This window comes from Sceloporus occidentalis, unplaced genomic scaffold, assembly GCF_023333645.1.
Source record: "Sceloporus occidentalis isolate IW3139 unplaced genomic scaffold, rSceOcc1.0.p SCAF_6, whole genome shotgun sequence".
Classification (NCBI taxonomy): Eukaryota; Metazoa; Chordata; class Lepidosauria; order Squamata; family Phrynosomatidae; genus Sceloporus; species Sceloporus occidentalis.
The window spans coordinates 130,750,924-131,025,689 of record NW_028316986.1 but is presented as its reverse complement, the minus strand read 5'-3'; the positions used below and the strand labels follow the sequence as shown (position 1 = coordinate 131,025,689).

At 39.1% G+C, this 274,766-nt stretch overlaps 1 protein-coding gene and 1 pseudogene across 1 annotated transcript; both read right to left on the bottom strand.

Annotated features, from left to right (window-relative positions):
* Positions 1-50,196: 50,196 nt before the first annotated feature.
* On the bottom strand, positions 50,197-204,732 carry LOC149311398 (protein eyes shut homolog). Its single transcript, XM_089530994.1, has 10 exons — positions 203,967-204,732; positions 193,056-193,169; positions 135,907-136,100; positions 130,880-131,007; positions 124,070-124,184; positions 98,109-98,268; positions 78,647-78,751; positions 77,754-77,893; positions 70,160-70,326; positions 50,197-50,491 (listed from the first exon to the last, which is right to left on the bottom strand). The coding sequence occupies exons 1-10, from the start codon at positions 204,730-204,732 to the stop codon at positions 50,197-50,199; spliced, it is 2,184 nt and encodes a 727-aa protein (XP_089387120.1).
* Positions 118,622-120,318, bottom strand: LOC149311399 (HAUS augmin-like complex subunit 6; annotated as a pseudogene).
* Positions 204,733-274,766: the final 70,034 nt, after the last annotated feature.

Below are 274,766 nucleotides of genomic sequence, written 5' to 3'. Positions count from 1 at the left end.
TTAATTGCTTCCAGTACCAGCACACCTATAATCTGCAGATCTCAAGCACTCTTCAGAATTAATTCATTAAGCTTCACAATACCCCTGTGAAGGAGATAAGTACATTATTATACAAGTTGCAGAGACGAGTAAACTAAGGCCTGCAATTAGGAGGAATCATGGTAGCACAACAACAATATCAGCCCAGCATGACACAAGAGCAAAATACCCAGATGCAGTGATTGGTTTTATTAATAATGGGTACAAACCAAACAACATCTTTCTAAGAAAAAAGAAGACAGCTTCTAAATGTGTGAAGTTTTAATCAGTCAGAGGGAGCAATAAGTGCACATTTAATGTGCATTGCAAAAACAAGTTTCAGTTCATGCCCATTGATCTTTCTTGAGATGACACCTACCATTGCCAAAGGAAGTGTCAGATGCTATTAGCTTTGCCTTTTCCTGGCTAGGCTATGAAATATGTTTTTGGTCATGTAAAATCTATAGATTTAACAGTTAACATTGCTGTAATTTGTGTTACACAAAATTAAGGATGAGTGAGTTTATTTATTTGATGTGAGAAGTTTAACATTTTTTAAAATATGCCAGTTCAATGGAAAGAGTCAGTGGAAAGAATCAGAGTAAAAAATTTGATCAACCCATATTTCCATATCCCTATCCACCTGCTCCATATATAATGAATGGCAGCTTCTCTTATTAGTCATCTTGAAACAACTGTTTCTAAGTCAGGGACAACTGTTTTAGATCAGAAGCAGAATCAGGACTCTGGCATATCAACTTCTATCATAACTTCTACTGAGACCCTATTCAGCATTTACACAGATTACAAAATATAAACAAAATTAGAGGAATATGGCACTCTTTCACATCTTGCTTCTAGCCCTCACCTGAGTTTCTACAGGTAGTGTTAAGTCAGGGAAACCCCCCATGCTTTGACATTCTCTGGGAATACTGTCTCATCTAAAACCAGTCTTGACTTTGAGAAGGTTCAGATATTTTCTCTTCACTTCTAGTGGCTCACTGTGATAAAACCCAGGATACTACATGCATGAAAAATGAAAGTAAATCAAAACAAAACACATGTTTATTGGCCACCTACATTATATTTTTGGTTTAGGCTGAGTTAGCACTAGCAGAGCTCAGTATTAAAAGCACACTGTGAAATGATAAGCATGCAACCTGTATGAAAAGAAAAGGGCAATTACAAGGTAGTCATTAATCACAGTGAAAGATATTCATTTATAATCTCTGTATAATCCTTCTATAAATTCACTATCAAAAATTATTCTGTGGCTGTCAAAATAGGGGCACTAATAGTATAAGGATTTTTTTTCTTGGTTAAGCTCCTACTGAAAAAAGGGATAATTTTGTGATAATGAAAAAGGACCTGCTTCTCCACTCCTACTTTTCTCTCTACAACATCATAAAATCAATTTGCTGACAGCTCATTAAAAGCTTTCTAATCATTTCAAATAGGTTCCATAATACAAAATGGTTGTCATTTCACATTTGCAACTTTCACAACTTTTATAAGCTGTAATGACAGCACTCAGATGGTATGCCCTAAAGAGAAATAGTTTAAGTACTATTCATAATCTTTAAAGCTGCTCCCTATCCCTTCCCAGAATATAGTTCCCTAAAAGCTTTTTCCTATGTACTGAGTCATTCTCTATTTGGCAAACATTCAGTTGTCCATTTGGGAAATACTGCAGTCTGCTTTTTTAGTTCATTGGATTGTTGTGCACCCATAGAAAGGCAGTGTTCATCTAGAAATCTAGACCAGATTCCTACTCAGCCTGGAAATCTGTTTTGAGGCTGTGCCACTTCAAATTCACCCATCTTATCTATGTGCTTAGGCATTTTGCCATCTTCTCTATGTAATGGCCCTGTCATTTCCTTGTTCTTCCTTTTGCTACAGACATAACCAAAAAAAAAACCCTTTTTATTGTTTTTAAGCTTTCTAGCAAGCCTGAGCTCATTCTGCACTTTAGCTTTTCTGACTTTCTCTCTACATATGCTGGTTATTTATTTGACTTCTTCTTTCCACTTCTTGTACATCTTCCTTTTAAATCTTAGCTCAGTTGAAAATTATTTAAGATAGCCATCCTGGTTTTGTAAGACATCTCCCATTTTTGCTCCTCACTGGAACTGTTTGAAAGTGTGTCTTCAGTATCTCAGGCGGGATACAAACCGCCATATAGTACGTATAGGATACGTACTAGGGTTAGGAAGGGGCGGTGCTTCCGCACCCCCCTAACCCTAGTATGTATCCTATACGTACAAGATGGCGGCGCCCCTTCTACATGGGCGCCGCCATCTTTACGTACTGGACGCATAGCGTCCAGACGTGTCGCGGCGCCTATGACGTCGCGAGTCCGCGCCAGGCGCCTCGTGACGTCATAGAGGCGCCGCAAGAAGAAGCTCCAAAATGGAGCTTCTTTTTTGCTCCGCGCGGGAGCCGCACGGTTTGACTGCTGCAGCTCCCGCGCAGAGCAAACGGCGGCGGCGGGGAAGCGCCGCAAAGCGGCGGTTTGTATCCCGCCTCACTTTCAAGAAACTCCAATCTATCATGAACTCCTTTCTCTTTTAGTATTCCTGATCAAAAGATTACACCCGGTATTTCACTACATTTCCTGCTATCAGCTTTCTTAAAGTCTAGAATGTGTGTCTGACTATGCCTGGCTTCTCCTTTCCACTGTATAACAAACTCCAGGAGAACACAGTCACTCCCATCTAAGGATCCTGCCACTTCCACTTTATTAACTAGGTCATCCCTGTTGGTTAGGATCAGATCTTTAAAAAGCTGACCCCCTTGTTGCCTCTTGTTCACCTTTTCAACAATGCAAAACAGGCGAGGAATTTCTTGGACCTTATATACTTGGCAGAGTTTGACTTCCAACAAATATCAGGATAGTTGAAATCTCCTGTTACTATTATCTCTCTGAATGTTTGGTCATGTGTTCTGGGGAAGCATCATCTAACTTCTCATTCTGGTTTGGGGGTTCTGTTGTAGACCCCCACAATGACACCACTGTTGTTTTTCTTCTGTTTAATTTTTACCCAGATGCTCTCAATCTGAATTCCATGATTTAAATCATGGATTTCTTCACACGTATAAACATCCTCATCATACAATGCTACTCCTCCTCCTTTCTTCATTGGTCTACTTATCTGAAATAGATTATCCACCCCATGACTATATTCCAGTCATGCGACTCCTATCACCAGATTTCAGTGAATTCAAATTTGCTTTGCTCTGTTTAGAGTTGGAGTTCATCTTATTTCCCATGCTCTGTGCACTAATGTAGAGACATCTAACATCTTTTGTCATTTCTTATCTATCTGCTTATTTAAATTTTCTTCCCTCTCACTGTTGGGTTCTTGTACTATTCACTCTGTTTTCTATAACATTCAAGCTGTTATCTCCACTTGATGAACTCCTGCCCGCAAGAATATTGTCCCTCTCCCCCATATAATTCAGTTTAAAGCCCTCCTGATTAGGTTCATGATGCTCTTAGCAAAAACTTTCCTACCAACTCCTGTGAGTGCAACCCATCACAGACGTTCATCTTCATGAAACTACAGACTATGCTTCAACAAGACAAATTGTTCCCAGAATCATCATCTGTAGAGCAAGTTGCTCATCTCTGCTATTCCTCTTTGCCTTCCCGAACTGTGCCTTTCAACTGGGAGGAGAGACAAAATGACAACCTGTGTAGCAAGGTCCTTCAGCTTCCTACCCAGAGTCTCATAACCCCTTGTGTTATCCTGAAGGCTATGCCTTCTAACGTCATTGGATCAAAAGGTAACAGTCAATGGGCTTGACAAGTCTTGTCAGACTTTTTGATACATCACAAATTTTTGCCCCAGAGAGACAGCATACTACTCGTAATATTCTTTCAGACTCACAAACCACTGCTTCTGTTCCCCTCATCAGGGAGATCACTATCACCACATCATGTCTTCTCTGAGGATTAGGAGGGACTATTTCATGTGCTGAACCTTCAAAGGTCACCTGCATGGCATCTGAAGGCCAACACTGTTGGTTTTGTTCTTGTTTCAGGTCATCACTGATAAGGGAAAGAACTAGATTCTGTAGCTCTAAACTTAAAGAATGATCCCTGGTCCTTCTCTGTGTCACATTCCTCCAAATGTTTAGCTCTTGCAACCTCCTTCTCAGAGGCATCCCTTATTGTTCCTCAGTTAGGGCAGTGTTCCTCAACGAGGGCAGTCTGTTCCATTCTGTCCAAGAGACCTTCATGCTTCCTAATATGCTGAAGAGTAGATACACAGGCCTCAAGTTGCTGGACCTGGGCAACCAACATATATTTGCTGTAGGTAATAGCTACCCACATCCTCTTGAAAAAATACAAATATACTACAGCTGTCAAAAGTGTCTGCAGGAGCTCCCTCATCATCCATATTCAGTAGTGTTAAGTAGGCATCATCCATATTCAGTAATCTCCCCCTTAAAATTCCCTTATTGGTCTTACCTAGGGACAGGGGCAGCACCTATATAGAGATTTAGTGGCTGCTGGCTCCCCCCTCCCCAACCAAGTCTCTGGGGCAATATAGGCTGGCACTTTGTGCCAGCCTGTAGGTGGAGCCATGGTGCAGTGTCCACATACTGGACACCATGGCTCTATCCCCTTCACGCCATGATGCTGCGTGTCCCTCTAGATGCTGCATGGCATCATGGTGCAGCCCTAGTGAGGAATCTAGACGATGCAGCACTGAAAGGCCATCCAAAAGCCGCACCGCCATGGCTATGAAGCCCTTTCCAGGGCATAAAAAGAACCCACCATTTACGTATTCTTTTTAGACCAGGTTGGGGGCGTGGCATGCGGTTGCCGCATCCACAATCCAGTGCTTCTAGGGGTGGCAGACAGCCACCCCTTATGGGCTGTCTGTACAGTCCCTCTGACTCATTTCATTTGAGCAGATGCCCTATCCCCCTAACACCATGTACTCAGGCAAAGAACCTGAGTCTACACACAAAAAACAACAACAGACATTAACTAGAACTCAAGCAACCCTCCACTCAGCTCAAACAAACAATCAGATAGCAGAGATACATTCACCAAAACACTAGAATAACAGACTACTAATGAACACACTTGGACAACAGTACACTAAAGATCACAGAAGCAAACCTTCTCCTATCTCACACAGACACACAGTCTTACCGAACAGACACAACAGCTTTAGCTCAACAAACACCTCCAAAAAAAACTCTCTGGGGCTGTGGAGGTTTAATCCAATAGACACAAGCTCACTTATGCTGTCACTTCCAACTGCAAAACCTGTGTTGGCCTTGTCTGTTTGCTGAGCTCTGGAGACTGGGGCTGCAGCTCTATAGAGAGCTGGTGGCTGCTAGCTCCTCCCTCAACTGATGCTAAGTGAAAATGGGGGGGAAACAAATTATGTCAACTTAAGAACTCTGAAATGGCACCCTAGAGTGTAGAAAATATTATGGATCTCTCTTTCTCCATCTCCCCCTCCAAACACTGGCAGAAGAGCTGTTGCTAGTAGCCTTCTGGTTACAAGTGCAACAAGAGTGATTCTCCTTTTCTGTACTTGGAATGGGACAACTGATATATACAAGGATGTGCTGTCAAGAACCAAAGGCTTGCACTGTAAATTGGCTGGTGCTTCCACATATCTCTCCATTCTATATTAAAAGCCTGATCACTGAGCATAGATATATTGTTATTTTAGACAAACACATTCAGGTGCTTAGGTTCTATTTTCCCTCCTTTACTGAAAAAATGTTATTGTACTTAAAAATGTATGGGCGCTGTACTTTAATATAACGAAGGATTGGGTTATGTAAGGAGAGCAAATGAGTAACAAGGTACTGGGCTTTCTAAAAAGCAACATCAACAACAACAACAACAACAAAACCCCAAAACCAAACCAGTCTGCCCTTGCCATATGTAGGGGATCTGTTCCAGACCTCCCCTCCCACCCCAGGTAAGACAAAAAACATGGGACCTGCAGCACCGATGCACATCTCATTCATTCTATGGGGGTTTGCCATCAATGTGACCTTGAGTCCACATAGGGCAAGCCCGTGTATGGTGCAGGCAGGCTGTACAATAGCCCCATATTATCCACATCTTGGGTCGGTTTGCTTGTGTAACAGCAGGTCAAGATTTTATTCCAAAATTCTCTTGGTATAGAGGTATGAGCTCTGAAGTTAAACATAATTCAAGAAACTTCATAAATGGAGTACATACAACTCCATGCACCCTTCTCCCAAAGTCACTTTGAAGGTTGAGAGTCATTTAGGAATAATGTGGGGTGAAGTGTGAACTAGAGAGAAAGAGAAAGAGACATAGGAAATCCACCTTCTATGCATTTACTCAAGTTAAAATCCCAACCATTGCCTTTTCTGGCATCATTACGTCTGCAAAAAAACTTTGAAACTTATTCCAGAAGTTTGAATCAGTATTGTCAGTATTCCTCTGTTATCTTCTCAGCTGTCACTCCCTCCTGAGATTTCTTGGTGGAGCTCACTCAATCATGCCACCTCTCCCCTGCTTATTCATGTGTAAATGTTGTGACTCAATCAGGTGCTCCTTCCTTAGGAGAGAATTATACTGAATAAAAATGAGTTCATTTATTTTCCATGTCTCAAGGATATTTTGAGGTTTAGCTGGCTTCTTAAATGTACTGTTGTTCAACATGTACTACATAATGTTGATATTTGCTACCACATACATAGACACCCAATTTTGTCATAATAATTAAACACTTCAAATTGTGTAAACTCTTTTAGGTATTACATGCACATGCTGATAATCCTAATAAGCATTTAAGGAACTGATGGAAGTAACAAAAATGCAATTGTGGTTTCATCAAGCTTATTTTTAACATCTTAATTGTAAACTGGCAAGTTAAGCTTTGCCAAACAGTCAACTTTAACTATGTGTGTCAGTAAGGTCATAAAACACATGCATCACAGATTAACCATGATATTTTATGTGAAGGACTTGGTTTATATGTTGACTTGTTCTCTGGACAGATGTGGTTGAGTTACCAAGTAAGCCATAGGAAATATAAAAACATGCTGAAAAGAGGACTGAAGGAAGGGCAGACTGTTTGAATCATAATCCCATTTCCCTTAGACTATACATGTTCTCAAGAGCAGTTATTTTTTGACAAAGCAACAAGCACCATGTACTGTCAAGTCAAGAACTGGGAAAAATACACCTGTGTCTGCTCTTCATGCACACATACCCATATAAATGCAGTCTGTAACCAGTGGGCTAAAATTATAGTATTCCATAGAAAGATGTTCTAATTCTCCATGTAAAGAGACCTTGAAATTATAAATCACGCAGTATGAATACATACGGGTTTACAGGTTGAAACAATTTTTAAAAAATTATTATTATTTTAACCAAGCAAAGAGGCCGAGTTGAAGCTACATCAGCCAGCAAATCATCAACCTTGGCTACACTAGAAAGGACACTATTTCAAGCTACACTGAATATTGCATGCTGAAGAACAAACCACCCTGAAAAAGATAATTAGATGCACAATTTCCTATACTGACTGCATGCAAAGTCCAATCAAGCTAAATTTCTTATTCTACAGACACATTTTTGCTGTCCTTAATGTCAACTTGCTACAGCTTGCTTCTACCCACTGTGTTGATATTTGGGGCGAGGAAGAGTGCCAGTGTGCCTTCAGGTATACTTTGTGCAAACCAGGATATTAGAATGACAACTCCAAAGTTCATCTGCAAAGCAGATTATAGCATTTGTAAAGAAAATAATGGTTTACAGACAAAAGCAAAATGTATTTTAATACAATCTCTGTTTGGCCTCATATAATAGAAATCTACAGAAAACTAACACAATGTTGTGCAGCCATGTGACAGCTGGGCACCACAAATGTTGATGGACACCAAATCAAATTTATCACAACTAGCCTGGCCAATGAGGAAAGATAATGGGAGAGATTAAAAACTAGCATCCCCAAATGGAATATTTTGTTTAAATAGTGGTGAATATTTCAAGATTAGTTTGAAGCATTCCCAGTCTGTTTACTCTGAATTATTGAAGTATAGTCATTAGTAATTTATTATTAATTGGGTCTTCGTCACATTCTCACAATACCATTATTGTTATTATTATTGAGCACCATAGGCTTTATACAACGCTTTACAGAGCAATGGAAATGCTTTACCATGATGACCCTTTCTCACTCTAATCTTTGATATGGAGATTATGTCTGCCATATACAATTTAATGTGTGCTCTGGCAGTGCTCTGAAAGAACAAAAACTATTTGTTTCTCCTCTGATTTTTAAATACACAAGGGATGTTCATAATCCAACCAGTGTTAACTACTCCTGAGAAAATTTGATTTCAGAAGAATATAATTAAATACATGAACGATCTCACTGTAGTTAATGGGACTTAGAAATATGTAACACTAACTGACTTATGCACCAAGAAGAAGTAATTACAGGAACTACACAATGCAGTATCTGCAACTGACCTATAAAGTATGTCTTATGCACCCCCAGTAAAGTACACCAACAATGCAGTTTAGGGATTCAGTTAACCTTTTGCTACTACCCCTTGCTCTGGATTGCTAAAATAGAGGATTTCCCAAAATTTTGGCCAATTAATTAGTGATACATGAATACCTGTTAGTCCTATTGGTTGCCTTCTCCTTGAGGGATGTAGTAATCAGTAACTGGGGCTGGGAAGCTGATTGAGGTAAGCCAGCCCCCTCTATAAGCTCATTGGCAACCACTTCCAGACTCTCATCGAAAGCCTGCTCTTGAGCTGTCACCAAGCCTAAGAGTTTATGCTCCATGCTATAAAACAGGGAAAGGAAGGATATGTTTGGGGGGAGCCAATAAGTAGACAAATATTTGTCAGGGTTTTGACGAAAATAAAGATGAAAATGTAATGTTAGTTATCCATAGCCTTACACTAGCAGATCCAATATGTCTTGTTTCTTGCTATTAAATGAGTCTTTCTGTAAGGTACAATATTACAAGGGTGCGGAAAGTGCAGATTTCAAACCATATGTGGCCCTGCAAAGTGGCTTTTCTAGCCCTTGGCACTTCAGATGACCTACACATGTCCTATGCTGGTAATTTACCTTTTAGATAGGCTACAGGGAAGTTGTGCACTGTTTAATATATGTACACACTCTCTCACACACATACCACCAGTCTTGCTAAAGAAGAAGTGGTATTCTTGCCACTTTAAGCTTTTTTTTCCCTATCGGTGGGAGGGCATTTTGCCAGTCTGGAAAACTGGCACCAGTTCTGCTGTGGTTACTCATCCCTGAATTATAGGATTATTGTTTTTAGTTGTGCCTTCTGCACCCCCGTAGGATATGTTTATGTTTAAAGTGCTGACAAGCACAATTCCGCAGTGCTTTCCACCTAATTCTATAAACGTGGCCTATTGTCTGACTGGCAGCACTGTTGGGTTTTGCTGCTCTTCATCTTTATTCTTAGCATACTGCTCCTTTATGTGTCAGATTATAGCTGGGAAACGTTTATTACACAAGAGGCAGACTCCTTCTTTTTCATCTGAGGTATTGTACCATCCATGTGCTATATAATGTGTTAAAAGAACACCATTTATCTGTTCCTTTGTTTTCAGTTTCTATTATCTACACTCTGTCTTAATTAAAAACCATTAAGCAGACACGATTCCTTATCACTACATATACAGAGGGAGAATTCTTTTTTTCTCTCCCCCACCCCCCGCTCTCTGTGTTTTATTATTTATGGATAGACTTTCCTTCAAATTATTTACTTTCCCAACAATTTAATGTATTTTTAAAAAATGAAGTAAAAGAAGATTGCCAAGATGTTCGTGGAAACTGTCCAGAGGTTTGTTTGTTTATTTTTAAGGTTTTGTATATTTATCAGGCAAGCTACACATTTCTACTTGACTCTACTGTACAGATATTTAATTTTAAAATGAAGTGAAATACTAATTAATTACACAGTTCTGCTGATTATCAGAGTCAATGCTGAGTCTTTTCTTTGGTTCATGCCAACGTTAAATCAAAATCAGTAGAAAGAAGTTTATGAAACTGTATTCCCTGGACCACATGAGTGATGCTACTGTGACACCTTTGTTATCATGTTATGAATGCACAGGAGAGATTTAAGGATTACTATACAGAATCATAGAATCAGAAGTGGAAGAGACCGAATGGGCCATCCAGTCATATCCCCTGCAGGACTACACAATCAAAGCACTCCTAACAGATGGCCATCCAGCCTCTACTTAAAAACCTCCAAAGGAGACTCCACCACAACATATTTCACTATCAAATAGCTCTTATGTCAGGAAGTTCTTCCTTGTGTTTAGGTGGAAACTCTTTTCCTTTAGTTTACATCCATTGCTCTGTGTCATTGTTTCTAGAGCAGCAGAGAACAAGCTAGCTCCATCCTCAATATGACACTTTCAGATATTTAAATATGACTCTCATGTCACCTCTTAACCATTTCTTCTCCAGTCTAAACATACCCAGCTCCCTAAACTGCTCCTCATAGGGCATGGTTTCCAGATCTTCCAGACAAGGTCTTATCACGTTTGTGCTAAAACCTTTAAGTTTTCCAGGTCAGTTTCCAGGGGAGAAATCAAAGCTTCTTCCCACCCCCTTGTGGGAGCCTAACATATGTGCCCTAAGGGAGAGCTTTTAAAACCTCCCCAAATCTGAGGCTCTTCCTTCACATTTTGGGTGTTCCCTCAGCCACTAGCTGAGTCTCCAGCATTCCTCATCTCTTCCCTTTGTCCTGCTTTTTTTCCCTCTGAGAGATCATAGGCTTGTCCGAGATGCCCTCCGTTTTTTTAAAGTTAACTTTTCCCCCCCTGTGTAGACCCTGAGGTAGTTCCCTGTTTTCCAAAGTTTATTTTTTATAATATGTTTTTAGTTGCTAGCTAGAGAGAAAGGCTGCAAAGAGGAAGAGGAAATCTACATAGTCTTACAGTAAGACTATGTAATCCTCAATAAGGAGCAGTTACAGATCTGTAACCCTAGATTGTGAATCCATAACTGCAATATTGAATGCCAGCCAATGTCAAGATCAATAGGTCCAATAGCAGACATATGGTAAGCCGGTCAGGTCCAGTTACTGTTCTCTTCAGCCAAGTGGGTGGGCACCTTGACACTGTGACCTGTTGGGAATTCAGATCTCAGGAGTTCTGTAGCGAGCAATCTTACAAATATTGAAATGAATGCGCTTTCCAGTTTTTGTTGCTTAAGCTTGGTGATATTTTTTGCAAGGTGTTTGCTCTCTCTTTGAGTTTGAAACCAGATTTAGGCATGTTCAACAGGGGTATTGAAAGGAAACTTCCTCAGTGCTTCTTCCACAAAATGCAAGGTTGCAGGTTGTAGGTATTTGCTGTAGAAGAAGGAGAGGGCTCTCTGAAAATCAAATACAAGTACCATCAATGAACAGAGATTTTCTGCCAGTAGGTTGCAGATCCAGCCAAATATTTTAAGAGTGGACAGTCTGAAGAACACGTCATTACTGAAACAGGGTGAATTATTATTCTGTTCTTGCTAGTATTTTATTAACTCATTAACAATGCTGAATAAAATAACCTCTGTACCTGAAGGCTGGCAGCAGCAACAATTAGGATGTAGTATACAAAGAGTTATGTGAAAGGAATGGAACACATCACACTCATATAGCCTGACCTTAAGATATTGTTTGAGTCAGGAACTGACATCTATGATGAGTATACAAATTAGCAGACTGGGTATCAACTCATATGAAATTTTAGTTGTGCAGTGCCCATGGTTATGTTTTTATGAATTAAATCACTGAGGTTGAACAGTTTGCCATTCTATTCTATTGAACATTATATTTTCAAAATTAACTGAGAAGCAAAATAATGACTCCATGTATTAACTGTGTGCACAATGGAGTGAAACACCCTTTAATGAGACTCCTCCACCCATGATAAGCTTAAAAGCTATATAAAACAATCTTAGATCATTCAGGAACTCATACTGGAGCAATGGTATAGCATTATTACACATTATATTCAACAACCACAATACTCAAGTCACGCATAGGTTACAGCAGGCTAGGGCAACATGTGGCCTACTAAGACTCACACACAAACAACTTCCAGAACCCAAGAAATGGCAAGGGGGGGGGAGAGAATGTGTGCCTCATGATTTGGTTACAACAACTTTGTTCAGATAATCACGGCAGTTTCCAAGTAGGCTAGAGACCAAACACATTTATCTTTTTCAAATGAATGCTGCTGTAGATGTGTGTGTTTGTGCATGTGTGTGTGTGTTTGTGTGTGTATCTGTATCTATATGTATATATGGAGTCAGCATGGGATAGTGGTTTGAGTGTTGGACTAGGACTCGGGTGACCAGGGTTTGAATTCTACCTCAGCCATGGAAACCCACTGAGTGACCTTGGGCAAGTCACACACTCTCAGCCTCAGAGGATGGCAATGGCAACCCCCTTTTGAAGAAACCTGCCAAGAAAATCCTATGATATGTTTGCGTTAGGGTTCCCATAAATCAGAAATGACTTGAAGGCACACAACAACAACAACATATCAGATATAGATGTATGAGATATAAAAAAGACAGTGTACTGTATTCTGTATTGCAATTCCAAATGTATAACCTAGGGTTACAGATCTATACCTACTCTGCATTCACTAACTCTGTAGTGTGCTGGCCAAATGGCTGTAATAAAGTTATTATTATTATTAACTCTGTAGTTACAGTTGCAACACTATTGCCACAATCATAAATGCCTCCCAAACATACTTTACCAGGCAGCAGCCACACCAAGAAATGGAGGTTCAGCTAGTAATCCAGGCACAGGAGTATGGGATTTCCAACCCTTTCCAACAAGTGAGTGAGGCTGTGATTCTCAGAAGCAGGATTCCTTTTTTGTCAAATACTTAACTAGGTGATGTACAATGTAGGCCAATTTCTTCATGTAATGTATTGCATCATATTCTAATTCCTCGTATATTTGACATGTTCACTCTGAGGGAAAATATATCAATGAATGCTTCAAATAAAACAATGGGATTCAAAGAGGTTCTCTTTATTCATGGAGAAAGAAGAATCCCCTTTTAATTTTTCCTGCTGGTTTGAACAGAGCCTTTAGAGTTTTCTATTAGAGATATGAATGATTTAAGTTAAAAACTGATTTTTCAATGGTTGGCTTCTAAAATATATTTCCTACCTTTTTATCTTTAGTAAACAAAGCACTCTCTCTCTAAGGAAAGAAAAACTGAACAGCTGGAATGAGATTTTCATTATCCCTATTATGATATGAAATCTCACATTTTAACAAAGGCATTTCCCACTAGCATCTTGTAAATACAGAATAGAGTGATAGAACAAGGAAGGAATATGTATGCTGGGCTACCGAGTCATTGAAAAAACAAACACATTTTCAGATGTTCATATTCAGTGGTTTGGATGATATAATAATAATAAAGATTTATTTCTAGCTCGCCTTATTACAGAGAATCCGGGTGGGTTACAAAAGTAAAATACATCAAATTTAGAATGAAATCCAAGAAGAAAACAATCCCTATTCACACCAGGACGATTGCCAGAGCCTTGAGGGAGGGTGGGGCTTTGATACCCTCCATGATAGAGACCAGAATTTTCAATATAAGCAAGGTCATTGGACTAAGCTGAGGCATGTGATGGGAGGCGGAGTCAGTATATAAAGACAGTACAGCCCCCACCCTGCCTCTTTTCCACGAAGCAGCCCACCCTCCCACCCTAAATGCAGTATGAACTTTGTTGGTCGCTTCAGGGCCAGGTAAGATTTTCTCCCCTTTTGCCGGGGTTTTTTGCCTACCCCATAATGTGTGCCGGGACTGGTGATTGGCTTTGGGTGGCTGTTAAATAGGTTTCACTGGCCCTTATGGGGTTAAAGAACGGTTTGGTATGCACCATTGGCACCCCTTTGTGGTGCAAGGTTAGGCTCTTGATCAGCTTAACACGTTAAGGGGCGTGGAGTTGTGAGAGAACCTGCCTTTGGGGTAGACATGGGAGTTTTGCTCAACCTTACAAATTTGTGGGGGTTTGGGGGAGAGTGCCTTATGTTTACCTTCCTAGGACTGGACTGAGGATGCAATCTGAATCATCGGATTTACCTCAGGGTTCGGGGTTAGTGCCCAAAGGGAAGGCTGAAGACGAAGTCTAGGATTGACACCTGGCTTCAGCTGGACCCGCACCAGGCTTTTCACTTTAATCAATTTGCTCAGAGTTTGAAGTTAAGGTTGAGTTCAAGTGCTTAGTGTTAAATAGATTATAGGTCAAATAAATGGCCCCTTATTCATCCAATTTACGTGTCTGGTCTTGTTATTTCATGGTTGGGTATCAATACCCACCCCCGATTCCCAATGCTAAAACAGGATTAAACAGTCATAGTATAAAAGCATTAAAAACTATAAAAACATTAAAAACATACAGACAATGCATTTCCTGAACAGAATTGCTCCTTGTCTCTGCTAGAATCATTTGTCCCACTACACTTGACCCAGTAGAATGATCATCTGTAGGTCTCTCAGTCTGTAGGTCCCACTGGTGTAAGCTTGAGAAAGAAACTTTGCATACTCATTGGAAGTGTCCTCTAACTCTGTTCAAGAGATGGTCCTCCCCTTAATAGAAATCAATTCTGGAGCCAACCTAATATTCTCATAACATGACTGTGACTGGAGTGTGTATATCCTCCCTTTCTCTATTAGAAAATAAAACTAATTGCAGTTCTTCTTCAGTATTTGTACATCCCAAAGTATTTTCAGAAATTGTTCTGTGAAGAAATACATGTAGTTGTCTTACATGAAAATGTGTTTTTCCACATGTGATTTTTGTGCAAGCTTGATGTTTTCTAAGAAAAAAATAACTTTGCACAATAAAATTATTTCACACAAAGAACAATCTTGTACAAGAAACCTATGTACTTGCTTATCTGAGATCTGTGTTGTGCAAGCTGTCTGTTTTTTTTTAAAAAAAAATTCATTGCACATTTGTGTGTGTGTGTGTGTGTGTGTGTGGAAGATTTTTCTTGTGCAAGATTGTTATTGCTGCATAGAAAATAGCAATCTTGCACAAAAACACATGTGGCTGCCTAGAAACAGTGCCTGGAATTCAGAATTACAGTTATGAATGTGTAAACCAGAGTCAGACATTCATAATCCATTTGTTTTCACAATTCCTGTGTATTCAATAGAGTAGGCTATGCACAGGGTTCTTAAAAGTCTCCTAGTCCTGACTTAGCAAGCAGCAGCCACTGCAAGCAATGGGAGTCCGTTCTTCTGTGGGCTGGGTCACAGCAGACTGACTTCCCCACACCAGCTCCATCCAATGATCTCTGGTGCAAGGAGCAATTGTGACATGGATCTGTTTTTTGCATTCATACCAGAGATCATGGGAGGGAGAGGGTGGGAACATCATTCAGCAGCATCCTGACTGACAAGAGAACAGATATCCATTGCTTACACGAGTTGCTGCACAGTAAATCAGGACTTTTGTGTGTGTGTGTGTGTTGGACTGGGAGACATTACTGAGCTAAGCAACTAAGGAAGTTACATAACTAAGATGCTAATCTAATATCAATGTTTCTTTGTACAAACCCACACAATTCTCATTTAAAAATATGTATTTCTGTGTAGAATAATTTGCTGAAATGCTTTGGAATGTGTCAGTTATGGGTGTAAACTGGGTGAAATTTGAATCAGTGTCTTATTCTCCCTGGTTGCCTTTCATAAGTGTTAGGAAACCTCCCCCCCCCCATTTCTTTTAACTAGGGAGTGATTAACAGAATATTCATCCCATCCCTAATTTATACAGAAGGTTTCAAATAGCGTGTGCACAACACATGTCCTATAGACTATATGAAGATCTATCCCTGGATCCTAATGGAATCTCTGCAAAGTTTGCTACTTCTCAAAGCAAAGTTTGATTCTCCTTTAAAGTAATGCATACTCCATAGCAATACTGGGCAGCTGTGTATATACATCCTATTGTGTCATTCAGTGTCACTGCAGCTGTCATGAATCTGAGGTCAGAAATGCTGGGTGCTATATTTCTGACCTCAGAGAGAGTGACCCACGACAGTGGTGACAGTGCTGGGCAATACAGCAGGATGTGTGTGTAGACAGTCACCTGGTATTGCTATGTTGTGCAGAGGTAACAGAGGGAATCCAGGGCAGCTCTGGAGCCAGAATATGCCAGAAGCAGCCCAGACTATTCTGGCCAGTGTAGATGAGTCCTGTGTGATATATGAGTCAGTTAGCATATACTATTGAGGCAGTCTTTGGAACTTTGATATAAGTTGGTCTCGGAGCCTTAGCCCAAACAAGAAGCCTTTCTAATCCATCTTATTAAAGAGAAGCAATGGCAAGACTATGCAGAAAGAACCCCTCCAGCAACTGCCTCCAATAGTTGTTTCAGCCAAATGTCCCATGGATTTCTGGTTCTAGCTCCAGCAGCCTCTGTTATCCAGACTATTTTCAATACTTCATTCTTGAAGAGACTGGCATGACATATGGAGTCTTTGTACCATTTGTACCATCCATGGCAGTTGCCTGATCCTCCTTAGGGAAGTCCTCTCATATTGTATGATCCACAGTAAAAGACTGTCACCAAAAACCCTTCATTATTAAAGACTTCATTCAAATTCAGATATAGGTGAGAAAAAGGCCCATATGTCTGCCATAGCAATTTACCCCACTCTGCAGGACTGTGCATCCAGCCCTCACCTGACAGACTTAATTTGGCAGAAGACAATTTATCCAGGTAAAGTTTTCTTTCTGAAAACATTAAAGGAAGCTGTATGCCAGTCTCAGTCCACTTCTACAGGAGACATGACTTCTCACAGGGGATTCAGAAAGTACTTAGACTACAGGGCTGGTGATGAATAATAGATGGGACTGCTGTTAGAGAAGAAACAGATTTAAAGAAACATTTCTATGGAGTATTAAATTCCTGTCGGAAAATGCCTAGCTAATAACACTCCTGAAAAAGCCAGCTATTAAAATTTGAAATATTCAGGCCATTAGAGATAAATTATGTAGTCATTACCAGGACATTTTGGTGAAATTTGCATTCTTCTAGTTTCCTTGTGACTTGACCAGCCCCCACCCCTGACAAACTTGTGTTATTACTTCCAGAAATATTTTATTATGTAATGTCACATCATGTTATGTGCAGGACAAAAAGTTATTTGATGTGACATAATACATTTGAAAAGATGTATCATGTCAGATGTCAGTAGAGATAGCAATAATTGCCACTGAAGCCAAATAGCAATTAGTAGTATCTATAATGAAAATTGCATATCTGTTCAAGGGCTGACCCAGAAAACCTTACCATATCCCCCTCCAAAGCAATCATTTTAACATCTACATGACTATGCATATGAGGTCACACCTCTGGGGCAATACTCACCTTTGTGGCAGATTTCAGATGTTTTATAGCCTGTTACTGCTCAACTGTTCCATTTTCAGAGCAAGAAAAGTATGAGTCACATATGACTCAAGCTCCGGTAGGATCTACAGAATTTAATTATCTGCTCTCTGCAGACTTTCTTTATTATCATCAAAAATCTTTACCCTGCCCCTTGCAATACAGCTCCTTTGAACTTGCAGCCTGCAAAGGGACTGCAAGTGAGAAATACCTTTCCCCCTCCCTAAAGGAGGTGACAGAAAGTAGGATTATGTTGGAGGGATAGAACATCAGGCTCTATATAAACCTGGCTGCAATATTTTCCTTCCTCCTTGGCTGTGTCATTCCATTTGGCCCATCCTTCATCCTAAGAGACCAGTGCAGGCTTCAACTGGTCACTTTGGAGCTGGTGGGATCGTTTGCTCCCATAGTTGAAACAATGCTTTAAATGACAGAGTTTTTTAGTTTATTTATTTATTGATCTGTATTATACACTGGATTATACAGGAAAAAACAGTCATAGGGTGTTCCCTCTCAAAAAGAAGCCATTTCGCTGTTTATTTGGGGAAGGGATTACCTCAAACACATTGGTGAGCATCCCTTGGGTTATGAGGTTATGAGGTTTTAGACTGTAAGCCTAAGGGCAGGGAACCTTCTAATGAACCATTTTGTAAACTGCTCTGAGAGCCTTTGTGGCTGAAGAGCAGGGTATAAATACTCTAAATAAATAAAACAAAAATGAGGTCTACAGGGAAACAGGACAAGAATTTGGTGGAGCTCTCTGTCTTTGACTTGGCTTTGCTCTGGGGTGGTTTTGATAAAAGGGACAGCCAGGGGAAACTAACTAGGTAACCTTCTTCTGGGGTCAGTATGGGTCATACTACTAGAGGGAGGATGGTGAAGAGTGAACCTGCAGCTGCTCCACTTAGATCCAAGATCTTGCTGGTAAATAGTTAAATACAGTCGGCCCTTCTTATACACTGATTTTTTATACACGGATTCAAGCATACACAGTCTGAAAATATTCCAAAAAAGTATAAATTTACCTTGATTTTCCATTTTTTATTAGGGACACCATTTTGCTATGTCATTATATTTAATGGGACTTGAGCATACACGGATTTTGTTATACATGGGGGATCTTGGAACCAAACCCCAGCGTATAACAAGGGTCCACTGTAAATGGCTCATGTAGCCCAACAGACTGTGCCCTATCTCATTCTTCCTGCCTATTCAATGGATTATATCCAGATTCCAATCACCATCTCAATATACTTCCCAGGTTGTTTTTCCCACTAAGCACAGATATCTCTGTATTTTCTCTCCCATTTCAGTACTGGGTCTAAACAGTACTGGGTTTGGAGACCATACTTTCAGTCCACTTTGTATACTCTTGCACCATACTTTCAAAGCCACTTGTGCAGATGACCAAAGGCTAACACACAGCCCAGCACTATGCATGCTAACTTGGAAGTACAGGTATACTTCAGTTAACAAAGTAGATGTGTTACTGCAAATTACTCCTTTAACAGAAACTTTGGCCTGTTACAGACTGCCAAAATAAAGCTGCTTCGGGTCTCTTTGGAGGTATGCTATTTAAATGATGAATGAGTCCTAAGAGTCCGGAGGTCGTGCCAAAGCCACACTCCATTCCTAAGCACTCGAGTGCAGCTTAGGTGCAGCTTCCGGATTCTTAGGATGCATGCATCATTTAAGCAGCATACCTCCAAAGAGACCCGAAGCAGCTTTATTTTGGCAGTCTGTAACAGATACCAGAAACAGAAATAACAGGAAGAAAAGGGATAGGTTCCAACACCATGAGAAACAGAGAGAGAGAGAGTAGTAATGCAACATGTTTCAGCAAACTTAAGTCAAAACAATATGCACAAATGCGATGAAACAACTAGGTCTGGGAAGCATTGCAGAAATAACCAAAGACATTTTGTACCTCTTAGAGACCACTTCAAAATATATTCCAAAATGCATCTGGTAACATAGTAAAAAATTATATCCCTATACCCAAAGGAGCACTATGCCCCCTTATATCACGGTTTTGTAAGCTTATGAGAATAGCCCTTAGTCTGAACAAAACTCTTCAATTCAAAGATATAGCCATTTTAGTCTGTAGAATCAGTATGTAAAGAGATCTTGTAGCATCTTGGAGACTAACTAAATTAGCTTTCATAGACTATGCATCTGAGGAAGTAGACTTTAGTCTACAAAAGGTCATGCTGCCAACTTCTTTCTTTCAGTTAGTCTCAAAGGGGCTACAAGATCTCTGTACAAAACTTCTTTCTTTCTTTCTTTCTTTCTTTCTTTCTTTCTTTCTTTCTTTCTTTTCCTTCCTCTCTTCCTTCCAACAACGGAGCACTTTACATTGGTATTATTTATTATTTATTTATTTTATTTATAGCCTCCTTTCTCCTGAATCAGACCTGACACAGCTCACAAATACATTAAAATGAGGTACATGCTTTAAAATATACTAGTAAAAAGGTTAAAACCCAATTTAAAAACGATATCATGCTAAAACATCACTAGTTGAAAGACTGACAGGAATGATACAAACACAATGTGGCAACACCCCCCCCCCCCATTAAACATGTCACAGTTATTTGAAGGTAAGACCTGAACACATGGTGACAACAGTAAGAACTAGTAATATTCCTATGTTATTTTGATTTTTGAGCCTTAGCCCAAACAGGAAGATTTTCTAACCCTTCTTGTTAAGAAGAGTCAATGGCAAGCATGGGTGGAAAGTGTCAGTCCAGTAACTGCCCAGGGTTGATGTGCCAGCCAATTGGCCACCTAAATACACTTTATTTTTTTAACCAGAACTGACAATATGAGACTCGTGCGCCAAGTGCGTTCCTCACCCCATTCACAACAGGTGAACATCAAGGAGCTTGTTTGACATTTTCCTGAGAGGATTCCTTGAAAAGTTCATGAGAACTTTAAAATGTCAGTCTCTTTTTGAAAATGGTGGCAGCAGCAGAACTGTTTCTCTTCCTTGAATGCCCTGGATATGGTATCATATTTTAGAGGCCACGACAGCTGCCAATTCATGGCCACAATGAACAGCTGAAATGCATTACAGACAAATAATCTGTCAGTGACAATGACCACTCTTTGGACAAATAATTTTGCTTCCACCCCCATTAAAATACAGTTGCTCCTCCAAGTCCATGGCCTTGAAATGCACAGACTTGGAAATCCGCAAAGAGGTGACCGCTATTAATCTCAATCAGGTGCGTGCCCATGGCCCATTCAAGTCTATGGGCTTGAATATGCATGAGATTTTGAACTCATGGGGGGCAGAACGGATCCCCCGCAAGTTCAAAGAGGCGATTGTACTAATCATCACCAATTCAGCAGTCCAAACTTTAAAGGAACTATCCAAGATGCTGAATCTATTTTTTTTTTTTTTGAAGGAGGTGTTCAGCAACTTAGGCCTGGTACAGACGGGCAGAAAGCACCATCATCGGGCCAAAATTAGGGTTCGGGAGAGCACAGCAACCCCAGGCTCCCGAACCCTACTGTGTGGCGCCACCACCATCATGCCAGCCTCCCATCCACATGGGGGCTGCCATGATGACACAAGTGGCGCACAGCATCCAGATGCAGCTGGCAGAAAATGGCGTCGTGGCAGCACCCCTTCTTGTTTGCTGCAAAAAAAGAAGCCTCTCTAGGCAGTGTGTTGGTGCTGCAGCATGCAGCCGCTGTAGCACCGACTCAGCTCAAAAATGGGCAGTGCAGAGCTGCCTGTCTGTCAAGCCCCTTAGATAGTTTCTTTAAATTTCAAATTAAACCACAAAATGGATGCACTTCCACACTAACCTGGGAGCCACTAGCTCTCACTGATTTCAGGAAAAGAGGAGAGCAACACAGATCAAAGAACAATGACAGCAAGAAAATAATAGGCTCTGTGTACTGTGGCTGTATCCACACTGCAGAAACTACAGTTCTCAGAAATCCATAGCACTGAGCCGTGGCAGTTAAAGTTGTGTCATACTGCATTTTTTCCTACAGTGTGGCTGCAGCCTAAGACCTACAAATGGAAAAAACATGGCAGTAATGAGGAGAAAATGTTGTGAAACATAAGATGGAAGTAGATTATTTTCAGAGAACTACGTGAAATGAAAATTGGGGGCAAGATATTGGATCGTCACCTGCAATGTTTCCATAATTTCCCCTTGCCCTGGCAGTTGCCAACATGTTTTTGGCCTACAGGTCACTGAAGTCTTGATGATGATGATGATGATGATGATGATGATGATGATGATGATGATTTTTAAAAGTAAAAGTGGCCCACAGTGATTTTGGTTCAACACCCTTAATTCATACTGTTATAATATGTATGAAATACAAAGCTGAAAGTGTGAGCTAAGCCTACATCCATTGTTTGTAGTTTTCCATAATAGTGCTGCTTTATTTCTAATTGCAGACATAGATGTACTTCTTCAATACAAAGTGAAATGGTTTAGAAAACACACACAAATGACTGTTTGGTAGTTAGATCACAATACTGTTTTGAATGAAACTTCAGTTAGATAAAAAGCATTATATAATGACAGCTAATGTCCATTTCATGGATACAGAGCAATATCAAAGCACTGAATTTTAGGAAGGGGCACAGTGTTTATTTGCATATTTCTTTATGTAAATGATTTATAAGATTCATTTTAAAATTAGCCCTTACTTATTGAGCTTTGTACTTTTAGTTTTTGTTTTGTACTGCCTTAAAACTAGCATTAAAATGTGGTCATTTTAGAAAGCAATCCTACTCATGCTTAATCAGAACTAAGTCCCCCTGAAAATTATTCCCAGGAGAAAGAGTATAGTATTTCAGGTTCAGTCAATTTACCACAAGAGCCAGTGTGGTGTAGCAGCTTGAGCACTGGACTCCAGCTCTGGAGACCAGGGTTCAGATCCCCACTGGTCCATAGAAACCCACTGGGTGACCTTGAGCAAGTGACACACTCTCAGCCTCATAGGAATGCAAAAGCAACCCTCCTCTCAACAAATCTTGCCAAGAAAACCCTATGATAAATTCACCTTAGAGCCATCACACAACAACAACAACAATTTATTTGACCAAGCAATTTGGCACTGTGATTCAAAGCAACTGGGGGTGGGATGGGTCAAAATTTATAAAATGAAGATCAAATGTGTCAGAAATAAATAGTGAAGTAGACTCCATAAAGAAGAATAAGTGATGGAGCAAGAAGCAGTAGAAGGAGGAAATAGTAAGAAGATCCATTCACCTCTGTCAGTTTAGCAGAGGGTATAGATTTCTGGGCCAGAGGAAATGAGAAGCAACTCAATGTAAAGCATGGTAAGCTAAAATATATTTTTAAAAATTCTTTCTTTTTTGAAGAAAAAGAAAAGAAAACCCTGCAGTATTAAATTTGATTTGGAAAGACAGAAGATGTTGTGCTCTTCTCTGGCTAACACAAGATGGCTTTTGACCCACATTAATTCAATGTGAATATGAATCCTGTTGTGTTTCCTCTGGTGGCTGTTTTTCTCCCCGCTCTTTCCTAAGCTCACTAAACACCTTTGACATAACACAGCAGATACGTCATCCTTAACAGCTACTATTTAGGCAAGTTTATTATCAAGGCCCATGCAATATCTAGGCCAGAACTCTTACTATGACTTCCATGGTAAACAAAGAATTGGAACCCCACTAGGGATTATTTGGAGCAGGAAAGGAAAGATCAAGCACATCCTCACTTGTCATGTCTTCATTGTAACAAGACAGTCCTAGCCATGTTTGCCTGGGAATAGGTCCCATTGAATACAGTCAGAATGATTTGTGAGCAAACATGCATAGATCTTTGCTGTAAATGCCCTTTCCCCAAATCAAACTACATGGCATAGTGCATGTGACATATAGTTAGCTCTGTCTTGTCTAATTGATAAATAACTCATCTCTGACCCAGCATTATTCTTTCTGGCTCACATTCAGACTAGTTAATCAATTTCTTTCTTCTTAAAGAATGAAACTAGCTCTTACAAGCAAATGTGCTACAGCACTCTAGCACTGTATGACCAGAATTCTGTTGGTGACATAAACACCTGGGTTACATTTAACCTAGCTTATATGTGTCTATGAGCAGGGACGTCACCAGGATTTTGGGAAGGGGGGGTCCAGACTAAGTGCCGCCATTATAATAGGGCTTGGGTGTGGCGGCACACACCATTCATTGTATCTAATGGAAGGGGGGTCCGGCCCTCACGGACCTCCCTCCTTGGCCATGTCCCTGCTATGAGCTATCACAGATGTTGCAAAAGGAGGTACTCCTTTGCACAACTTCAAATTCATTCCCCATCATCTTCTAAGTGCCTGTTGCAAGCTATCATGCCCGCTTACAAGAGCAGGGTGTTGTGAAATGCCAATCAGCACATGGCTGCACTTCTGAAGCTGGGAGAATACAACTGACATGGATTTACAGTGGCTTTAGAGCCTCTTGGATCTACAGTGGCTGTTTTCTGGGTACCTCCCACCCTTGTTTTCCCTAGCCAGTAAATAGCCATGGCAGCACCTTCCAACCTGGAAACTCCCTTCCAAGTGCAGGAGGGATACAGAATTGTGTATCTGCCCACATGACCTTGGTACGGTGGTTTGTACATGTGTTGTTGTTTTTTAAAGGAAAAGAAGAGTGACTGGGCAAGTAGTAAATTTAAAGTAAAGAAACAGCAGAAAGTGCTCTCTTGCATCTCTACGTAATAGGCTGCAGGATGGGAAAACACAAGGAAACAGCGTGGAACAAGAGTTCAACACAATCATCCTTTTCAGTCTTAACCTAAAGGGCCAAATCCAGTTTCAGCTTATGTAAGCCTTTAAAAATCATCTAGATTTTTGTTTTCTGGTTTTAAGATTCTCAGAAGAATTATTTTGGCTATATTTCTGCTGAAACTGAGGTTATTATTTTGTACACATGATCACACTGCAGAAACAGTACTTTATGCATATACTTCTAAGAGACTATAGTATAAATATCAGTTTTTTGAAAGCCACTGTTGCATCTCTCCTGAGAATCAGCATCCTATCTATAATGCTGAGCCTGTGAGTTCTAAAAAGACCTGCGTTTCTTATGTTTAAAAACTATCCCCTCACACGAGATTGCTTCTGGCTCCAAATACCAATAAAATCTATTTTAAATGACATGTCTCATTACTGCATGCAAAACCTTGGTCCTTAAATTTTTACCTTCTAGCCAAGAGAATGTTTAGTGTACTGGGACTTCACATTTTAACATACAGTCATGTTTTACTGACAGTTTCATTGTCCTTGTAGTTGTGCAGGTCATTATTTTCTCGCTTACAATTTCTGCATAAGGAGTGAAATTTATCATATAAGCATAGATGGTTCTGTTTTTCAGCATGCTGAAAAAGTTGTTTGTTTTTTACTCGATATTTATTTATTTGTTTATTTGTTTGTTTATTATTCTTTGGCTGAATTGTTGGGATTGAAAAAGTGTCTACTGGCAAATGTTAAGGGTAGAACTATATAATCAAGGGTAGGAGTGGGGAGCAAAGTAACAGAATTGGTTCCATACTCCATTATACTTATAGGGCAACTATTGAAATCAAGAGGGCCATGTTAGCTGTTATCAAAACTGAACTCTGATTCAGTTTAGTGAGTTCAACGTAAGTGCAACTAAGTTTGAAAACAAGCCATCAGTGGTGGCTGATAGCTCCCATGACAGTGGGTGGTGGATCTGCACCAAGTTTTAGTCCAGACTTTAAAGGAGAAATCCAAAATCTTGAAGGCTGTCCTCCAAATTGATTTGGCACTCTGGGGCTTCTTTACAGTTCATGCTGAAATCTGAATTCATCACCCCATGGGCATGGAAGCCATCACTCACCACTGGAATTCACAATACTTTGCATTTGTTAGCTTCCTTCTTTAAAAAGTATGATAATGAAGGCAATTTGAAATACAAGCTTCCATTTAAGTAGCTGCAAAACATTAATTTTAAATATTTTTGAAGACAGACAGAACATAACAAGAAGACTCACAGCATATTCTTCATCTGCATCGTGGCCTTGGTTTCATGGCAAAACCTTAGCAACTGCATGTGGCACCATAAAAAGATATGGCTTATCATATGCAATTGTACTTGCGGAAACCTGTGCAGCTTCTTTAGGGCTATTGCTTATGTTCCTTTAAGCAAAATGAAACAAAACCTCTTCACTCCTCAGTTTTTGTGCCTTTCCTCTGTTGTGAAGACAGAAATCTAAACATACCTTCTGGGTTATGACACTACTGAAAAGCTGTGTGAAGGAGAAATGGGAAATGTAACTTTATAAGAGCAACACCACAAAACACCAGTTTATTTACTAGTGTTCTTCTAGAAGGGAAAGAACTAAGATTTGGGTGGCACACCTTTCTTTGCTTTGATAAAGAAAAAGCAAATAAAGATTTTAATAATCATTATATTAGAAGAGCTTTGTTGAAAATACGGAAAATACACAAAAGAAAATGCTCCCCATATACACCCCATTGGATATCATGAAGCTTTTAATAAAAGAGAAAACACAATGAAGAATAAATGGATCACTTATGGGGATATTATTTTATTTGATAGAAATGGATAGAAAATAAAAACAAAAGAATTAAATAATAATGGTATTCCATATCATTGGCTACTTCATAGGCAATTAAAAGAAAAAAATAAAGATAGAAATAAAGAATTATGGACTAGTGAAATAAATGACAGAATTGGAAAAAGTTTTATCAGGTGAGAATCAAAAAGTACTATCTAAAATTTACAAAATATTACTAAGATGGAAAACAGAAGAAGATTAAAGTTTCTATGGTGAAATGGGCACAAAGTGTGGATCATACAACTGAATTGGATAAATGGAAAAAGGTGTGGGCGAAAACAATGAAAACCTCATTAGCACAAAATATTAGAGAAAATTTATTCAAGATGCACCATATCTCACTCCCCAAAGACTCTCAAAGTTATATAAACAAGTTAATAATAAATGTTGAAAGTGCAGGAAGGAAATAGGAACATTTTATCACCAATAGTGGACATGTGCTAAGATTAAGAAATTTTGGAAGCAGATACACCAACTAATTGAAACAAAATATTAAATCTAAAATTCCAAATGAATCCAGAAGTATATCTATTAGGGACGATATATGAACAATTTGGGGGGGAGGGAGAATGATTTATTATGTTATAGCAATGGCTAGGTTATTATTGGCACAAGAATGGAAAGAGTGTGAAATATCAAAAATAGAAGATTGGTTATTAAAGTTATTAGAAATGGCGGAATTAGACAAACTGACATGTCTTATGTGAAGCGAAACTCTGGGGAACTATGTGAAAGAATGGGAACAGATATTGAAATATGTAAGTGATCAATGGCATAAATTGATAAAAATGGATATGTAGGTTTACAGATTAAATTCGATGTGCAATTATATATGTACAGTATTAGGATAATAAGTATAAACCCTTTGTTTTTGTAGAATTAGAATGGTTTTAATTCTCTCTTTTTGCATGTGTAAAGGTAAGAACAGTTTGATTAAGAAACAATGGAATATTAACATGGAGGTCTGTTATTTTAGGAAGTTAAGTATAAGAATATAGATAGAAAAAATACACCTATTAATGATATTAAATATAGGAGTTAGGATTAGACATAATAGACTCCCACAAGAACTTTTATATAAGAAAGTGTATCTTTTCTTTTTATGTACTGTATAAGTATGAATGTAATTTTAATCGGTTTGTTTGTATACTTGTTTGTTTTTCTTGGTATTTTGTTTTTAATGTTAAAATTTTAAAAAAGAAAAAAAAAGAAATGTAACCTTATGAAAGCTTTTCTAGAACAATACTTTCAGAAAACCAAAATAATGAAAGAAGTGTGTGTGTGTGTGTGTGTGTTTTAAAAAAAGGTTTGAACTGATCAAGATCTAAATCAGATCATTTTCCCTAGAATAGAGCTGGCTTAGCATTGAAAGTCTTAATCCTGTTAGACAACATTTTGATGAAAGTTCATGCATATTTAGATAAATTTTAATTACATTATTAGAGTAAACGATTAATAGAATTTGAACTCACCAAAGGATAACACAGAGATTATTAACTAAGACCTGAATCCACTGACCTGGGAGTAAGCACCAATGAACTTAATTGGGCCTTCTTCTAAGCAGACATGTACATGATTGTACTGTAAAGTGTGTACATTCTGTCTTCAAATGTAATTTAAAGCATTATTTTCAACACCAGAGGGCTCTCTTATTCTTTCAGTTAATGAGGTTCTTCATTTCTTGCTACTGTGAGACTGTAACGAACTTGAGTTTCTCCTCACAAGAGTAAGAAGTGCTTAAATAGACATATACTGGAAATTGCAAGGAAAAACCCTTGTGTTTTGAAGCTGGAGAACCAAACAAGTTAATATGTATTAAATATTTTTTTCCTATTTCTTTTCTGCAAACCAGACCAAAATTAAGTACTACCATTTTGTTGAGCGATATATATATTTTAAAGATATTTTAGTTCAAAACAAAGGGCAATCTGCTTTCATCCTTCACTAAATTGAAGTTGTTCAAAAACTATTGCATCTTGACAGCAAGAGAAGCTGGGGAACAATTCAGGCATGTATCCCTCCATCTAGATGCCAAGTACTTTTAAAACTTTGCATTGATTTTTCTGTAGAAAAATTGAGCACCTCCAGCCTGTTGTGTATTCCATAATCCTTTAGGCAGTGCAATGATATGGGCTGTCTACTTAGAAGTAAAACTGATTAAATTTAATGGGACTTATGCTCCATATATTTATGACTGCACCATTAGAGTGAGGTGTTTGGGTTTATGGATTTCCCCCACATTTGTGAGTAAAATATTTCCGAGGAACTGCAGTGTATTGTAGTGAATTGAGTGAACTCTAGCTTTAAATCCCCACTCAGCCATGGAAATCCTCTAGGTGACCTTGAGCAAGTCACACTCTCTCAACCTAAGAGGAAGGCAAACCTCCTCTGAAAAAGTCTTGCCAAGAAAACCTCGTGATAGGGTCACCATAAACTGTGAAGACACAATAACATCAAGCAATTATGTAAGTGTATGGAGGCATCCGTCTCTCAAAATTATAGCAACTGCGGTTAATGCTATTGTCCAGATTTCTTGTTTCAATTTATTAATGTGAAATGCATTCAAAGCTGCTTTTAAAATGAAACTCCCAGCTGATTATGTATATGTCATACTTCTAAGACAAAATGACCAACCAAGAGGAGGGAAGGCAACAGGATGCTTTGAGAACCATTTAAGTAACTGAAAGGTGTCAATGTTTGAAGACGAAAGGCATTCAAGCCCTGTCATTCTTCCTCAGAAGAAAAGTGACAAAGGAGACTTGACAAATTGCTGATCTATCATCATCTTGTCAGAAACTGAAAAAAGGTTCACCTTAACCTGGAGAATTGTGATGCTTGGATTTCAGGCAAGCAACCAGGAAAACATTTTGTTCTTTGCCAAGATATTGCTTAGAGCCAGCCAGGAAATGCATAAGTAGCTGAGGCATTAAAGAATGGGATAAAAGCAGATAAAATCTGGTAGGGTTCTAATTTGTGATCACCATAAATCGGTTGGTTGGTCTTTGTTTGCTTGTTTGTTTCTAGAAGGCTTTTTAAAAAAGTCTTCTTATTATTGAGTGAATCTTTCCCCACATTATTAAAAATACAACCCCCCCCCCAAAAAAAAAAAGTGAAAAACTCAGTGTATTTCAGGACTATGCATGCCATGAAATCTCTCCAAAATAAACTTGCTAAGTAACCTTTGCCACACAATAGTCTGGCTATTCTAGTTTTGGATTTCACTGGACAGGCAATCCTGTTCAAATGTCCAAAACTGTATTGTTGCTTTTGGGTTAGCTTCTGTTATTGAACTTTTCAAAGCATCTCCATAAAACTTATGTTGTAGTTATCTCTTAGGGATTAGAGTTCCATTTCTCTGCTTCCCGCAAGATTTTCTTTCGTGATATACTTACTGTAAGACTTGACATCCTTATTCTTCCTTTTCTGTTTGTATCGCTATTTAGTGCCTTTTGATGTCCTAATTTACGTTTACATTTATGTAGAGTAAGAATTTAATCAGCTTTATGTTTTACATTTGAGAGAAAACATTTGGAGAGACACTTAGCTTGTTCTTCTGAACTTCTTAGATTTTGCTGAGCCCGGCCTGATACAAAATTGGTCAAATTCTGTGTTTCTCTTTAGACACACAAAAAGTTCTTGCCCCTCTTTTCTTCTTGTCATCTTCTAATCTATTCTTTGTCTCTTCTAATTAAATTCAACATACTATAAGACTAGCCTGTGAAATGGCTACTTTAGTTTTTTTGGGGGGGAAATGATTATTTACAGTCCAAAATGTTGGTTGACAGGGAGGGTCTTTAAGAGAAGCAAGGACCCACCTTTGCTTCAATGGAGCAGAGGCCAGCAATGACTGCATCAGTTCATAGGCTCTGTCCTCCCCCCCCCCCCTCCACACACACTTAGCTCCTTCCTTGGGCAATGATTCAACCAATCCTTCCACTTCCAGTTTTGCTGGTTGTTTGGGCATTGGGTAAGAATTCAGGCCATCCTGGGGTCTTTGCCCTCAGTCAAGTCCGGTGACTTAGGCGTGGGGATCCTTGGATCTGCCTTCCAGCACATGGCTAGACAGGGAGCAACCCAGCTATTAGGTTGCCCTTGGGGCTCAGGGTTCACCCAGGGGGCGGTTGAGGAGGAAGTCAAGCTTTCAAAAGTGGTTTGGTGGAAATCCACTAAATATGTGCTGAATTGAAATGTGCACTGAAATATGCTTCGCCATATGCTTGGTGTCAGTCTGGTATCCTTTGGCCATACTCAAAGAGCTAATGCAAATTGGCTAAATAAGGTACTGGTTAAAACTAGTGCATTGTAGTGTTATCTATGAAGAGAATCACATTAAAGCAGTTATTTTATTTCCCCCCCATAAACAGCCGCACCGAACACATCATGTTATTGGGCTGTCTGAGGACATCTATGACTCTTAAGGAGGAACCTTCTGTTCTACATGATGAATCAATTATTTACAAACATGGACTAAAGAAAATGAAAATCAGCTAATAGAGACATGATTTAAAATGCACAAAGAGAGAGAGAGAGTTGCTATGGAATGTTGCTATGGAAACAGCCCATGGTGGCATTTCTTTTTTGTACTATTTGTTCAATAGCTATTTTTTGATAGGCTTTTATATTTTAATGAATTAATCCCTTGCAAATTTTTCATATACTATACTTTCACTTAATGTCTTAAAACTAAAGCACAAGATTACAAATCTAGTTCGTAACTATGGCTGCATAGTTACGAATGTGTAACTAAATCACATCTCCTGGTTTGACACACACATCCAGCCCAATTTAAAAGCAAGCGGTCATATTAAATGAAGATGGGCTTGGAGGTGCATTTGCATTTATAGCAATAGTGCTTATAGAATATAGTCTTACTGCATTCAGAGCAGTTATTCATCCATAACTTTGTTGTTGTTACTGTTGTTTGTTGTTTTTGTTGTTGTTTTTGTTGTTGTGTGCCTTCAATTCATTTCCAACTTAACGCAACCCACATGGAGTTTTCTTGGCAAGATTTGCACTGAAGAGGTTTGCTATTGCCTTCGCCTGAGGCTGAGAGCATTTGACTTTCCCAAGATCAACCAGTGGATTTCATGTCTTAGACTTGAACCGTGGTCTCCAGAGTTTTATCCAACACCCAAACTGCTATGCCACACTGGCATCATAACTCTAAGTTACTAATCTGTAACTTCAATACAGAATGCCAGCCCTTATTCTTATTAGCTCAAACAAATATGAAATAAAAGGCACCGTAAGCAGTGACCAAAGAATTCAGGACTGAACAATGTGTCACATCTAGATAGTGTTCCAGATACACACACTTGGAACCAGAATGGAAAAGTTATGAAAATACTTATTCATCTTACCTCCAAGACACAGACAAATTAAAAAGGTCAATAGAAAAGAGCAGTCACAAATATCACGTCAATTTGGCTTTAACAGATGAACTTATGGTATATGTATGTGCTGAAGGCTAATCATATCAAGCAGTATATCTGATATGAGGTCAGACAGCAGGGGGTAGGTGGCTAGGATGAATCTGCAGGAACCAACAGGAAGGTTCCTGACAAATAATATTGTACTCATCCATCAAAGGGGTTAAAGTATAGGAAAATTTCTTTCAACATCAGGGCCAGTGAAGAAAAAAGGTCATATGTCTTCAGCTAATAGCTTACAGCAGTAGACAATAAGGAAGGGAGAGAATGGGATGAACACGAAAGATGACAATTTAAAGGGGAAATACTCCTTTTCCATAAGTAAAATAAAACTTTTAGAAACAAAACTTACAGATGCCAAGAAGTACAAAAAACCCAGCAACAGTGCTCAAGATCAGACTGTAGATAAGAAACAAAATGCACGGAAGAGTGACAAAACAGAGATGTGTATAAGCCAAGATTTCCTAAAAGCAGTCTTTCATGGACATGTGCATTCAGTCTGAAGAAGCAAGAACAGCACAAATACTCCAGCAGACACAAAATGTGAGGGTAGGGGAGGATTAAAAGAGAATGGAGATAGGAGAAGAATTCCCTAAGACTCACAGTCTTCAGTAATCATGTTAAACATTGATGCTTCTCTCCTTAAGATTAACCATGGAAATCTTGTGCTTTCCTCCTACAGAGATCTAGGCTGCCTCCAGTAAGAACTGAAATAATATTTAAAACTATTTTTAATGATCAATTTGTGGGTTTTTTGATAGTCAGGAAAACTGATGATGAGAATCCTGGACTGTCAATAGAATATAGAGACTTCATTCCACACAGTCTCAAATGTGGTACAAAATCCCTTTACATACTGTTAATCTGTGCAGTTCAGGACTCATTCTGCACAAAATTCACATATGGTTTCTTTCTATTACAGAAAAGAGCCGTTTTGCACAGGACACAACATTTTATGAAGAAAAAAATAAATTTTCTGCATTGAAATAAAGGCTAGAATTAACTAAGGTTGTTATGAATCTGTAACCATGGCTACATCTACACTGCAGAATTTATGCACGTTGTCCCTGCTTTACCTGCCATACCCCCATCCTATGAAATCCTGGGATTTGTACTTTGTTGCAGTACCAGAGCTCTCTGAAAGTGAAGGCTAAATATCTCACAAAACTACAATTCAATAGCATTAAGCCAGTTAAAACAGTGTCAAATTGCTTTAATTCTGCAGTGTAGATGCAGCCCTAGGTGACTGATTTGTAGACATGCTCCCAACATATTCCCTAGCTTACTGTATATACTGTATTCCTGTATAAGTCTAAAAATTTTAGTAAAAAAGTGACACCCTCCCCCCCAAAAATGTACTTTAATTCTTATTAAAAATAAAAATAAAAGAACCATTCCCTGGTCAAAGGCAAGAGTGTAATCTGTCCTGGAAGCACTGCAACCTCACTGCTCTCTCGTCCATCCAGCCTTTAGTATGAGTACAAACAGTTAGGCCTTCATCCTTTAGATCCTTTTTTTTACATGCTCCTAAGTTTTACCCTCAACTTATCCATGGGTCATATCAAAGGCCAAAACCTGCCCTCGGCTTATACGTGAGTTGACTTATAGTTGAGTATATACAGTAGTTTAGGGGATATGCAGGGACCAGGAAAGCCCCCAGTGCTCATTTACTAAGCAGCAGCCACTGCAATCAATGGGGTCCTATCAATTGGAAAGCAACTAAGCTATCTTTATAGTGAAGGAGAATGGCTACAGAGCCCCTGCTTCTGGCTGTTGCACCAGACATCATTCATGGGATGGGATGGAAATGTCACTCAGCGGCTTCTTGGTTGACAGGTGACTAACTTAGTAACCATGGATGGGGGAGTTTGGCTGGGAGAGATTATTTAGCTATGTAACTAAGGTGATTACTCATTTGTTACCGCCTTAGTGAATTCTGGCTATTATTTTTTTGTACAGAAAATGCTGTTTCCTGTGCAGGAAATATTGTGTCATGGCTCTCCCAAGAGTGTAAATTTTCTGCACAGCAAGTCCTATCTACAGTATTTTCTGGGCAGAAAACAGTGTTTTCCACACTGAAAACATTTAAGCGCAGAAGTATTTTCTGGGGAGAAAATGCTGCATCATGTGCATAAATGCTGCTTTAATAACACAACATGTGAATTTTGCACAGAGTAAGTTGCAAACCTTGAAGAGGCTTTAAAAACTGCAATTTTCAAAGGAGGAAAATTGCTAAAATTACTCATTGCTTCCCTCAATAATGAAATTAGCAAAGAATTGCCTCCCTATCATCTATATAGAGGCTACCTCACAAAAGACACTGTGCAGCTGTTTTATCACTTAGATTTTAAAAAAAACATGGAAGAGAGAAAGAAAAAACACAAGCAGCAACATCTGGATAACATCCAATAAATTTAAACATCCATAATTGAGGTAGTGTGATTACACAGTAAAAGCCTGTTCTAGATGTACCCAGTCACTGTATTGCCATTTTGTTGGCAGTTCTGCATTTTTCTCATACCACAGAAAATCCATCTTTCTTTTTAAAAAAAGGTAGCAAAGGAGAACAGTCTGCAGTTGCACATATGCCTGTAGTTCTAGTACTCTGTACTCTGATATTTGTAAAAGATACGGGCCAAGATCCAGTTTCAGGACACGTAGGCAGAACTATAACACATCTTCCTCTCACTGGTAAAAAAAACCCCATCTTGTAAGGTACTGCAGCCCAACCCCATCATATCATTTCCTTTAACTCTTCTATTCTGCAACAACCAAAAAAGTGAATTGCACAGGCATAAATTGAATTTATGAAGGCCTACACCTCTAGCAGGATGCCAGCCATAGTTTCCATATGTAGAATAGGTTTCCCTTAAAGTTGCCATAAGGAACACAAAAACAACAAATTCTGAGAAGGTTCAGCTATATCACAACAACCATTTGGTATATCTGAGAAAACCTTTGACATCAAATTATAACCTTCATAGAACATTGACTGTCGCTTCAAAATAAGGACATAGCCAGTGATAACCCTTACTCAGCAGCCTCGCACCTCCTTCCATTGATGCAGCCATGTACTAGCTGGGTGGGAGGGAAGTGAAGCTGGGGATTGACATCTACAACTATGCCAAAACCTTAGCAGAAACAACACTCTTTGCATGCCTTCTCCCTGCACCTAACGCTGCAATGATGTTGCTGGGAGAATGGAGGGAAGGTGGAGGGACCCGTGGTACTTCAGAAATCTTAGAGGATAATGTCATCATCATAAATGGCTATCATAACATAGCCAGAGAGAAATACTGCCCCCACCTTCCCCCTGAGTCACTGCATAGCCATGGGGAGCAAGGAAAAGGCGTCTGGGCTGGGGAATAGTGGGTGAGAGTAGTTCTTCAGTCTATTCAAAGATCCAGAAGGAAAAAAGCCAGCTTTAAGAAGATTCTCTTGTTGAGGTTTCCTGACTCTTTAGAAGCCCTCTTTTCATGTTCTTCCCTAAGCATTAACTATCCTTTCCATCCTTACAGTTAACCAATCTTTCACAGAGACATAATTCTATCAGACAGCACTAACCATTGTGGTGGTGGAGCTAGCAGAGAAGATGACAATCATTATCCTGTCTTTAATCTCCAAGGTAATAGATGAATGGAAAAAGTAGGGGCTGGCTTCTTTTGGGATCTCTAAAAACCATCCTTATGCCACTTAATCAAAAATTCCAACAACCAATATGACCAGTTTAGCATGTGGTGAATAAAGAGATGTTTGAGGATACCTAGTCTAAAAGTACATACACTCCAACATGCTTTTCACTTGCCTAGTTTGTGGACACATCTGAAATATTCATGAAAATGACTTAAGGAACACTGAGTGTAAGTAAGTAAAATGGGGGAACAAATGAACTTTCACAGGTTCACAGGTGAAGATGCCAGTTCAATAAAATGACTAGAACTCTAGTTCAAATCCATAATGTTCATTTGGTGACTGAGGGTCAGTCACCATCTCAGCCTATGCTGATGAGGTTATGAGACCCTCAAATGGTTTAGCAGAACCATACCTGCTGTACTGCGGTCTTTACAGTAAGGATGGGACACAAATTAGGAAGAAAAAACATACACTTTTTTAAAAAAAAATAAAGTTCTCTGGGCCCCAATTTAGTTGACAAGGGACAAGTTCCCTCTGTGAATCACATATGCATAAATTGTGCAATGCTCACAGGTTTCTCTACAGAAAAGCCAACATGGAGTTTATCCCTCAATAGCAGAAAGTCTGAAAAGCACTGTACCACAACATTGCCTTGTAAACCTTATAATATGACTGAGATGATTCTAAAACTGCTTTTCCATTTCACTGATCTTTGAAATATGCATATTAGAAAATCTATTTGCCTGAACCCTATTCCCATCTGCCTCCCCAGCTCTTCTATACAAATTGGAGAAAAAAGAAATCCCTAATATTAAGGTGTCTTTAGCTATACTTGGGGCTCTGCTCTCCTAAAACCTCTATCACATATTAGATGAAAGATGGATAACAAGAGAAACAATTTCAGATTTAATGGCATGTGCAGGAAATCAGAGGAGTGTGAAAAGTAAGTCAAGCTTTCAACAGGAAACTTGAAATGTATATATATGAAATTACAACACATCCCCAAGGAAATGAAGCTTCAAAAACACAATGCAGTCCTAACAAAAGTCATTACTGCCATCAGCTGATATAAAGGAAAAATTCATTACAATGCCCCAAAATTTATCTTAGAAAAGTGCAACATAGATATTTTTTTTAAGGTAATGGATGCTTCCCACTGGGATATTTCCTAAAAACATCCATTCTAGACTCATGTACTTCTATATGCAGCTTACTTCAGAACTGCTTCTATTAAAAACCAGAAAAGCATATGAATATATAAAAATATGTAACAGGAAAGGTAAAAGCACAAAATTTCTTTGTGGGTGAGATGGAATCTGAATACGTCAAGATGCTGGAGTGAAAAGGACATCAACTGCACAAGACTTTCTAAATTTCAGGACCCTTTCATTAAAAAAAAACCCATTTTCTTCAAGGAAACAATGTTTCATACAGAAAGTAGTGTCCAAAATCTTATTGGGTAACTTGGAATATATAACCTACAGTTATGTACTCGCAACTGCTAAGTAATCAAAATTGCTATGCAGCCCCTAGTTTAGTTTAGGGGCTACATAGGGACCATGAAAGTCCCCTAGACCCACACATATTGATAAGCAGCCACTGAGATTGACAGGGGTCAATTCCCCTGTTGATTGGAAGGCTGCTGCCTGCTGTTCCCACCTCCCTTGCATGACCAATCTCTAGACTGAGGGAGACTCTAGAGTAACAGGGCCCCCTTATCTGTCTGCCATGCCAGAGATTGCTCAGGGGAGAGGGTGGGAATGTCAGACAGCTGCTTCTTGGTCAACCTGGGAATGGACTCCCATTGATCACAGTGGCTGCTTATCAGGAAATGGGGTTGGGGGGGAGACACATACCAAAATTCACTGTGTAGCAATATCAATTCCTATACGCATTCCCACATTCCAATACCTAAAGAAGGAGACAAAAAAGACTGCAGTAACTACAGGATCATAGCACTAATATCCTATTCAAGCAAAGTCATGCTCAAAATTCTGCAGCAAAGACTCCTACTATATATATCAAATGAGAAATCCCAGCGGTGCCAGCTGGATTCAGGAAAGGAAGAGGCACTAGGAGTCACATTGCAAATATACAATGGTTAATGGAATACATCAGGAAATTCCAAAAGAAAATCTGTATGTGCTTTATTGACTACAGTAAAACTTTTGACTGTATAGACCACAAAAAACTATGGAATGTTCTCAAAGAAATGGGAGTCCCACTACATTTGTTTGTCCTGATGTGTAACCTGTACTCAGGAAAAGTCATTGTCATCAGAACTGAATATGGAGAAACTGAATGGTTCCTAGTCAGAAAATTGGTCAGGCTTATTCAACCTGCACGCAGAAACTATTGTATGCACAACAGGCTTAGAGTTAGAGGCAGGAGGAATTAAGATTGGAGTAAGAGACATTAACAACCTCAGGCCCCATTCACACTATAATAATAATCTAGGTTGAATCCTTGTTGTTCACACATGTTCTGAATACACCCAATGCATTTTGGTAGGGGGCTGCCAAAAAAACCTCTTAACCTAGGGCAAATGAACCCGGGAATTTTTCTGAGTTTTCCCAAAAGATCTGCACATTCCGCATCATTGGCAGTGTGACTAATGCATTTCAAATACATTTGCATGGCAGTGTGTATAACATTTTGAATATATTTGCATTGACAAGTCACGAAAGCATTGCCCCTTCCACAACGGAACAGCCACTGAGGGGAGAAAAGAGGGACAGTGTGAGGAAAAGTTCTGATGCTGCAACAAACTACATTCCCCAGAATTCAACAGCCTGGAGCAGATGGGGATTAAGGGGTGGGTGGACGGATGCCAACCCCCTCAAGTGGCAGGAGAAGGATATCTGCCCAGCTGAGGCATGCTGGTGGGTGTGGGGGCAAAGCACAGTTAACTCAGGATGACGAGATGTCCTCATCTCAAAGGAGGACAAGGCAGCATGAAATGTAGGACATTCCAGAAAAGGGTAGGACATGAAAAGTGTAGGACCAAAGAAAAGCTAAAAACACTAATGTGAACGTATATATTCTTGCTTCTTAGTGGTACTCAAAATGGAGGAGATTTTTGGAAATCCTCCTGTGCAGAAGGCTGAAATGGAAGACACATACTAGAAAAGGACTGAAGGTTAGGTTTCAGAGGAAGGAACCAGCAAAACTCCATAGATGTGCGTGTGCACACACACACACAGAGGCACACACATGGATCGGGTGTGAGATGCCTCCTGCCTGGGCACAGAGGTGTACAATAAAGTTTACATCCCACATCTAGCATGAGAGGAAAGGACAAGAAAGGCTGGTATGATCATCTCCAGAGAGGCTGTGAGTATAAGCCTGCAGTACCTGAACAGAAAAGTAGTGGACAGAGAGTCTTGGAGAGGTTTTATCCACAGGGTCACCATGAGTTGAGGTCAGCTTGAGGGTAATTAACAACAATGTCATTACAGTGCTATATAGTACACAGTAGCCATATAATATTCCAGATGTTTTGTGCACAACCACTATATTTTATCTTTTTTCCTGTGGCACAGCAGGGTGAGGGTGGCCATTATATAAATGAATTTTTTACCAAATATTCTGAATTGTGAAATATCATCAAAAATATGTGGGGAATTTCATAATTTTTCCCAGTAGGGAGAATATTTTTATTTTTTTTCTTACATGAGAATATGAAATAAATTAATATTAATACTGCTAGTATCTAATGAGGTTTTTTAAAATCCTCTTCTACACTGAAAAACTCACTTTGAGAGACATAAGGACTAGGAACACTTTTCTGTCTATGCTAACATTGACATTCACAAGATAACAGGAGACTTCAGAAGATCCATCCTACATATAAAGAAGAAAAGGGAGAAATAACAAATTGTTCTCTTGCTTCCACAACCCATGAAACTTCTCAACCAAATAAAAAACACACCTTGGAGCCATTTTAATTTATCTCATGCATGCTCGACAAGACAGAGATATCTCTAATTATGCACACACTCAAATTGTGCTTTGTAATTGATATTTAAACTATTTCATGTCAATACAATTTGTGCTAAACTGAATCATTCAAGCTTCAGTTCTCTGTGTATAAACATTAAAAGGTATTTTGCTTGGTGTCTAAATGAAAATGTTTTCTCTGATGTTTCTCCTCCAGGTCTGTATTCATCTAGGGAGTTTATTTTGGGAAGAAAGAAGTTGACTGAACCACACAGTAATGTGACTGCTGCCGCTTTGCTGATCATACTTCATCACTTCATGAATTCAGATTCAGGGTAAAAAAAAAAAAGTAAAGTAAAGTAAAAGTTGTTTTTAAAACTTCACTACAAGACAGCTAAGTCAGGGTTCTGAATAATGTTTGCATACAATATTATTGATACTAAGGTAAAACCCTAAGTTTGATTGATGTAGTATTTATATTATACAAGATGATGTTCATGGGTTTGTCTCTTTAGGCTAGGTTTTCTGTACAGAATTATGAGACAAACTCTTCCTGCTTGTGAGGCCATCTGAAGGCTAGCTGTGGCACATGTCTTGCAAGTCTTGCAAGAACAGGCCTTCTCATGAGCTTCAGGGTTTCCACAAGATTACAAATCTCATAGGAATCCAAGAAGCCATGGAAATTTCAAAAGTCACACTGTTGCTAGGGAGAAGAAAGAGCAACTCACTGGTGACACTGCATGTCCAGGGACGAGAACGCTTCACAGAAGAAACACAAACACATTGGGATTTTGGAAAGCAAAGGCCACAACCATATACTGGTAACAGTTGCAGATATGTTGGCCAACCCATTTGTTGGCTGATGAACCAACTTGTCAGCAGAAGCCAGAAACAACAATGAGATGGGGGGGGGGGGGGAAGTAGGCGACAGCACTGGGGCTGCCTCCACAATTATCACCTGCCTCCCTGACGTGTGTGTGAAGAACTGCAACCACACTTGAGCATCTCCATTTCCACTACCACCACCACCACCCCAAGTCCCTTAAGGGGATGCCCAAAAGTAACCTTTACCAGGGCACCTAAGAAAGAATCCCAAGTCCCAGTCCCATGCCAACTGCCCATTGTTTGTAGCAAGGTTAATGGAATACAATAGCACTACCTGAAACAACACAACATATGTCAGAGCCAACAACACAAAACAGAGAGAGGGAGGGCTGGTGCTTGCAGAGAAACTGCCTGCAAGGAGGAAAGCAGGGGAATAATATACCTCCCTGCTTGACCACAATAAGAACTGCTGCTTTCTCCGGTCAAGCGCCTTCCAGCTGAAATTGGCTGAAATTTCCTCTACCTCCCAGGCTCCCACAAGCCTCCTGGAAGAAGAAACCCAGCTGTGGCCATGGGGGAGGGGGGCTTGGAATGCACTGCCCCAGATCGCAACTCGGCTGCAGGGTAAATCCTGCAGCCCAAACCCCCACAGACATGTGCTTGGCGTTTTGTAAGGCCAGACTGCAGCACACCAAATGTTCATGGGTTAGTCTTTTAGGAATGTAGCTATTTTCTGGATTTAAAAAAAAAATGAATGAATTTTGCACAGAAAAAGTTTCCAACTACAGCATTTTCTGTATAAAACATGCTGTTTCATGTACAGAAAATGCTTTTCTCTATACAAAAAGTATGACATTTGTGCAAAATAATTCCCAAACTGGGAATAGTAAGTTTCCTAAAACTGTCTCACAGCAGGGGGGGGGGACTGCTAAGATACTTAAAGATACTTTAAGGATAAAAGTAGTGAAGAATGTCATCCCTTATACATGAATAACAACCTATGAAACTATTACACCAAGAACAGGACAGATTCAAGGTCTAGGATTGTTTTTGTTTTTTTTACAAAACCAAGAATGGTTTTGTGAACAAACTCTCATACAATAAGCAGGGGCAAACCGTTAACTGGTTCTTCTGAAAGGATTACCCCCCTTTTTTTTTGTGGATGGGAGTGGCAGTCCCAAATGCTGGAGTGGGGCTGCTGGGAGGAGCCCAAATATGGATCAAAGAAGAAACGCACAAATAGAAAATAAAATTTTACAGAAATTAAATAAATGGCACAGAATCCTGACTTGCACTTACCTTAGAATAGCATACTGGACATAATTTGGCCAGCTTGTTAAGTTTTCATATGGATATATAAACATTCAAACAAACATTATTTGGTTTGCATATAGTTTTTTGAGTCCAAAGAGAAGAACACTCACACAGATCAACAATGTTGTCCCTTTCAAGAGTTATGTACGGTAGATTAGTCTCTTCTACCTTAAAATGTGCCAGTGTGAAACAAAATACACATGCCAAATTTTGTTAGTCAGACAATATCTCACAGGAATGTCAGAAGAAATACCCTCAACACCAGCAAACCAACAAAAGAGAATAATGTATAAATCTTTACCAAATGGACAATTGCATTTGAAACCATCTGTGTTGTCTTCACAGGTTGCTCCATTCCAGCAAGGCTGCTCTGCACAGTTCTCCACATTCTTGGAACACGTTTTTCCTGAATGTATAAGTAAAGAAAAAGTAGTAAATCATGTTAAATTTTATTACGTTGGGGTTTCTTTTTCAGTCAAAGGAAAATATTTGTAAAATAAAATCACTTAAAAAGTTTAAATGGCTAGCCTCAAGGCTTCAATACTGAAAATATGAACAATCTGAAAAAAACCCAGCCCTTTAAAAGACAGTAATATTTTTTTTATAAACTGGATGAAAACACAACAACCTTATATTTCTTTTTTAAAGTTCACAGCGGCTTCACAGTTTTGTGCTTCCTGTATTCTTTTAGTTCATTTTCTCAATTAACAAGCTTAAAAACATATTTCAACTACTGATTCACCTGTAGAGAAAGCAAAATTCAGCTTTAGTATTACCTTTTCCATATTATATAAATTCTTGGTGTTTTATTCTACATTATCTATGGGGGGAAAGAGACTGGCAAGAAGGTGTGGCTTGAAACTGTCCCTTCCGAAGACGGATTTGGGCTGCAGCAAACACATGCCGCAGCCCCAATATGTCTTCAACCCAGCCAAAAAAGGAGCAAAGATCCACTCATTTTTTCGCTGGAGAAAAGCCAGCTTTGGTGATTCTGCCATGGCCCTGTGGCAGCTTCATGATGTTCCTCCAGAGCATCATGAAGCCCCCCACATCTGGGTGGCTGGGCAGCTTTAAGCTGGCTTCCTGGCATCATCATATCATGTGGCATCTAAATGCTGCAAGCCAATGAAATCCAGGCACAGGTTTATTTCACCCCTCTGTTTGGGCTCTATGTCACTTTTTAGTGGAGAGGTAATTCATGAAAACACTAAAAATAAAAAACTAAGTAAACCATAACATTTGAGAAACCTTGCTTCAGAAATACCTTTTATAAATTATTTTGCATCTTTCCCCCCTTCATTCTGTAAAATGAGCATGAGGGCTTGTGAGCTGAAGTTAAAATCCAAAATACAAAAGGATGTCCAACATGAGCCATATTGGCAAAGGCTCGCAGTCATTTAGAAAAACATGTGCAAAAACAGATGGTTCCTCCTTCAGAATGTAACTGCATATGTGGAGGATAGACAGTTTGAGGTTGCCATATACAAGGATGGCAGGGGCAAAGACAAAAGTATAACAATATTGGGAATGGGGCCCTGGCTCAGTGCTGATCCCCTCTCTCAAGTTCCCCATCCAGAAAGTTGATAGTAATAGAATAGGACTAATGTTTAAACAAAATAGCAGGTTACAAACAAATGGAATGACTCAATTAACCAATGCCCTCATCTCGCTGAGCCAAACACATTCACTCTCCTTCCCACAACTGGAAGTTTGGGAGTCAGATTTTGAGCAAGACAACAGATATGAGACACCTTTTTGGTGTCAACAGGTAGATGAACACAATGTCCAGTATATGGGACTTGTTCTATTAGTCTCCCTGCCATTTTCTCAGAATGACTGAAAAGGCTGGAAAAACTGTCAGCAAACACTACCTGTCAAAGCATCTTCCCAAACAGAATCATTCACAAGTCTGAATATTTAGCAGTGCAAGACTAAATGCTATTCCCATTGCATTGTGCATCATACAGAGCACTGTCTTATTTGGATTGAAATCCCTTTGGTTACACTGTGTATGAAGACTCCAGCTTTAGGATAGGAAATCAGCATTGTTATATATTAAAACAGAATACGGTATGTATTGTAAACAGAAACCCATCTCTCTGCCCCTCTAGCCTATATTACTGCTGCTTCATAAGTCCCAATAGATTCGGATTGGTTCTCCCCAGTGTAAAAATCCATGGGTTCCACAACTGAACCTTATGAATCCTATGAACCTATGGAGCAATATTCCGGCACAACCTGTGCAGCCCTCTATTATCTTGGCTAATGTTGCACTGAATGGAGAGATTATCACACAGGGGTTATCCTGTCCTTGTCCTGTTCCTGTCCTATTCTTCCTGTGTGATCGTGGGAAGGACTTTCAGATGACGTCATGCAGATCCCATCATTAACCTGTCTGGGAAGCGCAAATGACCATGATTGTGCAAAATACTTTCCAATAAAGTTGTACAGATCCCATCATTAACCCGTCATTAAAGTGACATTGGCCAGCATTTTGTATTAATGGAAGTTCGTGTTATTGCAGTAGAGCTTTAATGATGGGTTAATGGCAGGATCAGTGCTATGATTTGAAAGCCTTTCATGTTATCACGGTCACAGATGGGTTAATAATGGGATTAGGACAGAGGAGTGATCCCATCCCTATCCTGTCTCTGTGTGATAATCTCCCATCAGTATTCTCAAACTGAGGTCTTACCAGAATTCAAAAAGGATGTAGAGAAGCTGGAGGATGTCCAGGGGAGAGTGACCAAAATGGTGAAAGGTCTGGAAACTATGGCCTATGAGTAGTGACTGAGGGACCTGGGTATGTTCAGCCTGGGAAAGATAAGATTAAGGGTTGACATGATAGCCATGTTTAAATATTTGAAGGGATATCATGTTGAGGATGAAGCAAGGTAGGAGATTATCACATGCAAAATCTATGCCAGGTTACACGTGGGTTGTAACTGTCAGCAACACGTTTTTGCATTGCTCTCGTTCTTGAAAATTTCATTCTTGAAAAGGTGCCAGAGAAGTCTGGTTGGACATGGGCTGACTACTGGCCAGGTATGGAGCAATGCAATAACATTTGTCACTGACGGTTAACAACCCGTGTATAACCCAGCACAGATTTTGTGTGCGATAATCTCCCTTGTTTTCTGCTGCTCCAGAGACTAGGACCCAGAGCAATGGATTCAAGCTACAGATAATGAGATTCCAACTAAACATTAGGAAGAACGTCCTGATCGTAAGAGCTATTCAGCAGTGGAATATCCTGCCTTTGAGTATGGTGCAGTCTCCTTCTTTGGAGGTTTTTAAACAGAGGCTGGATGGCCATCAGTTGGGGGTGCTTTGATTCCTGCATGGCAGGGGGGTGGATTGAATGGTCCTTGGGGTCCCTTCCAACTCTATGATTCCATGGTTCTACCCAGTCAGGCTGCTTGGTATCCTCTCAGCTGAAAATACCAAGGAACGTGGGACTGTCTACATGGAATAGCCAATAGCAACAGCCTTTCTCTTACAAGAAGAGCCTAAAGCACTGCTTTGACCCTGCATCTTCTGAGGTAAGGATTCAGCACATTCTCAACATCTCTTCCAAACTGTGTACTTTTCTAATGTGAAGTCGAAGGCTTTCATAGTTTTTTGTTGGTTTTTCGGGCTATGTGGCTATGTTCAAGAAGAGCTTATTCCTGACGTTTCGCCAGCATCTGTGGCTGGCATCTTCAGATAACTTTTGTGTATTTTTCTACTGCAAAACACCACAACTACTCTCCCAGTCGTACTGGGATGGGAGGTGGGAGGAAGAACTGACACATGCAATTTAGCTTTGAGTGCTCTTTCAGAAAGTTCATTTCAGTTGCATTCTTGAAATGTGTGGCACGACACTGGAGGAAAAACTTACATTAGCAGCTTGGCAACTCTAAAATCAACAGGGGAGTATATCCAAGTAGAAAATGATGCTGGCATTAGTCATGCTTGGCATCTTCTACCATCACATTGACCAGTGTGGGAGAAACCATTCCCTCTTGGCACTTACTGGGTGACCAGGTGTGTCCTAACCACAAAGGAGGACAAGGCCCTGCAAAATGTAGGACATTCAAGGAAAAGCTAAAAACATTCATACAACTATAAATTTGTGCTGAAAAGGGAGGACATTTTGGAATTCCTCCTGGACAGAAGGTTGAAATGTTGGGCATGTCGTGGAAAAGGAGGGCAACTGGTCACCCTGGGCATCTACCCCTATTGCATTATTAAGACACATAACAAGACCAAGGGCTTTATCACACTAGTGAGATCCTGCAGGAAAACGGGATTTAAAGGAGAGTTAAGTTGAATTCAAATGTAAACACAACCCCCAAATTCAAGAAGCTTATCACACTGAATTGCTGCTAAAGAGAAATGTAAAGTTAGGGCAACACATATGCATCACTTCATTTGCTATATCATGCTTATGAGATATAAAGACTGGTTCTCCAGGAGGGAGGTTGGAGGTGTTGTGAGTCATATTTCATTACTGATATAAAAATGCAAACCCTTATGGATGGCAAACAATATTATGATACTAAAATTTCTGCTAAAGAACTAAAGCACACCTCCTTTCTCCTGTTGTGTTTTCCCTACTCTTATGATATTAAATATCCCTTCATCTTCTTCCTGTCTTCCCCTCAATATCAATGTTAAGCCAAAAGGAGCAGAGTGAAGGGAGGTGAAGTGGGAAAGAAAGGAGAAAAAGGATAAGATAAGCAGCAACATCAAGCTTCAAGATGTCTTCCCCTCCACACACACAAGCATTTTTTCTTCTTCCAGTGCCTATCCTCTTGATCTATTTGATAGGGGAAAGCAGGAGCACCAGTGTAGCTCCAACCTGCAAGCCAAATCTTGTCAGTAGACCCACAAGTTGACTCTATACTTTTTATAAGTTTAGATGCAGCCTATATTGTTTACTGATTATACTTGGTAAAATTGACTGCAGTAAGAAAAGAAGGATGCCCACATTTCAAGAGATGTCCACATTCCAGGAAAGAATAGAGCCACTGTAGAACAGTACCTCCAAGCCCCATCCTAGGATATCATGGTTGATGGTATCGAGAGGTCCTGCAAAACCAGCAGGGACACATTCCCCCGTCTAGTTCCCTGCGTAGGTCATCCACCAAGGCAACCAAAGCTGTTTCTGTCCTATAACCAGTCCTAAAACCAGACTGTCATGGATCTAGATAATCTGTCTCATCCAGGAATGCCTGGAGTTGGGAAGCCATCACACACTCTAGCACCTTGCCCAAAAATGGAAGGTTGGAGACTGGCCTGTAATTACCTAGTATTGTAGGATCCAGGGAAGGTTTTTTCAAAAGAGGTCTTACCACAGCCTCTTTCAGGCATGTTGGGATCCTGCCTTGCTGTAAAGAGGCATTAATCACTTCCCTTACCCACTCCTCTAGTCCTTCTATGGCCTGTTTAATAAGCCAGGAAGGGCAAGAGTCTAGTATACGTGTAGTGGCTCTCAGCTCTCCAAGGATCCTGTCCACATCCTCAGGCTGCACAAACTGAAAAGTATCCATCAATCCTGGACAATCAGGAGCCAAGGTTACATCTGCTGAAACTGTGCTTCAGCAGAACTGAAGAAAAACAATTGTGTCAATATGTTTTGCTTTCTTTGTGCTAGCATTTGTGAGTGGAGCAACCCACATAATCCTTAGAACAAGAAAGGAAAATGTAGTGCTGTTTCAGCCATTTAGATTCGTCTGTATAATAAAGGAACATAAGGAAAACTTAATGACAAAACAAGAAACACCAAAAGCAACAATCCCATACTACTGTAGTAGTAGGCAAACACTAAAGCTGAAAAAGCTTACTGTGTCTCTATGCTACTAGCTTGTGGGTCCAGTAGACCACTTTGAAAGCTTGCTCCAAAGTAGCCTGCAGCAATGAGTGCAGAAAGTGTGAGCGCACATACACACACACCATGTCCGCTCATCTTTTCCTGGCAGTGCTCTCACTCTGAAATTTCCTCCCCCTCACTTTTTGTAACAGAGAATAAGTATCTGGGCTGCGGCCCAAGGGACTCCCTGCTGCCCCGGAGGACGCCGCTGCCTTTTTCCACCTGGCAGTGGCCCGGTGAGGATTCTTTGTTGCCGCCGCGGTGGCGTTTTTGAAAGGGGAGGGGCCAGGTGAGAGCGGCCCCTCATAAGCCGGCTCGCCGGCCTCCCCGGAGATGACGCCGCCCGCTCGCCCGCTTCCATCTGGGCTGCGGCCCAAGGGACTCTCCTTTACCCCTATACCATTGGGGAGGAGTGCCAAGGACAATTGCCTGGCGCCGCCGTTGCGGCCTTTTTGGAGGGAGGGAATTTAAGGGGGGGGGGTACAGGTTTTATTGTCAGGGGATTGTTTTTCTGCATTGTATTATATTGTTTTTTCTGCATTGTATTATGTACTGTAATTTTACATTGTTGGCATTGTATGGTATTGTGTACTGTTTTTTTTCCTGTGCATTGTTTGCTTTGTATTATGAGATTCTGTTGTAAGCCGCCTTGATCACGCTCCTGTGGAAAGGCGGGGTATAAATAAAACTAATAATAATAATAATAATAATAATAATAATAATAATAATACTAGGCCCTCAAATTCAGTCTCAAACTCTGATATCAAGGAATCATAGGGTTGTGTGACCAGCACCTGTGCAGCTGACAATGTTCTATACAGACTACAAACAAGTGGAAGGCCCAGTGGTACCATGGAAAGTAGGAAGGAATGGGGAGAGGAAAAGGCAGCAAGAGGAGGGAAAGGTGAAGAGGGAGGGAAGAGACAACTTGGAAGTAGTGTTGGTGGTGATGCAGCAGCAAGGAAGGAAAGAGGTAAGGAAATCAAGATAGTGACAACATAAAGTAAATCAATGAGAAAAAGAAAGGAATAGAGAGTAGGAGTGGTGATACTGGCACAGTGAGGGCAAGGAAGGGTGGGGAACAAGTCAGCATAGGTGAGGAAGGAAAGGGAAGGTGAAAGAGATGATACAATGACTGAAGAGCACTCAATGACAAAATTTCACTGCTCCTGGTGCTCCATCGCTGAGACCACTGTCTTCTTCTGCCTAATTGATGGAGCCATCTCCATATCAAAGTATGGCTCTGAAAAGCAGCTCATTAATACTTTGTGGTTACACCAACAACTTGTCTAGATCAGACTACATTTTTCAGATTCCAGAAGAGCAGTTATGAACTTCCCCTTGCCTAAAAGAAAGGGCAGATCTGCTGTTCAGAAATGCTCTGTAGACTGGCTAGTTGGATAAAAAAAGTAAATTTTATAATATAATTCAAGATGTTTTTTCCCCTCCTGTGGTCAGAAGGAGGCAGATATAATTGAATGTCAGAAGCCTTTTCTTTTGGACAATATCCCAGAATTGCAAACCACGCAGGGGACTCTAACCAAATAAAATTACTTTTGGCCACTAAGGCACTAATTAAAATCTTTCAAAAGAGTCTGCTATACTTCTGTAATACAATATTTTGTACATTATCTGGTGTTATAATAATAGAAAGTAGCACTTCGATACAATTTATTTGTATCTTTCAATTTGTTTCATGGGAGCTCTATGTTGTAAGGCAGTGTTTTACTGGGTAGTAAAGATACCACCCAAAATCTCTCTCACACACACGCTTATATAGCATCTCAATAAAATCCCATCACATTCCAGTCGACTGTATCAAATCATGCAGTGTTTAAGTCTCAACTGTGTAATGAAAATGTATTATGTTGGTATTGTTTGTTTGCAGTATATTTGAGACATGATTTTCTCACTTTGGTTTTGCTTAGCCACTTAACTGCTGCTTCTAAATGGTAAATTTTAGGCCAAGTTGGCAAAGCTCTGTGCAGTGCTTTGCTTGTTGTAAAACACAATTTTCTTTCCTTTCCTTTTTCTTAAGTCCATTTGATGAATGGTACTTTGTTGCTGCTTTTTTTGTTTCATTGTTTAAAACTGGATGTGCTCTACTAAGTCTTCAGTCCAGGTGAGGTTTGGCCCTTAGGTTGATAAATGCTATTCTGGAGTTACTCTGCATCATTAGTAACTACAGAGTGGAAAATTAGTTTTTTAAAAAATCTGCATATTTTGTTCATCACAGAAAGACATTTCTGAAAATACAGGGGAAGAGGGGGGAACAATTACTGCTAATGAAGTAGAAAGTAACAGAATTTTTTGTCATTTTGAAATATGAACATGTCCCTCCAGAGTATAGACTGAGTCTCCCTTATCTGAAATCCTTGGGACCAGAGGTATTTTGGACTTTTTTCTGATTTTGGAATACTTGCATATATATAAAGAAATAAATTGGATATGGGACCCAAGTCCAAACATGAAATTCATGTATGTTTCCTATATACCCTATACACATAGTTTGTAGGTAATTTTATACAATATCTTTTTTTAAAAAAAAATTGTGCATGAAATAAAGTTTGTGTACACTGAACCATCAGAAAGTATAGTTGTTATTATCTCACCCATGAAACAAGTTTTGGTTTTTGGAATAGTTTGTATTTTGGAATTCCAGATAAGGGAAACTCAGCTCGTAGTACTATTAGTTATTTACTTGCATCAGAAATCATAATTGTATGGCAGTACATTTCAGAGAAAGAACACTTTTCAGTCGCAAGTATTTCATGGGGACAGAGTGAAACACATGAACTTAAGCATATGTAACCCACCCCAGATCATGCCTAAAAAAATAAGTATTAATACATATGTTTTTACTTCATGACACAGGATGCAATAAAATCCAGTAATAATGGTTTTATGGATCAAAGATCCTATTCTGAGTGAGGAAAAGGGTCTTGTTGTAGCAATAAGTTTCAGGGTAGTTTATCCTTAAAAGTAGCCACAAGATTCAAATTGAAGTGGAACAAAAAATAATATACGACATTATAGTGAACATTAAAGTTTCATAGGTATTGAAAATCTTACACTAAGGCAAATTAAGAAAAACGCCTAATTAAAAATAATGACAATCTGAGCTTAAGTGAAGAAGAAATGGACTATGAAATGTGCCAAGTAAAAGGTGAACCCTGTAACTTGCCTTTGAAGCCTGCGGCACACTGACATGAGAAGTGGCCAATTAAATCCAAACAGGTGGCCCCATTTTTGCAGGGTGAACTTGAGCATTCATTAGCCTCTACTTCACAGAATGGTCCTTCATAGCCAAGCCTGCAGAGGCAGGTGTAATTATTCAAATTGGGCAGACAAAAGCCATAGTCTGAGCAGCGGTTTTGAATGCAAGGGTCTAAGACGCGTTCACAAAATGTACCAGAATAACCTGGAGGACACAGGCATCTGAAAGACATAAGAAGAGAAATTATCCACAAAGCCATCTAATTTGGAGAGCAGTCATCATAGTGATCATTACTCCTTAATCCACATTCTTCCCCAAAATAATGAAATCTCAGTCACAAATTTGTGACCGCACCGACTCGTATAGTTAACGGGACATCAACATAGTGAAGGAAAGTACTATTTAGCAAATTAAGCACAATTTAGCATGTTATATGAAGTCATTTGGACACCAACCATCAGAATGAAATATCTGTTTCCCTGCAAATAGGTGAAAATGACCTTTCAATGTTGAATAATCCACCTCCTTTGTCACTAAAGCAGACATTTCTCCTATTTTTTCTTCTTTCAGAAACATGGAGACCCTGAGAATGGTCTTCTCTGCTGTGATGTCCAGATTGTGGAATGCCATCCCCTTGAAGGCCACGTTCCCACCAAAATGGTGCTTCATTTCACCATGTCGCTAAAGCCCGAGTCTTCACCCAGGCTTTATGGACTCACAGATTGTATCTTGAATGAACAGGTTGTGCATTTCTGTGCATCTCTTTATCTTGTACAATTGTTTTATATCATTTTATATTGCTTTATCATTTGTACTCCACCCTTAGATTTTTTTGAGTAGGATATTAATACATTACAATAAACATTATTTCTTGGAGGATTATTGTTTCAAAATTATCCTCACTGAATACTAGGGAAATGAGCTGATGCAAGAGGAAGGTAGTGCTTTAGCATTCAGGTAGACATTTAAATTTAAGGGACAACAGAGGTATTTCCTTCAGTCTCTTCCTCATTGCCTTATATTTCCTCATACTTTTTATTTACTGGTTCAATGTACTAGTATGTGCATATAAATATGTTGTATAAATCTCTCATTAATATACCATATAGTAGTGCCTTCTGCTACATCTTGGCATTGCTGAAGTAATCCAGAATCTGCTACATCTTGGCATTGCTGAAGTAATCCATGTCCCCAGGCTGTATGCCTGGGACAGGAATTTACTGGTCTATTTGAATAGAGACCAGTAATCTGATTGGACTTGGTGCATTGCGCCAGGTCGGGGAGACAAATAGCTAAGGCTATTTAAGCCTGCTCTGCCCTCCCTTCTCCCTCTTCCAAGAATTGTTGTCTCGCCCTCCCACCTAGACTTCAGTGTGGCTTTGGTGGTCACTTTATGTAAACATGGTAAGGATGGGTTGTTGTTGTTTTCAGGAAACATACTGACAATATTCCCCCCCCCCCTTTTTCCAAGCGTTTCCACACTGTTGTTCTTGGCATAGGAAATTGGGTCAGGTGTGGACTTAAACAGGCAGTCACTGGTGATTATGGGGGAGATGTAATAATCTGGTGAACACCAATGGCACCCACCTGGGGTGAAGGTTAGGCCTCTTGGACTTTCTTCTTAGGTCTTGAGAGTAAAGAGAGAGGAAAAGAGACCTTCCTTGGGGCTGACCTGGGATATAATCCTCAGTCAAGTCTGGCGAGTTGACTGTGGAAATCTCAGGCTGGCGTTTCATATGCAAGCTGGCTGGGGAGCAACCCAGTCTTTGGGTTATCCTCAGAGCTCAGGTGTTTCGCCCAGGGGAAGCTGAGGAGGTGGCCTGAGGGATAGACCACCTGCCACAGCTGCTCCCACATCAGGTTGCTCCCCATTAGTTTGTAAGTATTGAAAAACAGTTATAAACAGTTAATTCCTTAAATAAAGCTGCCCTATTTCAACCCACATTTGTGTCTGGTCTTATTATTTCAAGTTAGACAGAAATCCAGAATTTATGCGAAATATAACAAAATATATATTTTGCAGAAAAGAGCACAAATCAATTACTTATAAAACCAGTTATATCCAAGACAATCAGGATGGCAGAGAGTGATAATCAGCCATGAATGTTACTCCAAAATGTTAATGCACATGATTTAAACTGTTATAACCTTCTTTATCAGTGTTTAGCTTGTCTGCATATCAGCTCAGAGGGGCACGGCTGTAACTAATATGTTACGTCACATAATTAATTCATCTTTCAGGGAAGGGCGTTTTCCATCCAGCTTGAAATTGGCCATTGTAAAACCGCTGCTAATAAAGCCCTCCCTAGACCCCCTGATTCATAATAATTATCGGCCTGTCTCGCTGCTGCCTTTTCTGGGGAAGGTGATCGAGAGAGCGGTTGCCATTCAGCTTCAATCAATCTTGGATGATACTGATTTTCTAGACCCATTTCAAACTGGCTTCCGGGCGGGCTATGGAGTTGAGACTGCCATGGTCGCCTTGGTCGATGATCTCCATCTGGGCATGGACAGGGGTAGCGTGTCCCTGTTAGTGCTCTTAGACATCTCAGCGGCTTTCGATACCATTGACCATACTATCCTTCTGGAACGCCTGAAGGAGTTGGGAATTGGAGGCACTGAGCTCCAGTGGTTCCGTTCCTACCTCTCGGGTAGATTCCAGATGGTGCTGGGGGACGTGTGCTCCGATAAGAGGGCCCTTACATCTAGCATCCCTCAAGGAGCCATTTTGTCCCCCATGCTATTTAACATTTACATGAAACCGCTGGGAGAGATCTTCCGGAGACATGGGGCGCGGTGTTATCAGTACGCTGATGACACCCAAATATGTTTCTCTGTGTCTCCGACTGATGCAGTGACCAGGAATGGCATCTCTCCTCTAGATGCCTGTCTGGAGTCAGTAATGGGCTGGATGAGGGAAAACAGATTCAGTTTGAATCCAGAGAAAACGGAAGTACTCGTGATAGGTTCCCCAGGCCCGGGGATGGAAATATGTCCACCTGTCCTGAACGGGGTCACGCTCCCCTGAAGGACTCTGTTCGCAGCCTGGGGGTGCTCCTGGACTCGTCACTCCACCTTACATCTCAGGTGGATGCAACTGTCAGGAGCACTTGTTATCAGCTTCGGCTGATACGCCAGCTGCAACCCTACCTGGGCCAGGGGGACCTTGAAACGGTGGTACATGCTCTGGTAACCTCTCGGTTGGATTTCTGTAATGCGCTCTACATGGGGCAACCCTCGTACCAAACCCGGAAGCTTCAACTGGTGCAGAACATGGCAGCCAGGCTGGTCAGTGGATGCCCCAGGAACAGCCATATAACACCTGTTCTACAAGATCTACATTGGCTGCCTATTCGCTTCCGGGCACAATACAAGGTGTTGGTTTTCACCTATAAAGCCCTAAATGGCTTGGGCCCAGAGTACTTGGAGGACCGCCTCTCGCCATATAATCCGCCCTGCACTCTCAGGTCGGCCGGGAAGCAACTGTTAAGAGTTCCAAATATGAAACATTCTGTGTCTGCACAAAGGGCATTTTCCAGCTCGGCCCTGCAGCTCTGGAACTCTCTTCCCGATGAGCTCCGCTCGGCTACCTCCCTTGACATATTCAGGAAGAGGTTAAAAACCTTCCTCTTCAAACAAGCTTTCCCCCAGACAATGTAACATCCGCTCTCCCCCTGATGTATTGATGCACCTGCACTTTCGCTAGCTATTGTTATGGTTTTAATCGGTAGTTTTTTAAGCTGTTTTTAATCTGTTTGATTGTGCCGCTCGCGTCTTTTACATGTGTATGCTGTTTGAGATGTTTTGTGCATTGCCATTCTGTTGTAACCCACTTTGACCTGGAAAGGAAAAGCGGGATACAAATAAACAGTATTATTTATTATTATTAATATGTTTTTAGTCCATTTAAGCTATTTTTTAATATTTGAAATACTTTTATTCCTGCATGGCAGGGGTTTGGACTGGATGACCCTTGTGTATCTTTCAACTCTGTGATTTTATGCTTCTATAATGCTATGATTCTAATTTACTTCTAATGTTTTACCTGAGCCCTGGTGGCACAATGGTTAAATGTTGGTACTGCAGCCACTCACCAACAAACCACAAGGTTGGGAGTTCAATCCCAGCCAGGGACTCAGGGTAGAGTTAGCCTGGCGTTCATCTGAGGTCACTAAAATGATCCATTATATCCATTGGATTTATCTATCTGTTTTCTTGCCATTCAACAACTGACTGAATGGGTCTACTCTAGCTGGAACTAGCCAGCCATGATATGTTTTCAAGTCCCTACCTATTTCAATGATTTTTGATAACACATGTTGTGATATTCTTAATCATGGCTTGAAATTCCCTGGTAGAATTTGTATAAAGACTACAATACTTTTTTGACATTTGGTTTGTACAAAAAGTGTGGGAGGGGAGCATACAAGCATCTGTTGTTAAGAATCAAACTTCTACATTTATTTTTGCTAAAATCTGGACAAAAGTCAAGCTGGTAGGAGAAACGGATGCCTCTGCTTTCCCTAGAGTTACCATAATGATTGGAAATCTTTCAGCTTTATACAGAAGATCCACTTTCCTCCCTTCATTAGCTCTGTTAGGCCCTCAATTTGACAATATTGGTTTGAAAGAAAGAGCTTTGTTTATCCCCTTGATTGTGGAACATTTGCACAGCCAATCTGTTAAATATAGATGGCTGCTTCGTCAAATATGCACTAGCTACTAATTATTTCCTGTATGTAAAACATGATTAGGAGAAAGCATTATAAACAGTAGGTTCTCCATACCACATGTGACTCAAAATTGCTGATATATGCATTCCCTCTTGTAATTAACATTTACTCTGTATAATCTGCTATCTAAAAGTACTGAAACAGTCTTTGTTCAATGGGTTTTGCATCCAAATATACAATAATGCAAACAGTGCTATTTTTAATCACACTGATACAAAATGATGTTTATTTTGCTTTAAGTGACATGCCTCTGATGCTAATGAATTCACTGGAGAAAAATTATCTTGATAATGAAATCTATTCTCTGTGCCTTTCAGCTGTCAACAACCTAGCAGATTCTCCTGAGCTCAACGCCTCCTGAGCTCAAGACCAAATTTATTGTGTTTCACAAGCTAGTCAAATATTTATTTATCTCACTAAGAATGGCAGAAGAGTACGTTTTAGGCTGATACGTATACACTTATCTTCAGAATATTACCCAAAATGTATGTATTTGTGTTTACCTGTTAACATTTTTATATTTGTGTGTTGCCCATCCCACAATCTTTGCACAGAAACCAAAGGCAACCATCAGCAAAGCAGAGTATAATTTAACTTTGTTCAATAACATCTATAGATTTTACGAAGTTTAATGCTTAAGACTCAAAGGCTTATTCCAAATGTACTCAGGTCAGGATGTTGGCATGCTTGTAATGGAAGGAAAGTTAATGAATTGCCACCATAAACACTTGTCTTTGGCCTTGTCTACATGAGCAAAATAAAACATCATTCCATCTTCTTCTTGACAGGGAGCGTGGATGATGCATAGCCCAAACCCCAGTTCTGGTACGAACAATCTGGATGACATCCAGCCAGTTCAGCACTGAGCCTGGGGTATATTCTCCTTATATTTCAGTTAGTCACCTTTTGCTCTGGATCATCCTGGAAGATCCAAAGCCCTTCACTGTGTTGCCAGGTGACTGTTTACAATGTGTCCCAACTATGTCACCCAGCATGGCCACCAAGGCAGCAAGTCACTTTCTCTGAGATCAGAAAAAGGCATCCAGCCATACGATTGATGCTGGGTGCCATGTTCTGACCTTAGAGGAAGTGTGTTGCTATCATGGTGGCTGCGCCAGGCAACACAGCAGAATGCATGTGCAAACCACCACCCTTCATCACAATGGGAATGCCCAGATAATGGGGGAACACCAGGGAAACTCTGGGGCCAGAATATTTCTGGAATATCTAGCCCGTACAGACAAAGCCTTAGTGTACTTGCTGTGACTGTGTCTGTAACACAGAAAATATAATTAAGCATACCTTTTTAGGGGATTATTAAATTCATTATGGGAAAAAATGTGGGAACTGGTATGTCTGTATCATGGACATTACACATTTTTACCTTCAGGGGTTTTTGTACAATAGTGTTGTCAACCACCTTTCCAATGAACGCGGGTTTTACAAGCATCCCCCAAGGGTTCTGTAAAATGTTGTAACTGTTAAGTAAATCACTTCTTACCAGTTCAATATATTTAGTATCAATTGTTTTTATTTTGCTTTTGTAAAGAAGGCAGGAGAGTGGATTGGGGTTCTGCATGTTATCGCAACACGTTCCAAGGGCTTCTCCGAAGGCAAAAAGGATTGTAAATTAAGGGTGTTCACTGTAGAATGAATTGGATTCTCCAGGAGTTCTACTTATTTGTTCATAAATCCATGAGGAATTTTAAGTGTTTGGGGGAAAATGTTTAAACTGCCATAGGCCTGACACCTGAACCCCCAAAGAGGAAATATTATTTTGGTAGTGTACATGATCACTGTAGCTCTCTGTAAGTAGAGGGAGAGGCCCACCAGGCTTTTCCTGAGTGCCTCCCAACTCTTCATATAATGCAAATACATTAGTTTGTCTTTGTCTTAAATAGACATTTAAGACCCACAAACTGTTTTTTTAATTATTATTATTATTTCCTTATGAATATTAAAAGTGCTAGAACTAGTTTGTTGATTTGGATCAACACTGCAGTTTTCAATTCTCCTTGTCAGCACAATTATAGGGACTGTCTTAAAAAGGGCCTGCCATTCAAAATTTTGAATTACACTCAGGGCCTGCTTAGAATCATAGAATTATAGAGTTGGAAGAGACCACAAGGGCCATCCAATCAAACCCCCTTCTATGCAGGAAATCACAATCAAAGCATCCCTGACAGATGGCCATCAAGCCTCTGTTTAAAGACCTCCAAGGAAGGAGACCCCCCCCCAACAAGCTCCAAGGGAGTGTGTTCCACTGTCGAACAGCTCTCACTGTCTGGAAATCCCTCCTAATATTGAGGTGGAATCTCTGTTCCTGGAGCTTGCATCCATTGTTTTGTGTTCTAGTCTCTGGAGCAGCAGAAAACAAGCTTGCTCCATCCTCAATGTGACACTTCTTCAAATACGGTACTTAAATAGGGCTGCCATATCACCCCTTAATCATCTCTTTTCCAGGCTAAAGATACCCAGCTCCCTAAGTCTTTCCTCATAAGGCATGGTTTCCAGACCCTTCACCATTTTAGTCACCCTCCTTTGGACATATGGTTCCAGTTTCTGAACGTCCTTCTTGAATTGTTTTGCCCAGAACTGGACACAATATTCCAGGTGGGGCCTGACCAAAGCAGAATAGAGTGGCACTATTACTTTCCTTGATCTAGACACTATACTTTTCTATTGATGCAGTCTAGAATCTCATTGGCCTTTTTAGCTGCTACATCACACTGTTAACTCATGTTCAACTTGTGATCTACTAGGACTCCTAGATCTCTTTCACACGTAGTCTCTTTAAGCCAGGTATCCCCCATCCTATATCTATGCATTTCATTCCCCCTCCCTAAGTGCAGTACCTTACATTTCTCTGTGTTGAAATTCATTTTGTTAGATTTGGTCCAGCTTTCTAATCTATTAAGGTCATTTTGAATTTTGATCCTGCCCTCTGGGGTATTAGCTACTCCTCCTAATTTGGTGTCATCTGAAAATTTGATGAGCATGCCCTTTATTCTTTCATCCAAGTATCTTGGTGTCTGAAAATCGTCAGGTTCAGAGTCATGGCAATACTGAAAACATGCACATCTGCAAGAACACAAGATGTTGGTGGATATATTCAGGGCACTGCTTTCTCATCGCTGTTGCTGAAAAACAGATTATGAGCAGCAGTAGTGAAAATTTGATTGGATGGGGCATTTCTGGGGTTGGCCATTTTGCTCGTGCATATAGCTGTTTTTTTTGTTTTTGTTTGCAAATGGATTACAGATAATGCAAAATGGAGAGAAATATATGTATTATAATGTAATATAGCATAGTGTAGCATAGTACACATGCATCTGCCTTCTACGCCATCTCCCTTCAACACACAGACTGGTGAGACTGGGTTATACAGAAGCATTAATGAGCTCTATTAAATAAGAAACCTCATTTCCGTTTAACAAACTAGCATAGAGACCTGCTAGTGATTATCTTGATTCTGTGCTATGCTACTTTTCTGTGCTAAATATGCTATTTCCAGCTATTTGAATAGTGTTTTTCTGTAAAATGCTGCTTGGAAGGACATTGAAAAAACTTTAACTGTGTAAAAGTTGTATATCTATAAAGTGATTAGATGCCTGCTCTTCCAGAGGAAATAATCATGTTGGTCTCTAATGAACATGACCTTGCATTAATGTCCTAAATCCTTCTAACAGCAGTACACTAAATACACTATGAAAAGCATTGAGACACAGGTTAATTTGCTATTTAACATTGCTGCAAGGTTAAATTTAAAATGGCTCTCCTAACCTATTTCAGGAACACTATTATTATTATTATTATTTTTACAAAAAGAATAATTGTGTGGAGATTTGGTTTTTTTAAAAAAAAAGATTATTTAGAAGCTATCATATTTATCCACTGTACTTAATGATAAACAGAGAAGTGGTGTAGTGTAATGAAGTGTTTTGGGCTTAGACAGGTGAAAGTTAGATTCAAAAGGCCACTCCGATACAGAATTTAATGGATGCCTTTCTGCCAGATATTATTTCTCAGCCCAATATACTTCAAAGAGTTATTCCAAATACAAAGCCTGGAAGGTGGGTGGAATGCCTCTTTATTAAACATACCCATGCATTCATGCGCATGCACGCAAACACACACACACACACACATATATGCTGAGAGATAGCTGATATCAAATATTGATTTCACATGTTAGGGTAATCTTCATCTGAGACTCTGGAAAGCCTTCCCAGCTGAAAATATCTTATTCTAACATGTTTCCCTGTGAAAAATTTTGAGAATGTATTTTCTCTGGATAGGACAACATTCTTGAGATAATATCAGCATTACTAGATGACATCTGAACATTTAGCAATAGCAATCATCATTAGAGAGTATCCTACAGCTGATATACCGGAGTAATCATTATCTAACACCTAGCAGTGTTGGAAAGTTGGCTTGCAGTAGGTGTCATTAGGGATGGGTCAATCCACAAAACCCATTCTTACTTGACTGCTCTATTCCTGTTTGTCTTGGTTCCACTTTTTAAAAAGGAAAATATATGTTTATCTGTAGGGGTATGTGTAGTTTTGCAAGGTTCACATTCTCAAACCTTGTCTGCACACATTCAGTGTGGATTTCCAATTCGAGACCAGGCTGTCCCATAATCCATATTATGATAAGAGATAACTCACAATAATATATTCTTCCTGGGGAAAATTCATCTCTACCCCCAGGATAGCAGCTAAGTTCAGAGGGACAATAGGGTTACACTATAGCATGTGGCTCACAGTGTCTTTGTCTCTGTTGGGCAAAGTGTTACAACTAATCATAAAATCATCTGGTAATCAAAACTCCACAAAATCAAATCTGATATTTTCATATCCTTAATTTAGAGAAACGCATGCCTTCTTTATATCAATTGATACTTTCTTGTTTTTGTTGTCGTGTGCCTTCAAATCATTTCTGACTTACGGTGACCCTATCACGGGGTTTTCTTGGCAAGTTTCTTCAGAGGGGTTCTAAATTCCCTGCCATAGTATCTCAATTTCTATGTATAGGTGTAAAAGCTGGACAGTGAAGAAAGGTGCTGGGAAGAAAATCAACACAATTGAAGTGTCCTGGAGAAGAGTTCTGTGGATACTATGAACTACTAAAAAACAAATAAATAGGTTCTAAAGCAAATCAGGCCTGAATCCACCTGAATTTAGAGGACAGGCCAGTTTCCTGCTGCCCTGACAGTAGGACCAAGTTTAATGGTTTTAAGTTACAGGAGAGTAGATTTTGATTGAGAATTAGAAGGAATGTTTTGACAGTGAGAGTAATTCAGCAATGGAACAAACTGCTAAAGAGGTGGCAGGGTCTCCTTCTTTGGATGTCTTCAAAAAGAGGCTGGACAACTACCTGCTGGGGATACTTTAGCTGGAGATCCTGCATTGAACAGGGGGTTGGACTCAATAGCCCATGAGCCCTTTTCTTGCTCTATGTTTCTGTAATTTGCTCTAGAAGCCAAAATGACTAAACTGAGGTGTTTGTATTTTGGACATATGAGATAATGTGAATCAGTGGAAATACATTAATGATCAGCAAAGTGGAAGGCAATAGAAAATCAGGAAGATGGTATTATTAGTGAGTTAATTCAATGAAGCCAGAGCCCTGGGTCTGCAAGACTGGAGTGAGGTGACTGGTGACTGGGACTTTGGGAGGACTTTCATTTATAGTATGTCAGCTGGAATTCATGATAATAGCCTAGAGTTAAGCATTTGTTGAGTGGTTCACACTCATTATCCCTACATATTCAATTGTGTAGGGAATGCAGAGTAATTTTAAAAGTTTCCCAATCTTCACTTACTGAGCAGCAGCCACTGAGAGTTGATCAAGATGCAGCAACCTGACATTTCCATCCTTCCTGTGTGTGATTCCTCTTATGTAAGGAGGAGATAGCTTGCAGGGTGTGTCTGCGGAAGCATCAATATGATGTGTCCACATTGCTTTCAATGGCTGCTCCCAATAAATCCAGATTTGGGGAGGGGAAGGGTTTGGGCCAGGAGACACTACTTGTCTATGTAACTAAGGGAGTTACATAACTAAGTAGCTGATCTGGAATCATGGCCTTCATTTCCCAGCCCCCTGATCCACAAATGACTCAGAAAACTTTTGTTTGGGGTCAGGCTGAAAAGAGCTGTGGGTGGGTGAGATTCATATTTAGTCATTAACAACCATAAACATGAATTCCCAGCAGTTACAAGATTTTAAATCCAGAATATAATCTCATAGCTATTAGACAGGCTGCAACCATAGTTTTTCAACCTGATATCTCAGAACAATGACTAGTTCCTTTGTCAGATAAGTCAACCAAGTGTTAGATAAATCAAGACTTAATTGGGAAAAATTGTGTTTGGGCTGCAAAGCTCCAAATACATCTGCTGCCTTTTCTTGTACACTGTCATATTAATTTCCCACCATTCCTGTTTGATTGCCTATCTGCCATTATTACTGAGACATTGAGAGCAACATAGGAGCTGTACATACAGCTGCTGATGTAACTATACCACCATACAGATGTGATGCGAACATACAAATATAAAAATAATTGAAGATGTAGATACTGTTTTTGTGGAATTATGGCTGAAGCCAACTTGCAAGAGATCACTTTCTACCAGTCTGTTTGATAATAGAGCCAGCAGAGGTAGCCAGAAGCAGGAGAGAGTAACAGATCCCAAAAGCCACAGAAGAGCCTCCTCATAATCCTACCACAAACCCAAATATAAATGCAAATCTAGCATCTGGACCATGCTCCAGATAATATTGTTGCCCATTGAATTGCTTTCAGAATGACTAAAGGCTGTTAACATACATAATTTTATACGTCTTTATCCTTCGTTTTAGATAGCAAAAACCTGGAACAAAAATTACGTATCAAAGAAAGAACAGCAAAATAATATGTTTGCTGGCAATTCTGTTGCCCAGAAATTCTACTGCAAGGAGCTTTCAATGGCAGAATATGCAAGGGACTTAGTGGAAGCACTGGGGAGAAGGATAGCACATTCATTACTGCATTGCACGTTTCTTGGCATGCTTCAGTAAATTGGGTCAAAATCACAGCTTGGATTACACAGCTAACATGTTTGGCAGACTGTTGTGTGAACATTTGTGTTAACTGATGTTTATGTGTCAGAAGGCAAGCTGCTTTGTTTTAATATGGATCACCAGAAGGATGTATAAAACAGGGTCCACAATCTGGTAAATACACTGCCTGTACAATAGTTGAAGGATGTCAGTTTCCTTGCCCTAAAGTGCAGCAGTTACTCCTTAGATACTAATTCTTAAAACAGTTCAAACCTGGTCTCTTTAACACACACACACACACACACACGTCAGCTTTCTGGTCAATGTGCTCCTCTGTGTTGCATCATACAAAAGAGAAGGTGATTTTTCCTCGTAGGCCAACAAAACTGGAAGCAAGTCTGACATCTCATCTTCTTACACCTTGTTTTCAGTCATATCTTTTAGATGCTGTCATACAAGAGTTACAATCTCTCCCTAAATGTCTTTCCAATAGGCAGCTATACAGTTATGACTGGGCCCATACTACTATAGTTTCAGGCAAGCTACTAAACATCACAGACCTTCTCCTTTGGCCAGCATGTATTAGCTGGCATCCAGTTAGTGTCATACAAAAGAGGAAGTCCACCTTAAATTTGTGTATTTATTTATTGGTCAATGGTATGCTTTGCCTGCCTCTGCAATGTTCAGAACACAATCCCCCAGGATTTACAATGCAACTGAGATAGCCCCTCTCCCCCATCCGATGGAGAACAGAAAGGACTGGAGGGAGGGGAACATAGCAAAGTGCAGACTTCAGACATCATCCATTGAGACTTCTGGAGGACCCCAGGAGTTCTTGATGGTTTGCATTTGGCTATGGGCATTCTCCCCCCATCACCACACACTCCATCAGCAAGACAGTGAGTCCCAGGTGATAGGGAAGTCAATATAATTTCTTCATGAGGAAGTCTTACATTACACTTGCTGATGAACAGAAAGTTTCTTCTAAAAAGTACTTGGTTATCATGACATTTCCAGTGCCCCAAAGCAGTTAGTAGTTGTTTTAGGGGCTGTACAAACAGCCTGTTCAGGGACAGCTCTATGCTACCTCTGAATGGGTTGGGTTGGGGATGTGGCAGCCGCATGCCATTGTCAACATTCAAATGCTGAAAGTTTCTTTCCACTCACTCTGTTAATATGGCAACTTGTGATCCACTTGGGATAGAATTTTGAATGGTTCTATAGATAAACCCCATCATCCAAAGCTAAGCATTACTATTCCCAAATGGATAGAACAGATACACAAACACCAAAATACTTATTCCATCATTTTCTTTGAACCCCCTCACAACACTTTTTCAGAAAATCAAACAATCTGAACAACTCCATTACCTGTTTCTGCATCAAAAAATAGACCATAATTGTAAGTCAGTGGAAGGCAGTTTTGTTTCTTTGTGAAAGCTTCTGAATTCTGTTTTTCCCCTCAGCAGCAAAAGCCTAAAAGCAATTTGACTGAAACTACCTCATCCTGTTTGTTCCAGACAAAGCGTGGAAAATTTACTTGTTTTAGCTGATGGCTCCTCCAGCCATCAAAGAGTCCTCCAGCCATCAATGCTGGATTCTAGGGATTATTAAACTGCAAAAGTAATGTTTCCAAGTTCCAATTCTGGGATTGAAATTAGCTGAATCTTTTGTATATTCTCCATTCTCTAGCAAGCAGTTTTTCTTGTTCCTATGTGTAGAAGTAGGTTGAGAAAAGCAAATGATCCCAATCTGTTATGCATACTCAACACTCTAAACTTACTCTGGGTGTAAACAATTAACAATGACAGCAGTTTATTTCTTTCCAATAACAACTGTTATTGTTGTTTGCCTTCAAGTCATTTCTGACATATGGCAACCCTAAGGTGAACCTAGCATTGCATTTCCTTGGCAGAATTTGGCCTTGTATTCCCGTGACACTGAGAGGGTGTGACTTGCCCAAGGTCACCCTTTGGTTTTCATGGCTGAGTGGAGATTCAAACCCTGGTTTCCCAGTGTTCAAATTTACTCATTTATTGTAAGTTGAATACAGATAGTTAATCATACTTTAGTTCTATAGAAGTCAGTGGAATCTAAGTGAATTAAAATTAACACATCCTTTGGTTTCGACAGGACTACAGTGTGATTTAACTTTGTCTAGATCCAATGAAATGCAAATGCCTCACCTGATTCTTGGGACAAACTTTGCCCTCATTTTGAGTGTTAATGTTTCATTATGATAGATCACATTTACTTTGCTGCTCTATAACACTATTTTTATCTATCTTTTATCATGCACTCTCACAGATATTGATTTTGAATATTCAGGAAAGAAAACCATGACACAATTTGCCACACACACACACACACACACACACACACACAAACATAAAACAACAGCAGCAGTTCTTCTCCCACGCCCAAACACCAAGCACAAAAAGGCTGATATTCATATCAAAAAGCAGAAAAAATCTGTCCTGAGAGTTTTCGTTTACTGAGCCTGACAACAGAAAATACATTCATTGTTTGAAGCACTGAGAAAGTACTGGTGGGGTCAACATCTTCATCTATAACTTAGACTGATAGTATGGACTTGGGGAACTTTGCCAGTTTTGATTCCTTCTATGTTTTGTTACCGTGGAAGGTTAATAGGGATCAGAACATGAACATATCCAGCTCGACCTTGCTTTGGCATTTAAGGGCTTTTGTGCACGGGTGCCTTACTGCACACATTTATCTCATCTTAATATGATGGCAATGAAACCCTCACCTGTGGAACCTGTACAATAACTGAGCTTGGTGTCACTGCATATAAAAACAACTTGGACTAAAGAAGGGTTAAATGTATAGTACTTTGGTTTATACCACAATGCAGTAACAGAATGTGTATTGGATAATTGCAGCTGGTTCATATATAATACTGGAAGTGGGACATTTCTGCTTTTTCAATGAACAGTAGCAATCTGAGAAATTTGGAGACATACCTACATATTGTCAAAGACTACTGAAAAACAGAGTTGTTCTCATCCAACTGCCAGGAAAAATAATCTGTTATTGGAGCTATACAAGGACTGTGTTAACACAAGGCATGGACCACATGGTCCTCTAAACCCCTGGAAACCAGATATTTTGTCAAAGTTTCACCCCTGGTCAAGCTGTATACACCATTGGGGATTCGGTCCAAAAGGGGTATTTGTAAAGAGCCCATTGTAGATGTGGTGAGCTAATTAATATTCCCCAAATTTGAGCAATCATCCTTACAGGAAGTCCCATTTGACAGTGGCTTTTCTTTTGCACTGACTTTCTTGAGCACTAGGTAAATATGATTTCATTTACCCAGGGAATTTAGAGCTGTTTCTAGGAATGGGCAAGGTTTTTATTGCAGTGAAATTTTGATAACCATCTTCCTAAATCCACAAATTCCTTCATACTCAGAATAGAAAGTGCTTGGAGTCTGTCCGTCCCCCCGAAAACCAATCAACAAACAGTAGTGTCCAGTTTCCAATCCATTTATATCCGGGGCTTTGTGTACAACGTCTTCATATTTTGGATAAATAAAAAAATTAAAATTTGGAGTGAGAAGATTTTGAGATTGGGGTTTTTTTTGGGGGGGGGATGTAAATAAGGATGAGAGCAAAAATAACAGATTTTATTTTATGCTACTTTTAATTTTGTTTCAGGGCCTGGACTTGCCCATTGTATACCTCAATTAATTATATTCACTGATATTCTGCACTGGCAGCTTAGTTACATATGCATTACCAGGTAACATCCCCTGACCTGACCCCTCAATCCATCTTAACAACCAGTAACTAGAGCAGTGAAGGAGGTCTGTTCAGATGGCCATCAGGATACAAACATTTCCAACCCGCTCCCATCAGTGGGTGAGTGATGGCATCATGATCGCTCTCACTGTTCCTCCATGCAGCCCCACTCACTGGGGCTATAAAATCACTGGTGAGAGGGTTTACAAACATCATCCTACTTATTTCCTGATCACCAACTGAACAGATTTACTTTGCTTGATCTGACTGCTGGCTGATCTGTTAATATGGACTGGATGGGTGGCGGGATTTACATAGTTTTACAGTGAGATTATGTAGTTTTATTGAACACAGAGCAGTTATGGACCTGTAACTATAGGTTAAAAATCTATCACTGCACTACTGAATGTTAGCCAGATGATCTGGGATGGAAGACTGGAACATAAAATGCAACAAGTAAATAAATTACTGTTCAAATGGTTGGCTTCTAAGATAAACAGAGAGAGTGTAGTAAAGCCCTACTGCCATACAACCCATTCCAATGCTACTGGTGCTGACAGAAAAGTTCCAGGACTGACCCTTGCCACTTTTACTCCTGGATATGAGAGGTTAGAGACACTTTTATCAATGGTAGTTGTTTTGACTACTCTGTCCAGATTCAGCAAAGTCAGAGGGTTATAGAGCAATGCTACTCAAACAGATGGTCTGTAAATCAATGCTGGTTGGCAAGCTATTGCTTGCTGATTCACGGTTTCCATAACAGAAAGAAATATTTCTATTAAATCTGCAAAAATATGGCATCAGTTAGCTTATGAAGCACTGTTTTAGAGGACACATGTGCTACCCAGTATTGGCATCCTTGGTATTCTGAGGCTAAGCAGGGCTACAGTTGAGGCAGTGCCATGAACAATGTTTGAAATAGGACCTGAACATTTCGTTTGGAGTTACCTGTTCAAATAATTCAGTTTTAGACATTCCACTAACCAAAAATCAGTTCCTACAGGGAATATAGTAAATAGTGTTTCTTATCAGTACTGAATATATAAGATGGCTTTTTATCTGTTTGGCTTATCATTGTCTATACAGTCTACACAGACTGGCAGTAGCTCTGCAAAGTTTCAGGCAGAAGGATTTCTCAGTCAGTCTTGGGGATTGTGGGGACTGAATCTGCAATACTCTGCTTGTAACCTGAATCTGTAACCTTCTGCACGTGACCTGCATGACCACTGAGCTATGAACTCTCAGGAACAAAGAATTCAGTGTTGTCTTCTGAAGACTTCCTAGGCCTATCTACAGGTTGTCTCAGAACAAGGACAGCTACTTCACCATCACTGTGGGCTGAGCAAATCTCCATTAAACCTGATAACTTTTGATCCCCCCCTCCAAAAAATGACCATGTCTTTGGGTTTGTTCAGATTGTCATATGCAGCATGAAAGGATATATTTGTGAAGTAAGCACTTGCTTCCAAATAGACTATGTGAACAGCCATTGTCACTTTCTGAAGAGTGAACCAAATGTAATTAGTTTCTAATCTACCTAGCTGTCAAAGGCTTTGATACACAATAGACCAAGAATCTGTCCTATATGGCACCCCAGTGGATTGAATGGGAGTCATTCAAGATTTGTGTGGTATTACCAGCTAATTATTTCTGAAGTCATCTTGCCTCTCAAAGCAGTTTAGCATACCTGAAGGAATTATAGCTCAGAGGCATGCTACTTCATATTTTTTATTTTCTGCTAGCATCTGATGGAGCACAATGTCACAAATATTTCAGATTAGTACAAAGAATTTGCCTCCCACATCTATCTGATTTCCTCCCTTGTTAGCTGGGGATGGTGACATTGGCTCTTTGTTACAAATTAAGCATTTTATCTGGTTATTTATTTATTTATAGAATACCTCACTCTGCTTTCAATTAAAGGTTCTTAAAGTGTCTAAGAATAGCTAAAAATTTAAACAATGCCAGGGTCAAAGTATAATTAAAATGAAACATAATACCAATAAAAGCAATTTAGCAGATGTACCAAACAAAGGATAGAGTGAAGCGTATGAACCATAGAAGACTTCTGAAGAGAGATCTTTAGTACCGATTTAAAACTGCCAAATTCTGGGTCTAATGTTTCCTTCCACAGCCTCGGAAATATCACAGTGAGTGATCTTATGCTGTGAAATGACCAACAGTGGAAAACTTATTGGAACTTTGTGGTGTTTTAGGACATCGGAAGCCTAGATTATAGTCTTCATTGAGCTATGAAACATGCTCAGTGTTTCACATTGTCACACTCTCTTTGTCTGACCTACCTCACAGTGTTGTTGTGAGCATAAATTGGGGATGATGAGAACTCTATACCTATACACTGCTTTGGGTTTACTGGAGGAAGGGCAGTACAGAATTTCAATAAAGGAATAAATAAATTAGCTCAGTCATAACTGTCATGTAGTTGTATCACTTTTTAAAAGTAAGTTCTGCCTCAGAGTTCTTTGAGAGTATCAACAAATATGTGGATAAAGTGAAACAGTAAATGCTGGCCAAGATCCTGCATGAGGAGATGGAGCATAAAACTCTTTCCAGATGGAATTCTCCTCTCTTACAGGACTCCCCTGATTCCTGGGAGGTGGAGAGGATACTTGCATTTGTTAGCTAGTGGTGATAAGAGGTGATTAGATTAGCGAGCAGAGATTTGTCTATCTATCTTCCTATAGCCCAGGGTGGGCAACTGCAAAGGTGGCAGGGACATCCTCCAGTGGGTTGCACCATCATGTTTTGGTGTGCTGGAAGTGGGATCAACTTTTTTATTGTTGCAGAGTGTTGAGTGGGCTTGGGGGATGGTTGGAGAAATAAGTCATTGCATTTGTCTCAGGTTGTGGGTCATTTTGACTGGTTTTCAGGTGAAAAAAATATTAACCTAAAATCATCACAAGATTTAAAAATCTTTAGGGGAGGGGTCTGGGTTATATTGGGGGTCTGGAGTTTTTGAGGGCTTCAAGGGCCATATTTTGGGGTTCCAAGGGCTGCATGCATTCCATGGGTCACATTGTGCCCACCTCTGCTATAGCTGGACACAAAATCCCAAAGGTATCCTACGGAAAATTCCAAAGGTCCTCCAGAGGCCCCAAATAATGTTGTTGCTGTTGTTGTGGTGCAGCATGCTATATCCAGATGTTTCTCTGTCCCATGCCTCTCTTTTTCCACCCACTAAATGGTCATGCTGGGGATCCCATAGGGAACAGGTGTTTTTGAGGATACAGGTCATAGTTTGAGAGAACTAGTGAATTTCCCCCTCCACAATGAGCAGAAAAAAGACATACACTGGTATTATACTGAAGGTGCCAATCACTGCATTATTTGAATGTTCAAAGTCATTTTCACAAGGTATCTCACCAAAGATTCCTGAGTAAATTGAGCAGTCATGTGAAAATAAGAAAGCTCTTGCAGGTAGATAGCTGCTTAACAAACAGGAAATAGAAAATATAAATAAATGGAAGGTTCCTGTGTTGAAAGATGTTAAAAATGTGGTCCACAAGTGTGGGGCCAGTCCTTTCAAAGTTTGTCACAAATGTGCTGGAATAAGAGGTGATCAGTGAGGTTGTCAAGCTTGCTTATTATACTAAATTATTCAGAGTGATTAAAATTAATTTGTTTCCTGAAGTTCCTAAAAGATCAAATTGGATGAAATGGGAACCAAAAATGTTATGTGATTTGATGTAAATAAGTGTAAACTATCACACAGTAAGGGGAATTACTCACTTCATAGGATAAGAAGGTAGCAGGTATAATCTGTTTTCTCTCTTATACATCCAGATGTATGACAGGACCATCAGTTGCATATAGTCCTCATCTCTACTCTAGACTATTCTATTTCTGTAAGAAGAAGTCAGATCAATATAGATTACCGGAAATCTAGAATGCTTTCAAGAATTTAGATGAAAACTACTAGCATGTTTCTATGAGTCACTTATTCATACATGGTCTTTTAATGTATATTTATAAGAAAAACTCCTCTTCCTTTCCTTTTCCTGAAGTTTATTGTATTTATTTTGCAGAAGACAATATAGTCATTAGAGATTGCATCCCAGTTGCTTTACTTTCCTCTTGAGTCACTGTATTTTTGAAAAGTCTCTCTGTGAAATACGACTTAGGTAATCAATCTGTTTACTTTAAATAGCCATGTTTATTGCAAGTTACTGCCCATAACATTTTAGAATGTGAAGGGGATAAATGTAATAGCAATGACATTTTAATTGCAGCTGAAAGCAGTAGGAGGGAAACAGTATTTCAATCATGCCTTGTAATGTCCCGAAGGTTTATGGAGAAAACAGCCATAAGGGAGGCATGTTAGTACCTGTATTCATTGATTCCATCTTCACAAGTGCCTCCATTCTGGCACCAGCTCGCTTCACAGTCATTAATATTTTCCAGACATGTAGGTCCAGTCCATCCAGGAGCACAGACACATTGATAATCTTGTTTGTCTTCATTGCAGTAGCATATTCCTCCATTCTCACACAACTGGAAGTGAAAATTATACACAAAGGTATGAGAAAAGATTTCCATCTCTACCTTATCCTTAGGCTATGCAGATTTATAAAATACTATAAGGTAGAAGAAGAAACATTCCTGGGAGTTTGGTGATTCATTGGTGATCCTATCATAGGAAAATCATTAGTAACTGAAATACACACACACACACACACACACAAAACCACTCCTTGGGATGTGAAAATCTATCAGTTCATTTTTGTTGCATTTCTCATAGTCCCATAAACATTCTCGTCATATCCAAGTTTTAAAAATTTCCCCCCTTACAATATGGAAAGCCATGCATGTTTAGACTTGCACTTCTAATGCACACATTTTCTCTATTTGCTAAGGTGAATCTGTTCAGCTTGTTCAAAAATCTGCCTTTTTAATTGTGCACATTTACAGCATAGAAAAAAAGATCTAATACTCAGCATTCCCTCTTGATGACAAAAAGCAAAACATGTGTGTGCTGCTCTTAATCAGCTTGTGGACTACAAATTGGGTCAATTTGTAAAAAATCACGGTTAATGCAAATTTCTTCCCCCCCTTCTAATCTAATATGTCTATGAGTTAACTAATGATGCTCAGTTACATTTTCAAGTGTATCCCTAAAATTAGACAGGTGAGTATGACTATGACTAGTTACAAATTTGCAACACACTAAATCTCTTGAGCCATGAATATATTTCCATGCAAGTATCAAGAACTGACATTTGAGACATGATGCTGATCCAGAGATTGATAGTCTGGTGAAATGAAGTTATTTCCATGGCAGGATCAAATTAGTTTTCACACTGAACATAAAAGTGTTGACAGTCACTGTTAACAGTTCAGTTTGTTGCAGTAGATGCCTCTCTGTTGATTGAACCCAAAGGTTTGATTAGTTCACTAGTTTCTCACTAACAGTAGACATCAAGATGTCCTTACTGAGCTCTCAGGTTAACCTTTTCTTTGCTATACTTTTTGTGGGTTTTTCAGGCTATGTGGCCATGTTCTAGAAGAGTTTGTTTCTGATGCTTCGCCAGCATCTGTGGTTGGCATCTTCATCTTTTCTTTGCTCTTAGAAGTTGGCACCCATAGGAATGTTGTCTGTGGGTACAATTACAGACAGGACTATCCAAAAGAAATTTATCTCATCACTTTCATTTCAGTGAGTCACTGAATTCCATTCGTATCAGTTCCACAACTTGATTGCTCCCAATATACTGCAGATACTTTTCTGGTATTGATCAGGTTCCCTCACTTCCACCCTGTTGTTGTTCTGATTATTCTAATATATAGGAATTATTTCTATTTTTATTAATGTTTTGCCCAGCATGCCTTGGCCCTGCAGCTGAATAAAGGTCCTGCTCTATTCCAACTACTACTGATGCAGCCTTTAGAGGGTGAGAACAGCAGCCAGCATCTCCTGGATTTAACCACCCCACCCATACCACCATTTCCTTTTCCTTGTGTGCCTTATCTTTTTAGATTGTAATCTTGAGGGCAAAGAACTGTCAAGTTAACAATTGTAAACCACTCATGTAAAGTGCCATGTAGACTGAAGTTGATATGTAAACAGCCGATGATAATAACAACAAAATCTGTGATTTTGTTTTTTAATTAATTGTTATGTACTTTTTTATTCCACCTCTCCCCCCCCCCCCCCAATGAGCTCAGAGTGGTATATGTTGTTCTTTTCCATCTTGCTTTATCCTCATAACAGGCTATTAGCTGAAAGAAGATTACTAGCCCAAAACCATCCTGTGCTACCCCCCCCCCCCTACAAAATACCCAATTGGCCTCACCTGTTAGCCAGCCTCCAGGGACAGAGGCTGCAGCTATAGTGCTTGTGGATGTTCATCGGAAATGTACTCTGCCAAATAAGGCTGATCCACTGAATGTGTTCCCCAGATTCACATCTGAGAAACTAAGGTTGCAATCCTATCTTCACTTACAAGCGCACAAGGCACACTCAACTCAGTAGATCTTGTTAACGACCATTTGGTCTGAGGGTGTAAAGCAATGGTCCCCACACTGTGCCCTTTAAAGGATTCTGGACTTCATTTCCCAGAATCCCAGACTATTGGCCAACATGGCTGAGGATTCTGGGAGCTGATGTCCAACTTCTCTTAAAGGGCACAGTTTGGGAACCGCTGGTGTAAAGGAAGGCCTTCACCACCATGGCACTTATTGGAAGTAATGATCTGTCCAATGAGATTAAGCAGATCAGGTGTTTCCCCTTCCCACTGAAGGTTCAATTGTTTGCCCAGCCATTTTTCTGATTGCTAAACTTTCCAAATTATCTGCTAGTACAGTACAGTACTTTAATAAAGATGTTATAAAGAAATATTGTTTTATTGTTTAGTGGGGTTTTATTATATTATGTTGATTTTCATTATGGTAAACAATTTTGAGATTTTTATTATAAAATCAAAAGAAGTACAAAAATATTCTGATAGAGATAGGTAGGAAACTCAGCAACAACAAATATAAACTAATGCCAGCATAAATATTATTCTCTACAAAAAAAGTCCCAGCAATGTGTAATGTTTCTCAGCTGCATTCTATATGTAAACATAATATCTGTTTTCTCTAATCAATGAGAGGAACACTAAAGAAAGGGGCAAATCAGATGGAGACAATCAGCCATCCTGCTTTGCCCTTCCCGGTATGAATGAAGCAAAACCTATTAAAAATGCTATGGAGAAGTGTAATAACAACAACTCTTGGCAGAAATTTGCAATCTTAATTTGTCTTTGATTAAGTTTTAAATTGACCTTAAAATTGAATCCTTTTGCTATGCCGTTAGTGCTGAAATCTGAAATTATGCATGGACCATTTCTCATAAAAAGCCACTAGTCAGCTTGATCAAAGCTGGCAAAAATTAATCCCTCACTTGTAACTATAGAAGTAGCCTCCCTCTGCCAATTTTTAAAATTATTGTTTCTAGTGAAAGTACACTGTAAAGCAGACTATGGACAATAGGCTATATCAACATCCAGAGAAGTAGGGTGACCAAAGTGTTCATTTACAAAGAAGTCTTCATATATCAATTTTAATTTCCAGCCAACATATGGATAATATTCTGAGAAAAGCTCTTGAGAGGTCCTCTAAGGACAATTGAGTTGCTGATGAGTTTAACTCTGAAATGCAAAGTTCATTGTACATGTAGACAGGAATTTTTCAGCTTCTGCCTTCTCGCAGTCGCTTCTAGGACTCTCTTCTCCTAGCTTAAATTACTCTATGGAACAGAAATACTGGTGGCATGACAGACTGCCATCAGGTGACAGAGGTGTGTGCAGAGGTGTGTTGCATGAACAGACAGGCTTCCTCTGGATCTAAGACCTTGTTGTTGTTGTCTGCCTTCAAGTTGTTTCTGAGTTATGGTGACCCTAAGGCAAACCTATCATGGGGTTTTCTTGCCAAGTTTCTTCAGAGGGGGTTTGCCATTGCCATCTTCTGAGGCTGAGAGAGTGTGAGTTGCCCAAGGTCATCCAGTGGGTTTTTATGCTCAAGCAGGCAATGAAACCCTGATCTCCAGACTCTTAATCCAACACTCAAGACACTACACAACAGCGACTCTCATCTAATCCCTTACTTAGACGCGTTACAGAGCGCCGAAAAGCGGTGCTCTGCCTGTGCCGTCATTAGCTGCACCAAGAAACCCCAGCGGCCAAACTACGAGGCTTCCTGGCACAGATATCTAAATTAGGGTTACAATATCCCAGCCCCTCTAATCCAGACATTTTAGATATTTTGCATATTATTATAATTATGCATAGTATTACTTTGCATTCTAATAATGCAAATTCAGCACATAAAAAGTTGCATGTTTTTCCACCACAATGTTTCATCCTTGGTATTTTTTAAAATAGTAACTATTGTTCTGAGAGGATTAATTAGAGAGTAAAGTGTTGGACTCAGAACAAGTTCAAATGCTTGCTTTGTCATGAGATTTACTATGCAACTGCAGAATTAATACAATATGATGCCATTTTAACTACAATGATTCAATGCTATGGAATCTTGGGACCTGTAGTTTTGTGAGATATTTAGCCTTCTCTGTTAGAGAGGTCTAGTACCACAACAAACTACACATCCCAGGATTCAATAGCATTGAGCCATGGTAGTTAAAACAGTGCCAAACTGCATTAATTCTGCAATGCTGATGCAGAATCCCTGTACACCAACATTCCAGATGGGACCTTAGCAGACCTAGCCATGAAGGTCTGCCAGTTTGTTTTCACACAGAATTACTTCACCTTTGGTAACAACATGTATCTTCAGGTTAATGGTACCACCATGGGCACACGCATGGCACCACAATATGCCAATATCTTCATGGTTGACCTAGAATAACGCTTCCAGACTCCTGCACCCAGAAACCGTTCCTCTACCAGAGGTACATTGATAATATCTTCATAATTTGGTCTCATGGAAAAGAATAACTCAAGACATTCTACCAAAGTTTCAACAATGTCTACCCCACCTTCAGTCTCAGCCTGGAACTATCAACAGAACAAGTTCACTTTCTGGACACCATGGTATAGCTACAAAATGGATATTTAAGCACCACAAACCCATTGACTGCTATACTAACTTACAAACCTCCAGTTTCCATGCTGAATACACCACCAGATCAATAGTCTATAGTCAAGCCCTCCAAGACAATCTCATCTGCTCAGACTCACAAGACAGGGATGCCAAACTCAAGGAATTACAACAAGTATTCCTCAAACTATAGTACCACCACATGAAGTAAAACAAGACAATAAATGAACAAGGGAAGATTGATCTGTTACAGAACTGATTGAAGAGAGAAAACGACAGCACCCCACTAACGGTCAATGCCTCACCTCCCTGGATGGCCAGCCAAGATGGGCAGGGATTGAGAGGGCAAGTGGTCTTTTTTACCTTGCCTACATTACCTCATTCCTCCCTTTTGCATTTCATAGGTTCAAAATAGTTTTAATAGCTTAATTGTTAAATAACATAAATAAAGTGGCCCTATTCAACTCTCTATGAATTTGGTCTTTTTATTCCCCCCCCTCCTTTTTTTACATCAACATTGATTTATTACCTTTACAACAACTTCCAGAAGTGTAATGTATTCCAAAATGTGCCAAATACCATTCAGAGTTATTTTTAGCAATTATTCATTTCATTAAGCAAAAGCTATTAATTTATTGAACCTTGCACTACAGAAAACCAAGAGGCCAATAGATTTCATAAGTACTATTAACTGCTATTTTCATTTACTTCAGAAAACAAAAGTAATTTACCTGATTAAATGCTCAGAATCCTACATATACACACAACTAGCACAAATGTATATTATAATCTGTATAATGATTGTATGAATATATTAAATGTGTCTGAGAGCTTTTAGCAAATATTATGCTAAAATGCTTTAGTAGCTCCCATCAGATTCCTCAGCACATCAGCACTTTCCAGTCTAAATGGCCATAATGGTTATTGCATCATTTCAGAACATTGCCATGTGTGACAGATATTTATCCATTTTTTTAAAAAAAATGAAAAACATTAAAATTTCCACATACACAACAATTTACATTGAATTTTTTTAAGCAGCCAGTACAAAGACTATGGAATATTTAACTGGCAGACATGGCACAGATAACAATAAGAGTATTAGTCATGTAAGGCAATTACCTCTGAAAGTTATTTGTATTAGAATTGCCTGAATCATAGCTGTGATAAAACCCAAACCTTCAAGGTGTTGTTGGATTTAGCTCTTACCATCCTTGACCACTGGCCTTTCTGAATCAGAGTATCAGAATTTGGAGTCCTATAATATTTGGAAGGTCACAGTTTCCACCTGACCTTTTTCTTGGTGTCTAGTTTGGAGGCACTAATATGTTTTAAAAATGATTTTCCAATTGGAGTTCTGTTTTGCAAGTTCACTCTAACATCCAGTGTAATTCTAGAAGTAATTCAACAGCTTGAGTATTGTGCAATTTGCTTGATCTTTTACTTTTTAAATTAATTTATCTCCCATCTCTTATGTGCATTTCTGACATAGGTGTGTGTATGTGTGGAATAACTTAAACTCCACTCATCCCTTTCCACTTCCCAAATTCCTGCCTTGTGAAGAATGTTTCATATTTCATGCTCCATGAAGACAGATTTACAACCAATCTTCCCCTGTAACTGCAACGAAGATATGGGAAAACCTTAGAAATCCAATGAAGCCTGGATAGTATGTTGCATAAACAGAATCCTATGTAACATGCAATTGTTGGCCAGACGCTTTGGAGTTCCACTGGGCACAAGTCGGTGCAAACTCTCAGGATGTATCTTTCTTTGTTTCACTACGAGAGGTTGTCTGCATTTGGAAGAAATGTCTTTGCAAAAATTTCATGAAAGTTATTTCTTTAAAAAAGTTATCAGAGCAAAATACAAGTGTTTATTATCTTCACAGAATAGGCTGTCTATTGTGCAAGAAGTAACAGCTTTGGCTGTTGCTGTTACTGCAAAAAAGGCACTGTTCACTCTCACAGAAAAGTAATTCTTTTAAAAGGTAGTGTGATTAATACTGAGGGCAGTAATTCACAATCCTATGCATTTCTGCTCAGAAATAAGACCCACTGCATTCAGTGCAGCATAGTCTTGGGTAAGTAGGTATAGGATTTTCATTTAAAATACTTACAAGAGACAAACATACTAGCTCAGGATAGATGGAAAACTACACACTGTTTAATATGATGTGGCAGGGAGAAAGTACTGGGATTACTCCCACCCATCTGCAAATACATTCCATAAAAGTTCAATGTTTCTCTCTATCTTTCTCAGTCTCACTCCATCCAGATCTTGCATTATTATTTTTTGTTTATCACTTTACACACACACACACACACACACACACACACACACACAGGCTGCAACTGTATTGCAGAAATTTTATTTATTTATTTATTTATTTATTTATTTATTTATTTACAATACGGTTTGATATCACTTTAACTGCCACGGCTATGGCCTTCAGGAAATTGTAGTTGGTTGTGAGACCAGAGCTCTTTGATAGAGAAAGCTAAATGTCTCACCAATCTACAAATCTCACAGTTCCATAGCATTAACCCATGACAGTTAAAGTGATGTCAAACTGGGTTATTTTGGCTGTGTGGTTGCAGTCTTCAAGGACAAGAGCAGACTATCTTAGGCCTATTACAGACTGCCAAAGTAAAGCTGCTTCAGATCTCTTTGGAGGTATGCTGTTTAAATGCTGCATGCATCCTAAGAATTCGGAAGCTGCACCAAAGCTGCACTCCAGTGCTTAGGAATGGAGTGTGGCTTTGGTGCGACCTCTGGACTCTTAGGACCCATGCATCATTTAAATAGCATACCTCCAAAGAGACCTGAAGCAGCTTTATTTTGGCTGTCTGTAACAGGCCTTACTTTTTATTTTATCTTACCTCTGAATTTTCCTGGCATGCTATCCCACACATATAAGCAAGTTCATATGGTTTGTCCACACACTGAGCTCCCGGGTTGCAGCTTATATTGTGTAACAGGCAAGCATCAACATCGACTTCACACTGCTGGCCTTCAAATCCTATGGCAAACAAACAACATCAGTACAAATTCTATCATAATTAGAACATCATGGTTCAGTCTGACAATATTAACATGCAGCTAATTCATAAGTTTTGATTACTGCATACATCATAAATATCAAGATGGGAATTTCAAAGACTGTAAAAATGAAAATGGACATTAGGGACGTTTATGTGAAAATAAATCCCATTGATTCTACTGGGACTTCAAGTGGGCTTACCTTGCAACCTAGTCTGCATTTAATTCATTAGATTTTAAGAGAACTATAAACCATAACCTTTTGCATGCAGTCTGGTCCCTGAAACAATTTGTGCTGCTTCCCAATAGCACTATACGATTTTTATTAAGATGTGGTATTCATTTTGCTTCTTTTGGAGATTTAACAAACTAGGGGAAGCTCAATAACACAGCCATTGTACTTGCAAAAGCTTCAATTATGGGTGATACCAGCTTTATTATAGAATCAGGCTGTTGAAGAGAAGGGGAATTTGAATAGCAAAACATGTTTTTCTGGCTCCTATAGGGAAAATTGTACCTTTAATGATGATGCAGAAGAGGGAATTTCAGCAGGTGTTGCTTGTTATGTTGTTGTGTGACAAGCAACACCTGGTGAACCCCTCTTCTACAGTCATGTAAGGTACGGCAACCTTCTTCATGCTTCACTCTGGCAATTCTACCATTGACTGAAATATAGGTATTGCCCTCCTAAGGATACACAACATGGCACATATTAATGCTGAAGAATACTTACCCACTGGGCAGATACATTTAAAATGGCCTAAGCAGTCATTACAGGAACCTCCATGTTTGCATGGGTTACTCTCACATTCATTGATTTCCGTCTCACAGAAAGCCCCTGCACATTTTAAAAAAGATAAGTTTTATTTTTTATTTTTTCATAGAATCATAGAATCGTAGAGTTGGAAGAGACCACTAGGGCCATCCAGTCCAACCCCCTGCCATGCAGGAAATCCAAATCAAAGCATCCCTGACAGATGGCCATCCAGCCTCTGTTTAAAGACCTCCAAGGAAGGAGACTCTATCACCTTCCGAGGAAGTGCATTCCACTGCCGAACAGCCCTTACTGTCAGGAAGTTCCTCCTAATGTTCAGGTGGAATCTCTTTTCCTGTAGCTTGCATCCATTGTTCCGGGTCCTGTTCTCTGGAGCAGCAGAAAACAAGCTTGCTCCCTCCTCAATATGACATCCTTTCAAATATTTCAACAGGGCTATCATATCACCTCTTAACCTTCTTTTCTCCAGGCTAAACAACCCCAGCTCCCTAAGTCGTTCCTCATAGGGCATGGTTTCCAGACCCTTCACCATTTTTGTCGCCCTCCTTTGGACACGCTCCAGTTTCTCAATGTCCTTTCTGAATTGTGGCGCCCAGAAGTGGACACAATATTCTAGGTGGGGCCTGACCAAAGCAGAATACAGTGGCACTATTACTTCTCTTGATCTTGACACTATACTTCTATTGATGCAGCCTAAAATAGCATTGGCCTTTTAATTGCCGCATCACACTGTTCACTCATGTTCAACTTCTGGTCTACTTGGACTCCTAGATCCCTTTCACACGTAGTTTCATTCAGCCAGGTGTCACCCATCCTGTATCTGTGCATTTTATTTTTCCGCCCTAAGTGCAATACCTTACATTTCTCTGTGTTGAATTTCATTTTGTTAGCTTTGGCCCAGCTTTCTAGTCTATTCAGGTCATTTTGAATCTTGATCCTGTCCTCTGGGGTATTAGCTATTCCCCCTAATTTGGTGTCATCTGCAAATTTGATAAGTATGCTCCCAATTCTGTCATCCAGGTCATTGATAAAGATGTTGAATAGCACTGGGCCCAGGACAGAGCCCTGTGGGACCCCACTGGTCACCTCTCTCCAGGATGAAAAGGAGCCATTGTTGAGCACCCTTTGGGTTCGGCCTGTCAACCAATTACAGATCCATTTAACAGTTACCTTGTCTAGCCCACATTTTACAAGCTTGTTTGCAAGAATGTCATGGGAAACCTTGTCAAGGCCTTACTGAAATCAAGATATACTATATCCACAACATTCCCTTCATCTACCAAGCTGGTAATTTTATCAAAGAAAGAGATTAGATTTGTCTGGCATGACTTGTTTCTCTGAAACCCATGTTGACTTTTTGTGATTATGGCATTGCCTTCTAGATGTTCACAGACTCTCTGTTTAATGATCTGCTCCAGAATCTTTCCTAGAACTGATGTCAGACTAACTGGACGATAATTGTTGGGATCCTCTTTTTTCCCCTTTTTGAAGATGGGGACAACGTTTGCCCTTCGCCAGTCTGCTGGGATCTCTCCTGTTCTCCAGGAGTTTTCAAATATGATTGCCAATGGCTCCGATATTACTTTTGCCAGTTCTTTTAATACCCTTGGATGGAGTTCATCTGGTCCTGGAGACTTAAATTCATTTAGATTAACAAGGTGTTCCTCTACTATCTCTTTACTTATTCTGTGCTGAAATTCCCCTATTCTGTCCTCTGCTCCATTATCCCCAGGTTGAGCACCCTTTGCCTTTTCTGAGAAGACTGAGGCAAAGAAGGTGTTGAGTAATTCTGCCTTTTCTCTATCTCCTGTTAGCATTTTGCCATCTTCTCCACGCAGTGGCCCTACCGTTTCCTTCTTCTTCCTCTTGCTGCGGACATATCCATAAAAGCCCTTTTTATTGTTCTTAACCTCTCTAGCAAGCCTGAGTTCATTCTGCGCTTTAGCTTTTCTGACTTTACCCCTACACATGCCTGCTATTTCTTTGAATTCCTTTTTTGTGATTTCCCCCTTTTTCCATTTCTTATACATGTTCCGTTTCAAACTTAGTTCGGTTGAAAGTTCCTTAGTCATCCATCCTGGTTTCTTGAGACACCTCCCGTTTTTCTTTCTCACTGGAACTGTTTGAAATTGTGCCTTCAGTATCTCTCTTTTGAGAAACTCCCATCCATCCTGAACTCCTTTATCTTTTAGTATTTCTGACCATGGAATCGCCATGTTAGATAGTAGGGTTATAATAGGCCCTTAACACCCAAAAGGTGCAAAATTCTGTCTGATCTTGGAAGCTCAGCAGGGTCAGACCTGGTTAGTACTAGTTAGACTGCCAATTAATACCAGGTGCTGTGAATGATATTTTAGAGGAAAGAATTGGCAAAACCACCTCTGAGTATTCCTTGCCCAAGAAAACCCTATGAAATTCACGGTGTCAGCATAAGTTGACAGGCAATTTGAAGGCATATACACATAAGGAGGTGTTGAAGAGTTGTCACTGTTGGTTAAATGTATGGGATTTGGTATCCTTGATACTTCAATAAAGTCTTTAATGAGCTGTGAAATGTGGCCACTTCTCGACCAAGGTGTGAGAATTTTAATTTTACATCATTTGCAAATGAAGTAAAAGGACCAGCACTTCAAATGAAAGGGTTATGTACTTAATATAAACATCCATTCAGACAGGATCTTACAACATGTTTTTTTTTTGGGGGGGGGGAAGTGCTGCTGTTAATTCTGCTTCCATAAAAACAACAAAATCTGTTTGGCTTAAAGTTTATCTCACTGTTCACCATGTCACCTTTTCCTTTGGGTCTCTGGAGTGCGTGTGGAGAAAGTGAAATCTTATCCACACTTAGCAAGGGAAAAATCAGTCCTATTGTGCCTATCTTTACAATGTAATTCTTCCCCTCCCCTTTTATTTCCCTTAGGGCTGACTAGAAAGCCCTGAAGCCTGGAAGGGTGTGTATAACTAATAATCCAATTTACTCCAAAGTAAACCACACCACAGGCATTACTTACGAGCAAACATTACAAGGACAAGACTCCCTCATTACAAAGACAAAGGTTCAAAACATACTGAAGAAATAATTCAATTTGAGACTTAACTGCCCTGGCTCAGTGCTACAGAATCCTGGGATTTATAGTGGCACCAGAGCTCTCTGACAGAGAAGGCTGAATGTGTCACAAAACTACAGTTCCCAGAATTGCCTAGCATTGATCCAGGGCAGTTAAAGCTGTCAGATCAGATTATTTCTGCAGTGTTTCTTTTTTGTCCTGTGGTTTGTTTTTGTAAAAGGGAAATGGGAGGAGGAACAGTTGGCTACGCTGGATGGAGATTGTGGAAGATGTAGTCCATCCAAGAAGAACGAAAATAAGAAAAGTAATTTTCCTAAATTGTGTCTATTTTCTCCAGATGGACTTCCTCATCCACTCACAATTTTATAGGAAGGAAGTCCATGCAAGTTACACCTTCCATTCTGGAAACAACACAGAAACAAGAATGTTGAATAATCTATTAAGGGACATGTTTACAACACTACACACACAGAGAGTGTTTTATATCAAGGTGGGCAGCTTCTCTGGGATCCTCAAAAATAACACTCCAGAAAGTATTTGTTTGTTTATTTTATTGCATTTATACCCTGCCTTTGTCTCAGGATATGATCCAAGCCAGTTTAAAAATCACTTCTGGTTTGGAGAAAAAATAGTTGTTGTTTTTAAAAGAAGTACTGTGGACAATTGACTTTCTTTTTGCCAAAAAAAGTAGTCTGGGTGATTAAAGGGATGTTATAGTTTGCTTATCCTGTTTTAAGTTATAGCACTCTGTGCATAGAATACTTATTGCTCATCCTTCAAACTCAGAATCCATAGTAGAAACCTTCACAGGCAATTACAGAATCAATTGAACAAAAAGAAACCTTGTTAGTTTGTTTTTGCCTCCTAAAATTCTGAGGATGATCACTATCCTATAGAAGATTTCACATCGTGCTAGAACCTCTGCAGATGAGCATTTGAAGGTAAGCATCCATGTTTGTTTACCCAAATTCAAGACTGGGGAGTTTGCTGCACTGTTCCTCCTCAGTCTGTTCTCAGTGGGGGACAGATTTTACCACACACTCCAGTCCCTCACTCGTTCCATTCCCCCTTTCTTCTGTTCTTAATCTGTTCCAGAGGGGGCAATTTTTGAGAACTGTTCAAAACAGTTCTCAAAAACCGTTCCCTTCTGGAACGAAATGAGCATGGAAGAGAGGGGGAACGGAACAAGTGAGGGACTGGAGTGTGCGGTAAAATCCGTCCCCCACTTGTTCCTGCTCCTCCCGATCCGTTCTGAGAACGTCCCTCGGTCCTGTGCGGTAAACTCCTATGAGTGCACCTACACTGTAGAAATAGTGCCATTTGAGTCCACTTTACCTTCCGTTGCTTCATCCTACAGAATCCTGGGATTTATAGTTTTATGAGGGACCAGCATCCTTTGACACAGAAAGCTAAAGCCCCTGTAAAACTACAAATCCCAGGATTCCATAGGATGGAGCTACAGCACTTAAAGTGGTGTCAAACTACATTATTTCTACAGTGTAGCTGCACCCTTTCTCTATACAAGTTTCTGTTTTGCATCTAGAGGATGGAAAGAAAGCTCAAAATTCATAAAACATTAGCATGATCCATTCTACAATGGACACAGCACACACACAAGGAATCCAAAGAGCACATAAAACATTGCCAGAAAATCTTGAAAAGTGTAAAAAACAAACTCAGACAATTCACTCCATTATGGGCATAGAAATCCCATTGGGACTATTCCCATGATGACCTAGCTCATCCTGATCTGTTTCCCCAAAACCCACCTTAAAAGCCAGATGGGTACACCAACTGAAAGAGTTCCACAATGCTGGTGAGCAGAGCACTGTAGGATACAATGCATCCAGCCTCCTACCACCAGTAAGCTATGGTACAATGAGCAGTTGCAACAGGACCCCAAGAGCATCATCCTTCAGTACTCACTTTAACCACACTGCAAACTCCTTCATTTGGTGCAGCTTCCTGGCTTTTAAGGTGAGTTTTAGGGAGCTTCTATGATTGTGGATGTAGAGCTGCAGCCATAAATGTGAATAGTAAAATATAAGAGGCTGTAAGTCCAGTTTATGACATCTTAAAAACTGAACAGGATGCCACCCTTTACTTGTAGCCTAAGAACAAAATGTGGATAAACTTCTATATGATTATTACATTATTTGATAACTATTATTCTGTACAATCAATTAAAATGATTTCTTGATACCAGCACTGGAAGCAATTTGTAACTGTGTTCATCTGGAGAAGAGGAGAATAGAGAATAGTTATTAATAAACCAGGGACGCGTTCCCACTATGAAATAGAGCAAAGTGCCGATTGATTTAAATGACCATCGTTCTCATTTGAAACCAGTTCCTGTCGCAATGTATTCTATTGCTGTCATGATAAAGCAAGACAGAGGCAAAAAACTTGATTTTTCCAGACGCTAGTTAGAAAGAGGTTCTTTTGAAAAGAATTGATTCCGAAGAGTGTTCAACAAGTGGGAATGATGGATCAAAATTGCATCATTCTGGAGGAGAGGGACTAATGGCAGAGGTTTGCCACCCCTCCCCAGTTTTTGGGAGATTTCATACACACACCCAGTGCTGCCTTTTTATTTGTTAGTGTGACGGGTGCTTTTTTTTTTTGTAAATAAAATTAATTGATGAATTGACAGATCAGTTTAGCAACTACTTGCAAAGGCAAGTAGTTGCTAGACAAATCTATCGATTCATCGATTAATTTTATTTTTTAAAAAAACATCCCCTGTCCCCCCCCCCCTCCTGCCAGGTTCCTGCCTTCCTCCCCACCCAGAGCCTGGGCTGCCATGATGGTTGATATTTATTTTGAATCAGTGCAAACTAATGGGGATGACAATCGTGCTTAAAAAACTGATTCCGCTGGCTTAATGAAAAGATCTCATTTCATAATGGTAATGAGGAACTTTTTGGGAACAATTACCAACATGGAGAGAAGCTGAATCGGGAATCGGGTTATACTGCAAGTGGGAATGAGCCCCAGGTATATCAAACTGACAGGATTTTTACTTGGGAAGAATAGTTGTAGATACAAGGAACAGATGAAATATACTTTTAAAATGGCTTTCTGAAATGTGAAATGGAAAAAAAGGTACAATTTTGCAGATGCTACATCTGGTCTCGAGAGTTTCTGTCAACATAGGTAAAGATGTTATAAGGACTTGTGGGGGCAGAGGAGGAGGGGGAAGCTTGTTGTCTTGCTCCATGCAGCATGTGGAAAATACAGTTGGGTTTAGTTCTGATGAAGATCAGTTCTAAATAGGTTGAGAATGGTTTGGATTGAGTAATGTTGTGAATACAGGATGATATGACCTTACATTAAATTGTTTTTTAACTGGAGTAGACCCATTGATTCATTGAAATCTATGTAAGTATCACCATGTTTCTGTTCATTCATTAGCTATACAATCAGATTGAGGCCTGTACATTGCGACAATGTATTGTGGAAAATATAGTAATATTCATAGTACAGATTGAGACAAATCTTCACTGAACTGTTTGTGTTTATCTGGAACATTTATAACTTGTTTCCTACTACAAGGAAGTCAAGATAATTACTAACTCTTATACCTTTTATTTAGACCTTAATACTGCTTGAAAACAGAATTTATAGCATTAAGCTCTGATTAAGTGTTAAATGGATGTCAGGAGAGATCTTGACAGTAATCTACTTGGCTTTTGATGTCTAATTATCACTTTGTTGTTGAGTGAGGATTGAATAATTGAGGACTGCAACAATAAAAAACACTGAAATAGGATTTTTATGTATACAATTAAATAAGACATCCTTCTGCTAATAATTTAGCTCTAATAGGTAGACAGAGCATAAGAGAGACAGTGGGGAAAATAAATAGGTTAAACTAGCTTTACTTTCCTTCTGACTTAATGAAGTATCATTAGTCAATCTAATTTTTGTTAAAGCATAGTATATCATTATTAATAAACCAATGCTCAAGATAGTGAGTTCTGGGTTAAATAAATTGCAGTACACCCTCCCCATACACAGGGGATCAGTTCCAGATCCTCTCCACCTGTGTATGGGGAAAAAGCATATGCTCAAGCCCCATAGAAAATAATGGGATGCATGCTTGTGGCAGCGAAGGGAGTGGGTACACACCCCATTATTTCTGCTAGGGCTTGCCTTCCGTGTAAGCTCAAAGCCACAGAAGCCTGCCTATGGGGAAGGCTGACTGTATATTAGTCTATTTACTTAAACATACTTTAATGCAGTAGTGGCAAAAGTTGTAAGATATCTAATAACAATGAACATCAGCATCTAAATCTAATTTAAAGAAAATTCAAATAGTAAGGCAAAAAGGGAGTGTGGCCAAAATTCAGTAGGGGAATCTGTTCTGGGTTTTGTTCCACACTTCAAAATAGTTATTCAAGGGCCCGAACAGACAGGTCAAAGTAAATCTGCTTTGGGTCACTTTGGAGGTATGCTGTTTAAATGACACATGCATCTTAAAAGGCTAGAAGCTGTGCCAAAGCTGCACTCCAGTCCTAAGGACTGGAGAGTGGCTTTGGCATGGCTTCCAACCTCTTAGGATGCATGCAACATTTAAGCAGCATACCTCCCAAAGCAGCTTTGTTTTGGCCTGTCTGTTTGGGCCCCAAGGTACTAAACCAAATCCCTAAAATAAGTTTAGCACTTTGATTGGTTCCTTCAAAGTTTAGATTGAAACCCATAATGGATTCATTGTTTCACTGACAAAGAAATCACAAGTCATTACAGCTGATTTCAATCTCATAAGTCAATTGCATATGCATGTATGTACATGAACACACTCCTCAGAACAAATATATTTAATACAAAGCCCCCCACAAAATATGAATTAAATGCTAATTATGTAATGTTACAATAAAATAATATTCCAAAAGTCCTCCTCCTTATAAATCCAAATAGGTGAACAAAATAAGATCCAATAAATTAACAGAATCAATTGTCTCTTCAGTAAATATAGCCTAAAATAGGTTTTCTGTATTTTTCAGGTCATGGAGGTCACTTTAAGTACTGAATGTAATTTTTTTTAAAATCCCTCTTTCTTAAGAACTTCAATCTCAATGCTAAAAGTTTGGCAGAATTTTCAGAATATTCTTTCTTTCAAATCATAACAATAATGTATAATGTGTAAGAGCACCTCAAATTAGGACAGTTATAGCATAATCCTATGCATGTTTCCTTGGAAATAAGTGCCATTATGTTTGGTGGGTATTATTCCCAGGTATATGTACACAGGAGTGTAATCTTGGGTCCAGACTACCGTTAGTATGGCATATAATCATAATTTCATTTTCAAAAAATAAAAATAAAAAATAAACCATGGTTTTGAGCTCTGGCTAGCATAAACCTTAATGAGCAATGCTGCAGACATAATAGCAGAAAAGAAAAGGCGGGGATGATTTATGACAGAGGAGAGGATGACGGAGTATGTGATACAAGATTAAAAGATCAACAACAAAGTGTCTGCACTGAACGTTCACAAGACTGCCACACAAATAGTGCAGCTTGGTTGAAAATAATAACTTTTACTATAATATCATGAGCAGTAAGAACAAGGTTATTAAACCGTGATGATCTGAAATGCATTTCAGCAAGAGCATAATTTGGCATGGATTTTTAATAGTAGTTTAAAATCCTTAGCAGTTATTTTCTATTTGTTTTCCCCTCTTCTATTGCTACATTGTCTTTGTATACCATGAAAAGAGAGTTTTAGTAGATCATTATCTATGCTTTCTGTGTTTGGGTGTCTTTCCCTTTTCTCACTGATACTTGATTCACTTTGACATATACTTCACACTGCAAAGAAGTTCAGAAACAAAAACACTGTAAATTGTACCTCAAACACTCTCAACCTGATTTATAGAACATCCACAACAACATGGGCTATTAAAGTTTAATATCTAATTGCTCTTAATGGCACAGTGTTTATAAATTATAAACCATACAGCTGCACCAAAATTTCAGGAACACTTAAATAGGAACTGGCAAAGAACAAATTTAAAATCAACAGGATGCTTATTTCCATTCCCATCCCCACTGCTAAACAAAAATAGTTGTTTTTGAAATAAGCATCTTTTTCGGGGAGGGGTGAAAGCAGTTATTGTTAAATGACTTGTATGCTTTCTGCAAAAAGTTACTGTAATGACATTTTTAAGAGTGGGGGTTAAATCTTCACCACAGTAAAATCTGGCAAGCTTTTCAGTTTAGTTAGAAACTGTTAACAATGGCTATTGCTGTATGGACTATCTCAGTTGTGAGTTGTGAATCTGAACTTAAATGTATTGACTTGGAAATATGTCACACTAAGTTCAATAGAACTTACTTGGTAAAACTGCAGTGTGGAAATACTTCCCAATAAATATCCTGACATTTTTAGATGTAGGACTGAGCGATTCAGTTTGAGCTCCATTATGAAAAGCTGGTACAGCTAAACCGACAAATGGTGGATTTGGGCATGCCAAAGTGATTTCTGAAACCATAGGAAGTTCACAACCTCTCTCCCCCATTGCCATTCATATCCATATTCCCCACATTCATTCTCAGGCTTCTTGCCCCTATTGTTACCTCTTCGCACTTCCATTTTATATTTTTGTCTTCATGCCTTTTCTGTATTCCCCAGTTCCTTCTCATACATTACAACACTGTCTGCTTCTGGAAGTCAGGGAAGGGAAAGAAGGTGTGATTGGACTCACATTTTCTACCCCCTTTTCCTGCTTTCATAACTTTCTGAATGTGAATTGTCTTCAGTAATGTTCTCACATCACTAAAGAGTCTGCATACAGTGCCTTTGCTCACAGAATTTCAATCATTTCACTGATTTTTGAGTAGTAAGCAGAAAAGAAGCTATGAATGTGGGATCTCCTCTTCTTTGTAACTCAGCCAACATCATCACCTGCTGAAGTAGTGTATCAGAAACTACTGTGCATTCTGTGCTTAAAATAGTAGTTTTGTAATTAAACTCGATTTGAACCTACGCATAAAAAGGAGGAAGGAAGTGAGAGGGAAAAAAGGAATGTGGCTGTACCTTTAAGACTAGCTGGTTTTTAGTTTAGAATGAGCTTTCAAGGATATGACATGATTTCATGGCAAGGGACAAGATTTGCATTTTCTGGATTCTATTACATTCTGTCCCATTCCCACAACTGCATAAATGTGTTTTAAAACATGAGGTTTTAATATCACTCTGTACTGCCTCTGAAGAAGTGGATTTATATCCATAAAAGCTTGTGGTAAACCTGTAGCTACCTGCCGAAGCAGGTTGGTTGATCCCCTTTCTTATTTTTGCTGTCTTCCCACAAACTGGCAAATATATTTTATTCACACAAGGCTTTGGAAATCAAGATGATTTTTTGTTAAAGTATTTTTAAATAGATGTGGTATTGCTATTTTTGTTGTTAATGTGATATAATTGTCTTTTTAATTGCTTTGTGTTTTAATTATCTTTCTGTGGTTTTTTAAGTATTGTTAATAACATTGAGTGCTACTTTTGGGGAAAATGGAATATAAATTGAATAATAGATTCCTACTTTTCTAATCTGTAAAAATATATGTAGGAATCAAATCTTGTTTCTGTGAGTTTTTTAAAAAATATTTTATCTCTGTGAGACTGATAAGGAAATTCAGAGAGACAGGTAGAATTGTTGGCTGACCAAGTATTCCAACCCTGGCATTACTGTCCTAAGTCCAACACTAAGTTCAAGGAACTCCTCTGTTTTTCATCTTCACATAGATGCACATAGATTTTCCCAGGGTGCAACCATTGGGGATAAAAAGAATATATGAATAATTTGGGGAGATTTAAAAGAGGGAGGATTCTTTTTTAAAAATCATCCAGAAGGCACTTTTTCACATGCACACCTATGAGTCTTCTAAAAGACTCAGGCGGGGTACAGACCGCCGCTTTGCAGCGGTCTGGCACCGCCGCCAGAAGGTCCGCGGGGGAGCCGGAGCCTTCAAACGGCCCGACTCCCGCGCGGACCGAAAAAAGAAGCTCCAAAATGGAGCTTCTTTTTGCGTCGCGTTTGCGACGTAGCGAGGCGCCAGGGGCGCGCTCGCTACGTCAGCAGCGGCGCGACGCGTCTGGACGCTGTGCGTCCGATGCGTAAAGATGGCGGCGCCCATGTAGAAGGGGCGCCGCCATCTTGTACGGACGGAGTCCGTACTAGACCATGGGGCGTCTAAAAGAGACGCCCCTTTTTTAAAATGGGACGTCCGGAGGACGTCCCAAATGTCCGTGTAGAAAGCCCCTCAGTGTGCATCTACAGTGTAGAAATAATGCAGTTTGACACCACTTTAACTGCCATGGCTCCATCCACAGAATCCTGGTATTTGTAGTTTTGTCAGTCATCAGTAGTCTTTGGCAGGGAAGGGTAAAGATTTTGTAAAACTACAAATCCTAATATTCCATATGATGGAGATACAGATGCACCCAAAAGGACTAGGTCACTCATGTAAAGAGAGCCTAGGAACTTCGTGCCTTGACAGACCAGCATTAAAGACTGGCATTGGGGCAGAGTTGGGGTGTGGCGTTCACACAATGTATGCCCCAACTCCACCCCCATGCTGGCATGATGATGCATGCCCCACCACATGGCAGGTGGTATCATGGTGCTCCTCTGGCCCTGCCGAAAAGCCACAGTGCCGGTGACTATGGTGCCCTTTCCATAGCACAAACAGGAGCCACTTCTTGCGGTTCCTTTTTGCACCACAGAAAGGCCAGATCAGGGCTGCAGCATGTAGTTGACACACCCTGAACCTGAAGGGAGCAGTGAGTGAAACAGGGGTGGCAGGGGCCCTTTAGTCAAAGTATTAGTGTACAAAAAAAAGGGACGGCCAGTTCAGCCCCTCAGATGGCTCTTTTAAAATGTGGACAGCAGGATTGCATCTGCACTGCAAAAATAATGCAATTTGACACTGCTTTAATTGTCATGGATCCATCCTAGGGAATCCTGGGATATGAAATGTGTTGTGGCACCAAAGCTCTCTGACAGAGAAGGCTAAGTATCCCGCAAAACTACAAATCCTAGAATTTTATAGAATAGGACCACGACAATTAAAGCAGTGTCAAACTGCACTATTTGGATCCCAGCTCAAGAGTAGCTTCACTATGGAAGCCACCAGCCACCACTAGACAAAGACTGTTCTTCACCATGAATGTGTCTGTGGTGCTTTAGAGAGTGACCAAAAAGGGCGCTCTGCCGGTGCCCGTGTTTGCTGCACCAGGGAACCGCAGCAGACAAACTGTGCGGTTCCCCAGCGCAGCAAAAAGAATCTGCAAAAAGCGGGTTCTTTTTGCGGCATGGTTATGACGCCACAAGGTGCCAATGGTGCACTTGCAGCATCATTTCTGCACCGCAATGTGCGGATGCTAAGCGTCCACTACGTCAAAATGGCGGTGCCCATGTAGAATGGGCTCCACCATTTTGTATGTGCTCGGCACGTACTAGGGTTAGGGGCATTCAGAAAGGACGCCCCTTCCTAACCCTAGTACATGCCGAGCACATACTTTTTGGCGGTGTGTAACTCGCCTGTGTTAATCTTCTTGTCTGTGTTTGTCTCTGCTTGGTGCATACCAGTGGCTGCTGAATGACTCTTCACAGTCACTATTAAATTCATCAGCACAATAGTACGTATTGCTTTTCTATTACATTTCACATTCTCTCTCCACTTGGATCTAATTGCCTGCTTTCTAAGGTTATACTCTATTCATCTGAAAAATGGGCAGTGGTCCATAATGACTTATGCCAAATAAAACTTATTAGTTAGTCTTTAAGGTTCTACAAGCTTCTTTGTTGTACATAGACTTGACAGTAAGATAACAGCACATGAGGAGAATGTTCTGTGCCACCATTAGTTACAGAGATTTTATGTCCAACCAGCAATGTGCACCTTCAAAAACTAAATATACTTGTCTGTTTCTCTTTTCAAAACACTACAGAAAATTGGTATTACATCATTAATGTGTATCATGTGTTGAAAAGGTAAACATAACTGTTGTGAAAGGAATAACAGAACATATATTCCATTTCAAAATGTCCTTTTTCTGTTTTTGGTTTCCAAGTTCAATTTGTAATTTATTTTCCTTCACAGTTTATTTTTTATACTAAGCAGTGGATGCTATTTAATACATGTCATTTAATGACATTGGAGGGGAAAATAGCCCTTGTCAGCTATTTCTAGGCAGTACATAGCTGACCAGTTGTCCTTGAAGGGGCTTCCTTTAATTAATTACTATCTTTCCTTGCATGTAGAACGATCATATTGGCAGGAATTGATTGGGCGTATTAGACACTTCATTTAAAGGTAGGAAAAAAATTCCTTTAATTAAAATAGTCTTATTGCTGGTAAAATTAACTGCACCCTGCAGAAATTCATCAATTTGAATTCAGAGTTCAGGCACAATGATGTTTGTGCTTGAAATAAAGAAGTACAACCTTGTAATGTCAGAGAAATTCAATGAAGTCAAGCAGTTTTATTTTTTAAACAAATGGATGCTCTTTTAGTCTTCGGATCTTTTCCTAGAGTTAATGCTTCAACAAATTACCAGAACATACTTTAGAGTAAATGAGTGCTTCCACCTAGTGCCAGGATTATTTGTATATAAATGTGTTTTCTGTGGATAACACTAACAAAAGGAAGGAAGGAAGGAAGGAAGGAAGGAAGGAAGGAAGGAAGGAAGGAAGGAAGGAATCCTACTATTTGCATTGTTGTGTGCCTTCAAATTATTTCCATCATAGGGTGATCCTAATGGGAACATAACTGTTATTGGGAATAATTCATATACTGAAATTATTGTGGATTTACTGTACTTCAAACACAGGGTGTAGTTACAGTGGATGAGCAAAATGAGGGTACTGCTCCCTTCAAGGAAGCAGTGAGGTAAACTGGGGTGGCAGGGTCCCTTTAGTCAAAATATTAGTGTACAAGGAAGACAAGGGGAAGCAGCAGCCTTTAGGATCATGGTGGGGATGAGGATTGCATGAAACTTATTCTCAGGGTCCCTTAAAACCACCACACAGCCTCACTGATTGCTTTGTTTGGTGGTGTCTCCTGCTCCTGCAAAAAAGAATCATGGACTTTGTATTTTTGTGAAGGGAGGTGCAGAATCTCCTCATAAGGATCAGGATTCAGCTTTATCTTGCCCAGACATTTTTGTCCCAAAATTCACCTCACACTGTTGTTAGGGGAATAGCCCTTTAAATGCTTCAGTGTTGGCCCATGGTGTGGTCATACTAATCTGAACTGAGCTCCTTACATTTACCTGAAGGTAAATAAAAGCAGCATAGCACACCACTTAATTAATTTAATGTGTAATTTGGCTCCGAGGTACCTTATATCATATGTATATAAACAGGAATGCAGTTCATCCAACATTAATATACTGGGATCAGCAAACCATGCTGGAAGGGACCTATTTATGTCCAGTGTTTATTAATTTTGGCTTGCTGAAACTAACAACATCCTTTGAATTGCAACTGGGTCAGACACATTACAGTGCAGTCAATGGGGTCAAAAGGACAAAAGTGTCAGGAAGGGGGGGGGGGCAGGGATTTGGTAGAATGACCTAAAAGAGAATTAGAAATGAAGATAAACAAAATGCCCTTTTTCAGCATGCCCAAGGAGAGCACCACACAAACACACATATCTTCAAACACTGTTACAGCCATGTGAACCATTTGTTGTTGTTGTGTGCCTTTATGCCACCTATCATGAAATTTTCTTGGCAAGATTTACCCAGAAGGAGTTTGCCTTTGCCTTTCTCTGTGGCTAAGATAATGTGATGTGCTAAATTACAGGATTCAAACTAGGAAAAGATATTCCATCTAAACGTTAGGAATAAGTTCCTGACAATAAGGGCTGTTTGACAGTGGAATATGCTGCCTTGGAATGTGATGGAGTCTCCTTCTCTTTTTTTTTTTTTTTTTGGGGGGGGGGCTTTAAACAGAGTCTGGATGGTTATCTGTCAAGAATGCTTTGATTGTGCATTCCTGCATGGCAGGGTGTTGTACTGGATGGCCTTTGTGGTCTCTTCCAATTCTGTGATTTTATGATGCTATGAAAGGTCATCCAATGAGTTTCCATGGCCAAATGGATTCAACCCTGGTTTTTAGAGTTGTCGTCCAATAGTGAAGCCACTACAGCATGATGGCTCTCCATGTGAACCATTACACAGAGGCAAAGCTGCCATGTCCATGAGCAAGCAGCCATATGGAATTTCAGCCAGTCAAGTCTCTATGATGATTCCGCCTGTATGAAAAAGGTATTGGAAAATGTGTTGTACTTACATTCCCATACATTCATAAAGATTTTTTTCAAATATCTGAGCTTTACATCAGTGAATGTGCTAAGTCAAATAAAAGAACAAGTATTCTTCGAAGTTATATACATCCAAGAGACAGCATAATCTAAGCACAGAATTTTGTGGGCCCAGTCCAGATATTTTTTTGGGGGGGGGGGGTTTACTACAGCCTTATCATTAACTATGCTTAGTGGGGTGGAAGAGAGTTGTAGGTGAAAAACTATTTATGAATATTGTATAGCTCCTCCATGTGTTTATGTAGAATTTGGGAAGCAGAAGACATCAGATGAAGACAGCCAGTCCAGAGGCTATTTCACAAAGCCAGTAGTTCAAAAAATCCAAAGCCAAAAAAGGGCAAAGGGTTGTTAAATACAGCAAGTCCAGTGGTCAAGAGTTCCAGGAAACACAGGTTCACCAAGAGCATAGCCACCAGTCACACAGACTGAAAGGCTATAAACAATTAAGTGTCCCAGTCACTGCAGGGAGATGTACAGGTTTCTGCTTCTGTATGTTAGGTGCTTGGTTAGTCAGTGTCTCCTATTTAACAGGTAGTTCTTAGGAAATTTATCCCTCTCTCTTTGTTGGAACTTAAAGGGTGGATGGGGTCTGCCACTTGCTGAGGAGGGAGTCCCTCAGCTGTTTCAGCCACCAGCTCCTCAGATTTGGGGAGGGAGGTGTCTGGAGCCTGAACTTCTTCATAATCCAAATCATCTGCTTCATAATCCATGGATTTCAGTGGCTGAGCTACAATGACACTACCTGATTTCTGTGCCACCAGCTGAACTCAGCTGTACACCTACATCCTGATAGTGTTTCCAGTTTTTCTTTGGGGAACTGAAGGCAATGCAGGGAAAAATAAGCATTATTGTGATAGTGTTCTCCTTTTATGAGATGCTTTAAGAAGATTTTGTACCCTAAAAAGAGACAGTGCTGTATAGTTACTGGAAACATGAGTGGTGATTTGGAGAATCAGGTTTATATCCACTCTCTGTCATGAAACTCACCAAGTAGCCTTAGACCAGTTTGCCTTTCTTAGCTTACAATAACTGACCTGAAAGAATTGTTGTCAGCTTGAAGTGGGGAGAAGAAGGACCATTTATTCCACCCTAGGCTTGTTGTAGATAACGTTGGGTATATATGTAATAAATAAACAATTGCTGGCATCCTGTTGGTGACACACAAATTGTTATTATACCATCACAACTCACTTTTTTCATCAGTTTGGCAGTGGTTAGGATTCACTGCCAACCACGCAACAAACAATATCTCCTCTCCCAGATTCAACAGTTTCCTAACTGGTAGAATATGGACCAAACAGCAGACAAATGTTCAGCAAACTTCTGGCAGAGCAATGACATCCTCTGCATCACTGGATACACACTATCACTGTATATACAGCTATAGGAAAATAGATGGATGTTTGTTTACAGCCCTCACCTACTCTTTATCTATCAGAAAATGGGTATACTGGAAGGAATGCAGCTGAGAAAATATGGATGGGGTTGGATGGGAGGCCATTGTAGCTATGTGTACTGAAACATATCATCTCATGGAGCCATCATATTATTTATCCAGAATGCCTTAGTCTTTTGAAATATCTATAGCTTTATGGGTAAATTCAACATAGACAACTGGTAAATAGTTGTCACTAAGAGGAGTTCTGCTACATGATCATGACAATCATGATTTATGGTAAGTCAGGTTCCAGGTTCCAAATTGGGTCAAGAATACAATGTCATATTCAGCTACACAGTGAGGCATACAGCTGGAGAGGATCCTCCCTGTAATATCAGCAAAAATTCATAAAATCTATTTAAATGTACATCTTGTACTTCAATCGGATGTTTCTCCCACACACACAAATCCCTAAACACAAAGGCCAGAATCCTTTTCAATCCCCTGCTTAGTTCATGTCACAGAAATTCTAGATCACACAGCAGTAATCTCTGTTTTCAGAGGAGGAGAGAATTCACATCTGTAATGAGTGCGTGTCCAGAATTATTATTTTAATTAAGTTTTCGTATTTCAAATACTGGTAGGAGGTTATGCAAACTCCCATTTTAATTATCTTATCATAAAAACCTGCATAACAAATCCTATCTTCAGAGTGTATATGTTAGGCATATTAACTCTGTAGTTCAAAGAGCACCTCCTCATTTGCTGTAATATCATGATGTGATAAATGTGTTGTTTTGGCCATGCTTCCAGTACATCAATAAAGGTGTTAAATAATGTTTGGACTAACATCTATCCTTATCGCCCCCCCACTGGATAGATGCCCCAAACTTAGAACACAGCCATTTGTCAATACCATCATCTGATGCTCCAACACACCCAAATAAACAGGAGTTCTTTATGCTTACAAAAAAAAGGCCTAGAAATATTATTTCAGGGGAGGCTTCAAGGAACATATTGCGCCACCTTCTTGGCTACTCCCATGCCATGTTTCCTAATCCTGAGCAGCTGAGCCTCAGTCAAAAGATCAGAACTGGGAGGAGAAATGCCATAGTTGAAAATAATTATCCTGTCCCCAGTCCTAGCAACCACAATTATTCTTATTCTAAGATGAATTATTCTTAAACAACTAACCTTAATTGTAATATAATGAATACCACAAAAGCAATTTATGAAACCAGCTATGAAGCATTTAATTTAGCTCCTTATACCTCATCTCTTAAAATGAAATTTCAGTACATGCAGCTAAAATAATGCTTAAGCACATACAACTCAATGTGGAGTACTGTGTTATCCATGTTTACTCAAAGTAAACCCCTCTATGTTCAAGAAGACCTACTGTCCAGAGTTACAGCTTTAGAGTGCAATCCCAGACATATGTACTCACATATAAATCCTATTGTGTTCAGTCAGTCTTACCTCTATTAAGTTGTGGTAGGTATGGGGTTACAGCCTGAATCATGTTTATATATATTTTTTCTCAGCCCTGTCCTTTTTCATATCTCCCTTTGTATCTTGTTTTGTTAACATTCAGTTTATAAGGTCCTCAGGGGAAAAAAAATTGTTTCGAGTCATAATATTTTTGTTTTTTAAAAAAACCTGTCACTCTTTATGTAGTGCAAAAGTGCAAACTGCAGAACAAGAATATTTTGATAGATCTCCCAATATAAGCCCCCACCCTGCCCCACCTAGTAAGCAATGCATCTCCCCAACATGCCAGTTCAATGTTGGTGGTGTGTGTGTGTGTGGCATTAGGTCCCATTATAATTATTTGACAGGATGCCAGCCTAATATAAGATTCAATTTATAAAATATGCATAATATTTGTATTTTAGAAACTCAAAGATGACAATGCTTTCTTTTTCTTACCAAAGGTGTCTCAGTGTGTGCAGAAACAAAATAGACACAAAAGAACCCTGCAGTGCTGTGAAGTAAATGAGTGAGGAAGTAATACCAATCCATTTGTATTGAGGGTTGTTCTCACATACAAATTGCAAATGACATCTAAGGGACAAATTTAGATGCAATTATCTGTGCCCAAGAGCAAGCAGATGGAATAGATCACCTTTTAAAGTCCCTTATAATTATAGGATTTTTGATCCTGCACTTAACCAACCAAGCTGGAATTAACTGTCATTAAGGGGCAACATACATATGGGATGGTTGACTTTGAACTGCTGACCTAATAGTGAATGAATGCTATGTCTGTCATAAATGTGAGCCAGTATACACCCTGATGTACCACCATTTACTGTTAGCATTTGTGTACACACACACACACACACACACACACACACACACTAAAAGCAGCATAAAACACTTCTGGATAATAATCCAACATTTACCCATAAGCTCTTTTATCTGTGGTGTTCCAGAATACAGTAACTCTTGTACTGGCTAGCAGCCTTTTCAACCAAAACAGCATTTTACACTTTTAAAAAATCATTCTGCTGCAATTGTTTTCCAAGATATAGATTGCATTTTAAAATCTGATTAAAAATAAATAGTCCCATTTTAACTGCTGGTTCTGTAACTGTTTTAACTTTCCCACCTGACATGGACAGCTTCAGATCTTCCTTACCTGTGAAACCAGTTGCACAGAAACACTCGATTTGTGGCTGTAGCTTTGATGGGCTTACATCAACACATGTTGCTCCACTGTGGCAGTTGTCTGGATAAATTAAGCAGGCATCTTCTACAAACTGGCAAAATTCACCTGCCCAACCAGGAGCACAGAGACACTAGAAAAGAATTAAAAGCAAACAGTCTATCCAAACTTTATAACTGACATTATAAAGAAGGAGCATAGATATGTTGATATCTGATGCCTACATTGTCAGTTAATAAACATAATATATATCCAAAAATTACACCAGAAAACTGCTGATTGAGTATATATGGTGTCTCTTGTGTCTGGTAGCTTCCATGTCATTGAGGCAGTAAATTCACTGTGGGCTTTAGTCCAAATGAAAGGAATTATTCAAGATTCTGAATTCATTCATAAAATAGGGGTCAGAACAATGAAGGTTTGGACTATAATCTATCTACTGACATGGAAACCACCAGCTGTCTCTGTATGATGGGTGAACAGTTTGTTAGGAATGGGAGGGAGAAAAGGACTTCCTTGTAAAACGGCTTTGGTAACAATCCCTTCAATGCTATTTACCCTGGTGGTGCAGTGGCTAAATGCCAGTATTGCAGCCACAGGGTTGTGAGTTCAATCCCAGGGCTCCAAAGTTGATTCAGCCTTCCATCCTTTGGTAGGTCAGTAAAATGAGCTTGTTGGGGGCAATTGGCTTACAGATTGTTAACCACTTAGAGAGTGCTGGGTTCACTATGAAGCAGTATAGAAATGTAAATGCTATTGCTATCTACCCTTTTTGTGCAACAGATGAGAAGACCTGTCTATGTAGGTCATCACTAGATAGAAGCAATACCAAAAACCCACCTTGAACTTATTTAAACTATAGGTTTTTCCTCTCACCATACCACATTGTCTGTTAATATTTTTCTTCCTCTGCTTGATTGCTCATCCATACCCTTTGCTACCTCCCTCTCCAACATTTTGAGAGGAAGCAGAACTTCGCCAACTACCAGTTCACCTTGAAATGCTTGATTATGCCCTACTTCCGCATAGAGAAATATGAGCTCTTATTGTTTCAGTTTCACAACATTCTTGTTGCAATGTATGTCCTACATTAGAGCATAAATTGCTCTACATTCCACAGCTTTGTACCCACATCTAGGAATAGAAGAGTGCTCAAAGTGGTCAAGTAGGGATGGAGGGAGGCAGAAAAGCACAGAGAGAAAGAGGGATTGGGAGAGGAAGATTGGAAAATGTGAAATGAGTTGGGTTAACAGGCCATAATGTATTGTGTGTTGCTTCAAAATAATTTGGCTTGAAGATGACATTCAGTGTTAATGATGGCCCATTCTGCTAGAGAAAGAAATTCACACTAAGAAAGCCATCTTATGACAGCCAATCTCTCTTGCTGTTCCTGCTTGATATCATCATCCAGATGCCCATAAGCTAAAGTTTGCTAAGGCTTTCCCCATGGGGACAAAAAGTTTGAAAACATCACAAAACAGCAACTTCAAGTAATAAGTACAAGACAATGTTTGCTAATTTGATGTGTGTGTGTGTGAGGGAGAGAGGACCCTGGTTTTGGGCAGCTCAGGTAGAATCCCTATCTGCACTCATTCACTCTTACAGAGGGTCATTCATTTGCTATGGGCCATTCATGCTTGGTCCATAGTAAATTAGAATATATTACAGTCTGAGAAAATAAGCTGAGGTGGGGAGTGGGTGAGTCCTTCTCCTAAATCACAGCTTCCATTACCTCCAACCTAATTTGCTTGTTTGTTGTGTTCTGTGTCATGCTCCATAGGTTTTATTACATATCTCTTTTCTTCTTGCAGATCCACAGTGAACTATCTTGCATCCCATTCCTTCTCCAAAGGAGAAAGAAACTCACAGTCTGTGACTGACTATTGATTTCTCTTCATGATTATTACCATCGTGGCTTTGGGAACTTTGCGTATCAGTTATTTACCTTGTCCCCTTTATGTCAGCTTCTATATTGGTGATCATCTTTCTTAATTATCTGGAAGCAGGATTTAACAACATATTAATTACTTTCTGCTATTATCAAGTCAAGGTGTAGTAAGCATCACTGATGATGAGAAGAAACAAGGGAGAGTTTAAAGGAAAAAAGGGTCTTTGAGGTGGATAATTTCAAATAAAGCAATAAAAACCTTTGGTAATTTTTCAAACAAGCTCAGCTGGTCTTCCATCTAATTAATTTTTTCAATGTCACCTGAGGTCAAATATATTTTGGAACAGTTACTGGATGCGTAGTGACCTGTGATGGAGGGCACTCCACTGATAGCATTCCCATTCAATAAAGTTTCAGATGGCATGATTTTTATTTCTCTTTCAGTGTCACATGTATTGACTTTTCAATTATGTTTATTGTAAGTTGAATTTTTGAACAACTTGAATCTATTGATTCTGTATTTTATCATTATTTCTATATTATACTGCAAGAGCTATAGCTAATAAAAATTAGTCTGGATTAGATTAGATGGATAGATAGGCTGGAAGATGAATTGGAAAATGGCTTTCATTGCATTTCTATGGAAATATGAGCAGGGGGAAGTCTTAATTTTGTGAAAGATAGAAATAAACAAAGATGGCATCCCCTGAGATTGTAGACAAGTATAGCTCAGTGCTCTTTCTGACACTACTGTTATGTCAGACATGCATCTTAAGATCTCTTTCTCAAGAAAAATTGGTGAGCATGACATAGAAAAAGTTGCACATATATATTTGATATATGTTTGGCAAAGTTCCAAGAGCCAGCTGTAAGGACATCTGTCTTCACTCTGAAATGGACACTCATTTTACTGCTTTGATGTTGTCCTAACATCTGTCATAAGATTCAAGAGCGCTTTCTTTTCTTTTCTTTTGGTAAAGTGGTATGAGATGGGTTTCTGAGAACTCTTCTTAGATAAATCCCACTGGGAATTCAACCTGAAGAAAGGCAGTCTTGAATTAAGATTTCTAGTTGTGTTACAGAGAGGCAATGGCAAGGCAGTCAAAAAACCTTCCATAAAATGGTGGTTCAGTAAAACAATGAAAGCAGAAGCATACATGTATGTGAGAAATGGCAGAAACAGTCAGATTTTTTTTAAAAAAAGAAATTAATGGCTACAATTAATCCAACAGGCTATATTTCCCTCTATAAACCTGTCTAAATCCTGAAATCTTCAGTGGAGATCCTTCTTTCAGTCCCATCACCTTCTCATTTTCAGTTGGTGGGATCGTGAGAGAGAGACCTCTCAATGATGGCCCCTAGACTTTTGGAACTCCCTCCTTAAGAGTCTAGAATGGTCCTCTATGCTGTCTTTCTGTCAACAAAGAGATGATGATGGTGATGATGGTGATGAAGATGATAGGCTTGTAGAACTTAAGGCCTTCAAGGGAAAGACTGTAATGTGGGAAAACTGTACTGTTTTTACAGTTTTTTGTTTTAACGTGTATGCTTTAAATTGTTTCAATAAGGCATTAGTTTAATTCTGCTTTAATATTGACTTTAATATTAATTCTGCTTTAATATTGACTTTTTCCAACATTTTTAATTATATAGCTGCTCTGATAGCCTTGGTTGAAGAGCAGGGTATAAATAATAATAATAATTATTATTATTATTATCTATCTTATGTTTATATATGTTTGCTGCCTTGAGTCCCATTTTGGGAGAAAGGCGGGAATAAAATAAATAATATAAATAAATTATTATTATTATTATTATTATTATTATTCTATTGTAATTATTTTAATTTTTAAGCTTCCTTGAGTCCCCGTTCTTAGGGAAAAGGCAGGATATAAAAAATGTTGATGAGGATGAGGATGATTTCATGGTTGAAAGATATGAGGATGATTTCACGGCTGAAAGATATACCTTTAAAATGTATCATGATAGTTAATTCATAATGTAAAAAGAAATATCTAAAAATGACTACTATTATTATTTGCTGAGGGGAAAAAAATGATTCATGCTTTAATAAGAACCAGCTGAATTCACACTTCCTGAACTGATACACAAATTGGAATGCAATTATCCTTTGGTTTTTCCACTTCTGTGAGTTTTTCAGTGCAATTCTCATGTTAAAATATGCATTCAAATACATATATGAGAGAAGATGGGAAAGAATAAATGGACACGCCAGGGAAAACAGATCAGATGACATCCCCTGAGAGAGAAAATGCACGAACGTTATAGCAGATGCACAAAAGTACAGCATTTCCATGAAAAGTTTACCTCAGTCTCTTGTGGAGAAGGGATAGAATGAGGTTATGTCAGAAAGGATAAAATTTTACAAAAAGCGAAAAAGACACATTTATCCATCACTACTGCCATCATTTTGCATTTATTTAGAAATATTGTATTAAAATGCATTTTAATAGCAGAATAGTTAAAAACATATAAGCTCCAACACTGTAATTGGTAACAGAAATGTCAAATCCACCTGCACTGTGTTTAAATTTGATATAATATTAATATTTAAATTTGTACTCTACATATACAAATACACATTTATTTATTTGTTTGTTTGTTTGTTTGTTTTAAAAAGTATTGCTACTAAAGGCAGCAGATAAAGCTTAGTCCATGGAAATGATGGAAAAATCTGTCTATTTCTTTTTTAAAAAAATACTAAAACTAATCTACACAGATCTAAACTGACAGCTTTACCTTTTTCACAACATATACAATATACATATCTAAAAGTTAACCGTGTGTGAAAAAAAAAATGCTTCCACCTCTATTTCTACCAAATCTGCTTCTAAATTTCTGTTGTATCTGGCTTCATAGAACATTTGTTTAGCTCTATATCCACAACTTCCAATTCTTCTAATTTTGCATAGTCTCAACAATCTAAAATCTGTTTAGCACAATTCTCAATTGTAGTTCTTTCCTTATATTTTCATTTGTTTATGCTTCCCAATTCTTAAGGTTCCATTCTTTTTCAATAATATTCAAGTTTTTGTTATTTAACCTAGCTGTTAATTTGTCCAACTCACACATTTCTACTTGAAATCTGTCCATTTCAAATTCTCCTGAACACAATAGCAGCAGCAGCAGTAGCAGCAATATAACAGCAACCACACCAAAAACCCAAGCTTGATGTCCTTCTGTCCCTAGTGCAAAGCAATTTGAGCATTTTAGTAAATTGTTCAATAAATGAACTGAAATGATTTTCTCCCTCCATTTGTATCAGCCAAATACAGTTTGGCACAATTCAAGCAACAGTTTTAAAACTTGGAGGTTGATGACTGGAGTCTGCTACTTGACTGAACTCAGCAGTTTATTTAACAACTTGATGCCGAGTGGACTCTGGCTTAGTAGCCCAGGGTTAATCCTGAATGAGAAATTAAACTAACTAGATACTGAATTTTTACAAAAAACACACAGTGACAGCAACTGAGCAACCAATGGTTATGATGTACCTACAAATTCACCAATAAGGAATAAGTACTATTTCCAAACTATGCGTGTCAAACTTGTTCTTTTTACTTTATTTCAGTGTTCAAAGTGTTATCATATGTGCAGAACATACCAAGATGTTTGGAACACGGATCTGAACATTTTGTACATGTTTAAATTCACTAGGATTTATCATTTGGAATTTCAGCATCTTCTGAGTCTAAATAGTTTATCATACTGGAGGCTTAGTACATAAATCCCATGCAAAAATGGGATACAAATCCAGGAAAAATCCTGCAAATGCGGGATTATTTTCACACTCATGAGGGACATTGAGCATTAATTCAAAAGTAAACCACACAGAAAGTGGGCAAAATTGGGCAATGTTTACTTTTGGGAGAATCCCGAAAGTAAAAAGCAGCCAATTTTGTCCACATTCTGTGTGGTTTATTTTCATGTTAATGCTCAATGCCTACATCGTCGTGTGAAAATGATCCCACTTTTGTAGGATTTTCTCACTTTCTGTAAGCATTAATACGCAAGATCATGTGAAAATTATCCCTCTTTTGTGGGATTTCCCTGTTTTAAATCCTGTTTCTGCATGGGAAAAACCCAGTGTCATAAACTCCTATGTCAGCGATTCTCAGACTCTGGTCCTCCAGGTGTTTTGGACTTTAGGTCCCTGAAGCCTAGGCCATCTTGGTATGGGATTCTGGAAACCAAAGTCCAAAAATGTCTAGAAGGCCAGTATTTTGGAAATCATTGGACTGAGCAAACTCTTTTATTCAGTATTGGCTCTATATCATTTGGGCATTATGGGCATTTTTTTTTTTAACTTTCCTCCTCTATGCTAATGCAGTTAGACAGGACATTTTAGTCACCTAGAGCCATGTTTTGTCACCAAATGCACAAATAGGTATATTTTGATAGTGTTAGCTAAGAAACTTTAGACAATGTCCCCAAAGTTGCCTCAGTAGGTCGATTTCATTTTGCTACTGGAGTACATCATTATAATATCCCAGCCATTTTAGTGGTTGAAAATGTATGCTGGGAAGTGGACATGTGGGCTGGGATAAGAAACGACCATTCCTCCAATCAAACAGAGATAGATTGAAAGATGTCTCTAATCTGACACCCCAACAACATCATTGTTTACTAAGATTGTGAAGTGTCCTGTTTGTGAAGCCAAAAATGTCAGGGATGATGGGAGTTGTTGCTCTTCACCTCTGGCTCGAACTCACCACCTTGTTACGCACCGGCGCTGACCAGTTTTGGCCAGTGGTTAAAGCTTTGCTCTAAAGCAGCAGAGTTACAGAGAATAGGCTGAAGACCCTGACAAACTCTCCAAGCCTTCTCACTCTTGCTTCCACAGAAGTCTTCACACTTCTTCAGGATCCAGCTGGCTCTTGTATCTTCACCCAAGACACCAGACAACTCAGTAGTCTTATATAAAAGATCTACTTTATTCTACTATATATAGCTCCAAAACTATCCAATACTACTCCAATACTACCCACAAAATACATTGGGATTCATAGCCATTATTATAGTCATTGCAAAATACCACCCACTGTTGTCTGTTTCCACCCAGTGGGCATGTACATCCACTTTCATTGGCTCTCTTGGTTCAACCCACAATTAATGATTTCATCATTTCACCTTGTCCACTTAACAATTCTCAGGTGTGTTCAATTATCCACTTTACATTTCTGTCCTTGGCATTTAGGACTTGTTAATTACATTACCTTATACACCTGTGTGGCTCCTAATTGCTTTTGCTGAGTCATCCTGACTCTCACATACATGTTTTATTTCTTTCACTGTATATCCCATGTTGCATTTTCCTTAACATACATACATACATATATAAAGAGTTGTTTATGGCTATGGCTAGGACAATGTTGACATTCAGGATTCTCTAGGAGCAACATACTTCACTGAGGAGTAAATCCATGGCTTCTCCACCAACAGTACACATGCATCTCTGTAGATTTTCCTTTCCCCCTCTCTGACTGGGTTTGTTGGAATGTTTCATAGTGAGTGGGAGAACTCGGTTCCCACCGACAGCAGCAAGGATAGAGAAAAGTTGCTATTCCATGCACCTAGGCTTAGCTGCTTTTGAATTTAATGCTCTGTAGTCTACAAGTGCAATGAAACAAAAACACTGTAGTTTAGAGAAAGTTCAGATGAAACTGGATTTTTTTTCCAGAATGACTTTCAAGTATGATAGCTGTATATTTGGAAATGAAGAGACTGTGCTATCTGTTGGAGATAATGTGCCTTTACAACAGGGTGCACTGGAAATTCCTCTAGGCATGTGAGGAAGATATAGGTCATGGGGCTATGATCATCCAAAGGGCAGAAGAGCTAGAGGTGAGAAGATGGCAAATGAGCATTCACCTGATTTTGTTCAGAAACAATCAAGTAACTATCAGATGTCATGAAACTCAAGCACAGAGGGACCAGGTACAAACAACCACAAAGAGTTCATGAAGAGGACCCAGAGAGATAACTGAGGAATGTCCAGGGCCAAAGAAGGATGAAAACAAAGAAACTGTGCTAGAAATTTGAATTATTCCTCAAAGAAATGCCCCCTTCATAATCCTCAAAACAAATAGAGTACATGGAGTGCATGGCCCAGTGCATGAAGCAAGAGGAGCCTTACCAGAATCTAAGTCTGGAAGCTGCTTGGCATCATGGACCTCTGGTGGTACAGTGGTTAAATGCCGATACTGCAGCCACTATATTGGGAGTTTGATCCCAGGGCTCCAAGGTTGACTCAGCCTTCCATCCTTTTGTAGGTTGGTAAAATGAGTACCCAACTTGTTGTGGCAATTGGCTTACAGACTGTAAACTGCTTAGAAAGTGCTGAGTTCACTATGAAGTGGCATAGAAATGTACATGCTATTGCTATTGCTATTATTTCATTGAAAGTATATTTTGGCTTACTGCCTCATGGACATCATGAAACTCTGGAAGAACTGTGACACCTAGGCTTCCACTTTAAAGCAACTGCAGTCTTCCACTTCAAAGCAACAATCAGTGTGAAGAGATCTTGTGACCTCACAAAACATTTGAAAAATAATAATTATAAATAAAAATAATAATTGTAAGCTGCTCTGATAGCCTTTAAGGCTGAAGGGCAGGGTATAAGTACTCTAATAAATAAAATAAAAACAGGGAAACCAGAATGAAACATGGCACAATTAGTAGCCAGAGTAGGATTTTATTTTATTATTTATTTTCAAGCATCTGGATTACATTTGTTGAGAAGTTTCATCTGTTTCCACCAGCTTATAGCTTACAAAAGAAGATAAGGCATTCTGGCACCCGCACTCCAGTAGCGAAATGGATTAAACAAAACAACAACACAAGAGCAGATGATGCAACACACGTTGAAATTTTTCTTGCAAAGGCCACTGCAGCCTCAAAGTGGCATGCTCTTATAGTTTGGCAAGTGGCTGGTATAAAGAATGGCTTTATTTTGGGAACAATTCCCTCATTTCATTTTGGGAGTAGAAAATTTCCCCACGGTACTATTATTGTTAGGTTGTCCTGCAAATATAAAAGAACAGCATTTTTCTTTCACGGTTTACATTTATTGTATAATTTTGTGAGTTCAAAGCAAGGTTTTGTTGATTTGAGTTGGAATTATTACTGAGTTGGAATTATTACTGTGTATAGTTAATTCCGCCTCCTCCTTTCGAAAGGAGGAGGAGGAGGAGGAGGAGGAGGAGGAGGAGGAGGAGGAGGAGGAGGAGAAGAAGAAGAAGAAGAAGAAGATTGACCTAACAGTCAAAGAAACTATTGCACCTCATATGAATATATATTTTTGGGGTTCTGTTTTTGGTATAGTGGAATGATTTAGAAACAGAACTCACAAACATTATTGCGATCAAATGTTGTTTTTTCTTTAAAAAAATCCTATAATGCACTAAAATTTCCATGGGGTCACAAATATCTGTCATCAGTCCTAGCCAGCACAATTATACTTGATGTTGATGGAAATTGCAGTAGTACAACATCTGGAGGGCTATATACCCAGCTCTGACAAAATTCTTTAATGGTAATAGATATTTTATTCAGTTCCCTGCAAAGGAGAACTTTAAATCATCCTCTCTGACCAGTTTGAACAAGCCCTAATGAGGACAGATTATAGCCTGGGTAGAAACCCTGTTCCAAATAATGAATAGACCAGAAACTCTTTCACATTATACACTTATAGCACTATGATTTCATTTTAACTGCCATGGCTGCATCCTATGGAATTCCAGGATATGCAATTTGCTGAGAGAACCTCTCTGGCTGAGATTCCAACCAATTCTCCCTAAACTGCAAATCCCAGGATCCCATAGAGTTGATCTATGACAGTTAAAGTGAAACCATAGTGCTATAATTGAGATGAAATGGAACCAGGATTTCAACTATTGCTTAGGCTGGTGTCTGCATTCCCATGGATCTGGTGCTGAATGTACAGTAAAAGATCTGGTTCTTTCTTTTCATCTGATAAATCCATGTAAAAGCAAAGCTAAGCCTATGTTGCTTCCTTGAGGCCATATTTCTTCCTTCTTTGGCTGAGAAGCTCTGTCATTGTCTCTGTCTTGGAAATGCGGCCAAGAAAGGACTGTTTTCTAAGGCCAAGCAAGCTGATAACCCTCATTTTTGAGTAGTAGTTGGGGTATGGAAGTCTAGAAAAACATTTGTATATGTTTATTTCTCTAGCTTGTTTAATTAAAAAAATACTTGGGTCCATTAAAAGTACAAGAATAAATTCTGATAATTATGACACTGAATGCATCTCCACTGAAGAAATCATGCAGTTTGACACCACTTTATCTGCCATGGCTCAATATCATGGAATTTAGGGATTTGTAGCTTTATGAGATATATAAATCTCAGGATTCCATAGCATGAAGCCATGGCACTTAAAGTGGTGTCATATTGCCTTATTTCTGCAGTACAGATGTGCTATGAACCACATCTTGCAATACTTAGGCAGCATACTTTCCATAAGTATAGCAGATTCTGGCTGCATTTTTAATGAGGGAAATTTAGGGTACATGAACCAAGATGTGGGCTTAAGTCTAGGAAATGTCCTAAATAACTACATTAGAGATGAGACTATTAGTTTCCTTTGTATCTCACATTCCCCTAAAATTAGCTTGATGTGGTAGATACAACTTTCCCCCTCTTCATTTCTTCCTCACAACAACTTTACGGTTAGACTAAACAGAGAGGAAATAGTTGATCAAACATCATCCAGTGAGCTTCAAGGATCAGTGGGAACATCTAAACATCACTGGTTCTTCCATGCTATGTCACACTGGCTCTCCATTCATGTTATCTATTGTATGAGAAGCTGGACTTTTCAGTAATTGTCAATCAGTCATTTCTTTTAATTTTCTGATGCATTCTGCGGTTAGTCTTGGGTTAGCTAAAGTCTTGAGTTCAGATTGCTATCTACTATTCACCATTCTTTGGAAGGGATGTTACTACCAAAGATTAATCATAGGAATGTAAAGGATTTGCCAATGCCTGGAAGCTGCACAGTGTTACACATGTCCAGGTTATACAACTGTTTAAAAACTACCCAGTCTCCAGTGTTCAATAGCATTTCAAAGATATGTGAATTTGCAACTGTGGTTAACATGGTAAGCAATCAGTGATGTAAGTCATGCAGACAATTGTAGAATGTTACCTTTTAAATTATTTCTTCAGGGATTGTTAGCAGTGTTTTCACACAGAAAAGGGACTAATTAATGTCAGATAATGAACCTGGTAGTGGCTTTGAAGCTTTGCTGTCAGTCCCATTCATCTGCGCAGTGATTTTAAAAAATACATCAGGAGGAATTGATGGCAATGATAAAGTGGCCTTACAGACATCCACTTCCACTGCAGTAGTCAGTAGACACCCAGGAATGGGGTGCCATAATGTTCCTTTGGAAACAGAGCCAATACTCCATTTTGTGTATTTGAGACCACGGCTGTGAAATTTGTAACTGAGAGCAACAGGTGTTTTTTTTTTTTCCCCCGCTGACATTTTTCCATTTCAGCTCCTAGCTTAGCTGGTATAGATGTTTGTAAATATTCATAACAGCTTTATCTCTCTAACCAACAGCTTTAAAATATAATATGTCAGATATATTAATTGTTTGTTCCTTTGGGGATTTGTTTTGACTGTAGAAAACCAGTTTTGACTGTAGCGGCACAGATGGTTTTCAAACATTCTAGCACATTATTTTTGTTGTTGATGATAGTTTAAAGCATTAAAAAAAAACAGATGATGTTGCCTTTGAAAATCCTTTCCCTGCTATTTAATTCTGGATTTAGCAGCAAGATGTGTGTTTTCTTTTTCCTTTAAAAAAAAAAAAGCATTTCATGTTTCTTAGAAACATGTAGTGTGTTTTCACAGGGTTACAAAATACTTGTTGTATGAATGTTCTGATTCCTAACCTTTGATCCTTCAGGCATTTTGGACTAACTCCCAGGATTCCCGGGCATCAGCTACAGTACCTAGGAGTTGAAGTCCAAAATACCTTGAGGACCAAACTTTGGGCATCTTTTAAGTCCTAAACCAATCCATAGATTCTTATTTTCTAAATTAATTATTATCCTGTATGAATGATGTAAAGCAGTTCTTAAATTCTTATCCTGTTAACTAGCTCTTAATCAGTGTGCAAGGGTTTTTAAAATCAGTCTGAAGGGTATTGAGCTAAAATAAATTTAATTTAACTTATGTCCATGTGTCATAAATTCTCCACAGTAGGTGCACATGGCCTTTGGGTGCATGTCCAGGTCATAGAGACTTGATTCATGGTTTAATTTGCAGAGCCTGGAAAGTTACTTTTAAGAAGAATTAATATAATTGCATGCTGAAGTCTGAGCAGTGGTAGATAATGCTCTGGGACCCACATTTTCAGCATTTGCTTCCTGAAATGAAATAAAGAGGAGCAAATTAAATAAAGACAAGTGCATTGGGACTGAACCAGGGCTGCCCAGAAAATAGGAGAAACTCCATTATCATAAGATTGGTTTTTGTTTGTTTTTTGTGGACAATGTACAGTGGTTGCATCCCACTGATGAAAGTGAAGTTGCACATGTAGAACCAGTGCGCATATGGCTGCATATTGACACTCAAAGAATTGTGCAATGTGTTACACTGTACCAACCGTGCACATTGGCTTCTGATGCACATTCATGGTGCTACATTGAAATCCAGTAAAGCAGCTGCTTAATGGAAATGGAGTGCAATTCCACTGAAGGCTATTTACTGTGTGCAGCACTGGTGTATGATCTTTGGGCCAATGGGTACAAAATGCTTGTAAGGTAAGCAGAATGGAGTAAGAACAAGATAGGGAAATAATTGCTTATCATTTTTAGGAATGAAGGAGCTTCCTCTGACAGCTGGTTTATTCTTTCAACCCTTCTGAATAGTCCTTGCTTAGTTTTGCAGACCATTATTTCTGTCTGACAGTTTCCAATAGCAGTGGCAGCTGTCTGTTTTCCACCCTCTCGACAATAGCCCTCAAGCTTTGGAATCTCCCCCAGATGTTATGAAGATTGCAAAATTGCTGCCTTTCAAAAAAAACTTTTTTAAAAATATCATTTCATAAAGCTTTTTGTAAAGTAATCTAGTTTTATTTCTGTGTCCTCTTGTGAGTTTCCATTTTGTACCAGCCTGCCTGCAGGTACTCTTTGTCATGCTTGAAACACCTGTGTTCTCTCTTGTTTGAGAGGTTTTTTTGAGAATGTTCAGAAAATTGTTTCACTGTTGCTTTGAAAGAACCCATCTGGATGCCAAAATCTTGGAAAATTTGGGCCGGTAAGGCTCCTGGTTGATTACCTGTGCTCTTCTGATGTATGGCTAGTTTTTCCTACAAAACTGCACCTGGCTTCTTTTAAAACTTTGTCCTCTTGGATCTCCCCTCCCCCTTTCTTTCTTTTTCTGATGCAACAATTTCAAATTTTGTTTTGGGAGAAGCTCCATGTGTATAGTCTGGTATGTATGAAAGACAGGATTTCTTATTTTTGCCTGTTGTATGTATTCATCTCTCTGTGTGTGTGTGAGAGAGAGAGCAAGAGAGAGAGAGAGAGAGAGAGAGAGAGATGTATTTGAGTATATGCATATGTGTGTGTGTTTCTCTTGTTTTTTTCCTGTTCTTCTTATTGATCTCTTTGCATAGTCCTTCTTATTTCTCTGTCTTATAAATAACTATACCTCAATATAATTTGGTGTTATATATTATTAAGGAAGAGCCTTGCCCAAAGCTGGAACCCAGCTCCTTGGATGTTCCTTGTTGTGTGCCTTCAAGTCATTTCTGAATTACGGCAACCCTATCATGGGGTTTTCTTGGCAAGATTTGTTCAGAGGAGGTTTGCCATTACCATTCCTTTTAGGATGAGAGACTGTCACCCAGTGAGTTTTCATGGCTGAGCTAGGATTTGAACCCTGGTCTCCAGAATCCTAATCCAGTGCTTAATCCACTACACTATACTGGCTCCCTTGGATGTTCCTACCAAATTCTACATGTTGCTTGGTTTGGTTTTTGGGAACAGAGAGTGCAGAAATTTGCCCTTTATTGTCAAGGATGCCTTATAAAGACTTGACTCTGTTTGATTTGGACAAGAAGGGGTAATGGCATTTCTGCCTTGCTAGGATCTTGGATGATAACAGTTAACTTATCTAGGTGGATTGCTATGTGTCCTCCAAAGAAACGGTTGCAATTCATTGCTCCATTTTTATGTACCTTTTAGTTTGATTATTTATTTCTTTACATAATTATAAATCTACTTCTTTCAGTGTAGACCTCTTAGAATTTGTGAAATGGCAACATTTAAGTAAAAGCCAAGGGAAGACCTACTTGAAGATCAATTGCCTGAGAAGGACTATTGCAACCTTAGCACATATTTGAAAACTTTTCACTGTTTAGAATCACATGGAGAATAGTTCTGGAAAGAATATTTGTAAATATTCAAATTTAAATCAAAAATGGATTTTCTTGGTTATTGGAATATCCTGATGAGGAGTATATTGGAGGAGGAAGAATCTTCAGAGTTCAAAAGATATTGGGTGAGGGGGGAGGTATTCATACTTTGTGCAAAGAAAATGGTACTTTCTGCACAGAAAAGATGCATCCTGTAAAGAGAGAGCAGGATTTCTGTACATAAAATGCTATGTTCTGGGGGGGGGGGGCATGTCACATGTGCCTTTTCCATACAATAAATATCAAACACTGAATCATCCTTGAAAATGGAGCAGTTACTTAGGACTTTTTCACAGTGGAAAGAAAAAATGGTTCAATTATAGAACATTGCTCTTCAAAACAAAACAAAAAACAAACATAAAAATGAATATTTGCACCCTTAATGGAGAGCATCCATGTATAAGGGACACCGTCTTTCTCAGGCTATAACTTCTTGTGTGAATAAGGTTGTTTGTACCCTTAATAGTTAACAAAAAAAGAAGATGTAGTGTAAAGTTCTGCTGGAAGAACTATGCAGTGTCTCCTCACTAATTTTCCCAAACCTTACACTGCATCTTCTTTCTTTGTTACCTGTTAAGGATACAGGTAACCTGACAACCTTATTCACACAAGGAATTATAGTCTGAGAAAGACAGATATTCATAATTTTTTGTTCTCAAGAGCAGTGTCCTATAATTGAACCATTTTAGATTTAGTTAACAACCTGGTGAAGAACCAGGATGGGATGGTATTGTTCTATGTGGATGCACAATACTGACATCATCTTGCGAGGTTCCTTGTTCAACATAGCAATCATACACATGGATAAAATGATAAAGAAGGGACAGGACCTTGGAGGATCTACATAAATTCAACCTAGATAATGAGGAAATTGAAAAGGTCAAAGATTTCCCCTACCTTGGATCAAATGTTGACCAGAACAGAGACTGCAGTCAAGAAATCAGAAGAGGACTAAGAATGAGAAGGACAACTGTAAAAGAACAAGGCAAGATCCTAATGTGAAACAAGATACAACTGAGCACTTAAGATAGAATTGTCCAAGGCATTGCATTCCTCATCATCATGTATGGATGTGAGAGTGGGACAATAAAGAAAGCAGATAGGAAGAAAATCAACTCATTTAAGATGTGGTGCTGGAGAAGAGTTCTGAGGATACCCTGAACAGCACAAAGACAAATGAAAATGCCCTAGAACAAATCTAGCCTGAACTCTCCCTGGAAGCCAAGTTGATGAAACTGAAGCTGTTGTACTTTGGGCATACCATGAGAAGGCATGAATCATTAGAAAAGGCAACAATGCTAGGGAAGGTAGAAGGCAATAGAAAGAGAGGTAGACTTCATCCCAGATGGATGACCCAATCAAGGAGATCACAGGCCTGAATATGCAGGACCTACACAGAGCATTGGAGTATACTGGTGTCTTTGAGATGCCTCATCAATAGGGTTGGGACCAACTCAAGACAGTTAACAACAACAACAAAGAACTAGCTTACTCCTTTTTCTCACACATTCAGGTTAACATAATCCCGAATGCCCACTAGGGCTTAACAAATGTTACATCCACAAGAAGAGCCTAATATTTGTTGCTCATAAACATAGCATTCAGTCTAATTTATAAACAAAACAAATATCTCATAAAGAAATCTTAAGCATAAATCAAAGGAATAGGCAGGAATAAATAGTTATAAAAATACATTCAGCACTGGTTCTGACTACAAAATTCTAAACTGAATAGAATGGTGGCAAGGGGCCAATTCAAAAGCAGGAATGTGGAGGGCAGGATGGATTTTCTTTGGGAGACTGCACTTTAACCACAGCCGAAAAAGACATCTATCTTGTAGCATGTAGTTTTCCACTCATTAGAATCTGCTGCAATTACATGACTACTGTATTTCTAATAAAACTTACTTAAGAGAGCAAAGAAAGCAAAATAAGATTAAGCATACTTTTGAGGCTCAGCAACAATTATCCTCAACAAGCTACTACCAGTTTTCCAGTTTTACAACTGTTTACAACATTTCCAGTTTTACAACTGTTGAGAAGTGTACTCAGGTTCATCAATACAACATTCTGTGGCAATAATTGGTAAATCAATATCAACTGGTAGAAGTTAACACAGCAAGACTTTGTGAAACTGAAAGATCTTTTAAGTTTATGCTCTGTTTATCAAGTAGTTCATCTGCTCAATCAAGTCTTCTTTTCCCCTGGTTTTTCAAAGCACTGATTGGTTAAAAGAAATGGACATTTAATTTTCTAAGTAGTGCCCAACAATAGGTTTTAAATTCTAATACCCTGATTAAAATCCAATCAAACTTTCTTTCCAGCTGAACTTCAGGAAGCCCATAATTATGGCTATTCATTCCATATAGTATTAGGTTGTAGTTACACACAATCCCTATTTTTAACTCCCTATCCCACTTCAACAGAAGGTTTGGCTAATGCTCTGTCATCATGGCCTCCCAAAAATCATTATAGTGTACACAAACAGATTAACGCATATATGATTCTGTTTATCTCTGCTGGGATGTCTCTCACAATATTGCCTATCACTGTTAAATGTTTGCTGTTAAAATGGCCACCAGCTTTTGCATTTCCATTCCCTTGCATTTCTTACTCTATTGCCAGTCTTCATAGAAACGCATCCCAATGAGACAACACTTCATAAATCTGAATAAGTGGATTGCAGTCTACAAAACCTTATGTCAAATCAACAAACTAACTCACTCTTGAAGTTGATAAAGAAAGTTAAAGATGTCACAAAGTTCCCCTCATTAGGATCAGAACAACTTAGGTGATGGTAGCCTGCCCCTTTAATCTATGAAATGAAGAGTGGGGCAAAGCATGACATATTAATTTTACATCTTTTCATAACTTTTCACAACTTTTTATAGCATAAAATGGTTTTCCTCTTTTTTATTATTATAAAAGGGAAGTGTACGAAAGTGGCATTCACTCAGTTCTCCACCTCATATAGAATATAGAATTAGACACAATTAAAGTTTGCTTTCCATATCCATGGATTCTGCATGCATGAATCCCAACACCCACGGTTTGAATTTTTTTAAAAAAATTAAAACAGCAAACCTTGATTTTGTCATTTTGTATAAAGGATGCCATTTTACTACATCACTGTATATACTTGAGCATTCACAGATTTTTATATCCATGGGTGGTGGTGGTGGTGGTGGTGGGTTTCCTGGAACAAAACCCCAATGGATAGCAAGGTCTGCTGTATTGCAGGTGAAAACTGGCACATTCCAGGTTTGTATGTGAGACAAAAATGTGTTTGATATGTTCATATGTGAATAATATACACTCTTCTGACTGTGTACATCTCTATCATCTATCTATCTCTATCTATCTACCTATCTATCATCTATCTGTTTCGAGTATTTTTTTTAAAAAAACACCACATTAAAATATTCTTTAAAAACTCCTAAAAGCAGTCTAAAAACAATCATACAATACAGTTTTGAAAGACCTCAGTCAGCAGTTTTAAACATGGAATGCCATGCAGAACAATACTATTTTGGCTGCTCACTAGAAGCTTCAAAGGGAGGAGACCAGCCTAACTTCCCTGGTTTAGGAGTTCCACAACTGAGGTGCTGCTCCAGATAAATCCCTGTTTGTGTACCCACCAACCTAACTGCATAAAGTGTTGGAACATGCAACAAGACTCTTCTGAAGATTTCACATTTCTGAAAGGCTCAAATGGGAAGTGATCCTTCTTGGCCCCAAGTCATGTAGGGCTTTGAAAGTCAACACTAGTGTCTTCAATAGAGTTTGGAAGCAAACTGCAGACCAATGCAGTTCTTGCAGAACCAGTGTTATATGGTCCCTAAAATGCATAACTGGCTGCTGCACTTTGTACTAACTGCAGCTTCCAAACATGTAAAGTGCACTACAATAGTCTAATTGTAATTTAGTCACCGCTTGCAATCCATTCATCTTCCCAGTAATGGCTGTACAATTAATTTAGATTGCAATCATAATTTAATATGGACCCACTTCTTTACTTTTGTGATATAACTATAACTGTTCAATTATTTCTATAGTTAAGGGAACATAACCTCTTATATAGGGATATATTAAATCATAATTTAATACGGACTCACTTCCTTACTTTTCAATTATTTCTTTAGTTATAGGAATATAACCTCTTATATAGGGATGTGGTCAAGTTGTGGTGGTAGGTGAACTTCACATGGTCGGTGTTTGTTCATGATGCATCTTATTTTCCTTCTCCTTTTTGGAACTAACTCGCTGCTTTTTAAAAGTACCTTTCTAAACTTTGAATTAATGTACATATAAGTTAATGCATCCACTGATATGTCCATCTAAATGATGTAAACAAAAATAAAAGAAAGCCACAAGCAGAGAAATAACACAGAATCAATAATGATGTGGGCAAAAGAAGAAAAACTGGAAATAGGCTTAGGGGATTTGCCCATCCTTGTGTAAGGATGACAGAATAGTGCCTGAATCATTTGGTCTCTTGATCATTTGATGCCATTTGCCACTCCAGTGTTTCCTGTGTGTTCCATATAATGTTTTGTTAACATGGCTTTTCCTGTTCTGAAAAGTGACTAGGCTCTGTTGATATACTGTCATTCTTTAAGAATTTTGTAGAAGTAGTTCACAAAAAAGAGTGAAGCTCCTGATAGTGATTTGCAAGTCTGGGCTCCTTTTTATTCTTCTTTCACTATTGGTGGCCAGTGGCTTCCATGTCTTCAGAACAATGAAATGAAACTTGACTTTGCCCTAAAAAAGCTACCCAATGTGTTCTTGAATTCAAAATGTTGGATTCTCAGGAACTCAGCTTTAGACAACTTTCTTCTCCATAGACAATGGAGACAACTTTCCCCACAAATGATAGAAAGTCATTTGGAATTTGCTCTTATGATTAATGGGTGCAATCTCAAAGATGGGGTAAATGTTCAAAGAGCTTTAATATTTATCTAGTAGAGAGCAATCAGTCCACTACATACTGTGGTAGTCTCACTGGATACTGAAATATATGCCTGGTGGCAGATTTCTCCAGTTTCTTGACATTATTTTACATGCATTTTATAAAACACACTGTATGGGTAATATGTAAATATACACAGGCACCATCTGCATGGAAGAATGAAATAAGATTAGGAACGAAGGGAAACTACAAACCTAAAGGGAAAAAAAATTAAAGATATTTGGCCCATGTTCGTAAATGGCAGAGAAAGACATCCTCAATGTTGGTGGATTAAGGCAAGTGCAGCTGCCTACATCCCCAGATAAAGATGCCACAACAGGAACTGACACACAGAAAAAAAGAATGGCGATAGTTTAATCCTGGGTTGTGCATGCCTGCTCATATACTGTGCTTCAGAACAATATGAATGCTCAACAAAAACACCAGTAATTCACGCCAAGTACTTTAATCCTGTTCTTCATGCTTTTTCTACTTTGTCTGACAGACATTATTTTTCAGTCCCTGAGGCCTGTCATGTTAGTTTCCAAGCATATATTGTATCCTGCTGGTCTCTTCTCTCAGGCAAAGAAATACACCCTTCTCTGTGCCAGCCTGTTTAGCTCTAGCTTTTCACAAAGTTTCATCATGGTCTTGCTTCACATCCTGAGTGAGGAGCATGTGTACTGAGGTTATTGTTATTTTTCAAAACGTACTGATCATGTAGTCATATTTTCTAAGATACTCATATCAAAATACTTCACCTTCTAGCAAGTATTTTTTGAAACTTTGAATAGTTCCCTTTAAAAAAAAAAAAAGGCTTTCGGGGTGATTTTGCCTTTTCAACCCCCTCTTGATATTTGCTTAATTTGCACTTTGATATCTGATTTTTTGTTTTTGTTTTACCATGCCACACAAAACAGCATTCATTCTGATTATTTAAGCCACCTATAAATTCTAATCACTGAGATAAGGTTATTATATGTTATCTTTTTTTAAAAAAAGAACATTTTAATGAATATTGTAAGCTCTTTTAGGGTTGCACTCTCTTAAATCTTGAAATTTCATTCTTGCAATGTCTCAAGTGACTTCACTTCATCAGTATTTCTTAGTCGGACTAAGAAATGCAACTTCAAGTAAACTTTGCAGATGAGGATCCTTCTGCATCCACCTTCACACTACTTTTGCAAATTTTCTGGAGTCTATGGAATCTATTTCCTCGTTAGAAAGGATCTGAGATTAAAGTGCCAACCAGGTCATCCAAATTCTTTCCTTTTCTTCCAGCATTTTGTGGTGATTCAGATACTACCACATCTGCTACCTACCAGCTGCTCTTGTGCTCTATTCAGAAGATCTTCTCTTTTAACTAAAGATGGCATCCTCACCACATTAGTTTGTTTTTTCTTCTCTGCTGGTTTATTTTTTCTCCGTGTGTATTTTTAGATTTGAACATCAGAATGCTTTGTCCTTGTAAGAGTGTCAGCATTTGATCCCTTTTCAAAAGTCTTCCTGTTTTCAGGATATTCCTCTCTGTAGTTACCACAGTTGAACAATCCTGACATCCTGATTTTTTATCAGCTCCCTTATATTGATCTACTTGGAGATTATTTTTGGTTAGTTCTGGAATTGATGCTGGATACTTGCAAAAAAACCACTGCTTTTATAAGCTTCCTCTGTAACAGGAATAAAAGAAAGGGGTGATATAGCTGGTAATAAGTCAAGTGCAGGGTGTGGATTTTAAATTAAACCAAAAGGTGACTGGCCAAGATAGGCTTTCCATTTCAAATCCCATTCGTGTTGTTTTTGAGCAATTTATTGTCTTATTGATAGATGGTCCTCATATTTTAATTTTAGCCAGGAAATTCTCATTCTGGAATTTGGTCTTTCCTTCAAAATACTGAAGATCCAATTTTAGTGTGATCTTATCGGTGTGTCCATGAGCATAAATCAACATTTCCAAGACTCTGATTAGTAACTGGATGACTGTTAAAATGTTTAGTTTTCCTTCTTCATATACATTCTCCACAGGAAACTTGTATGTTTCCTTTTCAACTCTTTCAAGCAGGGGCCTTGGAATGCTGATAGCAAGACTTGCACCATCTAATACGTACTGGTCAGCATGACCCTTAATAACTGAATCCACAACTTCTCTTTCTTTTTCCAGCAGTTTAAGTGCTTCTGTTATGCGTACCCATAAGCAGTGAAGCTTTTTAATTTTCTGTGTGATGTTACTTGAGGAATACTTTTTCCTATTTTGTGGAGCTGTTTGTCCAGATCTGCATTTTCAAATCGTAAAAGCTGTGATTTTTTTCTTAAGTTCTTGCATGAGAAGATCTTCTTTCTGTAGACTTTGTAAAAATCGATTCTGAGACACATGGAATTTTGCTGTATTCAAGTATAGTGATTATGATTTCTCAGCTACTGGACAGGTTATGCCAAAATCTGCATAATCTGCTTTACTGTGATTAATTATGACATATCTTGAGAAATGCAACATTACATGAGTGAACATGGAACCACCAGGAGAAAGGAATAATGATTCGAAAACTGGAGGGAAGTTTTTTACACATTAATCTGAAATTCTTCTTAGCCATTCGTAACATTTTTTTCCTAAATTCAGAACTGCCTCTTGATCTATAGGAGGAAAACAAGATCTGAAGATCTTATTACAACATGTTTGGTCCAGCTTTAGAAACAAGAACCATGCAATGATATGAAATGCCTCTTTGTTTGGTGTGTCAAACATGTCCACTCCCAAGTGGAGATGGGTGGAGTCCTTCCAGGCTGCGGCTTCTGTGGGTTTGAAGCCCAGTGTCCAGAGGTAGTACCAGAGGTGGTCATTCTTCCAAGTGTACTGCCCAAGCCTCTTGCTCATCTTTGCCTGGCTTCTCCTGATACTCCATAGAGGAGGTGCGCCTTTCCAGTCCTTCCTCAGGAAAACCTTCCCGCAAACCGTAAAAAAGTGGGGCATTACCTCATAAATAATTAACCAGTCTATAAATTCTAACCCTTACACTGTGATTAATTTTATTGCCTGATACAAATCAATCTGGAAATAGACAACTAAAAATGACTAAACACTGTACGTTTGTTTTGTCTACTGAAATGGTTCTCAAACAGTGTGGTGGCATCCCCAGGAGTGGTGTGTGAGTTGCTTAAAGGGGATGTGAGAATTGGAGACCCTGATCCCTCCATCTCCTATCAAACTTTTTTCCATGTAAAATTTACACATGAGTTGAGTTAAATGTTGAATTTAGTTAAATAAAGCTATTCTAATATGAGCAATGTTATTTCCTTATAAAATATTAAAATATGAATATGCATTAATCTGTGAATGGAAATATACACACTAAATAAACAGAATATTTTTATTCATAAATTACATTAACTGGGAGTGCTTGATGTCCACCTGTAGATGTAAAGAGGGGTCCCAAGGGTGATAGGTTTGAGTACCACTGGCATACTGGATTTATTTATTTTCTTTTTTATTATGTTTATCTAAATATTCTAAAATATCTAAAACACTTTGTATTATCTTGTAACTGTCTTTTAAGCAAAAATCCACATTGATTTTTTATCCAGTGTTATGAAATCAATTTCAGCCTATTGGATAAAATTATTGCTATTATCTTATCATCATTGTTCAGTAAAGAAATAGACCTATTTCTCAGTTAGGTGAATATCTACTTTTTTCACAATCAAAGAAATATTGGCATTTCTCTTAGGGGGGAAATCATTTCCATTTTCATTGCTTTTAAAATTTTCTAGGTCTTTCCATATTTCTTTAGAAAATCTTTAGCCTTTTGAATAGTATTACAAATAAATCTTTTTGTTTAAACCAAAAAGCAACTCCTTCCAGTTTCTCCCATCTGAAATCTATTCCATGGTGTTCAAGCTTGTCTGACAGAAAGTTATAGTCCTTTCTTTTCTTTGAAATCTTTCCTGTGATGTCCTTAAAAATCTGGATCTGTTTTCCATCCATTGACATCTTTTTTGTAAGTGTCTGCAGGATGTAATTTTTCACCCGTCTTCTTATGAAATAAACTATAGCATCCCTGGGTAGCTTATTTTATCTTGTCACCCATGATTCCAATCTATAGATTTTATCCACTTAAAACTTAAATTATTATTTTTCTCTTCCTAGGAATGCTGCAAGAGCCTCCATAACTCTTCCTTGAATATTTTCATTTTGTTGTTCTTCTATCTCTCTAAATCTCAAAGCTTTTTCTCTGACTCTCAGTTCAGTCAATGCCATAGCATCCAAATCCAATTCTCTGCTTGAAGTAGTGGCCTCAGAAAATTCTTCCACTTCAATAGTTCTGTCTTCCAGTTCTGTCACTTTATCTTTTATTTGTTGCCTATCTATAGGTATCTGGTTTACAGATTTTCTTATATCTTTCAGTTCCTCTTTCAGATTTTCCCATAGCTGTTCTTTCTATTTCATTTTTAAATACATCTTTCAGATCTAATTTCATCTGCACCAGCTTTCCTTTCATTTGGGCCATTTCTTCCATCACGTGCTTTCAACGGTCATATTTTTTCCAAAAATTTGCTGATTATCTTCAAAAGCCTTTGGTACATCAACACAAGTTTTTATTTGACTTTGAAGAGATAGCTGCTGCCTTGTTTTTGATCTCAGTAATGATATCATTCTGGCAATTGTCAGACCCCTTCAAAGCAATAAGTTTCTTTTTTGTTGTAATTTCTCATCTTCACAGCACAGATCTAATGTTTTCAACTTTTCTCTCCCTTTTTTTCTATGGTAATACACTTTCATCTAGAACGTATTCTTGGTCATTCCTCAGCACTTAACACATGACAATGTGGATGTTTAGTCTATAAGGCTGGTACATAACATTCTTTTCTCTAGTTTCTGATCTCTAAATTCTTTCAGCACTGATAACAATTGTAGGTAGTTTACCATGATTTTAAAGTTATTTAAAAGTCTTTTATTAAGATTGTTTCTAATTTCCAGAGGTTCCAAAGGTTTTCCTCTCTTCTTCCCCTTTAAAATATTTTATTTCAATTAAATTCTTCTCATGGTCTTTTTTTTAAATTCAGTAAGTAAGAGACAGCAACCAAAGCTGTTTACTCACTTTTTCTTGGAGCAGAAGTCTTCAATGACTTCAGTTGTCTGTGTGTAATATTTACATCCCTTTTAGTGACTAATACATGGTGTTGAACTATGGTCCCCTGGTTGCCTCCGTTTTTTCTGCAACAGCACATATTGCCTGTCAGTAGTAACAAGTACTAGACTTATGTGTAGTGGTCCTGCAAGCTTTCCATATCAATGAAGAAATTTTTGTATGGCTAAGGGAAACATCCCAAACCAGTGATCATCACATCTAGCACCTTAGTTCCTTCTGAGGGAACTGTCAGGCGTTCCAACTGCATAGTGCCATTTCAACCCAGAAACCCAGGTTTGTTTATTTATTTTTAAAAGGAATGATAAATCCTGTCAATCTGACTTCTGTCCACTTGCATATTAAGCAGCAAGCATATACTAAAATATTTATTTAAATATCTGCTGTTATATGCAAGAGGGGAAAATCATTATAAATTCATGGGCTGCAAAGATTTGGGCCCATTTTTACTAGTATGCCCTGGCCTATCTTTGGAATATAAGATCTTAGAAAGCTGCCTACTACTTAGTTCTTTAGTGTTCTCCAGATTATCCATTTCTTCAGAACCTGTTACAGATGTTCTTGAAAGTTAGCAGGCACAATGGAGGGAAAATGGTGTGAAGGGAGAGGGAGTAAGAGTGAGGGAATGACAGAGAAAGAACATATAAGCAGGGGTGACCATTTTGGTCCATTCTGAGTCAGAAATATGTTCCCAGTCTTCAGTTTCCTCAATCTGGAAATGTTAATAAGGTGAGGCAGCCTATCCTGCTTACATTCTAGATTTCAGAAGTCAAACATAATAAAAAAATTAGTTTCTACCTGGAATTGAAAAGTAAGCAACAGTGATAAGACATATTCTGAGTTGGAACACTACTTTGGGTTGGTCTAAATCATGACTACCATAGGTCCTACTGATTTCAGTGGGGTTACTCTAACTATGATGGTCTTTATATTGAAACATTTGAAAGGAGTGGGAATCACATACTTTCTGGGTGTGCCCTGGACAGAAATACTTTGTATGAAATGATGTTCACATAAACAGAAGAGGAAATAAAAGTTAGTAAAAGCCTTATTACTGTACTACATTGAAACCAGAGTAATATCTTACAATTTGTTTAAGTGACTGACTAATTCACTGACTACCCTTTAGTTAAACAAAAATAATAGAAAAAAAGGAATATTATGATACCAATTTGCTTTTCTTCTAAGTAGGTATCTGGCACTAATCCACATATTAGCCATAAATTCTTACACAGATAAAAATGTCCAGTTATCTGATTCAGTTTAAAACAGAATCTCTGCAGAGAAGTAATATAAAAAATCCATATTACCAGAGCTAATACTTCTTGCATTATTGACTGAAGTATATACTAAGTACATAAAAGTGTTGCTATTTCTTAACCCTCTGGGATGGGGGAGGTCATGCATTTTTCTAAGGCCCAGGTTGGCTGAGGTTTTCATATTTTTGAACCTCAAGTTCATTTACCATATTAAATTACTTACACTGAATCCTCCAATTATATTGAGACACAATCCTTCATTCAGACAGTTGATGCTGAGCAGCCTGCAGTAGTCAATTACTTGCTCACAGTTCCTTCCAGTGTGTCCTGGCATGCAGCTGTAAATACACCAGAAGATTTCAGAAGACTTGAATTTTAAAATGCTAATTCCATTTAATTAGTTCCACAGTTCCAACAAATAGCATGCTTCTATTAAGAATTTCATCCTTATTATATTTGCAAGATATGTAATAAATGGCAATAAAATCTCCAATAATACATTCATGTCATCAAGTGTCAGTAAATTATCCAAAGTAGATTCATTTTGAGGGGAAATCTGGTTTTGTCTTTTTACTGATTAAAACCCCCTATTATATTGGTGTTGAATATAACCTTCTAGAAACTCATGTATGCAATCAACCTTGGGCTAAATGGATACCTAATAGCAAGCTCTGTAAAGGAGCCTTGAGAAACTATTAGAATAGATGGCTCTATTACTGGGAAATGGAGGAAAATAATGACAAATGAGATTTAGAACAGTGAGCAAATTATCACTGTGTAACACTACATAATGAGTATGCTAAGCATAGTCAATAATGATACACACAGACTTGAGGAAACAATAGTTAGTGGATAATGGCATGACCATAACCCCCCTTCCCTAACACTAATGACAGATTTTCTTTTAAGATGAAAACTAACATTTCCGCTCTGTAACTGTTAAAATATCACTTTATGAAAATTATTTGATTGCTCTCCTGGTGGCATTAGTTCTGTTGTACAAAGTTCTGTTTGGATGGAATACTTATCCTGACCGGCTGGTTTCAAGTGTTATTTTATTGTAAACAGGAACACACTCACGATTGTTAATAAATAGAACCAACTGTGGGGCAAAATAGATGGGTGGAAGGGGCAGCTTGAAGCCACCCCTTCCAAAGATGGATTGGTGCCAGAGTGGAAAAGATCCACTCCTTTTTGGCTAGGGAAGAGGTGGCTTTTCCTGCTCCACTGTGGCCCCATGGTGGCTTCAAGCTGCTCCAGCAGCATACAGCATTTAAACACTGTGTCGATGATGGCTTTAAAAGCCCATCTGTTCTAGCCCTATATCATTCAAGATATTTCCAGGAGACTGTGGCTCTTCCTGAGAAATCCTGTTGGTTGTGTATCAATCAGGGGAAGTCATCTGTACCCAGCAGCCTTTACTATGTATGTAGAGGCTGGATTGAGATTCCAAGTCCTGACATCCTCAGCAGAAAAAGAAAGAAAATAATGTTCTACATATGATACTTAATGTAAGAAATCCCCCATCCTACCCAGCAATTGAGCTCCCATCAATATACCACCATGGGCAGAATCTTGTTGTTGTTGTTGTTGTTTCGAGCCTTCAAGTGATTTCCAACTTATGGTGACCCCAAGCCTATCATGGGTTTTCTTAGTAATATTTGTTCAACCTTCCCCTGAGGCTGAGAACATGTGACTTGTCCAAAGTCATCAAGTGGATTTCATGGCCTAGCTGAGAATTGAATCCTGGTCTCCATAGTCTAATAATCAAAGCACTACTCCATGCTGGCACTCAGTGACGCTCTATATCTGTGTAATTGCATCAGTCTAGGGATTGGGGGCAGAAATGAAAAGATGATGGGGCTGCAACTGAAAGGGAAGTAACACAATGGAGAACTAGGCTGCTCACAGCCATCAGATTTTGTCTGCCTTCTTTCTGTACTGCTGAATGGGAAAAACACATCTTCTAGTACAGTGCATCAACATGATTCTGGGCCATGTTATCCCACAATGCCTCTAGAAGCATAGTATATCAATATTCTCTTTAGAACTCATTATTCTGTCAAAGGATGAAGCAACCTACTTCAATTAGGATGGCCCTCTAGGTATCTAAAAGAGCAGAGATATCTCCAGCAGGGAATCATTTGCACATATTACTGGTTATGCTGGCTAGGGATGATGCAGTCCAAAAAGGTTGCTATGTGATCAGGAATACTCACTGTACAGGGTCTCCAATGCAATAGATGTCTTTGCATGCTGGATATATGTTCAAAGGCTTCCCAGCTACAGACAAATATATAAACCTGCTCCATACTCATGCAGTGATAAGACACGTGGAGACAGTTTCTGAGGAAAGGTGCAGATGTTTTTCAAAGCAGTCTTAGGCAATGAAGATGTTGGCCTACTTTACGACAATCTTTTTTTTTTTTTTTTTTTTTTGGCTTAGATAAAGCTTTTGCTGTTTTGCAAACTCTTTGAAGTTTGTGTTTCTAAAAAGTTAGACACCAGAATTAAAATGTGTCCCTAAAGTTGCTGCCAAATAAAGTTTAAAGTATTCATCATTTATTTGTATTTTTCCCTACTTTAGTTGTATAGAAAGCATGAAAACCAAAAACAGATAATGAATTACTATGAACTAGAGAAAGCAAATTTCTTACTACCAGTATTCCTCTTAAGTTCTGATATTTGAAGGGGGAAAATGGTATATTAGATTCCTAACCCAAGCCTGCAAAAGATATAAACACCAACAAAATGAAATTAGGATACACAGTAGTTATATATCACATCTCAAGTAAGAAAAATTAAAATGAATATGTTTGGTTATAAGTTTAGAATAGCAAAATGCCATTTCCATATGAAAACCAAGAGTGGGTTGAGAGAAAACCAAGAGGTTGATAGATATAGATTGCAGAACATATTCAGTTTGAGGAAAGGTAAGTAATCAGGTTCAGCTAAAACTAGACAACTGGAACAAAATGGATGAGACAAGTTTTTCTGGGGATATTTATAATACAAGACACTATAATATCATGCTTATATGGTATACTGTGTGTATTAGAGATGGCAAATTTGTGGACCCCCCCAGATGTTAATGGAGAACCTGAGTGGTATAGTGGTTTGAGTGTTAGACTAGAGACCAGGGTTCAAATCCCCACTCGGCCATGGAAATCCACTGAATGACCTTCAGCCTCTCTCACTTTCAGAGAGGCAAACACTGAACAAATCTTGTCAAAAAAACACCCCTTGATTGGTTCATCTTAGGGTCACCATAGGTTGGAAAAGATTTGAAGGCAAACAGCAACAACACTAACAGATGTTATTCATCCAGCTGTCATCATTGCAGGTCATTGCTTATACTGGCTAGGGCTGTTAACAAACTGTAGTCCAGCAACTTCTAAGGGGCACAGATTTCACATCCCAATGCAAAATGATTCAAAGGCATAGCTTTGTTAGTCTGGAAAATCAGTATGCAAAAGGATTTTGTAGCACCTTGAGACTAACTGAAAGAAAGAAACTGGTAGCACGAGATTTAATGGACTTGAGTCTACTTCCTCAGATGCAAGGAGACAGATGCATCTGAAGAAGTAGGCTCAAGTCTACAAAAGCTCATGCTACCAGTTCCTTTCTTTCAGTTAGTCTCAAAGGTACTACAAATTCTCTCTGCATAATGTGAAATGATGCAGTGCTTCAGGGGTCAGGGAAGAGGTGGGGCTACTGAGGTGCGGTTGTGTGATGACAGTTACAGGTCCCCCTTGCTTATTTCTCTTTAGCATGTTAAAATGACATTTGTGGCATTGGCAGACCTTTTCTTGGCTATTTTAGAAATGCATTTGCAAAATTGTTCAGCAAAATTCTATCTGCAGTTGAGATGGAAATAACAGGTGGTACAGGAGGAGTAGGGGGTTGGAAGACAAAGTAGAAAAGGCCTAACCACCACTATCATAACTGCACTTAAATAACTGCCCTCATTTTATTTCAGTCACCCAATACTCTTAACATGTATAGTGATGTAAGGGTGACTAAGCAATTAGGGATGTAATACTTCACTAATTATCTTCTTGGAGGACACAAAGAGTAATTTTAGAAATGTTCTTTCTGCTATGACAAAATCTTCAAAAGCCAAAACATTTTGCAGATTATTAATAATTTGGGATTTATTTTCCAAACAAACAAACAAACAAAAATGCATGTGGTTGTCTTGCACAGAAAACATTTTCTATTCAGGATATATCTTTTTTTCCTGCACAGGAAAAGCAGTTTTCTGTACAAAACAAACACATTTTCCACAGAAGAAGTCCTTAATTGCAATATTTTCTGTGCAGGAAATGGTTTATTTCTTTCAGTGAGAAAAGGCTGCTTTCTGTGCCAAAAATGATATTTTCATGCAAAATAGTCACATGAGAATTTTGTGTAGAATAAGCCCTAAACTACAAAAATTCTCATCAGTCCAGGATTCTTCACATTTGGGGTTTTCAGCACTTGAGAAATGTGTTTTACAACCAGTTTACAATTTTTTTTAATGTTCTTTTAATCCCTATAAGTAAATGTAAAAAAAAAAAAAATGACCCCTTCCTTGGTTTGCAGGGTGAGCTCTTCCATTTGTAAATTTAGGGTTTCATGAAACTGAATCAAATTTTTACTTTACTATAACAACTACCCAAATAATTTTCAGGAGGCAAAGAGGTGCATTTTAGGAGAGTTGTGTCAATTTTAGAGGGCTTTTCATGTGCAAATTGGACATTTTTTTCAAGGGTCGTTTCCTTTGATCATACAAGTTGGAAAAGCGGGTTACAAATAAAAATTATTATTATTATTATTATTATTATTATTATTATTGCTCTGACAAATAGACTGGCAAATTGAGACATCCAAAGTCTGGGGACAAAGTCAAATGGAGGAAATGTAAATGTATCTCTGCATATAAAGATTTTGTAATAAATATGGCTTTCAGCAAAGATAACAGACATTTATATATTATTGGGGGGGGGGAGAATTGGGAGGAGAAACGAAAGTTAGTCTTAATTTAGTTGTAATAATCCATCAAAGACTTGTTTTAAATACCATATTATTTAAAGTTCAGTCACAGAAGAATGTGCTGTGAACTGACATAATGATGCAGGCAAAGAATATTTTAGTAGTAATAAGTGTCATCAAGGCAACATCTGACTGTTAAGAACAAGATGTGAAAATGCCTGAAGGAGAACCAAGCAATCCTTTTCGATATTGTCCAGGCTTCTTTCACTTTTTAAAATGATTACTTCTAAAAATACAGATTTCATGGTTGGCAGAATCCTCAAATCCGTTAAGGGAGAATATCTGAATTTGTTAACTGTCAATGGGAAAAAGACAATTCATTCTCTGTCAAGGCACTAATTTTTCATACTTTCTAGGAGTAGTTCTGCAATTAGTAGTGACTCCAGAACTGCAGTGCTAACCTCACTGGATTACATGTTTCTTTGTTTTATATAGTTGGTTGAGAGTGAGTTTTCAGTCTGGCACAAGAAATTTTCTTATGTCAAAGCAGAAAGTCTTTGGGGGCTACACCACACCCCTCATCTCCTTTTGTAATTGACGATAATATCTATGGGTGGCATTCAGCTGTAATTTAGAAAGAGAACATCTCTCGTGTTCAATACTGGAGTTAGTTGGAAAACATATTTGCTAGCAGTAAGTACTGGAGACACTTGAGAGGCCATTTGTCTATGTTGCCAAATATCTTCCAGATTTGATAACATAATTTGTGACACAAATTGAGTAGTGTAAAGGATATCCTTGCTTATAATGTCCCAGTTTATCCGTCAAAATAGCCAATAAGACAAGCAGAAGAAAATATTAATGAAGGACATATTTAGGTGGGAAATACTGAGCAATAGAGATAGTTAACATGTCTCCCCATGATCCTGCTTTGTAAGTGCCTCTTCTGTACCCATTTCCCTAGCATGGATATGTTTGGGAGCACACTTTTTGAAGTGATAATGTGTAGTTTTCTCCAAAGTTGTCAGTTCAACAAAAATATTTAGAAACTTCATGAATGTTTCCCCATGTTTAATTTTTCTTCCTATCACTGCTTCTCCATTTGTAAAACAAATATTTCAAATTTAGATTGTTTTCAGCCTATGGGGCTACACCCAACACATTCATCACATACTTGGATGCTGTAAGTTTACCCCAATGGGTTGCAATCCTTTTATGTACCACAGGTTTTAATATTCTGTTTTTATGAATACTTTACAATTTTGAGTTTGTTTACTGCACTTGAAAAATGCATCGCAGAATCCACTTTAAAGGAGCGAAATAAAAGTCAAGCAAGTGTGAAGAGAACAAATTGTACTTCTTAATGGTGCGAGCAAAAGGCCTATAAATCTATATAAAAATGGAGTAGAATTGGGCTCTTTCTCTCATATGCAGAAGTATATACATTTTATTTAAAGCATAGTCCTATTTTTAACGTGTTGACTTATTATTTAGTGAATTATTATCATAGGCCTATGAATTAAGAATGGCTATCTAAACCTCTCCCTTTTCATAGCTGCCATTATACACAGAGTAAGAGAACTGTCTTAGCAACTTTTTTCACTTTCATCCTAAGTCAGGATTTTATCTTACAGAATTCCTGATGAAATATTCTTTCAGGCTTCAGTTCTTAGTTTCTCATCTCTTTAAACTCCAAATAAAGGCTGTCATCTTGTGATACATCACCAATATGTATAAAGACATTAAAATATCAGAATTAAAGAAATAGCCCTATAAGTCAGGAATATCAGTATGGAAAGGGATCTTGTGACGCTTTTGAGATTGGATAAGCAAAAGAGGCTGTAGCATAAGCTTTCATAGACTTGGTCTATGAGGTAGTAGATCAAGTGTCCAAAAGTTTATGATGCAACGTCTTTCACTCAGTTAGTCTCAAAGGTACTAAAAGATCTTTGTGCATATTTTAAAAATATGTGCCTTCCTTTTTCTGCCCTGTTTTGTTGAGTAAGGAACATCAGAACGTTTCACAAACATGCCCACCACATGTTTAGAACCAGGTCACCTGCACTGATAGCTGTCCCTTTCCTCTGTGCAAGTTCCATTATTCAGACAAGGTGATGGATCACAAGGTGTCACTGGCTTCTCACAGAATTTGCCTGTGAACTTCAGCAAGCAGGAACAAGCCACATCCTACAAAAAGGAAAAAAAAATTCAATTCACCTTCATTAACAATTAGGAATAATAACTGCATTTGTCCCAGTAACATTTTGAAAGCCCTAAAATATGTAACCATAATATAGTAGATAAAAAGACTTTAGAAAATTCCTCCCCCAGATTAGGAATTATGAAAGCGTATCTATCTCACCACTCTCCTAGACACTTTTTCTGGTGGAAACCAATAGTCCTTGACCTTTATCTAATCACATTAGCACAAACCAGCAGTTTTGGAGTAAGGAGTGTGGCCTTGTCTGTACTGTAGAAGCAGGTTTTTCTCTCCCACCTTCCTTGGATCCTCTTTCATTCTGAGGATGCTTGAGGGAGTCAATCATTGTAATTTATGATATAAATTGATGTCTGAGTTTACTGTATGGATGAAGCCTGGTTTGTGAGATTTTATCAACTGAGAAAAATGACAAGATGGCATCCTATTAACTCCTTTTAGGTGGACATGACAGTTGAATCTTACTTCAATACTTTTGATCTTATCCATTACACCTGACATGGCAGGCTAGCTTAGAAAGCCCAGAATAGGCTTTGTGGCATACTGTCCTTTAACATAGCAAAATAGCCAATGGCTCATTAAAAAAAACAAGCAAAAGAGATGTTGCTATCTCAGAGTAGGCAACCTGACCATAGCAATGCAGGGTTCCAGTGACAGCAGGTTGATAATATTTAGATTGCTCCCTATTGCGCATCTTTCAGAGTAATTCCTTCACAAACACCCCACTTTTATTTTCCCACAGTACTTTTCCGTGATGAAGGCAATGCTGCAAGTTAGATGCAAGATAGCTACCTCAGTTGTGTTGCACAAAATCTCACTCTTTTACTCTTTTACACCATTTCCTCAAATTTTACTATATCTATTTTCATCTGCATCTATCTTGCAATTAAAGTGATCACATAGAAGTTGAAGTCCATGAAGCATTACTAAACCTTACTGTTAGCAGGTTACTGGTAAGAGATAAGGGGTGAGATGCAGTAACACAGTGCACACAGTTCTAACTGAACTATCACAGTCTGAGTACAGAAGCCCCCTTGAACAGCCCATCTAATGCCAAGGAAAAGGTGTGGAGCATCTGGGCAGCAGCTGACTGTTCTTCTGAAGCTGGGAGCTAACAGCACCTGTCCCACTTCTGCATCTCCAGAGATTATGGTGGAGATTCAAAAACAAGATAGCTGATGGCTGGGTTCCCTTTACCCTCTAAATGCCTGCCACCCTTCCACAAAGATCAAACAAGTGAGCACCTGTCCTCAGTTAAATGGACAAACGAGTCCATATTATATAGCAATATAATATAGTGATATAATTCTTAGAGTGCAACAATCCAATTTACCTTTGGTTTACCCTGATCCGCAATGACCACGGACTTGTCTACACACATTGAGGTGAGTTTGGGAGAACTGTCTACAGTGTTTTCTCTTCAAAAACACCCTGGTCTGATCTGCATGGCCACACAGCCATAGCTACTCTGAGTTTATTTTTCTTCATCCCCCATGTGTGCAAATCTACATATTACTGAACTTCTCCCCTCTGGCCATATATTGATGTTGCTATGGAGCGCAAGCCACATACACATGCAAATGTCTGTTTTTTTCTGCTCCAAATCAGGATAAATCCCCCTTTGTTCCTTCGGATTAAAGTCCTAAGGCAATGATAAGACCCGATTTGACCCTAATCATCCTGTATGTAATTTGGACAGCTCATTCTGAAAATTAGGTGAAATTGTTTTGCTTGGCCTGTGTAAACATGCCCCTAGTTAATCTAGTTTTTGAAGGAAGCAGTGAGTAATTTTAACAATTTTCTTCCCATTGCAAGAAAGTGTGTAGATTTCACAGACTGGGTTCCCTGTACCCTCTAAATGCCTGCTTCCCTTTCCTAAAGGCCAAGCGAGTGAGCACCTGTCCTCAGTTAAATGGACAAACAAGTGCACATTATATAGCGATATAATATAGCAATATAATTCTTAGGGTGCAACAATCCAACTTACCTTTGGTTTATCCTGATCCGCATGATCACTGACTTGTCTACACATGCCAATTTGAGTTTGGGAGAACTCTAAATCCCATTGAGTGCTGCAAAATGCCTCATTGCTTGTCATCCAACATGCACAGTGACATCCTGAATGCTTTGGCGCCTGAGCAGCATCCTGTGCTATAGTCCGAGCAGTTTGACACAATAGGTTCCTAATTCAGACTTCCTAAGGCAATGAAGATTATTCCTTTGCCCACTAATGAGGGAATAATAATTTGCATAGACAACTTTTTTCCTTTTATTTGAGAACTTACAGCTGGAAGTACCATGTTCTACCTTTATACAATCATAAGGATGTAATTTTAATCTCCTTTGTAAATCCAATAAACTGGCCTAAGGGAGAATGTGATTTGTATCCTTTAAGCAGCTGCCTTCAGCAATTAAATTGTGTTTTTCTCTGAGGATCATAAAATACTTCAGGGATTGCACTGAGAATAACCTTCTTGTTTTATTGTTTGGTTTGATTACTTCTGAACTGCAGTAACAGTATGTAACGGATCTGTAATATAAGCATTCTGAAACTCAGCATTTCCCAGTTATGCATTGTAGTTCAATCTTAGGAACCATATGTTCTGTTTAAGGTCTGACTGGGGGAAATGTTACATTTTTGCTCCATGTCCATTGTTTTAGTTCTTGAGATCTCTCTTAAGCTGCTCTAGCTTTCTATGGTTGTTTCTAATTGCTCATTTTACTGGGTTTTATCTGCTGCAATAGTAATTTTATATTGCTTAATTGTATTGTTTTATCATTTTGAGGTAAGTTTGTCTTGAGCACTTTGATGGAAAATAAATGGATAACTATTGTAAAGGGGGGGATTTATCAGTCAACTAAGCATTAAGTTCAGTGATGACATTTAAAGCTCTAATGGCTTGGGACCTCAATATTTGACTGAGTGCTTCCCCCATATATTCCTGCTTAAAGATTACATTCTGCTGAGGGGCTCTCCATCATGTCCCATCAGTGAGGTCAATACACAGTGTTGGGACATAGGGAAGGACCTTCTCAGCCATGCCACTCCAATGTTCTCTCCCTGAAAGCCTCACTGCCATCAACACTCTCACATCATTTTGGTGCCACATTAAAACCTAGCTGTTTACAAAAGCCTTTGGCCCTCATTAAATCAACCCAAAGACTGCTAATATATTTTTTAAAATGTTAAAACTTTTAAAATATGTTTTTAACTGATTATATTATTTAATATGTGTTTATCCTATTTAAATTGTATTTTTTTTCAAAAAATTAATACTATTTGTAAGTCATTCTGGGATCTCTTGATATAAGGAAGCATATACATATTTTAACTAACTAACTAATTAATTAATTAATTAGCTAGCTATACATTAACATCTGGATAGCCAATTAATCTTTTGTAAAAACCAATGAAGACAGTAGGTATAATTCAATTTTTGATCCCAGCAAGAATTTAGATCCACTGAAGCAATGGGAACCGATAAACCAATACCTGTACAAACTCAATTGACTCAATGCATATACCCTAGTTGGGGTTACCAATTGAATGTATCCCAGTAGCAGTGTTGCCAACAAGCCTCAAAGATATTCCCCTGGAATTTCCCAATATTTACCGGAATATTCAGTCAAAATACCCGGAAAGAAATTAAGTAAATTCCCCAGATTTCGAGGGAATCCCCAGAAATTAGCAACACTGCCCAGTATGACTTCCGATCGAATGAACATGGTTAAGATTGTGTCATAAGAGCTATAAAAAGTGAATGAATTAACACATAGGGGTTTATCAGATGCCTTACCTTCCGCTCTGCTCCTGTCACTCCAACATCACTGATCTGCAATGGGAACCTCCTGGTGGGGTCACGGATGGCACTTTTAAAGGGGAACACTTCCGTTTTCATCATGGAAGCATTCTCATAATTGTTAGAAAAAGGGGCCTTTTTAAATAACGGATCAAATCATTATTAAAAAAGGGTCCTTTTCCTAACAATTACGGGAATGCTTCCCCGACGAAAACAGAAGCGTTCCCCTTTAAAAGCACCATCCACGATCCCACCAGGAGGCTCCCGTGGCAGATCAGTGACATTGAGGCAACGGGAGCATGGCAGAAGGTAAGGCATCTAATAAACTCCTTAATCTGACTGGGTTTACGTCTGGGTAAAAAATGCTCAGGGTCTATTCCTTTATCCTACTGACCACTGAAAGAAAAAAAGAGGAAAAATTGTATATTGACTATTGAAAGAAAAAATGGATGAGTGAGAAAGTCATAGAGGAGATAGTTTGAACTCACACAGATCAGAACACAATTATCCTTGTAATTACAAGATCCCTGTATATCTTCAAGAAAGGTCTGGTTCTATTAAATTTCATTTAAGAGCCCTATGGTCTTTATAAGGCAGTAATTAGGTGGCCTTCCCATTTGACTTTTAATGTGCTCCTCCTTTGTTATTTATATCTTTTAAATTCTCACTAATGAAGAAGACAAGGGAAACAATGCCTTTCTAGATATGCCCCCCTTATCAGATCTTTTCTTTGTCCTTAGTTTACACTTCATCTTAAATAACCACAAAAGCAACAATAGGAGGCAATCAATAACTAATAAAGAAGAGTGTAAAAAGCATCTCATTCAGGAAGACATGCTTTGTGGTAACTGAGAGAAAATAGCCAAGTGAGTTAATTGTTTGGTGAACTCAAATCTAGTAAAGATAGTAACTGGAAAAGCATGTCTGTGATGTTACCTTGAATATGTAAATACCACATACTGAGAATACAGTTGGAATTCATTTTAGAATACAACTGCAAACTTTGACTCTGAACTGACAAAATACTTCTGCCTTTTCTATTTTGAATGAGTTATCTTGAATACTCACATTTGGCATATCAGTGCAGGTGCCTCCATTTTGACATGGTCTTGAAAAGCATTCGTTGATATCCGTTTCACAGACATGACCCAGGAATCCATCTGGACACTCACAAAAGTAGCCATAAGAAGTATTATGGCATACTGCTCCATTTTGACATGGCTGAGAACTACATAGATCCACATGCTCTTCACAAAATGGACCTTAAAAGAAATAAATAGAAGTATGAGATCCTTGATGAGAAATTTCTCATTGTTCTGAACTGTTTCCAGAAGCTATGTTGGAGACAAATCTTGTTCATTTGACATTAGATACAGTATATGACTTTACCTTAAGGAAAGCTCAGAACTTTCCAAACTTCAAAAAATGTTTGCTTACCTTGAAGGTTTTTTGTTTCATAAATAGAGGGACCTCCAAATGCATCTTGGTGTGTGTGTGCGTTTGCACATGCATTGTTTTCTTTTTTCTTTGTTTTTTAAGAAGTATGTGAAATTGAACCAGGTATTGAATATTATCCTAATGACTCTTTACAAAAAGTAGAGAAATATTCAGATTAAGTTTGCATCCTTTGAAATTCCTCAGGTAATTTATATAAGTAGAAATCTCAACATTAGCTCCTTTTGATATGGCTTCCTTCAAACTTCTTCAGATAGTGGCATCTCCAATTTTTCTTGATGATCTTAAACTTCTAGTGGACATAAAAATTTACTTGGGAGGGGGAAATTGCAAAATATTGGTCAGTTAGAACAGTGTTTCCCAAACATAGCACCCGTCATACAACTTCTGTCTTACAACTTCTGGACTTCCTGATTGCTGGGCACATTGTTTGGGACATGTGGGAGTTGTAGATCACCAACTTGTGGGAATCCAAATATTGAGATTATTTTGCAATATCAATTGCAGGAGTGGCAGGCCGAATCCATGATGGGAAATGGTTACAGACCTCCAGTATGATAGTATCAATATAGTTTGTGAACCCTAAACCAACAGAAAAAAACCCAGAGGAGCTTTTAGATACTTTTAAAAGCAATGTCTATTTTGGCTGTGCAGCTGTAAAATAAGAGAGAAAAGGAACATACAACTGAACCTGACCAGTTCTTTTGAAAAATTCTATGTTTGTAGTGGATCTCCCCCCATCTTCCCCTGATTTTATGAAGAAATTAAATGGAAAAAACTTAGGTAAGACCACATGTGAAACAGAAAAGAAGAGGATGGATATGATTGATTCATCTCTGTGGAGAAACACTGGAAAAACAGAATGGTCAGCCAATTGGAGGCAGGCTGGTAAAAAGGTGGGGCCTGTCTGGTGAGCAGCCATAAAGAGGAGCCATTGAGAGGTGAGTGCATTTTAGAACTGCCAAGAATGCAGTTGGAAATAAGGGTTTAACCATAAAGGGGATTCGGATTTGCATATAAGGAGGAAAGATTTTAGAAGAACAAAAGAAGTCCTGTGAAATCAATGTAAAGGGATACGTTCTTTGAGTAGTGGAGAACCAGTAACGGAAAGGCTCAGATCCGCATTATTCTGTGGAATTGTAACTTACGAATAAAGCTAGCGATTCACAGGATTTATATTCCTAATGAATGAGCTTTAGTGGAAGATCTTAGAACCATAGAATCATAGAGTTGGAAGAGATCACAAGGGCCATCCAATCCAACCCCCCTGCCATGCAGGAAATCTCAATCAAAGCTTACCCCAACAGATGGCCATCCAGCCTCTGCTTAAAGACCTCCAAAGAAGGAGAACCCACCATACTGTGAGGGAGTGCATTCCACTGTCAAACAGCCCTTACCGTCAGCAAGTTCCTCCTAATGTTGAACCGGAATATCTTTTCCTGTAGCTTGCATCCATTGTTCCATGTTCTACTCTCTGGAGCAGCAGAAAAAACCTTGCTCCATCCTCAGTGTGACACCCCTTCAAATACTTAAACACAGCTATCATCCCTTAACCTTCTCTTCTCCAGGCTAAACATATCCAGCTTCCTAAGCCTTGCCTCATAAGACATGGTTTCCAGACCCTTCACCATTTTAGTTTTCCTCCTCTGGACATGCTCCAATTTGTCAACATCCTTTTAAAATTGTGGTGCCCAGAACCGGACACAGTGTTCCAGGTGAGGCTTGACCAGAGCAGAATAGAGTGGAACTATTACTTCCCTTGGTCTAGATACTATACCTGTATTGATGCAGCCTAAAATACCATTGGCCTTTTTAGCCACAACATCACACTGTTGACGCAGTTCTTTTAATACTCTTGGATATTGTTCATCTTGTCCTGGAGACTTAAATTCATCTAGATTAAGCAGATATTCCTGTACTATGTATGTAAAGAACTAAAACACTGTTGAAGTGTAACTGAAGTCATTGAATGAACTGGAACAAAGTCAGTTTGTAACAAATGAAGTGATGTACACATTGTAACCACAAGCTTTGACCAGCAGCTACCAAAAGATATACCATCATAAACTCTTTCTGTAAATAAAAGTTATTTTCTTCTTGTTCACAAATGATTCATGAAGTGATTATTCAGTAACAATATCAACCCCCTGTTATCAAGTATATTAAAAATACTTAATAGTAAAGAAACTGAAGAAAGTGGGAGGACCAAGAGTTAGACAAATAGTTCTGGGGGAAGAAAAGCTGTGTAACTCAGTGGTCACAATCGCAACTGAGTACATCTGATATCGACAGTTTTGAACTTAGCCTTGGGTCATTACACATAGAATTATGTTAATTTTAGTGAGCAAAAATGCTTTATTTGTATATATGTTTTTATGCAAACAACTTGATGCTAATTTAATGACTGCTGCTTAATATCATGATGCTACTTTTTTTGTTATTGTCTTATGACATATTAGATTTTTAGCTCCACTGGCAATGGGGGAAATACAGAATATTTTTATATATAAAAATCAATCAATCAATCAATCAATCAATATATATATATATATATATCTTACAATATTTTCCCTCACCTTTTGACTTTCTTCTTGTAATGGAACAGAATGCTTGCAGTTTAAACAACATTTCATTTTCCTGATTACCCATTCAATATTTGGTAGTTCTTGAGTATGTATGTTACACCCTTCAAGTCCCTGGATTGGTTATCTGATCTCGGAGACTTAGTTGTGATGGCCTCTTGGAGGGAAGCCAGAAACTAATGGTTGTGGCGTGCTTGTGCCACGATGGCAAAAGGTTAGGGGGTGGACCCTGTGCCTTAAATAGTTGGTGCCTCCTCCTGTCTCCCTCTTTGTTGGCTGGCTGACCCACCCTCCTGCCTCTGCAACAATGTGATTAAACTGGTTACTTCTGGGCCAGAAAGGAATTTGCTCCCCTTTGCACAGATTTTGTTTTGTTTTTCCCTACCTCACAGTGTTGTTTGGTGACACTAATAATTGGCTGAGCTATGGTCATAAATAGGTAGCCATTTGGCTGTTGATGGAGGAAGATGTATCATTCAGGTGAGCACCTCTGACAGCTTCTTTGGGTAAAGGTATTAGGGAAAAAAACCTTCTCTTTGGGCTGACATGGGATATAAACCCTCAGTCAAGTCCTGTGAGTTGGGGAGGGGGGAATCTCAGGTTGACATTCTAGATGTGAGTTGGCTGGGGAGCAACTCAACTGTGGATTATCCCTGGGGCTCAGGTGTTTCGCCCAGGGGAAGCTGAGGAGGTGGTCTGGGGAATAGAGACTTTGCAAATCTCAAGTAAAACATATAAATAGGTTAATTTAAATAAAGTGGCCCATTTTACAGCCAATGTCTCTGTGTCGGTTCTCATTATATCCAAGTTGGTCAGCAAATAACCTTAGGTTAGTTGCCAGAAAGGAAGATAAGATTTCACACTTCATGATTTCTATGTCTTACAATACAGCAGCACCAAACAGAAGAAAGCACAGTGGAATACAGCGCTACCTCGGGTTACGAATTTAATTCGTTCCGCGGCGCCGTTCGTAACCCGATACATTTCGCAACCCGAAAAGGCGCTGGAAAGCCGCTGGAAAGCCGCTAGCTGCGCTTCCGATTTGAATTTCGCGCCGAAACGCGCCGAAATGATTTTCGTAACCCGAAAAATCTTTCGTTACCCGGAACAGTTTTTTTAAATCTAACTTTTTCGTACCCCGGAAATTTCGTAACGCGGTCAATTCGTATCCCGGGGTACCACTGTACACAACTCTGGTTTACTTCTGCCTTACTACTGATACATCTTTTTCATAAAAAGGAGAGGGTATACAGTTCATTTAAAATACAGTGTCTTAATGCAACTTGAGTAAATTTATTTTGCATCTAATGAAATTTAAGATTTCTGAGGCAGTAATGCATAAAGGGATACACATTAGGACACTATATATGTTGCATCCATATAAATTAAAATCCACATGATTAAAAGGATAAAGGAACTGTGCTGAAGGGTGAGCATCACAAGGCATGATTAAGCTGCACAGTTTTTTCTGCTTAATTTTATAGCATTAACTGGTTTCTAAGTTCTGAGCTCAAGAAGGAAAGATAAACAGTAGTGACAAACAAGGTGAATAGGGACACCCCATTCATCTCAGTGTAGAGACTGTTCTTAATCTGAAGTCCTTGAAGGATCAATCAAATTTAGTTTCATCATTGGTCTGAGAAGATTTTTTTAAAAAATCCTGTGGCCTTTGATTGTGTCAGCTGGAAGTTTATGTTTAAAATACTAGAAATAATGGATATGGGTGAAAACTTTGTTAAATGTGTGGAAGAGATTTATAAGAATCAGACGGCACGAATAGTAATAAATGGGGAATTAACACAGGATTTCGACATTAAAAGGGGGACAAGGCAGGGATGCCCATTGTCCCCCCTGTTATTTATACTTCTATTGGAATACTTACTGAACAACATCAGGAAAAACCAAAAAATTAAAGGACTTAAGGCTAAAGGATCGGAATATAAGGTACAAGCTTATGCTGACGACCTTGTGGTAATACTGGAGGACCCTATTCAAAATATTGAAGCACTATGGTCAGAATTAAATTCATTTGGAAATTTATTGGGATTTAAAATAAATAAGGGAAAGTCAGTAATAATCACTAAAAATTTGAATAAGGAAGAAAGGAAGCTATTGGGGGAAAAACAGGATGTGAAATAACAAACAAAGTGAAGTATTTAGGAATAACCATCTCTAATAACAACACAAATTTGTATGATAATAATTACAAACTGATGTGGAGTAGTGTAAAGAAGCAGTTGGAAAATTGGGTTAAAATTAAAATGTCTTATACTTGGGAGAATAAATGCAGTAAAAATGTCAATACTTCCAAAACTCAATTTTCTTTTTACAAATATTCCAATAAATATTAGTAATAAGTTAATGGATCAGTGGAATAAGGATATTAGAAAATTTATATGGAGAGGGAGTAAGGCGAGAATCAGGTGGAACAATCTTAAGGAAAGAAAGGAAAGGGGAGGATGTGCCATGCCAGACCTTAAAATCTATAGATGGGCTTGCATTATGACATGGTTGGAAGACTGGATAACCCTAAAAGATAAATATGTGTTGAATTTAGAAAGCGAAAATTTACGATTCGGTTGGCATGGATATTTATGGTACAGAAAAGCAGTTATTCATAAGGAATTCGCTAATAATCCCTTTAGGAAAGCTCTGATGGAAACTTGGAAAATAGTCAAGGAAAAGTTTTACTTTAAAATACCTGGTTGGGTGTCTATTCACGAGGCATTTGCTAATAGGTGGGACACAGGGGACGATTGGTTTAGATATGAAGACTTAATTAAACACACTGAGACTATAAATATGACTATGAAAACTAGAGAAGAGATAATAGGAGAGGGAAAATATATAAATTGGTATACATATTACCAAATGAAGAAAAGGTTTGTGGAAGATAGTAATATGCCGGGAATTGAACTAAAGTTGACGGAGCTAGATAAAATTATTTTTGATGATGAAAGAAAAAAAATTTCTAAATATTATAATTTGTTTAGAGAAAGGGAAAATGAAAAAGAACCTGTGAAACAGTTCATGATAGATTGGGCTAAAGATTTGGGGAGAGAAATACCACTGGATGCCTGGGAGCTAGCTTGGAAAAGAACGAAAACATTTACCAGCTGTCAGGATCTAAAAGAGAACTTCTTAAAAGTCAGTAATAGGTGGTACTATACTCCAGCTAGACTAATGAAGATGTTTAAAAAAGAAAGTGATCTTTGCTGGAGGTGTCATATGGAAAAGGGCACAACAATCCACATGTGGTGGAAGTGCGAAAAAATTAAAGACTTCTGGAATGAAATTCACTCTATAATACAAAAAATACTAGGTATTAGTTATAAGAAAAAAACAGAAATCTATATATTAAATATGACTTATTTTTTAAAACCGGAGGAGGAAAAGAGGGTATGGAAGATTTTTTTTATATATGATAACGCTGGCTAGAATGGTACTGGCCAAACATTGGAAAGATGAAGGAAAACTACAGATTGAGGAATGGCTAATAAAACTAAGTGACATAAGACAATTGGATCTACTTACATATAAATTGAGTGATAAGAAGAAAGAAAAAATGGATAAGGAATGGGCACAGGTAGTGGTATTCCTAGAAACAAGATGGGGTCTGGATGAAAACCTGGCAAGCTTAATTACATAATACTATAAATAATTTAGGGTTGTGGGAATTATTATTTTTTGAATATAATGGAAGGAAAAAACCCAGGTATATTATATTAAGTGATAGTAGTTCTAAACGGGATTATTTGGTTTGATATTGTTGGAGAAATCAAAGAGATATACACAATTGTTGGCCTCCGCGTTCCTTCCCCATTTTCAAAAAGAAAAAAAATTGTGTATTGTATACAGGCAAGAAGCAGTAAGAAATCAGGATTTCAACACAAAGAAATTTATTTTCGGTAAGAAGACAGGAAGTAATGACGCCAAAAACAACGGGTGTAAATGATATATTGTTTACTTTTGTATATTTTGTAATCTTGTAAATTAATGCGATACTATAAATCTAATAAAGATATATTAAAACTAAAAAATCCTGTGGTTTTTGTATTATGCAACTGAGCTGGTCTCAGTAAATTATATGAGAAGTGTTTTGGATATTAAACTAATCCTTTTTTATTTAACGAATCTAACAAATCGGCTAAATGTACTTAATCTTCTGCAATCTACAGTGTTTATATTTTCATGTGATTCTCCTAGCACTCCTCCAAGTATCAAGGCTAAATCGCTTGCCTGAGATTCCAAAAACCAATCACCCATTTTCATAGTTCTTATTTTATAATGGAAATTTTCCTGTGGGAACAATTAAATCATTAACAGAAACAAAGAAAAATATAGCTAAATCCAAATTCCTGCTAAACTCTACTGTCTACATTAAAATTTTAGGCCACTGCATGACTGTCACACCGAAAACATTTTAGATGGAACACCATAGAAGCTGTCTCCATTTGCTCAGCCTTTGTGTGCAGTAGCTTGTCACAGGAACTAGGGTACCTTCATCTTGCCAGCATGATTTTAAAGCATCAACAAAGGTTTTTATAGGTGTTTTTTTTATATGTGTTTAGACTTTGCTACACCGTAGATCTTTCAAAGAAGAAGAGGAGGAGGGGGGGTCAAATGTAATGGATTGGATCCATCAAAAGTCATCTATGGGATTCTTTGGTCCACACCTTTGGTCTTTGATCCTCAGTTGGAACTTTTTCCAGTATCTGCATGGGAAAAGAGCAATCTTCATGGATTCCTCCATTCCCCCCAAAAGCCTTTCCATTTTGTATATTGCGGGAGGCAGTCCTCTCTGCCAGGAGGCAAATTCTGAGCAGAACTCTACTCAGGGGTGCTTCTGCTAGCAGAATAAAATTTAATAATCCAACATTGTAAAGTAACTCCATAAATCTTACTAACTTATCAATCAATGTATTATTTAGTTGATTTGTATTTTATTATTTATATATATTTCTTTTTTTATGAAAGCCATTTGGTGGAATTAGTGTAAAAGGGAGCTTGAGTCATTGCAGGTGTTGGCATCAAAGCTGCCCACAGAGGGTGATGAGTAAAGTGTACTTCTTCCAGTTACAAGACCTCCAAAAATCCTGCATTGTTACTGTTTGTCACTAACTTCCTCAGTTGGGAGTAGTAAATATTTTAAGTATATCCATAAATAAATAAAATAATAGATGTTCCTTTAATTCCATGTGACTCTAGATTGCTGCTGAGGACACATTTATATTTAAGGACTTTATCACACAAGGCTAAAAGGATATTTTTAACAGGATAAAAGCACCTCTGGTTAGTACTTTTCACACAACATTGTGTCTGCCCTTCTGCTGTGTTGCATTCTATTTATTATTGTAGTACACCTTTTCAATGATGGGCAAAATCCAGAAAAAGGCTCTCAGTCTCACTGCTATTCCATTATTGTCTTTGTGTGATAGATCCTTTCCACTGCAGTTGTGGTTCTCAGGCAGTCATGTGGTGTGAATGGATGTGATTCTGCTTCTTTCTTCCTCTTGCCATCCCTTTCAGAGTGATTGTGCCAAAAGGTTTCCCAAACCATCAGCTGTGTGTACATGCACATAGCAGCTGGCTTCAGGAGGGAGTTGGCAACTGTGATGGTTTACATGGGGATGCTCTGTGAATGGGCACACAGCAGCCCTGTGCTTTGGGAGGGGAGAGGAGGAGTGATCGTGTGTGGCAACCACCCACTACATGCACATTCACACAGTACCCAGATTTGGGAGGAAGCTGATGGCCACAATCACTTGCACATTCACATCAGTTTTCTTTGGGAAGTGGTTGGCAGCCACAAGCACTTGTCCTGCTCTTCCTCTGGGAAGATGACATTACAGATCACAAGCCCATGGATTGCAGAAGCACAATCATGGGGAAAAGTGTGATAAGAAATTGTGCCAAACTGGTATGCTTCCATTCTTAAACTGGTGTGATTGTGGTGGGACAGTAGGGTGGTGTAATAAAGCCCTTGCTAAAGAAAAGTTCTTGAATATTTATTTTGAGAAATCTGGTGCACCTGGAACACTTCTGTGGGAAACTAGTTAAAAAGTTACCAATCTGACCATTCCTTTTGAACAAAAAATGTTTGCATGAGGCAAATTCTGATAACTTTCACTGATAACTAAAAATATCTCAAACCCTCCACTGGCACTCATACGATTTTAAAACTGTTAATATAAAATGGTACCTGAGTTTGAGAAAGCAACAAGCTTTTTTGCAGGTGTAATAGTGTGCCTCTTTTGTTCTTGTGTTGGTCTCACTTTCTTGCCTAATAGCAGAAAACCTTTAGAAATACATTTTCATATGAAGCAAATCAAAGTAAAACAAAGACAGTCGTAAGTCTAATACATATGGCTATGAGCTGGGCATAAACATATCACATTACAACCTTAGAACCCATTTTCATCTTAAACTGACAAAATGTTGCTTTTCCTCTGAAATTAGGATAATTTGATCTCTCTCTAAAGCATAGGCCAAATGCCTCTTAACCTTTTGCTGTAATAAGCTGATATACTCTGCAATATGACCCTTCTAATCGCCAATTTAGGCTGAGACAATTTAAAAAAAAAAAAAACAACCCATAGGTAGAATAGATTTTCTCAACTAGGCACCAGTAAAATGGCACTGATTTCTCTGGGGAAGTGTGAAAGGAAACTGCAGACTAAAGGAAATCCTATAAAAGAAACATGGCTGAAACAGCCAGAAGCATGCTGCACTATATACTGAAACTTTTCCTCTGACACTTGAATTTCTCTCCATGGGCAATAGAAGGTTAGACCACCATCATAATCATCAGGGCTGTGGAAAGTCTAAAGCACAGAAAGAAACTCTGAGAAAATTGCTAGAGCATGTCTCCTGACTATCATGAAATAGGAAGCTGTGTTGAAATCCCTGCCTCTGACATAATGGACCTCCTTCTGGCCTTATCCCATTGCCTATGCATTAATTTGAAAGGGAAAACCTTCATAGACCTCTCCATATAGAGGTTTGCTGGATCCCTGTTTCAGACAGGAGGGGCTGAGGCAAGGAGAAGCGTAGTATGGTTAAAGAGAGGGCTATAGACCTGAGCTTGGAAACATTACTTTCTGAGATAACATAGCCACTTTACAATGTCTAAAAGGTTTCTTGTCCAAGCTCTGCTAAGTAGATGACAGCAACAGACTCTTGCAACTTGCTTTTCCCTTTTACTCAAGGTCCCTATGATAAGGACTATGGAAGAAGTCTTTCCATCCTGTCCTTTATTTAAAAAAGTGCTTTTGATTATGCTCAAGAACATCATTCCCTTCCATGGAGTGCAGATTATGGAGTGTACACATTTGGGCACCTAATATATGCCACCAACTGAACAACCTGGAGCATAACTGTTGTTGGTGTTGACTGCTTTCAGGTTGATCCTGACTCATGGCAAGCCTGTAGATGAGACCACTCCAAGACTACCTGTCCTCAACTGCTCTGCATAGATTTTGTAAATTCATATCCACGACCTCCTTAATAGAGTCCATCCATCTGCCTTCTACTTTTCCTAGCATTATTGTATTTTCCAATGAGTCATGCCTTCTTATTATATGACCAAAGTATAACAGCCCCAATTAATTATCCTGGCTTCCAGGGAGACTTCAGGCTTCATATGTTCTAGGGCTCATTTGTTTGTCTTTCTGGTTGTTCAAAGTATCCTCAGCACTCTTCTCTAGCACCACATTTCAAAAAAATGTTTCTCTTCTAATCCATTTTCTTCACTGCCCAACCCTCACATCTGTACATTGTATTCCACAATAATATGGAATACATTAGCCTGTATTATTCTAATGTTCTAATGCACATTTGTAGGTCTTTACTCTTTAGGATCTTTTCTAGTTCTTTCATAGCTGCTTACCCCATTCACAGTGTTCTTATTTCCTGACCGCAGTCCCTGTTCTGATCTAGGTTTGATCCAAGGTATGAGAACTAACTAGAGGGATCCTAATCCATATGTTTTAGTCCTGCCCATGCATTACCTCCTTTTGCAAGCAGTACTGAACTTTTCAACTTGTATTGGATGTAGCACTGGATTTCCCTTTTTATAATTTACTGTTAGTATATCTATCCCTGGAATGGGATGATGGAAATGGGCACAATTTTTGCATCCATTTTTGCAACTCTAGTAGCCAAGCAATCACTTTACATAAATGGGGATCTCCCAACAATAATGGACAAGAAATCTGGACAGAGGTTTTTATTGACATAAATAAGGACATAAATATAGGACATAAATAAGAAAGTATTTAACAAGAAAGAAACAAATGGAAAACATTTAAATGTGGTATTTTTCTAATTGTTCAATGGATCACCTAGCCCTGTGGTGCATAATATAAGTTGCCATCTTCACTATTCCTTCCCCTTCTGCTTTCCCCCCTCCACATCTTTTGCCTAATGTATACAGTGAAGCCTTGCCTTATGCAGGGATCTGTTCTGGTCCCCACGTGTAAGGCAAATACCACGTAAACTGGAGCCCCATTCAATAGAATGTGGTTTATGCTTGCGGTGGTGCGGCATCCATGTGCCACGGGTGCATGTCCAATTCAATACATTGCAGCGCGGCTTCTGTGTAAAGTGGAAGCCACATATGGTGCACTCACGTATGGAGTGGGCACGCTGTATTTTCAGTGTCTGTTTTTAGACAGTGTGGCCCAGTACAGACTGCCAAAAAGTGGTGCTCTGGGATTGCGGAGCAACTGCATGCTCTTGAACCCTACTGCACGGTGGCGGTGCCATAATAATGATAATAATAATAAATTTATTTATATTTCCCACCTTTCCCTATGGATCGAGGTGGGCTTACATCCAATAAAATAAATACAAGTAGAAATACAGAATACAGTCTGTAAAATACTAACATTATTAATAAAATTGCATAGCAATCAGAGCAATCATGGCAATTGTAATCACAGAAGTGGAGCATTTCATTTTAATAATGCTCCTATACAAGGTTGGGTGGGTACACCTGCCGGAAGACATCTGTCTTAAGTGCCTTCTTAAAAGCATCTAAGGTGGTAATAAGACGGATCTCATCTGGTAGGTCGTTCCACAATTTAGGAGCAGTGGCTGTAAAAGCTCTCTGGGAAGTCATTATTAGTCTAGTCATTTGATATTCTAATAGGTTCTTCCCAGATGTTCTGAGAGTGCGGGATGGATTATGGTTGTTTTTTTAAATTAAAATTTGTTAATACATTCTAAAACAAAACATGACAACAAACAGTACACCAAAACAACAATAAATAAAGCCAATAACCCAAATCTAAACGTTCCACAGCACTGAGCAATGGCAGTTAAAGTTGTGTCTACCTCTATTATTTCTGCTATGCAGATGCACCCCAAGTTAGTCTCCTGCAGGATTAAAAGAAGGGGGGAAATGTGGCAGCACCTTTAAGACTAGCTGGTTTTTATTTTAGCATAAACTTCCATGGATATAAACCTCCTTCACTCTGTACAGCATCTGAAGCAGTGGGTTTATATCCATGAACGCTCATGGTAAAATAAAAACCATTTAGTCTTAAAGGTGCTGCTACCTTTCTTTGTTTCCTTCCCCTCCCTTCTTCCCTTTTTAAAGTTAATTCTAGTTATTATTCTGTACATATGGTTACTGATGAGAGTGAAGGAGGCTAATGATGAGGGGCTGCAGGTGGACAGGGGATAATGACTGGGTTTCCTTTGTTGTATTAAAAGAACTAATCAAAACATAGACTAAAAAGGAAGCTGCCTGCTCTTGTTTTAGAAGGAATGGAGGAGGTGAATAATGCAATATACTCTGAAGCCATAATGCATCAACAGAAATGAAGAGCTCTGCTACAGAAGCAAACAACACCACCACCATGTAAAGAACAATGTGTTCCCTCTGAATAAGTGCATCTCTCCACATTCAGATCCAGTAAGCATCCAAATGCTCATCTGGAAGGAAAGACTCTGTGATGCAAGACACCCTGCAACCTAAAAACAGACTTATTTTAATTAAAGGGGAGATCTTAACTTTTCCAGGGCAATTCCTGGGCTATTATCAGACTTCATTAGCTCTGGGGAAAAACAGCTCGTATAGCTGGCATCTCCAGTGAACAGGTTGAACAACAACATTTGGTTATCTGTAGTAAAGAGGAAGTAAAGCTTCATGTAATTTTTTTAAAAAAATTCCTAGCATAGGGTTGTGCAGAAGTTTGACCTGGAAGGATTTCTTTTATTTGTATTTCTGGCGAGGTACAGACTGCCAGAAAGAGGTGCCAGGATGGCGCCTCTCTTTGCTGCACAGGAGTGCCACAGCATACAAATTGAGCGGCCCTGCTGCACAGCAGAAAAGGAACTCCAAAAAGCAGCTCCTTTTTGTGATGCCACAAAGCGCCAGAGACGGCGCAGTTACATCGCAGCTGCACAGCCCTGTTTGGAGGCGACATCATCATTACGCAAGCCATCTGTATGGTGCTGCGTAATGGTGGCACATGCACGACGTGCTAGGGTTGCAGGGTGTGTGCATGCACTGCAACCCTAGCACGTCGTGGACATGCCGTAAATGGCCCATCTGTACAAGGCCTCTATTATCATTGGTTTCATACTCTATCAGGTGCTACTAACTGGTGTTTTGGACATCAGTGATTCATACTGAATCCATGAATTTAGGAATCTGTGAAGTGTAATTGGCTAATATGGCTCATTCCAAAATTGTTACTTTGTGTAACTGTACTATTCTAATTCAATCTATAGTGGTTTGCTGACCAGCCCATGAAATAATGAGACCAGTATTACCAATATCATTTGCTTTAATTCAGGTTGTAAGGCATGTGCTCACTGTGCCACATACAAATTCCTCATGAAATTTGTTTCATAGGAAAGGAAAGGATGGAAATTGTGTTCCATCACCGAAAGGTATGAATTTTTGTTCTAATTCATTTTATTAAAAATTCTTAACTGCTGAAATATATATATATCACAGTTAGGAATTCAAAATCACTGTCAACACCTGGCATCCAAAATAGCTGTCACATACCCATCATCAGAGCCCACTTCCAGTATCATAACTTTCTTCCTATCAGCTCTCTTCACCATCCATAGAATGCTTAAAAGCAATGCAATGTTGGGAGCATCATGTTGAGAAATTAAATGGTGGCTAGACTGAGCTACTTGAAGCCCTTTCACAATGCAAAGCACTATGATTCGATTTTAATGCCATGGCAGCATCCTAAAACAATCATTGTAATTTGTAATTTTAAAAAGATTTTAAGCTTCTGTGCCAAAGAGTGCTGGTGCCTCACAAAACTACAATTCCCAGAATTCTGTAGGATCGAGCCATAGCAGTTAATGTGGGTGTCAAACTGCATTATTTCTACAGTGTAGATACACCCATGGTCTACTATCACAGTCATCTGTCCTATTTATCAAGTCAGGGCTTGATAAAGCCTATACATTTGGGATTTTCCAATTTGTTGTTTACCTCTTCTTCTACCTCCTTCATCATTGCTATAAACATTCAACTGTCCATTATGAGTTTACATTGTCGTGTGCAAAATTTACGGCTGTGGGCAGCTTACAGCAAAAACTACAACTTATGCATAAAATAACAGGCCAGAGACTCTTAGATAATCTGGTAGATCTTGAAAGAAAACACTGTCTTATTTCAAAATTTTATAGCACACTACATAAAGAGGGATGAATAACGTATGGGCCTCTGGATACTGTTGAGCATTATTTTCTATTACCTGCTGCCAATAGCCATGGGGCTGATGGGAACTGAAATCCAATGTCAGGATAGCCAGATTTTCCAATATCCTGCTTCACAATATTGGTTGGCCGTAGGTTACGGTCCCTCACCTGACATCTCTTTGCTTCTTCCACAGTCTGGCTAATCTAAATAATTTAGGATCAGGAAGATTTTTTTTTTATTTTATTTTATTTTATTTTATTTTGCTTAAGCAGGTGTGTATTGGATGTGTATGCTGCTATATTGATACAATATCTTTTTGAAAAACCCTAGCTCATAGCAGCACATAACTCAAGAAATATTCATGCATTTCACTTATTACTGATATGCCTGCTTTTCAGAATAACTTATTTTATTCTCATTTTAACATGTATTTGGACTACTGAAGTAGAACTTTCAATTGCCTAGTGTACATGATACACATTCCTGGAGAGTAACCGAATGTTTGTTAGCAAGAAAAATAGAAGAAAACTAATCTGAGAATATAATATTACCAGGATTTATCTGCAAAGAAATTCATTTTGTAGCAGGCTTTGAAAGCTAATTGATAAAAATAACCTTTTTCGGTTGGTTGGTTTTATAGCCAAGGAGACAGACTACATTTCTGTAATGACTTATTACAGTTAAGGAAAAAACTAATCAAATGATGCCCTGATCCTTAGAAGAAAACATAATTCAAATATGATGATATATTTCTATACCTTTAGAATCTTACACTAACATATGCCAGCTAATATATTTTCACAGGTTATGGTGGCTTGAGATAACCTTTTATGTTTTCTTAAATTTGTTTCATTCACCAGCATTTCTTATAATATTCTTTTATTCACTCTCTCAGCCAGATCCTGCTCAGGCATGTTTACTCAAAAGTAAGTCTAAAATAAAGTAATAGGGCTTACTCCCAAATAAATAAGCCTTAGTTGATCATGTAGTCCAAACACTCAAAAAGAAATCAATTGACGTCATCATCAAACATTAAAAATATTCCTTAATATGAAGGTGAAACTACTATATTTGGATGTTTGGACATTTTAATTTTTTTTGCAATGGGAGGCACAAAGGTGATATTATCTAGTCTGAAAGGTAGGGAAGGAAAACTTCTCTACTTTGATGCTGTTAACTGCCTTCAAGTCAACTTTGCCTCATGACTACCTTGCACATGAGACATCTCCAAGATCCCCTGCCTTCATCCTCTCTGCTCAAGTCCTGCAGGCTCAGGCCCATGTCCTCTCTGGCCAAGTCTAACCATCTGGCATGTGCCTTCCACTTTTCTAGTATCATTGCCTTTTCTAATTATTTTTCCTCATGATGTGGCCAACCTCAGTTTTGTCATCCTGGCTTCCAGGGATTCTTCAGGCTTGATCTGATCTCATCAACATTTGAATTGCCAGACGTTTTGGACTTCAACTACTAGAATTCCTAACCAATGGCTATGTTGGTTTGAGCTTTTCAAAGCTGAAGTCTAAAACATTTAGATTGTCAGAGGAAAGAACCAGTGTATTAAGAGTTGCAAAATAATAACAAATCATAAAAAAATATTTATATCCTGCCTCTCGCTACAAATCGTAAAAGATATTTATAATTAAAAAATGTGAGGACACTGTTGTCTCATTTAGTTGAACCAACTCCAGTCATTACCCATTAGATCTGAGTAATGGTATGACCTGTGTAAAAAGAATCTATGTTCAATACATGTATCTACCAGATTCGTACATATGCTTTATAATCTATGGTATTCTTTCCTAAAGGAAATATACCACCAATTTTCCATTGTGAATTAGGTGTCAAGAGGATGTCATGAGTGATGAAGCCAAGATAGAACACAATATGTTTGGGAACCAAAAAGCCCACAATTTCATTAAGATCTATTGGCAGGGTCCTCCTCTGTGTCCTACTAGTATAGGAAGTACATTGTGGGATGACACAGGAGACACCTTCTTTTTACTGGCACCCAAGTTGTGGAATTACCTTGTCCTGGATGCCTGAGTGGCATCAATGTTGCATCATTTTGACATCAAGTCAAAACTCAGCTTAGTATTAAAGCCTTTGGCCCTAACTGATTTTATCTAGGATTTTACCTATGATGTACGTGTCCTATGGTTATGTTATTTAAAATTGTTTGAACCAGTTTATGTCTAGTTTTTAACTGATATGCTATTCAATTTATGTTAAAACTTTTAAAATTATTGTTATTATTTATTGTTTTAAATTTATTTTATTTTAACGCACTCTGAGATTTTTGGATCTAGAGTGTGATATACTGCGTGATTCAAAAAGAATGGTGCAAAAGCATTCTTATTCAGTATTGCACCATTTGTTTTGAATCATTCTGTACATATTTGAAGAAATAAAATAAACAAAATGAATAACAGCTGTGTAGTATTGGCCTGGCATGAATCCAGATCCAGCAAATGGGTCTATGTCATCTGATATACTTTATCATCTGATATACCATTCTTCCAGTCAGCCTAGTGGTGGTATGCCCAAGCTTCCAATCATGGCAACTCTGTAACAACATTCAAGAGAACATGATTCAGATATCTCTGCTTCTCTTAATGCACAACATGGAAAAATCTAGTATATTTCTGAGTATATTCAGGTGGTGCATGCAGTAGCAACACTAGGGGGTGCAGGGGGTGTAGACCGCACCGAGTGACATCCCCGAAAGGGGTGACACCCAGTGAGCACCCCCATGTCCCTGCCACATGCATGGCACGGAGGTGGAAGACCCACCGTCCCCTGTCCCTGTGCTGTGAGGCTTGGAAGTTAAGCCTTGCAGGGTAGGGAGGGAAAAGGCCCGACATCCCTAGTCACTGCCCCATGTGACTTTACTTTAGAGTAAAGCTGTGAGGGGCAGGGATGGGGAGGGTGCTGAGCCCTCTCCCTCCCTGCTCCATGCACAGCTTTACTCTAAAGTAAAGCCACACAAGACAGTGAGGGAGGGGCCTCTTTTGGTTTTGCCCCAAATCCCTGCCTTCCGCACCAGGAGACACCCCAGTGCAGAACGCTGTTCGGTGCATGTCCACATTTCCAACTCCAATTTAAGCCTTTGTACAAGCAAGTAAACACCTGAACAGAGCTTATTATAAAGACATAGAGGATTATTTATACATTTCCTGTGCAAATATAAACCCCTTTCTTCTTTCAGTTAATTTATTTACTGAATAGCATAATCAGTAGGAATGTACATGTGTGCATGTGTATATTTGTTGGTCTGTTGTTGTTACCCACCTCGATTCATAGGGAGAGATGGGTAAGAAATAAATGATGATGATGATGATATTGATGATGATGTGTGGAGATTAGAAAGGAAGTTAAAAAGTCATATCGGTACTCCTGTTCAGAAATCACATGGACACATGTTGTTTCAGATATCTTCGTCATAATCAAATACTAATGTATAAAAATGGATTGCATAACAAACATTATACAGACAACAAATCTTCTAATCTGGGGATGGTCAATATGTGGCCCTCCATAAACTTTGGACTACTGTTCCCAATAGCCGTAAGCAGCGTACCAAATGGTGAGGGATGATGGAAGTTGTGATATCTGAAGGGCCTCAAGTTCTCTACCACTACTTGACACTTTTAAACCATCCTAAACTTCATTTTAAATTTAACAAGTGCCATTAAACATTTAGAAAGTCTATATGGTTATGTTAATTACTGCATACCAATGACACTGTAAAACTGACAAATCCTCTCAAGTAATTGATATTATAGCTTTCTGTTTGATTAAAAATTTCCAGAGGTTCATAATAAACAGTGCAATGCAATTTTAATTTATTAACGAAAGCCAACCCTTCTGACCTATTGAATATGCAGTGTCATCAGTCAAAGAGGTTTTGCAGCTGTACTTGACAGTTTTGCATCCATAGCCTATTACTAGAGAATGGCAGACAAACAGACACATGAGAAAATCACTCAGAGGTCCCACAAAGTGCATTTCACTAACACATTCAGAAAACAAAGACATAGTTAGGGCCAGTAAAGCCCTGTGTTTATTTTTTTTTAACTTTTTACTGTTTTAATTAGGCTATTTTAATTGTTTTTAAAAATGTTGTTTTAATGTGTTTATATTTTCTAATCTCCACACATCATCATCACCATCATCATCATCATTGGGTCCCTTTTTGGGAGAAAGGCAGGATAAAAATAAAATAAAATAAATAAAGCATACAAAAGTGGAGATTAAAACATTATTAAATGAACAATTCCAAAGTGAAACACGAGGTAGGGTTAGAACACAGACAGATAGCAAAAATGCTAAAACAAAAATGACCACAAAAGATCTAAATGAATTCATCTTAGATGACAAGGAAATTGAAATAATTAAAGATTACCCATATTTTCGATCAAATATTGATCAAAGGAAGATTGAGAATGGGGATGGCAGCTGTGAAAGACCTAGACAAGATCCTAAAGTGTAAAGATATACATCAGAGCACTAAAGGTGAAATTGTCCAATTAATTGTATTTCCCATTGTCATGTATGGATGTAAGATCTGAATAGTGAAGAAAGCAGATAAAAAGAAAGATAACTCATTTGAGATGCGGTGCTGGAAAAGGGTGCTGAGGATACTGTGGACAGCCAAAAAGCTGAACAAATGGATTGTAGAGCAGATCAAGCTTGAACTCTCCCTGGAAGACCAGATGACTAAATTGAGGCTGTTGTATTTTGGACACATCATGAGAATGCATGACTCATTTGAAAATGTAATAATGCTAGCAAAAGTAGAAGGCAGTAGAAAGAGAAGAATACATGCCAGATGGATGGACTCAATCAGTTAGGTCACAGGCCTGAGTTTACAGGACCTAAGCAGAACAGTGGTAGATAGGGGACTTGGAGATGTCTCATCCACAGGGTTGCCATGAGTCAAGCTCAACTTGAAAGCAACAAATTAACAACAACAAATTAATAATAGAATTAAAACAATTTAAAATATTACTTCAAAATAAAACAGTAAAGCACCATAAAAAGCCTGGACCTGAGCTGTATAAGCTGTATAGGGTTTTATAGGTCATAACCAACACTTTGAACTGTGCCCCAAAACAAACTGGCAGCCAGGAGAGCTGTTGTGACAAGGGAGTGGTGCCCTCCTTGTAACCAGTACTCATTAGCAGTATGGCTGCAGGTCTTTGAACCATCTGAAACTTTCAAACACTCTTCGACAACAGCCCCTCATAGAGTTTGTTGAAGTAATCCAGTTGGGGTGTAATTAAGGCATGTATCACAGTGGCAAAGTCATTTGTCTCAAGGAATGGGCACAGCTGGTGCACTAGTTTTAATTGGCCACCACTAGAACCTGAGCATCCATGTTTGGGTCTGTATCCAAGAATATATCCACACTGCAAACCTGTGTCTTCAGAGGGAGGCTGAAACCCAGTTACATGATCTGCCTCCAGAATGATTAGGAAATCATTGGAATAAAGTAATTCATAATTGAAATAAAAATATATAGGGACAAAATGAAGAGACAGAAGGAAGAATGCAAGCTAGGAAAAGTTATGTTTGTTTGTTTGTTTGTTTGTTTGTTTGTTTGTTTTGTTTAAAGACAAGAATGGACAATAGTTTTTGTTGATCAACTCAGGAAATAACAAGACCAGACACAGAAAACTGGGTTACAGAAGGGCAACTTTATTTAACTCAACTTATTTAACTGTTTTCACTGAGCGCTGCAAAAAATGAGGGAGCAACCTAGTGTGGGTGCAGCTGGGGCAGGTGATAAGTCCCTAAACCACCTCCCCAGCCTCCCTTGGGCAAAACACCTGAGCCCCAAGGACAAACCAAGGTTGGTTTGCACCCTGGCCAGCCCACATCTGGAACACCAACCCAAGATCACAAGACTTAAGTGAGGGTTTGTATCTTAGGCCAGCTCCAAGGCCAGTCTCTTTTCCTACCCCTTTAGTCTCAAGACCTAAAGAAGCCATTCCAGAGACCTAACTAACCTTCACCCAAGACTGTGCCATAGGTGTTCACCAATCTATTATATCTTCTCCAATATATGACACAAATATCCCCCATGAGGTTAGCTAAACAAGCCCTCACCCCATCCTGCAGGTCTCAAAGAACGAGCTCATTCCTTTTGTTCAGAGAGCTAGATGCTCAGTAGAGCTCAGGCCTTTGCAGCGCAATTTCAGTGTGTGGCAGGTAGCAACACTGTTCTCCTTCTATAGCTTTATGGATCTCATTATTGACCTGCCTTTGGGCTCTGTTTAGCAAGCATTTGTCACCAGCACAGCTCCAAACACTGCTCCAAACATGCAGAGGCAACATGGCTGACCATACCAATAAATCCTGGGGGCACTTCTCATGGATACACCACATATCATGGATGGCCTGAAGAATCAGCACCTTGCCCTTCAACAGCCCCAGATCATTGCCACCAAGATGTATAATTAGAACATGTGGAGGTAACCTGGCAATCACCAAAGAGGGACAGTGCAGGGTGGACAGGCCTTAAATAATCTAGGCTTCACTCTCATGTCTTTCCATGAAGTGAAGCACACCTGCGCAGATGTGATTCACTTAATTTAATTGTTGGTCTCTTCTCACATTTTTTAAAATACTATTTCCTCTGTTCCTTTTGTCTCTGCTTACTTTTATTTCATGAATGTATGTCTTTATTCATTTGTATGCTTTTTTAGGCTTAAACCTTAAGGCACATGATTTTGCATGCTTCAACAAAGAATTCAAAGGCTTAGGGAACCATTTTATTTCTTGCCCTTTATATATGATGATGAAGGGTCACTTAGCAGTCAGCATCTGTAACCCTTGACCCAACTGTGATATCCCTTTTGGCAGAAGACCTGCTTGCACCTTCTGGGAGTCATTTTGACCTTTTCTTCAGGCTTTATGGGTAATCATTTTCTAATGAACTTCTAGGACACAGTCTTGATGAAATTTGCCAGTATGACTTTGAAAACTGAAGGAACATGATGCACAGATTTATTGCATGTACGTATTGCATGGATTTCATATAATTACTAATATAACATGGCACAGTAATGTAAGTAATGCAATACAAGACTGGTACATGTGTTTCAACAAGGTCTAACCGATGCTACTGTCTGTCACCAGGCTCCCTTCTGTGTACCTAAGCTGGGGATTTGGCTGTGACAGGATCTGATAGGGCATTGTTTCATGTATGTATTTGAAATAAGACATTTCACCCTTACATTGACATCATGTAATGACCTCTAAACCTGCATTATCTGCTGTTAGCTTTGCTACCTACTTTTCATATTACAGATTGGTTTAACCTAATTAAAGTAAAGCCCATATTTAAATCCAATTATATTGTCTTGTCTTCATTCCCTGCTTATGGGCAGGGCAAATACAGCCTGCAAATAAAAAACATGATGTTGATGCTGATGATAATGTAACATGATGTTGATGATACTGTATTCAGCTTCACATTAAAACCTTATCTCGATTTCAGCTCCTGACTGTTTAGATTTGTATGAATGTCACTGGCATCCATTTTACCTGATCTGTAGCTTCAGGCTATCTAGTAGGATAAAAATGTGAGGTTTCATCCTGTATTTTGATTGTCTCTCTTGGACTGCCTGCAGGATTCTTAAAACCTTCTGATCTTTTAAAAATCTAGGTCATGTTTAACTTTGTGCCATGTATGTAACTATAGGAATTCTTCCACTAGAATCATAGAATCATAGAGTTGAAAGAGACCACAAGGGTCATCCAGTCCAAACCCCTGTCATGCAGGAAATCTCAATCAAAGCATCCCCGACAGATGGCCATCCAGCCTCTGCTTAAAGCCCTCCAAGGAAAAAGACTCCACTGCTGTCAAGACGTTCCTTCTAATGTTGAGGTGCAATATCTTTTCCTATAGGTTGCATCCATTGTTCCGTGTTCTAGTTTCTGGAACAGCAGAAAACAAGCTTGATCCATCCTCAATGTGACACCCCTTCAAATACTTAAATAGGGCTATCATATCACCTCTTAACCATATCTTCTCCAGGCTAAACATACCTAGCTCCCTAAGTCTCTCTTCATAAGGAATCTGAATATTTTATGCAGTTGTGTAACTCCATCGCTTTGCCAACAAGATTTCCCATGTCATAAAGAAGAGACCCAGAAGCATGAATCAATCAGTAATAAAACAGAATGCTAGCTAAACTTGTGAAATCTTCACTTGACAGCAGACATCTTCTTTCTTCTTGACAAGGTAGAAGCTTTGGGGCCTGTGTTGACACTAGCAATGCTGAATCACTAATTGCTACAGATGTTCGGAACACCTCCTGAGGTGCACCAGTCAAAGTCAAACTCATATATTCATGCCTTGCAAACATCACGGTGAACTCTGGGCAGAGTGTGAAGCTGTGAACCTTTACCTTCCTGCTCATCTCCTGGAGTTAAGCAGATTGCTTTGTCATGTTCTCTTCACAAGATCAGGAAGGCAACATCCACTTTAGATTTCTCTGAGAGATATTCCTGAATCTACTTAATATTTCAAGCCCACATCATTTTCTTTCCATCTGTCTTAAAATCTTTCTACCAGTTCCCCATATGCCTTGATAAAGAATGAATATTGAATTTTCTTGATTATTAGTCCTTCTTCTTTATATCTACACCATCTCTCCAAGTATACAATGTGCATAGTAATTGGACTAGAGATTGAATCAATTATTTCAGTGTCTGAGTATATTTAATCAATATTTGAAGCATGGGAGGATATTCAGACTCATATGGTGATTCTTTTAAATCTCAGTATAGTTACTTTATAGACAGGGTTATTCCTCTCACTTTTTTGGTTGGGGCGAGTTTTACTTTTCACCTCTTAAAATAATGTGAATCTAAGAAGGAAGTTTGCCAATGTTCTTCTGTTAGTATGACACACATCTAGAAAGGGTGATGAGAAGTTGAGGAGCAGAATAGCTCTTTGTGTCAACACAGGATTTTTTTTTAAAAAAATCACATTTTGTTCTGCTAATATGTCACCCACATAGCACTTTTTTCAAAAAAAAAAATTCTCTCTTTTTGTTATGTTTTAACTGTTTTCAGAGCATTTTAGTTCATTATCTAGTTTTAATATTATCATTATCTAATTGTTCTTTAATGTTATAAATGATTGGTCTTGAGATCCTTTCTGTTTTCAATTACACTAAAATTGGTTTGGGTCTTGCACTGGGAAAAAAAGGAAGAGAAAAGAAGAAAACAATCAAAAACCAAATGAAGAAACAGCAATATTTTTTCACTTCCTGTCATCTCACTCACTTAATTGTAATAACTGCTGAAAAGATAACTTATTTCATCTGTGATATTATCATTGGTTTCTCATACAATACTATAGTAAATGTAGATCTCAGGCTTGTCAGGACAAGTAAGATTATATTCCTAAATATACTTTATAAAGAACAAGTCCTACTGAGCATCGTGGGGCATACTCATCTGTGGGACTGCATTATGACTGCATTATATCTGTGGCATTCTTTAAAAACTTATTGTATATCATAGAATGTATAACCATGAAGACAACTAAGATGTTCCCCTGGGATGCTGGGAATCTATAGAAAAAGCAGCTACAGTTAGGTAAGCTAATTATATTATTAACATGCTTGCTGTTTTCTTTGCCATTGTCTTTTCTAGAATTATAGCATTGGAAGAGACCACAAGGACTATTTAGTCCAGCTTTTACCATACAGGAATACACAAGCAAAGCACTTCTGTCAGATGGCCATCCAGCCTCTGCTTAAAAACCTCCAAAAAGGAGACTCCGCCATTCTTTGAGGCAGCATGTTCTACTGTTGAACAGCTCTTACCATCAGGAAGTTATTATTATTATTATTATTATTATTATTATTATTATTATTATTAACCTTTATTTATATAGTGCTGTAAATTTACCCCTTGTATCACCCATGTAGTGATCTGGGGGGTGATCCCTGGAGCAACCAGCCCTGTGCGTGGCTCTTACTCCTAGGGCGTCCCCTTCACACTTTCCCTTCTAGGTTCTCCTAGGTCTCCATTCCCATTCTCTGCGGAGCTGAATGAGACCCCTGGAGGTCCTATAGTCTGCGCTGCCACCACCCCGTGAATTATCCAAACAGAACTACGTTTCCCTCACAGCACACACAGGGATTTACCAGAGGGATATATATATATATATATATATATATATATATATATATATATATATATATTCGTTTCCTTGCTAACTTAAGCAACCAGTAACCGGGCCAAGGCACGTGTATAGGAGCAGAGAGAGAGAGACAGCAGATACTTTTAAAAGAAAGATGTTTATTTTTAAAGAAATAGAATAGAATAGGAGATATTTATTTATATTTATTTATTTAGGTATTTATATCCCGCCCTTCAGCCCTAATGGCTCTCAGGGCGGCTTACAATTATTATTTTTAATCAGACAGTTCCCTGCCCTCAGGCTTACAATCTAAAAGACACGAAACAAAAGGAGAAGGGAATGATGGAGGGAAAGGGGATGAGGTCCAGTGGTTCTTCTCTCCCTCTAAGGCCTGGACCAAGGCAGATGGATTGGAGGGAGGGCTCTTCCTTCTTCCAGGCTAGCCCTGATGGAACTGGACTTCCTGGCGAACTCCCCCTCAGGCCGGCAGATGGCAGTTGTGGAGGGTGGAGTCTCCTTCCTTCAGGCTTAGTCCTGATGGAGCTGGACTTGCCTGGCGAACTCCCTCTCAGGCCGGCAGATGGCAGTTCTGGAGGGTGGAGTCTCTTTCCTTCAGGCTTAGTCCTGATGGAGCTGGACTTGCCTGGCGAACTCCCTCTCAGGCCAGCAGATGGCAGTTGTGGAGGGCGGAGTCTCCTTCCTTCAGGCTTAGTCCTGATGGAACTCATGCAAAGCCTCCTTGTCTTGCAGGTGCAGAAAAGCATAGTTACAAAGAGTTCATTTCAGGCAAGCTATTAGTTAAACATAACAAAACCTACATGCACTAGCTAACACATTTCCTAGCTATTCACACAGTGATGGGATTTGCAGTTCGTGTTGAGTTTCTGGATGCAGGGAGCTGGCTTCTTGCCAACTCCACCTGCATTCCTGTGCCTGTTCCTCACAGACTCACAGAGAACAAAGAAAACATCTGGTTTCCCCCAAGAGGAGGGAGGGAGAGTCCTTCCTAATGTTTGGTGGACTCTACTTACCTGTAGCTTGAATCCATTGTTCCATGTCCTAGTTTCTGGAGCAGCAGAATGCAAGCCTGCTCCTTCATTCATATGACAACACAATATTTTACAATATCTATGCATGGTTATATAGTCACCTCTTAACTGTCTCTTCCACAGGCTAAACATATTCAGCTTCTTAAGCTGGTCCTCATAGAGTATGATTTCCAGAACATTTACCATTTTGGTCATCCTCCTCTGGACATGCTCCAGCTTGTCCCCGTTGAATTGTGTTGCCCACAACTGTACAGAACATTCAAGGTGAGATCTGACCAAAGCAGGATAGAGTTGTACAGTCGGCCCTTCTTATAAATGGATTTTTTATACATGGATTCAAGCATACACAGTTTGAAAATCTTCAAAAAAAGTATAAATTAACTTGATTTTCCATGATTATAAGGGACACCATTTTGCTGTGTCATTATAATTAATGGGACTTGAGCATACACAGATTTTGTTATACACAGGGGATCTTGGAACCAAACCCCAGAGTATAACAAAGGTCCACTTGTACTATTATTTCTCTCAATCTAGACACTATACTTCTATTGATACAGCCTAGAGTTGGATTGGCTTTTTTAGTTGTTGCATCACATTGCTGACTCATGTTTAGCTTGTAGTCGACTAAGACTACTAGATCCTAGATCCCTGTTACAGGTACTGTTGACAAGCCAAATGTCACCTATATCAGTCCATTTCATTTTTTTTTCTGCCTTACATTTCTCTTTGAAATTCATTTTGGCAATTTTAGTCCAGCTGTTTAATTTGTTTATGTCATTTTGAATTCTGATCCTGACCTCTGAGGTATTAGCTAGCCCTCCTACCTTGGTGTCATTTGAAAATTAGATAAGTGTGCCGTCTATTCCTTCTTCCAAGTCATTGATAAAGGTGTTGAATAGCACTGGGCCCAGGATAGAATGCTGTGGCACCCCACTAGTCCCTTGTCCCCAGGATGTAGTAAGCCATTGGCAAGAACCCTTTGGGTTTGGTCAATCAAGAAATTAGAAATCCACCTAACAGTTGCATTGTCTAGCCTACATTTTATTAGTTTATTTTTTTAAAAAAATCATGGGGAACCTTGTCAAATGCCTTACTGAATTAAAGATACACTACATGAACAGCATTCCCTTCATCTACCAAGCTTGTAACTCTATGAAAGACAGAGATAAAATTAATTTGGCATAACTTGTTTTTGAGAAACCCATGTTGATTTTCAGCACTCATGGCATCCCTTGCTAAGTGCTGACAGACTGTCTGTGTAATGATTTGTTCTAGATCTGTCAGGGCAGTATTTGTTTGGGTCCTCTTCTTTCCCCATTTTGAAGATGGGGACAACATTTGCCTTCTTCCAAACTGTTGAGGTTTCTTCTGTTCTCCAAGAATTCTCAAAGATGATTACCAGTAGTTCTGAGATTATTTCTGCCAGTTCTTTTAATAACCTTGGATGAAGTTCATCTGGCCCTGGAGACTTGAATTTGTTTAGATTAGTCAGGTATTCCTGTACGATGTCTTTACCTATTCTGAGCTACCTTTCCCTATTGTACCATCTGCTCCATTTTCCCCAGGATGAGCACTGTTTTTCTCTTGGGGAAAGACTTTCCTTTGGGAGAAGTGTATGACATTTTCTCAGACAGAAATTGTGTTTATTACAAGATGCCAGTGAATTACTTCTTTCGGTTTGGAAAGATATTAGAATACTCCTAAACTGAGCTAGATTCAGTCCGATTGTTATGGAAGCTCTGAAAGATTAATAAGCTACTTGATTCCAATATAGTATTTTTAGGAGAGCACAGAGTTTTCACTCATATGATGTCCTAAATTCCTTATCTGTTAAATTCCATAGGTATTTTTTTAAAATAAATAAATAAATAAATAAAAATTGCTTTCTTGACAAAAAAATTCTCTGGCTTAGTTCCCCAGTGATTGTCTTCTTACTGAACAATTGAGTCATGAGAATTCACTCTGTAATTCTTCTTGACCACCCTTGACACACTAGATCTCTTCCATTTTTCAGAATGTAGCGTCTCTGTCTCTGCCCATGTCTGAATAGTGTAACAGGTAAATTTAAGATATTGGTCAGCCATGGGGTTTCTTGGATGAACATATGACAGACATGACTTCTCAATAATATCACAGTATCCTGTTGTTATAAAGAAGAATAAGGGGGCATTTGTACTGCAGTAAGCTATTGGGAAGAAGGGTAGATATTACACTTGTCCCTCCATATTTGCTAGGGTTAGGAGCACATGTCCCCCGTGACTATGGAAAAACCACAAATAACAAAAACACCATGTTTTTACCTGAGAGTTTTTACCTGTAGGTCCTCCAGTGCAACTCTGTCCGACAGACACTGACCATAGAACTGCGCTGGAGGAGCTGTAAATGCCTAGTAGAGTATTCTTTCTATGAATATCTAGGTCTTTCAGTGCAATTTTAGTTAAAGTTGACCATAGAGTTGCACTGGAGGACCTAGATATTCCTAGAGAGAACATATTAATTAAATCCGTGAATAATCAAATTCGCAAATATCAAAGCCACAAATATGGAGGAAAGAGTGTATTTGGAGATGCCATTTTATCTTAATGAATTAATATATATTCCTACCCACATCTCTTTCTTCCAGCATTGAAACAGGAATAAGCAATGAATGACTCTGCAGATATTGTTGGACATCAATTCTGCCCTCCCCAGAATAGCTAATGGGAGGGATTATTGGAATTTTTGTCCAATAATATTTGTAGGGACTGGTGTTTTCTTTTCTCATTTAAAGGAACTGCTCTTCTCTGCAGCTGTAAGCACTAGAATGTACAGATTAGTGTCTTCTGGTAAGGAATCCTCCATGCTCGCTGACATCACTGCCATGTATGAGGTGGAAAATCAAAACTGCCTCTTACTTGGGCATTTAAAAGCCCATACATTTTCTCTGTAGTAGATGTGCCACTTTCTGTTTAATTGGAGGAATTTTGAAGTTGTTGTTTCAGCTCAGAGCATTTATTTTAATTTTATTTTCTCACAGATCCTTGCAACAAGCCTTTTTTTAAAAAAACATATCATTCTACCCCATGTCCTATGGAAAATAAAAACAAAAATAGAAAGACAAAAAAAGAGGTATGTGTGAGAGAAAAGGAAGAATAGTGCAGAACATTGAGGAGGGGGCATATGCAAAGGCCAGACAAGCACAATGGGAATTGAAGTTTGCAAAGAGCTGTATTAATCTCTTACAGTATAAAATGGAATACAGCAGGACTTTTATTTTAGCATGAGTTTTCAGACATCAACCCACTTCTTCAGGGTACTGATGGAACTGCAAGTACTGCCATAGCTATATAGGAGCATTGACTGGAGGTGGGTCAGAATGCAATAGGATTATTTCATTTGTTTGTTTGCTTGTTTGTTTGTTTGATTGATTGACACGCTGTCTTTCTGCAAGAGTGGGACCCAAGGTGGCACACAAAAAGCTAAAAATAATAAAACATTAGGTAGATGTAAATTGTGAGCCAACTTATAAACCTTCAGGGAGTATTGTAAGTTGTTAAAGTCTGACAAGTAGCTTGTCTGTAGTCCAGAGGTGTGAATGTAATACTTAAAACAATGCTTAAGAAAGTCAGTACTAAAAGCAATGCTGAGGCAGTGCTCAGGCAATACTTATATATTACTAAAACTGGAATTGCTTTCCATTCCTTTTATTTTCTTTTTATTTCCTTGCTTATCTTATTGAAAACAAAAGAAAACAAAAGTTGATAATGGCACAGAGGTGTACAGAGATTCTAATAACTATGTGGCTGCTGGTTGCTTGCATGTCAATGGGGAAAAGAGCTATCCAAGGAACTGAGCCCTGTCCTCAAAACAGGGGAATAGATCTTCAGTCACTCCTTTGATGTTCAGATTAAGGTGATTCTCACACTTTTAAACTGTAGAGCTTTTGTTGATACTTTTTATGTCATAGCTGACCTATATCCACAAAGTGAGGTAAGGCATCCCTTTTTATTGACAAGGGAAAACCATCAATAAGTTGCCAATCATATTGAAATAGCATTAGACCTCATGTGCAAAATGTTTCTGCTGTGGCCATTGCAATATTGGCAGTCATGTGGTGTCAGTGTCTCTTATTTTCTCCATCTCCTTCCCCCTGATTCCCTTTATTATTGTCTATTTCTTTTCTTTTAAAAAAAACCTTAAACTGCATTAGTGAAACTCTAGAACTGCATTAAAAAGTAAAAAAATAAAGTGAACCCTAAAGGCATGCTGTGAAGAGCATAGGGCAGGAAGGCAGGGTTAAAGAGAGTCAAGAAGAAAACATGATGGCAGAAGCAGCCCCTGTTATGCAATTGTAAAGACATGCAATAATGGCTGCTCTAAAACTGGTATGTTCCCATTTTTGTTCATTAGTTCAATTGTGGTGAGAACGAGCATTGTGAGATAATATCCTAAAACTTGGTGCTAATGATTCACAGCCAAACTGACATGGGAGACACCTCCACCACTAGCAACAACAGGATCATTATTTTATTTTCAGATACCTGATTATTATGCACTATACTAAAAGATGATATACATGTTTCCCAGACAATCCTTAGATTACCAAACTGTTATTCCTCCCTTGCATTATTGCATTACATTTAAAAATGAATAATATTTGGACTCTATGAAGTCATAGGAGGTGAGGATGTATCCCCCCCTCTTTTGAAATGGCAGTACCCTATATTCCCATGACTTTGATTCATTGCTCTTTGGATGGAGTTAAAGTCAAGTTCCTGCTGAAAGGTGTACTAGCTGTTAACTTCAGAGTGATTAATGGCAAGACAAGATATCAGGTCTCAGAGTTGAGAACCCATTAACTCAAGAGAAAACTGAAAAAGCCAGAGGGAAGGAGTAAACCGCAACAGCAAAAAGAGACCAAGCCACAATGCACTTCTCAATTGCATCTTCTTGATATGATTTTGTTCTCTTGTTTAGTTGTCAAATGAATGCCATATTACTTTTTGCACAATTTATTGTCTGATAAGTCATCCCATTTCCTGAGGCTGAAAAACGCAATTTAGCCTCAAACAAGAGAAATAAAACTCAAATGCTAATTTGAGTTTTAAAGTACATTTTAAAACAGAAATCCACATAACCTAGCTTAACTGCTTAGGCATGGGCAGTTGATTCACTAGGGGACAATGAGATGCTTACAAAATCAATCCCTCATAGCTAGAATATTTCACAACTTGTGCAGTCATAGAAATGACACAGGGAGTGTTATCCATAGTGTTATCAGTTTGAACAATTCTAATTCTTCTCTCCCCCTGGATTAGCAGCTTTGTTTCTGCCATACAGGGTGAAACATCGGAAGCAGTGTAACATACAACCCACTGCTGCAGACTAATGAGTTTCCACAGAGCTTATTAGTGGGATCACATCTTTCCTAGTATAGGGAAAGAGGAGACTTTTTTCTTTTTTTGAGGGATGAGGGTAGGGCTTTTTATTAGCATAGCCACTATTGCTTTTGTTTTTCTTTTGGTTTTGCTGCTGCAACCTTTGCTTCTGGTTGTGACTGCAATACCAACTGTGTTGGAAGCCTGGGTACCCTTTGGTATCTTCCAGCATGTGCTATATCTAACTGATATATTCCTGAATATTTTGTGTGGGTGTGGAAGGTTGGATTATGTCCATGAACACACACACAGACACACACAGACACAGACACACAGAGAGAAGAATATTTGGGGAACTATTCATCATTCTGAAATAAAATAAAATAATACATTTTCCTAATTTTCCTGTGTCCTCCACTCCTCTATAAATCTTCCTGTCTCATTTCAAAAGCATTGGTTTAAGACAGTGATGGTGAACCTATGGCACGCATGCCAAAGGTGGCACTCAGAGCCCTCTCTGTGGGCAGCACATGTGCCATCACCCCAGCACAGAGTTTGCCAGAGTATGTTACTAGAAGGCCAGAGGGACATGGCACTTTGCAATAAATAAGTGGGTTTTGGGTTGCAGGTTGGGCACTCGGCCTCTAAAAGGTTCACCATCACTGGTTTAAGATGACATCTATGTACCTGTTATATTGTCTGTCTATTTGAAATGGATGGTGTTTAGTTGAGATATATAGTATATTACTTGCAGTGCAGTCCCATAAAGGTATTTTCATAGTCAATATGGATATTAAAGGTCAGTGCTTCCCCCAACAAACCCTAAGCATTCTGGGACAGGAACAAAAGGACCACACTGTTAAGGAACCTCACTATATGAACAATGATAGGAATCAAGCACTTGTTAACACATGAAAAATGCCACCTACCTAGTGTGAATGCATAACAAGCACTACTAAATAGGCCCTATTCTTCTTTTTCCTTTTTAAAGCATGTGTTTACATTTCACCTGTCTCCGGAGTCATTTGTATCACAGGGACTTGTTACATGTCAAAAATCTGAAAGGGAGTTCAGCACAATGAATTTCTTCCCTGCTTCTCTTTTCTTTTTAAAAACAAATTGCCCTGCGAATTTCCCTGTGCTTACTTCATGCTTTTCAGCACCGTTAAACTAAATTGCAATGCCCCCCCCCGCCCCGTTTCATGTCATATCTACTGAGAGCTTCAAAAAAGCAATGGTAGAGATTTAACAGGAGTCAGCGATGCCAACTTTTAGTGATTTAATTGCCAATTCCACCACTTTGAGAGTTTCCAGAAATCTGACATTTTGAGATATGATAAAATAATGAGAATCAGGGCTTCAGTTTTTAAAAGTACCTTTTTAGCTTTGGTGGTTGCCAAGAAAACATGATTATAAAGTGTCTTTAAAAGTGTGTGACCTACAGACACGCTCATAAAAAGGGCTGGAATTTTTTTTTTTAGAAGTGAGCAACTGGTATAATTCACCATTTCCATAACTAAGTCCACAATGGCTACTTCAAAGTTGGCAAGCTTGAAATGGTCACATGCATGCACACATTCCTGGCATTAAATCATAAACAAATATATCTCTTTTGGAAGGAAGTGTTTTGTCTTTTGGCCGTCTCCATTTATGATATGGGCATGATCTTGGAAACACTGTGTTGCCACAATAATCTTTAGAGGTGGCATGATAGCCCTGTTTAAATATTTGAAGGGATGTCATATTTAGGCTGGAGCAGGTTTGTTTTCTGCTGCTCCAGTGAATGGACCTGGAGCAATGGATGAAAACTATAGGAAAAGAGATTCCACTTCAACATTAGGAAGAACTTCCTGACAGTAAGAGCTGTTCAACAGTGGAACACACTCCCTGAGAGTTTGGTAGAGCCTCCTTATTTCAAAGTTTTTTTCAACAGAGGGTGGATGGCCATCTGTCAGGGGTGCTTTGACTGTGTGTTCCTGCATGGTAGGGGGTTGGACTGGATGGCCCTTGAAGTCTCTTTCAACTCTATGTTGAGTTATGTCTACTGAATTATATACATTCAAAATGTACATGTTATATGCTGCTGATGGATTCCAAATGTATAAGGCAGCTATCTATAGAGAGGCAAAATCCTCCAAGACAAAACAATATGGTGTCTCTGATTTCTTCCAGCCCAAAATGATTCTGGGATTTGTAGTTTCCTCTCTGAGAGGAAAGGTTAAATATATCACCAAAGTACAAATCCCAGAATTCCATAGCACTGAGTCATGGCAGTTAAAATGAAGTCAAACTGCTTTATTTCTGCAGTGTGGCAGCAGCCTGGGTGACTCTGCTGTTTTAGATTAATTCAGTGGAGTAAATCAAGCTTGTTTTCTGCTGCTCCTGAGAATAGGACCCAGAACAATGGATGCAAACTAGAGGGAAAGAGATTCCACCTCAACATTAGGAAGAACTCCCTGAACACACTGGAACACACTCCCTCGGAGTCTAGTGGAGTCTCCTCCCTTTAGGCTTGCGATTTCCCGCCTGGGGGCGGGACTTTCCTGGTTTGGGGCGGGTCCGCACGGTCCCGCCCCGGTTTGGCCCCGCCCCCGGGATTGCCCCTGCCCGCGGGGATATGGCAAGCTAAGGGAGGCTTTCCCTCGCAGCTTGGGCTAAGGCCTGCAGGGAAAGCCTCCCTGAAGGGGAGGAGTCCCTCCCCGTTTGGGCTCCCCCCCACCGAGGGCGTGGCCCAGGCCAAGAGGGAAAGCCTCCCTGAAGGGGAGGAATCCCTCCCCGCTTGGGCTCCGCCCCCGCTGAGGGCGGGGCCCAGGCTGAGAGGGAAAGCCTCCTTGAAGGGGAGGAGTCCTCCCCCTGTTTGGGCTCCACCCCCGCCGAGTGCGGGGCCCAGGCTGAGAGGGAAAGCCTCCGAGGTTCCTATTCAAATGTAGGGCACAAAAAATGTGTCCTACATTTGAAAATTTTGTCCTACATTTGTCCCAGTTTGGAGGTCCTGATGAATGGCAACCCTACCTCCCTTGGAGGTCTTTAAACAGAGGCTGGATGGCCATTTGTCGGGCTGCTTTGACTATGAGTTCCTGCATGCCAGGTGGTTGGACTAGTTCGCCCTAGTGGTCTCTTCCAACTCTATGACGTTATGATTCTATGAACTGATTTTGTTTACGAAGTTCTGGGTATTAGTTGTGGGGTTTTTTATCATTGTGTTGTATACTATAAATAATTTTGTTAACAACTATTAACAATGTGAACAATGACTTAAAAGTAGCATTGAAACATGAATAAATATAACCAATGAAACAGCCTCCTAGTTGCTAATTGGTTTCCTTTGTTTTGTTGTCCCTACCCACACTATTCACTAGCTCTAACCCCTACTGTGGGCATGTTATGTCCACCACATTGCTGGGAGTCCAGCCCCAGTTTTTCCTTTCCAATTTACAATGATAGACATGATCTCAATGTGAAAAAAATATTATTATTATTCATAGACCAAGTCTGTGTAAGCTTATGGTTCAATGTATTTCACATAGTTAATCTCAAAGGGGCTACACAATCTCTTTGCAGGCAGAATTCAAGTTAGGGGCAGACAAATCTGTTACTTCCACATTTCACTGATTGAAATCTCAAGCTCTTTCCATAGAAATGGAGGAAATTTTGAATTTTAAAAAGTTATTTGCAAAAATTAAAAAGAATGCAATTCTTAGCCTTCTAAGCTGGACAAATTCTGAAGGTACATCTATTCCCAATATTGAGAGTATGATGTTGCACCTCCTTGCTATGCAACTGTTCAAGAAGAAGACCTTTCCAGTAAAGTGGGGGGGAGCAGAAACAGCAACTGTAATTCAGTATGGCAAGCATGACTGGGTAAAGATTGATTCAAACTCTGATTTTTAAGAGCTAATCACACAAAACCTGAGTGAATTGATCTGTTTTGCTTTCACCAGCACTTGACCTTTTTGAAAATAATAATAATATTTAAAATTATTTCCATCAAATTTACAAAGGATTTGTAATCTCTGAATTATAAGAGTTAACATTACAACATTACAATAGATGCAAATTAACATTATTTGAAAAGTGTTTTTTGAAAAAACCAAAAAAGCAAATTAAATTCTCACCCATGATCTAATTCACTCGATATCTCACAGTTTGATAAGGAGAAATCAGAAGGAATCATGTCTCTGCCTCCCAGATCAACTCAGAACATAATGTGCTGTTGCATTAGATTAGGTAAATTATGATTGGTCAAAAGAGCCAGCAATATAGGAGTTTTTCAAACAGTTAAAAAATCTGACTTACTTTGCCTGGTTTGAATCCTCTTCTGGGATGCTGCTAGATATTATTGCTCACATTTTGCCACTGATGCCACCTCTCACTTAAAACCCGCCTAAAACCCGGCTAGAATCCGAGTTTAGATGGCTGATTTGCAAAGTCAGGAAGCTCCTGACTTAAAACATGCAGTTCTAGCCTTGTTTTAGATGGGCTTTAGGCGGGAGGTGGCATCAGTGGTAAAATGCGAGTGATAATATCCAGCTGCATCCCAGAAGAGAATTCAAACCGAGCAAGGTAAATCAGATATTTTAGCTGTGTGCAAAGACTCTGATTCAGCTTTGCACATGAGAGAGACAGGAGAGTGTGGAGGTAGCACTTGGTCCTCTCTTTTTGGCTACAAGACTAGCATGACAGACTCTGTTGCTTTCTGTTTGCAAGTTATTGTAAGCTGTTGAAATACTGAAGCAATAAAATTGGACAAAACAAAAAGATGAAAGTCAGAGATTAGATAGGCCAGAACTAATGAAATTCAGGTCTATCCATCACAACCCGTGTGATATTAAGTGTCTGTGCAATTAAATACAGGTAGGTACAGTTTTCTTTTAGTACCATGTGAGTATTAGCTTACTTGCTGTTCACCGCTATGATCTTTGGAATAGCGGTATATAAATAAAACAAATTATTATTATTATTATTATGTGTGTGAGCATGCACACACATACATGTTTAAATTTCCCCCCAAGGTCTGGCATTTTCACTGAGCCTTATAAATTCTCTTCTTTTCTCCCTATAATATTTTCCCTCCCTTGCTGTTTGTGCCTTTGATGCTTATTAACACTTCTTCACTGAGTATTATCAAGCTTAACAATGTGTGCAATTTTAGCATTGCGTGGGTGGCTTGTGCAAAGAGGCAAATTTCACAACTATTTCCATCAGTGCTATTAAAAATTAGCATAAAATAAAACTTACTAGGTTCTGTTCCCCAAAGCCATAACTTTGATTAGAACACACCATGCCTTTTCATTATAACTTGCCAATGTACTTGGCTTCAAAACCTTTATTGAATTTGACCAGGAAGATATAGATGTTGTTTTGCACTAGCAGTGGTTCCAGTTACTTTTCAAAATACTCAAAAGAGTATTCTAATGATACTAATGAAAAGCATGGTTCCTGAAAGGCTGGGAAGGTGTGATTCTTCTATTTGGAGGACATTTGGGGGACATTTGAGAGGGATTTGGGCATCCAGGGCCCAAGGATCATATGGAAGAGCCTGCTCACATGTTTTAAAATATCTTTTGGCTGTTCCTTTCCTCATCCCCCCCCCCTTTCTTGAATCTGGGAGTCATTCAAAAGTCTCTTCTCTTCCTTCTTTTATATTTCCAGCTAGCAATTTTACTCTTTAGGATTCCTATATTGCTGTAATGCTGTTTCTCTTCCTCCCACCTTCCCTTCATCTTTTACTTATATTTCCAGTGATTATAAGCCATATCAGAATATTGTCACATACAATATGCAGAAGATAGGTAAAAGGTTGCATTTACCAGTAAATCATTATTTTTGACTCCTATTTCTCTTTCAGTTGATAGTATCAGTTTGCAATTGTTAAGGAAACTCAAGAAATGAGTTTCTTTGATCCTTTTTTGACTCATTGACACAACTGCTTTAGTTCGCAGTTATCTCTTGGTGTTTTTGTTGCTATTGCTATTGCTGTTATCATTATCATTATTCATTTTATTTATATCCAACTGCCCCTGAGCTGGGTTTGAACTTGGTTGTCGACACCTCCAAGGTCCTTTAGAATGACCTCTCTGAACTTGGTGTGATGGACAGATCAGCCACATCTCCCCAAAAACTTGAGCTCGCCACATAGAATCACACAGTTGGAACTAAATTTTTACCCATCCCTGCTTAGGGTTCAGTTGTTTGTTTTTTAATTATATGGGTCTGGATTCCATTTTCAGATTACTGAATACATCTGTTTCTACTTTGGCATATAAATATGTCCAGGAGAGGCTCTGCTAACTGAGAAATGTAACAAGGCAGATGTTCAGTTACAAGGCTGACTGAGAGGGAGGGCAATGCAAATAGCTACACTGGTTATTCTGTGTTAGACTTATTAATCTTCCCATAATCATCACCACAGCATGGCTTTTTTAAAAGCTAGCTTTTTGTGTGCACATCTTTAACTGCATCCTCTGTACCACATGGCTATCTGACAGGAGCCATCTATGCATTCCTAATACGTACACTTCTCTCTGTTTGTTGGTTGCTATGGTTATTGCCCATCTGCTTGCAATATTATAAAAAATAAGGAAACAGACATTACTTTTTTGTTGATGCTGCAATAAAATTCCCTTCAAAGGGCACAAGCAGCTGTTATCTTGTCCTGTTATCAGGGACTCATTTTTAAGAACAAGTGGCTCCAAAATATGTGATAATATTTGGAGGCTTTGTGTGACTTTCCTCATTCTTTTGCTGAAGTGAATTTCTCCATTGCCCCTGAAGTCAGAATGCCTTTCTCTTTGTCATTCCCCAACCTGTGGGAAACAGAGTGCATCCGATCTTTGTCTCTTCATTTACAGAACAGATGTTCACAGTATAGTCAGGGTCAAGTTTCAGTTTAATGTTGCCAGACAGAAACAACCTGGTTTTATTGGAGATATAGCATCCAGCCCAGAATATGATGCAGAGACCACACACACACACACACACACACACACACACACACATCTAAGTGTCCATATCACCAACAAAATTGATCTTTACTATTCAGATGACTCCCAATTCACTTAAAACAGACCATCTCATATTCAGTTGTTAGTATCCTTTGTTATGATCCATGACATTATTTTGGAACAGCCAGCTTCCTCAAAATCTGTCTTGCCACCTAACCCAAAACTATTGGTGGATTAAGAGTAATTCCCCACATGTTGCTTAAAGATCCATTTTGTCTTAAAAATAAAAAGGATTGGAGGTGGCAGCACACTTGAGATTTAGAAGCTGACACTCTAAATTATTTGGCTTAGCTATTAGCCAGTTTAGCAACCTTTTGGACTATTTCTCAGTGGAGTAGAGAGAAATGAGCCACAAAATCATTCTTGGGCCAATGACACTCTTAAAGCCTCTCCCACCTACCTCACAGGTGTGTTGTGAAGCTAAAGTGGAGAGGAACAGAATGATGTGTCACGCTTGAGCTTATAGGAGAAAAGGATAAAATGTGAGTAATGCATAATTCAGGAATCTGCTGGATCAGCCTGTGACAGATTCTAATGATAATCATGGCATAAGTGAGATATCATCTGTTTAGAGAGAAAACATACACATTGACTCTTCCTTCTGCAATAGAAATTAGGGGTTTTCAGGTTATATTATCACAATCGACAATACTGGACAAGGGAGAGAGAATGACCTGAACCTTACGCCTCATCCATTTCTCTTTCCAAGTATATTTTGAAAACACAAATCATTTGCCCACCCAGCATGCTATCCTTGTCCACTTTCCACTTGAACCACAGTCCCAACATCTGCAACTTTAGCTAAGCGCATATTCTTCGGGACAGGGCAGGAGTGTGTGCGTCATTAGATAATGCATTCCCTCCATCCTGCCCCCAGCTCTTAGATCTCTTTGGCTCTTTTGATCTTTTCAAATACAATGACCTGCTGGCTTGAAAGGAGACAGCAGGACATGATGTGCCCTTTTATGTAAGAACTGAACATCTGAAATTGCATCATTAAGTAGCGGAGCCTTAAGCAAAAGGCAAAAGAAAAGAGATGCTTATTCACTTTGCATCTTATCCATGCCATTCTACTAACATGCTTGATTCAATAGTCTCCAGTATTAGTTATGCTACTAGATCCACAGGTCAAGGTTCTTGGAAATGGCATGGTTGTCATGAGGTAAACCTGCCCTTGCTATGATGACAGCTAGTTCCATAAGTGATCTTCCCTCCCCTCCTGTAAAACATGACAGCCAGTGGGCCTCCTCAGACATATATACCCCATCCATACAGTTTGTTTACCCACAGCACAGTTGTATGTGGAGTGGATATGTTCCCATGGATATGTGGGTGGTGTAGATATATATCTTATCATTTTGAGTTTTCATAATGCCCACCACTGAAACATTATTTTGGGGCATTGTGGAAACATCAGAAAGGCACATTGCTACTGACCAATCGTTTGTTTAATTCAGACCATAGGCAAATGGGAAGGAATAGCTTGGGTGTGGACAACACACAACCTGAGGAAAATATAGGCTTTCCCATCTCTGCCAGGCATTCAGAGTAAGCACTGGCTTGGCATCTCTGCAGGTTCTGTCACCACAAAAACGTATGCAATTCTAATAGGGGATGTAACATGTTGCCATTATTTATCTTGTTTGCCAGGAAAATCATGCTCTCAAAAGGCTACTTTCTCCCTTTGAATAATTGTTATGAAAGTGATCCACACAAATGAGCTAATCTTAAGTAAGAAACTTGCAAAATCCCAGAAGGATAGATGCAGAGTGTGGTGTACTGGGAAAGCATTCATTTGGAGGGAAGTGATTTGCATCTCCTTACACCCTAGGGTTTGGAGGTAATCTATACAAAAAATAGCATAGGAGTATCCCAAAAAAAGAAAAGGAAAGGAAAAAGTAATCTACAAAATGTCACGATAGATATATGGATCAGGGAGTTATGATGAATAAAATTAACTCTGGTTGTTTTCTGCTCAGTTAGAATCAAAGTCACAGAAAATATAATAGGACAGAGTTTATGCCATGTATATAATGACAGAAACAGAAGAACTTTAGCATTTTGTATTTTCCAGACTTTGCACTCAATGCTACACATACCCTGGACCCACAGATTGCATCAACGCTATTTTAACATTCCTCCTCTTTGGAGAGACAACTAAAAGCAAGCACTGTACTATGGTGATCAGTGACATATTAATTCAATATTTCTCTCACATTCCACACCGAGATTGTACAACTCTGGTAAAAAATCATTCACTATATTTCATCTATTTTTGGAGGCAAACCATATATCTTTCTGTCCTTTGGACGCAAAGCATGTCTTTCTATCCTTCCACTTACCTAACAAATCTTTGGAAGTGTTAGGATTCAATGCATGTCACCATTTGCATCAGTTTCCCCTGCCTTCACACCACCCTGTCCACATGAGGCAGGGCTAAAGTCCACTTTGATTGTAGACTGTCTTGACATGGGAAGGGCAATTGCTCAGCAAGTCCAGGCCATGCCTGTCTTATCCAGAGTAAAGTAACTCATCACTTGCTCTGGATCCTTTAAGAAAATTCAGAATACCCCAGATTGATGCTGGGCAGCTGTTTACACAGTGACCTGCGGTGCTGCTTGCTGTTACTGCAACTGGCATGAGGCACTCCCTGTGAGATCACAGCAAGGTGCCCAGCCATGTGATGGACACTGAATGCATTGTTTTCAACCTCAGAGGAAGTGATTCACATCAGTGGGTAGCATAGTAATACACTGTGTGGATGGCTGACCGGCATCACTTCGAGTGCCTAAGTAATGGGGTGAAGTCAGGGCATCTTTGGGGCAAAAATACTCCCAGAGCAGTCAGGAGTATTCTGGCCAGTGAAAGTGCACCTTTAGATTCAGTCGGCTTGGATGAAATCTTGCTTTTATTTGGGCCACTCCCAAATCAGCCTGATTCATTTCTGGATGTGTCCAGATGTGAAGCATGCCAAAGGGCCCCACTTCTCCATATCCAATATAAACAAGACTTCCATAAAGAGACATTCATATTTATCCCACATTCACAAAATACTTTATAGCTATTTTGCTTTGAATTTTTTGAACAGCAGTTCAAAATTCACCCAGGTATTCTTTAAAATGTTTTTCTGTTTTTATGCATATAATTTTATGTTGTCTATTACTCATTATGAGAGTGTCTTTATTTTCACTGTCAGTTTTACTAGAGCTTGCTTACAATATTTGCATTTTTTTAAAAAAATTATTCCTATTATACTACACATTTGTTTTGCCAAATTCCAGCAAGTCACCTTTGCATTCAATTTTCTTGCCATTGTGTATCTCTCACACTTTTTTATTGCAAAGTCTGTTCTTAGAACAACACATTTCTATGTCTCTCTGCAAATGGTCCAATAGTCTAAACAAATTTTGAGGAAAGCTTTATACAGTTAAGTTTTTATCAGCTTTTTTAATTTTGATTAGCCTGTCATATTTCTGTCCCTGTCAATATTCAATCTATCATTTGTTGTAAAGGAGACCTTGCTCTCACAAACACAGAGTGATTGGTACTATTAAGCAGTAATAAATTCAGAGAGCTGTCTATACAAACTGCCACTTACCTGGTTTATCTTTATGCCCTGTATGCCCTGTTTTTCTACTGAGAGTGCTAGAATCAAATGATGTAAAAATGAAAGCAGCTTTCAATGCAATGAATTTTCCACTTCTCTCCTCCATCCCATCCATTTCATTTATGCAATGTTTATATTGACTCTGTATAATAGCTGTCTCCAACTAGAGATAACTGAAGTGGAGCCTCTTCACCCTACACAATTATAGTGCTATGATTTTCCTTTAACTTCTACCACTTAATCCTATGGAAATCCTATGCTTGGGTCAAGCCTCTTCAGTTGTAACCAATGAAACATGTGGCTGCTTCTTGCCAACAAATGTAGTTTGTCTGTTTATTGGGCTAAGTGGAGGTTTGCTACTAACTGAATCCTCAATCAATTCCTCACCGAAGCTATCTATTTTGTATTGGCAGTGAGACCAAGCACACCTTGGCCTGAGAAATCTGTAGACCTGTAGAGTTTGGCCTCATTCCCACTACTGTTTAAACTGGATCATGATTTGGTACGATCCAGTTTAAACTAGTATGTTTCCAACTTAATCCAAATCGCTTCAGCGATTTGGAAAGGGTGGGCCTGCTGTTAGCCCATTTAACCCACATTAAAAAGATGATGATTTTTTTCCGCGTCTTTTTGGTTGAATTGATTTATTTTCATCCCAATGTGAACCATGAAGATTTGAACTCACTGCCAGTGATGGGGGGCAGCTGCAATGGCCCCAGCATTCTCCCGTCACTGTCCTCTCCTGTCTCTCTGTCCCTGGCCAGTCCATCCCCAGCTTGTCCCCGGCCTTCTCCAGTCCCTTGCCTTCTTGTCCCTGCGGCTCCCCTGGCTTCTGTGCAACCTCCTTCCCGGCCTCCCCTTTGCAACCTTCTTCCTGGCTTCCCCAGCATCTTAGCAACCTCCTTCCTGGCTTTCCTGGCTTCTCTGTGGCCTCCTTCCATTCCTAGCTAAGCTGGGGAAACCGGGAAGGAGGTCGCAAAGATGCCGGAGAAGCTGGGAAGAAGGTTGCAAGGGGAGGCTGGTAAGGAGGTCGCAAAGTAACCGGGTAGGTGGGGAAGGAGGCCATAGGGATGGGAGATGAAGAAGGCAAGGAACTGGAAAAGGCTAGGGACAGAGAAGCCAGGGACGGACTGGCCGGGGATGGAGAGACAGGAGAGGGACTCGCTCTCCGATCCGAATCCATAAATCAATTCATACATAACGTGAACCACGCTCTCTCTCTGAACCGATTTATGGATTCAGATCAGAGAGCCTTTGTCATGCATTTTTTATATACCAAACTGTGGAAAGGTTTGAAGCATTCTAACAGTTAAAATAAAATACACACACATTAGTCAATAGGGGAAATGTCTACAAAAATGTGTCCTTTAGGAAACTGTAAATATATGTATATATTACAAAAAGTGCAAAAAACATATACTACATTTGTAAAGAAAATGTACATGATAATATTCAGAATGATAATGATGATGATATTGGCAATGTTTGAGACCTTCATTTCCCAAGTAAAACAAGAGATGAACATTTGTTGCCATGTCAATATGACACCACAGTATAATGCATATAATATGTTCCATGTTTAATTGAACCCACAGTTATTCAAAATTAAAAGCCAATGTGTGATTAACATACCTTTAACCTGACAATTTTTTTTAATGTATTGACTTTTCCGTCAGTCTTGGGTCCTACAATGGAGATGCAGTACCTTTGGCAAAGGGAAATTCTGCATATTATGCTATTTAAGATGTTATAGAGGAACATTCCTGATTTCTACTGTCAGCTTTCAAAATCTATGTATTTTTGACTCTTTGTTGATATGTTGAAATCTTGCAGTCAGTTATATGTGCAGGGAAAACAAATACAGCTGGACACTGTTTCTAAGCAGATTATCACACATGAGTTCGAAACTGTAATTGTAGTGTAAAATACTGCCACTGGTGGTACTTATCACATGATGTTGCTTCCAACCCATGGCTTCTGTCTCTCTCAAGTGTGTTTAGGCCATCCCTTTTCACTGAAAGGGGAAATCTGTCAATAAGCTCCCAATATGATAGTCCCATTAATCCTTATGTATTAAGTGTCACTGCCATAGCAGTTGCTATATCGGCAATCACATGGTGTCACAATCTCCTTCTCTCCCTTGCCCCCTCCTCCTCACTGTTCCCAAGTAGCCTGATTTAACCCCCCCCCCCTTTTTTTTTTTTTTTTGTTTATTTCTTTTCTTTTTTTAAATACTTAAATTGCATTAGCATGAGTCTGGAATTGCACTAAAAAGATATTGTTGTTGTTGTTGATGATGATGATGGATGATGATGATGATGAAATCATCAAACCAAAAGGTATGGTGGGTAGGGCATAGGATAAGAAGGCGGGGTAAAGTGGTCGTCCAGAAGAGAGTGGGAAGGCAGAAATAACCCCAGTCATGCAGTTGACAAGATATGTGACAATGGCCGCTTACAGGCTGGTATGTTTATGTTTTCTTTAACTAGCATGATTGCAATAAGAACAGGGATAATTTCATAATTTCAAAAGACATTAAATAGTGGGTTTTATTCTGGCAATCTCAAACATTATTTTCTCAAGTCCCTCTGGTGGAAATATTTGCTGCTTTAAATATAATGGGGATAACATATTCTGGACATTGCCTCACCACGACACACAAAAATTTGGAGTACAGATTTCTGTGAAATTAATGGCTCTTTAGCTTAACTACATGGAGAATTATCAGGTACTAGAGGTCATCTCTTTACATGAAAATTTGCCAAAGAAGTCTATATACTGGCCTGTACAGGTATTTGTCATTGGAAAATGAAATCATGTAGGCTCCAAAGGTTCCCTCATCCACCATTTAAAAATGATCTAGATGGCAGGAGATCAAGAATAGGGAGGTAATTCTTCATTTGTCTATAACATAAGTACCATAAGCAAAAAGTACTTTTCAGCAAATTTCTTCCTGTTGTGAGAAAGTCTTTCAAAGCTACACACTTGTCAAAGCTGTTCACAGTTCAGAAATTTACATGTGAAAACAACATTTTCAGTGCAGAATAATATTATTGTTGTTATTATTTATTATTATATTTATTTATATCTCATTTTTTGCATAGTTGGAAGGAACTCAAAAAAGCTTATTGTACTGTTTTAATTGAATGTATCATTGAATGCTTTTTAACTTTTGTACTTCATATTGTTTTAGATGCACTGTTTTAATCTATATTATAGGACTCTGAGTCCCATGGAAGAGAAATACAGGATATAAATCAAATAAATGAACACAATAAAATAGTTAAAGAATCAAGTGAAACATGATGGGGGTTCATCTACAGTGTAGAAATAATGAAGATTGCCACTACTTTGTCATCCTATAGAAATCTGGGATTTGCAGTTTTGTGGAGCATTGGCACTCTTTGGCAGAGAAAATGACAACTCACAGGATTCCATAGGATGAAAGTAGTGTAAAACTGTATTATTTCTGCAGTATAGATGCACCCAGGGACTACTTCTGCCCATGACAGAAGTCGTCCCTGGGTGCCTCTATACTGGAGAACCACGCCCAGGTAGATGGATTTTTTTCCTGCACAGAATATTCTGCTTTCTGTGCAGAAACAACACAAAAACATACAAATTTATCACATAATAAATTGCAAACATGAGTAATCTTCAAAACTACAGAGTTTTTGAATCTTCTAGCACAGTGGGAAGAAATTCACTAAAACTACTTATTGCTTTCTTCAAAAACAAAATTAGTGAAGAGTTACAGCCCTATTTCTGGGACTTGTGGAAGGCTCACCACCAGCGTTAAGGGAGTTCCTGCAGCCCTTGATCTTGACCTGCTTCTGCCTAGAACAAGAAGAGGCTTTCCCCTCTATTCCCCTCACCTTGCTCATGGTGTTTTTACAAGCATACATACATGAATCTTCATGATGAACCAGAAAACTGTGGGGCCAGCTGAGAATTTCTGGAGTGGGATACCCAGGCTCTAAAGCTACTTCATATGATAAAGCTCAGTTTCCTTCTTTTTCTGTGCCTTGAGTTTTGTTCCCTTACTACAGGATCAGAGAAGCACAGCAATTTTCTGAGACAAAGCTCAGTTTCCTTCTCCTTCTGTGCCTTGAAATTTGTCTCCTTACTATAGGATCAGAGAAGCACAGTCATTTCCTGAGATTTCAGCATCATGAGACCTGGAAACTCTATGCCCATAAAAATGCTCACATAAGGAGGCATTTACATGTACATACTGTACACGTACACAAAAGTACTGCAACTGTTTAAATTAAAGCATGGATATGTTACTTTTTCTTTTCTTTCTTTCTTTCTTTCTTTTTTTTTTTTTTTTTGAATCAGCATTGTGGCCATGGTGGCTGGGAGATTTTAGGACTTGTAGTCTAAAGAGCAGCTTTCCCCACATTCTGCATTAGATCAATTTTACACACCAGAGATAAACTGGAAAAGCAGAAGCTTGAGCCATTTTCACTTTTATTTCCCCTTCTTTGGCGGTGCTCAGCATGGGAGTTACTGATCATTCCGATCTACATACTCACCTTCTCTGTAATGTATGGCCTGGCTGCCAGAGATAAATTCTAAACCCTGTACCATCAGCTTGTGCCCAAGTCATGTGAGCAGAACTATTGTACTTGTTTTTGTCTTTTTGTTCTGGAAACTAGGTTATAAATATGCACTTCATACTGCAGGCACATCACAAGGTTCAAACAAAACAATCCTTTCAGCATTTTTTTTCATGTTTCTTCATGGGAAAAGGGAGGGGAAAGGAGATAACAGAACAATGGGAAAGAGACAGAAACCAACAAGAAGCAAAAGAACTTTTTATTATTATTATTCAAAGCACAAAATGATGAATGTGTCTGACCTTATTAAGTTTATTAAATCCTTTCCCACACCTTTGTAAAAGAAAATAGTTTTCACACTTGACTACCTCTGATCCGCATCCATTCACAAGCTAAAGCACCAGACTGGAAAGACATCAGCTAATACTCCATTACGTTGTGTTTCTTTGTTTTTTATAAACAGATTCAGGGAAAGTGGCTCTAGCTGACAATTTCACCACAGCCAACATAATTGGAAATACTTTCTTTAACTAGATTGAACATTGGCTCTCACCCAGAGTTGCTTTATTAAGTGACAGGCCTGTACTGTAAAACACAGCTAATTTTAAATGTAATGAGCATGAGCCAGCCAAAATGAACCAGTCTAAAGGCTGTTGTTGTATGTCTGCTTAATTGGAATTATGTTCACTGAGCTCAGCTGGACCTACTTCTGAGCAACTATGCATGGGATCGGGCTTAACCCTTTCTCACTGAAGTCACTGGGAGTTTGGGACAGTTCACTTGGTCTGAATGATGTTGAATATTTTAAAAATAGGAATGGAATTTCAGCAGACACTTCCATTTTAATTTAATGTACATGTGTGTGCAGATGAGGTTTGCACAATTTTAACATGCATGTATGTGAACTTAATTTGATTGTGCACATAATGTAGTGATAATAGAAAAATTCCAGATGTAAACATGCCTTTTGACAAAGCATGCAGCAAAACTATTCTGAGGCCCCCTTCTTTTTGTATCTTCTGGTGCGTTCCTTCTTTTTGTTGCTTCCATATTGGTTTTTCCCCACCCTACAAACCATTCCAAAAATCTACCAGATTTTGTTTGATAGACTACTGGAAGAAGATGAACCCCTCTCTAGCAAGGATCTCCTCACCCCATTGCAAAGCCCCCTAAATTACCAAGAAGATGAGATGTAAGCAACAAGCCATGATATGGGGAAGAGTAGTCACCTGAGCTGTAATATCCCACTGTAGAAAAGGTCAGTAATGGTGATAATGTGATCTTAGGCTGCATGTACATTGCAGAATTAATACAGCTTGATATGGCTTTAACTGCCATGGCTCAATGCTATGGAACTCTGGGATTTATAGTTTTGTGAGATATTTACCCTTCTCTTTCAAATAGCTCTGTTGCGGTAACAAATTACTAATCCCAGGACCCCATAAGATGAAACCAAGACAGTTAAAGTAGTGTCAAACTGCATTAATTCTGCAGTGCCACAGCAGCCTTAGAGGGCACCCATTTCTCAAATTCCCTGTCTTTCCATTCCCTGTCCATACATCTCAGTCCTGGATGTGAGGGTGATCAGGCTGTGATATCTGTCATCCCATTGATTGCCAAGGTTGATTCAGCTGATCTGGACAGTTACGATGCCCTCCTTCCTCCCACACCACTATGTGCTCATCCCTCCTGAAGCTGTGTGCTTGGTGGAAGAGTATGAACATCCCACATGCCAAGGTGCTCGTCCAGATCCAGCTGGATATTACTTTAGAGTAAACATTAAAAGCACAGCTGAGGCATGGGAATCATGCACCCTTCAAAATGTTGCTGTGCTGTGACTGCCAGCATCCTTAGGTAGCATAATCAGTGGTCAATACAGGCTGAGAGTTGTGGTCCAAGAACCTCAGGAAGGACACATGATGTATGCCCCATTAGAGTTGCTGGTAATGTCTGTTTTGTTTCTTTTTCCCCCTGTGTAAAGGAAAATCCGCCTATGCTCGAGCCCCATAGGAAATAATGGGGTGCGTGCATGTGGCAGGGCGCCATTGTTGTTCTTCCTGAGCAGCTTCCACGTAAGCTGGAAGCCACGTAAAATGCATAAAATGTGCATAGCGTGGGCGCACTGTATATAACATCTGTATAGAAATCTATATAGTAAAGAAAAAATAATCCCTGGTTGCTATTTGCAAAAATAATAAAAAAATATGTCTGTATTACTGTGGGCCCTTTTCATACTACATGATTATAGTACTATCATCCCTTCCATGGTATGATACTATGGAATCCTGGGATCTGGAGATTAAGAAGAACCATTCAGAATTATCACCCAGAAAGCTCCTCTAGTGCCTCTGACCATACAACAAATTCCCGGATTCCATAGGATGCTGCCATGGCAGCTACAATGGAATAATAGCACTATCATTCTGTAGTGTGAAAGATCCCTCAATCTTATTTTCAGCTAAGGAACATATCTTCATTGCACTGGATTCAAATCTGATAAGAATTAAGCTGAGTTTTAAGAAAGAAATATGATTTTTTTTCAGCATGGCAATTTGCTTTGAGGGTAGAGAGAGGTGTGGAAGGGAAGACTTTCCATTACAATAATCTATATATTGGTTCAGAGGCTATATATTGGTTCAGAGGAATCAATCAAAAGCATTCTTTCCATAAACATTCATTGACTTTAAAAGTAGCCCAGTAAAAAAATGTGGTTATAAACTTTTGCCATTTCTATTGCTTTTCTGTCACAATGCTATAATCAAGTCTTAAAACCAATCAGGGTATACTTGCAATAAAGTACTGCAATTGTGACCTCACAAATCCTGTCATTTGAAATAACTAGGAATAAGAGCGGGGGACACTGTTTGTGAGAAAGAAAGCTTTTATTTACACACAAATGTCTTGGCAATCAAAGAGTAGGAGATATAGTTAAAATAAATCACTGTGTGGCAAAATTAGTTTGATGTGGAATTTCAGTTTGTTGTGATTTCTGGTAATATATATTCTGCTAGGATTACTTTGAGCTGTAATTTACTTCCTTTTTCATTTTCTTCATTTTGGCACTACAGCGTAACTATAAATGGGAGAGCAAGCACAATATTATGTTTATGATCTTTCTTCTGGGACTCTGCATGGTTTCTAAAAAGGTCTCTGCAAATTCTAACATTTAGAACAGGGGTAATTATTTAAATTTATAGCCCACTCTGTACTTGAACACTGGAAGTGCCTGAGAGCCTTTCGAAGAAGAAAATATTAAAATATAAATATATAGTCTGAATACCCGTTATTCATAGCCATCAATACACAGACATTTTAATGGTCTGGTATCCAATTCCCTTATTTTGCTGCAAATTGCTGTAAAGTGAACATAATGACTGGGATAACCTTATCATATGTAGATCCAGGCAATCTGTAACTCTCTACATATCCTGTAGTACTTATACAGCCTATTCCTCTTTTTTCACTGTAGTTTTTTTTTTCTCTGCTAAGATTTACCTTTGGCTCTGTCATGCAGAACTTGGAAAAGGTATCCAGAAAGCTATCTTACACTGAGCCAGACCATTAGTCCATTTAGACTAGTACTTTCAGCTTTAACTGTAGGAGTTCAGATATACTTAGAGCATCCAAGTAAGCCTAGGAAAGGTTACTAGAAAACTCGAGGAAAGATGTCAGTCCAAGTTGACAACAGTACTCGACAGAGTAACATAATTACATAGCTTTGTATATGATCTGAAGAGAAACCAGAGTATAGCTTTGAATGAGATGGAACCACGTGCAAATTTTATGCAAGATAAGTCCCAAACTGCAAACATTTCATCAGTCCAGGAGTCTGCACATAAGGGTTTCTCAACATTCAAGAAACATGTTATTCAACCATTTTGTGAATATTTTTGGATGGAAAGGATATTCAAAAATATTCACAAAATGGTTGAAAAATATGTTTCTTGAATGTTGAGAAACCCTTATGTGCAGACTCCTGGACTGATGAAAATCCATCCTGGCCTCTGAGGGAGAGAAAAGGTGGCTCAACATCATCAGGCCTCCCTAAAGAACTGAGCCCTCCCAGAAGGCATCTGACTCCATCCCTCTATCCACCATCTTGAGGGAGAGGAAGGCAAGCCAGCTCCAACAGGCCTCCGAGGGAGAGTAGATCTGCTGGACTTTTCCCCTTCCTCTCTACTATTCCCTTCTTCTTTTGTGTCTTGTCTTTTTTAGATTGTAAGCCTGAAGGGAAGGGAAATGTCTAATTAACAATCTGTAAGCCGCTCTGATAGCCTTGGCTGAAGAGCAGGATAATAATAATAATAATAATAATAATAATAATAATAATAATAATAATTTTCAGTTTGGGCCCTGGTGGTGCAGTGGTTAAATAATAATAATAATAATAATAATAATAATAATAATAATAATAGGATTTATTTATATGCTTGTACTGCAGCCACATACTCAGCACCATAAGGTTGTGAGTTCAAGACCAGCAAAGGGGCTCAAGCTTGACTCAGACTTACATCCTTCTGAGGTCACTAAAACGAGTACCCAGATTGTTGGGGGCAAATTAGCTTACAGTTGTAAACCACTTAGACACTGTTTAGGCGATATGAAGCGGTATATAAATGAAGCTTGCTTGTTTGTTTGTTATATATATAATTTTTATTCACCAGATAAATCCACAGTTCTTAAATACATACAGTAATTTTTCCATTATATCTTTAAGAACAAGCAAACAAGAATTATCCACCATCGAAAAAAACCCAGAAATAATCTGCTATAATTATTATCTTATTTGTTGCTTGCTATCTTATTAAACTTAAGTAGTGTATATCAAATCTTATAATAACTTTAAATGAAAAATAAATTGTTATGTAGTTAAATTACTTCCTTCTTGTTTTTGTTGTCATTATCCATACCATATAAAGTTTCTTCATTATATAATGAACAACACTTTATTGTTGTTTAGGAATATGTATAAATTAAGATTGTTTATGAGAATAAGTAAGACTGACCTGAAGAGGTACAAATAGAAATGGTCAAAGAAATTAATTTGTATACTGAAAAATTGTTATTTATAGAAATTAAGGTTCTATATTGATTTCTATGATAGCTCCCTCCCCATGCAGACATATTACTTCATATTGGAAAGCTTCTCAATATTCAGAGCATCAGTATTCCGAGAAAGTGGTGGACAGGATCCCATTGGTGTCTCAAGGATTCCTTGCATATGCACACTACACGCCAAAGGGTGAGGCTCTAAATGTTTCATTATGAGATGTCTCCTTACAGTGCATACAAAGGAGCAGGAATATCTCTCTGAGTTATAAACAGTTAGTGCACCTCTGGGCTGACAAGAGTGGTTTAAAATATTCATTGCCACAAGATGGAGTTCATTGGTTAAACGACTTAAACCTTGTTTCTTTTACACACACACACACACACACACACACACACACACAAAATGGTTGCATTGATCTAAGTTTGAATGAAAAATAGCATAGTTTTGTATGCTGGATGATTCTGTTCTAACATTTCTTCCCCATAAAGTTATAATGAAATGTGACATGAGCCTCCATGCTGTGCTATAACATCTCTACAATGTTGTTAATCATTGCCTAAGGTAAAACAGTTAATTCACTTATGATTTTAAATGCTAAAATGCAACCTCTATGAAATCCAGCATGTAATGGAAATGTGCAATACGTATTATGAGGAAATTTATGCAGTGATTTAACCATGTAGCATTTAGGGGCTGCACTAGGCTATAACAAATAGACTGATCTCAGAGGGTCAAGTGGGACAAAGTGTTAAAGACACAGTAAACAACAACAATGAAGATTTTCAAACCAGTGCTTTAATGCTGGTAAAATGCCAATAAAACGTTTAGGATGTGCATGTGTCTGAAAGCCTGATACGCTTCTTAAATATCAGGGAGTTATCTGCCCGCCTCCACCATTCCTGAATTATTTGGGGAGCAGCCATTTCCCATTAACAGAAACTTTGTGTTGATGGGAAATGGCTGCTTCCTGAATGATTCAGGGACACTGGAGGCGAGCAAATGATTCCCTGCCATTTAGGAAGCGTGTCAGGCTTTCAGATACATATGCTTCCTAAATGTTTTACCAGCATTTTGCCAGTGCTTGCCCCATGGTAAGCACTGGTATGAAAATCTTCTATGTCTCTTTTCTTACTTTAGAATAAACACAGAAGACCAGATCTGGATTAGAATTCTACGACAGCAGTAAGGGTCTTTTAAGCCTTGGCCCCAGCTATGGTCCCAATCTGGATCAGGGATCTATGGTTGCAGCTTTTTTTGGTCAAAAATGACTTTAATAACTTCTTTTTGCAACAACAACACACAGACACACAGCTCCCAGTCTGTGTTGGGACCACAGGGATCACCAAAGTTCTGATCTAGATTGGATTTACAGCATATTTGTATTCTACAGCAAGAAAGTTCTTAAAATTGACTTTTCCTCTGAAATACTGGGATCTGCCAGTTAGGGCTATTGTGTTAGGAGGATATAATATTTATTGATGTCCTTTTAATTTTTTTAAAGCATCTAAAAATGACATTTCTTTTCTCCTGGGCTATTTTCTGGCAATTCTGGGCACCAACAGCAACATTTAATCCCCACCCTAAAGTGAGTTTCTTAGTAATCATTCATATTAGCCATTACAACGGACTTGAAGGTAAGTTGATTTCTCGAGTTGGCCTTCTATTGAGCTAATTTAACAGCTTATTGTTCTTTGATGTTTTTCCCCTGTTTCAATGCATGAATTTTCTAATTTCTTGAATTCTTCTAAACTGACTACCTGCCCTCTTGATCTGCTTCCTTCCCGTCTTTTGATTTCTGTTGCCCCCTCTATTTTACCATCTCTTCTTTATACTCACAACCATTCTATCTCTAATGGCTCCTTCCCTTCTGCCTTTAAGCATGTTCTAGTTTCATCAATCTTGAAAAAGCCTTCTCTTGATCTGCTAATTCTATTGATTCTTTTCAGTTCAGCTTTCGCCCACTGCATTCAATTGAGACTGCTCTTACTAAGACCACTGATGATCTTTTACTGGCTAAATATAAAGGTCTTTATTCTATTCTAGTCCTCCTGGATCTCTCTGATGCATTTGACACTGTTGATCATGGTGTCTTGGTGCATTTACTCCAAGACTGGGTTTTGCAGGATCAGTTTTAAATTGGTTTAAATCCTACCTGTCAAACTGATCTTTTGTGGTGGTTACAGGAGGTCAGGTTTCTGCCCCTGTCTCATTAGCTGTTGGATTCCCTCAGGATTCTGTCTTGGGTCCTTTATTGTTCTCCCTTTATACCCTGTCCCTGGGACATATTAGCTCCTTCGTTTTTCAATATCAGCTGTATGCCAACAACACCCAGCTGTACTTCTCTACCCTTGAGATTTCTCCAGGTGTTGAGCAGCGATTATCATCATGTCTTGCTGCTGTCTGTGAGTGGATGATTCACCGGTGCCTGAAGCTCAACAAGGCCAAAACTGAGCTACTCGTCTCCCCACCCAAGCCATCTTTGCAATGTTCTTTGTCAATTACTGTGAATGACATTTCTATTCAATCTGTCAATGAGGCCTGTGGTCTTGTCTTCCTATTTGATTCTTCATTATCATTTACTCCACAGATCTAGCCAAGTCAAGCAGATTCTTTATAATCTCGTCAGAATTCAACCATTTCTTTCTGTTTCGACTGCAAATACTTTGGTGCATGAATTGGTGATATCATGCCTGGATTATTGCAACTCATTGCTAGTGGGTCTTTCTAGCCCCCTAATCTCTCTGCAATGCTCAGTGGCCAGGATCATCTTCTCTGCCTGTGGCTTTGATCATGTTACCCCCTTGTTGTTATTCCTCCATTGGCTTCCTATTCATTTCAGAATCCAATATAAAATTCTTCTCCTGACCTTTAAAGCCCTTCATGGCTTGGCTTTCTCGTATTTGTCAGTGCTCATTTCTCATTACTGCCCTCCATGCGCATTGAGATCTTATGACATTAGTCCCCTGACCCAGCCAAGAGTCTCTTCCTTCCCTGCTTGAATCTGCCCCTTCTCCTGTGCTGCTCCTCATGCCTGGAATCTCCTCCTCACATAATTCCTTGGCTAATTCTAAGGCCAAATTGAAGGCACTGTTGTTTAAGAAGGCATTCCAAATTACTGGTTGTTAATCTGCTGCATACTTTGTCTTTATTATATTATTTTAAAGCTATTTTAATCATATAATGTTGTTTTTGATTGTATGCTGCTTGGCACGTTTTTATTCTCCCCCCCCCCCCTTATTTTATTTGACCCTTACTATTAAAGCACTGTGCAAACTTTACAGCACTCTATAAATAAATGTTGATAATAATAATAATAATAATAATAATAATAATAATATTTTTTTATTTAAAGCAGATTCAGAGGTTACTTTGGGTATGATCAATTTAGCACGTGTTATCTTATTTTTAAAAAAGGTTTAAGGGTGTGAATATTTCTCATGCCTTCAAGTAAACCTATTAGCTTTCGAACACTTACTCTCGTAAATGTAAGCTGCCAGAAATGGGAGCAGAAAGCAAGTTCTCTTACTCTTAAACCACTACTTTAATCAGTTGGGGAAAGTCTTGGATTGGCAGTCTGCAAATCAGTTATTGAATGTTACAGAAGCTTGAGGCAAAGCACAAACAGCAGATCAATTTTCCTCATGCTTCACTATGAAAAAAGCCAAACGAGCAATTCAACTGTACATCCTTGTTTTCCCCCATCAGAAGTGAGCACAAAGCTTGGAGAGAAAGCCTAATGTGTTGGCAAAATGTACAACTTACTCCACAAGAAGTTTGATTTCAATTTAGGTCAGAAAGTAAATCACAGGGAATTCTTTTGACAAGAAAGCTTGGCTTAGTTCTGCTTATTTCCACTACAAATAATTATGTTTTAAAAGGCAAAGCTATTTTATTTAGTAACTTCATCTCAGAATAAGTCACAGGACGAACATCTGTCTGTGTTATTCATGCAACAATTATCTAATAGTATACAGTATTAACTATGAATCTACAACCTGCCAAACTTAGTAGAATTTTAAAAAACACATTCTATTAGTGAATATTCAATTATTTAGTAGGTGTATACTATTAGTGTGCATTTTATGAGATCCTTCACGATGCTACTAAATACAGTAGGCCCTCCACATTCCTTGGGGTTAGGTGCACAAAACAACCATGAAAGTGGAAAAAACATGAATTAAAAACCTACTATTTTTTACCCGAAAGAACACCAATCTAGGAATCTCTAGATCCTCAAGTGCAAGCCTATGGTTAACATCTGCCAAAAGCTGAGCATAGACCTACAAATGACCAGAGAAGGGCCTTGTCTAAGAATTTTTAGATCCTCCAGCATGCCTCTATGGTTAACATCTGGCAGAGTTGTGTTGAAGGATTTTGAGAGAATGTATGAAATCTGTAAATAACCTAACTACAAAGGTCAAAGCTGCAAATGTGGAGAGGGCTGACTGTAGACATACTTAGTAGCTTTTTCCAGCTCAGGTTTCAACTGACTTATGAACTCTGCCCCTGCTTCTGCATGGAAACGGATGCATATTCCCATCCATATTTTCCAAAGGGAATGTATTTAATGAACATTCTTCAAATGTATCCAGGCACAATCCTCTGGCAAGTGCAATATTGAACACTTCTTTTGGTTTGCAAATTGCATCACAAACTTCAACCTATAAGAATTTCTGACTGCAAATGGCCCTCTCAATGGAAAGATGACACCAAATAGCCATATGGTATAACAGATGACTACAACTTTTTATTGAATGCAGTATCTGCTACAGTCATCAAATTAAGGATTGCCTCCCAGTTTTGAATCATGCAAAATGGTTCATCATAACCTGTTCACCTGGACAGAAGGCTCCAGATGCACCCATCTCCTGGAACACATAAACACTCTTAAGGAAGGTGGTGCCCATGGCAGCAAGAGATTGTATCATATCCTGGAAAGTTACTTTTGAAGATAATGGATATTATGCTATTTTGAAGCCATCCATAAGTGCACAGTGATAGAATGATGTTACAGGATCTAAAGAACATTTCACTATTGCTGCTTTATTATATTTTCTGTAAAAAAAAAAGTGCTTTGGGACAAAATCATTTTTGGTGACAATCCAATTTTTCACAAAAGAATTCTGAAGTGTAAAACATCATTGAAATTCTGGTAATTTTACAAATTAAAAAGTATTTACTTTTTATTCTTTCTTATGAAGATGAAATAAGTTAAGCTCAAAATCCTTGTTATCGTTGTCGTTGTTGTTGGGTGTTTTCAAACTATTTTCTATTTGTAGTGACTCTTTCATGAGGTTTTCTTTGAAAGATTTTGTCAGAGATAGAGGGCTGGTATTGACTCTGGGGCTAAGAGAGTGTGACTTGCCCAAAATCAGCTAATGGGTTTCTGAGGCTAAGTGAGGATTTGAACTAAGGACTTCCAGAGTCCTAGTCCAATGTTCAAACTGCTACACCACACTGTCTGTATTATAGAGCTCCCTAGTTGACTATGTCACTTAATATCTAACTGAATAAAATTAACGTACAAAGCAGCTACTACAAAGTTTATATAAATGCAAAACCTGGAGTGTAGTATAATATAACATTCCCCCCTCCCATGCTGCATTAAACTAAAGTGTGTACAAATGTTTGTCAAACATAAATGGAGATCTACTTACATCCATACAAGTATATGTATATTTGGGTGACAATAAAAGGATTTCTTACCTGAAGAGTCTTTATTACACTGGCATCTGTATGTATTTGGTGAAACATTGCTGCAGTTGCCATAGAGGCAACTATGTGGTTGGCATTGTCCAATTATTTCTGAACAGTTCTTCCCTTATAACAAGAAAGAGGAGAAAAGAGAAATTAATAGATACTCTTATAAAACAAAGTAAAGATACATGTATGAGTAGTATAAGTAATTACTCATAATGGCGGGTTACAGACAGGCAAAAAGGGGTGTGCTCATGACGTCATGAAGGTATAGCCTTTAGGCGGCCCTTACCTGAATGCCGCCATGAACGAGCCACCTGCACGCCCCAAGCGGGAAGAAGCGGCATTAAAAAGGTGCCGCTTTTTTCTGCTTCTTTTCTATATACTGCGCAGCTGCACAGCTCCGTCTATAAGCTGCTGCACCGGTACGCCAGAATTGTTACGCCGCTAATTTAAGTTGCCCATTTAAAGGCTCCGAGTCAGCTGCGTCGCATAATGAGTCAGGGTCCTGGAACATGCGCAGTTTGCACCGAGGCTCTAATTAGAGCGTCAGATGCCATGCAGATGTGGAAGCTGCAGCACAGCTGCACTCTATTTTAATGCTCGTAACCCATACCCTAGAGCAACATGTACGCATGCGCTGCTAGAATTGTGGAAAGTTTGGAATTTAAAGTGAACCCGTACACACATTCCTGCACCATTTTCACCTAACAATAAAAAAATGCTAAAACTTTAAATATTTACATATGTACAAGGGAGGTGATGGGGGATGGCAGGGGGACAGCGGTGGCAGCGGCGACAGCTGTGGCTGTGCATTGCAGATTCAGCAAGAGCGCGGGGACCAAAGGAGAGGAGGCATCCATGATGCCGGTGAGACTGGCAACGTGCAAGCGGACAAGGATGCCAACACCAGCTGATCACCAGCTGGCAGGAGGCCACCTTTGTTCTTGGGTAGGGCAGGGGAAAAAGTTTAAAGGGGCCTGGGCGCTTTAAATGTGCACATATGCTTTCTGCCGCCGGTGCTGACCACCGCAGCTGCGCAGCTGCGCATCCGCCAGCCGGCAAAAGAAAAAAAGCCGCGTTTTTGGCCGCCCGTGCGGAAGCTGCCTCTCTCTTTGCAGCGTCCTGCGAGGCGGCGGTATGGAAGCTGCGGGTAAGAAACGGCCCCAGGTGAGGCGTCTTCACTACCCCCAGTGTGGAAGCCCCATGTGTATAATTACAGCACTATAGAAATAAAGTTTAATAATAATAGTGATTGTTATCTGGCTGTCTGACAATATTTGATGTGATGTGATTTGTTTGATATTTGAGGTTTTTAATCTGTTTTTTTCCCTTTCTATATGGTAATTTTATCTATTCCTCTTTTAATTGTTATTATCTTAGAATGTACACCTTGGGCAGGCTTTTATTTACTCCTAATTTTACCGACTTTGTACAGCGCTGTGTATAATTACAGCGCTATAGAAATAAAGTTTAATAATAATAATAATAATAATAATACACCTTAGCCACGTCCCCGGGGCGAGCGGTCTGGAGGCTCCGTATTCAGGGGAAGACACCTTCAAGACGTCTTCCCCTGCCCGTCTGTAACCCGCCATTGCCTAGCCTAGAGGAATTATTCAAGACACTGGATGAATACTATACATTGTCTGAAACTGTGTGGCCATAACTATCTTTACATTTCTTCTCATCAAGTGGGCACATGCTCTGCTAATGATATACCTCTAAATATAACCATCAAGCTACTTAACATGTGTCGAAAGTACTGTATATACTTGATTATAAGTCAACCTCATGTATAATTTGAGAGCAGGTTTTGGGGACAAAATTATGGATTTTGATATGACCCTTGGATAAGTCTATGGTTAAACTTATAGACTTGGAACAAAAGATCTAAACTATGAAGCAAAGGAAAACAATACCAAAGAACCTACAAAATTATGGCAGGCATAACTGTTTTGTCTCACACTAAAGGCTGGATGGAAGACAGAGTAGAGGGAGGTCAGTGCTTCTAGCACAGATTGCACTCTTGCCTTTCATCAGGGGATGGTTCCCTTATTAATAAGAGTTAAAGTGTAGTGTTTACATATTGACCTGTGAATAAGTTGACCTAGGTTTTTGGGGTCAATTTTTTTACTAAAATTTTTAGACTAATACATGAGTATACACAGTAGATGTTATCCACCAAAAAGAAAAGAAAAGAAGAAAGGAAGAAAGAAAGGAAGAAGAAGAAAAGAAATGCATTGCAGAACTAGCCATAAAAAGGGCATTTTTCATGTCATTGATTCAGTAAATATAGACATGGAAATTTTAGTAAAGCTGCAGTATTTAAACTAGAAGACTGGTTTTATAGATAATCACTACAAGTATAAGTACATTCCCAACTCCCATATGTTGGGAAAAGCTTTCAGGCTGTGCTTGTGAGCATCCAATATGTATCAATATATATGGAACTAAGTGAGAAGGTTAAGACAGCAGGCAGAAAGAGAAAACTAACATATACTAATAAAAGAGACTGGGCTAGAGGGAAGAAGGAGTTGGCTCCAGACTTGCTCAAATAAATAACGTTCCTTCATTTTTGTTATATATTTCCTTTTTGAGTCTTATGATAACTTGGGCTGCCTCTACACTGAAGAATTAATGCAGTTTGACACCACATTAACTTCCATGGCTCAGTACTATGGTATTCTGGTATCTGTAGTTTTCTGAGATATTTCTGCAGTGTGGCAACAGCCTAGAACTATATGAAACATGGTGATAGCTGTTTAAAAAGTAGAACCCAGCAGTGCAACAAGAACAACAAAAAAGGAAACAAACAAGAACAACTTTTGTATCATGGATATAGGTTTGAAACCTCCAGGACCACTGAATTTCATAGTCAGTAATCTTGCTCAGCCAGGGAACCACTGGATAGAAGAGTCTGAACTCTAGCTGGACCTTGCCTTGGAGACAGAGGAAGCTAAAGGTAAAGCTGTTATATTAACTTGTAGCAGAAAAGGGGCAAGAAATATGCAAGTCTCTTGGACTGGGCACTGGATGTATTCAAGATGAGTTATTCAAGGCATTGATTGAGTGAATACTGTACATCCAAACAAAATGAACAGTGGAATGTTATAACTTCTTTGTGAGGCAGCACAGCCCTGAAGGAGGTTCAGAAGGCTATGTTCCAATATTAAGGACTCTAGGAGAAATTTGAGACTTTCAGGTGAGGGCTAATGATGTCCTTGGGCGAGCTCCACAACAGAGAAAACTTAAACAGCAAAATAAGGTGACTAGGGGGCATGTTCCAGCTGGTGTATCTCTCTCTGGACAAGAGCATAAGATTACACACACATGCTGTGAAACGCTGCTCCTTATGAGGATACTGTGGAATTCATAGAGATCTAAAGTGAGCTGAGCACTGTGGAGGTGGGCTGGGGTTAACAACAGGCTTAGCTGCCTAAGCAAGCTTTAATGTACACTGGACATGCAAAATTACACATTTTTCTAATCACTTTAACTACTTAATTTACAAGTGAAGAAAGTTCTTCCAATTGGTAATGAAATTAAAGCCTCAGTAAGTTTCCAAGAGAAAATAAAGAATGTTTATGTTATTTTTATCTGAAAAAATAGTAGCTATTTGTTAGATTTTAGCTTGCAAACATAAACTTTAACAGGAACATGGCTCAACGTTGTTTTAAATGGATAAAAGGGACAGCAGTTTTCGAAGATACACTTCTTACTTTATTTTCTGATGATTGGGTCTTGAGAATAATACGGCCGCCTGACTAACCGGGCTGGTCCAGTTGCTGGGGGGGGGGGGGAGCCCTTGGCCTATGGAGCCTTTTCGGCCCATCCGAGGCCTTGGAACACTCCCAGAATCCACTGGGAGCAGCTCCATGGCCCAGATTGGTGGCCTGGCTCTGCGGGGTGGGAGACTTCCAGCCGTCACTGGGGACTACAAATCCCAACATTAGCAGCTTCCCTGATTGGTTGGGAAGCTGGAAAGGGGAGGGCTGTCCACTCGGCACTGGCCCCGATAGGCCAAAAGGGCCTATTTAGGGCCACATGGCCAAGGAGGCCAGCACCCTTCTCAGCTGGCTCTCCCTACCCACCCCTCTCTCTAATTGGTTTTGGGCTTCTTGGGGTGTTGTCATTAACTTTTGAGGCAGTAGCGTAGGCTATGGATCTGGAGGGCATGGTTTTCTATGCTGCGATGTACAGGATCAAGAGTCCCAAAGGGGACCCGGGAATGCTGGGAGCAGTGAGGGTTTACCATTGAGGGGGCAACTCCAGAACAGTGTCCCTCGGTGATAAAGAGGCAAGGATGTGAATATGTTACCCCTTCTGCCATCCTGATGCCTGGCTGTGACCAGACCGTTGGTTCATCAATCAACAGGAAGGTTGGTCAATGACAGATCCATGTCCATGCATTTGGGCCAGCCCTACCTGTCAGCTGTGTTCAATAAAGTTGTGGCCTTTTCTGCCAATTGGGTGTCTGGGTGTTACTTCATGCAATGCCTTGCCTTAGAATTTTTCTAAGCAAAGAGGACAGACCCCCCTACAAGAATGTGGATTGTTTATGTTATGACAAGATAACATAAACATTTTTGTTTCAGGCACAAAATCACTGAAAAATATTGTGTATAAAATTTTCTTCAGGCTGTGTGTATAAAGTACATAAAAAACATGAATGAATCTCATGTTTAGTCTTGGGTCTAAAAATACTACCAAGATATCCCATTATGTATATATATGCAAATATTCCAAAGTCTGAAAAATGTCCAAAATCTAAAACACTTCTGGTCCCAAGCATTTTGCATAATGAAGACTCAGCCTGTAATTAAGCAACAGCAAGGGCATGTGTTCAAGTTTGTAACACGGGGGGGGGGGGGGGGGGGAGCCAAAAGTTAAATACAAAATGAAGAATAAGTTGAAGAATATATGGTAAAATGGCTTTAACACAGAGATAAATCAGTGGGAAAATATGTGGCCAAAGGGATTAAGGTTTGCATCATATCATGATTTTAAAGAGGATTCTTATAAAATAAATTTCTAGAAAGTGGTGCAATGTTGCTCAAAGGTGTTAAATAAATTGCTTAAAATATATAATAGGATTTAAGCTATATGTTGGAAATGGGTGTTTCTGAAGGAATGTTGGATAGTGTTTGGAGGGCATTTAAATATACCTATTGATATAGAGGATTTCAAAAATAATCCTCAATTAAAACAGGAATGCTATCCTTTTGGAATGACAGATGTACAGTTGGAAAAGAGTCTTGGAATACTAATCAAATATACATCAGCAAGACTGTTCTATGGGAAAAGATGGAAGAATTCAGCACTATCCAATATGGAAGCTGATAAAATTAGTAGAAATAGACAACTTGTTCGATCTGAGTAGAGAAATGGTTGTTAGTGCCATTTTTTAAAGATCTGAAACTCCCTTTGAACTTGTGAAACAAAATGAATTGGTATTTTTTATATAGTTAGAGAGAATAGGTTACTTGAGAGAGGAGAATAGCTGCAATCTTTAGACAGAGAGTTATGAATAACTATATGCATCCATAACCACGCAAAGGAAGATCAAAACACTTTTTCTTTCCCCTTCTTTTTTCTTTTAATTTCTGTAATTTCCAATGTACTTTTAAAATTCCTAATTAAAATATTGGGGGACACTAGCAGCAACTTGTAATTTTGAGGTGATAAAATACTGCATTATCAGAGAAAGATAGTGTGTGGAATAAGGGATGAGCATCTCTGTGAGCAACTGTCGTGAGAAGCAGATTTAATACTAGATCACTGCCTGAAAATGTCCTGAGTAGCACAACTTTCTAGAGAAAGAATCTGATTGTTTTTGGCACTCAAGAGGCTCAGGTGCATGCTGTCCAATACTGAAGGCATTGCCATAAGCAAAGCATGCAAACTAGTAAATGCACTAGCAAGATACAATGCCAACATTGTGGGAAACAATATGAAAAAAGAATAGAAAAATGTCCAGCTTATGAACAGTGAAACAACGCATGTGGCAAACAAAACCATTTCCAGGGCCAGTGCAGGAATGTGCAATAACATCAGAGACATACAGCAAAAGTTGTGTTGGATGACAGTGATGAATCTGAACATTGAGAGGATGCCCTGAGCCTAACTTTGGGATTTCCAAATCACAAAGTCCATGTTGTGGGAAAAACTGCTGGCAGTAATACCTACTCTGCCACATTTTTGGCATATAAGCTGTTTGACAACAAATAAAATTAAAAAAAAAACCAGTTTGTTTTCAGTTGGATTGTGGAATAAGCTGTAATGCCATGCCAGAGACACTGGTTAAAGAAAAGACAGACATTGAACCATATTGCCAGATGCTCATTATGTACAACAAGAGTATACTGAAACCTGTTGGCAAGTGCAGACCAAAGATTTGCAAGCCAAAGAACAATAAGCTATATAACTTAGATTTTGTTTTTGTAAATGGGGACAAATGTAGATCACTGCTAGGGAGCAAAGCACTGCAAATTATGATGTTAATTCAAGCACAACATCAGAATATATTGTTTGCATTACAAATGAGTGGGCAGAATCAACCAAGTGCATGGACAATTGAGAAGACACAGAAAGAATTTGGGGATTTTTTTCAGGGAGAAAGAATACTGTTAGAGAAGCTGAAATTTGAAATAGACCCCACTGTAGAACCAGAAAAGAATCCCATAAGAAGGGCACCTATAGCATTGGCAGAAACACTGAAGCGGGAACTGTCCATTTTACAAGCAAAAGGCATAATTATTTGTATAGATAATAGTACAACATGGACCAGCAGCTGAGTTGTCATTCCTAAACTCTCAGGAAAGTTGTGCATCTGCATTGATCCTAAAGCAATAAACAGAGCATTAAAAACAGTCATTACCCTCTACCAATCATTGAGGGTCTAGTATGTGAACAACAGCTAATAGCTAACAGCTAACAACAACAAGAACAGAATTGATTGTTGATAGCAGAAGTCCTGAAAGTAGATCCACAAAAAGAAATTCAAATGATACCAACACTTATGGATGTAGTGTGTGCAAATATTTTTGGGAATGGGCAACTACTTGGCAAAGTCTTTCAGTGGACTAGCAGATCAATGTGAGCTATTTACAACAGACATACAAAGATGTTGAATGGGGATGGTCAAAATGTCATCCACAGGCATTTGAGAAGATTAAGAACACAGTAGCCAAGAGTCTTGTACTGAGGTATTACAGTCTAAGTGAACAATCCCATTTGTGAAAAGATGTGGGAGGACCCCAAAGAAACCTGGGCTGCAAATAGGTTGTGTACTCCCTGGTGATGGGGAAATACAATAAGATCCTATTTCTTAAAGTTACATCCCACTTCTATTGCAGGAGCAAAGCCAATGTGACAAACCATATTTAATGTGAGATCTGTTACTCATGTGGGAAAGACAGCAAAAGGAGATTTTACAGCTACACGAAGTACCAACTGAACTTGGGGAAAAGTGGGAGTAGATTTGTTCACATAGCAAGAGAAAGACTGTCTCATAACAACTGACTACTATTCCCAACATTTGAAAGACACATCCCCAGCCAAGCACTGGATATTATGATTAGACAGTCATAAGGAAGCTAAAGAACCATTTTAGTCACTAGGGAATAGCAGATATTGTATTCTCTGTTAATAGATCACAATGTGTGTCCAAACATTTCAGGACATTAAAAAACCAGTGGGCATTTGATAATTGCACATTTCTCCTCACTTATCTCCAAAGCAATGGGAAGGTTGAATTAGCTGTCAAAACTACAAGAGATGTTTGACCAAAGCCAGGAGTGCAGTGATTTATACCTGGTTAGCTAGGGCGCGTTACAGACGCGCCAAAGCGGCATGCTAGGGTTGCCTTGGTACGTATTAGGGTTGAGAAGGGGCATCCCTTCCGGACGCCCCTAACCCTAATACGGACCGAGTCTGTACAAAATGGCGGCGCCCGTTCCACATGGGGGCCGCCATCTTGATGTAGCGGATGCATTGCATCCACATCGCACATCGCATATGATGCTGCGAGTGTGCCATTGGTGCCTCGTGGCATCATTAGCGCGCCAAAAAGAGAAGCGCCATTTTGGCGCTTCTTATTTGCAGCGCAGAGGAGCCCCGCGGTTTGGCTGCTGCAGCTCCTTTGCACTGCAACCGGTGGCGGTGGCGGCGGACCGCCGCTTCTCGGTGCTCTGTAACGCGCCTAGCTTTCTTTGGTAGATTTGGATGGGAGTCCAGGAGAGGGATTGATGGGCTGAAGGACAAAGACTCTGCTACCAGTGAAGGACAATTTATTCATCCAGAGGGCTAAAGTAGGGGCACTGAACTGCTACCAGAACAGAAATCTCAACAAGCATAGCTTACAAGTCAGCCAAAGACCTACTCAGACTACATATGGGTAAGCCGATTTGGATACAACCAACTGTGACACACTAAGAAGTGGAAAGAAGAGGAGGTCAAAAAGAAAGTGGAAACTTGCCCATTTTAGGTAGCCACTTAGGAGAACCAAGTTTTGAGGAGCAACCAAAGGCATTTACAGAGCAGCAACAAACCTGTAGTAATATCAGAACCAGGAAGAGATGCAACTTCAAGAGACAGGAGATGCCAGCGCAGTAGCTGGCCCACAAGTCAAAGAGTGCTCAGATTCTCTGACACAAGTGATTTAGAAATTGCATAGCTCATATTCTGTTCAATCTTGCTTAGAGGCAAAACATCACCTGTAGCAAAGCAGGTGAAGATTCAGGTAATGGCGTCACTAGGATTGGTGTCACCCAGTGCAGTTATTAATGGTGCAACACACAGACACCTGTGACTTCCTCCCATACCATACCATGCAGAATCCTTAGTAATTTTTTGTACATAAATTGTAATTCCTGTCACTGACAATAGTTGTGACATAAACAACTAGCAAAATTAAAATTATACCTTTAATTTACAAGATCATACACACAGCCTAAATGTATTTACATGTACATAGTTTCATGAGATTAAAATGAAAATTTTGTGAAATGTGATGTTTTTAAAAGAATAAAATATATTTTAAATTTTTAAAAAATTAAAATTTAAAGTTTACTTTTAAAAAAAAAATCTGGGCCTCTCCTTTCACTCAATCATCTCTTCAGTATTTTAAAGGCGTTCAGATGTTTCTGTTTCTTCCAAAAGGCAGATGTTTAAGAAGTAGAGGTCACCCGCCTGGAGTGGAGGGGTCAACTGGTGCAGTCCAAATCCTCCACACCCCACACCCCTAGTGATTAACCTAGACTCACGCAGGCTGATTTGTGCAAAATCCTCATCACTTAAAGGACAATGCTACTTAATTAGTTATTCTACAAAAAAACATTATGGACTTTTAATAGTTTAAAATTGTAAAAAATTACAACTCCAATAATTAATTTAGCCATACTGATTTGTAATTCTGGTCCTAGTAGCCAAAAAATAAAAATAAAAAAGAGTAGCTTTTCTAGGCACTGGATCCAGAAAGGTAATTATTTGACTATTATGTCTGAAATGCTTAAAAAGCAAATGTCCTATATTCAGGGGAAAACAACCTACAAATATTTGAACATAATATACTTTCTAATATTTATTTTTCAGCATGATTTAACAGCTGCCTAGAAATGCAGACAGTTGTAGGATGAATTTTCCTTAAATGTGCTGCTTACTGGAAATTACCAATCATAAATTGCTTGTACTTTTACAGCATATGGGACTTAAATGCCGTATAATTATGCTTGTCATTTGAATTGTTGCTGCACTGTTATTCACACTTGAGCAATTCTTCTAGGTTTTTTTAAGAAATACATATATACATATAATGGTATAAGAATCATTGTTCTCTTTCTCACACATGTGAGCTACACCCACAACTCAGCACCTAATGTTTTAACCTCACTGGTTTCTTTTCATTATATATAGTTTGCTTATGTGCTACCTATAATGCTACTGCAGTCTTTTACATAGTTCACATTATCACACCTGATTCAGCTGTTTCTCAAATTGTCACTGCACTTCTTACTGAAGCAAATAAAAATCTATTTTTGGTCTTTTACATGAAGCTGGTTCAAGTTCAGTTTGTATGCACAATACATTTGAAATACAGGCTGAGCCTCCCTTATCCAAAATGCTTGTGAACAGAAGTGTTGTGGATTTTAGATTTTTTTTTTTTAATTTTGGAATATTTACATATACATAATAGGATATCTTGGAAGTGGGATACAAGTCTAAATATGAAATTTATGTATGTTTTGTATACAACTTGAAGACACACAACAACAACAACAAAACATCTTATATACCTTATACACATAGACTGAACATAATTTTATAAACAATTTAAAAATATTTTTGTACTTGAAACAAAGTTTGTGTACACTGAACCATCAAAAAGCAAAGGTGTGACTATCTCAGCCATCCATGTGGACAATTTTGGAAAGATTTTGGATTTGGGAAATCCAGATAAGGGAGACGTAACCCGTAGTCACTTTAAAAATGAATTCCATATTGTGCCTACTTACATGCTTTCGTTTCATTTTGAAAGAAATCCTGTCACAGGTCACTCCTAAAATCTGGGCCTTAATTACATTAAAGATACTTGTCAAATATGTTGTTTTCACCAAGCTACTATTTATTCAGCTAAGGATGTAAGGTTTGTGTAGAAGATTTTTAGGGGTGGAGGTCTTTAATCCCTTGTTTCCACTCAGAATAGTCCCTGGCTTTGTTTCACAATGGGCAAAAGCTCTCTTTGGAGCCAAGAGCAGAGACAGTCAGATTGTGAGTTTTCACTTTTCCATGATACAGTCTGATCTAGCTTTCTCTACCACCATCTGCAGTTATTAATTTATTTTTACAATATAGCAAACAAGGCCAAACCCTACGACAAACAGCATGTCCAGAGTGTTCCTGAAATACATTTATTCCTACCTGCAAACAGTGGGGGGCATATGCAGTCATAGGAATCTTCACCATGTTCTCCTTTCTTCCCTTTGCCAATGCAGGAGGCATTGTTGTAGCAAGGCTTGCTGAAACACACATCAAATTCTTGGCAGAATTGTCCTGAATAGGATTGCCCACAGTAGCAGTTGTATGCTTCATCCCAGATATGACTGAGACATGTACCACGTCCAGAGCAAAATGGTGCACTTGGAGACTGCTGGCAAAGTTGTGATTTCACAGTCACATTCAGTCTAAGTCCTAAATTACACAGAAGTGGCCCTTGAGCTGGAACTTCTATGAAATAATGTGTGCCAGTTCCAAGCCATTTGGGGTCGATTTGATGCATCCCACTCAGCCTGCAACCAAAAATTAGCTGCTCCTGAGGGATTTCTGTTTGTCTAGGACATGAAAGAAATTCTTCCACAGTAACATTTGCCAAATTCATGCCATGTGACTGAAAAGATGGTTCTGAAGAAATGAAGACTGCATCTCCCAACTGAAGATGCAGAGGGCAAATCTGAGGATTATTCAGAGATACATCTTCAGTGGCACTCTTTTCATGATCTGATTCAAAATTCCAGCAGTCAGTGTAGAAGTTGGAACAGATGTTTTGAGTCAGGGACCATTTTACCATGTGCACTTTTGGCTGCATTTGCCATTCTGAAATGACTGGGTACCTTTTGCAAATGGTTTGCCCCTCCACAAGGCTGCTTTGAAGGGAAAGGATGATCACAATGAGGGATTTCAGTTTCATTGTTTGTTTGGCTAACTAGAAAACTTCATCATGATTCGATGGGTATGAAATACAGAATCTTTCCTTTCAGATGATGTGCAGTTCACATCTCTTTACAGGTGTCTTCTTTTTCATATCTCTTGCATGGTTACCTATGAAATAGCAGACAGATAAATAGTAGATAAGTATATACATAGAATAATATGGTGGATAATGCAGGAGAAAATATTAAAAGGGGGGAGTATAGCTCTGAAAGCAAATATATTGATTTCAGGTAGTTCTAGTGTTGGTCAATCATTCTAATTGTTCACAAAGCCCTAAAACAGAATTGCTATATAATTACCATGCAGCTCCCATTTTGGTTTTAATCAGAAATGGTAACCCTTATTGTGGGTAAGTGAGGCCAGACCCAGTGAGCTCTCCTGGAATACTGGGGGTCTGAAAGTTGGAATTTAGTGACAAGATAAGGCAATCATGAGAACAGATCTCCCATGCATTTTAACATGTTTCAGTATCATGTGAAGTGACCTTTAGTTCAAGTGGGACAAAACAAACATATATGCCAAGGAAGGGGACTCTATGGAGGGAAACAAATATTCATGAAGATGTCCCACCTTAAACACACACATCTGACAAGTGTGTGTGTCAGTGAAAATCAGTGGGTTTTTCAGTAACTGGAGAGGCTTGGCTAAATTACCATGCAGCTGCAAAAATATCAAGTTTTCCTTCTGACTGAATCATATTTTAAAGCTGTTCAGCATCCTTTACATCCCTGTCTTCCTTTGAGCATCTATCTTATTTTATATTTATCTTTGGTTATGAGTTGTCCTATGCTCTTTGACTCTCCTTTATTCTGAATATTTAGCATAACATTCCCAATGACCCTTTTTGCGCTTGTAAACACAAGATGTTTAGCTAAAATTTATTTAAATTCACCTATTATTTTATGACTCAAGGCTGACTCTGACATGGCCAACAAGCCACAGTACTTTTGTACTCAGGAACTAGCCTCGCTCAGGGAAACGTGAAGATCTATGAATTTCACATGCAAGACCGAACAGTACTCAGAGGATTATTGTTTGGTCAGTTCCCCACTAGTGTAAAAATTGTGGCTGATAGCCAAGCAGATTGTATACTGTATATTTATTTATTTGCCATATGCCAAGATTGGCTGCTGGTGTATGATTTGTTTTTCCCCACCTTTTGCATACTGCATTGCCTGGGAACTAATTAATTGTAGAAATGTGCTATGATTTACAAATAACTTAAAACTGCTCCATAAATAAATTAAACTTCACTACAAGATGGACATAGGAGCATAGCTATTATACATTGACACAAGTCATCTCTGAATTTCTGGAGGAATCAGAAACATTAGAGGATTTCTGTGTCTTATGTTGCAGTGCTATGGGCCTATAGGAGAAGTGTAGGAAAGGGATCTCCTTTGCTGTTTGGGTGCCTGGAGGAGGTAATGGGCTGCACGAAGGAAAACAAATTAAAGTTGAATCCAGACAAGATGGAGGTGCCTACTGTTAAGGGTCCTAAGCTGGGTTTGGAGGTGTGTCAACCAGTCCTGGATGGGATTACACTCTCCCTGAAAGACTGGAAGTGCTTCTGGACCCTTCACTCCAAATGATAGCTCAGATAGATATGACAGCCAGGACTGAGCACTATGAGCTTTGGCTCTTATGCCAGCTGTACCTCTTTCTAGATCTGGTGGACCTAAAGATGACAGTGCACTCATTGGTAACCCCAAAGAGGAGCTTCTGCAAACTGCTGTACATTGGGCTACCTCTGTACCAAGTTCAGAAACTTTAATTACTTCAAAACATGTTAGCAAGACTGGTTACTGGTACATCTAGGAGTGAGAATATTACATAAATATTAATATCACCCCATTGGCTGATAATTAGATTCTGGGCAAGACACAAAGTGTTGGTTATCACCTTTAAAGCCCTTCATGGTTTGGGTCTAGGTTACCTATGGAATAGCCTCCCACCATATAACCTGCCTCGTAGACAATGCAGTTTGGGGGGAGGCAGCAGCGGCAGCTGAAAAGTCCACTTAAACTGGTTATTTTGGGACCAGACCCCTTAGCGGTTCTTTTTTAAAGAGCCGCAACAATTCACATCTTCAGCAGTGTGACTACACTACCAAATCGATTCGGATTGGGCTGCATTGTTCCCAGAAATGGAGGTGTCTCCATTTTAAATCAATACGATAGCAACTGTGAATGGCAATAGGGTTAAAATGGTACAAAGAAATTTGATCATGGTAAACGAACACTGAACCAATTCTGAATCAGTTCTGAATTGGTGTGGAGATGCAAATCTCTTTGTTCAAAAAAGTAAGTGTGAATGACCCCATAGTTGTGAATGCAAAATTGCTTTCACTCAGAAGGGCATCCCTTGACAACTAAGTGTTTCTAGGAAAGTAATAGATTCATCCAAATAGGACCACACTAATAATACCCACACAACTAATTCCATAGCAGATCTTTGTTGTAATTGAATAAAGTGAGTTCCTCACGTTTTGCCAAGTTTCACTTCATTTTTTAGTTTAGTCACAAAATGGATGTTTGATTGAATAAACACTTTCTGATAGGTAAGTTTACATAGGAGACATTTAAAACTAAAATGGAAGTCACATATTGAAAAAGGTTTAAAGAAACATTTGTTGTGTTCTCACAATCACTGATGTTTCTCATTTTCCCAAATTCAGCAAACTATGGTTGTGGCTATCATTTATCTCATCAGCAAATTGCCGCCATCATCATCATCATCATCATCACCATCACCATCACCATCACCATCACCATCACCATCATCATCATCATCATCATCATCATCAATCATCATCCAACTTTATTAAAGAAATAAATGAATAACAAAAGTGCAAGGTGATTCAGAGATTTCTCTTTTCTCTTCACACACCTTTATCTTTTTATGTTGCGTCATGGTGTAAGACTCCCCCAGTGATCACAACATGTGGTTAGAGGCAACCCTTTCACTATTTTGATCTTAAACCATTAGAAATATGTGGCAATCATGTACATCAATCCCCATAGTTTTAGGCTGTAACTCCAAAATTTCCTCATCATTGGCTAGGGCTGCTAAGAGTAGAAGTCAAGCAACATCTAGAGGCATGCACGGTCTCTATCCCTGATTTAGAACATACAATGTTAAGATTACCATGTTAAATTTGTTTTTGGAACTTACTGGGAGCCAGTGAAGTCAAAATCATACCAATGGTCATAAATGTGGGTTCATGTAACAACCTAGATACTGAATTTTAGAGCAACTGTAATTTAGGGATGCTTTTTAAATGTACCCTAATGTAGAGCATGCTTACAGTAATCTCCTTTGGGTATAACAAATATGAGTGTAACTATCCAAGAACTATCTTTCTGAAGACAATCTGTATTAAGCAGATTGCTAGTTTCTAGGCAAGAGTTCAGGACTTTTACAGCTTCTTTATAATCAAATGAAAAGAATATATAGAAATGGATAGTAAATGCTTGTGGGTGATGTCAAGTAATAAAGCTGTGGATGATTCTGAATATCATCTTTTCTGGTACATTGGCAAAGTCAGCAAAAAAGGACAAAAGGAAAAAATGACTACCAAAATACATCAGCACTTTCAAGGGCTGGGTGAATTAGTACATTTCCAATCCATGTCACTTTTCTGTGTGCCTACCCAGAAGTCAATTACCTAGAAATCAAACTGTGACAGAATATCTGACCAAAATGTATGTGTGGTTATGTATTTAAACATAATTTAAACATATACTCTCAAAAATATGTATTTTGAAATGAATTGTCTCTATACATTCCTATACATATGTCATTTTAAAAGACTCTAAGGGGCTAAACAGACCACGTCAGCATGGTGGCATCATGTGGGCATGGGAGCATGGTGTATGCATGCCGGCTGCCCCCACGGGCATGGCAGGGGGCACTGCGGCACTCTGTTGGCACAACATTTACACACGCTGCACCAAAGGAGTGCTGAAAGCCACCATCGCAGCAGCAAAGGTGACTGTTTACTGGTGTTATGAATGACATTTTGCCATTTTTTTTTTTGTGCTGGCAAGGTGCCAGATTGGGGCTGCGGAGTGCAGTTGCTGTGGCCCTGATCTGGAGAGGAAAGGGGCAGCAGGACTCTGCTCCAAAGGGCGGTCTGTTTCACTCCTCAGTTAAATATATTCATAAAGCTGATAGATAATTATGTTCCTATTCACACATTCATCTAGGAGGTGTGGATAAGATCAGACCAGAACAGAATCCATAAATACTGAATTTTTCAAGCAGTCCCAGCATTCTGTCATTACCAGTTTTATGCATACTCATAAAGAATCAGTTCATGAACACAGCATGTTTGGAAAGACATGGCAAACCAAAACTCGTGGACACTGATTATGATAAAGGACAGATATGTATCAAATAACATGGCCTTGCACTCTTCAAGCAGAAAGATTCAGAGGAAAACTTGTATTTATGATTAGAGAAGCAGCTTATTAATAGCAGTTTACCACCTCATGACACTTACTCATTTTTGCAAGCCTAGTCAGGGCAAAATTTTAAAGTCACTATTTAATTGTAAACATAGTTGGATGAACCAACCTGGAAGAATATCACTGCAATTAAAATAATATGCATATTTAAAAATACACAGGGATCCTCAACATAAATGGAAAACCTAGGAAAAAGAGCCAATTTACATTAATTGCTGATCACACACTGTCCTGAGATGTCTATGTGGGGCTCAGAAGCTTTCCATGTGAAATTCTTGCCACCAACTGCTGGTTCTGCTGCTGTGCTGCTCCATGGTGTGCTCCTGAGCAATTTCTATGGTAATGTATTTCCCTCTGTGGTCCAAATGTTATCACTTGTTTGGCTGATCTCATTATTCCATTCAGAAACACATTATATTATTAAACAATACTTAGCAAAGCACATTAGATTTGCCTTCTGCTGCTTCTGTTGCCTTTACTTTCAAGATGAACATCTAAGAATTCCAAGTCACTGTTTGCTGCACCCAGTGCAAACACACTGTGATTTTAGAATAAGATACTTCACCTTTTATGTGCCTAAGAAAAAGAAACTGCACATTTTCCCACATATCTTACAACAGTACAAAGAACAGATTTTCACTCTTATATTTGCATCTGGGCATGAAACATCAGGCATCCACATTTTTTTTCCTTGTAAGGACAGAAATTACAAGTAACAGAATGATTTAGATTAGTGGACTCTCTTTAAGCCAATTTATTCCCGATGGGATAAAGTTGAATCGAAATTTAAAAGAGGGTGTTATCGCACTTAACTGGGGACAGGCAAGTGTAACCCATCTGCAATGGGAGCTTGCCAGTTTTGTAAAGCCTCTGGATAAGTGTGGCTGAGGTCCGGGCTGTACACTCGCCCAGCCCCTGCTGAATTTGATAACACCCGCTTTTACATTTCAATTCGATTTTAGCCCATTGGGGATAAATCGGCTTAAAGAGAGTGCGCTAATCTCCTTAGAAGAACAGGATAGTAACCTTATTTCAGTGGATATTTAGCTCAGTTCAATTAGGGAAAAGGTCTGGTTGCCCATGAGCCAATATGTTAAACAGCTCTCTGAAGAGAAATGAGCTGTATGAGATGGAAATAATGCAGATTTCAACATGGTGGCCTGCAAACATGGGTACAATCTGTAAATTAAAGACAATATATCTATGGAATCTGGATACTGCAGCTGCATGTAGCTGTGCCTGAAGTTTTACCACTACCTCCAAAGTTTATGCCTGGTGATACTAACCAATTCTTGGATACCTTTTATAACAGCATAGGAAGAAACAGGTTGTTTTGTTTACACAGTGGCCAAACAGTTGCCATGAAGGGAATCCCACCTGCAGAACATGGTTGCAACCCCACTCTCCATCTTACACTCCCTAGGCATATAACCATCTGTACTGGAGGAGACATGTAGACATCTTCAGCAGTAGCCAGTAGTATTAGTTTTAACTGATGTAAAGGTTACTGTAGCTTAGATCAGTCTAAAGTCAAGCCAACAAGAAACATATTGCAAAATGACAAGTTCAGAAAAGGCCCAAGTATGGAATCTGGGAAACAAGACATTTTATCATGATCAAGGGGTCCAATTGAGTCTGGGTTACATGGCTATCATCATTAGAAGAAAAAATGGAGACTAAATTATAGATTGTGTTTGAGGAATTTATTTTACTTCCTCTGTTTATATGAATGTCCAGATCTTGAAAGACGTTGTACCATCTCCTAGAATCAGTGTTAAAGAACAGAACCAAGGATATTCTGAATTCTGTACCAGTGGTTTGGGGCCCTCATCTACAACAAAGAGAGGAAATATCACAGTAAACATTATGTTAAAGATATAGCAAGATATAAATCTTTACCATTTTCATTTTCATGGGCAAGAACAAATAATTTTAACACTTTACTCCTGACCATGAGAAAGTCCCCTCAGTTTTAGATTTATTCCGGGGGGGGGGGGGGGGGGGACACACATAGAATTTTTCAACAGAAGAAAGGTATTTTGTACAGGATTTTTTTGCACAGAAAAACTGTTTTCTGTACATTAAACTATCTTTCTATACAAAAGATTTCTATGCAGAAAATTCTATTTTCTCTGAAGAAAAAATAAGACTACTCACATGTGTTTTCCATACAGAGTCCTGAATGGAAAAACCTCTCATCTGTCCAGGATTATCTCCACTAGGGTTTTTCCTTGTTCTCACTGAGATTACATCACTGACAAAACTAATTTAACCCTTTCATTTCTTTCTTTTTCTTTCCTTCTATGGTTAGAGTATTACCTTGTTTTAATGGGAATCCCCTGTGGATGGAATAAATATGTAATTCTTCCATCCTAGGCTATGATTTTATTGAAAAGCATCCTTCTTCAGACAGATATGCATCTTGGGTCTTAACTCCAGAGAGAGAGAGAGAGAGAGAGAGAGAGAGAGAGAGAGAGAGAGTAATTTTAGAGACAGAAAAAATGTATTACACCTATGAAATATAAGCTCACAATGACCACATGTCCAGTATTTCTTATTTCATTTGCACATGCTTAGATAATCCAAATGACAGCAACCATAAGGCACAAATAGCATAAGAAGCAGGCACACTGCAGATAAAATGGTTGAAGCTCATGCTAATAGCACAGGCTGAAGAACACCTATGAGGAAATGAGAGAGACCTTTGGTTTTCATGGTATGTAGAGGAACTGAAGTAGATTCCAAAAATGTGGAATAGTGCATTCATGATGGTGTCACTGTTGCCTTATTAATATGCATGCATGTCATATTGCCATGCCTAGTTGGCTACTGTAACTAAAAACTGAGCAGCACACATGATAAGAGATGTAAGCAAAACATCTTAAAGAAGGTAAGAGACTCACAACTCCAGTTTGTTAAATGAAATAAACAAACATGATATTTTACGTAGGTAGTAGCTTGTACTGTTTGCGCTAGGCACAGTGAAATGATCAGTAGGCACTGGTATATAACATTATGAATCACTTTCAACATATAGATTTATTGCAAGGCAGGAAGAATTGGTGGATTCAAAACCCAACTGAGACCTTTATTCTTTCTCTTGTCTGCCTTATGTGCCCTAAAGTGGGTGGTAACAAAAGTGACTAGATTTGGAGCCTTATCGCACAGGGCTACTGGAACGGTACAAAAAGGGCCAAGAAGGGAATGGGCCGCATTTTACCACACACAGGAAGTGCCCATTCTGTTCTGTTCTGTTCCCCATCCATCCCAGAGGAGGAGATTTATCAAAAATCTCCTCCTCTGGGATGGATGGGGAATGGAACGGGGACTTTGGCGGCGGCGGCAATGTTCTGTGTGCGGTAAAATGTGTCCCTCACTCATCCCTCACTCATTCTGTTCCCTTCCCGGCCCCTTTTGTACTGTTCCAGGGGAGAATAGGAATACATATTTATGTTAATGGTTGAATATGTTTTTTTTGTCACAATTACCCTGTGGCAACAGACCTTAAATTAGAAAATATGATTTTCTATAAGGATTAATATCCCTTCACTAGACAAGGACACAAATCTAATAGCAAATGGCACTAGAGGAACAGAAAGGAAGTAGGTGGAGCACCAGCACTGCGAATTGTGTGTTTTCTTGTTGTGTGACCCCTTGAAACAGTGGTGCAGGGCCTTGGGAAAAATATATTTCTCAAGGAGTGCCAACAACCATTCCACAAGGAGTATGGGGCTAGAAAAACACCCCATGTGGTATGTGTGCTGTAAGTTTGATATGTCACAGGTGAAATGGTGACACCTACATTGTTTGTTTGTTTTTTTGCTACCTATTTAGAGGATAAAAAACAGTTTTGTCTCACTGGTTCAGGGTACCCATATCACCTGGTCAACTGGGGTTTACCCTGATTCTAGGTCCATTGAATGAGATTGACCTCATACCCATTTCTACAGTCAACTGGCTCAAGAGCAGATCTACCCATGTTCTTCACCTCTGGGACATCACAAGTAGCCACACATAAGATGTAATGAGGTCCCACTCCCTGGTCTGAGTTTTTGACCCTGATATCTCAGAAGGGATATTAATGACCTAGAAAACCTACTTTTCACATTATTTAACTTTGCACTGTCTCTCTGCACAGAGCCACTTGCTGTATGCTAAAGTGTTTTTTGAGCCATTTTTATTCATGAACTTGTTTTGTTGAATGCATTTCATCAGCTACCTTGCATCATACAAAGCAATATCCTGCATCCCCTTTGGGGTTTAAATATGATCTTAAGACAGTCACAATTACTTCTGTTTGGATGAATGATCTTTTATATTCTTACATCTCACAATAGCAATACAGCTACTTTTCCATCTGTGAAATCCAATTTTAAGCACAACATTTGTGCTTGTTAGGATATTTGATCTTGAATTAAAACACTAGAGCCTTAATAATTCTCTGTGCCTAAGTGAACTGAGCTCAGCACTATTTCAAAATCATTCTTTCTAAGTTATTACCCTTTCTTGCTGCTTCTTGAACGCAGAGTGGAATTAATTTATGCAAAGCAGATGCAACTTTCCAGTTTAAGAGGAAGGAATTGCCATATAGCATACCAGCCAAAATTTGAAAATCCAAGCATTTTTCCTCCTGATGCAGCCCTAGAAGCAGTGCCATGCTGGGAGATAGGCAGCAAATAATAAAATAAAATAAAATAAAATAAAATAAAACGGCTTGGGGTTCCTTTGTTGTATATTTTCATGTTATTTCTGTCATATGGTGACCCAAAGGCAAACCTGCTTCAGGTTTTCTTGGTAAGATTTGTTCAGAGAGTGTTTTATCTTTAACCTCACCAGAGACTGAGAGAGTCAAGTGGAAATTTAAACCTTGTTGTTCAGTCATAGTCCAGCACTCAAACCAATACACCACAGTACCTATTTAGAAGTTACTACTTAAAATAATATGAAAGCTATGAAAGAACTAGACAAAATCCTGAAGTTAAAGATATACAGTGGAACACTAAAGTTAGAATCATCCAAGCAAATTTATTCCTCATCATTATGTACACGTAAGAGAGCTGGACAGTGAAGAAAGTGAGTAGGAAGAAAATCAATTCATTTGAGATGTGGTGGTGGAGAAGAGTGCTGAGCAAACCGTGGACAGCCAGAAAGACAAACCAACTGGGCCCCAGAACAAATCAGCCTGATTAAACTGTCATATTTCAGCCACATCATGAGAAGGCATGACCTATTAGAAAGACAATGATGCTGGAGAAGGTAGAGGGCAGTAGAAAGAGAAGAAGACCACATGCCAGATGGATAGATTCGCTCAGGGAAGCCACAGGCCTGAGTCTACTGGACCTGATCAGAGAGGTAGAGGATAGGGGAGATGTCTCATTCACAGGGTCACCAAGAGTGAAGGTCAACTCAAAGGCAGCTAATAACAATGATTATAGAATATCCTTCTACAATTTGACTGTCATTTCCTCCAGTGCAAAGTTTTATTTACATTAATTTATATCACATTCCAACATTTTATGATAAGAATTGAAATATCAAGGCTTTTCATAGTAAGAGATCATAGTTCAGTAACAATTACATGATTTTGCTTACATAGAAAAAATCCAATGTTCAATCCCTGGCAAGAAAGGATCAGAGAGTATATGGTGTGCAAGATTTTGTTTATTTCCTTTGTTTTACAAAGCTCCTACCAATACAAATAGTTTGATGTGGTAAGATGCAGTTTCCTATGGTGTGATTTAAGGCTAAAGTTTAGATGTTAGCTTGACATTTTACTGGTTTGTAAACTTTTTATATTATTTATTTATTGGACTTATATCCCATCTTTCTCCCCAAATGGGATTCAAGATGGCTCAAAATTTCCTGAAATGTACACTTGCAAAATCTTACATTCAGACAGCTCCTCAAATATGGTAAATATTCTAAATTAGCAGAATGACATACTTTGAAACAGTTCTTAATCTGGCGTAACATATTGGGGTCCACTTAAGGTCAAATAATTGAGAATGTTAGATAATTCAATATATTATTATAAGCAATATATTGCGGAAATAATCAATTAGCTTATACAGGAATGGAGCTGAGCAAAACAAAACTGTAAACTTCTAAGACTGCAGTGCAGCTACAACACAAGAAAATGTTTAAATAGAAATAAAAACGTATTCCAGTACACAGCATCTTGTCCTTTATTGTATACTGATATTCTTCTTTTCTGCCAAAACCTAGCTTGTAAAGGTAATTTGACAGGATCCTCCAAATTACAAAGCATTTTGTATGTCATAAAACTAAAAAACAGCATCTGTACAGACTGGCATCCCACCAAATGTTTTGATTGCAGTTCTATAGGCCACAAAGGCCTCAGGCTTCACTGAAGTGACATAGTGCAAGGCAAATAAATATTATCATGATGCCCCAGCCCCATTATTGCCAATATATCTGGAAATCATTCCAGCACACCTCTCTTGACACAAACTGGATTACACATGTATATCTGTCTAAAGATACATGTCTCTGAGTACAACTACAAAGAAAGAAAGGTAGAAAAGGAGAAAAAAACATCCTACTTTTCAAAAGCAAGAAACTTGAGTATATATACACCCAGTAAATCTTTCCCACAGAGTCCCAATACATCTAACATAGTGGCGGACAGTTTTAATGCTGAACTTTGCCCAGCATGGTTTTTGAGCACCTGCAGCTCAACCATTAAATGAGAGCAGTGTTCTTACGGAGCCTGAGGCTCATTTTTTAAATGTGAAATAATAAAACCTAGCGCAACATGATAAAAGAGTCCAGTAGCAGCATAGAGGCACCATAGGGAACCTGCAGTCTGTGCAGGAACACAAAATCGGCTGGTTTAAGGTGATCGGTTGGTCAACAAGAAGATATATTTCTTTTCATATCAGGGCCTTGAAAAGCAACTGTAGCAAAAGTAAGCTGTTGGGATTAGATATAATATTTTATACACCTCAGAGTGTGACATGATTGCTTTAGAAGTGGAGAACAGGTAATGTTATATTTCCAGATAAAACATTGTGATCAAAAGACTCAATTTAGTGGTTCCAAGTTACCCAAATTCTCTTCCTTTTCCCTCATGTCATGAACCTTGCAAATTGAACAAGACCAAGCACAATTGCTGGACTGAATTATCAGTAACCAAGGGTGTGTCCACACTGTACAATTACAGAGGTTTATCAGTCCGACTGCAATGGCTTGATCCTATGGAATCCTGGGATTTGTAATTTGATGAGGGACTTAGAATTCCCTACTGCACTTCCAGTATTCAATAGGATGGAAACATGGTAATTAAAAGGTTATCAAAGCACTACAGTTATATAGTGTGAATATATCCCAGTTACTGTAACCAAGGCATACGTGTGTGTGCAACTTTCTCTCCTGAACTTATCTTTAGCAAATCTCTGATCTAGAAAAAAAATTGGGAAGTATGATATTTGAGGCTGTAGTCCTAAAAATCCCTTAGAATCAATTGTGTTGACGCACAAATATATCTTCAATATATACAATATATACATTAACAGACTTGCTAGAGACTAACCCCATTCATTTTGGTGGAATTATAGCCCTATGCATGTGACAACCCACAACATACGATGGCTGAAATTTAACAGTACAATCACAGTTGGTCTGAAATAAGCCATCTTAAACAGTACACTCCTCTGGATGTGAAGAGCTTTGTAACCACATTCAGCCGAACATGCTTACAGCCTTCTTTCAAATCTTCATGCTAAGCATACAAAGCTCTTTAAAAGCAGACTGAGTGCACCAGAATGTTAGGAGTGCAGATTCAACACATGCTTCATTTCCTTCCCAGATTTAGCCCATACATGTTGCAGGTGAATGCCTGCCTAGGACTTTTCATTTAAAAAATCATTATCATTGTACTTAAGATACAATATGATAGTGATATCTCTCATATGAAAAAGAAAAACATGGCTTGTTACTTATCTGGATCAGAGGTCTAAAAATAACGAGTTCTCTTCTGGGACAGGTCAAGCAAGAAGAACTAAGATTTATAAGATATTAAATGTCTTTTGCCTATGTTTGAATTCCGTGTTTATAACCTGATTTAAAAGAAGCCAGGAGTTCTAGGATTATAAATATAAATATGTAGTGGGGGCCTGCAGGAGTATTGCAGTGTGACTTGAGTCTATGACAGGAATGCTCCAGTTGAGGATTTTAGCCACTTTGGAAAAGAAGCCCTGTAAACGTAAGATTCATATATGGCACCATTTTTTCTTTGCTGACCAACTAAAATCTTCCATAGTGACATCTTAAGATTGCTATGCAAGCATCTGCAGAAACATAGCTGGATGGCTTCTCCATGCCTCCTTGCTCCCCACTGGCCAGTAAATAGCTATGGAGGTGGGGACTGCAGGAAGTAAAAAGTGAAATTTGAGGGGTAAGGGAGGAGACATGTTGTAGGGAGGAGACAGGCCTGAAGGAACTTTACCACACCTCTTCCTGATCTAGGATCTGTCAGTGATTCTAGATCAGGAGCTCAGTCCCCTAGCAATCCCCCTGTGCAATTAGGCTGAATGCCCTATTCAAGTCTTGTTCATCTTCTGATTTCTTGACTATGGTCCAGTTCTGCTTTTCTCAAGGAAGACATTGGAAAGATTCCCCACTAAAGACTGAAGAAAATATGGGAGTGGAAGGCATGCTCTTAGTGTTAGCAGTGTTTCATAACTGTATCCTTTTATGTGAACATGTTGACTTTTCCTTATTATTAATGTATTAGTTGCCCAGAGTTATGCTGCTGTTGCTCACCTTGAATTGTGCTCTGCCTATGAATAACTACCCATTGCCTGTTAACCATCTGTTGCCAAGCTTCCCCGTATAATTAATCTTGAGTTCTCATCCTATCTTTTTTAGAATCGTACTCCCACCACCCCTTCTTGCTTGGGTTTATGATTCACAAGAAATCAACAGTGCTTTCATGCTTACACCTGACTTTAATAGAAAGATACATTAATAACACTAGAATAAAAGCAACTACTAAGACAGATTCATGCAGTCAGATTATCAATTAACTATACTACCTTCATTTGCTGGCTCTTATGTTCATGTTTGTTCCCTCCCTTTTAGTAATTATTCTTTCAAGCTATATCTGTAACTGAATCGCCAAGCATCTATTTTTCATGAGAAAGGTCCAGTCTCTTACATCTCTTAGTACCCTGGAGAGTACCAGTTACCAGTAGACAAACTGAGCTAAATGGAACAAAGTTCACACTGTAAAACAACTTCTTATGTTGTTATGATTTTCTCTAATTCACTGAGAATGAAGTTCAGTTAGATGGAGTTTCCTGCCATTGTGGATGCCTCTAAAGACTCTCCTAATTTATGTCTCCATACACAGACAAATTTAAGAATTATGGGGGGATACAGATGGGGACAAAGGGACGGCCATTTTGCCCCCAATGGAGATTGCAGCAACCAAATGGTGCAGCCTCCAGGAGCTCCAGAAAGAACCCACTCCTGGTGGGTTCTTCTTAGGGCATGCGCATGGCACCATTGGCGCCCTCATGCACGTTGATGATGTCCACGTGGCGCAGCACCGTTTGGATGCTGTGCTGTGCATACATCATCATGGCAGCCCCCATGTGGATAGGGGCATGCCATTATTATGTGGTAGGGCTCAGGAGCATGCAGACACTCCGCTCTCCCAAGCCCTAAAATCAACCCTAGGCCGGCGCTTCGTGCCAGTCTGTACCAGGCCTATGACTCTTGGTGTAATAGGCATTTTCCACTGTTCTGATTTGACACTTGGCACCTAATACCTGCACATTAGACGATTCACCCCATAGTAGCCAAGGGGAACACCTCGATCTGCCATTTAGAAAAGCTCCACTGCAGCTTCAAAAGAGAGAGGTCTTTTTCTGCAATGACCCCACCCCATTCTGGAGTGCTCTCCCCAAAGAGCTAACTGGCAACAATGTCAAAATCTTTCTGGCATCAAGATGAGAACTTCCTATTTGCCCATGAAATGGCTTCTAGCAGAGATTTCACTCTGCTTTTTCATGTTTCAGTCAGCCTTTATTTGATTTAATTAGATGTATTTTATTATGACTATTTGCTCTTTGGATGCTGTTAAGAGACTTTCTGGCTTGTGAAGGGGTGATAGATGCCTACATATTTTTGCATGCTTCATTTTAGCCACATTCTTTGAACACCTTCAGTTATGGGCAGTTAAGCTACTTTAAAAACAAACATTCCCCAGTTCTGTTTTTAAAAAACCAACACAAAACAAAACAGGACATTATGAATGTACAGGATATGTGTCACCTTTTACTTCCTTCATCTCTCTTCCACCAGATATACTATCATTGGGAAAAGAAAACACTGCAGGAATCACAGAACTCAAAATTGTATACTGGAACAAAGCGAAACATTTTATTTGCATATGTACTTCAAAATATATATATATATGGTTATAATCAGGCTATTGTTTCCATACACTAGCTACATGTTCTGAATGAAACTGAAAATGTTAGATAATGTTGCTCTTTTAAAAACAACAACTATAGATGTCATATTAGTTTATAATATATATCTTTTCCTATAATATAATTCAAATACATAAAAAGCATTAAAGGACTTTATGCTGTTTGTATTCAGTGGCAGAACTTTTGCCTTTGTCTTACCTATGTTTTTTCTGAGATGAGATGGGAAATCTGTAACCTTCCAGATGTCAGTGGGCACTAACTCCCATATGGGCAATAGTCAAGGATGGTGGAAATTGTTCAAAATTTAGAAGGTTACAGAACTCTGAGTTCAGGGCATCTTTCACATCACACAATGATAGTGCTATATTCCACTTTAACTACCATAGCAATATCCTATAGAATCCTAGAATTTATAGTATAGAGACGGGTGTTTATAATGTTCTACCAGAGAACTCTAGTACTTCACCAAAGTGCAAATCCCAGGATTCCATAGGATGCAGCCATGTTAGTTGGAATCAGAGTGCTATGACAGTGTAGTGTAAATGGCTCCAGGACGGATCTGTTGTGGTTGAAGTTACAATGCCTTTTAGCTGAAAAGCAAATTCACATTTACCCCATGTCTATACTACTGTTCCATATTTGAAATTGGGATGCAAAAGGACCTACAATTTTTTTTAATATATATACTTGTTTTTATATATACACATGTGCATGTGTGTGTGTGTTTGTGTGTATTATTTTCTTCTTATTCATTGTTAAAACACTAAGCTCACTCTGTCTTATCTTCTTTGGATACCTGTTTTGTTGTTTATTTTCATTTTTATCTATTTTTTTTTACAAAGGAAATTGCATTTCTGTAGGGAATCAGTTTTAAATCCAGATGTATATCCACACTGCACTATTACTGCACTTCTATACTATATTTAAGTGTCATGGCTCCATTCTACAGACTCCTGGGATTAATGCATTTATTTATTTTACTACTTTCTGAGGTACATATAATTCTCTGCTAGAGAGCTCTGGTGTAGCAGATAAACAAATTCTACGTACTTTACGAAACTACAAATATGTAAGATTCAGCCATGGCTGTCAAAATGATATCAAACAACTAGACATGTGTAGTATGGACCCACACCCCCATGGCAAATTATATAATAGTAAAATTATAGGAAACCTCTCAAATTTTACCTGTGCTAACCTTCACTGTCTTTCTGGCAATAGGTTTTTCTATTGTACTGCATATGATTAGATATTGTATTGATTTTACCTGGATTCTTAAGAAGATGCTTGATCCTTCTGTTTCAGTTAATGGGAATCAATGGCTGGCATGTTGGTGTTTTTGATATTTTCCCCTCTCACATTGACTGTTCCTTCAATTTTGTTGTCATTGTTGTTTGAGATAAATTTTAATTTACCTATGGTTTCTGATTATCTAGCCCCAAATCATTATAATTTACTGCACATTAGAATCAAAATGACATGATTCTGTTTTTAAATCGCTTCCTATTTAATAATGCCCTCAGTAAAAGAAGTCCTTTTTCAAAGAGTGAGTGAGAAAGTGCAGGGGAAAAGGGTATCCTTTTGTTCCTTTGCATTTCAAAATCCTCAAAAGGCAACTAACCAGATTATCTCTTCTCACAGCTAGATTGTTGCTCATCAGATCATAAAGGTGCAGGCAAAAGCTCTAAGAAAGTAATTGTGTGGGTAATGACATTTGATATCTTAAACCTTACATATCTTTATCTGAGCCTGGTGTGATGATCATGCAAATTGCTCTAGGAGTACAGATATATTTTCTTCTGTGTCTGAAAAGTCTGTTCTTGAGAAACCCTGAAGCATCTGCTTCAAAGGTGAGATTTATTCTTGGGACTGTCTTGGGGACAATCCATGGCAATGCATTTTCTTTTCCCTCTTGAATAAAAGTATCATTCTTACGATGTTGCCACTCACAGAGCAAACGCAACATACTTGACATTCATGTGCCTAAAAATGAATATTAGAAAGTGAGAGGGAAAAGGAAAGAGATATTGAGACATACTATTCAATGCTCTTCCTAAAAGCAAGAGAGAAAAAGGGGAAAAATAGATTTTAGTGACGTCAAAAGTCCTGTAGCTGTATGACAATTTTAATTTTCTTTGCTAAAGAATTTGTTTGTTTATACATTGAAATCCCTTTTCCCCACTCTTTATTAAGATAAAGCATTAAAACCTGGTTTCCATATTCAGGGCACAATTCTGCACTGAATTTGTGAATGCTTTCATGATGTCCTCACAACTATTTGATACCTAAAAGCAAGACACAATGATGAGTAAAAACTTTCTTGTTGTGATCATGAGGACTGTTCACCCACAGCTTCTCTCAAGTCTCTTCCCCATGACTTAAGCCAATTTTTGTGGGGTGTTGAGGCATGGAAAAAGGGGGAAACAAGTGATTTGCACAAATGTTAGATAAGCACATGACCAGTGGCAGCAGAATATGCTAAAACAACAACACTATTTTAATTTTTGAAACAATAATTTCCTTTAACCATACAATATTCTCCCTAGTTTACACCAGCTATTAATCAGGTTGCTAAAAGCTGACCTTAATTTAATAGCTTATTAGACTAACAAGTACTGTTTTCAGCAAATCAGTCACTCACAAGGACAATTGTGGTTTCATAAAACATGCCTTTCATGCATTTGAGTTGCTGAAGAGCAAAAATATTCTCCAGGGAGCCAAAACAAAGTCCATGAAGGTAAAAGGAAATGCAAAAATTAACCTTAAATAAGGCACTGCCACTGTACTACACTAATGGACATGAGAAGAAACTAATAGAAGTAATGCAATAATAATGTGCAGTGTAAGTCTGATACTGAAGTTCTCAAGTTAGGAGCTTCAGTGGCCTGTCAATATGGTCATAAGAATATAAATGTGACAAATGCAAGATCTGTCATAGCCTTTATTTCAAAGCTTTCTTCCCTTCTGCTGGGACCTCCTAGTACCTGCAGCCCATTCTTTCTGGTTGTCTGTCTTTCAGTAGTGATTCAAGGTTGATAATGCAAAATAGGTTGAGTGAGATATTGTGTAGAGCTGAACCAACTGTCTACAGTCTAGACCTGATGCTAGGGTAGGAATCATTCATTCTTCATGCTGTATTCAGTCAGGGAAAAGTCTCCTGTGCTATACTCAGCCCATGCATATCCAAATCCCCCTTCCTTTAAAAAATATGGTCAAAGAAATGGAGGATCATACCTTCAGAGACTTTAAGGAAGCCTGATCCCTTCCACACACAAATACCTCCCTAAAGGTCTAAAACAGTCAGACAAATTACAGCTAGAAGCAATAGGAACATTGTTTCCATTTTCTTGGAAATGCTGGGATGCCTATCTCTGCTCTACTCCTAACGTGTGGAGTTATGTGGCATGAGTAACTCAGGAACATGGAGTCAGAGCTCTCAACATGGAAGGGAAAGTTAATAGCCCGATATAGTTGCCCTAGTCGCAGTTCGCCAGAACAAAGCTACAGCTGAAGTAGAGCTAAAATTAACCATGAATAATTAACAATAAATGTTACTATTAATTAGCTTCCTGTGTATAGTGACTAGAGGAACGTTAGGGTAAAAAAACAAAGTATGTAAATGTGATTCTTAATCTTCAGAGTAATTTGTAGGGTTTTCCTTGGGTAACAATAAAGCTGAAATCATGATGTGGCTGCAGCAATGCATGGTGTGAAGTACAGTAGGAAGACTTGAATTTTGGAAAGGATGTGATGTTAATTGGCTTGGTAAGACTGTCAAAGCAATTAAAAGAGCAGTGGGTGGCTTTAAGATGATGCACATCACTGATGCTCCATCAGGCATAATAAAGTCCTACCCATTTTAGCTTGATCAGAATCTTGAGCAAACCCACCCACACAACAAATCTATTTTAGTGGTCCTGCAACCAAATATACTTCATTATGCCCTGCAATGTGTTAAGATTCTAATCCTGTATGCAGATCCTGCTGTTATTTAATACTATAGAGAAAAATACTGATGTTTTTAGCTTCTTAATAGAATTTTAAATGCTGTTTGTGAGTTTAAATTGCAGGTTTCATAGCAAAACTCTCATTTATCTGAAAGATATCACTTAGCATTTGATAATGTTTAAAACACCTTCTTTAAGTGAAATAAGAGCTATGGTTTTAAAAGCATTCCATTTTTCCCCCAACTGCACACATTATTTTGGGGGTAGGATTTGCAACAGAAACTAGTGCTAAATTTATCTACTAGGAAAAAAATGTTTTCTCAAATTTTCTCTCTTTTTTGTTGTTTTAAGAAAGTGCAGACTCCTATCAATAATTTTGCTTCACAGAATCCCACATTCATTTCACTTGAGGCTGAATATTCCATTTTGCATCAACATTTTGCTTTAGGTGAAATCTGTTGCTAACTTTAGGAGCTGTGGAGTGTTTGTGGCAAAAATCATCTTTCAAATTCTTCAAACAGTTTTAAGTGATAAAGGAGTAACAATTCAGCCAATATAAACTAATTTGAATTTTGCACTATAATAAGCAATAAATATATGAAAATTTAACACATAATATTGCAATGGATATTTAGATATAATCTCCATACACTATAGTACTGTATATATTCAAAATCTTCTAGATCTCTCTTTTGAGGTTAATATCACACAGCCGGAGACTTAATGTAGCATTATTCCATTTTCAGGGCCCTAATGAAAAGTACATTTGAATCTCGAAGTCAAATGTAACAGGGATGGAAAGAATATTTTAAAATATTCAAAAACTGGCCAGATACCCTGTCTTTCAAGTTTATGGAAACCCTGATCAGAAAACTCTTTGGCTGCCAAAGTCTCCACAGTTCAGGACTAATTCTGTACAGAATTCACATGTGGGTGTTTCGAACCAAAAACAGTATTTTCTGTGCAGGATATAGGATTTTCTCCATATAAAATAAGGTTTCTACGCAGAATATTTTTTTTCTGCAGAGAAAATCTGTGTTCTGCAAAGGAAATGCTGTAATGCTGTAAGTGAGGGTTTGTTGTTTGTTGTTGTGTGCCCTTAAATTGTTTCTGACTTATGGCAACCTATCATGGGTTTTTCTTGGAAAGATTTGTTCAGAGCAGGTTTGCCATTGCCTTCCCCTGAGGCTTAGAGAATGTGACTTGCCCAAGGTCATCCAGTGGGCTTCAAGGCAGAGCAAGGATTCGAACCCTGTTCTCCAGAGACATAGTCCAACACTCAAACCACAACACATTGCTGGTGTTCAGCTGGAGAATTAGTGTGCATAAAATGCATACATTATTTTCTTTCCATAGAAGACATCATTTCCTGTGTAAGAAACAGCTTTGGGCAGGAAACAATATTGCTACAGAAACATATCATTTTCTGCACAGAAAATGTTGTTTTCTGTGTAGAAAATATTATGCCATGTGCAAAGCAATCACGTGTAAACTTTGTGCTAAAAGGCATCCCAAATCATGAATAGCCTTCAAAAAAATGTATGGTTTTCAGGTACTTTCTTGTAGTGGGGGAAGATTGCTGAAATTGCCCATTGCTTCCTTTTCAGAAGGGAATAAGTGAAAAATTATGATCCTACATAGATGTTGAAGTTAACATAGGATCAGATCAGAGTTAAGGGGAAAATGATTTCTTGTGATTTACCCCCACTATTCCTCCTATGATGAGATTTCCTTAGAGATATACCTCATCAATAAGGTCTTGCAAAATAAAACACAAATTGCTGAACCTAAAACAAAAATTACTAAATTCATGCTACACAGGTGAGGAAAATAGCTTTTTAAACATAGAAAATATTTCCATACAGAAATAGTATTTGATGTGGACCAAAAGCTCTTTCCTGCACAGAAAATACTGTCCAGGATTCTTCTTGTCAGAGGTTCTTGATATTAAAACAAACACATTTTTGTCATGTTTTGGGGAAAATCTTTTTGAATATTTTTTCCCATCCTTAATGAATGCTAACACTCTAAAATGCACATATCACTTACAGCATGATGGCATCCTCCAACCAGCTCATTCTTTCCTTGTGCCTATTGTAAATTGGAAATTACTACAACGTTAGATATGTTGGTCCTAAAATCTTTCTTTTTATACACTGAAAAATGGATTTTCCCCTTTTGAAAGATGAAGAACACATTTCATGATGAGAACCTTTGTTTGCAAATCTGATTATTCTTTCATCTTTCTGAGAGAATATGAGAACATCAGTAACATCAATAGCTCTTGGAAGTTTTGGACTAGTCTTAGCACTAACATTGATTCTTGCAAATGATTCTTACTCTTGATGTCACTGAGTAGGTCTCTGCATCTCATGCTCCTTAAAGGGCTAGAAAACACCTCCAACTCATTTTATGGAACAGATAAAAAATTAATTCAAAGGAACAGTTCAGTGAAGAAATAAGATTCTGTTGATTGACTCCTTGTCCTTGTAGAGCTATTATGGTACAACAAGCAAATAATGCAATTATTTTCACCTATCCTAGAAAAGGAGAATTGTGTGGATCTCCAGGTCTAATTGGATTACACCTTCAAGAATTCTTCACCATTGTTCTGTTGTTTATGGCTGTTGGAAATTGCAGTCCAACAATATATGGAGGATCAGACAGTTCCAACCATGATCTATGACTATAAATGTTTGGCCCATGTAGGGGAGGAAGGAACCTCTCAAATTTCTTCATATTTCTTTCCTCCTTCTTTTGCAATCTCACCTCTATAAACTCACCTGAACAAGAGGTAGGACTAGATCACTTTAACTGTTTATTTTGTTTGGCCCAAATGGACATGAGCAGGTAGAGGCCGATGCTGGCAACCTCTCCTTAAACCCAGGTGTGTGAAATTGAAACAGATTTGACACTCATACCACTACCATTCCCCTTTCATTCAAGATAGAATTAACCTTAATGGAATGCCATCCAAATGGATTTGGAAAACTAGACTTTTCATATGCCCAAACATCACCAAAGCACCTGCAGGATGTGATATTTCATGCCACTGAATGGGATACCCTATATATCCTCACGTATCCTCCCCTACCCTAAAAGAACCATCTTTGTATTTGGGGAAACACTGTGGTCCATCAGGATATCTCTGCCTTTGCCTATTCTGAGGTGCAGTCTATAATAACTTCCATAGCCCTTAATCTAATTGCCATTAATGTAGCTAAAGCTAAAGCCCGTATCTGAAAGCTGCATGGCCTCAGTGGGAACAGCTGGAAAGGCAGTGGCTGCTGATAACTCTCCCCTTGCATAGACCTAAACGGGATGCTATCATGAATTCTGCCTTTTGTTCAGTAATTTTTATTACTGAACAATAAAAAGTGTGATATCTTGTGACACTTCCCCTGAAAGACTGCATCCGCAGCTTGGGGGTACTCCTGGATTCGTCACTTCAACTATCTTCTCAGATTGATGCGACAGCCAGGACTGCCTGTTATCAGCTTCGGCTGATACGCCAGTTGCGCCCGTACCTGGAGCAGCGGGACCTAGAAACAGTTGTACATGCTCTAGTAACCTCTCGCCTTGATTTATGCAATGCACTCTACATGGGGCAAACTTTATGCCACGTCCGGAAGCTCCAACTGATACAAAACATGTCAGCCAGACTGGTCACTGGAAAATCCAAATTCGACCATATTACACCTATTTTAAAATCACTACATTGGCTGCCTATTAGCTTCCGGGCACAGTACAAGGTGTTGGTTATTACCTATAAAGCCCTACATGGCCTGAGTCCAGTCTACTTGAAGGAACGCCTCCTCCAAGACAATCCTTCCTGTACACTCCGATCCTCCGGGAAAAACCTCTTACAATCTAGAAAGACCAGACTGGCAGTGACCTCCCGGAGGTCCTTCTCTGTCACCGCTCCAAAAATTCAGAATGACCTGCTGGAAGAGATTCGCCAATTATCCTCACTTGAAGCTTTTAAAAAGGCGACAAAAACCTTTCTCTTCCGTCAGTCCTTCCCCGATTGATAATGTCCAGAACCAATTGAATCCCCCTTTTATTGTTTTTCTTATGTGTGATTTGTCTTTAACTTTGATGTATTGTTTGTACTTTTTTAAAAAAAAAATTCTGTTTAATTTTATAGTTGGGGGGGGGGGGTTGGGTCGGGGTTTTGTGGGGTTTGTTGTTTTTATTGTTATATATTGTATTTACTTTGTTGTTACCCGCCTCGATCCTCAATCGGAAGAGGCAGGATATAAATAAATATTTATTATTATTATCATTATTGTTGTTGTCTTGGGGATATCTGCTTTAAATTAAAGCACAGAGGGCAATCAGTGAGAGTAAGCAATTGATGTTCACACTGGCTTGGTTGTAAAACTACTCTATGTTATCTTTTCAGTATCAATGGACTGTTTAAATTCTGCATACTTGATACAGAGTGACAGTGCAGTATGAAAACTGTGGGTTTCATCAGCTAAAGTTGCATACTTTTAAGGTCTAATGATTTCTAAAGGATTAAATGCCTGCTTGCCATAGAATACATCCAGTACAATTTCAGTTCTTCGGGACGAAACATCTACCAATCTATCTACAGCAAGTTTTTAAACGTTTTTCTTAAAGATACTGTCCGAGGAAAATAAAATCAAAACGGTGACCTTCATGATAGATCTTATGTGCAGATGTTGATTAAATGTGACACTAAAGTCTGAAAACTGGAAAGCATCTTGTTGGAACAAGAATGTTATAATACATCTCACTTTAGCTGAACTTCCAAGATCTTAAGGGGATCTCTATTTACAGCTCTACTGACAAAGGAAACAGTAGGATGCTTGGGGAAATAAACTTTATTCCCACAACATTCAGAAGTGTTTACTCCAAAGCTTACTTGAGAGGAAAATATATATATAGATTTTCTTCACCTAATGAAAATGGGCAAAAAACTAACATTTATTTTTCAGCAAGCTGTCTGGATTTTAGTACCCTCTGACTCTTTAAAATCAGCATCATGGTTCTTAGCTGTATTACCTAAATAATTTTCAGACCTTGATCAAGCTCCTAGGTAGACAAGAGTTCTGGTTCTAGTACAAGTACAGAATGATCAAGCAATCAACAGACAGATGATATGGTCCAACGTATGTTTGGGATCAGATTCCAAAACCATGAATGTAACATTGTGTACCTTCTCCGTGAGATAAGTTGCTGAACCAGAGGAGCTAATTTGGATGGAAGGCCTTTAAAAAGCCTAATATGTCCTAGTTGACTCATAATCAGCTATGACTGATTATGGTTGTACATGTGTGTGTATACGTGTGCGCCTTCAAGTTGCCTGTTGACTTATGGTGGCTCCGTTTATTTCATATGGTTTTCTTAGGCAAGTAATACTCAGAGGTGCTCTTAGTAGTTCCATCCTCTGGCTCGTAGTAATGTTGATTATGTAGTCAGTTGATTATAGGGTTCCAAAGGTTCCAAATGTATTTTAGTAATTAAAGATTTTTGAGATGGTCATCAGTGACCACTAACAATCCATTATACATACAGTGATTAGACAGTGATTCAGCAAACTGATATTTTTGCAGGACATATTTTTTTCAGATAGTATGGTATGCAAAGGGATGTTGTAGCCTAACAGAGAGAAAGAAGGTAGTATCACGAGCTTCCATAAACTTGAGTCTACATGCATCTGAGGAAGTAGGCTCAAGTCTACAAAATCTCACGTGACCAGCTTCATTCTTCCAGTTAGCCTGAAAGGTGCTACAAGATCCGCATAATGATTTTCCACAGAAAGCTATTTCTTTGAATTTAACCAGTTAGTATGGTGATTGTCTTCACCTGCCAGTGGAGCTGTGACTCATACATTTTAACGACTGGTGTGCTATATATGCATGCACACAAACACATATACGTATGTGTGCAGACATTTTTGTTGCAAATAATAATGTGTGGATTCCCACCTTCTTAAAACATATAGGAAGTAATGAAATCTAGACCTGATAGATAAAGTGTCCAGATCAAATAACAGATAATACAACTGTGCTGGACAAGTCTCTGCTTTCTGTGACTTCAATTCTAATCCCAAACTAAATAAAATACTGTTGGGTTTTATTGCTGTGCCACTCAGGTCAGGAAGAGTTAATTTAAACTCAAACAGCTCAAAAAGGTATCCAATTGCCAAATAAAACAAAAAACAAAAAAACAGCATTGAGAGTGTGTCATTCTTTTTCCTTTACAATGTAGAGAAAATCCCATTGCAGCCTCTTTCATCAGACAGCCTGAAGTGAAAAGAGATTAACCTGAATCTTTACTGAGTATTTTTCCTCCATTTGACCAGTCAATATACTCACTGCTAATCCAAGATTAATAAGCACTCCCTTTCCTTTGGCTCTAGGGGGAAAGAAAGAGGCAAAACAGGTTAAAAGTCCTAGGGATAAAATTAATGAAGGTAACGATAGGTAGGATAATGTATTACTCCTAAAACCTGGAGGCACTCAAAGTTGAGTTTCATCGTCTTCACACAAAAGGTTTTTTATAGGTTGATATGTTCAGGTACATCAGACCATGGAATATACACAGTAGAAAGTTAAGAGGGAAGAAAAGGTATCCTGGGAGACGATTGCATAGAATATTCTACAAATACAGATGATATTTGAGATCAGATATGAACTAGGAAAGAACTAGAACGCTCCAGTGGTACTCTTGCTTTTGCATGCAGAAAGATCTATATCTAATTCCTGGCAAATGAAAGTTGGCAGATGACAGGAGACAAAAGAAACCTCTGCATTAGAACCCAGAGGATTCATGCCAATCTCCAAAACATACTGCAGAAATAATCCAGTTTTGAGACTGCTTTAACTGCCCTGGCTCAATGCTAAGGAATTCTGGGAACTGTAGTTTTGTGAGACATTTAGCCTTCTCTGTCAGAGAGCTCTGATGCCAGAATAAACTACAATTCCCAGGATTCCCTGGCATTGAGCAACAGCAGTTAAAGCAGTCTCCAACTGGATTATTTTTGCAGTGTTTTGGACTGCAGAAGACAATACGGGGTTAGAAGATGGACCAATGCCACACCATTATTTGTCCAATTTCCTGAGCAGCAATCACAGTGTCCAACCATATATATATATATATATATATATATATATATATATATATATATTAGTATAGATGATGCCATCATCTTCTACCTCCCTTTATAATCTTACATTGAGTTTTATGCTGTGTACTGCTCATTTCCCTCCCTCCCTTCCTCCAATCATAGATAGATTGATAGATATCATGAAGCATTAGTCCAACCCAGTTCTATGCAAAAATCTACAGCAAAAACAATCCCTTCACCTTCTATTTAAAACATTCCAATGAATGTTCATCTTCTGAATCAGAGCATTTGACTGCTGAACAGCTCTTACTCTCAGGATATTCTTCCAAATGTTTAAGCAAAACCTCTTTTCTTGTAATCAGAATTCATTGGTTTGTACTCTAGGGTGTTTCTATACTGTATTAATAATGCAGTTTGACACCACTTTAACTGCCATGGCCCCATCCTACAGAATCTTGGGATTTGTAATTTTGTGAGGTATCAGCACTCTTTTGATAGAGAAAGCTAAAAACCTTATAGAACTACAAATCCCAGGATTCTAAAGGATGGACCTACAGTAATTAGAGTGGTATCAAGCTAAATTACTTCTACTGTGTAGATGCACCCTTAGTCTCTGGAGCAGCAGAAAACAATTTTGTTCCATTTTCTATTTGACATCCCCTCAGATATTTGTCTCCAGAAAGATGGCTATACAACATTCTTTCCTGTACTTTGGACTCTCTTTGGGATGCAGTTATGAAGATTCTCAGAATCAACGCCTGTTCTTCAGAATCCACCAATACACCATTGTGTATTGTAGATTTAATATATTATAATCGTAAAGTTATATTCATGAAGGACTAACTCTTCTCCATCTGCCTTTTTCATTGACACTTTTCCACAAGTCTTTCTCTACCCTTTTCATTTCGTTGTCTTAACACCCTAGTTTAGTTTGAACTTTGGTAGTTGAGGTAACTGGTTATTGCTCTGGGTTAAATAGAAAGAGAGGGGAATAATGGAAATATTATGACTACTATTACTACTACAGTTGGCCCTTCCCTTACGCAGGGGATCTGTTCCGGACCCCGCAGCGTAAGGGAAATACCATGTAAACTCAAGCCCCATTAATAATAATAATAATAATTTGTTTTATTTATATACCGCTATTCCAAAGATCATAGCGGGGAACATTGTCTTTTAAATAACGTTTATTGACTTTTTTTATAATTTTAAATCAACTTTGTTTTTACATAAGCTTTAAGATGCCTTGAGTCCCATTACTGGGAGAAATGTGGGATCTAAATGAAGAGGAGGAGGAGGTGCCTTTTAGAGAGCACATAGATGAATTGTTCTCACCTGAAGACTGCAAAGGAAATTTTCAGACTGACATTTTGTCATACATTATTACAGCCTGCATACCTTCTACTGATAATTAATTGTCCCGGGATAAAAACAATGCAACAACTGAAAGTATCAGAGGCTTAGAAGTTATGTTTTCTGTGCAAATCTGATATGGAATTCAGTATTTCATGGAATACGTAATCACATTTTACCAATATCAAAGATAAATAAGAGAGATTAGTTTCTTTATCAAGCTCATCTTGCATAGAGAGAGTATTATGTGTGTGTACACACACATACATACATACAAACATTTTCAGCTATTCTCTTCCCTCCTCTTTATACCTTACTAAAAATTATGCCTGTTTGACAAAAAAGATACTATGAACTATATAGTTCATATATTAAGTTATCAGTGTTTCAAAAAGTGTGCATTAAACTGTTGCCTAATGACAAGGGTGTTGTAAGATAATGTATATTGCAGAATCAAATCAGCATATGTGTGAATTATTGCTTCACATTTGCCACCATATTTTCAAAACTTGAGTACTAAATCATACCGAACATGGAGAGTTCGAAGATCTTTGTTAGCAGTCAGGAGGGAATATTGGAAAGGTCTTCTTCAAAACAGTATTGCTGACCAACTCATTAATAATGAGACCAGACACAGAGAACTGGGTTATAAAATGGGCAACTTTATTTAACTCAACTTATTTAAACTTATTTCTTCGAGAACTGCAAAAAACCAGGGGGGAGAACCTTGTGTAGAAACAGCTGGCAGATGGTCTGCTCCAAGACCAATTCCCCAGCTTCCAAAGGGCGAAAACACCTGTGCCCCAAGGGCAATCCATACTTTGGGTTGCTCCCCGGCCGGCATCCGGAAGGCCAACCCAAGACTCCCCCACTTAACTCGCCAGACTTAAGTGAGGGTTTAAATCTCAAGCCAGCCCCAAGGCAAGTCTCTTTCCCTTCACGTTTACTCGCAAGACCTAAACGTGATTTCCAGAGACCTAGCTTCACCCTTTAGGAGGGTGCCGAGGTGTTCACCGAAACATCTATCTCCCCCCGCCTATGCCACAGATAAGGGGCAAGCGTCGGCTTAGCCCCTATCCCCCACAAGGCTGGCCAAACAGCCAAAAACCCTGCTTGCAGATCTCGAAGAAAGAGTTGGTTCCCCACTTCAAAAACGTGGATGCCATCCGCTCAGTAGAGCTCAGGCTTAAGCAACATGTCCTCCATTCATAGCCTTGCAGATCTTATTGTTGGCCCTTTTACAGGCCCTATTGTAAAGGCGTGGATCACCCCCACCGCCCCAAACTCGGTGTGGCAGCATCGCCGACTCTAACAGCATAACAAAATGCCATCTCTCATGAATGCACGGCATGTCATGAATGGCTTGACAAACAAGGGCCCTGCCCTTGAACAAAACCAAATCATTGCCTCCCAAATGTATCTCCAAAACAAGAGGGAGCAGAAACTGGCCTTCGCCAGACAGTAGCCCGTGCCACCACAGGACACGTTTTTCTTTCCATTCAACAATGGCCTTATCTGATAGCCCCAGCTGGCTTCCAAAATGGCACCTCCTGGCTTGGCGGACCGCGCAGAACACCATGATGTGTCTGCAGATCCACACACGGTGTCTCATCACAGGGTGTACTGCATCTGAAACAGATCATACAAAAACACCATCGATAAGTCAGAGGTCGCAAACATGACCCATAGACCTGAGATTACATCGACCGATCCTCTGCATATCTCGTTGATGTACGCCCAAGGCAGCCCCTATACAAAAGGAGTATGTGGCAAATACAACCCCGTTAAGGCATAAACAATTTAATATTCTTGCTGGAAATGAACAAAACTGGAACCTGGTGATTGGTAGCCCATACAAATAGCATAACAAAGGGCCAGGGGTATGACCTTTAACTTGTAGGAATTTGTCTAAAGCTCTAACAGGACAGAGCAATTTATCACTGAATGATAGTAGTTGCAGCACCTTGTCATTTTTTGTCTGGTCTGATTTGGAGGAATGGATAAAAAGGAAAATAGACTGCTCGGATAGAGTAACATCTTGAAATAACAGGGCCTTATTGGAGAAATCTTGTCTTGAAGCTACCACTAGCTCGCTTATCCTCAGCATGCCAAAAAAGGCATTTAGTGCGGCTGCATGGAAAAGCATTGCCTTATAAGAGGAAGTGGATAGAGATGGCCAAATAACACCGAGACCCTTTAAAATATTGGGTGACAGAGGCTTGTTTGGGTCCTTAGTTATTATAGCTTCCCTGTACCATCATTCCAGTAGCTTATGTATCCTAAAATCACTTGAAGTACCATGGCTGTAGCCAAAAGGTTATAGCCGAAAGCCTGTTCTGTCTAGACACAACTTTTAATCCTTTATCATGTAAGGACACACAAAACTGTAAGAAATGTATAACAGACACAGGGTACCGGTCAGCCAACCCTGAGCATCTCTGGACTGTCATAAATTCATTGGCTGCCCCAACACAGGTTTTCTTTGACGCAGGCGTCAATGACAATCCCAAAGCCAGAACTAATTTTCCCTGCCAAGATTCCATATGTCCGTTAGCATCAGGTGTAGAGAATCTGCCACCTCTGGTGTAGAGAATCTGCCACCTCTGGAGCTAGTTGCCTGAATCGCTCCATCTGCATACAAGAAATAGAATCAGGAATCTCATTATCAATTCCAGGGAGGCTGCGAAGAGAATGTTATGCGACAAGCAATGCAATGTGAATGCACATTTTAATCTCATGACTTTATGTGATCTAGAGGTCAGTGAACTCACTACTTGTACAAACACCATGTTGTCACACCAGAGTTGGCCAACTCGCTTGTCCATAAATGTACGACAACTAAAATGGGGAACAATTGCAAGAATGTTAAGTCTAAAGTAGTATCTGATTCTAACTATTGCACAGGCCACCTGTGGGCATACCATCTTTTAAAAAGTGGACTAGAAAGCCTATTGAACCTGTATTATCAGAAAATATGTAGCTGGGTATCTAGCTTCTTAACCTCTCTCCAAATGGTTATACCACTGAACTTATCTAAGAATAGATCAAATGGTGGATAGTTTGCATCAACCTTGTCCTATGGTAAGGGTGTGAAATCCCACCAAAGGCATCACAGAGACATCTTAAGAAGGCCCTACCTGGTGCCACAACCCTAAAGTCGAAATTAAAGTGGCCAATGAGCTCTTGAAATTCCCTTAGTGTTGCCTTTCTAAGGGAAGCAAAGCAGTTGACCCTCTACCAGCATTGGTTAACCGTATCTATAATTTTACCTAGGAAGGTAAGCTATTGGCATGGCCCTCTGTCTTACTTTGGTGAGAAAGGAACCCCCAACTCTCCAGCTAACGTTTCAAAACAATGTAGTAATTGGAGACACTGTCCAGAGCTAGATGCCCCCATGAACAGGAAGACATCTAAATAATGTATAACCCCTTTTAAGCCCAATTTGGTCTTAAACACCCATTTCAAAAATGTGCTAAACATTTGAAAAATTGAACAAGACATCCAGCACCCCATAGGAAGTGTCAGATCCATATAACATGTACCACTAAAACTAAAACCTAACCAATCAAATTTGCCTGGGTGAACTGGCAACAGGAGAAAAGCTGAATATCACATTTTGCCAACTCTGCTTTCAATCCGTATTTGCTGACTTCCCTCGTGGAAGTGCCAAAGAGATATATTTAACAGTAGCCAATTGGTGTGGAATGGCATCCTTAACACAGTCTCTCTTGGGAAAAGAAAGATGATGTCAAAGCTGGAATTTCCCCAGTGTCTTCTTAGGGACTATCCCAATGGAGAGACCCACAGGTCTGGAACAGGAGGTTCCTGGAAGCGTCCAATCAACCTATCTTCGGAAACTTCCTTGATTATCATTTATATACCAGGTCTCCCATTTGCCTAACTAATTTTAAGTTAGGAGCCAGAAAGGGGGACAAAATATCACAAAAAGGGGATCTTCAAACCATAAGTAAAACCTTTTAACAAGAACAATGCAGCCTCGCTGATGGGATAACCTTTCAGCCAGATAGAGAGGGTATCAGCATCTAATGAGCTAGGTCCCTTTTGTAGCAGGGGTGGCAGGGCCACCTACCTTTCTCGTATCTTGGTCCTTATGTCCCATTTGTCCCCTTATCAGGGTGCAGTTATTAAAGGATTCATTCCCTCTACACAATGAGCATTCATGCTTAAACCTACAGGGCTTTCGGTTACAGACACCCTGTGAGCCAAACTCCCAGCATAACAGTTTCTGTTGTTGGCTTGTTGGTCCTGAACCATGAAAGGAAGACAAAATAGGCGTTTTCTGGACCAGATGTCCACTATGCAAGTGCTCACCTTGTGTAGGCCTAGCAGAAGGGGAAGATGGCACCCCTGTAGCCATGGAAGTCCCAGGTATGGGGTTAGGCTGTGATACAGCCTGCAACTGGCCTGGACCCCGTGGTCAAGTGACCAGTGATGAAAGAAACTGTTGCTCAAGTTCCTCACCTGGTGAAATGTCTGAAACATTACCATCCACTGTAGTTCTCTGACCCTCTGGAAGCCTCCTGACACATTGACTGCGAAGAACCCTCATCTTGGGCTTGTAACTGCTCAAGGGGAGTAAGACGAGAGCAAACTTTGTTAAATAATCTCTTTTGTTCCAACATCACAGCTGACATATGCCCAGAAGATGCATTTGGAACATATTCCACCCTCTCAGATTCCAAAGCCTGCAACCTGGATAACACTGAATCCCAATGAATATCTTTATCACTATCTTCCTCTTTGGGGGCAGGGCCCTTCTCCCTCTATTCCTTTCTTTGGAGCTATTAGCAATTACTTTAACTGAGTAAATGATAGTTCCTATTATAAGGATGTGCTCCAAAAAACAAAGGCCATACTGAACAGAACAAACTTGAATTGCATAATATATCACCCATCCCAACATTAATGAATGTATATGTTTGTGTCACCAGCCATCCTTGTATTTAACGGTGGACTCCCCTCCAAATATCATCCATACTGGACCCAGCTTAGCATAAAAATTAATTTCAAAATGGCTGATTAACACTTGACATGTGGAACTGGGGTCCCCTGAAATTGTATGACACCCCTTGTAGAAGCACAGACATCCTCTCAACATGGCTGACAATGCGACAATAATCAATGGCTGGGGAAATAATAATAATAATAATAAAAAATGGCTGCCACACTGATAGTAATGGAGGGTAGCCAGCACAGAATGCTGTTATAAAGGGAATTAAGCACCAGCTGCCCTTGCATTTATTTGCAGACTCCCTCCCAAAAAATGTCCAGGCCAACCTGGCTTAGCATGAAAATTTTATTCCAAAATGACTGATTACAGATTGTTATGACAATCTGTGGCCCTCTATAGTTGTTTGACACCCGCAACTGAGCCAGAGACCTCCCCAAACAAGTCTGGGAATGCAGTTATATAAACTGGCTGCCAATACAAAATGGCTACTGAGCCTCAACCAAATCAGCAAGGGAGGGCAGCCAGCACTGAATGCTGTTATAGAATGAATTAAACACCAGCTTAGCATGAAACCTTTTATTCCCAAATGACTGATTAGAGATTGTTATGCCAAACTAGGGCCCCTGGAGATGCATAGCACCCTCACTGAGCCACAGGCCTCCCCAGAAGGCTGCAAATGCAGCTATATAAAAAGGCTGCCACTAGAAAATGGCTGCCACACTTATCAGCAGCAAGGGAGGCAGCCAGCAGTGAATGAAACACCAGCTGCTCTTGTGTTTATGGGCACACTCCCCTACAAAAACCATCTGGGCAAACCCAGCTTAGCATGAACATTTTTAGCCTAAAATAAGACTCAGAGGTGGCATTGCCACTTCTTTCCTCTGAAATATAGCCTGCAGCACTGGCAGCCTCCCACCCAAATACTAACCAGGGCAGACTCTGCTTAGCTCCCAACATCAGACAGGATCTGAGTCCTTTAAGGGATCAGTGGAATAGGTCTGATTGAGGATTGTTATGTACAGTTGGGGCCCTCTGCAGTGGAAGGACCCTCCTCACTGAGCCCCAGGCCTTCTTCCCACAACAAGGCTGCAAGGCAGCTATATGAAATGGCTGGCAATACAAAATGGCTGCCAAGCCTCCAACCAAATGGCTGCTACTGAAACTATTAACAGGGGGAGGAAGGCAGCAGGCACAGAACTTGAAGGGGATATTCTCTTATTCCCCCAGAGGCCCAACTGAGGGCTGCTGTGAAGAAGGACCCAAGCCCCCTTCCCAGCCCCATCACTTAGCCTCCAGAGATCTCTTGTCCTGCCAAGGGCTTTCCACAATCAGGCCAGCTGGCTCCCTGCTGGCTTTCAGGCCCCTCTTCTCCAAGGCCGGCCACAGGAGTGCTGGGCAGGAACAGGCATCTCAGGCCTCCTTCCTGCTCCAGTTTGAAGCCAAGTGAGAGGAGTTTGGGCAGGGAAGCCCCAAGCAAGCTAAACCCCGGCCCCTCCTCTCCCAACAGCCAGCAGAGCATGCTCTTTTCCTTTAACATGCTGGTCTCTAATGAGAGGCCAGCAAAATCTCCTCCCCAGCCCAAATGGTCGGGGAGAAGCATTTTATCTTGTCATGCACGCATCATTCACTGAGTTACACTATAGGCAGTGATAGTCTTCCTGTACAGGGTCCCTGTGTTTGAAATCATATTTTATTGGGAGAAACATACAGAGAATTGCTGTGAGCTTACAGGCAATTTAAAAACATGAAATGCTTCATCATTTTCTTGCAATAGATTTAACCATAGTATGGTGTGATGAAAGAGATGGGTAAGAAATTTAGTTTGTTTTGAGGACTATGAAGACATCTGAACTTCTTTGTCTTCATTTGTATTTGGTGAAGCAAACACAAATTCCTACAGAAAGAAGGAACTGATGACTCAAAAATTAAATAAATAAAAGTACTCTAATGCAATGCCCTGCTCTGAGGCTTTTCCTTCATTCACCAGTCCCCAATTGACAAAGCAATGTAATCTGAACCACTCTGTGCTGCAAGCAGATATCAAGTTCATTGCAGAAAATAGCTCAGCAAGCCTATCACTCTGTGTGGCTCAGAGATGTGAAACAAAGAGCACATTACAAAAGTACATTAGGAAAGTTATTTCATTTGTGAGATGTACTGCAGATGACCAGTAACATACCCTGTGGTGGAGAATAACGGTTGGTTCATAGAGCTGCTAGTACTGCTGTGATATACAGAACCAATAGACTCAAAGTGTGGATGGACACACCGGGTAGTATTAACTGAATGAAATGACATGTTCACTTTAGGGCTAAATATATGGCCATGAAACTGGTGGTCATGACAATTCCAAAAAAGAGAGAGAGAGAGAGAGAGAGAGAGAGATTCCCACTGAATCAACAATGGAATGCATCTGAGGAAGTAGACTTTACTCCACGAAAGCTCATTCTGCCAATTTCTTTCTTTAGTTAGTTTCAAAGGTGCTACAAGATCTCTCTGCATACTATTCTATAGACTAACATGGCTATATCTTTGGAATCAACAATTAAGTAATTGATTTCTTTCTAAAGGAGCAGCTCATTAACAGAATATTGGATGTAACTTAAACAAATGTTTCTATATTTTGTTGTGGCAAACTTTCTTTTGCTACTGACTGGAGTGAAGAACAGGAATGTTTAACAAATTCAGACACTGAGTAGTTCTACAGAAAATGACCTGAACTACACTAGGTTGACAAATATGCAAAATAGTACCCTGCTAATCACCAGATTTTCCATATCTTCAAATACTGAATAGCTTGTCACCTCCAGCAGAATCATCATGAAAAGTCTCCCTGGTTGCAAAAAGACCTTCCACTACCATTTCCTGCTCCCCAGGGTGGTCCTGGAGACTTGTACTGAAAAAATGACAGCCCGACTTATTTGCACTGGGATCTGGGATTTCTTCTGCTGCATTCAGGCTGAGGAACTGTATCTCAGAGGAGGCTCAATTGGACGACTCTCTATCCTCCTTCTGTTGGCAGGTAAAGTCCTTTTTATTAAAAAGATTTAAGAACACACTTGACAGTTCACTGGTTGGGCTGAAGGGTATTTTGATGGTGTTTGTGTGTGTGATGTTCTATTTTGTGCTACATTTAATACACTTCATATTAGTGATATTTAATTAGAATAGCTGATTTATCTATTTATTCATTTAAAATATTTGTATCAGCTTTTTAAAAGTTGTACAGTATTTTGTTTTCAGCTACCTTGGATTTTAAGGTATCATATTAGCAAATAAACAGAATATAAGCTCCTTCCTTTTCAGCATGTCAAAGTCCAGTAACACAGGCCTCAGAGCCTCGCTTGTGTCTGCCCAGTTTACTCCTAAGAAGTTTGTCCAGGCTGACCTCTCTCAAGTTCTAAAGGAGAATGTCAATCAAGTCCAGTCCCTGCCCCACCCCAGAATTTCAGATTCCAACGAACAAGTCTGGAGATCCTCCTTTCACCAAAATGTGAAATCCTCCGCCTTTCACCAAAGATTTCCTGTGGGACGCCAGCAACTGCCTGGAGACCACTTTTCCCATACTAGCCTACCAAGAAGTAACAAATGAATATAACCAATTCAATACTAGTTGAACCAGTTACATCCACAAATAACCCAACCACTTAACAGTGAATTTATTACAGTCAATTAAACCAAATCATTTTAGGGATGTAATTCTTCCCTAAGCTTCTTCTCAAAGGTTGCAATGAGTAAGTTCAGCAATTTTCTTCGTGCTGCATTTTCAGTATTTACTGTGTCAAAAATTATATTTCAGTGGAGAACTATCAATTCTTGTGCAGAAAATCTTGCCTTTGGTACAGAATATGCTGTTGAGCCATGTGTGAGTTGTATGCAAAACAAATCTCCAGTTACAGCTTTTGGGGGAATTAATAGTTCTTTGTTGAAATATTATTTTTCATGTGAAAAATACTGTTTTCCATGCACAACAACCATGTGCCAATTTGTGCAGATTATCTCCTGAATTGCAAAGATTCCCATAAGTCCAGGATTCTTCTCAGCAGGGTTTCTCAATACTAAAAAACATGTTTTTCAGCCCATTTTCAAATATTTTCAAATATTCTTTATATCCTTAATTCTTTTATAGCATCACCCTTAACCATTTTCCCCATAGTTACCATGGATAATCAATACAGAGTAGAGGAAAAAAAACTCCCCCTCTCTTTGTCAAATCCAGCAGGATGCCATCTGCTTTGTGAAACTTAGCATCATGCCATTTCCATTCTCTCTCCTCTTCTCCAAATGATGTCCCTATTTGTTTCCAGTACTACAGGTGACAGAGGCAAGCAGGCAGATTCTCATCAAGTAAATTGTCAAAAGTGTGCCTCAATTGAAGAAGCCTTTACTTTCTGGTGAAAGGACCACTCCAATTTATCTGGCTTCTCTTCCTCATTTATATTTTTTGAAATGGAGATAGTGATCAAAGCCAATAGTTAGTCAAACTAGTGTCTACCTAACTGATTAATAAGAACTTGTTAAATCAACAAGCTTGTAAATTGTATTGATTCAGTGAATCTACTCAGATTAGATCTGATTTGTGCCTTACATAAGCTTCATAGAACACATCATTCATTTGATTTTCCTAATGTTTGTAATGCTAATATTTGCTGTGTGGAAATAGAAATCTTTGAGCTTGCCCAAAATAAAAGGGAACAACAATAATAAAGAGAAAATGATACTAAAGCCCGAACATGCAGCAAAAGAAAGCATAGAACATTGGGCTATTATTTGGTAGGGAAACTCCTGAAAGCTATACCTTAATGTTTAGTAGCATGAAGCAGGGAAGAAAGCAATTACATTGGCTGCTTGCAAAATGTGTACCCATGAAGCCTCAAAGCTATGAGCTTTGGGAAGCGTTTTCCATCTCTTTACAGGAATTACTTGTGAAATAAAGCTTAGTAACTATTGATTGCCGCACAGTAACCTCTGAGAAAGCCTAAGAGATGATACACAGAATAATGGGTGTGATTGCAACACTGAGTGTGTCAGATGATGCCAGCTGTAAATTAGAAACAATTGTTCCAACTTGGAGATATTCTGTTGTCAAAGTGTACTAACGATTAAAAATTTCTCTCAGGAACATGTTCCACTACCGTCTATGTGTAAGGTAGTCACAGTTGACACAGGGGTGAAACAGACCACCCTGAAGAGGCAGCTTCAAGCTACCCCTTCTAAAGATGGATTGGGTCCATGGCAACCTCATGCTGTGGCCCCAATCTGCCTTTTTGCCAGCCAAAACAGGAGCGACAGAGAGCCACTCCTTTTTGTGTCAAAAAGAGAACTCAAAACGCTGCACTCTGAAGCCACCTGCACGGTGGAGCAAAGAGGTGGTCTGTTTTGCCCCACAGTTTGGGGGTCAATATAATTATATGGATGAAAGGACTGCTCATGCAGTACTGGAGCTTATGAGGCAGGTGGAACTATAGTCTAATGAATGAGTACCTTCTTTACTTTTTGTTACCTGTGAAACAGTGTGCATTTCCAGTTATTCACTGTTCATTTCTGAAATATATCCGTATACACCATTTTTGTGGGGTGGGGCAGCAGCCCTTATCATTTTAAATTTGACATATTTTAAAAAATGTCTCTTGCCTAGTTAGCATTTTTACAAGCACTTAAAAATGTTCCTTCTTCTTCATCATTTGATGTTTGGTAGCCAGACCGGCTAGTAATTTCACTTGTTTTAATAACTGATATTCACTTCAACTATACTCTCAATAGCTTGCCCTTGGGTGGTAGAATTCAAAGACATAGCCATGTTAGTATGAAATATCAGTATGCAAAGGGATCTTGCAGCACCCTTGAGACTAACTGAAAGAAAGAACCTGGTACCATAAGCTTTCATAGACTTCACTCTAATTCCTCAGATACATGGAGTGGTGTGTCCAGGAACAGGCTGTATATGTGTGAATGACAGTAGAAACATTGTGCTTCCAAATCTGTTTCTTGACATGCCATTCCATGCATCTCAGAAAGTAGACTCAAGTCTATAAAAGCTTATACTACCAAAATATTTCTCTCAGGCGTGGAACAGACTGCCATTAAGCGGCACACCAACGCCAATTCTAGGGTCATTACACGGCACCATCCACATGGGGTGCGTGATGATCATGTCATGCATGCATCATGTCCAAATGGAGCGGCACATGCATGACATCTCCACATGGCACCAGGCCTCTTATGGCGGCCTGGCTGCAGTGTGGGAAGGAACTCCAAAATGGAGCTCCTTTTTGCTGCAGGTATTTTTCCAGTGGCAACCAAACAGCTGCGGGAACAATGCCAAGGAGAAAGGGGTCAGGCAGCCCCTTTCTTCCATGGCTCTGGCTGTCAGGTGTCCAGGGGCATGAAGCCCCAAGGACAACCCTTTTTTGCACCAGGGAGAAGCTACATTTCGCCGCTTCTCCGTGGCCTGGAAAAACTCCGAATTGGAAGCACAGGGCTGCTGGTGAGGCTGCCCTGGCCCCAATCCAGAGTGAAAAGGGGCAGGTCCAGGCTGCTCCAAAGGGGTGGTCTGTACTGCGCCTCAGTTAGTCTCAAAGGTGCTACAAGATCTATTTGCATACTGTTATCTCTTGAGTGTTACTTTCACATGTTTGGAAGCTATGTAAAGTTCTTTAAGCATTTGACTATAATGCTGAAAAGGTTACCCCACCTGACCAGTCAGTTTGTCTTCTCTTCCTACTAAGGAAAAATACTCAGTTTGAGGAAGATGAAACTTTAATTGGCTAGAAAAGACATTTGATCATCTTTTCCTAATTATTCTGGTAGGTCTTATAGTCTTTTCTAAATCTTTTCCCAGAAGAAAAGGTTATCCTGGGTGTCATTGATGACCCGTTGTTGTTGTTGTTTTTGTTGTTAGTAACCTTTAAGTAAACTTTGACTCATGGAGACCTTGTGGATGAGACATCTCCAAGAGTTGCTGTACTCTGCCTCTCTGTTCAGGACCTGCAGGCTCAAGGCTATGGTCTACTTGAATGAGTATAACCATCTGGCACACAATCTTCCTCTCTTTCTACTGTCTTCCACATTTCCTAGTATCATTGCTTTTCCCCAAAATAATTCCTTTTTCCTCATGATGTGGCCAAAGTACAATAGCCTCAATTTAGTCATCTTGATTTCCAGGAAGAGTTCAGGCTTGATCTATTCATCTATTTTGATCTGGTCCTCTAGGGTATTAGCTACTTCTCCTTATCAAATTTGCAGATGACACCAAATTAGGAGAAGCAGCTAATACCCTAGAGGACAAGCTCAAAATTGAAAATAACCTTAAGAGATTAAAAAGGTGGGCCAAAGCTATCAAAATGAATTTCAACATAGAGAAATGTAAGGTTCTCTACTTAGGGTGGAAAAATGAAATGCATAGATATAGGATGGGGGACACCTGTCTTAAAGAGACCATGTGTGAAAAGCATCTAGGAATCCTAGTAGACCCTAAGTTGAACATGAGTCAACAGTGTGATGAGGCAGCTAAAAAGGCCAATGCGATTTTAGGCTGAATCAATAGAAATATAGTGTCTAGATCAAGGGAAGTAATAGTGCCACTGTATTCTGCTGGAATACTCCCATTGAATACTGTGGCCAGTTCTGGACACCACAATTCAAAAAGGATGTTGAGAAACTGAAGTGTGTCCAAAGGAGGGCGACTAAAATGGTGAAGGGTCTGGAAACCATGCCCTATGAGGAAAGACTTAGGGAGCTAGGGATGTTTAGCCTGGAGCAGAGAAGGATAAGTTGTGATATGAGAACCCTATTTAAGTATTTATGTATGTTGAGGATGGAGCAAGCTTGTTTTCTGCTGCCTCAGAGAACAGGACCTGGAACAATGGATGCAAGCTACAGGAAAAGAGATTCCACCTAATCATAAGGAGGAACTTCCTGACAGTAAGAGTTGTTCGACAGTGGAACACACTCCCTCAGAGGGTGGTGGCATTTCCTTCTTTGGAGGTCATTAAACAGAGGCTGGATGGCCATCTTTCAGCGATGCTTTGATTTAGAGTTCCTGCATGGCAGGGGGTTAGACTGGATGACCCTTGTGATCTCTTCAACTCTATGATTCTATGATTCTATTCAAGCACCCATTTGTTTGTCTTCTTGACTGTCCATGGTATCCTCAGCACTCTTCTCCAGCACCACATTATAGCCAAGGGTCCGTTTAGGGGAATTTTATTATTATTGTTATTAGCTCAAATATTGCAAGAGGAGGGCCTGCTACGACGGCCCTTGCAGAATCGTCTCCCGTTGTGTATATGGAGTAGACCAGGGAATCCCAATAAATAAAGCTGAGACGGATATTAATAACTAGATGTCTAATTTATTGAAACAGGGGAAACACATTCGCTGCACATACACTCACACACACATTCAGGACTCAGGAAAATTAGGGTTGGAGATTGGGAACAGATTTCATGCGTTACTAATGGAGATGCTTACCAGAATGTAAACTCCCTCCGGCGAGCGAATGGGATGCGGGACTGTGGGACAAGTCTGCTCCGCAACCGGGGTTGAGCAGAGATGCCAGCTACCAAGACAGAGGTCTGACTGACGTGGAGTAAGGAGACCTTTAAAATGGCACGCTGAGCAGCCAAAGTTCGGACTTTTTATAGGCGAAATCTCGCCGGAGGCAAAGAGGTTGGCTTGGTCGAAACAAAGGTGTTTAATTGTTTTCTTTTCACCTGGATGTCTGAGTCTGATAGTATCAGTGACTTAAGCTGCTTGGACAACAGACTCGAGGAGGGGGTGATAGCTTCGGGGGGAAGGTAAACCTTTTACTCTTCCTAGCTTAAGATAATCCCTTTATGCGACTTCCCAGACCCTCTAAGATGTTAATGTGGCTTCTCCCCTCAGGGGAGGCGTACATGTCCTCTCGCTTTGCCAGTGATGGTGGACAAGCTTAGAGTCTGGCCAGGGGTCATCCAAGGGTTATCATTGATTCCAAAATTTATATGAAGCAGCGTGGGTAACAACATCTCAAATGAACTGATTTTCTTCCTATCAGCTTTTTTACTGTCCACCTCTCACATTCATACCTGGTGGTGGGGAATACAATGGCTTGGACAAATCTCATTTTAGTATTCAGAATTACGTCTTTACATTTTGTAATATTTTCCAGTTCTTTTATAGCTGCCTCCTGTTCCTAGTCTTCTTTTGATTTCTTGGCTGCGGTCTACATTCTGATCAATATTTTAATCAAAGTATGGGAACTCTGACTATTTCAGTTTTCTCATTGTCTGGGATGAATTCTTGCAGATTGCCTGTAGACATTTTTTTTAAAATGTTTCAGTATTATTCTAATTTTGGCACTTCAGTAATTGCTCCAAGTCTTTGTTTTTGCAAGTAGCATTGTGTCATCTGTGTATCTTCCTCCAATTTCCACTCCTCCTGCTCTGAATCCAAGTCTGTTCTGTGTATGGTATTTTCTGCATATAGGTTGAATAAATAAGTTGATAGCATGCATTCTTGCATGGCCCCTTTTCTGATTGGGAACCATTCTGCTTGTCCATATTCTGTTCTAACAGCAACCTCTTGTCCTGAGTATAAACACATCAGAACAATCAGGTGTTGTCTTTAAGAGCCATCTATAGCTTTTGATCTATGTAATAAAAGGCATTGCTGTACGCAATAAAGCAAGTACAGATTTTCTTCTGTCATTTTCTGGTGTGCTCCATTATTCAATATATGTTTGCAATGTGATCTCTGATGCCTCTTCCTTTCCTGAATTCAGCTTGCACGTCAAAAATTTCTTGCTCCATATATGGTTGGAGTCTTTGCTGCAGGATGCAACAGAGGATGGGAAGCAACACCATTCCATTATCTTTCTAAAAGACTAGCTTCATCCCCCCTCCTAAATTTTCCCAGCTGGTCATTATAAGATTTACACTTTAACTTTAAGAACTAGTGTCTCAGTTTGATTTTGTCTTGTACTCATCTCTTTGTCCTTTGCTGATCCTGTTGTGGTTATGTCATTTAGACGATCGGCCTGTGGGATACAATAGTCTTATTTTTATGATTGTATGGAACCTATTGTGGGAGTCCTTTTCAGTAGAAGTAGAGAATAAATGTATTTTCATTCAAAGGTGGAAAAATGCAGCCCTCCCACTAATGCAAGAATACATCTCCTCTCAGCCCTAACCAGTACCAGCCCAAATGGTAAGTAATGCTGTGAGTTCAAGCTTGGTAACTCCTGGAAGATTACATTTAGCCCACCAAAGGCATGATAAATTATACTGACTCAACCCAGAGGTCTATAAGTCTCAATATGGCATATTAACTGTAGGTGCAACTTGAGCATTGCTGTAGCAATTACATCTACACTTCATGGAGGGAGGGGAACAGTCTTCCTGAAGAAGAGGTTGCTTGGATAGAGTTAGGTTAGGATAGAGTGCTTATGATTATCTGGGGAGGGGACATGCCACAATGCACAGCACATTTTTGTATATAGATCATTCAAGTGTATTCCTCAGTATTACCAGATAAGGATGGAAACATTGCCCTGTCTGATATCCTGGAGAACTCCCACTGTCGGTAATGACTTGTGGAGATCATGACTGTATCAAAAGATGCTGGAAACTAATTTTCATCCCATTTTCCAAAATGTTATTTGCATGATTATGGGGGGGGGGGCACTAGCTAACCAATGTACACATGATGACCACACCTGTGGTGTGGGTAAGGGAAAATACTTGTGTAGTTACTGAAAGTCCATTAAAACAGGAATGCCAAGCCATAGGCTCCTGATGAGAGCTTTAGTATGTGTTCCTGTTACTCACTGTATTGTGCAATCTTTCAGAGAATAAGTGAAGAGTTAAATTTGTTGTTGTTGTTTCTAAGAAACCCACTTAGTAGACGTCTGTCAGGTCTCTTTTAGACAACACTCTAGCTTGGATTTTTCAGGACACATGCCAGAAATGGCTCTAAAAAGACTGAAGGAACAGAGGAAAGATGACACACTGTAATACATGTCTTTGTGTAATGCTTTAGGGAATACTATTGTTCAAGCAGAAATTAGCAAGGGGGCAAGTATCATTGCCTCTTGCCTCTGGAGACTGAAGTTCCAATTCTCATTAGTTCACAAATGAAATCATATTTGTTGAGCTCATTCTAATTGCCATGTGTCCTTATCATTAAAATACAATATGTCTCTACATAATTGGTTTTGGAGAACGAGACACAAAAGAATGAAAGTGGCAGCCAGACTTTGGGTAACTAATATAAAAATGCAATGGCTTTGCATTCCTCAATCAACTTTGGTGTTATGTTATCTAGTGAAAATTACAGATGTGAGCCACACATTCTGCATACGGATCCACCTGCAACACAAACACAGATGGTATCTCTGGGAGTGTCCTGAACATTTGGAATACAGAATTACTTTCTTTCATATCACATGTTTTCTTTCTATTATGGTGTATCTGTGAAACATTTTAGACTGGAGAGCTGAGTCAGCCCAAGATGACTTTGTGCTCTACAGACAAGCATAAATTGGCAAGTGTGGATGAACGGTCACAGATTAAATCTCACTCTGTCCTTCGGCTTCCAATGTTGCTATGTGTTTCAATGAGGTTCACACATTTGACTGCCAGATGTCAAGTGTTGAACCATGAAGTTATATTTATGCTTGTGCAAAATGTATATGTAGGAGTCTAGTGGATCCCAAAGGGAACAATAATATTTTATTAGATCAATACATGTTTAACCCTCATCTAGGCAGATTGGATTGTTGTAGAATTCAGACCTGCGAGGTAGGCATTTTATCACATTGTCATCTGAAGAACTATAGACAATGTCCCTGAGTTTTACCTGCCATGTACAATTTTTTTTATTATGCCACAATTGGCTAGTGATACTTTTTTTTTTTTTTGCTTTGTTCATATTATATATGATGTTTGAACCTGTTGACTACAATTTTCTATTTGGCTAACTAGCTAAGCATTGCTTTTATGTCACAACTAATGCAGTGTGGGCACTTAGCATCAACTGACTCTCTTTGAAGGTTTTCAATGTCACTGCTAGTTGAAAGAATTCACCCATTACTCTGTCACTGTCACCTGGCTTGTGGGAAGTTGTGTAGTGGGTTTTTGTCCCAAAATGACTTCCTCGGGTAAAATTTCCAGCCAGCATCACCTAGGGGAACCCCTTGGGACCCTGTGATCGCTTTAAGGGATCTAACTAGGACACACCACAGGTCTGTATCATGGGTTTTGAACCTGGAAGTCACTGGATGGGAGATCTGACTTTCCCACATTGTTATGTGGATTTCCACATACAAATTTGTGCCTGCACATCCCATATGCTACCATGTTGCACATTCTTGAGAGTAATAAAGTTGTGGCATCATTTCACCCAGTTCTTATATCTGGCATCATTATTTGTTAGGGCAAACTCATCTACTGACATAGGACACTTTTATAGTATGCAAAGCTACTGAAATTCTAAATAGTGTCTGAAAATACATGAGATTAAGGTGCTTGATTATCTTTTTATATGATTGGATAAGGGTTAAAGGTGTGAAACTAAAGGTGTCGTTTTTTTACGTCAATGTCAGCAAAATAGTTATTAAAAATAAAAATGAAAAATGATTGCATTTATGTTCATGTTTTTGGTTATTTACCACATTTTGCCTTACTTCATCATATTATTTCCAGGGCAGTTTACAGTAGTTGATATGAGCTCAGTGCTATTCAGAACAAAGGATCAGAAAGGTTTAGCAGCATCCATAGTAACAGATTAGAATTCCTGACTTTGTTCAGGAGAACTAGGATATAGTTAGTCTCGGCTAGGGAATTAAAAAATATTTTGCAATATTTGAGAAAAGGCAAAAAAAAGAACATGTTTCTAAAGTATTGGGGGACCCTGACAAGGACAATGGTAGACGAACAACAATCTTTGCACTTTGGGACAAAGTTCGCACATGCTGGCTTTATACCAAAACCAAATTTTTTTGTGAGGAAACAAAATTTCCTGTATAAAAAAATTATTTTCTGGGCAAAAAAGGGGAAAAATGAATGTTGTGCAGAATAAATCTGGAGAATAATCTTCAGAAATTGTACAGTTTGAAAGACTTTATTGCAGTCAGAAGAAAATTGCTAAAATTATTCATTGATTCCTTTAGGAATGCAAAGAATTGCACCCCGAGTAGGAACAGAAAGGGAGTAGCTTGGTTAAGACTGTGACGCATTATAGACTAATTATTATGGCATAACCTTTTGTGGATGCAGGGTACTTCATCAAACAGTAGAGTTGGTATTTCTCTCTCTCTCTCTCTCTCTCTCTCTCTCTCTTTCTCTCTCTCTCTCATCAAAGCTGAAAGGTTATTGCTGTATTTTTTATACAGCTAAGCTTTGCTCTGGAAGAGCCTGCATGTCAGAGTTGGGGTGGATCCATTGACTGTGCACCTGCTCACCTTCCCGGTTATGGAATTATTTTTATATTATTTTCATGTATTTGATCTTATATATTAATCTTTTTTGCATGTACAACTGTAGTCATTGTGTGCCTTAAAGTTCTTTCTGACTTATGGCAACCCTAAGGCAAAGCTATCCTGTGGTTTTCTTGGCAAGAACTTCTCATTGAGTTTTCCTATGCCTTCCTCTGAGGCTGAGAGAATGTGATTTGCTCAGGGTCACCCAGTGGATTTCCAAGTGGGGATTCAAACCCTGGCCTTCAGAGTTATAATCCTATGCAGAAAGTACAACAACATGCTGGCTCTCATGTACAATGGTGGTTTTAAATAAATGCACAATCATTCTATTCAGACAACAGATGTTTCTCTTGTCTTTTGGCTCTATTAGGGAGCTGGGGATGTTTAGCCTGGAGAAAAGAAGGTTAAGAGGTGATATGATAGCCCTGTTTAAATATTTGAAAGGATGTCATATTGAAGAGGGAGCAAGCTTGTTCTCTGCTGCTCCAGAGAACAGGACCCGGAACAATGGATGCAAGCTACAGGAAAAGAGATTCCACCTGAACATTAGGAGGAACTTCCTGACAGTAAGGGCTGTTCGACAGTGGAATGCACTCCCTCGGAGGGTGATAGAGTCTCCTTCCTTGGAGGTCTTTAAACAGAGGCTGGATGGCCATCTGTCAGGGATGCTTTGAATTGGATTTCCTGCATGGCAGGGGGTTGGACTGGATGGCCCTAGTGGTCTCTTCCAACTCTACGATTCTATGATTCTATGATTCTATGATTCTATGATTCTATTCATATCAACAGTTGCTAATTTAACCTTAGAGGGCAAATAAGAACTAGCATGGTGTAATGGTTTAAGCGTTGGACTACAGATCTGGAGATCAGGGTTCAGTTCCCCACTTGGCCATGGAAACCCACTGGATGACCTTGAGTCCCATACTCTCAGCCCCAGAAAACCCTGTGATAAGTTCTCTTTAGGGTTGCCATAAGTTGGAAATGACTTGAATGCAGAAAACCACAGAGGTTGAATATATTATTGAAATATACTGTCAAAATATACTGTTTAAAATGACTAACAATGGCGGGTTACACACTGCCATTAAAGTACGCGCAGAGCGCGTACTAGGGTTAGGGAGATGCGGTGCTTCCGCACCTCCCTAACCCTAATATGCGCTCCACGCGTAAAAAATGATGGCGGCCGTTCCAGACGGCCGCCGCCATGAGGACGTCACGGCCGCGCCACCTCTATACGGGGCGGCGCGGACGTGACGTCCTCGCTCCGTGCCAGGGCGCCTAGTGCGCCCTTTGCACGGACCAGGAAGGAGCTCCATTTTGGAGCTCCTTCCTGGTTTGCAGCGCCTCTTTGCATCGCTGGGCGCAGCCTTCAGACGGCTGCGCCCAACGAAGCAAGGGAGAAAGGGGCCAAGCAGCCCCTTTCTCCTTCTCCCCGCCACTGCCCCAAGGACACCCCCTTTCAGGCTGTGGGGAAGCAGCGTTTTACCGCTTCCCCACAGCCTGAAAAGCGGTGGATCGGGGCCTCAGCGGCTGCCGTTCTGGCAGCTGAGGCCCCGATACACCAGGGAAAGGGGCGGGTACAGCCCGCTCCAAATGGGCGGTCTGTAACCCGTGATAATAACCTGTAAAACGTTTTATTTCACATACAAAACAGGACAGAAACCAGACCAAAACAATCATCTCTTCATTTCAGTGCATTACATATATTTTAATATACTTGCCCACTGCTTCTGTAGAATTCAAGCAAAATTATCACCAGTTTCCCCCCAATATTTTAGAAGAATAATTTAACAACAACGCACTATAAGCATATGAGCAGAAATAATTTACATTCTGCCATCTTCCACCTTATCCAGACCTACAGCTCTTTTAGATCAATTACTTTTAATGTATTCATCACTGACAAAATGCAATTATTTCTAAAAGTGTATCCAGAATGGAACAAACAACCTCGCTTATTTGCATGCATGAGAGGATAAAAGAGCTTTAGAATTAAGGAACTGCTCCATTGAATCTCCTGAATGTGTGTAACTATTTTGCCAAAGAACAAGTGCAATAATGTAAGATAGAGAACAGGAGAATGGAAGAGAAAGCCTCCTAAAATGTTTATGTAAAGTGCATAATGATTAATTACACTGAGAATGTAAATAAGTATCAAAATGTTAATTAAAACAGGAGCAAAAATAAACACACAATTATTGCAAATTTATTTAATCGATTTTTGTTCCTTTATCAAGCCAGGTGTGCACTTTTAAATTTGTTAGTATATATTCTTGTTTGGAATTATCTTGTACATGTCTATTCAGAAGAAAGTCCCATTGAAACCCCATTTAGCTTACTGGGACTAAGTTCATCATAAATGTGTATAGAACACCAGAACAAAACTGCCATCTTGAACCCATGGGTGGGAAATTCTGTGACTGAGAGATCTCCTGTGGACCTTTCTGATTCTACCATGTCCATCAAATAAATGTAAAATAATAAAATGACCCCTCAGCAGCAATGGTTGGGAGATGTTATTTCGGGTACTGCCACACTGCAGAATTAATGCAGTCTGATGTTGCTTTAACTTCCACAGCTCCATCCTACTGAATCCTGAATCCATTAGGACATAGGATGACACTCTATGGCAGAACATATACTTTAAATACATAGGTTTCCAGTTCAGTTCCTGGCATCTCTGTTAGCTCTCAGGAATAGTCCTGTCTGAAGCCTGGGACAGCCAGGGAAGGTTTGGAGAATATTGAAACAGATGAGCAATGATTTGACCTGTTTATTTACTGTAGGCATGTGGAAGAATAGGGAAGAGAGCAATAGAAAAACACCAAATCAAGATTAACGGGCATCTTATTTTAAGACTTCAAATTCCAACTAAATTTTCTCCCCAGTAATATCCTTAAAGCATAGGATTTCTGTAGAATACAAGCTCCTACAGTTATAAGTGCATCAAATCATTTTGAACATCTTTTAAGAGACATGGGTTCCTGATATACCATCTTACGGGGCAGTCTGTTTCAGTGCTTAATAACTATTGTATTTTTTGCCTTTTATCTAAAACTGAAATATTCCTGAACTAGTGTTCATCAACCAGAGTGAAAAATCCACCAGGTTCAATTGCTAATTATGGACAGCTACCTTAAAGGTACTTTATGGCTATTCCTTCCTGAGCTACTTCCCTTGGTACCAAAATCAAGGCAAATCTAGGAGCTAGAGCAGATGGGCAGGGAACTACAGGCCGAGACTATGGTATCCTGCTTTTGTTTCTTAACTGTGTTGGTCCCTGGGACAGTGTAGCAAAGGGTAGGTGTTTACACACCCACCAACCCATCACCTTGCCGTGGACCATGCCACCACACACCCCTTACCTGCTGTTGCCATCATGTCTATCCCAGAGGCCCCCGCTACAGTCTGTAAGGGTGGATAGGTGGTCCATGTGACCAAGCACCCCTTTCCAATGTCAGAGGCTGCTGCAGGGGTTTTCAGAACATACGTGATGGCAGCAGCAGATAAGGAACACATGGGGCCATCCAATCTGCTGGCTGTCATTGCGGAGTTTCCTAGATCAGATGAAGGCCTATTTGGGCTGGGATCAGGAGCACCAGATTATTATCCAGATTGGCTCATTCCATTCCGGGGCTAATGGCCTACTTAATCCCGACAAAACAACACCAGGCCAGGGGGAACCCAGGGATTTTGGCCCATTCGTACACGGCAGAAGAGGGGACCAGAAGCATCCTAAGTGTAGCATGTAGAGTTGATTTCACTGAGTGTTTTATTTTTTCCAGTGGACAGTTTAATTCTGACTGATGTCCTTATTGGACTGCAAAATCTCCCCCACCCACACACTAAAGTGTATACATTTTCATGTGAAATTTCTAAAACAATTCATTGTTTGTACACTGTTTTCCACTCACTGAAATATGTGAGCATCTTGGATAAGGGCAATTTCTGTGCTCATTTGAAAAAATGTAAACCCCCCCCCACCTCCCAAATGTTATTTTTGTCTTGTGAATCATGTTGCAACTTCCAATGTGTATGGATTTTCAGTCTGGGTATATCTGCATTGAAATTTAAACCCAATTAAATTCTCAGTCATATCTATATGGTTGGGTATTTCTAACTATATTTCTTTATATTCAATAGAATATAAATATCCAATAGAATATTAATCTCAGTGGGATGAACATTCTCATATGTGTTCCACATAATGCATATTTTTGAACATACTTTCCCATCAGTGCATTACTGTTCACCATACATATGGACCTTGCTCCTATAATATATTATCCTATAATATAACAAACATCTACAAAAGAAAAGGAAAAAAAAAAGCTTTTCGGTGAAAAAAACAGCCCATCCATATAAGCGAGTTGGCGTAAGGTGGGACGGTATATATCTAAGATATTTTGCTCTCTTTTGAACAATATCTTAGATTCTGGGGTGACAAAGAGGGAAAACTCTGCAGAAGTAAATTGATAAGTTTAACATATCCCTAAGCCTATTACCCTCTAAATTAAAAAACCTTTGCTATAATGATCTTTTGCTCTCTGTAGATATTTATAGATTTATACGCAGCTTATTTCATTCTTTGCCCTGTTTGCTGAAATAAATTAAATGACTTCTTCCATGTCTCAATTTAAAGAGTACTTTTAAATCCCAAATCATTCTTGGTGTTGATTTCTATTATTATTATTATTATTATTATTATTATTATTATCCTTTATTTATAAAGCGCTGTAAATTTACACACCACTCTACATACAGTCTTTTTAATTGGACGGTCCCCTGCACTCAGGTTTACAATCTAAAAAGACACGACACAAAAGGAGAAGGGAGTGGTGGTGGGGAAGGGGAAGGGGATCAGGTCCAGCAGTTCTTTTCTACCTCCAAGGCCTGGACTACACACTCTCTAACTTTCTAGCAATTAAAAATGTGAGTGTCAGCTGGAGACAGCATTTCAACATTAGTGCCACTGTTGTCACACATTGATTCAATATTCTTCCTTTTGCATACTTACAGTTTGCCCATTAATAAAGTCCCATTAGTTCCCTGTGCTGTAGTTTCACCACTTCATCGTGACAGCGCTCCTTATTCCAACATGAAACCCTCATTAAGAAGTTGGAGAAAAATCCTAAGTGAGTCTAGTGAGGAGATGAATGGCAAATCTCTTGTTCCTGGCTCACACTGAACAGCACAGAAGACCTGTTTGGTTATGTGCGCATGTTGCATTGGCTGAGATTATAGGACTGGTGAATCTATGCATACATATCCCCTGTATTAACATCAGGAGACATTACCTAAGTCAGTTTCAGGATCCAAAGCCAGCTGCTCCAAGTCCTGTCCAACTCAGTTTGTGAGACTATCTCACCTATACCTTGTGGACATCCTACCTGTTTAGAGGCGTTACATGTGCTAAGGTTAGTGGGCCATCCCAGGTACAACACAGGCCTCCATCATAATTAGATTTTAGGGCCTAGCCTGATTTCTCATGGTCCTCATGGCAAGCAGGAGGAATTTCAGTGAGAGAATAGAGTTAGCTGTGTCCTCTGCCTACTTTAGTTTACTCTGGCTAGAGATGAAAAATAATGTTGTCTAGAAAGACTGGCTGTTTGCCTCGAAGTCTCTAGGAGACTTTGTGGAGGGAGCCACGAACAGACCAGATGGCCCTACACACCTGCACCTGCCTCCACCATCCTATCTGCTGAGAAAACCCCCATCACAGCCTCTGACATGAAAAGAGGGTGTGGTCACATGGGTGTACCAGACACTCTGCTTGCAGCTTTATAAGCAATGATGGGGTCTTCCCAGCAGACATGACAGCAGAGGCAGGTTCAGGACATACAGTGATAATAGGTGTATGGCAATGGTCTTTTCTTCTCCAGTATGATTTTAAAACAGCTTTTGCCTGATGGATGCCACTTCAGCTTTGATGTAGCATAGTTTGCTAAACTGATTATTGTCTTTAAATGAAAATCTGGACAAAAAGAAAGGGCTTGTTCTGCTTAAATTTGAGATGTCACTGATAATGACTTCCTTTTAAAAGATCCAATAACATCCAAACAATGATACCTTTATTGGGACAACCAAAATGTACAATTACATGTTGCAAACTTTCATAGTCACACTGGCTTCTTCATCAGGCAAACGGGAGAAAAAATTGAAGACATTAGTCATAGGCTTGCATTTTCCGTTTCTGTTCTTAGTTCAGATGGTAGGGAGGGCTATCTGAAAGCTGGCACTTCCCCCTTTGGCCATGCGGTCACACCTTGCAACATGTACTTGTGCATTTTGGTTGTCCCAATAAAAGTATAATTGGCCTGTTACAGACAGGTGTAAAATATGTCCTGAGGACATACTAGGGTTAGGGAAAGTGCGTGCCTTACGCATGCACCTAACCCTACTACGTCCCCAGGACGTACAAAATGGCGGCGCCCTATACACATAGGGGCTGCCATTACGACGTCACTAACGCGCCACCTCTAAATAGGGTGGCACGGGCGTGACGTCTTTGCGCTGCACGAGGGCGCATAGAGCGCCCTTTCCGTGGCACTAGAAGGAGCTTTGAAACGGAGATCCTTTTGCAATTTGTGTCGCTGGCACAGCCTTTAGACAGCTGCGCCAGCGATGCAAGGGAGAAAGGGGCCGAGCGGCCCCTTTCTCCTCCTCCCCACTGCCGTCGGGTGTCCTTGGGGCATGAAGCCCCAAGGACACTCCTTTCCAGGCTGCGGGGAAGCAGCCTTTTTCCGCTTCCCTGCAGCCTGGAAAGCGGCGGATTGGGGCCTCGGAGGCTGCCGCTCTGGCAGCTGAGGCTCTGATCCGGCGGGGAAAGGAGCACCTACAGGCCGCCCCAAAGGGGCGGTCTGTAACGCACCTTTGTTTGGATGTTATTGGATTTGCTATATGGCCAATACAGCTAACCCTAGGTGTTTCCTTTAAAAGGGCAATGAAAACTTTAAGAAAGAAAATGTATACAAAGCTATGCTTAGTTGTAAGAAATTGTTGACATTTGGTGCACAGTATAAAGCTACCTTCCTGCAAACTTTTATTATCTTTGTTCTTATTGGATTTCTTTACTTCTAGACCTCTCATCTCCCCAGGGAAATATTTATCAAATTAACAAAGCAATAAAGGGCTTAGACAGGGAAAAAAACAGCCATTATGGTTCTACATCCTAGAACATCTCAGGGTTTTTTTCTTTTGTAACATTTCTTTCTCTTAGTGATTTGGGAAATTATGATTTGCAGTAGAGTATTACTTTTATACTGTGACAATTATTTTCCTAAAAAAAAAGAAAAGAAAGAAAATTAAAGATCCTGTATGTGTGCTTCTGTTTGTAGCTGGAGTTATGATTTCCCAAGCTAAAATGCCACTGAGCCTGGGATGTTCAGTGTAAAACAGAACAGCAGTCACAAAACGGGTTCCAGGAGAGAGAAAAAATGAGATCCCAAAGGCTAAAACAGGCAGTGTAAAGCAAAAGAAAATGACTGAGAATCCAATCTAGGGCCAAGTGAAATAGTTTTTCATTCATGTCACTAAACTGCTCTCTTTTTCTCTTCTTTGTCCCAACAGAGTTAGCACTGTATGGTTTCACTACAGCACAGAAAATCCTGTATTTGTCCCTACTAGCGAAAAGATTGATGTAGCCTATTAAGCACTTGCCTGTAGCAATGGAGGATGAAACAAGGTCAAAAGGTAGACGACCTGTGTTGTTTCTGAAGTGTTGAAAGCTGATAACTCCTTAAACCAAAAGCAGCATGGCAAAGGATTGGAGGAAAGTGCCTCCGATCCATTTAGGACAATAATCTCCCTAACAATTCCATATGTGCAAAAGAAATAGCTGAGGGGAGATAGGAAGGGTCATATATTTCTCTCTTTTCTGCTCAGTGGTCATGCCTGCAAACTTGTGGTTGAGTTGGAAAGAACTAAACATCTGTGAGAAGGAAGGAACTAAAAGCTGAACATACAGCTAAATTTTCTATCAGAATAACAAGGCAGAAGAAGAGTTGCACAAAGGAACAATCAGTGCTCACTTATTATATTTCACAATATCTGAATAAAGAGAAGGGATTTAGATTTTTATTAACAATTAATTAAGCATAGTAATCATGTGCTACTACCTGTCCTATCTCTGTACAAAATAAGAACTGCTGCTTTGACTTCTAAATATTATAAAGATCAGATGGTTTGTTTCATGTTTTTATCCATCAACCAGTCCTTCTGTAGTTCCTGTATAAATCATGAATGTTAAATTTTGTGAATATCCCTCACATCCCTGGCTTGACTCAACACTGTATAACAATATGGCATGAAAAGGGTTGTATGTGTCCAACTTGTGGGAAAGTAAGCCTTGTCTAACACTGCTATCTTTACTTATATATACTAGACAGATTAGCTTGCCACTTTTCTGTGACACTTAGGAGGAGTCCTAAATTCACAAGCACATTTTTTTTAAAGCTGTGTTGAATTCACAACCATGTAAGCCCTGACAGCATAGTCTTATCAGTTCAAGATCAATACAGCTAAGGTTACACACCACAAGCAGACCAACTAGGCAAGCAGAAGCCAAAGGCAGAGCAAGTATACAAAGCCAAGGTCAAGTAAATAATCTTGCAAATCAGATAAATCAGGTGAGAGGTATCCAACCGCAGAGACAAGTGGCAATATAGGGTCTGAAACCTGTCAAGTTCAAAACAGCAACCAGAATGGTTCTAAGAGTCAAGTCAAAAACAGTTCAAGGTCTGACATTACCAGATCAAGCCACAAGAAGGGATGAAGCATGCAAGAAATGCTGAAAAAACTTACAAACTCTAATAGTATATCACCTATTTAGTTACACATGTGGAATTAAGTAATGTAGTCTGGCTCTCAACTCCTCCCTTCTGCTTTTTCAGTCAGCAGTTACTACAAAAGATGGCGGTCTCTTCTGCTGGTGCTTGGGGTGCAAGGAAGATGAGGTTTCCACTCCGTCCCACTAGAAAGGATCTGCAAGAGCAGTCCAGCTTCTAATTGTTGAAGCTTCACCGGAGTTTATCAGACAAGGGAAATTGGAAGTATAATCCAATGGCAATCTGAAAGCAATCATGGGGTTTCACGTTATTGCGTGATAGACTACCACACGCAATTTTGGGCAATGGCAAGCTATTTTTAGGCAATGGGAAGTCAGTTCGAACACAATTCGAATTCACGTAAATTAGCTGAATTAGTGAATTCACGTGAATGTGTTCTGGCCCCACTTTCTTTTCATTTGAAATTAAGAGAAATTCCTCCCGTGTGATAAACTCCACCTCCTGGTTTGAAGGGAGTGGAAACATCTGTTGCCCCAGTTACCAGATGAGCATTGCCCCATGTGGCTGCTAGCTGTTAAAGTGGATGGACAGGGAGGCGGGGGTGCTGGCTATTAAGGTGAGTTGTGACTGTCTAGGTTTACTGACTACAGAGCTGTCCAGATGTGTAACTCTAGGCTATAAATCCATAACTGCGATGCTGAAGGTCAGCCATTGTTCTCAGGACCATCACTGAGCCAGAGCAGAGGTTATTTTTTTTTTTAAATGACTAGATTGCTTGAACCATTCTCAGAGTTCAGATGAAAGTACAGTGGGCCTTGAGTATCCACTGAGGTTTAATTCCAGGATCTTCCGTGGATACCACAATCTATGGATGCTCAAGTCTCATTAAATGCTCATTAAATATAATGACATAGTAAAATGATATCCCTTATATAAAATGACAAAATCAAGGTTGGCTTTTTAGAATTTATATACCGTATTTTAAAAAATATTTTCAAGCTGTGCATGGTTGAATCCATGGATAAAGAAGCTGTGGATACAGAGGGCTGATTATACTCTAGTATTAGGTCTCCACTATGTACTTGGGTTTCATTATTTTCCATGAAACCTGAATAAGCCAAACAAATTTTGGAGTAAAAGGCTTCATGTGAATTCTTACCATACAACAACTTATTGTAAATTGTTAATGTTATAAACTCAGCTGAAGCTACTATGGAGCTTATCTCAGGCAGAAACAGTGGTGAATGATATGCTTCCAAAGGTATAATATCCCAGTGCCCTGCAAAAGTTGTCTTAATTTTCATTCCAAAAGGAGAGCAGTAGTGATGCCGATGAGCATAACAACAAAGGTCGACACTGCTCATCATGCTATTCCATCTCTTTCTTACCTCATATTCCAGAAGCAAACAATAAAAGCAAATCAATGAAAATAAATAGTGCCAGGCAGGGAGGGAATAAAAAACATGAACAAAGTATGAGGCAATTGTTTCATGCATGTTAATGATGTGTGTTGATTTCGTACATTTTAAAGCAGATATTATTGTTGTGGATTTCCTGGACTTATACTACATTATTCAAATATACTAAATAAGTTTTAAATGTATTGTGCGTGTATCTATACAAAATAGTTGATTATATATGTTAAGCCTGTGGGGGCTGGGGGAATATTCATTATATGAAGTAATAATTAAAGGAGGCTGGAGTGTTAATTTAGTTACTCAGAGGAAGAGAGGAGGATGTATTCCACTATTATAAGACTCAACATTCTGTTCTTCCTAAAAATGACACTGAGGATTGTTGTACTCATGTCCTATTGTTTCCACTTACTTGTCCTAGAACATGTCTTTTTTATGTTCTTATGGCACCAGTTCAACTAATTATGTTAAACCTGGCATTCATTATTTACTATATGAGAATTACAGTTGTACCAAAGTCAATCCAACCAATTGTACCAAATTAAATCAATCCAACAAAAATGGCACATGTGTTGAGAATAGACACAACTCTGCTGTGACCAGGAAAATAATAATAATAATAATAATAATAATAATAATAAATAATGTACTGGCGAATTAGAAGATCAAGGTCCCTAGGTGAGCCTTAGAAGCATAGAAAGTTCCATGCCATTGGCCAAAGTTCCATGGTCAAATTATTTTACTGGAAGAGGTTGATCACTTCAGCAGAGTAGTGTGCTGAAATAGCTCAGAGAAGTACAGTTGGTAAGTGATATGGATAAATCTTTTCAAGTTCAGGTGTGTTCCTCATCTACCTGATGCTGCACAGGCTCCATACCAATGAACAATGCTGTGGCACTAGAACCAGCATGTCTGCTTGATCTACATTATATCCTAATAGCTGGAATCTAGAGAAAGAACCATAAATTGAACCTGTTAAGATGTAAAAGTTTGGCTAGGGTGAGGTGAATAAAGGAAAGGTAGGGGGATTGGATGACTATAATAGCACACATCAGATAAACATGGTACTGCCTGGGGCAGGTGAACATGATCCCTTTCAACTCTTTTCAGTATTATACTTATGAATGACCAACCAGATCTCAAACTTATGACAAAGCTATGTTCCAAAGGTCAAGGGCTCATCCCTGCAGAACTCTGATGATTTTAAATTCCACTCAGAAGAAGAACAGTGTGTGAAGGTTGTCTTAAGTAGTTTGCCCTGAAAAGTGAAGCAGAATGGGGCAGTAAATATTGTGTGTCTGTGGAAGCTATCACACATGCTTTATGTCATTGTTTTTCCGACAGGATACACTCATGTTAACTTCAAAGACGGGTCTTATTGCATTCTGCTGTATGCAGCCTGTATGCAACCCGAGTTTATCCCGCAGCTTTTCTGGAGAATGCAGTAAGACCCATATTTGAAGTTAAATGCACCTGTATCCTGTTGGGGAAACGACAAGAGTTAAATGTGTGTGATAATCTCCTGCGAGTGGCAGACAGAAGTGGGGAGACAATCCTTCAGTTTCGGGTGAACAGTGATAGAGCTTCAGGGATTTGGGAAGCCTTTGCTAAAGTAAGAAAATCTTGTAAGGTGGACACCAGTACCACAGAATCAGATTAACATTATCATGTGATCAAAAAAAGCATACTTTACTAGGAAGAACTCTTGTAGGATGGCCTCATTGACCATGGCCCATTGAGAGAGATAGGGAATAATCCTATATTCCTGAGGGCCTTCTTAGAGAAACTTCCCCCCTGCACAGACTATTAGGAGATGCTGTTTTGGCTGAACAAATTTTGTTGTTGAGATGTATTTTGCAGCATTTCTTGTCACTGGAGGGCTCAGTTTAGAATATCTCGATGTAGGCCTGTGACATTGATCTTTAAATGTGTCTTCTCCCTTTGTAGAAATGGGACCCTCTGTAGAAATGGGATCCTTTGTAGAAGTGGGAAGTTTGTGTTAATAAAAATGCATAACTTAAATGAGATAGTTACATTAACATATAATTTAATTTACAAAGGGGCCATTCAGACTACCTTTTGTGCTGAATTGTAACTCGGATTAAAAGTGGGAAGTTCCCATTGGCACCGGTTTAAACATTTTGTAAGCCGCCCTGATCATATCTATTTCTTTTTGGAAAACCCATTTCTTCCCTGCTTCCAACAAATGTGAACTTGGCCCCGGTCATGATCAGGTCAAGTTCAGGGCAGGGATTTAGGTCAGAGGGAGGGCAGTGGGCAGAACATGCCTCCCCTCTCGCACTAGTTGCTTTGCAAGCTGCATTTTTTTTAAATTAGTGTGTGTGTGTGTGTGACAGAATATGTGAATGGTTGTGCTACATATGTTTCCCTTTTAAATTTGGCAAATTGACACAATGTGTGAATGCTTTTGCTACATATGTGTATGTAAGGAGAGATGGCATTCTGGGGTGGCAATCGGAGGGAAAGCAAAGAAAGAGGATGCAGAGATGACATTCTGAGTTGACTTCCCTTAAACGATATTTATTATTATTATTATAATTATTATTATTGTGACATGTTATGTGAATGCTTTGGGCTGGAAGGGAAGGGAAGAGGCTGGCATCCGGTGGGGGGAGGCAAGGGCTTTGGAGGTGGCATTGGGCTTGAAGGAAAGGGAAGAGGCTGGCATCCGGGGGGGGGGGAGGCAAGGGCTTCGGAGGTGGCATTGGGCTTGAAGGGAAGAGAAGTGAAGAGCCTGGCATCCGGGGGGGGGGGGGGGAGGCAAGGGCTTCGGAGGTGGGATTGGGCTTGAAGGGAAGAGAAGGGAAGGGAAGAGGTTCCAAAGAGGAGGAAATGCTGGGCTGGAAGTGAAGGGGAAGCTAGAGGCTGGCATTCAGAGGGAAGGCTGTGGAAACCCATGACTTTTGGGGAGTCACACTCTCTCAGCCTCAGGGGAAAGGCAATGGCAAATCTCCTCAGAACCAATCTTGCCAAGAAAACCCCAGGATGGGGTCGTTTTAGGGTTGCCATAATCTGAAATGGCCAAAATACACAAAACACACATGCACCTGGAGGTTTTTAAATTTGACAAGTTGACAGAATATGTGCACGCTGCCGCCAGTTTTTTTTTTTTAAAAAAAGGAGGGGGGAAAGAATCCATTCCGTTGGCCAATAATTGTAGGATACGTCACCTTTGATGAAAACGGAAGTGAATTTAATTGACAACAAAGGATGTTCCATTTTAAAGTGGTACTGAAAATGTGAACTTCAGAGGGGCAAATTGCATCAATCAAGGTAAAGGGTAGTGGGAACTTCTTTCCGGGGAGATTCGGTACTGGCTCAGTGAGTCTGGACTGGATCTACCCAGGGCAAATGAGCAAGTGGGAATGGGGCCAAAGTCTGTCCTTATTTTCTTGTCTATGTAAATTTTCTGACATGGTTTAGTTCAAAAAAGCAAAACAAAAGCAAAAAAGGAATCCCTGTAAATTGAATATGTTTTCAGTAATAAAGAGACGGGATTACCAGTTCAGGTACTGTTTATAGCTGCCACAAAAGGCCTGCAGGAATATATTTCAAAACCATTGAAGTCATAGTTATAATGGCTGGAGGAAGTTAGAACAAAGGTGGTCTTAAAAGGGCCTTTTTCCAACTTCATCTGAGTAACCAAAGGCATTTTTGTTATCTGTCTGAATGTTTTCAGGACAGGCATCCCAGGAAATTGGAGATCTTTGCTCTGGGCCTTGTGTCTAGTTCTACTTTAATTAGGTCTGAGCTCCAGGATAAAGGCCAGACATGCTGGAAACAATTAAATGACTGCAAGCAAAGACCAGAGGGGGAGTGGGAGAGAAAAAAGTCACACTTTATTTGTATTCTTTATATGTATTCTTTCGTTGTGGCAGAGAAGCTGATTATAGTTAATTTTCTGTCAAGCAGTTAGGTAGGTCTTCATTTCAGAAACAACAACAAAGAAAACCGCCTCTGAAAATGCCAGCCACCGATGCAGGCAAAACATCAGGAATGAATTCTTCCCGAACATGGCCACATAGCCCGGAAAAACCCACAGATAACTGCAGACACCAGCCGTGAAAGCCTTCTACTTCACAACAAAGAGAACTTTCTGTTATAATGGCATATTTACTGTAAGTTTGCCATTTTGCAGGTGTAGCTTGTTACGTGATACAGCTTTAGCACAAATGAATTATTTACAAGGCATTTTCAAGCAGGTCCCTGAAGTGGAGCAGTAGTCTTCAGCAGTGGCATTACTAATCAAGGTGTCATCAGTGTGTGAAGCAGGGCCAAAAGGGCACAGCCCCTTACCTTGCTGCTGGGTGCCACCTTACTCATGAGTGAACTGGCACCCAGCAGAGGAAGGGGTGCTCTGAGCACTCTGCCTCCCTGCTCGTTGCCATTTTACTGAAAAGTAAAGTGGATCCCAGCAGAGTAGGGGCATTCTCTCTCCTTGCTGGGCACCGGTTTACTCATGAAGAAAATGGTGCCCAGCAAGGGTGTCATTCCTTGTCTGGGGTGTCACCCGGAGCAGTCTTCACCCTCTGTAGCCCCTAGTGATGCCACTGGTCTTCAGATTTTCAGATTTGGGACCAAGACTTCACTCAAATATGGAAACTTAGATGGGCTGGTGAATGCTTCTCTGTGGTGCCATTTAGGATATGGCTTCCTCAATTGTCCTTAGTCTTAAGCCAACCAATAAGCCTATAAACATCTCAGGTTTGCCAAACATGTCTTAACTAACTTGCTGGAGGCTTGCAATGGAGATGTAGAGAGCTGCATTTCTATAGTGGATGCTGAAGTGAGGAGTTATTTTTTAGTTTTCCCTTAGTTTCTGTGATGGGCAGAGAGGAGAGCTAGAGTATTCAATACTTTCGCCATTAGCCTTCTCATTCCACTCCTTGGCATTCCTAGAACTTACTATATGACATTCACTGTTGACTGTGGGTACCAGCCGAATGCTCAAACGTCCTATGCTAAAAGGGGGATATGATTCCCCAGAAACATATTTCATTGCAGAATTCAGTTCTCATCAGAAACAGACCTAAAACTGTAGGCATCCTACAAGATCCCCACATGCATATTTGTAAGCAATATCCCCAAATTAAAGCCATGTGCATTTTATGGTTCTTTTAAAAAAACTCAACAAAAAAGAGGACAAACAAACAAACAAATAAATAAATAAATAAAACTTATAAATAAAACTTATTATTATCTTAGCAAATCTATTGACTTTCATCATTAGGTACATTTTCTCTCATTAAGGCACAGTTAAAGGGAGGGGAGTCTCTAGAAGTATCAAGACTTTCAAGTTCCTTTTGTTTTTATTTTACCTGTATATCCATTGTTTTGCATCGAAACTCCTTCTTGAAATATCCAAGTTTCCTTCAAACCCCCCCCCCATGTTCTTCCTATTCCTCCTCCTGCAATTCACTTGTCACATCCAGTCTCATGCAACGTTTCAGAAACTGACTCGCCAATTACCGCTGAGCCCTTTTTGATGATTATTCTGGAGTTATAGTCAAAGTGTTAAAGCGCTTTAGCAATATTATACTAATTAAGCATTAGGATTATATTCTTTTATTGCTAGCATTCATCTTTCCTTTGGTTGATCTCTACTGAATACAGACCCTGGAAACAATGGTTGTTTCTTGGCAGTGGGCATTGTAGTTCCAGTATAACACAAGCAAACTGCCATGGAGAGGTACATTTCTTTTTGTTAAATACTGGTTTAACTGCACTGGGATTGAAATGTCTTTGGTAATGACAGGAGGACCAGCCATTAAGAATACAGTAGGGTGGGGAAAAAAGTCATATAGATCCCCAAAACAAAATTGGTTTGTACAGGTACAAAATCTGAGATTTTTAGAGCTGTTTTTCTTGTTTGGACAGCCTCTCAGTGTAAAGAATTAGAATAAAAAGGCTCAGAGCCCTTTCACATTTCACATCTATAGCCCTATGATTACACTTTAACTGCTATGGAATCCTGGGGTGGGTAGTTTAGCTCTGCTAGTTTAAAGATCCTTCATTTCTGGCTTGTTAATGCCCTGTGTTCCTCAGCATTCGCCACTCACAGGACTATTGAATGGGTTGAAAGTTTGGTCACAGTTTTAATGCAAAACATAATCATGTAGCTGATACATTCATAATTAATATCATCATTGAGTATACAATGCATAGCCAAATGAAGATTAAGGGGACATGGGGCCTAATGGTTTTCAAAACTAGGAAATGCTGCTGGGGAGAATGAAAACAGCATAGTTTGGTAAACATCAGAGCCTGGGTTTTGATATCTGGGTTTTGATATCAGGTGGTCTGAGCGACATATAAAAAGGTTGGGTGGAAGTGAGATCACTGGATGTGCTCTGCCTACAGGTTTCCTCCATATTTTCTCTAACTATTCCAGGGCTTTCCTCCCACCCCACCCCAAGTATTAACTCATGCCTGATGTTCCCTCTTCTCCTCCATATCCACCACAAGAGAGGGCCAGCCCCACTTGGCATCACCTTCCTCTGCCCCATGCCCTTAGAATGTATTGCTGCAGCTGCTGCACAAGGGAGTCAAAGTAGAGATCACAGCCCTCAGGAGAAAAGTGTATGCTATTGTGGTGGAATGGCCCAGAAAAAAATGACACTTAGTGCTGTTTAACCTCCTTGCATGGAGGTTTGGGCAGAAATGGCTGACAGTCATGTGGCTGGGCCCTTTTCTGCCTGCCCAATCACAGCCAATGTCTTGTGGGATTTAGAGCCCCATAAGAATTCATCCTGAGTTTCATGATGATATTACAGTTATGAGATTTTGATTTGCGCTCACTTCCAGCAGCTATTCAGCATGGTCTGAAGCAGCAGTGGCTGACTAGAAGGCTCAGAACAACATGGACCCATCTAGTGTAGATCCATATTTCTAGCCAGACCAGCTGTTGGGATTCAAATTAGCAATTATCAACATGAGTGCTGTAACTCATGTAAACAAAATATCTGATTATCCTACAAAAATAAGTACATCTAAAACATGATCATGAAGTTGCTTATTCCCAATCAGTCAATAATGTGTTGATAAAGAGGTGATTGATGAGTGTGGTGAGCTTTATTTATGTAAGTGAGTACTAGAGATATCTATGATATATTTCTCTAAAAGAGCCACTGTCATGTAGCGGTTTGAGCATTGGACTGGGACACTGGAGACTGAGGTTTGATGAAACCCACTGGATGACCTTGGGCAAGTCACACACTCTCAGCCTCAGAGAAAGACAATGGCAACCCCCCCTGAACAAATTTGGCCAAGAAAACCCCATGATAGGTTTGTCTTAGGGTTACCATAAGTTGGGAATGACTTGAACACACACACACACAGCAGCAGCAGCAGCAGCAACAACATGTCTCTGTCTCGCTCTCTCTCTGTCTCTCTCTCTCTCTGTTTAGTCTTTAGCCAACTATAGCCAATGTATGGTTTTCCATTTATAATAATATCTATTTTTGATCAGAGGTTTGTTGGCGATGATAGGTAGTGTAAAAAGAAAAAGAAAGACTCCTTCAATAAAACAGCATTCTTTTATTTGTTTGATAATTATCACACCTTCTCCCGAAAGGTGGATCATAGGAGATGGAAGGAGTTTCATGGCTCTACCAGGGAAGAAGGAACTATCAGTAAATTCATTAGGAATCTCAAATGTGAGTGGCTTTCATTAAAAAAAAAAAAACAACCCCCCCCCCCCCCCAAAAAAAAACAGTTTTTAAGGTATGCAATTTGGTCAGATGCCTCTGTTTCCACAGCAGCTCTCATTAAGATATATGTGGAACTATATGGTTTGATTTTCTTAGCTCTTTTTGAGTAGTTAAGTAAGCAATATTAATATCTCTTAGCACTTTTAAAAAGTGCAATTCTATTCTATTAGCGATTTAACAAGTTCACAGAAAACCAATGTTGCTGATTAGGAATTCCTTCAGCTTAGAAGAGTCATTAAATCTGTAAGAGCACAAATCCTTTAATACAGTACTTTAGATCAGGAAAAGAGAATTTATACAAGATTAAAAATTAACCTTATTGCCACAAGCTTTGGTCACTGAACCACTAAGGAATCAGTTGTCTCAGTATCAATTTGTGTTTTCTCTGTTAAACATGGTATTGATTTCCTAAATCACAGAGCTTTCCTATCCTCCTTGGGAATGGCTAAAGGATGAAATAAAAGGGTAGCCTGTTTTAATTACAAAAGCAAAGCTAGTTAAACGTCTTTCTGCAAATAATGTCCTGCATTTGCAATCTCCCTTTGGGATCATTATTTATCAAATCAGACATTACATGAATAGACTGGAATGTCCTGATGCTGATTTATCTGACGATTGTTAGGCATGAAACATCTTTGGGAGATTCATCCATAAAGTTAATATTTGTCTATCTAGGCGACAACAATAATAGCAGCTGATGTAAGGGCCTGAAAGCCGTTAAACTGAAAATTGTTTTCATGAAGTAGATGTTGTATAGTGCTTTGAATAGTTACTGAGATGAAAAGATGTGTGTCTGTTAACAGCATGCAATCCAGTGTTATATAGATTGCAAATCTCTGTGGGATAGCAAAGAAAGAGAAACATACACTCAAAGACATCTTAAGAATTTAGTAGTCAGGTTGAACAGAACTAAAGGGGACATAATGCATCCATTGGACTATTTTGTAATCTTCTCACCTGTAATTTGATGGCAGAAGGGTGTTTCTACAATAAGATGCTTGCTATTCAGTAGCCATCCTTTGTTTCCTATGAATATTGTTGGGTTCCATTTCCATTAAGCACTAGATAGCTTGGCAAAAGTTGAATATGATGGCAACAGCAGTTCACTAATTGGGGGGGGGGGGGTTGTCACAGATCCCAGCCACTCATCTTGCCCATAATTTCCAAGAAACAGTAAACATTTTTTATAATACTGGATATATATATATATATATATATATATATATATATTGTTGATATGTAGTACGTAGGCCTAGATTTAGAATACCTGGGTTGAGTTTTGTTTCTCTCATGACACCCTGGGCAAATCCCTAGAATTATTTCTAATCTTTATCTGCCAGTGCTGTACAGTGGATAGAGTTCTGGAATAGGATGAAGGAAACTTGGGTTCAAATCCCAGTTTAGCGATGGAGTTCACTAAGCTACAGAATAATATTACACTATTACTTGAGTTGATTCCAGGTTTAAGATGGTCCTGGACAGAATGAGTAAATCAAGTTCTGTCACTGTTAGAGATGGAAAAAAGATTTTAAAATATTTTTAAAAGCTCAAAAATGTGTTTATAAATGATCAGGAAAGCCGGATGAGAGGAATCCTGAACTGACTAGAATCTTTGCCATTCCAAATTTATTCTGCACAAAATAGGCATGTTGTTGTTTCAGTCAGAAAACAGCGTTGTCTGTGCAGCATAAGTTTGCTAAAATTACTTACTTTTTCCTTTGAGAAAAACATCAGTGAAGAATTACTTCCCTAATCAGTGAGTATTGGTGGACTAATGTGGTGACAGTGCTCAGCGATGGGAAGTAGCAATAACCTATCTACGTCTCTCAGTTTGCCAAATGTTAGAGTCAGATTACAGTCAACCCTACGTATTGGTTTTTCATCCACAGTTTGAATGTATATGTGTGTATGTGTATATATACACACACACATGTTCCAAAAAGAAGCAAACCTTGGTTTTGCCATTTTATAAAAAGGCCACCATTTTGCAGCAGCATTGTATATAATGGGATTTGTGCATCCAGGGATTTTGCTATACATGGGGAGGGGGGTGTTCTTGGAACCAAACTGCAGTGGATATGATGGGCCCACTGCACTATTAACAACAACAACAGTAACAATATAATATGACCCAAACAGTACTATATGGTGCTGTCTGGCTCACATTGTATTGTTGCTGTTTTTGATGATGATGATGATTATTATTATTATTATTATTTCTATCCCAACTTTCCCCCAAACTGGGATTCAAAGGGCTTAAAACAATTTAAAAAGACACAAGAATCCATGAGATAACACAAGTTAAAACAAAGTTAAACAATAAAAAAATTAAAACCATATTAAAACATATACCATTAAACACAATCATACCATCACAACAATTACTAATATTCAGTGTATTGTGTCAGATGGGCCCTACATAGTCACTCATCAAATGTGTGTTGGGATAGAAAAGGCTTTACTTGTTTCTGAAAATAAAGTCTAACTACTCTGGGAAGGGAGTTCCAGAGCTGGCGGCAGCCACACTGAGAAGGCCCTCTCCAATTCTGTATGTTTATATATAATTGTGGCTACATACACGTGAAGCACTGAACTATACTTTTTAATGTACATTGTAAGCACCAGTAGTAGGCTCTGCCAGGGTTTTGGGATTCAGGCAGCTTCTCAAATATGTCAGTTGATATTGGTTCTGACTATCACAGCCAGAACTTCTACTAGGCAGACTGGAGTGATAACCTCAGGCAGCAGATACAGGACAATGTGGAAGATGCAGTGATGGTAGTCCCCTGGCTCTTATCCTGTGTTGGAGAACAGAGCTATATGTTTTCTGTACAGGCTGTTCCGCATCCCTTACACTATTCTGATGACCTTAGATGACATCAAAGATGCTTTCCCATTACCAGTGTTGAGGTAAAACACAACTATTCATTTTGTTGGCTTCTTTAGTAGAATGTTGGCATATTGTTTTTTGCTTCTTACAGCAAAATACTTTGGGCTGGCTTAGCATTGTGAACATTTCTAAACAGTGAACTGAGTTTTTATGTGCTACATAATTCTACAGTTTTAAAGAATGGTACCACTCTTTCCCTGTCTGCTACTTATGCTGTGGGTACTTATCAAGTAGTCATTAAGGAACCATTAAAAGCAGTTGGGTGGTTTCTCAGGGAACTGGAATTAGAAAAAAAGAAAAAATCACTATTATATGCTCTCTTGAGTTTTAAAAAGACATTTTAATGGAAGTGACTGAAAAGAAAGTAGGCCCAAACACTTCATTATGGCTGTACTATCATTTCCATGCATATGTGGCTTGTATGGAATGTTAACATTAGATCATAGTTAATGTTAAGTGGAGGTATAGCACAATCCTATGTGTTTCTACTAATGCAGTACGCCCGCATCATACATGGGTGCCTTTTACGCATCTTCTAGCTTACTCTGGAAGCCCCGCACCATTTAATAAATGGTGCGTGCACCTGCAGCACTTGGAGCACCATGGCGCCACATGCACAAGCCCATTATCATCAGTGGGACTTGAGCATGGGCGGAACTTGCCTTACTGACCTCTCAAAATATGTCCAACACTAGATATTAATTATGAAACCCTATATCCAGTGAGAGGGGTGTAGGGCATGCTAACAAAGGGTAGATGGACTGAGCAATTATGAAAGAGGACAAAGGAAGGACAGAGCTGGCTTAAACTTAGTGTTCAGAAGAAATCTGCTCCCCTGGAACAATTCACAGATGCTAGAGGGAACAACGATTCCATGATGATTAAGGAAGCGCTCCAGGCATTCATACACGCGCACTTCCTCCATGTTTGAGGGACATTTGAGGGACGAGTTACCAGCGATTCTGCCAGGTATGAAAATCTTCATATACCCATTTGTTTTACCACTCCTGTGTTGTGTTGCTCAGAATCACAATGATTCTTCTCTGATTTCCCTCCTTCTGAAAGGGGAAATGGCATACCCTACAGCCACCACTATGAGGAACACAGGCCCAGGTGGTGAAAATAATCCAGGATGAATCCAGGTCAAAACTTTGTTGTTCACATGCAAATGCACCCGATTCAGGTTTTTGGGGGAGAGAAGGGGCTGCCAAACTCCCCATTTAACCTGGGATAATTGGTACTGTTTTCCCCCCAAATGATTTGCATTGTCAGCAGTGTGAATAATGATGCGAATAAACCAGGGACTGAACTCTACATGCTTGGCTGTATCTTTTCCCTCCAGTGAGGGGAGAGGAGAACACTCTCTTTCCCCCCTCCTTTCCCCCCTCCTTCAACCCTCTATTGGCACCTATGGCTACAGGGAGCACCAGGAGATGTTGCCAGTGCTGCCGCCTGCTTGAGATACTGATCTGGGGACAGTTTTTCCCAGGGGTTGCGGGCACCCTTGGGGGGAGGCACAGGGCTGGCAAGCAGAAATGGCTGCTTCATGAACAATTCGTCAACAGGAGAAGAGTGGAACACACTTCCATGATACTTCAGAAGCGTGACCAGCTATCCCACCTCTGCACTTCTGACACATTTGGCCAACAATTCCAGTGTGGTAAATGCCTTGTATAACAGCTTCAGAGGTCCTAGTGTTGGCATAGCTGGCCCTTAGCCACCTTGGCCAGTGTGTAATAAGATCTGAACTCTCAGTGTAATTAATATCTCAGCAATGTAGGAAAGGATTTGTACTGAGATTATGTATCTTCAGAAAAAATAGATGTCCTTGCTGTTATGCTGCGCAGCTGTTGCTAACCTTCAAGAAGATACCATTTCTATTCATGCTTTCTAAATGAGCTTGTCAAGAGTGCTAATAGCAGTGACTGTCTTTCTATACGATACACAAAAGTATGCTAGATATAATGCGTCATTCTAATAAAAATGCTAAAAGAAAAAATGGATTGCAAGAAAACAAAATCATTATTTATTTATTTATGCAGTTCAAAGCAGTTAAAAGTAATTGATACAGTGAATCTTAAAAACTCATTAAGACTACATTTAAGACAGTAAAATCTCTCTAGGGCCTGTTACAGACTGCCAAAATAAAGCTGCTTCGGGTCTCTTTGGAGGTATGCTGTTTAAATGATGCATGCACCCTAAGAATCTGGAAGCTGCACCAAAGCTGCACTCCAGTGCTTAGGAATGGAGTGTGACTTTGGCGCGACCTCCAGACTCTTAGGACCCATGCATCATTTAAATAGCATACCTCCAAAGAGACCCGAAGCAGCTTTATTTTGGCAGTCTGTAACAGGCCTTAGCAAACTAAGGTTAGACTGATTTATAGGACCTATGGAGCACTATATATCCAAACATGCTTGGGTCACTTTGGAAGGATGCTGTTTAAATGATACATGTGTCCTAAGAGGCCAGAAGCCATGCCAAAGCCACGCTCCAGTATTAAGGACTCGAGCACAGCTTTTGTGCAGCTTCTGGCCTCTTAAGATGCATGTGTCATTTAAACAGCATACCTCCAAAGTGACCTGAAGCAGCTTTATTTTGGCCTGTCTGTACAGGCCCTTATATTTCAATCAAAGAGCTATAAGATTTCCCTCTGAATCTTGTTTCAATTAGTATATTAATTGCTATAGATGAGGCTGATATTAAATATTTGTGAAAGGGCAAATATACCCTAGATAGGAACTGGAGGAATTGGATGATGCCTTTCTAGAACAGATGACTACACACTCAGGAAGGAGAGATGGAGTAGTGATGGGTGACTTCAACTATCCTGATATTTGCTGGAATTCAAACACAGCTGAATCCTCAAGGTCTAGCAAATTCCTCACTTGCCTCGAAGACAACTTCATTATCCAAAAGATGGAAGAGGCAACAAGGGGGTCAGCTATTTTGGATCTGATCCTAACCAACAAGGATGACTTGGTTAATGGGGTGCAAGTGGTGGGACCATTAGGTGGAAGTGACCATGTTCTCCTGGAGTTGGTTATACAATGAAAAGGAGAAGTGAGGCATAGTCAGACACGCCTTCTAGATTTTAGGAGAGCAGATTTTAGTAAACTTAGAGAAATACTAGGGGTGATCCCATGGTCAGGAATACTAAACGAGAAGGAAGTTCAAGACCGATGGGACTTTCTGAGAAGGGAGATACTGAAGGCACAATTTCAAATAGTTCCAATGAGGAAGAAAAATGGGAGATGTCTCAAGAAACTAGGATGGATGTCTAAGGAACTTTCAACTGAGCTAAGTTTTAAATGGAACATGTATAAGAAATGGAAAAAGGGGGAAATCACCAAAGAGGAATTCAAACAAATAGCGAGCCTGTGTAGGGGTAAAGTCAGAAAAGGTAAAGTGCAGAATGAACGTAGGCTTGC

Excerpts from the sequence above, each read along its gene's own strand:
- LOC149311398 (XM_089530994.1), bottom strand. The coding sequence starts at position 204,732 with ATGAAACTGAAATCCCTCATTGTGATCATCCTTTCCCTTCAAAGCAGC. Across the intron at positions 131,008-135,906 it reads CCTGCACTGATATGCCAAAT|GATGTGGCTTGTTCCTGCTT; the intron begins GTGAGTATTCAA and ends TCCTTTTTGTAG. Across the intron at positions 124,185-130,879 it reads AGGGACAGCTATCAGTGCAG|CTGCATGCCAGGACACACTG; the intron begins GTGACCTGGTTC and ends GTGTATTTACAG.